Here is a 234,656-nt window from a genome sequence, read left to right on the forward strand (position 1 = left end):
AACACAGTTTTACATTCTGCTTCCTTTTGCTGTTTCCATAACAACCATGAAGGGATGGAAGAATGTGCTCTATAACCTTCAGGACTCAATACCGACAAGAAACCACACACAGCAGCTGCATACGTACACATACACATATGCATCTGTCAGCCGCCAGGAAACACACACACGCACACACACAAAAGGCTGCTGGCTTACTCTGCTAAAGTCTGTAAAAGAACACACACACACAGAATTATGCTCAAACCAGTGTATGTCATATTTGTAAAAATGCTGTAGCATAGTGGAGTGGGCAGGAAAATAAAACCAAGACTCTGTGAGGCGGCACGCTGCTTTAAACCTCCAGATTATTCACTTTATTCTCATTGGTACTGGTAATCAATCATCTGGATAATTTCAGACAGGATATCCCATTAGACACCTACGCACCATCTCATTACCCCCAACCCACAAAGTCTGCTTATAGCACCCTAGTGAAACTCACAAGCTCTCACTCAACGTCTGTCTCCCTCTCGCTCATAAACACACATCTCTCATACAAACACAAGATGAAGAAATTCCCACCGCTGAGTCTATTACGCTTGACACAGCGGTGGGAACTGATTGAGGGTTTATTATCAAAACAGATTCTCTTCAGGATGTTACACTCAGCGATAAAGAGAGGCCGAGCAGTCCAATTAGTAACAGATAGGACAACAGAGGTAACAGAGGATGACAGAGGTAACAGAGGATGTCAAGAGAGGGCAGCGGATACTGAGAAAAAAGCTTTCACACGTTTTCTGTGTGGACATTAATTAGCTCTAAGATGGGGGTTTTTTTCCAGAGAGAATGAGAGGATATTAACCTCCAACTCCGATCAGAGACCTGACTTAATAACAGAGACACACACACATGCAAATACATGTACAATTCTGTGTTGCTTTACTTATGTAGACCTTCACTGACTGAAGTGGACTCATTCTCTAACTTGACACTACTACCCTGACCTAAAGCTGACACTAATTGCTCCCCAATTCAAACTCTTACTTCTAAACAAGCATTAACTATAACCCAAACCTAAGGCTTTTTATTTGTTTGTTTCGTGCTAATTTTGCCCAAAGAATATCCAGATTTTCCACAGCTCTCTGCTCTCAACAAAGCAAATGAGTTTAAACTGATTTTCACTCAGATTTTATACAGAGCCCTTTCTTTCATGTCACATTCATATTATAATCTTATTTTTAATCATAAATCCAATTAATTTGACAAATTGAACTCAAACACAGCACTTAACTGTTATGTGCCAACTGACATGTTTTTTGATAAGTTTTTTATTTTGGTTTAGTTTAAATCTTTCGGTTTCAGTTTATGGCATGACAAAATATATGATCTGTACTACAATTAATAACTCAGTTTTATGATCTCTTCTTTACTTCTCAACCCTCATCTAATCAACACAACCCGTCATTCTAATAACACTAAACCAAACACTAAAGCAGACCCTTACGTACGTGACCAGCCAAAATCACCTCATTACACTAATATGAAGTTTCTCTCAAGGATATAAGTAAGAACGCACACACACAGACACACTGACACACAGACACATACACTCCTGGTGTGCTGACAAGTCTCTGGCTCCTACTGGGTTAATACATAAGAACATGCTTAAACCCACAAAAAAGACAATTACACACATCTGCAAGCCATTAAGTCTAATCACATAGTGCAGCAGAGGCAGAATCACAGAGACCATAAATTGGCCTGTGTTCCACACTAATATGTAGTCAGGACTGGAAACTACATGCAAAACTTACTGCTACTCTCATCATAATGAGAATAATCATCAGTGGGGGAAAAAAAGATCTTCTCCAACAAAGCCTTATTGTCTGAGGGTTCCTACGATACAGAGAGCCGTATCGTACCGAACCATGACAGAACAATAGAGCCAGCCTTGTCAAACAACTCTGGTTCATCTTTTTTCCCCCTCACACACCTCCTCCGGTGTGGTGAGGAACACAATGGGATTAGAAGGGATTAGTTTTGAGTGTCAGTCCTAGAAATAAACTCCACCATGTAACAGATGATGAAGGTGAATGAGATGTTTTGGGGGAAGTTTTGTCCTCAGGTTGTCTCCACAGCAGATTCACCAGTGTCCTTATTTTTAATTGCACTAATAAGAAAGAATCTGCAGGGGTGAAAGTGAGTTGTGCTCCGTCAGTGTTGTCATGGTCACTGTCCTCGTCTTCCCGTTGACGGAGACGAAGCTAGAAAAAGTCACTCTTCTTGATATCACTTCTTGAGTGTGTTTGTGTGTCTGTTCATCAATATTGTTGTGTCACTTACATAATGGACTAGGTATATATACGCATAGTGTTTGTATGCATGCATTAATGTAAACTTATGAACCTGTTTTTAAGTGTGAATGAGTCATTCTTTGTGGAAGTCTCATCTTTAAAATGCTTGGCGGGAAAACATCTACATGTTTCAACAATCACCAAGAAACATAACAAGCGAGCTGCGTTCATGTTCGTGTGCAGCTGCATCAAACTGCTTGATGAAACCAATTCACAAGCTAGAGGATTTATAGTAAAGTGTCAGTTCATCCAGATTACAAAGAGAACACATTTTCTCAGTTGCAGCTTTCAACTGCTTTCATTTAGAGTAATTCTTCAAATGAAAACTGTTGACTGTGTGTTTTGTGGATTATCCAGCGTAAACCTTCTTAGACAGAGATTTTGCTGTAGAATTTTTTTAAATGTCAGTTTTTCATGCAAAGAAGAATTAAAATAACTGCAGCAGAAGAAAACCGATCGGAAATGTTTTCCCCCCACATTATCTTTATTGAAAGTATCATACAAAATTGTGATAGTGTCAGGAAGTTTGAAAACTAATTTATAACCCATCAAAGCCCTCCCATGTTCATTAATTTATGTGATTTAGGTTTTGCAGGTTGTGTCTTCGGCTTTCTTGCATATCCAACGAATCGTTTATCAATGATGCAACATTAGTAGGTAATCAGTAATGTTGCAACATTAAATCAAACCACTTAAAAACAAAACAGATTAGTCTCAGTGTGCTTTGTAACAGAAGGCACAGATACAATTAAAAACAGAAGACAATAAACACAACAGAGATGTTCATATCAATATTGGTGGTTGGTGAAGTACAGTACATATTACCAAGCCACTTCTCAAGAGAAAAAGGCGCCTGCACACAGAATAGACACTCCCAAAGAGACAATTTATTAACTACAATTACGACATTTCAACATTTCGTCTACCTCAGGTGATGTTGAACACGTGACCAAAAAGGTCCAAATACAGACTTCACCTGATTCAACCCATGCGTGAATCCCAGTTTGAGCCCATCAATTACGTCAATATGTACACATCAAATTATTTACAATATTTACAACACAAAACTCAGAGAAATCAATTCCATATCAATCATCATCCTTTTTTGGGAGAATCTATTCAGTGTGCAGGCGCCTTTTTCTCTTGAGATTGTTTCTGCTTTTTTACCAACACACTTGATATCATGTTTGGGATCTGCACACACTACCTTCATGTCACTTCTCAAAACATGAAAATATGATGACCATATGTTATCATCAAATGCAGTCTGTTATTATTTCTAACAGTCTAGGGTTTTAAAGGTGGGGTATGCGATTCTAATCCAATACACTTTTTGTTAAATTCAGCAAATATCTCCTCGTGGTCCGCAAGCTGTCCGTCCAGTGTGTGCGCTGAAAAAAAATCTGGTGTTTGTACACAGCCCTGGCTCTGTAAATGGGAAATAAAGTGGCTCGGATCGAGCCACACAACACTATTCCAGCCATTCCAGCCATGATGTGTGTGCCAGGTAACATTAAATGACTTAATATATGCCCATGGAAATTCAGCTTACTTTCTAGTCTGCCAAGATATGCTGTTGCTGTGATGTTAGCTATAGTAGCAGGAGAGTTGGGAGTATCGCTGTCTGGAGCTGGTTTGCTGGCTCTGGGAAACCGTCTTGTCCTCTCTGGCTGTTAGCTTCGCAGCAGCAACTGTAGCGACAGTTTGCTAACCCACAACCTAGCTAACGTTAGTTATATTACTTGCTGCGTCATTGTTCACTCTATATCATGGTATTTGTCAAGGTATTGGATTCCTCCAGAATCGCATACCCCACCTTTGAACTGGGTTTAATCAGAGCTGTCAAACATAAGGATTGAACAGGTAGATTTCAATGTGCTTGTCTTCATACCTGGTGTAAATGCCGTCCAGCATGCCCAGACGGGCCTCAGAGGCCGGGACGTAGGAGCCCATCTGAGCCATAACACAAATCAGGGCAACTTGGCGGATGTAGGAGCTCTTACCCCCCATATTAGGACCAGTAATTATCATAGTTCTCCTGCCATCATTCTGTAGTAGGGGAGGGGAAAGGGAGAGGAGAGGAGAATAACAGTGACATTGACAGAAGGCGAACGAGGAGAGAGACAGAATAAGATATTTTCATGCTGTCCTGCACAGCTGAGGAGGTGGGTGGATTGAGAGCTTGGCTTCTCTTCCTATTGGCTTGTGCTTCTGTTGAAAGATTAACCTACACCCACTCCAACACTGAGCGAGGAAGTGTGTGTGGTGTCATGCAAGTCTGTTTGTGTGTGCATCACGTGTGTATTTATGTGTGTGAGCTGTTGCAATTTTGTTTCAGAACTGTCTCAATGAGTTAGTGAGCAAGCAAACGTCTGTGTGTTTTGGCTCGACTTTGTTCGAAGCACTCTGAATGAGCCTCTGTGTGTGTGTGTGTGTGTGTGTGTGTGTGTGTGTGTGTGTGTATGTGTGTGTATTTGTACTTGCTACATAGTGAGGACTGAAACATGTTTTTTACCTACATAGTGAGGACATTTTTGGAAAGTGAGGACATTTTGACCGATCCTCACAACTTCAAAGGGCTGTTTGAAGGTTAATACTTGGTTTTAGAATTAAGTTGTGTTTAAGGGGTAGGATGCGCATGTGTGTGTGTGTGTGTGTGTGTGTGTGTGTGTGTACCTGTAGTGCGGTGAGGTTGGGCACATACTGGTTGTGCTCTCCCATTAGTAAGTCGATGGCAGGATGTCTGCCGTCCCTGATCATTATCTGACGCTGACTGTCACACATCTCTGGCCTGAACACAGAGAACACACTCAGTAAGTTAGGCACACACACACCCATTTAAACACAAACACACATGTACATGTCTAGAGTATATACTTTTTCATTTTCTCTTTACAGTTTATTTACAGGTTAATATTGCATTTTTGAGTCCAATACCAATAAAATCAAAATCGCCTGATATTCTTTTTTATATAAATACAAAAAAATAAGTAAAGATATTTACTTCAGTTGAACAATACACCTTATTATCAAACATGACTGTAAATATAACACTTAATTTTGGACATTTAACATAACTGAAATTAAAATAAATATCTATAAAACACATATTAAAAATAAACTTGTCTCTGCTGATTGCCTGGCTATTACGGTTACGACAAGACTCCAGGAAGTTTCTGCCAGGCTACCCGTTTCCCCCTGTTTCCACTCTTTATGCTAAGCTAACCGGCTGCTGGCTATAGCTTCATATTTATCATGTGTATTTCCCAAAATGTCAAACTATTCCTTTTAAAAAACACACATTCACATGCACCAAAAGTGGAAAAGTGAGTGAATTAAAGGGAGCAATGGTAAAACAGAAGACTATCGGGGTAGGAAGAATTAAATGTCCAAATACAGCAAAAAAGAAGGACTGCAACACGAAGTCGTGGATGGATGTAAAGCTAAAACACAAAAAATGGTAGAAATATACAATATAAAAGGTGTGTGTGACTTTGTATGTGTGTGTGTGTGTGTGTGTGTGCATGTGAGTGGGAGAGATGTTGGTGTTCTGGCAGAGCACGCTGCTGAGCCTGGTGCATACTCCCACACACAGCCTGTCTGAGACTATAGGACACGACACAGGACACCCACACACACACACACACACACACACACACACACACACACACAAGCACGTGCACACACACACATACATACACACCAATATTTACGGTCATCATGAGAGGACATCACCTGCAATAGTCCCCTTGTTTGGCCACCTCAGCCAATGAAAAGAGACAGTCCATGGTTGCTAGGTGACTAATAGCCCTTTTCATGGTGTGATAGTGCTCCCCAAACTGACTAGAGAGAGAGAGCGAGAGAGAGTTTTCAAGTGTAAATTAAGGTAAATGCATACTGTGGTCTGAGCAGAAGGCACTGACAGTGTACGAAAACAGACTAATTCTGGCAGGCTGAGAGCTGTGCAGGCATCTCTCTGAGCCAGAGACCGACATGTTTTTAGCAGTTTTTCATTTGAGCTTATGATCAGCTGTGTGTGTGTGTGTATGTGTCTGTCATACTCTAGAAAATTGGTCCACTCCCTCTGGCAGTCCAGCAGCAGCTGCTCCCGGAGCTGCAGCAGCTTCTTGTAGTGCTCCACCAGGAAAGGAGAGTGAAACCTGCTGACTGCCTTGGTACTGCAGAGGAGGGGACAAGGAGGTGAGGTGGAGCAGGCAAACAAAAATGGATTGAAGCAAGGAATGAAACTACTGTGTATTTAGTATATACTTATAGGGTGGAACAGCAATCACTGTTAAAATAACGGATACCACATACATAGCATCAACAAGTGCTGGGACTGCCAGGCACCAACCTTTTTAGGTTATAGCCCCTTAAACAAAGCAATGTCTACTCGTCACCAATCATCACCAGTTGCATATATCTATGGGTTATGGCCAGGTCAAACAAAGAGTGTTTTAATTATTTGATCATTTTTAGAGACCTGAAGAAGTAAAATTATCCAGTTATTCACAAGAAAAAAAGCAAAGATTCAAGGAATGTCTGAAAATTAAGCATAATTTGGTGTAGCATAGTTTTCTTTCTCTTTCTTATCCTGTTACTTAGTTAACTTACAACCCCTCCGATCCTCTGATTTATATTGCAACCCCTTGGGGGATCAAAACCCTTGGGATGGCAACCACTGCCCTAGAATACAGTGAGGGTGTATAATATGAAAACATAACCCATGATGTGTCCTGATAATAATAAAATATAGACACGATGGGGTCGGAAAACATCAGAGTAGTTGTGGAGAAGCGTTTAGTCCATTATTTTCAACACCTCAAAGTGCATTAATACAGTTAGGGTAGAAACACACAGAAAGAGGCGAGGCTGTCAGGAAATGTCGACACCTCCCGCCATCGTTGGACAGATCCACCAAGCTGTCAGTCCAAATGAAATTTACTGCTGTGGCGACTGTTGTTGCTGTTTCGGCGCATAATGATACAGATCGGTGCAGGAGCTGCATCTGATTGGACTGCATCATTTATTTACAATAAACATCTGACACATGTCGAATTGGTTACTGCACTACCTACCCACCTCTCGCCGCCGGTTCAGTCCAATCATCATTTTAGCTCACCAGCAACTCCTGAGGGAAATATCTGGCTCTTTAGCTGCTAAATGCTCTAATGAGTTCATCAGCTAGTCACTGCCTCTATCTAACTCCCATTTGGTACTGGACAAGTAGTGTACAGTGGGTTTATCAGTTTTTTGGCTGAAAACAACTGCCTGCGTCTGGAAACGAGGTTAAGAAGAACAGTGAGGGTGAACCAAAGAGGCTAAATGCTCAATAGAGCTGAGGGGAACTTAAGAGTCAGGTGATATTTCTCTGTGGGTTTGTCACTATGAGTGACCCCTTTAACTTTAAACGTAGTCCTTTGATGTATTGTTAATATAAAAATATTGATTAGTGCAGCTTTAAACCATTATATTAGTTCTATCACCAAATTACCTGGTAGTACTGTTTAAAAGCAAATATTGTTGCTATGGTTACCTACAGTTAAACACACTTTTGCTGTTGCATTTTGGTTGTTTATGTAGTAGTATAGTTAGATTGTTTTGCTCTCTTGCTCCAACTGTCTGTGTTTTTGGCTTTGCTGTTGCCATAGAAATATACTGCATGTATATCAATAAAAGTGTGATCACAAAAGGCGGCGTTCTAAATCGATATACAACCAGTCAGAAATATGTATTTTCCATTGCCATGATATAACTGATTTATTGTTACAATTACCAACCTTTTTTCATCACTAATTTGCTATATTCAGTCTTTTAGATTCAAAGCGAAACATATTACACTCCCCATTACACCGTTCAGTGAAAAAATCAATTTCCTCAGAATTATGCAGTTAAATCTCAGATGACACTAAAATAAAATAATTCAAACTCAATCCAGATAACATGTTAGTCAGTTCAGAGGTGATATCTAACACCACAGAGCAAATTTTAAAAAGACTGTCAAAGCCACTAACATATCATCGTATTTCATGTGTGTTTCATGTTCTCCCAGTGAGGACTTTAACCTGAATGCACGCTAACCCATGGGGACTTGTGTCACCGTGGGGACAAAAACATTGGGAGAGTCTGCTTTATGAAGGTTAAGACTTGGTTTTAGGGTGTGTGTGTGTGTGTGTGTGTGTGTGTGTGTGTGTGTGTGTGCGTGTGTGTGAATGTGTGCTGCAACTGTGAGCTCACCTGCTGATTTTGACCCATCCAGGTGGAACAGTGGACGACAGTGAGTTCTTCACCTCAATCAGAAACTGAAGGCAGTGGAGGAAGAGGAGGAGGAAGACTTTGATAAATAAGACGGGGGCAGACGGACAAAAGAATGTGTCACTCCTGATTAAAACTGACACACACACTGATACAAAAACACACACTCAGACATCAGATCATCACCGTGACTCAGTCTTCCACCCAAATCAGGCCATCAATCTCCTCCCGCCTGTCTTTCACTCTCAGCCTCAAACACACACAGACGGTACCTCCTGTCCAGAGACAGTTATGTAGTCGAGTGCTGGGGCCTTCAGCATCAGTCGGATTTCTTTACGGTGGTCTTGAATCTCATTGAGGACAGTCTGGATCTGCTCCCTCCTTTCCTGCAGCACCGGGAAGCCGGACAGATCTGAGAACAGCTCTGTCTTATTTCCCGACCTCCACAAACACACAAACACATAGTCCAAATGTTACAGCCACTAGCAACATATCACAATACATCCAAGGAGCCTGTTCAAGGGGGACAGACACACAATAGAGGACAGTTTCTGAGACATAAACCTATTGATCCGCCTCCCTGACAAAACAATTGTCCCTGTGTCACTAGAAGGTGACATGCCAACTGTTGATAGTACATTAAGTGGAGTGACAGCACGCATGTACTCACTACACTACATTGTATCTTACATTTTTAGGCCTAATTTCGTGGTACTGTGGTGTGTGTGTGTGTGTGTGTGTGTGTGTGTGTGTGTGTGTGTGTGTTGTGTGTGTGTAAACATCACATAAACATAGACACGAACATTGGCAACTAATGTCAACTTGTTAGACTTATTTCTAGATTTACCGTTTTGTACCAGTCTTCAGCAATGAAACTGAATGAAATTAGCAACTGACTTCGAATGAAATCCAGTTGTAGAAGAATCAAAGAGACACCAATTTCTCCCTCAACAGAGATTTCTAACTTTTAAATATGAAATATCTTTAAATTGTATTCACTTTGACATTAAAGAGTGTTTTTTTACTGATCAGTGTCAAAAAAAGATCAATTAATTCACTGTGATTCAATGTTATAAAAAACAAGAAGTTAGTGCGGGGGGGTACTTTTGATTATTATGCAATGTGCAACATGTACATTGTGGTATATGGAATACTTTTTGAAAAGACTGCTGAGGAGGAACACATCTTTAATGAAGTAAAACATTTTACTACAAATGAATACCTTGCAAGCCACACACAAATGTATACAAATATAAGAAAAAGCTAATAAAAGTAGACACATCCCGACCTGCACAGTAGGCACTCACTATAGTTTAGGTATTCAAATGCGTATATTCAAATATGGTCTCTGGTGGCTCTTTGATCTATGTCCATTTAAAAATATGCAAAATAAAATGACATGCAAATCTTGACAAATGCTGCTGCTTACTCTCCTTTTCTTAAGTTTGAGATAAGGATAATACAATACTATCACACAACAATGTGTACCAGGAAAGTGAATTAGCAAGACAGTCTTCCCAAAAACTAACTGTACTATTCAAAGCCCTCCACTAGTGCTGAAAAAAAAAACACAACACAATTTTGATAATTGAGTAATCATTTTAAGTCACTTATCAAGCAAAAATGCCAAACATTGGCTGGTGTCAGCTGCTTTTCTCTGTTTTATATCATTGCAAATAGAAAATATTTGGCTTTTGGACTGCTAGTGGTCTTGGGCTCTAAGAAATCATGGTGGCCATTTTTCAGAATTTTCTGACATTTTTAAGACTAAACAATTGATCGGTTAATTAAAAAATAGATTAGAATCTATAATGAAAATAATCTTTAGTTGCAAGACTATAGTGAGTGCATACAACAAAGCAATCTACATGATAAAGTGCTGACTTGATTGACCATATTCTTTTGTAATGAATAATGACCACTAGCACATCAGTCACTCAGTCATAAAGCTTTCCATAGCAGTAAGATATCTACTTCAACAGTAACAGTACTGACTATTTTGTGTAAGAAAACATTCTTTGCTGACTTTTGGCCCTTGTTTTGTTTTAACTGAAGATATATCTGTGCTACCACGACAGTCTTGTGGTGTTTTTTTATTGCACTGCAAAGCAGAGATATTTAGGTACTTTTTTGTATCGCTATCTCATTCAAAATACTCAGTTTTTCCTCTTTCACCCCAAGACACCTCCTTTTCGTGCTGCTGGATACTCACTTGGCGGCCTTTTCATTGAGCACTTTGAGGAAGCTGTGGGCTGGAGCCAGCAGGTCCGGAGTGTCCAACAAGAGGCCTCGGAGCAGCGCCGAGCTGATCTGTGACTGAATAGCTGGGAGCAAGGCCTGTAGTTCCAGCCCCAGGCGAGAAAGACTGCTACTAATCAGGTAAAACTCCTGCGTGGAAGACTGGAACACACACACACACACACAAATACAAACAAAGATATGCATAAGATGATGGTTGAGCAATCAATGGTTCTGACATAATGTATCTCAATTGTAAGGGAAGCTGCAATTGATCAGAACGTAATGATCATTTATACACCAGAAATAAGAAATACCTTCTTAATTCTCCAACAAAATGCAAATCACTTTCTCTGTATTCCTTTGTGTATGTGTGTTTGCATGTGTTGTGTTACTGGGGGATTCTTTAAGCCAGCGAGATTAAATCACTAAATCTCATATGCACTGGTTACTACAGCCAAGCTTAAAGAGCAACCATGTATTACAGCCAACGCTCTGAGAGACGCCACTCATTAGCAGCAGCACAGACTGCAAGTCTTCACAACATGGCAGAAAGAAAATAAAACATATCCCCCAAAAGGGCAGCTGCGGCTTGGTGGTAGAGCGGGTCGTCCACCAACTGGAAGGTCGGCGATACGATCCCGGCTTCCACCAGCCCACATGTCGAAGTGTCCTTGGGCAAGACGCTGAACCTCAAATTGCTCCCGAGGGCTGTGTCTTTGGTGTGTGAGTGTGTGTGACTGATTAGTTAGTTTCTTTGTACTGATGATGGCACCTGCCATCAGTGTGTGAATGGGGCGAATGTGATATGTAGTGTGAAGCTCTTTGAGTAGTCAGAAAGACTAGAAAGGAGCTATACAAGTACAGTCATTTACCATTACCCAAAAAAATTTACATCACAGCTTTACTGCTTACTTCAGAATTTCAGTCATTGAAATCTTTCTTCACTGACAGAATTATTTACATTTATCATCACTTTTAAATAAGGCTACCATTAATCTATTTCAATTTGTGTAAATGTCAGCATTTTTGGTAACTGCTGATAATCCACATTATAAGAAACATAGCTGTCTACTTTATAGCAATCCTTTTGGTCAATGCTGCGGCTGTAAAAATAGCACTGGTGATCATTTAAGATGAAATCCAGTTAATGATTAATCAATGCTCTGCATAAGAGGTGATATTTTAGATTATATTGACTTCATATTGCCATTAGTGATGTCACAGTATAGTACCAAGTCATGAAAGGTTAATGAGTGTCACACTGACAATGGTTTATAGTATCAATCACATGCTGCAGTTTTAATGGCCCCCATGTCAGCAGCCCCTGTGAAGCTCTTTCATGAACCCAAACAGACAGTGACTGGAGACGGTGAGCATGCCCTCCCTCCCATTATGTCAATGGAGCCATAGAGACACAGGCCATTACACACAGGCCTATTTATCTACAGATGGGTACAATGACAATTAAGGCCCCTGTGTGTGTGTGTGTGTGTGTGTGTTTGGTGACATTTGATCATTTTCTTTTAACAATATATGAAGGAGTCAGGAAGTTGAACATGAAACAAGACATCAAGATCAGACCAGAGTGCCTCTCTCATCTCTGTACAATGCGCGTGCACACACACACACACACACACACACACACACACACACACACACACACACACACACAAAGAGACACACACACGTGGGATGAAGCCTTCTGACATTTCAAAAATGGGTCCGAAAGGAAATGAGATCGTGTCAGACAATCAGGTGCTCCCTTTTGTTAATCAAGAAGCACGTCATAAAAAAGTGGATGAGAGAAACAGAGAGAGAGAAAATTGTCTTGGTTTTCATTTTTATACAAAACAGCAAGATAAAGGAGGTCTGCTTTTTTATCGCCTGCATCAGATTTTTGTAGTTTTGACCATTTTTATTAGCCGTCTTGAACTGTGTCACTACACCCACCGATCTCAGTTTAAGATGGTAAGTAAAATGTTATCATAACTGACAGGAATGATTACCAATCCTACAAAAATAAGACCAAGGTTGTCAAAAAAGATATTATCATATTTGCAAGAGGTGCATGTGTGTGTCCCTTTTTATTACTTTTTACCTTTTTGTGGTATATGCTGCAGATGCCTCTCTCCAGGTCGGGCAAATGCATAAGCAGTGATCTGATGGAATTTAAAGTGAGAGAGTGCGACTCCAGGATCTCCTGCACAGCATCCTGCCTCCCTGAGATAGACCTGTGGGTTCATGGAAGAAAAGGAAGGGAGAAAGGAAGGATAGGAATTCAGAAAGTAGATAGGAACGAAGGAAGGCAAAGAGTCAAAGAAATTCACATGTTCAATCCCAGTCATCAGCAAAAGAAATTTGTCACTTGCAAAGCTGAATTGCCCTTGATTGAAAGGTACTGTTTTTCAAAAAGATGCTTTGAACTTAAAACAAATTGCCTGTGATGTACTGAGGCTTGCCAGTAGCCAGAACAACTTAAAATCAACCATCTCTGAAGGAAGTGATTATAGTGTTATCTATATTAAGGTGAATTTCTGCAGTTTGTGATTTTTTCCCATTAGTTCACAGTATGTGTGTCGGCATGTGTGTGTGTGTATCTTGGAATTAATGTGCCTGGGTGTAATCTGGGTTTTACTGAAATTCTGTGGAGGAGCTATCTGTATAATCTGAGAGCAGTGCCCAATCTACAGCTATAATCCCTGCACTGTGGGAGGGAGAAGGACACACACACACACACACACACACACACACACACACACACACACACACACACACACACACACACAGAAAATACTCACACAATCAATACATGGATAATAAAATTACACTGCAGAGAAGAGAACTGGAATAGTACTGCAATATTATAGCTGAGAGGTTGTTTGTAGCAGAAGTGCTGTGAGTCAGTTTCAGCGTTTTTATTTAAAGAGGTCGCCTCCAGAACACCCTACGGTGTTTCTGAAAAGAGGAACAACTTCTCCACTGGGTGAAAAATAGGTAAGTGTTGACATTATGGGCACAATATTACATTCTCTCTAACAACACTGACTTCTTTATGTGTGACATTGGAGAATTTCATTCAAACTATTAATTCAAACATTGGAAAAAGAAAATGGGAAGTACAGATAATTTAATAATAACAACAGTCATGTCACCTCTGAAGCTCATTTATGCAAGTCACAAAGCAGACACTAATCCACTACTTTATTCTTCAAAACTGCAGTGATTTAAGTCTTTAAATGATGCTGAAAAACTAGTCTGCATTTGTTACTTCTGGGCTAGATTATTGCATTATTCCTTCTTATCAGGCTGCCAGAATAAGTCCCTTAAGACTCTTCAGTTGATCCAGAATTCTGCGGCACGTGTACCGACAAGAACCAGGAAAAAAGGATCATATTTCTCCAATAATAGCTTCTCTGCACTGGCTCCCTGTAAAATCCAGAATAGAATTTAAAATCCTTCTCCTCACCTACAAAGCTCTTAATGATCAAGCACCATCGTATCTTAAAGAGCTCATGATACCTTATTACCCCACTAGAACACTGCACTCCCAGGATGCAGGGTTACTTGTGGTTCATAGAGTCTCCAAAAGTAGAATGGGAGCCAGAGCCTTCAGTTGTCAAGCTCCTCTCCTGTGGAATCAGGTCCCAGTTTGGGTTCGGGAGGCAGACACCATCTCCACATTAAAGAGAAGGCTTAAGGCTTTCCTCTTTGATAAAGCTTTTAGTTAGGGCTGGCTTAGGTGAGTCCTGAACATCCCTTAGTTATGCTGCTATAGGCTTAGACTGCCAGGAGACTTCCCATGATGCATTGAGCTCCTCTCTCCTCCTCTCTCTCTCCGTCTGTATGCATTTTTATCCCATTAATGCATGTTACTAACTCAACATCTTCTCTCTCCCGTAGTTCTGTGCGTTCTCGTTTCTCTCCTCTCTCCTTCTGTGGCTTTCAGCAGGTATTTCTGCCTCCAGAGCTGCAGAGACTGGATCTGTGGTTGTGGGCCTCCTGCTGCCCCTGTGTTCATGATCGACAACTGCTACTACAATTGTTATTATTAGTCTTATTACTATTATTATCGTTATTATTCCTATCACTATCATTCCTATTATTAATACTTTATTAATATTACATTATTATTATTATTTTAAAATTCTTGGTGGAACTCTCAACTGTCTGATGCCCCCATCTGCGTCTGGACCCCTACCATCATATAGCCAGTCTCGTCCCCCCCCAATGAAGTGAATGCAAAGCTGCATGGTCCTGTAACTGTGGCCTAATTTGCCCAAAATTAGGCTTCTGAGGCTGTGCTTTCTCTCAAGCTGTGTCTAAATCCTGCAGCCTGTGCTAGGATTGACAGTCCAGAGCCCGTCTAGTCAGTTCGATTCAGATCTTTACTGTCCCACAAGAGGGAATTCTTTTTGCAATAAGGCAGCTTGAAAAACAATAAAAACACATGGCCCTAACTAACATCTCTAATCTAAATCTTGACAAAATTGTGTGAGCTTTTACACAGCCTTGGAGTAATGCCGCATTCGTGTTGTATGCTGAATTGGTGCAGTTCAGCACTGACAGTCGTGCTTCATTAGAGGTTAGAGGGTATCCTGTACTCACTGTGGGTCTGTGAGGGGCTGGCTCACCCACTTCCTCATCAGTCTCTTCCCAAACGGAGTGCGAGTGTGGTCCAACACCCACAACAGACTGCCCTTCACACCACCATCTGTCTATCATCGAAAGAACACACACAAAAACAAAATGCAGCTTACACATACATCACTTGAATGAGCCAAATTTAGGAGGAAAAAAACATTATGATGTAATAAATATAAGCAGCAAGCAGGTGATGGAAGCCACAAGCAGCCAGGTGAGGAGGCTAGAACTAAGCTTGAACTCCATGTGTGACACACATGCCACAGCAGCGGAGTCGTGTTGAACTTTTGAGCCGTCACCCACGCAAGCCTGACTAGTCACTGAACATTTTCTTGTGATCAGAGAAATGACAATTTTACTCACCCATTAAATGTTTACAGTCCACTGTGCACCCATGACTGTAAAATTATTTCTTGACATATATACAAGAGTATTTGCACTGGAAGGTATCTATCTACCTGGTAAGCTGCATGACATTTCTATCTGGCCAGCTGTCGACACTGTTATGTGCTGAAAGCTTGCCAAAATTGTTAACTCAAGTAAAGAAGATCAGTCTGTCTACTCCCCAGGCTTTTTTTTTTTTTAAGTGAATGTAACAAACATCACGTTCAAGCTTCTTAACCATCACTGCACTTCTGTTCAGCAGTCTCCCTCGACATTTCCTCTAGCCAGAGTAGTAGACTTAAGACTTGGACTTGAGTCAGACTTAAGTCACAAAAATTAGGACTTGAGACTTAACTTAAAGAGACTATAATGGATATTTTTAAATAATGTATCAAATCACAGTGTGACAATGTGCGCAGTGATGAACCTACAGAGAATTATCGCCCTAAGCCACAGCAGGCAGATGTTTTCAGGGAAAAAGCTCTAAAAACTGTACACTACCTTCTCAGCACCAAACAGCAGACAGATAAAGTTAGCGACTAGCTGGAGAACATAGTGAAGCATTTAGCAGCTAAAGAGCCAGATATTTCCCTCAGGACTTAGTAGAGACCAAAAACAGAGCTTAACTTAACTCCCTAAAGACTTCACTTGACTTGATACTTGAAAGCAAAAGACATTCGAGCTTCAAATTTTGACCCCGAACAACAAACAAACCTACGAGTCTACAGCCATGCAAGCGGTTCTGTGAGGCTAAACACTGACATAAGCATTCTAACATGCTCACAATGTCAATGATAAACATGCTGATGTTTAGCAGTTAATGTTTATCATGTTCATCATCTTAGTTTAGGGTATTAGCATGCTAACATTTGCTCATTAGCACTAAACACAAAGTACACAGTGGTGGACCGACTGACCGATCGACTGAATGACTGACACTGCCATCCCTAGAACTATGAGGCGAGCACTGCTAAAAATAAATGAGACAGCAGCGTGCAGGCCCCATGCATAGCCACACACAACGCATATGCAATGATTAAGCCTATTTATTAAAAAGACTTGGCCTCAGCTAGGTAAAATACAATATTAACACAGGTTTAAAAGAAAAATGTTCAAATACTGTGTCACTTAAATGGTCAGCATTGTGAGACCTGTAACATGACTTCCCTTCACCCACTTGAGACTTGACTTGAAAAGACCTGAGACTTGCCTCAAAAGACTTAAAAATAGTTCTGGCTCTAGCAAACAGCAGAACTGTCTTCACTAGGTCAAAGACAAGGTGCAGATGTTTCTGTTTAGCAATTTGTATACACCAGAGAATTATTACAGTATGGTGCAGTGTAAACCATTTATCATCCAGACACACCTCTCCTCTTCATTATGCTTGATCAGTGGCCATGGCTGCCTACTGAGATGAGCTTTTACCTGATTGTTAAGGATTTCCAGGTTCCTGAGAGTGGCAGCACCGAGGATCATACCCTTCGTCTCACAGGACAGACGCCGGAATGAGCTGCATGGAGCACAAAATCGTATTAAAATACAGCTGCATGATCAAATGATCAATGTATCTATTGTGGAGAGGTTTAAAAATGTGATAACTGGAATGATGAAAGTTTCTTTCTACAACTCAAATCAAAGTCTGACAGAAAACTGTTGTAAATGTTGGAGTTCACTTCAAAATGTTGTACATGGGGAAAAAAGGGCTAAAAGCTGCATTTTAAAGCAACACCAGTGTGAAATAAGTTGTATGATACATTGTGGTATGTTCCTGTAAAGCCTAAAATCCCATGTTATCCCAGGGTTAGGGCTGCAACTAACAATTATTTTAACTATTGATTTATCTACCGATTATCTTTTAGATTAATCGTTTAGTCTATGAAATGTTAAAAAATGACCCATCACAACTTCCCAGAGTCCAAGGTGTCGTCTTCAAATGTCTTGTTTTGTTCAACCAATAGTCCAAAACCCAAAGAGATTCAGTTTACAATGTCAAGCAAAAAAAGGCAGCAAAGTCTCACGTTTGACAAGTTTGTTTTTTTTGCTTGAAAAATGACTGAAATGGGTAATCGATTATCAAAATATCTGATGATCATTTTTCTGTCCATCAACTAATCGATTAATTAGTTCATCGTTTCATCTCTACCCAGTATTGCAAAGACCAGTGGGAACACTGGAGAATCATGCTTGCAGCCTGTGTTGCTAAGTCTGTGTGTACATGTGTTTGCATGTACCTTTCACTCCTAAGAACTCTTTCTAAGTTGAATTCTTGGAGGTACTGAATGAGCGGCCCCAGACAGCAGATCACTGGGCTCTCCAAGGATGCTACACTCGACAGAGAGCGAGAGCCTGGAGGACACAGATGCACAAACATGCCACATTTTCACAGATAAAACACAGCCATGAGTCACAGGGCCCACTCCTAAGACACAGCCAGTGTTTTACAGATGAATGGATGTCTTGGTCTGAATGAGAGTATATGAGTAACTGAAGGGAATATAGAGTAAAAGATTGAAAAGAAAAGGAGGCATACAGTGGCAAAAACAAACACACCTTTCTCCTGGGAGTGGCAGTAGAACTCGGTGACTGTGTTCATTGCAGAGGCGAACTCAAACTGAGCGCTGTCCCTCTTCTCAACTCTCACTCGGTCATCAGCCTGAGTACTGAAGGGTAACAACATGACAGCATTATTCGCGAGGTCAGTGATGCTTGTGACTGTACAGACGGAAGGAAACGCAACATCCGATATCTGATCATCTTCCCATCTGTGAGAAAAATGAGACACAGCAGCACTGCGTGTTCCAGCCGTCCTTTTGTTCAACTAGACTCTATGGATACACACACAAACACACATGTGTAAACCTCAGTCACACACACACACACACAAACATACAGTTTCCTTGCATCTCCCTGTTGCGCCATCGCATCTCCTTATTGCTCTATTCACTCTCTCGACATTGCTGCTTTCAAGGACTCGGCTGCTTTGTCCGCTCTGTTGTTGCCAGGGCTACCAAGGTAAACACGTGGCTCTAGATGCAGTGCTGGAGAATTTTCTTTCTTCCTAATGCTTATACACACACACACACACAGAAGAATCATCATCTTCCACTTCAGCCACTGGTCGAACTGGGAGCAAAGATTGTATAAAAGTGATTAATAGACCACATATTGTGCCCGCACTCAATCGATGATCATTAATCATTTAATCTGTCAATTCAACCGTATTATGAGGTTTACAAGAACAGCAATAATTGCTGGTATTGATCCGGGGACAGAGCGGTGCAGTGTAGCATTTCTGCAAAACCCTGACAGGACACAGCATTGTGAACCTGGGTAAACAATGACAATGCTAACATGCTGATGTTTAGCAGGTGTAATGTTTACAACGTTAATCATCTTAGTTTAGCATGTTAGCATGCTAGTATTTGCCAATTAGAAAATTAGTGTACTAATAAACACAAAGTACAGCTGAAGCTGATGGGAATGTCATTAGTCTTGCAGGTATTTCGTCATAAACCAAAGTATTGGACAAATTAAAATTTTGACCTGAAGATGGTGCTAGAGGAAAAGTTAGTGGATCACCAAAATGATTAAAATTCATCCTCGAATGTCAACGTACAAAACCAATAGCTGTTGAAATATTTAACTCAAAATTATGAATATCAACCTTATGGTGGCACTGGATCAAAAGTGAAGGGATCACCAAAATCTTTAGGAATCATCCTCTGGGGGACATGAATGTCAGCACAAAATTTCACAACAATCTAATAGTTGTTGAGATATTTTAGTGTGGACCAAAGTGGTGGACCGGCCGACATTGGCATCCATAGAGCCACTAGCATGTCCAAAAATTCAATAGCAGTGTATCTTTTCAAAAACAGGATCCTCATCACTCTGGACAAACCAGAATATGCTGTCAGTGTCAACTGTTTCAAAGTACTTCCAATAAACATTGGTCATGCTGTTGCACAAATTGTGTCTTTTAGTGTATATGTTCATGTGTGTCTGTGTGTGCGTGTGTGTCTGTGTGTGTGTGTGTGTGCGTATCTGTGTGCGTGCTTGTGTGGATCTATCCTGATTCATGACTGCTGTCTTACCATGTACCCAGGATGTAATATTAACTTTCAAGAGTGCCAGAGTAAAAGCGAGAACATTTGTTGACAGCATTCGCCAATGAGCTTTTCAGTTGCTCTAAACCCCTTCACTGCACTGATCTTGACTCATGACTCCAGGCTGTGGATGAGTAAAGCGACTAATACTGCACCTAGCTACTACCAACCTCCCAGGGACTCATTACCTGCCGCTCCATGGACACACATAAATCCTGTTGCCAGGGGGGCCGTCTCGTCAGCCTACCCCAGAGACACGGAGGCTGTTGAGCTAACGTCAGCGGCCACAAAAATCCCCTGCTTTAAATGTTCACCTGGGTAGGTCTTGCTTTAGTATTTTTTAATGGGTGGGAGTGACATTACTGTAATGTTAACAAGTGACAATGCTGATATCCATCAAAACATCTATTTCAGACTAATTTATGCATTTTAAGTGTCTTCTCAGTCTGATGAATCATGACTGAGAAAAAAACAAATCACTTAGAAAAACATCTTGAGAGGTCGCCAATAGTAGTGATCTATAATGGGCCTGGGCTGAGAAGCGTGTGTGAATATAAATGTGATACATTTTCTGTCTGAGCTGAACAGACAAAGCTGCCCTGTATTTGTATGATACAGGCTGCAAAGTGAGAAGAGTCTTGTGTCTGATGAGCACAACGCTAGAGAGCAGTGCTGTTCAAACACAATAATTGGACTGGCCTTTACAGGCCCATCTTCGCTATAATCACTCAACACGGACGGCTGAAAAAAGGAGGAGGGGGGGGAGAAAGACGGAGAGAAATGAATACAAATGAACCAAATTTTCCAGAATGAAATTCAAACTGAGAGGGAAATGACAAAGGAAATACAATAGCCATTGAAAAGAGAAATGTGCGCCATGAAGGAGTGAAACACAAAAGAAGCAGAAAGCAGGAGACATCCCTCCCATTTATCCAACCATCGCCTTCTAATCAAATCCACTCCACTCCCTCGTTTCATTTTCACAGCATAATGCAATCACAGGCAGCCACCAGAGGAACCCGTCCCCACTGGTGTGAACATGCTGGGTACAGACTGTCGGCAAAGATGAGCCTAATGACGGCACGATGGGAGGCAACAGGTTTCTGCAATACGTCAGTTCAGCGCCACGGTCACTGGCCGCGCTGTTAGTCAGCAGACGAACAGCGGACAAACTGTTTAACTCTTTTTGATCTTGTGGTTCATACAGCAGCCTGTATACTAAATGCTAAATGGAAGTCTGCTTTTGCATGAGAGACTTGGTTGAAGCTTGTTAGTCGAACATAAAAGTTGACGACTTCCTGTTGTACCTTGTGTGCTTATTCTGAGCTAATCACGATTTGACTGCTGCCAGATTTCTATTATCATTTGTACTGATGGTGTTACCTTGACTGTGAATACTCAGCTATGTGCTCAAATGATAGACTTGAAAAATTGTGAACCTGTCTTAAAACAACAGTCAGGTACCCATTTGAACATTAAGAGGTTTTGCTTGCTGTAATAATTCCTCCTGATCATACTGGCCATTAAAAGATCCTTTTGTAATGCGCTTTCAATGCACTTTCAAAGTGATGGAAGACAAAATCCACAGTCTTCCTGTGTAAAAATGTATTCCAAAGATAATATGATGCTTCAGCATTCTGAGTTGGACAAACCAAGTCTGAATCAAGTTACAGTCTTTTTAGTATAAAATTACCTCTCTGTTATCCTGGACAGTGTTTCCCTATAGAGTTGCAGTGGAAGAATAGTAACAAAAAGAGGACATTTTGTATTAAAAAGGGTGTAAGTTGGGAGGATATCCACTTGATTTGACTAATTATGACTGCTGAAACCTCATTTTAGCTTTAGATAATTTTTTGAAAACATCTGTACACAGAACAATAACTGTGGACTTACACTGAAAGCACATTACAAAAGGATCTTTTAAAGGCCGGTAAGAACAGGAGAAATAATTACAGCAATCAGAAACTGTTCAAATTGTTCATAGGGAACCCTGACTATTGTTTTAAGACAGGCTTGAAAAATTGTGAACCTGTCCTTTAATTTCTTGCATTTTAACACCTAAAATGTTTAGTTTACAATAAATACACAATAATACATGATTATACCCATATATAGCTGTAGTTTGCTGCATCTGACTTTCCAGCAGCTGCAGTTTGGAAAAATAGCGATGGATTTGATTTCTTAGTAGTAGTAAAAAGTTCTAAAGGCTCACAAACACATTTATCAACACTGGAGCCTGCTGGAGCCTCCAGCCAACTTTTATTAACTTTAAAGTTTATTACTTTTATAACTTTTTTCCAACATTTTTTAACTAATTAACACATTTGACCAATGAAATAAACTCGATACATCATCTCACAATATTATATTTTGTGAAAGAAGTTTTGTCTTGTAAAAAAATCAGTTTGGGTGAAAAGTCAGTCTATGAATCTTTAAAATAAATAAGCCCTGGTTGGACCCTGTTTAGCCCTGAGGCGGAGCCCAGGGTGCTGAGGTTCCATTACCACATAACCTCTCAATAAGCCCGCATTCATTTCCTCATCTAGACTGAGCCCAGAGAGCGCCAGACAAAACAAAGGTCTACCTGCCGGAGGAAATCTAAACACCTCAGAATGAAATAGACTAAACTCAAACACACCCTTTTGTAAAACACACAGATAAGCAACACAGTTCAACACTTCAGTAAGAATATACTGTAGCAAATGGGCACAGACTGCCCCCTAGTGTCCTGATAGCATATTACCTGGCATTGGTGATGCTCTGTAGGAGTCTCAGGGTTTGTTCTGAGAGGTCAGAGGGCACCAGGATCTCCACAGGGTTGATCTTTAGGACACGAGCCTCCAGCTCAGAACGAGACTGACCATCAGGAAAACAGTCCAGTAACACATCTCCTGTGCTGGGCTGAACCGCCTATATAAACAAACACATGCATAAAATGAATGCACACATAGAAGAAATAACCGAAAACATGCATATACTGTGGTAACAAATGTACTTTTTTTTTCTTGTGGTGTCTGACCCTTTGGTCTGAATTTCAGGAGTGCTTTGATTGTTTTTTCAGCGGCAATGTTATGTTGCTCATATAATAAAGACTCAAAGTGATTTTTTTTATAAAAGTTGGTCATTCCTTTTCATGTGGAGATGCTTCTGTTCTAAATCAGATTATTGCAAAGAAGTAACGCTTGTTCAAAGTTTACCTTGTTGTAGCTGCACCATTTAAGATAAAGTAGGTCAGTACAGTAGGAGGGAAATAAGATTTCATAGTTTAGGCTACTTTAGGCTACTTTAGGCTTTTTAGGCTGAAAAATAGTGAAAAGGTGAGAATGAATGTTTAGATGCAATACAATAATTTTGTTGCATAAAATTAAGACAAATAAGAAAGGTTTTCATTTTTTCCTTACTTCTTACTTGTATTTAGTTACTCTGGCATCACTTTATTCTCCATATCAGGGCTGGGTGTAATCTTGTGATATTGTTATACATTTCCTGGAAATTACATTGAGAAACTCTTAATGGATAAAATAACCAGACAGGAATATCTGTTTTTGGCTAATCCAGAGGATTAAATACCTGACAAATTAAGGGAGAGGATAGAACTTCATCATATTAATGTTAAAGGCAAGTTAATTTGGCATGAACGAGTCAAAAAATCTCTAACCGCTAACATTTTATTTTTTTTTATTGTCTCACAGTTATAATCACCCAATCCTTCTCCACAGATGACATTATGGCATCTCATCAACTACAGAGTTAGAGAACTGAGATAACATTCAAATAAACTTGTAATTAATTACATCAAAATATGCAAAAGTAGATATAAAAAAACAACACTGACCCTCGGTGTGTATTGACAAACAAGATGAGATGTAATCTTGCTTTTATTATCAAATACACTATAAATATGAACCTGCTTAAAACCGAACAACCTGATCAGACTCACCACCAGCCCTACAGTGAGCAGCTTCTTCAGTTTGTCCCAGTTCTCACTGATACACAGCAAGAAGCTGTCAGGAGGGTCCAACACCACGTCACCAGAGCCCCCTTCATCCACATCCCCGAGTCTGCAGACCGGGTTTACATCTCAAAAAAGTGTCAAGGACATCACTTTAGACATACAGAGATAGAAAAAGCTGGTTTAAGGACACACACACACACACACACACACACACAGATATTCACGGTCTATGAGGATACCCTCTCCCACCAGAGTGGACTTGGTGTACAGAGCACTGAGCTGACGAGTGAACAGAGCGTTCCTATTGGCCCCTGAGGCCTTGATCGCAGACGTCTCTGTCTGCTTAACCACACCAATCTAAAAATTAAAGACAATAATGTAGAAATAAGAAACAACTCTAAACTCTTGGATTTCTAAATACGAACAATATCCAATATATGTTTCATACCTTGTGTCCATGGGACACCAACCGTCTGACATGAACAAACAAACGGTGCGTGGGGATGCTGCACGTCATGAAGTTATGATCCAGATGACAGACGATATTCAGCTCCTTTGCAGCAATCTGTTCACACACACAAAGATGATGTCAGTGCTGCCTTAAAGGATAACTGAGGCCACGTTGAGTGTTCAGGCAATTTCTTAACATGAAATCTTTCCCTCCTCAAAATTCCAGTGAATTTCTAACATGCTCTCTAAAATGTGTTTTTGGTCTGAAAGTAGTGCATATAAAATTTACATTCAGAATAAAGTGATGGCACACAAGCTTAATTATCTGAGCATTCGCAAATCAGTAATAATCAGATTAAAACAAATCGTTTCCTATCCACTATGACATCAATTTATAAATGTAGAGGAAAAAAATGCAGGACATAAATGAAAACATCTAGCAACAAGTTACAAGTTATAATTTCATAAGATCTCCATCCTCCATTGATCATCATCATTTAAAATGCTAACAAGTATTTTAGTAACATGTTTTGGATTGATACTGTTGATTCCCTTCCTGCATCATAAACACAGATGCTTTTCAGTTCTCACCTCTGCATCCTCTCCAAAGAACCTGTATTTGTAACCACACTCCACAGCCAACAACGCATCCTTATACTGCTGTTTCAGCTGGATGACCTGCTTTTCCAGGGGAGTGTACATGCTCTTTGAGCGCCTGGAGGGGACGCTAGAGTCTGACGGAGGACTCAGCTCTGCACCCCTTCCTCCTCGTCCTCCTCCTCCTCCTGACTTGGCAAACTGAGACAAGCAGAACGCCTACAAAATAAAAATACACATAGAAAATCACTGTATTCAAAACTACCTACTACACTAGCAGTACATACTGATTTGGCCAAAATGTAGCATGCAATATGCAGTTTGCAAACAAAAGCAAAATCTGCAGTATGCCAAAAATACTTTCAGTTCTCTATTACCCAATCATATGTGAGAAAAAACACACTGGATGCTAACTTTATTTCCCCATAAAAGATCAATCACTATTTGTTGTTGTCTATAGCCCAACAAATACTGTATTTTATGGCCAGTAGCCATAGTGATATTTGAGAGAGAGTTTAAAAATCCAATAATGATATATTCTTCGATTCTCCATATTCACCAATATGTATATATCACTAAGCTAAGTTAATCAGCCGATATACTGGCTCGGCTTATTTATCAGTCTAGTTCTACTGTTGTCTTTATTGTAATACTCGGTGCTTAAATATGCAGTGAATGCTACTTGACGTACAAGTGCAAATGCTTGTCATGATTGTTTTTAAAGAAATCTGAGCAAGCTCAGCACTTCACTCCACACAACTCAAACTCGTGTGTGTAACACATCATTGATCCTATGTGAGGAATTTGAGTTTTTGCTTGCCCTCTAAAAAATGTGAGAGATCAGAGATGGTGCTGCCTTGCTCATGGACACTTTAGCAGGGCAGATTCTTGCCATCATGAGGGCTTGAACCTTCATCTTTGGGCCAACCTGCGGCCCAAAACCAGTGATGTGATGGAGTCAACATTTATATTGTGTACCTGTTTTGTAGCAGCCAGCCCTGAACTCTCCTTTTCTTTGACCTCCTCCTCATCCTCATGCTCCTCCTCTGTCTGTTGAAGTCTGTTTTTAATGATGTGTTGATCTGTAACATCCCAAGGAGGCCAAACGCTGCTTCCTTGGTCACAGATTTTACTGCGAGCACCACCTGTCTTCTTGTCTTCCCTCTGAGTGTCACTGCGCCCGACAGTGGGCTCAGCCAAGCAGGTGAAGCCTTTCAGCTTCTCCAAGGTAGAGGGACAGAGGCCGCCTGATGTCGATGTTAGCGTCTTTTCTGAAGAGAAAAGAAATACAGTTAAAGTATGATTATTAAGCAGAAAGTAAATACATTCACTCAAATACTGCAGTGAATGGACCAGTGTGTAAGATTTAGGGGGCTCTATTTGCAGAATATGGCGATATTATTCATAAGTATGTTTTCATTAGTGTATAATCACCTGTAAATACGAATCGTTGTGTTTTCCACACCGCACCGCCATGTTTCTACAGTAAGGCAGAACGGACAAACCAAACACTTGCTCTAGATAGGGCCGTTCATATTTTTTGCAAGTTTCGCGACCACCGTAGTTTCTCCCACACGCTTGGAAGGGGAGGGTGAGGCGAGCAGTATTCAATAGTTGCAAACTGCAATTTCACCGCTAGATGCCACTAAATCCTACACTCTGGACCTTTAAGTAGAATTTTGAGCTACTTGTACTTTACTTGAGTATTTCCAATTCATGCTACTTTTTTCTTCTACTCCACTACAATTCAGAGGGAAATACTTTACTTTTTACACCACTACATTTATTTGACAGCTATAGTTACTAGTTACTTTTCATATTAAGATTTTACATGAAAAATATCATATTTTGAAAGAAAAATATGATACGCTTATAAAATACAACACACTGTTAGATATTAAACCTGTTGTTTCCAACCTTTTTGGCTTGTAACCTCTCTAACAAAAAAGCAGTATCTAGTTGTGTCTCCTTGTCACGTTTCAGATGTCCACAAGTTGTTAGCAGTTCCACCAAAGAGACATTTACTTAAGTAAATGGTTTCATTTAAATACCTGTTTGAGGCCCAAAGTGGTACAAGTATCTGATACGTCACAAAACAATGCAAAGATTTTGTTCAAAGTCCAAAAACCCTCTGGAGGGGCCCTGTGTATGTAAAGAAGTTCAAACTAGCTTCACCTTGAGCAGCTACAACAGTAAAATGCTGCTTACACATTGATGCATCAGTATTAACAATCTAATAATGTCAGATAGAATCATATATCAGTCACAGATGACATTTTAATGCAGAACGAGTACTTTTACTTTTGTTACCATAAGTACATTTTACTGATAACTGATCATTTGCTTGCTCATGGTGGGAATTGTCTCTGTAAATAATATTATAAAGAGTACAGTCTAGACCTGCTTTATAGGAAAAGCGCAATGAGATAACTTCTGTTATGAATTGGCGCTATATAAATAAAACTGAATTGAAAAAAATGAATTGAATAATACTTCTGTACTTTTACTTGAGTACGATTTTGAATACAGGACTTTTCTTTGTTATGGAGCATTTTGACATTGTTGTATTGGTACTTTTACTTAAGTAAATGATCTGAATACTGTTATTTGGTTTTTCTTTTTCATACATAATCTTCACCTGGATGCACTTGTACCTGCCCTTAATCTTCAGTTTGTCAGACTAATATCAGTGAAAACTCCACTTTTTTAAGTTTTAAGCAAACAAAAAGCATCCAGAGCAGCTCCATCTCATATCTCTTCCAAAACATTCAAATTAACAGGAGGATTTAATATCATTGCACAAGCTGTTTGGAGACATTTGATGCTTTTGGAAGCTGGAAATGGATGAGGCGTGGGTGACGAGACTCACCTTTAGTGCTCTGACAGGAAGCAGACTCACAGTCCAAATCCTCCACCTGCTGATCTCGTAGAGAAAGCTTGGCTCGTTTTGTTGGCAGTCCAAAATCATCATCCGAGGAAAGTTTCTGCTGCAGGACAAAAGCAGTTGAGGTTTAGTAATTAGCATTCACATTAAGTGAAGCATATCTGATCTGAGCTTGTGTGTAATGTATTCAACGAGGCACACCTCACCTTGCCTCTTGAAAGCTGGTGCTCAGCAGGATTTTGGTTAATCCCACACTGAGTGTTGGAGGCACTGCTGCCACTCAGTCCTCCGAAGTACCTGCTAATGGAGGTCTTAGTGGTGCAGGACTTTTTCAGAGACTTTGGCATGTTTTAATTTGCCCTCATATCAGATGCATCATGAAAAAAAATTAAAAATCTGTGCACATGCGAAGCTAAACGGTGTATTGACAGGCTTTAGCTGCCCGGCTTTTCAAAACATAGCGGCGCATGTGCTGAGATCACACAGGCGCGTAAATGACGCAGTTAGCGTCAAGCCAATCAGAACATTAGGTTATCCTCCTTCTTCTTCGATTTTACTGGCGGACTACAAACCAACGTTAAAGGTGCATGCAGCCACCTACTGTATCGGAGTGTGCAACATCATGACTTTAACCAAAAATAACAAACTGGGGGGGGACAAAAAAACCTTTATAGAGATTTTATATTCTAGATATTATACCTGTTTCTTTTAAATATTTGAATAAATCTCTTTGAACCTGTAACTGTTTCTCCCCTGTCTCTAACAGACCGTTGATGCTCACTGGATTCAACGAGCAATGCATTAATGGGTGTTGTTTTGTCTGCTCCTAAACTAAGTCTCAGTGCTCTGTGTTGTATCCTCTGTCAGGTTTTTCCTAGGTGCGTTTTTGCTGCTGCTTCATACACCATGCAGCCATAATCCAAAGTAGCTCTCATCAAAGCCCTGTATATATGTAATTATGCTTCTTTATCAGCTCCTTATTCAATTCCGACCACACACCTCATTAAATTTAACACCTTTTTACATATGGTCTCAATATTTTCAATATTATTCTTCCATGTGTATTTTTCATCAATCCATAGACCAAGATATTTAAACACTGACTCTTTCCATGGGCTTGCTATATAGAGTTAACCCCTGCTCGTTACCAGCATATAGCATGATTTTGCTACTGAAATTTTAAATCCCTAATCATAAGACCATCTCTCTACACTGATTATTGCTTTCTGTATACTTTTCAACACATGTGAGTAATTTATCCCCCTTTTCCAGATTGCTCCATCGTCTGCATACAATGCTGACTGTATACCTGTCCCTGTATTTTCAAAGATATAATTAATCATGATATTAAATAGAATTGGACTGATGACGCTACCTTGTGGTATCCCGTTTTTAATGACAAAACTATCTGAGATTTCTGATCCTACTTTAACTTGAAATGTTCTGTTTGATAGAAAATCCATGATCCAGTTATATAACCTTCCACCTATGCTTAGCTTGTTCATATGGAATCATATGCTTTTTCAATGTCAAAAAAAACTATAGCCATCATCTTCCTTCATATTAAGGGTCTTTTCAATTTCATTACTTACTTTAATTAGAGCGTCTGCTGTGGATCTTCCTTTCCTAAATCTGCTCTGATACTCGTTTAACAGTCTTCCTTTTTCCAAAAAGTATGATAGCCTGTAGACTATCGTTTTTTCCATACATTTACATAAGTGTGAGGTTTGTGCTAGTTGCTGTAGTTTTCAGCATTTGATGTTTCTTTTCCTGGTTTAGCAAATGGTAAAATGAATGCCATCTTCCACTTCACAGGTAGTTTTCCCTCTGTCCATATCTCATTGAAAAATTTCAACACTATTTCTAACGCTCCCTCTGGTAACTGACTGAGCATAGCATAACTCAGCTGATCTTGTCCTGGAGCAGAATATCTGCTAGCCTTTAATGCCCTTCTCATTTCCCTCAAGGTGAAGTCCATAGCCAGAACGGAGCTGGTTTCTACCTTTTTACCAAGCACCTTTTCATTATCTTTTAGGACTTCTTTATGTCTCTCAGTAAGATGATTTCCACTGTGAACACTGGCAAAGACTCTTCCTAGGAGGTTGGCTTTTTCCATATCTGTTATTGCTGATTGCTCTCTATCTGCAAGTACTGATATTTTATTGCTTATCCTTCTCCCACTCATCTTTTTAACCATATTCCATTCATGACCCACATCTCTCTCTCTTCCAACAAAAGAACTAAACTGTCTCCAGGTATTCCTTTTAGCTGTTTTAATTATTTTTGCATGCTATGGTGCTTTTCCTTTTATATTCCATCAAATTGTAAACATTCATGTTGTTTCTGAAGTTTCTGAAAGCACTATTTATTTCTTTAATAGTCAAGCTACACTCCTCATTCCACCATGGCACAATTCTCTTATTCCCTGTTATCACTGTTTCAGGCATACTTTTTGAGGCAGCTTCAATTATCATACATGTCATTTCACTAGCACATTCATCTACGTTTCCATTTGACATGGACTGTAATAAATAATTTTTTTGATTGACCCTTGTGTTATGTACACTTCAATAACTGTCCATTCATGTCCACCTGAAGGATGTATTCTTCTGTATGCTAAATTATCTTTGATGAATGTGAGACAGCCACCCCCTTGTCCTGCCAATACAAAATCTAGATGTGGTCTCAACCATGTTTCTTGAATACATATTATATCTGGTTTGTCCTTTAAATCCTTTATGACCTTCTTAAATTCCTGTCCTGCTATTAAGCTTCTGCTTTTCCACTGAAAGATGGTAAGCACCATTACTAGTTTAATCACTAGACACATCATATATGAACGGTTCATCAATTCTTGCATCGTTTTACATTCTGTACTTGACACCCCGAGGTACTCTTTTGCTGCTTCCACAATTGTTTCAATTCTCTCATTACTGTCATTTTGTTCTAATCCGATGTACGCCACTTTGCAGAAGGTCTCATGTAGTCCTCTCTGATGTGTTTGTCTGTTTTCTGAACTTGGAGGATTATTACTGTTTCCTGGGTTATAACTTTCAGTGCTGTTTTCAATTGCTACATGTTCATTGTTGACCCTCTTAACAGCCTCTGCATATGACACTTTGTTTATTGTTTTACATTTTTGGACTTCTCTTGCATGCTTTTGAACTGCTACTTTTGATCCCCCATAAGCTGCACTGTGGTCTCCTCCACAATTGCAACATTTAACTGGCACATCTTTCCCACACTTTCCAAATGCATGATTACCGCCACATCATGCACATCTTTCTTTTTCTTTGTACTGGCTGGCAGTATGACCCTTTGTTTGACATTTAAAGCATCTTAATGTTTACTGCATAGCTGAAGAAGGCTAGCATAACTTTTCTTGGGAGGTTGTTTTCAAAGTTGATGATTACTGACAGCGTTTCTGCTCTTTCTTCATTTCTTTTAGTATTAATATGTTTAGCATCAAGCACTTTCCCTCCTTTCAGTTCTGTTTTGATATCCTCCATTGATACAGATGGTGGTATTCCCAATATAACTCCCCCATATCTAGCAGCTGAGCCAGGTTCATGGGTTTTTACTTTTTTACCATACAGTGTAGTCATTTTCAGCAGAGCGTTTTGTTGTTCTTGACTCACTGCATGTACTAGTATACGCTTATTATTCAAGTACTTTGCAAACTTCACTTTACCTACATCCTTTTCCAGAGCTTTAGCCACCAATATAAGATGGTCAAATGCTCAACTTCAGATGCTCAACAAACTCAATTATGACTTTCCAGTCCTTGTTTTGGTTTTCAGGCCTCAGGGCATGAGCAAGTCCAGAGGGAAAGACCTGAGAAATTTATTGTCATAATAAGGTTTAATGAAAAAGCTCAAGAAAACATGAAGAAAGTCAACCCATTTACGCTAACAACAACTCTGGCCATTAAGAACAACTTTAAAGAGCACTCAAACTAAAAGAGATAGGAAAACATAAGATGACAAGCACAGGGAGGGTGGGAGCACGAAATGTTGGCCGGTGTAAAGGAGTGATCACAGGGGTGACAGTGAGTGTAGGTATGGAGGAACTAAAGAGGAATCTCAAAGGGGGGAAAGTAGTGAATGCACAAAGACTGAAAACAACAAAAGAAGGAGTGAAAAAGGAAAGTGAAACAGTACTGCTTGAATTTGAAAAAGAGTGTGTGCCAAAGAAGGTATTCCTGGGTTTTATGAGTTACCTAGTGAGAGTGTGTGTGCCAAAGCCACTGAGGTGCTTTAATTGTCAAATGTTTGGACACACATCCAAAAACTGTAAAGAGAAGAGGAGATGTGCTAGATGTGGGGGCGAACACGAGTATGGGAAGTGTGGAACAGGGGTGCAACCAAAATGCTGTAACTGTGGAGGAGCGCATAATGTGGCATATGGTGGGTGTGAGATTATGAGACGAGAGAATAAACTCCAAAAAGTAAGAGTGGAAAGACGGATCACTTATTCAGAAGCTATGAGAGTGTCAAGAGAACAGAACAGTGCTAATAATGAACAAGGAGCAATGGGGGTTCAAGAGCTACAACGATGATCAAGTGACAGGATTTATGTGGACAAAGGGGCTTTAGTAACATTCATTGAGGGAGTGATAAACAGTACAGCTGAAGTAAAGTCAAAAAATGATAAAAATCCAGCTGGTTGTCAAAGCAGCAGTTAATCATTTAAGATTAGTGGGACTGACATGGGAAAAAATGAGGGAGAACCTCACAAATCAGTCAAGCCAGGAAGCACCATGGGTTGGTTAATACTAATTATGGTAATGCTATTACAGCTTACTGGCCAATGGCCAGGAATTTCATTTCATTAAAGAAATGACTGTAAAACCAGATGTAGTATGTGTTCAGGAAACCTGGTTAAAATCAGCTTTACATTTTATGGCACATGGATATACAGTGATAAGGAAAGATAGAAATCATGGGGGAGGAGGAGGTTGTGCTACTTTCATCAAACAAGATATTCCATATAGGGTACTGGAAAAGGGAGATGATCAGGGATACATAGTGTGGGAAAGAGGGGAGGAGGTGGTTATAATACACTACTACAATCCATGCAAAAGGTTGGACTTGGATAGCCTATGAAGGATACAAGGGCAAACCAGACATAAAGTAATATGGTGTGCAGATTTTAATGCTCACAATACAATATGGACGGGTTCGCATACAGACTCAAATGGAAAGGTAATTGAGGATTTGATGGATGACAGGGATTTGGTCTGTGTGAATGATGGTAGAGGAACAAGGGTAAACATAACAACAGGTACTGAATCAGTTAGATCTAACATTAGTGTCTAATCCCTTGGCTGGAGTCAGTAACTGGGAGGTTTGGACAGCTACAACAGTAGGCAGCGATCAATGCCCAGTCTCACGCTCGGTGGGAGAAGTGCTTGTGTTTTGCACACCTGGTCCGATTTCAGGTAAGAAAACGTTTGGGAGGGGGGGGGGTTAACAGGAGGTACTTTTTTTCATTTTCTGAGACTATTTATCTATCTGATCTACAACAGATGAAAACACCAAAACATACATACATAATTCACTTACAGTGCTGAGTGACCGATCCTCTTACTGTTGTGAAAACCTGTTAGACATTGTGGGAGCATCTTTGGTAAAGCCTTAACGCTGTCTGAAACCCACTTTTATATTTGTGATTTGTGAAACCTTTATTCTATTTGTGAAAATGCAAAAGAGGGCGATTTCACTGCATTTTTCACATCTAGACCACATTGGACCAGGTTCAGATCAAAAACCACTATACCTAGACTTGTCAAATCTGGACTAGATTATCCCAGAGAAACCGGAGACTCTTTGAGACACAGTTTAAGATTTATGAAACCTTTATTCTAATTGTGAAAATGCAAAAAAGGAGCGATTTCACTCAATAGTATGTCCACAACATGGCCTTTATTGTTTATGATTCACTACTTTAGTCCACTTCTCTCCATTTCAGTCGTAATTGCCATGAGTTCTTCTCTCTCACTTGAAAACAAAAGCAGAAAAGTTATTTTTACCTTTTGAAAAACAATCAAAACATCTTCATCGAGTTTCACTTTCACTCTCCATTATTCGTTGTTATTTTACCACCATTGCACAGTCTAAAGAGACGCAATGCAGTTTGGGGTGGTTGAGTACGTCCAGTAAACTCCCGTCACATATTCTTGCTAATCTAGTAAACATCCAGGTATTTCTTGCGTAAACAAAATCCACATACATGCAGTTGGAACACACTACATACTCAATTTTACATCATACTACAAGAAGGAAGTGAAAGTGATTTCTCTATATTTGTTGTTCATTTGACCAAACCAAGTGAGTGAAATTAATATTACAGGTCGGATCTTTCAGATAGCAAATATTTCCAACCTTTATCCTTTGACAGAAATTTCCTTGACAGAAATTTACATAAACATCACATTTTATACAATAAACATTATGCACCACCAAAAATAGCTACCTGATTGTGTGTGGGTAATGAAGTGGGTAATGATTCAAGTTAATGACAAGAAATTTAATACCGGGCTGCATGTAGCCATCAAGCTCTTAAAAGAACTCCAGCACAGAAAAGGGAAGGAACAGAAGTCTGTGTCTGGAGACACAACGAGGCAGCACACATCAGAGGGTGAGGCATTTCCTGACGCCCAGTGTGGAGATCGCTGTTTGCTGTGCGCCCAGATTAACTTGATACAACATTTTACCATCATGCTTTCTGTTCCGCACACTATGTAAACTTTCATACAGCCTGTAAGTGAAACATACAGTCTGGAGTGTATGTTTTGTCGAGGTCAGAAAAACCTCTCTCCGAGTTGGTTGATGAGAAGGGATCCACACGAGACCTACAATTGTCTTTTAACTAGTATTTATAATCCTCACAATTATTACAAACATTACAAACAATCTAACAATACAGACAAATACAGATATATCTGGAGACACAGCACAGAGACCTCTCCAGGCGATCTCCCTGCTATGTCTGAAGCAGCAATACAAAAGTGGTTGGTTATATGTCCTGAGCTCCTCTTGGTACACAATGCTATGTAAATGCCTAAGTTCACACTTCCCATTCCTCTTGATCTTCACCGGCCGCTGCATTCCATTCTCAGGTGTGATCAGAGCGGCTGGTCAGTAAGGAAATGCGAGTCACCCCCATGCATTGATCAAGCAACCCATCTCAACAGGGTGCCGGCTCTGGACTGCCAACACATGTGCATACATTTCTTCCCACTCTTTGTCAACCCAAATCACCTCTGTATGTCACCATGGGATTATCATATCCACTGTACCTTCCCCCACTTTCTTGTATCTAACTGTTAATTAGATTGCAGTCTATGGTGCAGAACAGCTGCTGACCTGAGATGTTACATTAGTTAGACTTGTACAGAGGCAAACATCTTACATACAGGATGTACGTAGCACAAGCTATCAATCCTAATAACACAGCCCAAGTTTTCATATTTGACAGTTTACACCCAGCTCGACCGCAACGTGGAGTGAGCTGTGGCAATGCGTGATGCTGTACGGCCAGATACGCAGATTCATTTAGGGATAATGAGGTCACTTTAGGGCCGACATTATTCCAGTCACGTCGGAGAAGGCTTTGTGAGGAAATGCAAATGTACTGAAAAAAATAGTTAAGAGAAGTTGGAGTGAAAGAGGAAGCCTTCTCTCCAGTACTCCTTTCACCGGACTGATTAACTCCATTTTTTCTTTCCGTTCACGATGCAGCTTTACGGAGCTCTGGTCCTGTTAATGACTCTGTCAATAGGTAAGAACAGTGCTCTGCCTATGTGCACTGGCTGAACCTTGTAACTTAAAGAAAAGAAATGCGTTGATGTTTAAACGTTATTATAAAAGCTGAAAAGGAAGTGGTGTCAGAAAGTTAAAGAACCGGTTTGACATTTTGGGAAATAAGCTTATTAAGTATGAAGCTACAGCCAGCAGCTGGTTAGGTCAGCTTACCATAAAGGTTGGAAACAGCAATTAACGCATTATATCTGGTTTGTTTAGTCCTTGTTAAAAAAAAAACACAATGTAAAAGTGACAGTTTGTGTTTTTGAGAGGGTTATGTATCAGACTATTTCTTGCTCTGAAGCAGTGATTTCCTGTGATCACTGGTTAAAGTCATGGTGGCAAAAATATGCCAAGAAAAGGAATAAGCATGTCCCATAAAGAGCACTCTTTAGTTCTTTATTTGTGCATAGAGATTTTTCTTACATTTTCTCAGAACTTGTCTGTACATGCTCTCTTACTGGAAATGTTTATGTGGGTGTGAATTTCTGCAAATTTCTGCATATGTGGCATGTTTTGAACTGATGTGTTCTGTGTTTCTCTATAGCATCTGGATTAAGATGCTACACATGCACAGCCGCCGACCCTAAATCCTGCACAGACACCACATCTTGTCTTGTCATCTTCAACCGTTGTTTCTCTCTCAGAGTAAACGGTAAGTTTTTCTTTCACATTAGATGTTTCTAAAGCAAATATTGAGAATTTCCAAGCCAAAATAAATCATCAACTAGCTGATACAATATGTTGCTGTGCTGAATGCCTGGTGGCTATTGTACACATCATAATATGTTTCTGAGAGTTTTCTCATTGTGTTTTACAGGTTATGACGTGATTACCAAAGGCTGCCAATCCAGCATCGCATGTGTAAGCCCCATGCAATGCTGCGAAGGGGACTTGTGTAACAGTGCCATACCCACTGGTCCCAGTGTCCTCCTCCTGCTGGTATCCTCAGCCATCATCACACTCTTTCTCTGAGGCTCTGGAATTTTGTTATTTCTATGCTGTACGTTTTTCTGACCAAATTTGTACAACTGAAGAAGAATAAACAACATAAAAATATTAAACTGCACTGCAAAAACTATATTCCCATGTTAGTGTGATAATCTTACATTTAGATTTCTAATCTAGTCTGACTTGTTTTGAGTATGGATTGGATTGTAGTGCTGACTATGCAAGGCGGTTTGACGTAATTCAAGTAAACGTTACTTAATTAGCAATTCTGTTTTATTTTGGATAATGTTGAGCTAGATACAAGGGACATATCAGTTAGAGGACCTCCAGTGTGCTTTGACACTTATTTTAAGGTCTGAAATTTCAGTGTTTTGGCTTGCATGACAGCATATTCTCAACTTTATCTTGGCACAAAATATGTAGTTTCAAATTTCACTTTTGTTCGCATTAGTTCATCTTTTTCAACCTGTCACATTCCATTGATAACAATAGTGCTTCAGAAAGGGTCAGGGTACTAAAGCATAATCCGTTTTTTTGTTTTAAACCAAAATTTTGGCTTGTTTTTTGGTTTTCCATTTTTCAATTTTCCCTTGCAAGTTGAAGACTACAGGAGACTGAAATGACCGGAAAGGGTGAACTGAAAGTAAAATTAAACCGTCAAAATGAAAGTGAAATGTGTGAGAATTTTACCTGTAGCTGCCTGTAGCTTCAGATTAAGCTAAAGTTAGCTAGTTAGTGTGATATATAGTGATATTATTTTAGTTGAGTGGCATTAATTAATATTGTGGAAACTGATAGTATTCCATAATTCCCTACCTAAATAAAGAGCATCTATAAGGACACCAGCAGAGGTCTTCATCACCCACCGTGAAGGTTATAACATTGACATTGTTTTAAATACATAAATTTTACATTTACATTTTACATTTTACATTCCTCTATCGACCAAATTTAGGTCACTAAAACAAACAAAGAAAATAACGAAAAAGCCGCAATCTTGCCCCATCTACTTCCATTTTAAACTCTGTCCACTTGACTAGTTGATTGAAATCTTACTCAACATAACTTACAAATAAACACTTCTTTTTCAACCAAACTAAAGGATTGTGGTGTTTAACACCTTAGATTTACCATCTAAAAGTGTCAGGGCTCGACATGAACTTTTTGAGGCACTTGTCCTTCAGACAAGAAAATGTACCTTTCCCTTGTCCAGCCACCGAAGTCACTTGTCCGGTTAAAAATGACATTTACTTTTTTCATTTTGTTTGCGAACGCAGAATTCAGATATGTATGTATGTAACGTTTTCATCTCAACAAATAATTTTCATATTCATTTAGATTGTATAACAATAGGCAATGCAGAGTGATACCAATAAACGTTCAGATGAGCCCCTAGGTGATCTGCTTTGGCTATTTTATTTGGATGGACCGGTATTCGAAATGCTGTATGGCTATTGTAGTATTGTATTATTTGAGCTATTTTGTAGTTCTTAAGAGCTGCCTTATCTTTAGAGCTAACTTATACAGTGTATATAGATAATTAAAGTGTTACAACAAACTCCGTAATGACAACTAAACACATCAGATGAGTTGAGGCAGGGAAAGACAGTGAGGTCTGTCACCAAAGAATAACGTTACTCTATCCGCCATGTGACATTGAGATATATATATATATATATACTGTATATTGTTAATAAAATCATTTGTACACAAGTCCTGACTTTTTCGTGTATGAGCTTTCTGATTAAGATTGCTTCTAAACACTGACATTCCCTGACTGCACTAGTTGATGTGTATGAATGCATGAATCACTTTTGTAAAAGTGCATTTTACCCTTCTGAACATTTTCACACTTTAGATGTTCTTTCTGTCTTCCTGGTGCAACATGCAAGCATTCACACATTGTGAATAGCAAACGTGGAGGTTTACCACAGAGAAAATGGTGTCTCTAGATAGGCTTTGGTTACAGTATCTAAACTTACATACTGTAAGTCTGGTGCATGTTTATATTGTATTTTCAGATGCTCTGGCAAATCTGAATCGGCAAAAGTTGCCTACTATTATATTCTAAGTAAACCACCAACTGTTTGAGGCATGTAAGGGTGACAATACTGTCAGAATCATCCTATAACCCCTAGTTAAACAAATACAACAAAGACATTTATACAGTCCCTTTGTTCTACAGGGGATACTTCAAACATTGATCATTTTTAGACTCAGATGATATTCTCTCAAGTGTCAGCTGGTAATTGATAATATGTTATATTCTAATCATGTGCCTGTGAGACTTGAATATGGTATTTACTCTACATTAAACATGCTGCCCTGAAGATGATATAGCATCTTACTACTCATTTCTTTAGTGGAATAACTTACAGAACCCCCCTCCATAACTCAGGATTGCAAAGGCTGACATGAAATACAAGTATGACAAATTGGGTTAATTTCAGACTTTGCTGAGTTGGATATCAATATCATACTAAAAAGAGCAATCAGAATGACAGGCAAATAGTAGTAAATAACTAACAATAAAGATTAGTAAAAGTGATTTGATGTGATTTATTGAAATAACAGTGATATTACAGTAATTATAAAACCAAACATTTAACAAAACAATCATATCTGATTGCAATTGTTATCCATTGGTTTTACACATTACACTGTAAACACAGCACCATTTTGGGGGGCCAACTGTCACCACTGTTCATTGCAACGATAAAATTAAATACATTTAGTTGGGCTAAAAGACACCATTTCATTTTAAAAGCAATACAAATCTTGTGTACAAGTGTACATATCATGACAGTTCACATAGGGTTTCTCCATTGCGGAGGGTGGGGTAGTCGAACAGAGTCGTGCTGTGAACAACAACAAGCCACAGCTTTTTTTTCTTCCTTTTGTTTTCATATGCCACACAGAAACGTGTTTGTTTTCATCATCTTTCCACTGCAGCGCATGTGAGTGTTTGAGGTGTGGTTGTCATGCAGCCCTTTCCACTCACTGTGGTTGTTACTTTGTACACATTTATTTATTTAGAATGCAGAATATGTCCATATCTGGTTGATGACACCTTGAAGAATAGCTATATTTGTATAGCTACGTTCGTCACAATAAAAGCTTTCCACCGGTTCACCAGTGGAATCACAATCTTCGTTCAGCGAATGTATATATGATCTTTAGTTTGTTCTACGAAGATCTCCACCTGACCACCGTGACTGATAGAAAACTAAAGTAAACACTGACAATGTACAGACTGAGTGGACACAGCCTGACCACAGAAACAGGCAGAACAGGCTACTCAGGGAGAGGCCTGGCTGTGTTCACTTTGTTATAACAGAGAGGTTGAGACAGAATCTCACTTCTTACTGTACTGTGAGAAATATAAGGATTTGAGAGAGGTTTTCTTTGAAAAAAATAAATGATATGTATCCTGAGTTTATCCATCTCCCCGATCCTCAGAAACTATCTATGTGGGGAGAAAAGTCAGTGTGCAGTATTGCAAAATATGTTGACTGTTGTCAAACACTAAGAGAAACAAGCTCTGTTGTAAATGTTTCTGAGTGATTACATCTGTAAAAGTATTATAGCTGCCCATGTTATTCTCTCTACTGGACTCATTCCTCTCATACATTATGGACAACTTTTCTGTCCTGTTGAATTGAATGTAATTGTTATTTAATGCCTTTATTATATTGTATTTGATCTGATTGTTGATATTTGCATATCATTGTATATTTATTGCTAATCATCTGTCAATGTTAATAATTCTTTATACTGCTTTGACGATATAGGTTTCTGATCTGTCATGCCAATAAAGCTTATTTGAATTTTTTTTAAAAATCCTCAGTCACATATTCCTGGAAATATACAATTAAATGATCACCTTCCCATTTGACAACCACAGGCTATAAAACTGATTTTGTTAACAGAGATAGTGGCATCTGGATTCGGGTTACAACCAACCGGCAGATATTTGAAATGGAATGAAGCCCACTCACAGCAGACAGCCAGAAACAGGAGTCCATCAACAAAACAATGCGCTTCCTTAACCATAACCTGCCTTTGCAAATTAGCAAATTTGCATCAAATCTTGTACCATGGCTATGGAGCCAGGATTGAGCTATGGTGATGGTATCTGTCCATCAGGAAACTCCGTACATCACAGAGAATTAAGGCAGAGCAGTGAAAGTTGTTGTGTTTTTGTACAGTAACGTTAATCAGTGAGGCCTGTCCCCACGAAACACTCCGCTCCGGCGTCTGTTGTCTCATTTGTGGTCTGATAAACAGTGAATCATCATCATCATCAATTTAAGTGCCCCATATCGCTACTTTAAAGTCTAATAAACTAATAAAGTCATAAAGTTGTGTTTTACAGTAAGGCCTGTCATGCAAAAACGACACGAACACCAACTTATGCAGCTGAGGTCACGTGATTTCCTGTCAACTGCGGAGATCCGCCATTTTGTGTCTGCAGCTAGGTACTTTCTAAAGGTTTTTCAAAAATGAACCTTCTCAGAACCTTCAGGGAACGTTCTCCAGAGGTTCTGCAAAGCGTAACCTTTTAGGCCCTGAGCACCAGAGCAATAGAGGCCCAGATCTACCACACCAGACAAGACCCAAGGTGTAGGCTGTGCAAAGAGGCCCCTGAGACAATCCAGCACATGACTGCAGGGTGTAAGATGCTGGCAGGGAAAGCATACATGGAGCGCCATAACCAAGTGGCTGGCATAGTGTACAGGAACATCTGCACCGAGTATGGACTGGAAACCCGAGGTCAAAGTGGGAAACACCTCCAAAGGTGGTAGAGAATGACCGAGCCAAGTTCCTGTGGGACTTCCAGATTCAGACTGACAGAATGGTAATGGCGAACCAACCAGACATCGTGGTAGTGGACAAACACCAGAGGAAAGCCGTTGTGGTTGACGTGGTAATACTAAGTGATGGCAACATCAGGAAAAAGGAACATGAGAAATACTAAGGACTCAGAGAAGTGCTGGAGAAGGTTTGGAAGGTGAAGGCGACAGTGGTGCCCGTGGTCATCGGAGCACTCGGGGCAGTGACCCCCAAACTGGAGGAGTGGCTACAGCAGATCCCTGGAAGAACACCAGACATCTCGATCCAGAAGAGTGCAGTACTGGGAACAGCAAAGATACTGCGCAGAACCCTCAAGCTCCCAGGCCTCTGGTAGAGGACCCGAGCTCGAAGGACGAGACCACCCGCGGAGGGTGAAGGACAAAGTTGTTGTTTTTTTTGTTTTTTTTTCAAGTGACAAAACCTCAAACTAAAACAGGAAATGCAAGTGTCAAGTTTTGAACTGAGAAGAAGAAGAAGAAGAAGACTGAGAGGTTGGACTATAAAAGGCAAACTTTGGAAGAGTTCACATACTCTCTCTAATTCTCCTCTCACAGGGTTGAATAAAGGTTTTCTCTCTTTCGCTCTGGTACTGTTGGTGACTCTGTCTGCAGGTAAGAACAGCTTATGATTCATGTGCTTTGGCGTGACATTGTAACACAAAGGAATTAAAATTATAAATGTGTAAAAGTTATTGTTGAACTTGAAAAAGGTAAAGTTAGAGTGTGATCATTATTTTCTTTTTTATCAAATGAATGAATGAATTTAAAGATATCTATTTTGAATAATAATAAAAGGATGGAAATATATTTTAACACTGGTCACATTTTAAAAAATACCACTTGCAAATTATTCAACCTGTAGGCTAATAATTTCTTTTTTGGCCACTCGTTTGCTTTTTCCCTCAAGTTTTTCTCCTGTTCTCTTGCTGTGGATAAAAAAATGTTTAAACTGATGGTTTTTGTGAAAACAATGAAATTTAGATTTAGAGTATCTTAAACCATGTGTAACAATATTCTGTATTTTTGTATAGCATGTGGATTGAAATGCTACACATGTCACAATAAATCCTGCACCAACATCTCAACTTGTCCTGCCAATACAGACCGTTGTTTTTCCAGCAATGTGAAAGGTATGTTGTTTTTCCACACCAGAAGTATTTATAGCAAATATTGAGCATTTCAAATAGAATATCTATTAAACAAGGTCTGAGCTGATACATTGCTGCACTGAATGCCTGGTGTTTGTTGAAACTGAGGTTTTTCCATCATGTCTTTTAGGTGTCATCACCAAGGGCTGCCAAAGCAGTTTTGCATGTGTGAGCCCCATAAAATGCTGTGAAGGGGACTCGTGTAACAGTGCCATATCCACTGGTTCCAGTGTCCTCCTCCTGCTGGTATCCTCAGCCGTCATCACAGTCTTTCTCTGTGGCTCTGGAACAGCTACAGCTTAAGAATATTTTACTTTTTTCTTACCCAATTTGTACAACGAAGGAAGAATAAACACATTTTTAATATGTAAAAGCTGTGAGTGACTACAGATCGATATCTGTTCAATAAAACCACAACATGATCGACCATTGAATTGTTTAATTCTTTAGGTTCTGCATTTCACATCACTTTTTTACAGGGAAACAATGGCTTTGTTATGAAGCTTAATTAGAAAGATGAGTGACAAAAAAATGACACAAAATATGAACACTCATGAGCAAATCAATAAATTATACTGTTACTTGTTGATCCTGAGGATTAATGAAGCAGACCTTAAGTGCTGAAGTGCGAAGCATTGAAAGTTCAACAAACTTTCTCACCACTTCAGACACAAATAAAATGCAAAATAAAAAATAAAATGCAACAACCATATTTTTTGTTTTCTTTGGCAGTCTACCTTCATAATGCAGGAAGTATTCATTTACAGCATTAACAAAGACTGTTAACATTACCAATCATTCACTTGAGAAACATTTTCCTTTAGCATCTCAATCTCTGTTGTGTCATAGTGGAAATTCCCAGACGGACTTCACCAAATACCTCCAATGGTAAAATGTTGGCCAATTCATTTATTTAGTGATTTGACGAAATTCCTTTGAATGATGCACTGTGCATATCCGACACATCACAGTTTACATGTTGAGATCTATGTACAAATTATAAAACTTAACTTATTGTGAAAATACAGTTGTATTTTCTCACAGTAGTTAATCTAGTTTCTCTACATATGAGTAATATTATTCCAAATTATACTTTTTTTTTCCTTTTTCTTTTTTTTTTAAATGTTGTCTAATTTACCAGTCAAAGCCACTGTGTGTAAGATTTGAACATTTCTGACTTTGGCACTATCTGGTGGTCTTATCAAGAATTCAAGAAAGCAACACAAAGACTATCGATTTACAACAAGATTGTTTCATTTTTCAACAAAAAACCATCAGAATAATTTGAAATATGATCTAATCCCAAAATAATTCTTTTTGTAGTAACATTAAACATTTCAAAAACAGTGCTGACTATTTTATATAGTATAATTATTTTAAAGCAAGGCATTTAGATGACTTAATCAGTAGTGTGCTTTACCCTCGTGCCAAAACACTGAGAGCAGAAAGACATATTCAGAAGGCAGATGTCTCATTTTAATAAAACTCCTCCTGTACTTTGCAATGTCAGTGATTAAAAACTTAAAAGGTGCAAAGCATCAAGCATATCGAGGTGAGTGTTTTATCACTGTACTGGTTCCCTGTGCTAAGGTTGGCATAGTTTAGTTCAGCTGATAAGGCAAATAAAGTCGCAAGGCAGACATGGGCGGCACGTTAAAATATAGCATTGTTCAGAACAATACCTGTTCTACCAGGCATACCAGTAGCATTAGTATCATAAATCAATTTCTTGCTGTGGATCAACAAAATGAATTCTGACATTACAAATGTTTTCTTTTAAAATCAACCCTGAGCTGTGATTTTAGTGAGTACAGATGAAAAATGAGCACAAAGCAGCAGATAGATTTTGGCACTGAATTGCCTGAATGGCACTATCATGACAAATACCCCAAATTTAAACCCAGGATCACATGAATTCACTGTATATACAGTCAAACACTAATCACATGTTGCTGTCAGTGCGATGCAAATTAATGCATGTTAGCTTAAACATAGGTAGCTGGAAATGTAAAGATTTTCCACAATACAGCAGTTGCCATGGTGACATGGGCATGCCCTGCTGAGCAGGGGTGCATCTGTCCAACTCAGGAGTACATATTTATTGCCGGTTCAGTGCCCAACCCTGTCAAGCCACAATAAAGACACATTATTTCATCTACCCTGAAATCAAATTCACACAGAAGGAAATAAAGCTAACTATTCTAAGCTGTGGGACTCTTTGTAATCTAGATGTCAATTAGGTGGATGTCTGCAGTGATGATACAATCTGAGATCGGCTGTGGAAGGCACATGAGGATGAGGTTCAGCTTAAGGATGAACAAGAGAATCAGAAGTGAATACAAGTTTCATTCTAATTCTTTGGATGGACAGTTATAATCTGCAGACGTCCAGATAAAGAGCAGGTCAGAGGAGACATGAAGTTAAATCATTACCAAAAATCACACTGCAGACCCCTAGTGGTCATTTCCCTTTGAAAAACAAACATTTCTTGGTGTGCTCACAAGAATGTACATGTGCATACAGAATGTGTGTGTGTGTGAGTTTATGTCTTTAATGTCTTCAGTGAACCCACGTAAAGAAAGCTATCTCGTCCAAGTCCACAGGGTAGTCCGTAAGGTACATGGGGCCTTTATCAAAATGTTCCCCCTTGTAGCTTTTCCATCGTCCTGCAGGCAGGTAGATGTCCCTCTCCTGCTTTCCTGGCTCTAACACTGGAGCCACCATCAGGTCGTCCCCGATCAGGAACTGGGAGTCAATCTTATAGGCCGCCTCGTCATCATTGGCGATCCACCAGAGGGGCCTTATGATTGGGTCTCCTGTATCAAGAACCTCGCCTGCCAGTTCAAGAACCCTGGGGGCCACCAGAGTCTTATGGAGCTCTGTGAACTTCTGCGCTATATGTATCACCTGCAGACGAATGCAAGTACGGTGTTAGCATCACCTAACAGAACTACTACAACCTGGTATTATACCAAAAGTAGTACTAAGTATACCAAAAACAGCCACATAAATTGCTGCATTATAATGCACTAGTCCAATAATCACCTCTATAATTTCCAATGTCAACTTTTAAAAACCTCAATAAATGGTTTTATTTCTATCTTTACTACAAACAGCATTGTCTTTTTTGCATGATCTTTGATGATCAGTTCAAGTGTCTTTTCAACAGTTACATTTTATTTTTTTTACCCAAAAGTGTTGGGGAACTTTTTTCTGCCCTGAGCAGTGAATTAGAATGATTAGAATCCCCTTTTCCCAGTTGACTGTCTTTTGTTGCTATTATATATTTGTATATGACTTAATTCCTTTGATTGATTACAGACACACACACACCCCCCCGGTAAAATAAGTATTGAACACATCACCATTTTTCTCAGTAAATATATTTCTAAAAAGGTGCTATTGAACGGAAACTTTCACCAGATGTTGGTAACAACCCATGCAATCCACACAAAAGCCTTTGTTGGCCTCTTGTATGGAGAAACGAGTTGCATGCATTGCTGAAGTGTGATTTTGGCCCAGTCGTCCACACATTCTTGAAGTCTGGTCACAATCTTGAAGGTTGTGGGGGCCTCTTCTATGAACTCTGATCTTTAGTTCTTTCCATAGATTTTCAATTGGAGTCAAGTCAGGTGATTGGCTGGGCCATTCTAGCAGCTTTATTTTATTTCTCTGAAACCAACTGAGAGTTTCCTTGGCTGTGTGTTTGGGATCATTGTCTTGATGAAATGTCCACCCTCAATTCATCTTCATCATCCTGGTAGAGGGCAGCAGAATTTTATCAACAATATCTCTGTACATTTTGCCATTCATCCTTCCTTCAATTATATGAAGTTTGCCAGTACCGTATGCTGAAAAACAGCCCCACACCATGATGTTTCCACCTCCAAACTTCACTGTTGGTATGGTGTTTTGGGGGTGATGTGCAGTGCCATTTCTCCTCAAACATGGTGTGTATTATGGCATTCAAAGAGTTCAATTTTGGTCTCATCTGACCAGACTATATTCTCCCAGTATGTCACAGGCTTGTCCAAATGTTGTGCAGCAAACTTTAAACGAGCTTCGACACGCTTTTTCTTCAGTAATGGAGTCTTGCGTAGTGAGCGTGCATACAGGCCATGGCGGTTGAGTGCATTACTTATCGTTTTCTTTGAAACAATTGTACCTGCTAATTCCAGGTCCTCCTGAAGCAGTCCACAAGTGGTCCTTGGCTCTTAAACAACTCTTCTGATAATTCTTTTCACTCCTCTGTCAGAAAACTTGCGAGGAGCACCTGGTCGCGGCAGGTTTATGGTGAAATGATGTTCTTTCCACTTCCTGATAATGGCCCCAACAGTGCTCACTGGAACATTCAGAAGTTTTGAAATCTATCTGTAACCAATGGCATCAGTATGTTTCGCAACAATAAGGTTGCAAAGGTCTTGAGAGCGCTCTTTGCTTTTATCCATCATGAGATGTTTCTTCTGTGACACCTTGGTAATGAGACACCTTTTTATAGGCCATCAGCTGGGACTGAACCAGCTGATGTTCATTTGCACTGACAAGGGGCAGGATTGCTTTCTAATTACTGATTGTCTTGGCATTCCTTTTATCACCTCCCTTTCTTCATGTGTTCAATGCTTTTTCCCTGTGTCATTTAACATTATAACACATAACTTAATTTATGGACATCTACGGTTTGATTTCTTTGCATGTGTGGATTTCATGAGTTGTTACCCACATCTGGTGAAAATTTAATTTCAATAGCACCCATATATTTACTGAGAAAAATGGTGACATGTTCAAAACTTATTTTACCTACTATATTACATACATACATACATACATACATACATACATACATACTCACACACACATATTTTTATTTTTTTTGCACTTTGGGGGGAGGCTTCTGTACATTTCTCATGCTTCCGCATTGGAAAGCCGCCACGGCAACCCATGCAGATAAGTTGGTGATGTCTGGACACACAAATCCGATCTGATCACTTGCAAATAAGTGCGGACAGTCTGTCTTAAAAATCTGATTTGAGAAACAAATCTGAATTGCCTGAAGGCTCGTGTTGCAAACCTTTGGGTAGCAGAAATACTCAAAGCAGCTTTAATTTGACAGAAAAAAAATAAATAAAACATTTGCTCACCTCATTGTCATAGGCCCACGGTGGTATAGAGAACTGCATGGCAGGCATGAAAGCAGACAGCTCCAACCATCGGATGTACAGCTCTCTGTCTGGCAGACCATCTAAACCACCTAAAATACAACACCAATGTCAGACTGTAGACTACAACCAAATCAAAGATCAATGTGTGTCTTTAAAAGAACTAACTTCAGGCTCTAAAACGCTCTGTAGCCATATGTTATGGAGTACCATACCTGTGGTGCGGTTGGGGTATGCATTGCCTCCTATCATATCAGGTAAGACAAACTGGTATCCCAGAATGCTAATGGTCAGAACAGTTGGGATAATGGACTTGAGGCCGAGCTCATAACCCCACACAGAGTCTCTGTCGATGATCCTGAAGAAGCAGGAGATGTTCTGACTCTGGTAACCCACCCTCAGCTCTGCACGCTCACTGAACGGTATGGCCATTTCTGTGTAGCGGCGGGTGAAGGTGGAGGGGTCAGACAGTGGGACCAGGGTGCTAAACTGGCGTGGGAGGTAGCTCGTCTCTCCTGCATCGAACTTGAAGGACGTCACGTTATAGCGGAGTTTGAGCATAAGCAGTTGTGAGGAATACCACTCACGGGCTTCAGGGTTCGTAAAGTCCAAGATTCCTCCGATGCCGTTCCACCAACGAACCAGAGCAGGCAGCTCACCGCTCGGCTCCCTAACAAACAGTCCTTTCTCCACAGCAACACCAAAATTAATGGAGTCATAGTTGATAAAAGGATGTGTCCAGAGCGACACTTGAAACCCGTCCTCTCTGAGTTTGTCAAACATACCGCTAGCATTGGGGAACTTCTGCGGGTCAAAGTCAAACTCTCCATAGTCGGCAGCGTAGCGGTCGTCCAGCTCCAGATGGGAACATGTGAAGCCATGTTTGGTGATGTCAGAGGCGTAGGACAGCAGCTTCTCCTGAGTTACAGCCGTCTTGTGGATAGCCCATGTGGACCACAATGGTTGTTTGAATACTTCCGGAGACGGGACCTTGATAGGCTTTGGGAAATACCGACGCACCTGAGCAAAACACATGCATACAGAGCAGAGACTTACTACAGGGGTATTCACATCAACAGTTTTTGTTTTTTTCATCCAAGAATGCACAGTGAAAAAGTTTGTTCCACTCTATTTTGTTAATTTAGTTTAAAGGAAAAGGTTAACATTTTGGAAAAATACACTTATTCGCTTTCTAGCCAAGAGTTGGATGAGAACATTGAAACCACTCTCATTTGTGTCTGTTAAATATGAAGCTACAGCCAGCAGCAAGTTAGCTTAGCTTAGCATAATGACTGGAAACAGGGGGAAACAGCTACCTGGCTCTGCAGGAAATCACTGCTCCCAGCCAAGAAATAGACCTATCCCACCCTGCCGTAAAATCACAACTTGTCATTTTTACACTTCGGTTCTTGTACAGATTAAACCAATGAGATATAACGTGTTAATTAGCTTTGAGCTTTAGAAATGCTGGTAGGTGGATTTTGTTACCTTTTGACAGAGCCAGGCTAGATGTTTCCCCTTGCTTCCAGTCTTCATGCTAAGCTAAGCTAACCGGTCATCTAATGCACAGACGTGAGAGTGGTATTGATCTTCTTGTCAAGAAAAAAAATTAAGCATATTTCCCAAAATGTCCAACTTTTCCTTCAAATACTACTTTACAGAGACTTCTGGGATGGTGTGGAATAAAAAAAACAATCTGATTCAAGTCCTTGTTACTTAAGAAACTAACCATTCTTGTCTTTATTAAATTCATCTATTGTTTAATTTTTTGATTAAGAAGTAATCATTTAGTCTATAAAATGTAAGAAAATGTAAATCACAGTTTCCCATAGTCTAAGGTTACATCTTCAAATGTCTTGTTTTCGTCCGATCAACAGTCCAAAACCCAAAGATATTCAAATTATAATAATATAAAACCTGCAATGGAGAAGCTAGAACCAGATACTGATTTGATGGTTGATGGTTTTGATAGATAAATTGCTTAAACAATTCATTAAGTCAGAATTGTTAGATTACATTATGAATCAGATGAACATCCAGCCAAGACTGCAACTTGGCTTTGGTATTTCCTGCCATCTTCACTCCAATTTTGCTCTTGGTTAATTTTGTTATGCTATATTACACTTTCCAAGCAGGGAAGCTGGTTCAGAATCTGGCTTCACTCCGAAGGGCACCAATCAATACATGCATTTTCAAGCCCTAAAAAATCTTAATTAGCAAATGCTCCAGACTTTCAATTACTTTTAACATACTTAGTTTAAACTCATACTAAGTTATAACTTAACAACACTGCATTTATATGAATAATAAAAGTTAAATAGGAAATAAGATGGGTGATTTTGCTCTTACCATCAAAACAAAATGCACAGTATTACACAGTCTACACTCACCATGTATTTGTGAATAGAGGTAACATCCGACCCAACACACACTCTATAGCTGAGCTCAGGTAAGGCCTGCAGACCCTCTGGTGGTCTGAAGGGAGAGTCCTGGTATCGGGCCTGGAACAGGAGTGTCCTCTCTTTCTCTGACCAGCCCAAATGAAACGGTACTGAATCATTAATCTTGATGGCAGTCGCGTTTGAAGACAGCCAATAGCGTTCTAAGATTCCCCCAAAAGCGTTTCGATTTGAGTAGACATCACTGGTGATGAAGGGCTGTGGTTCCTCCTCGCCCTGGATCCTGAGAGGCCAGTACTGTATTGCTGTCTCCGCCCCTCCATACCAATGAGAGTCATTATAGGCCATGGCGTGCTCCACTGAGCGCTTATTTTTCAGCTCCTCCCAGCGAACACGGTAACACATCACCGTGTCCTTTGGTCGAACCGTCTGGATAAAGAAGTTGAGTTTGCCAGAATCTGACTGAGTGCAGCTCAGAATATTTCCCTCCTTTGAGCAGGAGTCCAGATCCAGAGTGCCAGACCTGGGACGGAGCATTGACAGAGGGGAAGAAAATGTAAATGAACTTGTTAAGCACAGCACTAACTGAGCAAGTATTATTAGCAGGAAGTAATTTTTCTGTATTGCTGAAAAGCTCACCAAAATGATTGATACTATAAGAATACAACAGAGAAGAAATGCAATCAGCACAGTACAGATGATATTGTACGCTCCATCCTACAGTATTACTCCTATTTCTCTGCAAGTGCAGGGATTGTGCTATGGTTAATTCTGTCAATGTGAGTTCTGTTGATAAAGGGCATGACTAAATCATTCTTCCCTAAGGGTGTAATCGTGTGTCTGTCTCGTCTGGCTTTCCATTATCCATCCACACATTGCATAAAGGCGGCTTTTTAGTACGGCTCAGCACATGAAGAGGAACAACTGTGCTGTGGTAATATATGTTACAAGGGTTATTGTTAGCCAAGATTTACTGGCTGGCAACGTATTTATTACAGGAGTGCAGTGGATCCCATTACAATGCACAAATGTTACCGTTTTTCTGGTCACTCTGTATTTTGATTGCTCTGAAAGGGCATCAGCAGGATAATCCTTGTAACGTACATATTACATCTCCCTTACTTATTAGTAAAGTTTAAATCATTATGACAGAAAATTAATCTGCAACTATTTTGATAATCGATTAATTATTTGAGTCACTTTCAAAGCAGAAAATGCCAAAGATTTTAATAGACAAAAAGATTAATCAAGACAATAATAAGGAGATTAATCAATGATGAAATTAATCCCTGCAGTGAAACCACCTGAAGGTCATACTGAAGATGACGGCCCCCGCTTGGTTACGAATGATAAAACCATCCTTGTTGAGGTCCAACAGCTCAGCTTTCAGCAGCTGGGCTTTACGGAGGGACGCTGAGTAGTAGCACCAGGCAATCACAGCAGCCAGCACCAACACACAGCCAAACATGCCTGCCATCACCAGAGGCCGGCCTTCATGAGCCAGTTTCTTCTTCAGTGGAGAACCACTAGCTGCCCCAGCCGTTTGCTGCTCCCCAGGAGCCACCGGGACAATCTGATACATACTGAAGACTTTAGGCAGTGAGGTGTGTAAGGAAGCAGGTTTGGAGAAGGATTGGACAGCTGTAGTTAACTTGCTGTCAGTGTTGGTGAAAAAGTCTGGAATAGATCCTCTTCACACTGGCAGTAGTGGAGGTGACAGAAAGCCTGATGTCTACCTGCCGATCTTCAGCAATGTCTCCATTTCTGAATGAGGGCTGATTTGTCCAAACCTGTGAGATAGACAAGAGATCAACATTCAGTTGAAGTTCGGCACAACGTGTAAAACCAAAAAGTCGAAAAGTGTCAAAAAAAAAAAGAAATAAGGCACCGCAGACATCATCATGTCATACACTGATTAACCTAAATGTCCAGTAAGGATGGGGGAATACATAAATAAACTGCGTATATATGTAAAGCAACAAAATAATATATTGTCAATACTAGTTAAATTCCAAATGATCAGTATGGGACATACAAATCCAGTGTTGGTCGTATGCCCCATCACACAGGGCATTTGCTTGACAATCCAGTTCTAATTATCACCACTGTCAGTCTCAAGGAACTACAGTTATAAATAGCTTTAGAGCTCTCCACACTGCATGCCATCATGATTAAAAGACATTTATCACTTGCTCCCTCTTTCTTTCTGTAAGTGTGTTAATTTTGTAAAACCTACATATACAGATGTACTTGCAAAATGTCTGTAATCACATTTGCTTATAGTGCTGCTATATGTACACCACACTAGTGTATTCTATGTCTTAGTCTATAATAAAGCTACATGTTTCTGTTCTGTGTGCACTTGCTGTTAAGTGTGTCCAGAAGAATAGTTCAGCAGCAGCATCCAGCAAAGAGAGAAAACACAGATGGTTTAATCTGGTAAATATCAGGAAGCCAGCTCTGTAGCCACATTGGCACTGACGGTAACAGAACCAATGACACCATAAAAACAGGCTATGATCAGAGAAATTACAGACACCATGTCAGCATGGCTCAGTTACATTTATCTCTCAGGTAAGAGCACCGTGGATATGAGTAAATTATATTTAAGAGTAGCAGCCCTCAAATAACTGCACTGCAGCAAACCTACAGTTTTCAGACAGAGCACAGGCCAATCATCCACAACAGAACCCTATTTAACCTCCCAACAGGTATCATTATGTTTCAGCTTAACATTATTTTTTTCATCTGATTAAGGTTAGTGGCTATGCAGCAGGGAGGGAAGGAAACCTTGCAAATGCATACCCTGCAAAAATTGGGTTCCTGTACATAAACCAGCACTTCACAGACAGACTTCTGCTTGACAGTCTTCCTCTTTATGCCAGATTACACAAGCTCTGTTAAAATAAGATTCTTTACCTCCTCTGAATGTACAATTACAAACAAAACTGCACCATCTTGTTAATATGGTAAATTTTAATTTAATTATTCATGTATTTCGTACCAAATACTATAATTTAACTCCCACACTTGTTGGTCCAGACCTCCCCCCTTTCAGTCCCCGTTTATTGGATCAATTCCAACTTGGTTTATTGTGTTAAAAAAAACAATTGCCTTAATTGTACAAGCAATTCCATGACACATTGTGTTGTGGGTGTCTTTGATTTATATTAGCAAACACTGCTTATTAAGGAAAATGTCATCAATTTTTTTTTTTATCAATACTGCACACACAATGTTTTATCACGCATAAACTATACTATTTACAGGAACCTGACTTGTACATAGACATTGTATGTTGTTGGTCATTGTTGCTTTTTATATATGCCTATTTTTTTCCACCTACTTGTATGTACATAATAGTTCAATGTTTGTTTACCTATCTTTGTTCAGCTTTGTTGCCCTTGTTTTCAGCTGTATGTCTATTTCTATCTTCCTGTAAATTGTTCTTTTATATTATGGAGATCCTAGGGGTAGTTTAGGACATATTACTGAATTCATGGTTCAAAATGAGAGCTAATGTTGTACTCTTCAGATAAGTTTAAGTCCATGTAAATTAGCCTCCACACTGTGACCAGAAATCATTAACATTTTGCTGGTTTGGGGGACCAAATGTATGCAATGCAAAGTGCTTACTGTTATGATATAGCCTACAGCAGCAAATAACCATTCTGCTCAGTACAGTACAGTAGGCTGTACTCTGTAGGTTATGCATGTTTTCTTACCAGCAGCGAACTCACAGATAACGTTTTCTCCATATAGTGACTGCTAATTGTTTTGTGTTCACATTAGTTGTAGCTAAATACCAAAAACAATACACTGAAAACACTGGCATCTGCCTGAAAGGATCACAGTGGACACGAACAGCGCCCCCAGGTGCACATTTTTATGTCATTTTACACAAGCGTGTCAAGGTGACATAACTAACTAACATATCCAATGTGCCAGTGCCTGATCGATAACCCACAAGCACTCGTCCACACGGCTGTTATCGGGACATTACAGTGAGAGTGTAACCGGCTATACCAGTTGTCACGAACTAGGTTTCAAAACGGTCATGCTGACAGTTAAAAGCTATGTTGGCTGTGTCAATAACACCCGTTAGAGTTATGTTAAGTTAGAAAATACACTCAAACTGTTATTTATAGCGTCGGGATCATAAAAATAGAGTTATCTTACCTCCGCAGTTGACTCTCTGGGGGTCAATGTGTACATAGGATAGAGTATGTGAGCGCATTAGCCCATTGCGCAGCTGCAGCGCGGTTTAAAGTTCCATGGTCCCGCCCAACAACCAACGAGCTAGAAGCGGATTCGTCCATGTAATCTGTCACTCATAGTACGTCATCCGGTGGGCTTCTGGGAAATATAGTGTGAGAATAAGGTAGTCTACAGAATTCGTTTCAAAAAGAGACTACCAAATTTACAAGAGTTTTTAAATGTGTTTTTAAATGTGTTTACTGTCAGCAACTGAAATTGTCAAACCCACAGGAGATAAAATGGATAAACTAATGTTAACTATTATTTTAAAATTATCGTCTGTGTTTTTTATCTTATATGCGACCGTTGCCCATGGAAACAGTTCAAATATCAAATGCAATTCGTGGTATTTTATCTTTTTTCGGTTTTTATTAACAAACAAAATACTGTGAATATATGTGATTTAGCTTTTTTTTATTATTAACTTTTTGTCTTTGAAGACAATTGTGTTGCTTTTTTTGCTATTTGTTGTTGTATGTAATAATAGCAGAATCTGACTGGCCTGGACTGCGAGCCAAATCAGCTGGCACAGGAGCAAGACTGCACAACTGTCCTGAAGAAACAGGGGTGAGATCATCCAGAGCAAATAATAATGTTGTGACTGGGACATGCTATTCTACCACTGGGTGACAGCAACAAGCTATAAACAGAGGAGCTGAACGACACACATGACAGAGCATGGTAAAGCCAGTAGGCCCCTACTATGCTCTTTTTTCTCCTTGTTTATCTTCTTTTGCCATGCTGATATTCTTGTTATTGTTGTCCCATTTAATATCATTTGGCTAGTAGTGCCAACAGTACTAGCAACAGTAGAAAAAGGTCAAGCAATGTAGCTAGTAGTTAGCTTTATTACAGTTTTTTATTAGCAACATTAGTGGTGATGGCACCAATGGCTGAATTAACCTATCTAACTAGCTTATAGCATAAGTTGCAGTAGCAATAGCAAGTACTAGTGACAGCTAGTAGCACTTGTGGTAGCATTAGCAGAAGCAGCAACAGCATTTAAAGCAGTTAAGTGCTGTAAACTAAAGTATTTATATCAGTAGCAGAGGCAGCCAAAGCTGGATTTCCAACTGGGCAAAGTGGGGAACATGTACAGAGCCAAAACAATTAGTCGATTAATCGATTAGTTGATTGATAGAATTATAATCAACTATTTTGATTATCAATTAATTGTTTAATTCATTTTTTTTGTTGCGAAACTGCCAAACATTCACCATTTTCAGTTTCTCAGTTGTCTTATGTGATAGTAAACTGAATATCTTTGCGTTTTTTGACTGTTAATCAGATACAACAAGTAATCTGAAGACGTCACCTAGGGCTTTGTGATTTTGATGGCCATTTGTTACTATTTTCTTTAGTGAATAATTTATAATCAAAAGAAACGTCAGATTGATCAATAATGAATGTAATTGTTAGTTTCTGCACTAAACATGCATATTCCTTAATACATTTGTGTTAAATGAAATAACCACAACCAAATTGACAGAAAACACTACACTGACCACTGCACCTAATAATTAGAATGGGTTAAATGCAGAGAACTAATTTCACTAGACATTGTGCTGTGTAGGATTGTGTATGTGACAATAAACTTGATTTGATTTGATATACTGTATACTATACTGTAACCATGCCCCAGCAAACATGAGGCCAACATGGACCCAACAGCATTTTTCTTACACTAACAGGTTATACGGCAATGGAAATGATGGCCTGATGGTAAAAGTAGAAACAGAAGTGCACTAGTACTCACGGTAGCAGTAGTAACAGTAAAAGTACCAGTTGCTGTAAGGTAATGGTTGCAACAGTGATAGTGGTGTTTGTAGCAGCAGTAATATTTGGCAACTCTGTTTCAGAACCTGCACTTACTGAAAAATCACAGGACCCAAAGTGACTCATCCTGATGTGCAGGAGGTTGAGGGTGCAGAGGGGAGATGCTGCTGATGTTGGTGTCCCTGCTTTGCTGTGTCCCTGCTGCCAAGGCCTGTCTGCAGTGTGACCGCAGTGTCAGGCTCCTACATGAGGACTTTATCCTCTCTGCTCCCACTGTGCAAGACCAGATTGACATGAAAAAGATTTGTGACCATGCCTATGTGACCTACAGACAGACCAGCCGGGAACGAAAGGGAGTCATTGGTGAGATCAAGACCTGGTTTAGCACAATATGACATGGCACGAGTGTGGAGTATACCGATAATTCACGTAAAGCCACTTATGTCTCATATGCTGTCTCTTATTTTCATTACATTTTCTTAAATATTGTCAGGCCATTAAGGGTTTTTTATGATCTGGCAGTTGAAGCTTTTACTGCTATGGCCCTCATTTTGTTCTGGATAGAAGTATGAGTGAGATGTCTAAACTGTAAAATATTAAAATCAATTAAAAAATGTCTGTTTCCCATTGCTCAGATCCCACCACTCTGTACAGAGCCAGAACTGAGTACCAGAGTGAATTTGACCGCTTCTTGAAAACCAAGCACACTGGTGAGAAACAAAGAAAAAGATACACAGTAGTTGGAAACTTGGGGGAAAAAATTAGCACTAAGGTCATTGTAATTGTTCCCTTGTATCATCACTGAATGTATTCACATATGATACTGTAATCGTAACAAACTCAGTGTTCACCAGATTTTAAGATAAAGCCTGCTCTTTTTTTAAAGGCTCTGTAACATTTGAAGCCATTCAGATCATGGAGAAGGGCAGGAAGATCTTAGAGAAACACTTGGACACATTCATCCGTGATGGTAATTGGAATGAATAACAGTGCGTGTTCTGCACAGTATGAGGCAGGGCACTTTTTGTAAGTCATTGCTGTGTACGAGATGCATTACTTTCAGATCATTTGTTTGTCTCTCCTTCAGGATTGTGCCCTAACAAGTGTGGTAAGTTTGTTCTGTCTGATCCTTCCCTTTGTATCTGTGTAAATCCTTGTGGAAGCACAGTGTGTACACATACTATATATATTCAGTGCATGTTTACAGGACACGTGTGTGTGTGGTATGATTTTCAGGGCTTTTGAAACAAAGAGTAATGGATTGCTTCTCTTGCCGCTACAAGATACACATCTGCCCCTCTCCCTCTGGCCAGCAGGATTGCGGTGGTATATTTTTATTTGCTTGTTTGTGTATGCATGTTGTTGGTGAGTGAGTGGATGAGGGCTAGTCGTACCTATGTACTGGGAGTGCACCATTCTTCAGAGTACATGGACGCATGCTGTCACGAGTTTGTAAATGTGTTCCTAAGCTAGGCGCTGCTGTTGCTGCCTGTCCATGTGCAGGGCTAATGAAAAAGATTATTCAAATAATCCTGATGCATAAGAATGACGCGTCTCTACTCTTTCTCCAGAGTATCCAGTGCAGGCTGAGGAGGGAGGCCAGGCAGTGTTGAACTGTTTCCTTCCATGGCATCGTCTTCTGTTGGGAAGACCAGAGTACCACTACTCCTGGGCCCCTGGTGTGCCAGGAACTAAGAAGGTCTCTCTGCCATCACTGGCTATTTCTCAAGCAACAACACAAACAGAAGCATAAGTAGTCGCTTAGCACTTTCAAACCACTTGAGTGGAAACAGCCCACTTTTTAACCACTTTGCATACTTCCTGATACCTGATGTATTACATTTTGTCCCTTATTTGGATGTATAGTATCATCATGAATATGTATGTTTACTGTCTTTTACACCCACTTACTTACAACTATCACTTCCTAATTTGTGTGTGCAGCTGACTGAGAGTGACTTCAAAGCCTTAGTAGTGACAGATGACTCATCTGTGGTCTTAAATCAGCTACATGTGGATGAACAAGGAACATATCGCTGCTCTCTGCAGGAGGGAAATAGAACCGTCTTCTACCGAGTCACTTTCCTACTCGCTGGTAGAGTACACCTCTTAGACACGTCATCGCAAAAAATTGACAGATAATTCAACTCTGAGTTAATTTAGCACTTTTGAACAGTTGCCACATAAGAGAACAAACACTCCAATAAACATTTGTCAACTCTGAATAATTGGCACTAAACAAAACACTTAAAAATCTGTAAGATGAGACAAATGTCCCAGTCTTATTAGTATTCTAGTACAAGTGCTCCTAAATTTTAGTTTTTAGGCCCGTGGGGATATTAAGGATGTCCAGGAGGCCCCAAGCAAAATTAAAAACACAGCAGTTCATTTTCAAAGAAACTAATTCACTACATGTTCAAAAGTAAACTGAAAACATTTCAGGTTTGTAAGGCGTATAATTTGTGGGGTGGATGCAGGGTCAAATATCTCTAAAAGGGTGGGTGTTTTTCTCTCTTCCCTTGTTGCTGTGTGGGCTTTCATGTAATGTATGTAGTGTATTCTTCCATACATGTTCCTTATTGCTGTATGGATTTTAATTTAAAAAAGCGCATGTACAGGTTTACCTGTATTGAAATGTGCAATATACTGTAAATATAATTGCCTTACAAAATAATCCCAGCCAGAGGATGCATAAAAACTACTTCTAAAAAGTGGTTTCATTCTCCCTACCACCTAATGCCTACAGTTCCAACAACAGCCTGCTAAATTAACACAATAAATCTCTAATATAAGGAGATCCTTATAAGAGGTTTGGAGGTTTGTGTCAGGCAAAATCATGTGAAAACCCCTGTTCAGGACAAGCTGAAAGGTGTAAAGTCCTGCCTCTACACAAATATTACTCTACAACTCTATTAATGCATCTCTCAGTTATTTTCATCCTCCTTCTTCACAGTTGCCCCTTTGCCTGACCAAACTCACCGACCCGTCATCACTCTGCCCCCCCTGCCTCATGGAGACAACTACTCACCTTTTCTACCTACTGAGGGCCTGCTGGTGCCAGTCATCGCCATGGTTACTGCTCTGAGTCTGGCAGCGAGCGTAGGCCTCACAGTTGTCCTGGGGTGAGAGACAAAAAAGTGGGTGGGAAGGGTGGAGGTGAAAAAGAAAATGATGCAAGATGAAGGAAGTGGCTGTGTAGTCATATAGTTTGAGGATTTAATCATGATTTATAAGGCTTAAGTATATGTCATATGAAGCTACAATAGATTTATAAATAAGTTGTTTACTATTGAACCCATTATGTCATTAAACTTTTAACTCTGACAATATCGTCACTTCTTCCAGGAAGTGATGTCAACTACTTCAAAAAAATCAACAGGTTTTAACTTAAGATTTAACACACATAAAGGGCACACAATAGTCAGGTTATTTTGTCATTTGTTTGTGTTTAGTTGTGACTTAAATTTAGGATTACTGTGTTTGTGATCTTTGTAGACTGATGATAAATCAAAAGAGAGCCGCAGAGGAGCCGAGAAGAAAGAGGAAGGAGGGAAAACACACACAAAACACGGTGTGATGAAGATACTGTGTACAGTAAATACACACTTTAATGACAGGGAGGGTTTACTCACTTCAGGTTGGACATTTCCCTCAGTGGCTAAATAAATTTCCCAAGTGCTAAATCATGTATAGAAATGACATGGAAGTGAGAAAACATGTTAGCTACATGCATATGTGGCTACGTGAAGCATATAGGGTGTCTAGATGTTTTTGATAAATATATTGTTTATCTTAAACTTTTTTTTTTTTTTTTAAACTCAAGGATTGCCAATGTGAATCATGGTGAAACAAACACCGAGATCTCACTCATAAAACAGAAAGTTTGTGGTGTAATAAAACCGGAGAGTACCACACACACACCCACTTAAACACAGTCACGCAAAATCCTCCAGAAACCACTCAACTTTCCGTAACATTAAGCACCAGCTCGCCTGAACACATCAGTGATCTGACCCCGGCAGGGACACGTTCCCCCAGAATGGAGTGATGGTGTTGTCACATGGGCGTTTATGAGAGGAATCAGGGATGAGGTAAATCTCCTGGATTACAGTGTTTTTCAGAGAGTAATAGCCCCAGCCATCCAATTAATCTTGAATAATCCCCTGTGAGAGGAGGGGGGAGACGTGGAGGGGTAAAAGCTAGCGGCAGATGTTCTCATCAGGGTTTCTTTTAATGTTTATTTACCCACATATTCATTCAGAAAGACTGAGTAAGGGCAAACTTTTAGCATTACTAGTAATGTTATTATCAGTCTGAAGTCACCGTTTTCTTGCCACACCATCACCAGACTTTAATTATTTGTTTCTGCCTGCCTACAGTATGCTCTCTGTACATTTTGATGACATAAGCTGCTTCTGATTCAAAAAATAGTCACCTCTATGCTCACAAGTTCTGTCATGATCTCCACCACTTCTTAGTCATCAACTCTACAAGTCTGTCACGTGTCATATTTCTGCTCACTGTCACCTTTTTTCATCTTTCACACCTTGTGCTATCGTCAGCACCTAGCTCACTGTCGATGTCAAATTTTCTGTGAAAGGACAATATACAGTGGTGTGAAAAAGTGTTTGCCCCCTTTCCTGATTTCTTTTTTTTTCCGCATGTTTGTCACACTTAAATGTTTCAGATCATCAAACAAATTTAAATATTAGGCAAAGATAACACAAGTAAACACAAAATGCAGTTTTTAAATGAAGGTTGTTATTATTAAGGGAAAACAAAATCCAAACCTACATGGCCCTGTGTGAAATAGTGATTGTCCCACACATTTACTTGTGTTATCTTTGACTAATATTTAAATTTGTTTGATGATCTGAAACATTTAAGTGTGACAAACATGTACATGTACATGAAATCAGGAAGGGGGCAAACACTTTTTCACACCACTGTCAAGTCATCAGCAACAACAAATTCACACGCATCTCTCAGCATTGTGTCAGGCCAGATGTATTCTCGGGTTGATTCTTTGCCAACCATAACGCTCTGATTTGTTAACATAGGAAAGATAATGAAACATTTGAACCAAATGAAAATGAAAGCGAGTGATTGATTATGTATGAGTCACCTCTGAAATCATCCATCTCATTGCTGGTTTTTTAGGGTAATTTCTGACAAACTTTTTCAATCAGGCATAGTCAGTTTGGGTTATGAGCTATGACAAATCTAACAAAGGTTGTAATGATACAGTGAGGGTGTGCGTGTGTGTGTGTGGATGCTGAGGAACGCATGGATGGTGACAGGATATATGTGCGGTGTTGTTTCCTGTCGGGCTGAAGAGATGGGGGCGAGTGTTGAAAAAGAAAACATTCTTTTAAAGACACCCACCATACAGACACTCACGTCACAATCTTCCAACTCAACAGACCTCATCACTTCACTGTGGGTTTAAATATGTGTGTTTAAGCCTAAAGTGCACATTGGGGCTACAGTAAATGCATGCTCAGCGGCTCTACTGACAGCCATGATGAACTGTGTACCAATATATATGTGTGTGTGTGTGTGTGTGTGTGTGTGTGTGTGTGTGTGTGTACTGCTGTGGATTGAAATTGCAGCCTCAGCAGGGAGAGAGCATGACAAAATGGGAGTGCTGCTGAGGGACCAGGAGTCAGCGGTGAGGGAGGGGGAGAAGGGATGTGGGAACAAGAAAGAAAGTGGAGTCAGAGGTTTGAGTGGGAGACGTTTGTGGGAAGGCAGAGTGATTTGAATGTGGGTGATGAGGAAATGAAGACATAGACGTCAGATTACACCTTGTGATATAAACTATCCCACACTGCACATAAAGTATATTTTCCTGTGTGTTACAGGGCAATGAGTATCCTGTATCCAGGGGTGGAAAGACGTCTACAATATCCTACTCAATTAGAACTACTGGTGTTTGACTTAAATATTACTCATGTGGAATTGAGACAACTTGTATTGAAAACTACTTACGTAAAAACGCATAAAAAAAACTCTTGAGATGTACTTAAAGCCCCTAAAACTTGGTTTAAAGTCCAAGGTGTTTCACAGCTAAATAATCAACAATCAAATTTCATTAAAAAACATTCTTAGTTATTGTTTATTACGAGTTTACCACTCAAAAACTAACCTTTTCATCAGGAATTTGTGGGTATGGTTTGATCACATTTTCTTGATGGTGGACGACCCTGTCACCCACAGCTGTCATCACCGTTTCCCAACTAGGACCCTGACGCTCACAGAAAGAAACTGAGAAAATTGGTTTTCAGGGCCTTAAAGGTCACCAAGCCAACATGAAACCACCTCAACATGAATACAACCTACAAACTGTTTCCGATTCATTATTGCCTTACAAGTACTTTCTAATGTGTAATCTTTAATAGTTAACATTATTAATGGGAAAAAATGAATGGTCTTTTAGTTTATTAGTGAGCGGTGACCATCTTTTTCTTATTAGAAGCTTTCTACCAGATTGCCTTAAGGGAAAAGGGGATCACCCATTTCTGGCTTTTCTTGTTGAGCACAAAACTTTATCAGTAATCTGCTTAAATGACACTGTAAATCTGGTAATAATCTATATTTTTCCTATCATCAACAATCCCACAGAAAAGACCAAAACTAACAATAAATTGATCCCACTAACAAGTATTTCCTTTGTAGCCAAAGTATAAGTTATTCCTCTGTGCATATCATGATGAACAAGGACAGTTTAGTTCATTTTGAGTCCATCCCACAAAAACCCGCTGCTGAAAAGAGTCCCCAAAAATGTACTATTTACTCTAGAGTAATGTTTATTTTAAAAATGTAAGTATGTATTTGCGACTTGTTTTTAAAGATTGATGTCTTTAGTGGACTAAAATAAGGCATTGTTGGTTTTGGGCTTTTCATGGGATTTGTTGATGATAACAAAAATATAGACTACCACCAGCCTTATCCTTTGAAATCCTTTTTCAAAATATAAAAGGTTTATGAAAAAGTTATTCACTTACAATTATGGGACTATTTTTAAGAAGTTACTTTCCACCATGTGCTAAATGAAATGTGTGTCTGTGTGTGTGTGTGTGTGTGTGTATGTGTGATAAAACTGTGTAATCCATACCTGACACTTCATAAAATGAGCAGAAACCATAGCTTTATCTGTGCATTTGATGTAACCAGCGCACTGTGCAACTGTTTAATAGGCGGAGATTGTTTTTGCAGTGTAATAGGCTATAATGTCATAGAGAAGAAACATACAGATGCTCCAGATTTCCAAGCAGAGCAGAAACAAAGCTATTCAAGTCTGTTCTGGCATTTTATCAGTGCAAAATGTTACTTTTCCCCAAGGTAAAAAGTAACATGCAGAAAACAAAGGGAAAGCATTATAAAGTGTTTCTTTGATCTGAGATCTGCATGGGGCAAGAAAACGGGCAGTTCTGCAGTGGCCTGGAGAAGCTCAGGTTTAATCTAACCCCAATGACAAAAGCTCAGATTTCAGCCTTTCCTCTGAAGGCTGCCGTTTCAAGCCAGAGTAGGGAGGGTTGGGTTTTAACTCTAAACATAACGTCATTCAACACAGAAACACGGAATAACCCCAAACGACTACGTGCGCTGTTGGAAAGTCAGGTTTGACGTCAGTGTCCATATGAGGAGTGTCGGGCAGGCCATATATGGCCGTTCCGCCTCTGACGCTGTTCCTTCTGTGGAAAACGAGGAGGGGTCACGGTGACCCCGCCCCTCTCACAGCTGTTATCAATGAACAAGTGAAACTTTCAATCTAAAGCAGATTTTAACCGCCCTGACGAGAAGCACTCGCTAGAGACATTTACAGTAGATTTTAAAATTATTTTCAAAAGTACATTATCAACTATTGCGCTTAAAATTCTCACAGAAAAACACTACAACCGGATTTCTTTTTTGATTTTTTTGATATTTTTAGTTGTGAGGAACAAATAGTTATTTTAAATACACCTTTTCAGCCATGACTTCAAGCAGTGAGACTCTGGAAATAACAGGCCATGAGCTGGTTCACATACTCAGGACCCCCCGGGACCAGTACACTACAGCTGGGTGTGTGGTGCTGGACTGCAGACCTTTCCTAGATTTTTCATTGACGCACATTTGCGAGTCCCGAAACGTCAACTGGAACTCAATGCTGCGTCGTAGATCCAAGAGCTCGGTTGTGGCTCTGGAGTGGCTCATCCCGGACAAGGCGCTCCTGGGCCGGCTGCGGCGCGGGGAGTTCTCTCCGTTGGTGGTGGTGGATGAGAGCAGCCGCTCCGTGGCCGAACTGAAGGCAGAGAGCGTGGCCCAGATGCTGCTCACCGCTCTGCAAAACGAAGTTCAGACGCAGATCTGCTTTCTACAAGGTAAGAAGACTTAAATACATGTATTTCTACCCACCAAAATGTATTATTTTAGGCTAAATGAAGTTGCAAGAAAAAAATGAGCTACTAATGTATTTACTAATAAATGCACTGGGCATACTAATTTATTATAATAATAATTATTATTATTATTATTAAGTATAAGAGAGTAACTTGTTTGTAAGTGTAAAAATCTCCATAATCGCACTTTTAAGGATAAACAAACTGTTAAACAAACTTTTAAAAATGTATACACAGGCTTCCTTTTAATGTTTACCACATCATCATTATTGTTTCACACATAAGACTTTTCTTTTTTTTTAAGGAGGACTTTGGTGAAAGCTTGGGGCTTAGCTAATACTGTGTGATCTCCATTTTAGGTGGATTTGAGGGATTTTCAGAGGCATATCCAGAACTCTGTTACACCTCTGCCAGCAATCACCTCTCTACAGTGGAACCAGAGCCAACAGTGACAGGTCGGAGGACACCAGCATATGATCGGGTAAGATAAAATTCACCTTTTTTATAAGCGATAATAGACAATACATAATGTAATACAAGAGTTTACATCAAAAAGCTCTTTAAGTAATGGAAAAATATGCAGCATAAAAAAGACCAAACCGTATACTGATTATTCTTGGTTTTTAAACATGGACTCTGCCTTGATTTTGTAAATTGTAGGATGGTCCAGTGGAGCTGCTGCCCTTCCTGTTTTTGGGCAGTGCCATCCACTCCTCCCGCAGAGAGACCCTCGCAGCAGCGGGCATCACAGCTGTGCTCAACGTTTCCTCCTCATGTCCCAACTTCTACGAGGGGGAGTTTCAGTACCTGCGGCTCAATGTGGAGGACAACCTAGCTGCTGACATCAGAGCCTGCTTCTCCACAGCCATCGCCTTCATCGGTGAGTTTCTCCTCTAAACATCCGTAGCTCCCAACCTGTGTACAGTGTAACCTTTAGATCATTATTTGCTCACTGTAATGTCAGTCCAAACTCCAATGAAGTAAGTAAACACACAGTGAATTAGTCTCGTCTTAGTTAAGCAAGCCCTCTTTTTACACTCTTGATGAAATATAAAATATCCAAAGAATTTCTCTTTAACAGCTTCTACACCATAATCCATTTGTAGCCTAGATTTATGGACCAACAGTGTAATCATCTGATTACAAAACAACTGGATTATGCTGCACAAGCCGCAGAAGAGAAATTTATAAACGTTTAAAAAATGTCTTTTGCTTGTTTTGAGCCCTTTACCTTGTACTTTTTAAGTTGAGGAGAAGACAGAGTTGGATTCATAAGAACAAAATTTCTCCATTTAGTCAAACAGTTTAAAGCTTACCATGTATTTTTGCCTGTAAAACATTCTCACTGATGTCAAAGAAACTGATGCAAAATGGAGCGCAATATGCTGATCTCTCTTCCTCTTTCCGTCTTCTCTTTTCCGCTCCGCCTACAGACTCAGTGAAACAGAGTGGTGGTCGGGTGTTGGTGCATTGCCAGGCAGGTATCTCCCGCTCTGCCACAATCTGTCTGGCCTACCTCATGCACACGCAGCGCGTCAGGCTGGATGAGGCCTTTGACTTTGTGAAGCAGCGGCGTCAGGTCATCTCCCCCAACCTGGCCTTCATGGGACAGCTGCTGCAGTTTGAGACTGACGTTCTCTGTCAGGGATGAAGACCCAGACGTATGAAGAGGTTGCAAACTTCACATGACTGTACTTTTTTATTCATTCTCCTGCCTCTTGTAGGCAATGTGCTGGACTCAGAATATTATCAGGACTCAAATCATGCACAAATGTGCTGTTTGTACTGTTGAAACTAGTACATTTCAGAAGTGTATACTTTGTACATTCAGAGAAAATCTACTTGTGCTGCTGGCATCACATGGCTGGTGGAGCTGGACTCTGTTTTCAGGAGAGAATGATAAATGTGACTGACACAACAAACAGCAGTTGGCAATATAAACTCAACTGTTTATAATTGTTATTGTGAACACCTTTGATTCTGAGCCAGCAAGTTGGAGCAGCTATGAGGTAATTTCCCTGACATTTTATACTGGAGGGGAATCGTGCCTGCTCGTCTGGTTTTGTGTGTGTCATTTTGTTTGACTTATGTGCCTGATCTTTGGCAAGGGCTGTCTTATTTTCATACTGAAAGCCATTCCTTCACAGTTACAACCACTGTGACATGACTTCTTTTTATGAGACAACACTGTGTTATACTACTTAAGGCAATACTGGATGAATCTCAAGTTTTATTGTCTAATTTCTAAAAATACACTAACTACAGTTGGTGTCTAATCGTAAATCTAATCTTTCTGTATACTGAGACAGATTATACAAACTGGAAGAAGTTGTTTTTATTATGTAAATAGAGTTTTTATTTTTATTTATTATTTCAACATTTCTTACGACAGTGTTACTGTCTGTTACTGCACTTTATACCTACAAGGTCTGACTGATTCCTGCAGTTTTTTCCCACTAAAATAAAAACATGCTGGAGAACATAGTCTGCTTACTCTGTGTATTTGTCCTTTTTGTCATACATACTGTGACACACATTTCACTTCTTATATCCTAAAAGATATAGTCAATATACAGTCCAACACTGGCTCTCCAGACAGACACAGTAATCTCAGACCAGTTAGCCATTCATGTGTTGCAGTCTTTTTGCAGAACACATTACAAATGCATAATTGCAACACTGACCTTGCTGCACTACAATCGCTCTGGCTAAATCAGAAGGTATTAAAACCGTGCATTGAGTATTTTGGGGGATTATCCACAGAGAATGGGTTTTACAGTATGAAGTCCTTTTGACCTCAACAACCACTGACATAAATTTTCCATCCACTCAAGTTGTGAGAACAACTTTGTACATTTGTCACAAGGATTTTTTTTTTAACAATCAGAGTACATTTGCAAGAGAGCAGTAAGTCATAAAGGTTATAAAAAATTTGATCTGATGGTAACTAAAGAACTATTCACATAGACTTACCAAGCATACCAATAAAACATTTTTGTTACATACTGCATGTTGCTTCAGTCATGTCTTGTTTGACCAAACGCTGGTTCCTCATTTTGCAAGATTCCACCTAAACTATTATTACATCCACACAGATCTACGTTCAAACATGTGAACAACTGTTTGTCAGATGAACCGTAGGTCACACTGGTATCAGACAGTTCATGTGTCGTATTTTATCAAGGGTAAAGGTATCCTTGCCATGAACTTTCACTCAATCCGCATTGTCACTCTATTTTGAACAATGAATTGTTACAAAAAAATAACATCTATGGTATTTGTAAGCAAAATGCAGTAAACTCTAAACTTGACCAACTACATAGAAATGACAAAGCTCTACCACTAATAGTGCATTAAAGACCAGCTGCCACCTGATGCTAATTATGCTACCCACACACTTGTGTCGACCATAGCTAAAATAATCCACTTCTCATTTGCAAGTATCCATAGTGCAAAATGTACTCAAGCATAACTGTTGTGCTTGACTTCTTCCTTCCATTAGCCACAGTTTTCCAGACAGACGGCAGAAAAACCAAACTGAAACCCAGAAAAATAACATTTGTTCTGGTTTGTGTTCATTTTGACTTTCACAGTCACATTCACTTTACATGATTTGAAGTATATGCATAAAATCTAACAAATTGTAAAGGATATTTTTATCAAGCTTAAACTTCCATTTGCAAGTTGTAGCCCTTTATCTGTTAAGGTCAAAATTTGCTATCTATATATATATATATATATATATATATATATATATATATATATATATATATAGATAGATAGATAGCAAAATATATATATATATATATATATATATAAAGATCCCTGCTCAGTTAAATAAAGGCTTGCTGGAGGAGCTAGAGATTCAGTGTATATGATAGAAAATAATCCACACTTTCAAATGTATGCAATAGGGTTCTGTACAGAAGCTAACTACATAAATTTAAGTACAATTTTGAAGAATTTGTACTTGATGTACCTGATTATATATATTTTATGCTGCTTTACACTATTGTTTAAATATTGTACTTTTACTTCACTAAATTAATGTGACAGCTATAGTTACCAGTTACTTTTCAGATGAAGATTTTACATTAAAACACATGATAAGCCTATAAAATACAAAAGCATTGTTAATGATTAAGCCAGTGGTTTCCAACCTTTTTGGCATGTGATCCTTTTATAAAAAAACAGTGTCTATTTGTTGCCCCATGTCAGATTTCAGATGCCTTTGAGTTGTTAGCAGTTCCACCAAAGAGAGATTTCTCCTCTAAATTTCTCAAATGGTTTCATTGAAATACATAATTATCTTGTGACCCTTTTGAGGGGGCCAAGGGATGGGAACCACTGGACTTAACTAATTGTAAATAAATAAGTAAAATGCTGCTTACGCATTCAAGCATCAGAGTTAACAATCTAATAATGTGATATAAAACCATATATCAGCCACATGCCATTTTTCTGCAGTACGAGTACTTTTACTTTTAATACTTTAAGTACATTTTGCTGATAATACTTACATATACGTTAAGTACGATTTTGAATACAGGACTTTTACTTATAGTGGTGTATTTTTACATTGTAACATTGTTTTGCAGGTATATTTACTTAAGTAAAGGACCTGAGTACCTTTTCCTTCACTGCAGGTAGTTTAAAAGAGAGATACACTGCCTGTGTTGTCAACCAAGCACTGCTACAACAAGCATTGGATATTAGTTTGTAGTGAGACAGTGCTCTCTAGTGACAATTTTTGGAAGTTACCAGAAATTCAAGATGATTCAAAAGTATCCAGCAGATGACGCCAGCAGACTGTTTATTAACTGTGGCGGCCTTTTTGTTGGCCTTTATGTACACCTCTCACACATACTCACATGTACTGATGTTTGTCCATTAACGCATTTAAATGACTTTTGGTGTCATTTCACTTGGTCATTCATTTATCTCTGGGAGCAGACTGTTCCACTTCCCGATAATTTGAATCTCTCTCTCGTCTTGTTTGTTGTATTCAGTTCCTTCTCAGTCAGTCAGGCTCCTTAATGACAACAGACTCAAGCTGTTACTCACACTCTGTGTCCAGATTAAACTAGTGTCAGGATTAATTATATTACATTAGGCTGTGGCAATATGTGTATGTGTGTTCATGTTTGTGTGTACTATATGTGCAAAAAGAAGAGTGTGTGAGATCAAGGATTTGTACAGGGATCACACTAGTGTTAGATGTGATGATTTAAAGTATTTGCTATTCACTGAATACTGTGTCACTCAAACCAGAAATCCCAGTTGGAGAAAACTGCTAATAGATAATATGAGAAATATGTGTGATTTTGTTAGCTGGAGAATTGCGGTGATATAACACACACACATGCACCGGCCTGCATGCACACACACACAAGCAGCAGTTGTCATCATTACAAATGCAGTCAGGAAAATCACTGTATGACCATCTGGGAGACCTCCCTGTAATTGTTTGCAGGTTACACACACACACACACAGAGACACATACACTTGTAGTGCTATACTTCTGAGGACCCTCATTGATACAATGCATTCCTGAGTCCAGCAAGAATATGAACAGATGGGAAATAAGATAAAAACATATTCTGCTACATATGTTTTTTCTGACTTTTTTTTCCAATCTTTGTTTTTTTATTGTGAAATACTGAGCACTTTTACCTCTTTAGGCCTCTAAATACTATTCAAACAATCAACCAGAGAAGAAAAAATCACTATTTGATTGACCTGCTTGCAACTCATAGTCAAATGCAACCTGTGACAAGGGGCTGCAAATAGATATTACTTCTTTTTAAAGGGGCACAAGCCAAAAGAGTTGGGAACCACTGCCTTTGTCAACAACCCTAACCTTAAACATCACAACAACATTCCTAACCTCAACCAGTACCTTAACTTAATCTAAATTTAATTCCAAATTGTACCCTAAAATCACATCTTACCCCTTTGCTGGCCAAACTTCTCCATTTTCCAAATTTGCCCTCACTCTCAATCTCTAAAAAACTCACAAAGGTAGAGCTACATGAGCACACACACACACAGAAAACAGGAGGCAAAATCAAGCCAATAACTCAAAAAAGGTCTGAATTGAAAGAATCCAAAGGGCTGGTACTGTGCTGTAATTGATTTGGATCTGAACCATAATGTGCACAGACTCCCACCACAGCACTGCAGTGCACTACATTATGCTGACCTGCAGTTATCTGGCACTCATTTGGGAAACAATTTCTCTTCACTTCTTCTTAGTTTTGTTAAATCTGCACCGAGAGACTCCAGGAATTGTTTTGAACAAAACAAGACTTTTCTAAAGCACATAATGTCTTTCTCAAAGAGTGGGTGCCCTTTCCAAGACCAGGTGCAAACATTTCCAGTCTGGATGTCAGGCTATAATTACCGATCCACTGTGTATGATCCGTGACAACAGAAATTCCTCCAGGCTTGTGTATTGTATTGTATTGTGTGTGTGTGTGTGTGTGTTCACGTTTGTATACCACATGCTCTTATACAACAATCACTTGAGAAGTGATGTACTGTGCACTGAACACTGTGTGCTGCTCAATCTCTGTAACCTTGGCATCAGTGACACACCCCTCTCCCCCCAGAATGCATTTTCAACATGTTACTAAGCACAGTTCCCCCACGGAAACAGGGACACTTGATTGGAGTGCTCTCTCCCGCTAAAAGCTTTATTCTCTTTCCCTTTATATTTATAATGTGTAGCGTGGAGTGAAAAATGTACAACCATTACTGGCTGCTGCTGCAGGTCACACAGTCAGAGAACAGGGCTCCCAATTGTAATTCCATGGGTGGCTAGCTGGGCTTCTCTCTCATTAAAGCAGCAATGTGTGGGGGACGCACTACAAAAACAACAAAACAGGACCTCCTATCCACACACCATTCATAAGATTGTGTGTGTGCATGTGTAGGCTGGTGAACGTGTGTGTGTGTTGTTTGTTTGAGTGAATTTATATCACAGAGGCCACCTACACCAAAACTCTGCTGCTGTTTAATTCATGGCTCAGTAAAATAGCCAGCATGACATAGGTTTCACTCTATAAATGAACAATCGGGGCACTTGATTTCAACAAATCATGAGGGCTGCTGTGGATGTGTGTGTCTTTCTTGGGGGAGGAAGTGTTGCAGGGTGAATAATGCAGAGGGATTTAAATGAAAGTCAAGTGATGATGTAAATGCATGAGCACAGAAGGCAAGTGCCTTATACCCCTGCCCTGCACCTTGCACAATGAGCAGAGGTGGAAGGCAACCCAGTGCATTTACCCAGTCAGTTTTGCGGGAGAGGTAGCTGTGCTTGAAGAGACTTTATAATTTTACTGGACTTATATATTTATATAAATATATCCATATTTCATAAGGAAACAATTCGCTTCTACTGCCACATTTATGTGATGGTTGTAATATCCAGTTTCTTCGCATGCAGAATATGGTTTTATGTGCAAAATCTGACTACCTACAATTTAATGCATCAAAAATTTAGGCCTCTGAATGGAATCATTTCTCAAAATGAGGGCTTTCACTTTTTTAGAATATCCTAAATTTCTTGTTTTCATAACTGAGAATGAGCCCTTCTTTAACATTAACATTAGATGACCATGATAAAACACTCACAACATGATAAAAGACTCGATACACAGAATCTTACCCCATGCCTCAAAAATGTGTATTTTGGTTTTTACAACCTCAAACATTGGTCTTTCCTAACCTCACCAAAAAAAAAAAAAAAAAAAAAAAAAAAAAAACAGAGAACAGGATTGTGACCAGGCAGCTGAAACGTGAGTGTCAGTGATCTTGAATAACTTACTAGACCTCCAGCTGCTACAATGAAAACGTTTATTGGCCCTAAATGACTGGAGTCCTTGGAGGCTACATGGAAACTGGTGTAAAGAACAAAGTCTGAAGATACAGAGACCACACAGGCTTTTTAATTGAAAAGCACTGATCAGCCATATGTGCCATGCCATATATTGCAGGGAATGATGATGATGATGACGACTGAGTAGCTTTAAAAAGTACACGAGTCCCTGGAATGAAACTATTGTTTTCTGTAAAGCAGATGGCATCAGCTCTGCTCTCAGCTGGACACCTCAGCGTCAATTGACCGAAGCAGTGCCACCCAACAAGCCATTTCTAATATAACTGCGTTGGTTGAGCCGCTTGGGTATAGATTTAATGTGATTCAGTGGGAAAGAGGGATTGAGGGAGGGCTACAGGGATAAAGAAAGTAAAGATCCCTTTACGCCCACAGCTCCACAATGACATCACCGAGTCTAAAAAGAAGCGCAAGAGGGAGATGGGAGGCACCCCACTTATTAGATTTCGTCGTACGGTCCTGTTCACAAGTGAAGATGCAGCTGCGCCTCTGTGAGGCAGCCTGTGATCTGATCCAGCGCAGCGGCTGAATCATGGCATCCCGGTGAAGTTTGAGGAGACAGAAGCGCCAAGGACCGAGAAACAACTCCTGAAACGCACAGACTGAAGCTGCTCTGCAGGGATCATTTGACTACTGAAGAAGCACGTTTTGACCACATATCTGGCTTCACGCGCAGAGCTGGAGAGCTTGAGGTTCACTTTGAGTTTTCTCTTGTTCGATTGACTGGAAACACTGTCATCAGTCAGGTTATTCTTCGCAGGGAAACACCAGTATCTTTTCATTAGTAAATCACTGCAAATATTAACTTTATTTCACTTTATCTAAACCATTCTGTGTTGGCTATGAGACTCAGTTATACGCGCGTCTCCAAACGAGGACGCACGGAGATCTCACAAGTGTCGAGATTATTTACTCTAATCCGATCTCTTATATTCAATGTCGCCTTGCTGTAGACGACCCCAAATTAGATAATTATAAATTAAATATTCCCATCTTCAAGACACTAATTAATCCGCTGAGGAAAAAAAGGATCAAACTTGCGTGCGTTAAAGAAGTTTTATTTCTTCGGGCTGCATTGTAACTCTGCAGAGGTTAATGCGCAGCAGTCAGCGTCACAAAAAATTACTTTTGTTTTTGGAAAATAATCTGTTCTACAACGTGGCAAGTCTTTTTAATTGAAAAGCACTGATCCGTGTCTTGACGCATTGCCCAGGACTGTTTTGTGTGCTTAAAATGGACTTGGAAGACCTGCCGTGGAGGATGCAAGGGAGCTAACATTTGGACAACACAGAGACAAAACGAGAACAATTGAGGTAAATATTATACAAATTAGAATTTATTATCATCACATATATTATGTGTAACTGTAAACACAGTATTTTATTGTGCACATTACATGATAATCTTATGACACGATTATTAAAACTCTTCACAGTGAAACACATTCTATTAGCAAATTTTATTCAGTGTCAAACATATTTTTAATCTATAAAGATTCCTGGAAAGCTAATCCCAGCATGGCCTCGGTTCTGGACAGCGGCTGCTCCATGGAGCTGAGCGGCTGGAACAGCAGTGTGAGCAGCGCCGGAGCCTCCGTCCCCTGCAACCAGAGCATCCTGCAGCTCGCCCCTTACTCCCCTGAAGCCACGGCGGCCTTCGCCACAGCCATAACCTTGATGGTCGTCTTCACCATCGTGGGTAACATCATGGTCATCATCGCTGTCCTGACCAGCCGGTCCCTCAGAGGTCCGCAGAATCTGTTCTTAGTGTCACTGGCTGCTGCAGACATTTTAGTGGCCACACTCATCATCCCTTTCTCTCTGGCCAATGAACTGCTTGGTTACTGGTACTTCAAGTCTCTGTGGTGTGAGATCTACCTGGCGCTGGATGTGCTGTTCTGCACCTCCTCCATTGTGCACCTGTGCGCCATCTCACTGGACCGCTACCTGTCAATTTCCAGGGTTACTTATGGGCGTCAGCGGACTCCCAAACGAATCAAAGCCGCCATTGTTGTGGTGTGGCTCATCTCTGCCATCATCTCCTTCCCTCCCCTGCTCTCACTGAACAAAAGCGAAGCAGGGGACCTGGGGACTGAGAGAGGACCTCAGTGCCAGCTGAATGATGAGCGCTGGTACATCCTTTACTCCACCATCGGCTCCTTCTTCGCTCCATGCCTCATCATGATCTTGGTCTACATAAGAATATACCAAATTGCCAAGCAGAGAACACGTTGCCCACCAGGAGAGCCCAGGAAGGATGGGGTCGGCTGTGCTACACCAAGTCAGCCTCCTAGACATGTACAAGCCAACGGGAAGGATGATGAAGAAAGCACACCGCCTTCATCGAACAAAACCTCCAATGCCAGACCCCCCACCCTTGCCATCACCCCATCTCCTTCCCTGGGAGAGTCTCCGACCTCCCAGAATCCCATCTCCAATAATCTCCTGCAACCTCCATCCCCTTCTCTAGCCATGACCCCTGTCACAACCTCCCCTGATACCTTTCCCCATGGCCCCTCAACCCCCTCCTCTGTGCCTCAGTCTTCCCCTGCCAAGACTAAAGAGAAGGGGAAGAAGGGCAAACGGCAGGGAGGGAAAAAATCTGACAATAACAATGGTGACAGCTCAAGCACAGAGAGCGATATGGAGCACAGCCATGGAGGAGGCCGAGGCAGCACCAGCATGCCAGGGTCACCGACAGGAGGAGGTATCCACTCCCCGGCCTCAGTCAAGCGCTACCGGGACATGATCGCCACTTCAAAGGGGGCTCGGCTGGTGCCAGGGAGCAAGTCAAAAACAGAGAACAACCCTGGAGCGGCGAGGCGTAAAGCGATGGTCAACAGAGAGAAACGTTTCACTTTTGTTCTGGCAGTGGTCATCGGCGTCTTTGTGGTGTGCTGGTTCCCGTTCTTCTTCTCCTACTCTCTACAGGCAGTGTGCCCAGACACGTGTACCATCCCTGATCCACTCTTTAAGTTTTTCTTCTGGATCGGTTACTGCAACTCCTCTCTGAACCCAGTCATATACACCATCTTCAACAAAGACTTCAGAAAGGCCTTCAAAAAGATTCTTTGCAGAAGCACCAAGGGTACTTTCTTTTAGCATATACATCTGCTGTATAGGACATGGACACAAAAAAATCAATATTTCTGAGGCACAGAGGAAAAAAAATCATTTCCATTCTTTAGAACACTCAAAGGGCTGTTTTAAAAATATGTTGAACTGTGGAAATTCCAGCATAAAATTCAGAACTGAGAGCCACTGTCTTACAGCCATGGTGTGCGCAAACAGGCAACTTGAAATCCCAGCTTGCAGCTGACACATACAAACATTTTTAGAGGGTGTGGGGTGCAAACAGGACATGGAATAGAGGCAGTGCAAGACACTAAACGGCTTATTGCTGATAAGATTTTGAATGCAGAGTTTATCTCCGGATCACATTGAATAATGGATAATGCTAGGACACAGGGTGGTGCAGAATCATAGACGAAATGTAGACACACTCTATAAAACTTTCTTGAAGAAAGCAGGAGAAGATAATTGACTTCTGAATAAGAATACTGAATGTTTAATTTATAATATAAAATGTTTTGTTGTTATTAAGGACTCCAGGACTAATGGGGAAAGAAAACAGGTAAGAAGAAGGAAAAGTGACCTTAGATTCCTGTGAGCCTAGGGCCCTTTATTTATCAATACAGAGCATATGGAGCACACAAGGTTAATGGTGATTTCTTACGTCTGCAGTCTTAATTTACCCAGATGCAGGGCAAACATGGGTCCCTCGATTTTTATCTAAACGCGCAACAACAACAGAAGATTTCTGACAATCTTAAATGTTATAGCACAGACAAGGGCGCCCTGTTCAACTGAACTTGTGGACTTGGAAAACCTTTGTGGAAAGCCTTCCTGTCAGACACCATGCTCTTGGCTTGGTATGGGTCATAATGGACACTCAGGTTGTTTGTAATGACACTCTTGGCTTTCACCTTTCATGAAATACACAATAAGCTGAAGTGTGTTGGATTTGGGACTTAAAAGAAAACCACGTGTATGTTATTGAGATGTAAAAGTAAGACAGTGTGACCCCCTCATCCTCTTAGCTTGCTGTTTCCTGCTTTTTAACTTAACTGGGACTATCACGTCAATGGACTGGACTGTGTAACTGTTCTAATGAACTGCCTCAGTATTTGGACATTTAAGTAACAATCAAAACTATTTTTAGCCTCTGGAAAGTGCTTCAGAGGTTATTCACAGTATCTAATGGGAGGTGCATCTGCTGAAGACTAAAAAAACTAGATTCTTACTATTATACATGTGAACATTTTTTTTCCAGAAACCCTGCTTCACCATAAGCAGCAGTATTTAGCAGGTAGACATTTACATTAACTGTAAAGGACATATGGACAATGTAATTATGGATGTGTAATGTTACCCCCAATTACGCCTACATGGGCTATTCTGAGAACTATTTGGCTGAGTCACTCCTTACCAACGCCTCTGGCACATCATCGCCTGCAGTAGACCTCTACATGGCACATTGGTTTGTTGCTGAAAGGCGAGAGGATGAATGGTACATTTATTTTTCTCACCAAGAGACTGGGGCTCCTCCACATGAAAAAAAAGAAAAAATGTGTTTGTAATTGTGAACAGCACACAGGCTTATTGACTCAATGGGACAAGGGCTGTCATCAGCAACACTTCAATTTACTAATTGTCTAATTCTGCTGACCTGTGTGTGTGTGTGTGTGTGTGTGTGTGTGTGTGTGTGTGTGTGTGTGTGTGTGTGTGTGTGTGTATATGTGTGTGCGTGCCGACTTACGTATGTTTTTCTGTAGAAAGTGTCAGTGCCTCCTCTGGCTGCTATGTACCACAGATCTACTGCAATATTGATAAGAGACCGGCTTTCCTGGTGCAGGCATCACTTTGCTGTCTGTCATGTGTATGTTTCTACTTGATGGAAAGTAGTATATCGCTATGTTGAGAAAGTCTTAGTGAACTGAAAGTCAGTGTTTATCAGTGATATTGAGTACATGGCTTTTTAGTGATCACCCTCAAGGGACCAAAGAGCCTTATAGGACACCAGCCTGACTCAGTGATATCTGGCTCTGTGTTGCTTTAATGAAATATTACTTTACCTTTGGTGTATGTAACGGGAGGCAAAGATTGACTGTATTATTTATTTCAAACTATTTTGTGTTTTCTGTCTGTTACCTATTTATTGTTCAGTCACTGTGCTTTTATTCTGAAAGTCAAGCAAAGTGGAGCTGATCAAAGAGCGAGAACACTGTACAGATTTTTAATATCTTCAATAAGAGCAAAATTGATTTTTGCCATCAAGCTCTTGCTTTGTGAGACTGAGCTACATTTGAGCTTGAGGGATGTATTTGTGTTGAATTGAAGGAACATGAACTTTGAGTTATGTGCAGAACCTAACAATGCAACATTTGTCAACATTGTTTCATCTAGTTGTAGTACAGTAAAATGTTCAATCAGAGATACAAGCACATTCATGGATGTACAATTTATCAAACATACTGCAGCAGGAAAACCTCTCTTCACCGGTGCCACTTTTTTTCAAACGTTTCCTGAAAAAGTAATCGAACATGAAAATGTCAATAGCACCAGAAGCCAGTTTCAGTTGGATGATTTGCAGGCTTTGTGCAGGACATTAAGGCTACAATCCATACCACACAGAGCTGCTTGGAGATTCAAATAACTGATAGAACAAATGGTTGAGAGTAAGAGCTCCTGTTCCCTGTCCTCTCTGTCCATCTGAAATAATTTCTCTCCAGAAATACAAACAGCTATAACAACGCAATTATAACAAAAATAGCCACAGAGGTCATGGATTCATAGCTGTTTCCAATAAATATGATTTGCAATGCCCCTCAAACCCTCCAACTATGGCTTTATGTGGTGAGATTGCTGCTTTGTTTATTGTAAAAAAGTCTGAATTATGGCTTAAAGGCGACAGATGCAGTAATCTGCCTCTTGATCACCATCTTTTCCCCCGAAACAGCCTGTACGGTCTCTTCTCCTACTGTGTTTGGACCATACTGCATGGTCTGAGCTTTACAATCTTCTATCCCCCATCTCTCATCATCCCTCTCCAGTTTGGAAATAAAGCTACTTGAAAAAGCACGAGTCATTCCCCGGTTCGTTTATTTCATATATTTCCACATGATACAACATCAGGGATGAGGGAAAAGAGAAAAAGATAATTTCCAAGCAGAGAATTACCAATAACTTGTTTCACAAATATGAGAGTTTTAACGGAATGATGTTTTTCTAGCATACATGTTGAACCAAAGGGCAATCTAAAGCAATTTCCAGCCATTATGAAATAGCCCTGCATGGCAACACAATGTCAGGAAATAGTCCATAACATTGTGGGGCTGATGGTAGTTCAAGATGTTGTTGGAAAATCTCCCATCGCAGTGGGACATGAGAAGTAGGCCACAGCAGAAGCAGTATAATGTTGCCAACTGCCAACAAACACACAAGTCTATAAGGAATTAGCGCATGTTGCCAGATATCACATATGCACACACACACATACTGAATGTGTCATTTTGCACCAAGGGTCACATAATGTATTCAAGTCATGAAACATGCTCAGTCCACACACAGATGCAGTCACACACACACACATACACACTTGTTGTGACAGCTTGTTATATTTGAGGTCAGCAGGCCTACAGTGAATTGTAATTGATTTATGCTGATGAGAAGTTTGGGGATATCTCAGCGCTGAATCAAGCCTCTCTGTCCTGCTTTTCCCTCACACACACATTCCCACTCGGAGAAGATACACCACTGAAGTGATGCCTCACCTTTACGTCCTCACAGTTTAATTTCCATATTCATGGCTAAGCTGTGGTTTGAGGTACACGAGGAGGTGAACAGATAACTTATCATATCCAAGTGTAGGGAGCCGTGAGGTGTATATTTACAGTGTTGTATATCCATACAGACACAGTGTCCCTAAGTTCCTTATTTCCCATCCTCAGCTGCAATCTAAAGTAGGCCTTATCAGTTGCAGTGGACCCTCCGGACAGAGGATGGAGAGAGTCCAACTAACATGAAACACAACACACTCATTAGCTTCTTATTCACACACGATAGTAGCCTCGAAGTAAAAAGATGCACACACAAGCTCCTACACAAGGAGATGTGTACACAGAAGCATGCAAACACATTCACACAAATATATAAACACAGGCAGGCACACATTAACTTTCATTTACAAAATGTATGATGGATGTAGCATTCCACAGTATGAATATGTATGTGTTTGGAGGGCGTTCCAGCACTGAGCATTTTCCATTTCCAATCTCCTCCACGTTATAACCCCAGATAGATTTCTTCACTCTGTAATTTGGCTGTTGAAAACACCCAAGAGGCAGGATGAAAAATGAGAGACAGAAGACACGCAGGCTTTCTCCCTATTGAAGGTGGAGGAATTAAAATGCACTTTCGCTTTGTGAAATCTGTGCTATAAATGTCATTTTTAGGGGGCACAGGCAATTATGATTAGAATCACTTTAGGAGTTTGTGGCTGTTGAACAGAGTGGTACTCGATACTCAATATGCATGTGTGTGTGTGTGTGTGTGTTTGTGCTCTTGCACTTCTATCTCTGGGAGGACCAAACAGAGCTTTAGACCTTGACAATGAGAATCTTTTTGGAAAATGAGGATATTTTCTTCAAAGACTTGGTTAAAGAGTTAGTTTCTGGGTTAGATATGTATTTGTTTACTGTTTATTTGGCTCTCTATTAGCTGTTACCTTGACAACAACTGCTCTTACTGGGGTCAAAAATACAGTTAACACATGTTTACACATACACTACATACAGAAAATAATACATATTGAACCTTCCTGACCACATCAAGTGAATTCTCATTCAAGATGCCACTATGCTCTATCTGTGTAGATATTTTTAGATATTTATATTATTTTTGAGTGTATTTATTTCCAATCCCCATATAGTTTTTAAGCTTATAGCCTTTGATTGTTTTAGCTTTGTGATTAACAGTGGGGGTTTTGTCTTTTCTCCTATTTATTGTGTGTGTATTTGTTGATGTGGGCTGATAACGTATGTCTTTAACTGATCATGTTTGCCAATGACATTGGCTAGCATAGTGTGTCATGTAGAAGCCCAGCATAATCAGAGGGAAATTCTCTTGAGTTTTACATGGAGATAAAATCATTTCCATGTCAAAGTAAGTTTTTAGTACAATCACTGCTTACAATTGCCCTTGCAGAGATAGAAAAAGTTGTATGGAATTTAACTGAACTGAGTTACAATTGAGTGACATGCAAAATAGAACAACTGACCAGTGAAGCACAAATAACCCCATCTAAATGAATCTGAACACCCATACAGCTAAGCTATATTGCTTAAAAAGATGGGGTTTTTTTACTAGATTTTATATATCATTATTCCAGTGAGGTATGGCTCTATACATTACTGTTTTTATTGCATGGGGGTTTGGTTGAGCTGATTTGATGTATTTAGGGGTTTAGAGAAAGCACCATGTCGATGAGAGTCCTCACAAGTATAGAAGTCCTGACATGTGTGGTTGTGTGATTGTGTGAGTTTGAATAAACCAGATTCAACAATACAATAAAAGTTCACTAATTGACGCACAAAAGATGTGTCAACATAAAAGCCATGAAGTTTTCCAGCTGGAAGTGTGATGATTTTTAGAAAAATGTTCTTGCATGGCCTCATCATTGAATTAGGAATGAGCGTCATTTCTGCTTTCCCTGTGGACACAATTACTTTCATGTTTTTCGGATATAAACCCTGACGCATTATTGTGCCTCCTGGTGTTGGTAAAGAAAAGCATTAAGAGGCAAAATTGTCACATTATTATCATGGGCAGCATCAGGCTCTGCTGTAATAACTCTATTAGGGCTACATTTCTTAGAAAAATCGATGCCTAGCCAGAACGCTGATGAGAATCCAAATCAGAACTGAATCACCTGATTGAAAAGTACACACGCAGGCTATGAAACAGCCATAAAATCTGCAGCTGATGTGTTGGCAGATCAACACACAATAAAGGAGATGACTTGCGCAGTTGTGTGCAACTTCCAAGCAAGGTTGCCAAATATGAAGAGGGGAGAAAGATGGCTGTGTCTTTATTTAGCCGGGCCATCATGGAAAGGTCACAAGGTTCATTTTGACACACATACATGCACGTACATACCCTCACACATGCACACACACGTTAAGGCAAACACAAACACACACAAGTCAGAGTACAAACACATACACACACACACACACCAAGCACACGCAAAGAGAAACAAACTCAAGCCTAAAATAGAGAAACAGATGACTAACACTCAACTGCACAAACAGATACGCACTTATGAATGTCAGCTCACACACACATACTGTACATGGCTACACACACACACAAACACTCCATGACAGACAGCGACAAAACAAAAAGAATAGACTAAAGATGATTTTCCTGATCCTCATCAGTTTTCTGACACAGCCTGTCATTTTTTTAGCTCAAGCATTAGTAGTGCTCTACTATATAATTCATTTATTGATCCACAGTAATCAGTGCAACATCAATCTTGTTTTGAACTTTTTACTAAAGTCTTTTTGGAGGACTGCGTGTGTGTGTGTGTGTGTGTGTGTGTGTGTGTGTGTGTGTGTGTGTGTGTGTGTGTGTGTGTGTGTGTGTATGTGTGTGTGTGTTTGTGAGTGTGTGGCTGATTAAAAGAGCAAGAGAAGAGAAAGGATTATGAGAATGCAATAGGAAGGATGTTTGTTAACATACAGCATGAGTTTCCGTGTGTGTGTGTGTGTGTCACTTTTGGCACAGGAAGAAGAACAGGATGCACTGTTTTGATGTCCTTTCTGAGCTATACAGTAGTACATTAGGCTAAGTAATGGACACAACACTTTGTGGACAGTTTCCATTATAAATGTTTCTTCTGTAAATAATCACAAGACAAATTTTAGTCAATATAGTGGGCTGTTTAGGGCTCCCACATCTTTGACACCACGTTGGGTGCATGATGTACCATTTTGGTTCTATGAAATGCTGAAAGTGTTGTTCAGTTTACACTCAGAGGTAGTTTTAAAATCACTTTCCATGGATGCCTACGATTTATTCATAAAAAAGCACTTGGAAGAAGAAATGCTGCATAAGCATCTTTTATGAAGCACACGATAAAAACCCTCAATATATAAACTTCAAGTGAACTTTATCCAGCGAAGTTTGTGTACATGTACAGAATGGAGATTACTTTGATGGATATAGTTTAGACATGGTTCCTCTGTTCGATTAAATGAAATGATATTTGGAAGACCATTTATTATAATAAAAAATATCAAAAGGTTTCATAATTTATGTTCTTTTTTTAAAGGAATACTTCAACATTTTGGGAAATGCGCTTATTCACTTTCTTGTCGAGAGTTAGATGAGAAGATTGATACTACTCTCATATCTGTCTGATGCATATGAAGCTACAACTAGCAACCGGTTAGCCTAGCTTAGCATGAAAATTGGAAATGGGGGAAACAGCTAGCCTGGCTCTGTCCAATGGTAACAAAATATGCCTACCAGCACCTCTAAAGCTCACTAATTAACATTTTATATCTTGTTAGTTTAAGCTGTAGTTTTACGGGGTGTTATGTGCTCTTGGCCGGGAACATTGACTTCCTGGAGTTTTGTTGTTACCCCCTAAAACCAAAAATTGTTGTTTCTATTCTTCGATTTTTGCATGGAATTAAACAAACGAAATATAATGTGTTAATTAGTGAGCTTCAGAAGTGCTGGTAGGCAGATTCTTTTACCTATGGACTGAGCCATGCTAGCTCTTTCCCCCTGTTGTCAGTCTTTATGCTAAGCAAAGCTAACTGTCTCCTGTCTCCAGCTTCATATTTAGCGTGCAGAAATGAGAGTGGTATCGATCTTCTCATCTAACTCTGGGCAAGAAAGCAAATAAGCATCTTTCCCAAAATGTTGTACAATACCTAAACAAAAACTAATGAGATTTTATTATTAATTCCTCCTAGCTTTAACAGATAATGTATGCCAATAACAATGGCATGAATTATTTGCCCTTTTGCCGAAACCCAACATCACCACAAGAAACTTCACTCAAGGCTTGTCTGAATATTTTCTTATAAATACAGTGTAGCTGCAGCAAGTTTTTATACTGTAAATACAGTAACTGCCTTATTGTGGGTTTCTGCTCAGAGAAAATTAAATAAATTTAACCATAACACCATTTTATAAATGAGGCTGCTGACCTTAGTTTTCTGGCATCATCATCCCCTCTGCTTTGAAGCCCTAACAGTGACTGATTTCAGTGGTTGGCCTCTCATCATTAGTGTGGATCAGGACTCCATGTGACTAACAGGAGGAGAGCATCCAGCATAGCAAAGAGAAAGAGGCATTTATTTCTTATCACAGTCTCAACACTCAATCCTTGTTTAGGTTTTTGTATCAAGAATCTCTCTTAGGGTTTCAAAGCTATTCACAGTGTTTTTTTTATATCAATATGTTTTTTAGCCCACTTTGAAGAATTAGACAAAGAAGCAGACAAAGATAGTACAGACTCTGGACTCTGTTAACACAACATAGGTTCTCTTTTCCTACCTTTTCAATGATATTTAAAGGTCACAGATGTCATCTTCTGTACTCATAAAGCACTCAACCAACACATACATTCATCATTATTCCACATTGCCTGAAAAAGGTTATGACATGAAGGAAAGATGAAGAAGTTCCATTCTGCATTCTGTGTTGATGCTTAGATATTTCTGATATGTATCACTGCAACATTTAGTTAGAAATGTGTGAGTCTAACTACAAAGAGAGAAAACCACTGTCATATGCTGGCAGACTTCTGAGACAAGTCATCTGAGATGTTTAAGATAAATATTTCCTGTAAGCCTCCCTGTGCCAAGTAGATAACACTCTGTAAACCATATTCCAGAAATGGGTAACACTTATTCCTGGATGTTGAAGTGCACATACAATGTTCTCATGCCAGTCATTTGGTAATGTTGAATGCCAAATGTCAAAGCCATTTCATGAGATTTCCTGAAACACACAGAGTAGAGACATACAACCCCCACAAGCTATCAGTTTAAAGACAAGACTTGAGTAGTTTAGAGTGGATTTTGCTGCCAGAAATACATATTTTTAAGCAATGTAAAAGCATGAAACTGGTACCCCTCAGTATGATGTCACACAAGGGATAATTAATGATATTCAGTATCTAATTCCTCCCCCTCAGGGTTAAAATTATATTTGTAAACTACTGGACACAGTCTTGCTTCTGAATCTAGTAGTTAATGATTCTTTTATTAAAACACCACCAGCCATTTGTAGTTGATTAATTATGCTATTATTAGATGAATGAATCCCAAACAGCCTGTTAATTAATGGTTGTTACCTTGATAGAAATAACTTTTGGGTAATTTGAAGACTTTCACACTACAAACCTGCAAAAGAAAACGTAAAATATACTCACTTAGACACTCACACATACTCAGGCATAAAATGGCATAACTTGTCATTATTTTCTGCTCATGCATTTACATATACATTTTAAGAGTCACTTAAATACATGCAACTATGTGCCTGAGTGAAATGAAACAATTTACTTAAGAGACAAACTTTTTCTAGTTACACTTCCCTGCCACCTGAGGACAGTTACGCCAGACGACATAACAGAAGAACAGCCAAATGCACAGTTTGGCAATTATATCTCCTGTCTCAGACAGACAAAAGTGTTTGAGTGTGTGTGTGTGAGCTTGTTTTACTATATTCGTGGGGTCCAAAAGCCAGGAGCCCACTATACTGGTGGGGTCCCGACAGCTTTGTGGGGCTAAAATGCTGGACCACACAAGTTTAAAGGGTTGTTTGAGGTTTAAGACTGTTATGTTTAGTAATGCTCAGGACCCAAAAACAGGACTCAGACAAAGGCTCTAAGTTTAAATGGTTTATTTCACAACGCTGGGAGCGGAGGGGTTTGAGAGGCTGACTTGAAGTCTCACGGTGACATAGGCAGGAAGACAAGCAGGCAGACTACACAGGAGAGCTTGATCCTGAGACACAGAGAAAAAACACAGGTTGATTTCAAAAGACACACGCTAACAAGCTGCTGACTTAGTCATGCATCTGTACCACATAGATAAACTGACAATCTGGCAAAGACAAGAGAGAAGAGCCGGGGTTTTATACTGCTGGAGTTGGATGATTGAATGAACCGCAGGTGTGAAGGGGAATTGGCGGCAAGGGCTTGATGAGTGGTTGGTTGCAGGTGTGTAGGAGAGCGATGGACTGCCATGCCTAAACCAGGACACACGCCCACACGCACACACACACACACACACACACACACACACACAGAATAAACATGGGACAAACACAAGGGAAGGGAGAAAACAACTGAAAACACTAGGGATGGGGGAGAGGAAGAGCCTGACCACGATAGAGACTTGGTTTTAGGGTTAGGGTTAGAATTAGGTTAAGGTTAGGGTAAGGGTAAGGGTTGGGGTCAAGCATTTAATTGTTACGGTTTAGCTTAGGGAGAGGGGCTAGGGAATGCATTATGTCAATGACGGGTACCCACGAAGATAGTGCCACAAGGTTGTGTGTGTGCATGCATGGACACACACAGAACACAGTCGTATTAAGAATGGTACTTTTCTTCAGCTGCAAAAGTAACTGTGCAAGCTCTCATCCAGCAGCAACAGACCATTGAACCTACTGATGCATACTGAGTCTGAAATCAGCTGAGTCTTGATGAATACAAAGCATACAATTGGAGAGTCATCCTCTAATGCCTGATGTGGCATCACCAGATATAATCACACTGGTGCATTGCGGGAATAAACCCCTGAGTCCCGTAATTAACTATAAAGGTAATTTTGTGCACACATGTGACTCTTGTAATGACGACGGTGGCATGTTTGTGCCTAAGTATATTGTGTCTGAGGCAATTATGTTAGTGATATATCCTGGTACGTCTTGGAAAGGCTCATCATGTACCAGTCTGGCTTTAGTGTGTGTATATGTGTGTCTGGTGCCCTCTGTACAATTGATGTGGGTGGATGCCTAATTATCTCAATATTCTGCCTGACTGAAAGTACACTAAATACTGTATTGACATTATGTATAAGGTGCAGATGAACATCCACATGCAATATATACCAATTAAAGATATTCAAAGCATATATGGTGAGTCAGAGTCGGTCGGTGATGTGTCTGCAATATGGAGATAGGAGAGACACAACACTTGGCTTAAAAAACGTGTGAAATTTCCACATGGCCACAATAAATATGTTATTAGGAAATACATCATCACCCATAAGCATATGGGTCTTGCTATATTTCTGTGGAAAGATGTTATTGTAAATCATCAATTCCAATAGAATTGGGCAGTCATGTGCGATGGAGGGCTCAGAGTATGCTATGGCTTTTCATCACTCCTCATCGCCATCAGTGCCACTCCTCTCTTCCCACAAAGTAAAGACAAGAAAAGGAAAAAAGTGGAAAAGAGGAATTCTGCTGTTGATGGAGTGGCCCTTTCATAAGTGACATAGTCCAAGCTTACACTACGCCTTTTAGCCAATCAAAGCTGCAGGCGTGCACACCCAGGGCTAATAAATGAATGTCATGTTCATATTTCATCCAAAATGCCAGCCTTGCTATATTTAATTGATGATTAACATGGTATATTCAGTAGGGTCTATGTACTGAACACCTTTTCATGCACAAACCTTGTCCTTGGCCTTCATAGCTGCAAGAATTAATAGTTTTATATTAACAACAGATCAGTGTGTGTGAAAGGGGTCCCCCGTATCAATGAACCCACAGAGAATTATCACCCAACTCACCCAGCTCTATGGACCTTTTTGCCTCTTTCAGCTCATTGTTTCGGTTTTCTGGTCCATAGACTGTTCTCATCAACCTTTATTTCAGCAGCAGCAAGCAGCTGTTTTCAGCAACAAAGCTCTGAACCCATTGTATCCTACTTGCCCAATACCAATTAGCAGGTAGACAAAGTCAGCAACTAGCTAGTGAACATAGTTTAGCAGCTGAGGGGCCAGATGTTCAAAACAGAGATAAAGGAGAGTGAATATTGGACTTAGATTTGTCAAGTGCCCAGAGACATGACTCCAAATCAATGCAAATGCTGGTCCGCATCTGTTGGATCTGTAAATAGGCAAATGGTTGCTAACACATTCCACATAACTACTTTATAAGGTGATAATATGTCAGTGTTGTGTTTTCAGCTTGTTCCACTGCCCCCAAAGGGCCATAACATTAATCAAATGCAGCTTTAATACAGGAACCAACTAACTTAAAACAGGAAAAAAGGAGACCCATCAAACATATTGTGATATATCATGCTCTAATACTTACATTTTGTCAGTGTTTTATTAATTATTTTTTGTCAGTGACATCGTATAGTGTGTGTAGTCCCAGTGAGGCTCCCTGCTTTGAAACTGAAAAAGCTCCCTGAGGAGGAAACCTGTGCCCTATCCAAAGGACACTTCAGGAGCAGCATCGGTTTCATCATTTGCATCAGAGAGGAAAATAGGAATGATTTTTGGGCCTTTTGGGCTCACCCCAGGTGATTTCACTGATTAACATACCTTCACCCAGGGAGGGGGAACTAATCAGTAAAATCACCTTGGATGAATATCAATGCCTGGTCAATACTTGGATGCACCAACAATGGAGAAAATCCTTCCCCAGGTGTCTTGGAAACAAGTATCTTCTCATTAAATGGGGCAAAGAGAGATTTGAGATGCAATGAATGCTCGATGTTGTGTGCACAATCGAGTGTGTGCAGCTCTTCATTTCCCTTCATTTCATCTGTTTAAACTGGCTCAGTAATACATTACAGCACTACAGACAGGATGCATCCCTACAGAGAATCTTGAGGCTTACCATTCATTCAAGTTACACTCCATTGCATTCTATCTTTTTATGATTTGACACACATGACAAAAGCTAATCCCTTAGCAAATTGTCCATGAATAATAAATGCACAAATATATAGTTGTTTTTTTTTTACAATGAATAAAGTTCTATTCAAAATAAAAGAAACCTTGTAACCCAAGGCTGTGTCCCAGTAAAAGTATTTGAACTGACAAGAAATGATAAAGGACACATGCTGAAAGATGTTAGTCACTCTGTGACTGTTGAAGGCTGGCAAAGAATAAATACAATATTTGTAGGATCTATGTTTTGCAGGATTTTTAATGTATTTTTCCGTGACCAACTTTTATCACAAATAATAGGCTATCTAAATCTTCTTTGTCTGTGAAGTTTATTTTGGATATGCTAATTAATTTGAAAACCGAAAAGGTTGAAAGTAAGTGGACCTTGAATTGGAAGTGTTTAGTCAAACTACTATTTTAAAAGTCAAGAATGAACTTCAAAGCTTCAGTGCTAATTATTGTATTTGGATCAGTGATACCTCTGGAACACTTATAAATGGTATATGCACTCCATTTGGCCTTGCCCCCTTGCCCGTGCTAAGTAGAGTCAAGGAGGCCAATGTTGAATTTCTGTAAGGTGATAACACATGAATAAATATAAAAATAGAAATATATAACAATAGTAAACTATTATTATTATTAATCATATGTTAAAAAGTAAGTTAAAATAACATCAATATATATCAAAATGTTTCTGATAATATAATGTTTAAATTTAGGTTCATGTATACAAATAAGCAAGATGACATGTCACTTCTGGCAACTATCTTTGTTTGGATTAGGAGACGACCTTCTTTGTTTTTGAAAGTGTGCCAGGGATTCACAAAACCCGATGGCTGATTACAGTTAGTAGGAGGGGCTCAAAGGCTGCTAGATAATACAGCTAACAGGTTACAGCTGCCATGGGAGCAGCCGGGAGCGCACTATGAGACAGGTGAACATATGTTGACTCACATGACATTTGATATTTGCCCCACAGCTGATTTATTTGGTAAGTAAACCTATTTTTGTTATGTAACTGTATGGGTAAAATGCTCTATGGGCTGTTGCGTTTGTGTTGCTAAAACGTTAGCTTACCTGGCTAACAGTTGGCTACAAAACCATAACAACTTCAGTATTAGCTGTCTGCTTTTGGCTAATACACATGCTGTCACCACAGTCTCTAAAGTTATTTGACTTTGTTTTTTTTTTTAGTCAGGTTTATTGATTACACCACATGGCTTTTGTGTCTTGGAAAATTATGCCTCTGCTAAATTACTAAGGGTAATGGCGCGTTGTACGGTTAGCTAACAGCTAGCACAAACCTCTCCAGGTCAACTTGTTAGCACTGTCTGTTCACCTAGACTATATCACTCTTTGATTAATGTTTATTATATTTTGTGAATGGCTGCTATGTGCCAGCGTTGTGGCCCTGCAAATGCAGGTCAGGCTCTTGGTGGCCATAAAATACAACCTTGGCGCTTTTTAGAAGATGTATTCACTACAAGAGTTGTCTGCTTTGCAGTATTTAACGTTACACTTGTTGGGTATGCAGGGGAAAACTGATCATGCACATATCTATGCTTGTTGCTGACAATGCTGGTTAAGGTTTGAACTATAATTATTTTTTTCTCATCCTCCAGTGAGAACTGAAGTCCATTTCTGCGTAGGCAGCACTCTGTTAAGTTGAAATGCTGTGAAAGACTGCAGCAGGACATAGATCCATTTTTTTTTTAAACAAGGCTAATAAATAATAATAAATAGCAAAAGGCAATAAAAAGCAAAATAGAATACCTGGAGGAGTGTTTGCTTTCCTTTGTGTTGACATATTATCAACAATAATGAAAGCAAATAGCCAACTAGGATTATTTTCTCAACTCTATCAATTTAGTGTTTTAGAGTGCAGATTTTTAATCCAAATGTTTTTTCTGTGATATTGAATGCCAATATTTTTTGTAGCCAGCTAAACTGCTGATATAAGCACATGCATTGCAGTGTGGCATTCCAAAGGTGTGAATTATGTCAAATAAGTGATGATATTCAAATAAATGCACTAGTCTACATAATAATAATAATTATAATTATAATAATGGCATTTATAAAGACATTTTCACCACTCAGAAATATTGGTTAGTGAATATAGCTTAATTTTCAAATAGAGTGAGTATAGTAACTGTCCTTTTTTAATAAGAGTTTTCTCTTTTAATAGTTCTGTTGAACAGACAGGGTGCCACACCTGCTACGTTTAAATGTTTGTTTCCCACGGTGGAGATTGAAAGTCTCCTGTGAACAGACCAGCATCAACATATCTGTTGGTCCAATCAGTCTGTGGCCTACGTCTTCACCTTCACTTCAGACTCACTATCGTCTTTACTCCAGACTCACAGAAATGTGACAGATCAGTTGTAAAGCAATGACTGATTATCTTTTTCGTTATATGCTTGCTTTTTGATATAATACGTTTGACTAAAAAATAGTATTCCCGCTGTTCTGCTTTGTACAGCAGTCAAGACAGAATGTTAGTAGTCTGCCACCAAGTATTTGGTGTTTTGTGTGCACATTCTGTTTAAAAAATATATTATATTTATTTGGAGATGCACCATAGACAACAAAACCACCGTAGCTTTCAGCCTATCAAGTTAGAGATTACACTTGTTTATTTCCTTCTTGAATCAGATAACTTCTTCAGAGAATTTCCTCTCTTGCATTTACTGTCCTTTTACCCATCTGTGGGGCTTTACCACATTATACTTGTTTCCTAGTGGCAAAGGTCAGACCATACAATATAACCTTGGTGCTTTTTTTGCAGATGTACAAGATACATTTACTTCAAGTGTTATTGGCTTTGTAATGTTTGAATCAGATAACTCATTTCCCAACTTCACTGGTTCAGATGTTTGCTCTCATGTGTCTGACTTTGTCCAGTAATTGGTTCAGGTTGGCGGTTTAATGCCCTGTCCACATGTCAGACAGTCCTTGATCAAGACATTGAACCTTAATTGCTCCCAATTGTTAGCGTGGTGCATGGTAGCTTGCCGCAATTGTTGGATTGGTGAATTGATCATTGGTGAATGGGTGGATGAGAGGCAAATTGTAAAGCGCTTTGGATAAAAGTGCGATATAAATGCAGTCCATCTACTATTTACTTTGGGAAGACATTGTTGAGGTTCACAAACATGTCATTGTGATGTGCTTCTCTGATAAATAGCAGCAAAGTGAACATATAGTGTGATCAATCTATCAATCATTGTCACCTGGAATCAGACATGAGATTGATCATTTTAGTTACTAGATGACGATCAGCAAATTTCTCACTCTGTTTGATATAGCACCTCAGCTCTTCTTCCTCGAAGCTTAAAGTGGTCATATTATGCTCACTTTCAGGTTCATAATTTTATTTTCGGGTTGTACCAGAATAGGTTCACATGGTCAGAATGCTTGAGCTCTGCTACACTCTGCCTTCACTTGTGCATTTTAATCAGTCCATTGTGCCTGCCCTGTATAAACGAGAACAAGCTGCAGTTCAGAAATTATTAACAGGTCAGAGTCTTACGATGGAGCATGACTTATTTATTATTCATTTGTGTTATTTGTCTTATTAACACTATGCCAGTATTTGAGTGCCTTATCTGTTACAGTAAGAATCTTGGCCAATGAGCCAATGCTGAATGGTTACATTTTTTTCAAAATAAATGACGCAAAGTTTATTTAAAACTCTAAAACCAAGGTACATACCGAGCTGACAATTTGAAACACATTTTATTGCGGTCCCACTCAATTTTCCCTGCGACCCATTCAAATGAACACCTGTGGGTCATAGGGACTCACTACATTGAAAACCTATCAACATCACTGGATGTAGATATGTTATGGAAGTAAAGTCTGGACTACAATCAAGCTGTTTTCAGGCCGTTCAGGAGCAGTGTTTTGTGTGTGTGGGAACCTATTACATGCACAAAAAAGATATATAACACAATAAAGGAAAGGGAAAAAGCATAATATGGCCACTTTAACATTATATTTCATGTAAGTGTAATAATTTCATCTGATGTTAACTGAGGTGCTTTACTACAGGTGAGGCAGTGTGCCTCTGCTATAATACTCTGCGGGAAACCCTGGTGGCAATACAAATAAATTGTTTCATAGGAAAAAAGAAATGCAACGCATGTCATGTACATACAGTATATAGGGTGTCTAGCTATAGCTAGATTTGTAGCCCGTGTTCCTGGTTTGTCTTTTAAAGTGGCTTAGGCATTTAAATCTTCAAGTTTAGTTTTCACATCCATATTGAGTGAACAGTGTAGGACTGTTGGAACATTGTGATCTTAGCGATCTTAACATGTCTTAATCACCTCAAACTAAGCCAGAAAAATTCACATTATTCCCAAGGAGCTGCTATCATGGGACCATACTTTGATAACAACAACATGTGAGAAGAAAAACACATTTTTAATGAATTATTAAACAAGGTTTTAATTATTAATATAAAATGACTGGGAGTGAAAGATCTTAATGTGGATTAATCATCTTAAAAAAAGAGTCTTGGCTAGTGAACACTGTAGTCTGATTTAATCGTGTACTGGTGGAGGAGGAAACAGTGTAGGGGACTGAGGCCTGGCCTCACAGAGCTCATCTGAGAGATCTTACAGTCCAATGCCTTCAAAGTTGTCTGTGTGCCTTGCTGTCACACCACCAACATTTTGTCTCAACTCCTTGACCAGTGTGTTTTTGCCTTTTTCCTGTAGATCTGTCGTCTTGGAGCTCCCCCCTCCCTCATCTTCTAATACAGTGTACTTCAACCAAATGCAGGCATGATTTAAAATGGTATGTTATTGGAATTTTTTTTGTCATGTAAAACTGCATTCGGCTGAGAGGAATGGAGGAAAGAAACACTGATACTGTGTCAGAATTATGTGACAGTATCAGACTATTGTGTATAGACTGAACAACTTTCTCATATCACCAGATGTCTGAACTCAATCTCTTTTTGTAGCAGTTTCAGCTTGACTGACAGAAATTGTAAGAAAAAATTACAAAAGTTTTGAGTCTTGAACCCAACTTTTCTGAGCTGAGGGGGGCTATGACAAGTTCACTTTCAAATAGAGTATTATATGAAGTAAAACTACAAACACCAAGGAGGTGTCTCAAACCAGTCCTCACTTCCTAAATGTACAAGGAAGCGTTTTCCAATGTGTAGTAATGCAGGGCTTGATGGTAACGGTTGCCATGTTGCCATTGGCAACCATTTTGAGAAACTGGTAACAAATTCTTGGCCTTTTTTGATTTCGAACATCGAAATCAAAAGCAGGATCGACAATTCTCTCGGTATGCATCTGCACTTTTTGAGACACCCAGTGACTCACACAAGGAAGTCAGACTATCCGAGAGTATCCGTCGCTAGCCTGCCAACACCTGGCAGTGTGTCAAAAGTCTGCCGTTTTTTAGGCGAGAGAGTGACGGTGACTGCACTCAGAGCAGACAGGTGTGTTGGTGATCTGAGCAGAGGGAAGGGTTAGCAGTGAAGTTGTCTAGTGGCAGTAAATGTACAGTGTTAAATGTTACAGTTTGCCCTTGAATAAACGCTGCAGCTCCTCAATACCCAAGGCATTCTTGTGTCTTGCTTCCCAGCTGCTGGGTAAAAGTGAAGGTGGTTAGTCCCGAGGTTAGCATCAGCTTCAGCCCTGGAGGTAAACAAAGTTTTCCCTGTGCTTCCCGACCTCGGTCTGAAAGCTGCAGCAGGAATGGTTAACACTATGCTTAAGTTACCTCATTAAGTAGCTCATATGAAATACTACTCATAGTGATAAACTACTCTTACTGCACTTTCAGTAATGAGATTTTACTCACCAAAGGGGGGGCTATTAAATCACAATGTTGTGATGGTAGAGGGCTCAGTGGTCGATGGATGTCAGCCATTGGCGATGGATGACGTTCATCTGCCCAACCCTAGTTCAACAGTATCAAAATCAATTTGTATAGAAAATAGTTTGAGACGGGTGATCTGTTATGGTGACTATAGTGTTATTTTCACGCTGGATGGAAAAAAACATGGCATTCATAAGTTGAACGTTATTTATTTCCATAGTGATAGAAATACAAAGCATTTATGGAAATGAAGGAAAGAGGTGATGTCTGGCATGCTGATGTGTTGACTAACATAGTTTTAATGTTTAAAATGAACATGCAACCCAAATGTGGTTGATGTGATTTAATGATTCAGTAATGTGGTAGGACTGATGTGGATATTAAAACCTTAAATGTCACATTTGGTAAAAGTGACTTAAGTGATTCAAGAATCGACATTGACATCAGGGTTTCCCCTACATAGGGCTATCTGTGTCAGTTTTATCACGGCTGTCACAGAATCATAAATAATTTTATTCAAAATCATAAAGTTGCAGCAAATGGCACATGATTGGAGAAAAAACACTGCTGTCAGGGATCTTGTGAAGATGAGTTTGACAAGGCAGAAAAGTAGATATTCAAACATGTTTTTAATGGTCATCCCTGTTTAAATTATTTAATAACCAACATTAGGACAAATTTAGTTAAGTAGAGTCATATTCCTAGTACACTATACAGTATTTTACCCAGTGCCAAATCATAGCAGGTGGCTTGTAATAGACGACACATTCCTCAGCCTACAACACATAAAATCAAAATACATGAAGACATGAAGCCTACAGCTTGGATAGAAAACTTACTGGGAGCTGAAATTGTAACTTCTGCTATTAGACCCCACAGAAGTAAAATTTCACGAAGAGCTGATGAAGGTAAATAACAGGAATGCACAAATACTCAGAGGTCTATCCTGTCTCTTTGGACAGGACATTAATTATCAGTGCACCAACAAGCTGAAAAAGAGAAAACATTTGGGGCTGTAATTAATTTTGGGTAGGGGAAAATAAATCACAAGTGTGCTCCGAATGGCATTAAATTTTAATTCATGCAATACTTAGATCATCCTAATAACTATAAAGAAATAGTTTTATATTTGGGCCAGTTACTTAAATGCCCTATTCCTCACTGCATTGAGTTCAACTACACTAATTAGGAGGGACTTCTGCTGTCTACAGTCAAACAATTGATCTTTTCTAGGAAGCGTTCTAGTCAGGTATCAGGGAAGATGGTACATTATTTGAATTTTGGGACCCAACTGAGGTTTATCAGCCAAAATAACTGAGCACACCTACAGATATGTAGGTGTACAGAGCTTTGAGAAGGCTCTAAACTGACCACTGCAGACACACAGTTTAACTGGGGTTATTACCATAGACTGTATAAAATGTGGACGTAGTGTCTGTGACATCACCCATAGGTTTCTGAAGAGCCTTTGTGAAGCTTAAAGTGGGCGGCTCCCGGCAGCTCCAGCCGTCGCCATCTTGGTAGTGCTTGACTCCGGCTAATCCAAAAATGGGCAAAGAGGTGGAGCTGAGGTGGGCCGAATGAAGCCTGGTTGCTCACCACCTAGCGGCTAGCCACCTGAGAGGGCACCCACCCATCACTCAAAGTGACCACGTCCTAAATTATATATAACTTTAAGCCTTAATATAAATTGGTGAGTTATTAAAAAAATTCACCCCCCATACAGTTGTCATGAAGGGGAAAATTAGCTATAGAGACCAAAACCGTTTTTTGTACCAGGCTGTAAACGTGTATTTCTGCTGTTGGGCTTTTTAACATGGGGCTCTATGGGGATTGACTCGCTTTTGGAGCCAGCCTCAAGTGGCCATTTGAGGAACTGCAGTTTTTGGCACTTCTGCATCTGCTTCATTTTTTCGCCCCGGAGGTTGCTGCTTGGTTATTACAGAGCAACGTGATGTGTTAGTGTCCTGTAGGGCTTTCTTGCCACCATGTGTATGGGGCTGTAATGCAACGATACTATAATTTTACTTCCTCTGTGCAGAATTACTGGGAGCATAAATCCTTGAGATAAGCTTCCTCTCTGATGGGTTGTGCTGCTGCTTTAACAAGATTGTTTTTCGAAAACAGTAACATATGACAGCGTCCATGTAAACATACTGTACTTTACAAATATTTTGAATATGATCAGACCTGACAGATTATTAGCATCACAGAAAGAAAATAATTACAGGAAGGGTTTCTTAACCATACATCTCCTACTTCTGTATACATAGTTTTAAAGAGGCTTGTGTGGTATGAACACAAACAATAATATGGACAATAAAGCTGGAGTCTATAGTATTCAAGAACATTTAATTAGCTTGTCAGTACTGACTGATCTGAAGTCCCATCTGACTTTAGTTGGTGGTAGTTAATGTGACATCAACTGCTCAAAGTGTGAGAACATGTAGCTTGCTTACATGGCGGCTCTGGATAAGATTAGTTCAAAGATGAAGTCCACAACAAGCTTAATTTAGTTTATCTACAGTAAATATTATTTATTTTAAAAATTTGAGCATTTTCATAACGTTAACTTACCTCACAACAAAGCACAAACCTTTTTGTCAAGAGACAAAAATGGTGTCTGCTTATATTGGATCGCATATAGCGCATTTTTCTTGATTGATTTAAACAAAACGAAGTCAAGAAGGAGCATGGCTCACGCTGATTAACATTATGTTCAGTATTTTTTTTTCCAAAACGTGACATTACAGCAGTTTGTAATAGTAAAAAGTAGACAGAGCTGAGGTATAACTGATGCTGTGACAGAGGAGCACTGCATACTGCAGTATTCACTATATTTAGCATGCTTAGCTGTTTTAAATGAGCATCTTTGTGTTATGTTAACGCTGCAGCTACTTAAGTAACCAAATGTCACAAGGCTGCATTAGTTAGTTTTTAAGAAATTAAAATGAAACCGTATTTTTTGACAAAAACATTATTATTATTATTATTATTATTATTTTATTTTTATTTTTTTAAACCCACCTGATGTGTGGGTTGATGTTAGGCAAAAAGGATGAAACAGTGAAAGTGAGAGAAATTGAAAGCACAGCTGAGACCTAATGTAATGTTTTTAAACTCTGACAGGATCAGATATATCATTTCATTTCACCCTCTGATGGAGAGGAGGGAAGTTTGTGTGTCATGTTTGTACATGAGCTAATCCACATTTCAAGTGCCTGCATGTGTGGGGGAGTGTGTAGCAACAGTTTGCAATAAAATGGACTGACTCAATTAAAGTAAAAGGTAATGTCCATCTACAAGAGTGTCATGTAGTGTATCAATGAGTATGTATGTGTACATCATAGTAGATGGAAAAGAGTTTGTTCACTGCACTCAAATGAGCTCTGAGTCAGAGGTTTTCTCCCCTTCCCCCCACATCTCATCCCTCTCCTCTCTCATTTGTCTTTGCTCGCTGCATTGATGGCTTCCCTATTACCTCTGATTTGGCTTGTCTGGTTGTGAATACCTAATCATGCTGAAGATGCCACACTTTCCTTCCTTGAAGGCTTTATTCTTATCCCTCTCATCTCATCATTGGGGTGACTATTATTCCTTGCTGGGAAGAGGGAGATGTGCTACATACAGTTCATACAGAGATAAAAAAAAAAAAGCATGTGTGTGTTATGACCATCTTTGCTTACCCAGCCACACACACACACACACATCTGCGTGCATGCTTTGTTGAAAATGAAATATGAAGGGATTTCTTTATGCCCATAAGAGCAGACATATAAGTATCTAAACACCTCAGACTGGCTTGTGTGGCTTCATTCAGAGATTTTAAAATGGACTTATTGCTTCGATATTGTTCACTAAGATGATCCTCAACTTCAGGCACCTAACATGCCTTTTTGTTTCTTTTAAGACAGCGCTGAATATCTAGACACCAGTCGTCCTCATCAGACAAACCCTGCTGCTGCTTCAAAATAAGGTATGGCAAACATCCCTCTTCCTGTTGCCGACAGTGTACGGTTGTGTGTCTTTACCCGCATACTTGTGTGTAGCATTTTTGGTGTGTGTGAGCCCATTCTTTTCAATCCGCACCAGTGGATGTACTGGGGGCTCCGCTGCCCTTGAGGTTGTTGTCAAGGACTTGGTCGGGGGTCCACAGCTGTTCTATGGAAAATGTACTGAATAAGTCGCTTAGTTGCTATGTTACAAGGGACCACGGCAACAGTACAGCGTCATCACTATCACAGGGAGTGTTTTTCAGAGGAAAAAACATCCTTCGAATTTTGAGTATGGCCTGCTGTGAGTTACTGTATGTGAAAATCAAAAGGACTGATAGTTGATATATTTGATTATGGATTAGTTATTAGCAGACCTAAATGATATGTCTTTGTAAGAAGGAAGTTTACTTCTTACTACTTTATGACGCTGATCATACTTGTTACGCTGAAAAGAATATTGGCCATCTAAACTCTGGGGAACTGTTGTAGTACATTGCCTCTTTCTCACTGTTAATCTCTATGTGGCCACTACTATTCTAAATACAACTGCACTACAAACCTTGTACAGAGAATATGAATATAGCCCTAGTTTTCAGATTTTTTTTTTTAACCAATTGGGATATAGCCTATTTGTTTTGCATTTGGTACTTTGAAGTGCTGTGCCTTGTGAGTGTGATTCATGGAATCGAGTGGGCAATGATTGCATCTTTTTACTTCTACATGAGTGCTCTTATGGGAATTGTGTAGTTAGTTCATGCATGTGGATGTGTGTTTGTTTGTTTGTGAATGCTATAGCTGTTGACGTGTTTGTAGTATTAATCTTGTCAGTACCAAAGTCTACTGTCTTACTTATTTCATTTCTAAATTTCTTAAATTTTTGCCAAATAAATTCACTGCTGTAGACATTTTGTTTTTGGTTTGGGAGTTTGTTCTGTAATTCAGGTACTTAAACAGCTTGTTTACAGTTGAAGAAAAAACTAAGTCAATCAGCACCTTTTGGGGTGGGACTAAAGTTAGAGATTTTGTCATGCAGTGTCAGATTGCGCAAGTTACAAAATGTTTGTTAAGTCTCTGTCTTAACTAATCTTATTTTAGTTGCTGGGTGAGTGCTAACTCAAAGAGCTGATTGTACCTCTGTCTGTGTTTGTGCACCAAAGTCAACTGATGCACTACCCCCACCCCTCCTCTTCCTGAGGTGTCACTGACTGCAGAACCACAGGAACAGGCTTCAGGGAGGTTGTCTGAATTATATTCCTCTCTTTTCACTGTTGCCCTCTTTTTAATCTCCTCAAGCATATCCTCTCACACAAAGCTGGTATTCTCTCTCTTAACTCCTCATCGTGTCACACTTTTGCTCGCAAGGAGACAGTGGGTGGGCATCTACGGTCTTGTGGGCGCAAATGTATCTATAAGTATCTCTTTATCTTAACGCCCCAAACCGCCGCTTCCACCATGTGCCAGGATCCACCCCTCTCTCTGGCAAAACTTGTAAACATCTATTCATCTAAAATTATGCTAGTGGTAGAAAGCCCCCCCCAACTGTTTCTTATTTCATTGGGTCATGTGTAAGGATTAGTATGAAGAAAAACATAAAATCGCCAAAACTTTTACCAGTGGTAATATGCATTAGTAGAGTGAGCAGCCATGACCTTCTTTAAACACTGTTCTAAATGTATTTGTGTAGATTTAAGGATATTTAAAGCTAATCTTGTAAATATATTTTGTAATGTATCTGCTGATATGAGCTTATCGCAGATACATCAGTATTGGTGTAAATGGCGGCCAATAAGTAAGGTGGAATTGTAAAACAGAAATACCAAAGAAATGTCTGTGGTAGTTTAGAAACAGTGATGCAGCGCTGCCACACCAGCAGGCTTAGATGGACAAAACACAGTAGAGTACAGTAAAGGATCGGATTTTGATCTGCTGTATTTTAGCCGATACAGATTCATCAAAAAATGCCTTGATCGGCCCTGATACCAATCCTTAGGACTGGCTCGGGCCATCGCTATTTGTTTTTGTTTTCATCATTTAATTTAAGCAGTTGGATTTATGCTCTATGTAGAGTGCATTTTAGAGTAGCAAAAGCAGTAGTGTGTCAAGGACTCGCTGACATAAATTCACTTCCACAGTGGTGGTCTCTGTGTACCTAAGTCCTTTGTGATGCATTGTTTCTGCCACTTCTCATTGTAGTGCCTGCAGTACGATCACATCTGTGTGATGTGGAGAGGCTTGTGGAGTGTTTATTTCTTTCAATATCCCTGCAGGAGTCTGCTTTTTAATAGTGCATGAGCGGCTTCATAACTCTACCAAATTAACACTCTAGTGGTGTTTTTGAAATGTCTTTCATTCTACCTCGCTGTTTGCATTTTCAATTTCGCCGTCCTCTTCTAACACCACTGTTTTCTGTTTATCAATTTGTCGCCTTTTCTTCTTTCTCTCACTCCCTGTTTCTGTTTCTGTGGAAGTCATCTCAACCTCTCCCCTTCTATCACTATGCTGCCCACTTGGGAGCTGGAGTGCATTTGCTAGGATGTTTATGCATATCGCTGATAAATTGTTTGGCTTGATCTCGGAGAGCAGGCCTGCTATTAGAATGGTTTATCTGATTTGGTGTTGGGAAGCAAATTTGTCATTATTTTTATGTAATTAAAAAGGATTCCCATAGGTTGGCTTTTCATTTATACAGTGTTCCCAAAAGTCTAGGGCTGTTGAGTTGTAATTTGCTATCTTCTTTTACTTGTTTGGATTAAACATGCACCCATGCATTTTCACAGTAAATAAACTTTTATGATTTCGTCCTTTTTTCTTTTTTGTAACATTTAAGTGTCTTAATTGGGCTTCATTGTACATGTATACATGTTGGGTTTTCCTCACCAATTCAGCTAATTCTATTAGGCTTCATTTTAGTGTAGAGGTGCACTGATGTCATTTTTTTCAGAAGTGGTCCGAGTACCAAAGATCGGCTGATGCTAATCACCAAAAATTATATATTGGCACTTATACTGCTGACAATGACATGAATGTCAAAATAAAAAAAGTATTCTTATACTCATATGTCACACGTCTCATTACAATTTTAACCTTAGTTGTAGCTAAGATAGATAAGAGTAAAATAATTTAGATTTCTTTGCCCTCATTTATTGCTGGATAATAGAGCGGAACTCCACTAGTCTTACACCATAGCTATTGTATCTAATTAATCAAAAACATTGTTAAACAGTTTTGCTTTTAGAATATAAGCACATGATCCAGTTGTTCTTTTGTTTACATTCTTTCACAGACAATAATCCACCAAGGCATTATTTGCTGCTCTGACATGTTATCCTTTTGGGGACATTTTTGCTGTATTCCCATGACAGTCAGCTGCTCCACAGGGCTCTCAACTTTTTGTTTGTGTGTGTGCATGCTTCAGCGGATACTTGTGTGAGTGCACTAATGGGATTGCGCTAAGTGTCATGTCCAACCCCAAAGACTGTTTTTCGTCTCTGTTAGGTCGACGGTGGCTTTTTTCAGCCTAGTGTCTGCTTTTCTCTAATCTGTAGGGTGAAAGGTTAGTTTCCCAGCATTACAGAAACAGACCTAAAAAAATGTAGTAACTTAGCAAAAGTTGTTCCCTTCGAAGTTACAGAAATTCTTCCAGCATGGGGGTATAGTGCAGAAAAGACAATAATAATAATAATAATAATAATAATAATAATAATGTCTATATAAAACGGTATGTACTTCAAATCAACGTCAGTAGTTATAGAACTGAACATTATTTGAAATTGAGTCTGTCCATGCGGAAAAGGTCTCTCTGCGCCCAAGTGGGTGTGATATTATGCCATTTCATTTGGAAACCAGGCGTTTGTGTATTGGTATTAATGAACTGAATAGGCTTTGTCATGGGAGTTTAACCAAACAGAACTTTTCTATTTTTATTTAACCTTTATTTAGACAGGTAATCTCATTAAGACACGGGGTCACATTCTCAGGAGAGACCTGGTCAAGACAACAGCAGCAGTACTACACAAAGTTACAAACAGACAGTACATTCAATACAGAGACAAAATAGAGCACAAATCATAAGTGCAAAAGTACCAAAGTGGTAGTCAGATTTTAAAAACTTTATAGTAACTGTAGAGTAAACCCCCACAGATGCGCTCTCCAGATTTCTTGAAAGTAGTTTAAAATCCCCTAGGGGAATCATGCTGGACAGCTTCAGTTCCTGCTGTAGCATATTCCACTTTGAGGGGGCAGAGTAGGAGAAGGCCTTTTTTATCAAATTCTGAACGGACTGAGGGGATTGAGAGAGTGATGAAGCCCTGGAAGCGTAGGCTATGGCAGCACTATTTACGTAACATGTAAGTGCATAAATAAGTGGGCAGCAGTCCAAGGATGGATTTATAAATTAAGTTATACCAGTACAAAATTCTGTGCATGGATAATGATGTCCAGTTGACTAAAAAATGCAGAGTACAATGGTGTGTGAGGGGTTTACAACTGGTTATGAATCTCAGAGCTCCATGCTAGACAGCGTCCAACAGATGAAGAGAGTGAGCTGAGGCGTTCATTTACAAAACATCCCCATAGTCCAGGAGAGTCAATAAAGTGGCAGCAACAAGCCGTTTCCTGGTATTAAAGGAAAAACAGGATTTGTTCCCCCCCCCAAAAAAATAAAATAAATAAATAAATAAATAAAAATTCAATTTCCTTAAAAGATGATCAATATGATATTTAAAAGAGAGGCTTCCATCAATTGTGATGCCTATGTATTTGTAGGTGGTCACAATCTCAATAGGGATACCTTGTGCGGACATGATGCAGGGAAGAACAGCTGGCACCTTCTTTCTTTTTGTTAGAAAAGAACATGGCCTTGGTTTTGTCTACATTTAACACTAGTCTGAGGTCGAACAGGTGCGACTGAATAGTGTCAAATGCAGACTGCAGATGTTCAAAAGCGAGGGCAACAGTGCTTACAAAATGAAATGCACTTCATCCTATATTGTCCTTAATTTCATGACTGCAGGATTATTTCATAGAATTTAAAAAAAGATTGGGATCACTTTTTAATAAAAAGACTGTCTGATGAACATTTTTGCATAGTTATTTGGACAAAAGACACTAAGAAAAATGTGTTATATAAGTAGTTTAGAATGATCTAAATAAGTCTATTCTGTTTACAGTAGTTGTAAAACATGTTGTACTTTATTTGTTATTTATTTTTAGCAGAATGCATGTGTTATGCATATGAGACTAGTATAGCTAAACATAATATACACAGTCCATATGTCCAAATATCAAACCATTTATCTGGACTGTGGACAGTGTCAGTCTGACTCTTGACTGCTCAAAGTTTTCATTTTAGAGTCTACCGTTGTTTGTGCATTAAAAAAAAACCATTGATAATTCAGGCAAGTAAATATTGAAGTAGAGTAGTAGTTACTTGCAGAGCTAGAAGGCTTTTATTGTCAAGAAACTGCAGGCAAGTGATGTACACAGAAATGTTGTGTAAGTTATCAAGCTACCAGTGGCTAACAGCTTCATTTAAAAACTGTCTAAATCTAGATTTGGACATTTGTCTTTGGATCAGTTTAAAACATTGCTTCATTACACCCTTGACAAAACATTACAAAGAAAGGAGGGTCCAAACACAGTGAAGCTCAAACCGTATCTGTTGATAATGAACAGTAAAAGCCAAGCTAGATTGTATCTACCTCCAGGTCAACAGAATTATAGGGAGTCAGTCTAATACTAATATTCATTAGTGAGCAGAGCCTCCCAGAGGATCACAAGTGTAAATGATAATCAATTTTTGAATGAAATTAATGTATGTTGCCAAATGCCAAAATGAAATTAGTCTGTTCACTGGTCTGTTGTAGGTTGAAGGCATTTAGCCATCAAAAAGGCTTCATTAGTTCCATGGATTGGTGCAGAGTCTCAAGCTTTTATACCTATGTAGGTTGTTCACAGTCCCTAAAGTCTGTTGCCTGTTTTGACAAACACAGTAATGTTGTTTTTTGTACACATTTAGAGAAACTGGCCACATACGGGAATGGCAGTGTGATTCAATTTAGTGCTTTGTTTTGGTCAGTGTTTTGCTCTGGCATTTTCTTTTGTCTTAGTTTGGGTTTTAACAAAGGCTCTGTCAGGGTAAAAACAAATTTTAAATTTTTTAGGCTGCAGTATGAGTGAATAAATGAATTAGTTTGGAGAAGATTTTGAATCATTATGAGTTCTGGTTAGTGACCGAAAGAATGAGATTGTGGATACAAGCAGCCGGATTGCGCATATTTTGCAGGATGTCTCTGCTCACCTTTTATGGGCATGTTAAAGAGCTCAGATATCCAGTAGGATCTTGGAGTAGAACCACTTCCGCTTCTTTGCATTGAAAGCAGCCAGTAAAGGCAGTTTGGGCATTGGCTCAGGATGCTTCCTGGACAGGTCCTTGTGGAGTTATTGTGGGCAGGACCAACTGGAACCAAACCGAGAACATGCTGGAGTGATTACATATCATTTCTGGCCTGTGAACACCTCAGGATCTCTAAGGAATAGCTGGAGGAAGAGGCTCCATGACCAGGACCTGGATAAGCACGGAAAATGAATGGGTAGATGGAGAGAGAGATAGATGGATGGAGGAGTCCATTTGTACCAAAGCCAGTGCTGGCAGGTTCAGGATTCTTATCGTTGTCTTCTTTAGATGAGGAAGCACAGCAGAAACAAACAAAAAAGAACAAACAAGGCCATTAAATGTTTGTTTTTTTCTGTGTGCTTTTGTTTACCATAATTATGCTTTTTAGCAATTATTTGTAGTAGCTTTACTTACTGTTTACATCAACATAGAAGGACAGTCTTGTTGGAGCGAAGTCAAAATCAGACAGGTGACAAATTAAAGGAAAAACCTGCTAAATGAGTGGACAAACATAACAAATGCAGATGCTTAAATGCAGGGCACAAGGGCACTAAATAGTTTAATAATTGAGAACATGACGTGAATCGTGTGCTATGGCCTTCACAGTCAAAGTGTTGCACAGTCAAGTAATTTGAATCAAAATAGGTCACAAAACCCAGGAAAGCATGAGGAAAGCCATGGGGCTCCTCCAGGGGATAACGGATATTAAAACTATAGGACCATGGTAATATTTACTGCAGGGCTACTGAATTGGATTGCATTATACTGTAAGATGTTCCTTATAGTATAGTCCACCCCCATGTATATCTGTCATCAAGAATTATTCCTTACAGTCTAATTCTGCTGTCTAAGGAGCACTGGAATACTGTCACAAAATGACTCTCCTGTCACACGTTTATTGCCGGTACAATATTCCTTTACAGCTGATATGGGCTTGTGCTGATTCATGGGGTACTAAAACGTCTGAATCAAATAAAGTCAGTGACGTAGTTCTGAATCATACAGCATATCCGAATCAAATTAAGCCACTGAAATAGTTTACATCATATTAACACCAATGTTTGTAACATTTAATCATCAGCTATGTCTCAATTTATGAATCATTACCTGCCTAGTAGCTCACACGTTGCAGGCATCTAACCATTAAGCTTGTTGTCACTTGATTTGACACAAACTAATTTTAAATGGGCCTTTTTCAGCCACTCAGTTTCTAAAAAATGATTACCATTCCAAATATAATATAAATATAATAGTCAAGTAATAACAGGAAAAAAGGAAATAAGATTGCTGTAATGTCATTAATGCAACAGGGGGTCCTGCACAAGCATTGCTTTGCTAATGGGCATTGCAAGCGAAAAAGTTAAAAAGCAGTGGAGACAAGTTTTTTCCCCCCATTGAACATACATACTAATTCGTCTGTAGCTTTGCCTTCATACTGTGTATGTCACATTAAACACTGATACATGTAATTTAATGGAAACTGGGCTTTTGTTAAAATTAGACTTCATTAGTGCTCTGGCAACAGTCCAGGTATCAAACTGCCAGAAAGAAAGTCTCTCTCTCTCTCTCTCTCTCTCTCTCTCTCTCTCTCTCTCTCTCTCTCTCTCTCTCTCTGTGTCACTCACACACATGTTTGTCTTTCTATACTTGTGAAGACCCTCATTGACATAATGCATTCCCTAGCCTCTAACCCTAACCTTAAAGAGTCTGCGCTGTACACTTAATCACATAGATTCTTGTTGGTATACGATGTTAATAAAGGTTTTTTTTTTGTGTAAAATGGCTTTTCTGCTCAAAATTTGCTTGTATGTGTCTGCTCGGTTTCGAAAGTTTGGTTCAGCTGAATTGTCCAGCCCCTCTCTAACTGTGACAAAATAGGCAAGACTCTGAGGTCTATTACGTGTGCAGACCCTTCTGACTGTGGTAACAGCTGCGCGCCAAATATAAAAAGCGGAACACTGACTCACCGTAGCCTGGTGGCTGGCTGCAGTATATGTCATAAACCTCACCCCCTCCACGTAAATTTTTTTTTTTTCGAAAGATGGTTTCTGTCATTTTAGGTAGTTCTTGTCACGCTGATGTATGTTCAAGTGTTAATTTTTCTGATAAGTTTGGTACTAATTAGTTATTTGATGCTATAAAAAGGGGGTCTCACGTCATGATTGACAGCTGAGGCTGGCTCGCGATTGAGTCGGCCGGGTGTATGGGCGGGACCTCGATACCGTGGCTCCAACCCGATCACTACTGCGCGACTCTAGCGCCAAGTGACGTCACCAGTGCAAGATGGCAGCTGCTGTATCCGAGTAATTTTGGCTTCATTTTTGTACAGTGGGAGGAAGTGGGGACGTGTCGTCCATCTTTATATACAGTCTATGGTACTAACACTCCCCCACAGACACACACAGAGGGGAGCCTCTTGTAGTAGAGCTGCTAGTCGAGCTACAACTCAGGTACCCACACAATAAACATACTTCTAGTGACTGTTAAAGCTGTCTGGCAGTAGCTTCTCATGGCTGTTGTAATGTAGCTGTCCCCTGTGTCCCCCGACCCTATAGTTGTTGCTCTCTCACTCTGTTGCATTTTTTTAATATGCTGGGAGGGACGGTTCTAGCAGAATTTGAGTGTGTAGTTACCCTTTAACCATCACAATAAAATGCCTAACCCCAACCTAAACCTTATTTTAACCATAACCTTAAAACCAAGTCTTAACCTTCAAACAGTCCTTTGAAGTAGTGAAGACCAGCCAAAATGGCCCTTACAATGCAGAAATGTCCTCACCGATTTAAAACTGAAAATGGTTCTCACAAAGATAGCAATGCGAGCTCAAACACACAACACTTAACTTACACCCCTCAAGAACTAACTTGAACAGTAGCATTAGTGAGAGTGATGAACACATTGAGGTTTTAAACAGGGTTCTGATGTTGTCCCTCATACACTGAGTGTGCTGAAGAGGCAGAAAAGCAGTGTGCTCGCTGTAGAAAATCCTCCAGTAAGATATAGTTTTTCCAATTACTTGCTGTTGTCTTTTCTTTCTCACTCTCTTTTCCCCTTGTACTGCGGTGATTAAATTGGTTGAGAAATGTAATATCAGAAGTTTTAGTTAATTTGATTCTTTTGAGACAGAGGCTGCAGGCTAAAACTACTTTCTTTCAAATAGTAAATTGATGATTGTTTTTGTCGTTTTTCATCCCAATCATTTATTTTTTTTTTTTTTTTTTTTTTTTTTACATCTAATGGATGAGGCATGGTGCAGTATGAGCAGCCCAAGGTAGCAGTTTGTGCTGCATCTAACAGTGTTGTTTCTGTTGCATCCTTTTGCAAGTGTTTATTTGCATTTAGCAGCTATTATGAAGTCTATTGTGGGCAACTTATTATTCATAATATGCACAGGATATCCTCTCTGTTGCTTAATTTTATTTTCTTTATTAGATTTTTGTCAGATTGATATTTAAGGTGCTATTAAATATGCATGAGCAATTCAGTTGCAGGAGTAGTTTAATTTAACTATAATTTCAAGAGAATTCCTACTTATTCTGTAGAGAAACAAATGTGAAAGAGGGGTGTTTGTGTGGTATGTGGGCTTTGGAGAAGTAAAATGGAAGTGTTTCTCAGATTAACGTGCAGACAGAGTAGAGGAGGAGAGAAGCTGACACAGCACAGATTTAGTGAAGAGAGAAAGCAGTGAGGAGAGAATAAGCCAGGACAGACAGTGAGGAAGGGAGTAAATCAGACCTCGAGGGTACTGAGAAATTGCAAGGCCTCAGAGACTCAGAGCAGGGATGTTGATTGATAGGGGAATGACTAGTCTGTTGTTTATCACTGGAGTTAAGATAGTGTTAAGTAGCCTTATGCTGTGGTGAGGGAGAAGTATAAGACAGGCAGAGGAGGGTGGGGAGGGTGGATGAGAGGAAAAATAATTATGGTGAGGTGGAGGTTGGCAGCTTAGGGGTTTAAAGTGAGAGGCACATACTTTAGAGAATATTGACAATATGAAGTCATAAGGCAGAGATACAGTTAGAGGGAGATCACTAGGTATAAAGAAATAAATCTGGTCTGAGTTATTTTTAAAATATATCTTTGTTTGTCTTGTAGAAATGTTTTAAGCCACTGATTCTTGAATCTCACAATAATCCTGACTTTCGCCCATTGTTTCTGCTGTATTCATTCAGGTATAGCAGCCATGCATCGGTTTTCACTGCCAACACCAATCCCTGCCCACAATATATTCTTATTTGTCATATTGCCAACACTCATTTTGTCTCTACTTTGTTGTAACCAGGAGCAATATTTTTTTCCCTTGGTGGACAGCGGAAGAGGGGTGTTTTACTTTGCTTGTGTGGGACTCCTCTGGAGATTTATTATATAATGTATCCCACTTCCTTTTGTGATTTTAGAATTAAGACAATATGAGAAACGGGCCTATATTTTTGAAATATTGCTTCTAGCAGGCATGTTTGTCTAGCTCTGCAGCCACTGATAAAAGACATACTGTGGTAGATAACAAGTTCATCTTTTTCTGGGAAATCTCTAGTATGTATTGCTTCCATCTTATGGAAAACTGCCAACCGGGAGCCTGATCGCATTGTAAATATGTTGTACGCAATTTCTCAGAATGAATTTTTCAGAATGGGCTTCCCTTCAAAATTGACGATATTCCTTATGTTCAGTTATGAATGCATTATAGAGAGAAAACACCTACACACAACATCCTGGTAAGTCATAGTAACTGTTTAAGCAGACATTATCGCCAGATGACCTATGCACAAGATTGAGCTTCAGTAAAAACTAAGAGCATTCCCTGGGTCAGATAGGCTATTTGGCTAATATTTACATTGTCAGCAGCACTCTAGAAAGTCTTATAGACAGGTGCGTTGGATCATAAAGCTGCTGGTGGTCTGACTGGTAGTTTTTTCCCGTGCTGTGTTTACAGTGTTTCCCACAGAATGACAGTGTAACTGTGGACAGGGGATGGGGGTATATTTGTCTATCTGCTGACCTTGCTTTTCCCTTCAGTTCTTTTTTCCCCTGCACACAAACACACACCTACACATGTCTGCACACACACTGACTGCCTCTTTCTGTTTCTCTCTCCCTGTATGTGTCTGCTGACTTTCTTCGTCAGCAGTATGTTTTATAAAGTTGCCCAAAAAACACAATTGGATTTTTTTTCACCCGCAATTCCGTTTCACAACAGCAGGTGGGCTGTGTGTGGAGGAGGGGTTGTTGTTAATGATGTAGCCTATTGAAACTATCAAAACCAACGTGGTATCGAATGACATCGGCACCAACAGGTGCACTTACCAGCTTTTACAAAACAACAGCATAAGTAGGTCTACATTAAACAGGAGACTGTCTGTGTGTTTCTCTGCAGAACATGTGCGATTGTCAGTAGACTGGAGGGGAGGTAGAGCGAAGGGAGATTGTCTACTAGTTAACTGATAGCAGATGGCTTTGTTCTCTCGGACTGAAAAAAAAAAAAGCTAAAATGTGATGCCAAATATACTTTGGCAGCCGTTAAAATACCTGGGCGTCCTGCCCAAGTAAAGTATGTGTGGGAAACACTGGTTTAAATATATATGGTACCAGAGCTGTTTGTCTGTATGAATTTTACCTGATGATCGTCTAAGAATCGTTAATAAAGTGAGTATTCTGTATTCTCTGACGATTCGACAAGCGTATCCACTTCACACAGTGAGGCCAGGCGTGTGGAGATGAAAAAATATGTAGAATTTGAACTTCTCTCTCAAGCTCTTTTTTTTTTTTTTTCACTCTTCACACAACTATTTCCATCACTTTTCATGTGTAACACAGTGAATGCCTTTGAGGAGAGACTGTAAGCGTGTGCACCATTATCTCTATTCACACTTTAATAATTATCATGGCTCGCCCCGCCTTCAAGTGTGGTTGTTCAAAACAGCTGTAAATTCTTTTGCCTTTAGACATTGTTGGACGATACGTTTTACGAACTATTTGTTTCAAGCTTTACTCAGGCTTTAATTAACACTTTTGTTTCGCCCAAGTCCTGTTAGTTTTGCTTACAGGGCCATTATCTGTCTACTGTTCCCCTTTTTCTCTCATTCTGTTGAGTCTATTATATTTCTTGAGACTTTTCCTTTCTAAGTCTAAATCCATCTTTCCTTATCTGTTGTTTCTATCACCTACATCTTTTTCAGGGAATGAGTGTACAGAGTGTTAAAAAAAATAGACATGCAGTTTTAGGGTGTCAGCCAGTAACTGCAGATAAATCTTGTCTCCACAAATTACATGTCAGAAATGTAATGGAATTGGTCCTGTGATCCATTTCAAACCCTCTGAGAGGCTTTAGCTTTGTGATTGTAGAGATAACATTTCACTCTGTCTCCACAGAATACCAATGTCATACTTACCCTCGTCTCTGACTGCAGTACTTCTACACGGATTCATTCGAGCCACAAAACTTTTTCTGCTGCTGCTTAAGAGAAAGTTGTGAGTTAGGCAAGCAAGATGGTGCAGTGTGAGAGAGAAGTCCTGAAATGTATCTGAAAATCCCAAAGGTTTTCCTCTTTGTAAGTTTTCTAATGAAACAGGTGTTCCCCTTATCCTGCTGATATGAGAGCTGGGAAATGAGTTCACTCCTACCTCATTTACATTCAAATGGAACAAAGGATTGGAAAAGTAACAAGCCTTTTCATCACATTTCTCGTAATTTGACTTGGAACAATGTGGTTTCCTTATCTACTGCAGTACAAATTTAATTTAAAAAATGTAATCTTCTTTGACCTGCTGACAGCGATAATTTAACAACTGACTGATCATGATTAAGGGTCACATTTAAACAAGTTATGTCATTTCAACATATAGGGATAACCGGCATGAAAGGGTCAGTCAAAAATCCTGTGAAATTTGGTGTGTTTGTGTTCATATAAATGCTCACAAGTGTAGGTGTTTTTGTGTGTATGAGCTAAAAGCACTAAAAAAAAAAAAAAAAAAAAAAAAAAAAAAAAGAGAGAATTACAAAATAACATTGATTAAACAAGGCTTATAGTGAAGGGATCTGAACTGTGATTTGCTCATCCTCCCAAAGTCAGGGTGACGCAACAAACACGCTGTAGGGGTGGGTATCGTTAGGATTGTATCTTTATCTTGTCCTTACTCTTATCAGCCTGGTTCTTTATCAATAACAGTTATTTTTCATTACTAAAGAATTGGGTTTTAAATAAAAAAAGATTAAAAGAATAAATTCATGTCCTCCTCCTCCCTCTGCTGCTGCTGTGATCACGCTTGTAGTTGTAAATTTTAAAATTAGTGGCAAACTAAGAAACAGTTAAGCTACTTACAGACAGCTTTCGTTTTAGCTTGTTCGTAATCATTCGCTATTAGCTTAACAAGCGCGCTGTGGTTGTAACAACAACTGCGGACAAAGCAGGTGGGAATATCGCTTTTCTACTTTTTCCTCGAGTTGTTGCCAACCTTCACTTCACCTGGTGTCTCCATCGTGGCCTTATAGTGATGATCCTACAGATAATTATTACCTGAATTTGCAGCTCCCTCAGCTCTACGGAGCTTTATAGTGAGTTTCAGCTCATTGTTTAGCTGTCCCGCCTGCAACCTACCGTTTCACTTTCACTGCTCTCAAAGCTTCGTTTTCGACCGTAGCACGCAGCTGTTTTCAGCAAAAACCAGGGCTGTCCCCTAATAGTCAACTAAACCATTGATGAGAACAGTCTTGTTCGACCAAGTTTTCATTAGTCGGGTAGTCGCTGAAACTCCCCCACCAAAACTGCATTCGGTAGCTGTGCCTTTTTACCGAGACAAACATATCAGGGGATTGTTGCAACACAGACATTTTCTCTTATAACAAAGGAGAAGTCACTTACCGGTGCACTGCTGCTAACTGTACTAGCTGCCATTAGCTAGTTAGCTAACTTAGCAGTCCTATTAACTGACTCTGCCTGGACTGGGGGCTTGGCGCACAGAGGGAGTCCTAATGTTTGTTTACAGTGCTAGCACAGGAGTTTGGACCACTGGGAGGAGGAAGTTTTCAGGAGTGGGGCCGGAATGAGCACCAGCCCTGGACCGAATGCTTCCCAGTGAACACGGGACCGGGACAGAACACAGCCTCTGAGACTGATGGAGGTCGTTTGATGACAAGGAATATGTACAGAGGTGATTTATAGCAGCTACGACCAGGACTCTGACTCCGGGGATGACAAAGACACAGCATGTTCAGGCGTGAAGCAGGAGAGGAGCAAATTTGTAGCGTGTTAATTTGTAAGTAGCGTTATACATCATCCATCGTATTGATAAGTCCGCGAGTATTTGTTTTTTCGTTACCGCTTTTGCCGTTAGCAACAGGCGGCTCGCTTTGTGCCCCTTGTAAAATATATATTTTAAAAGCTCACAACTACGGTTTTGTATTTCTCTAATGTAGCACAGTGTTAACAATGTTGTAACATTCTTTCTCAGCCTTGGAACTCAAACCATTTTCTGATGGCCCAAAAATATACATTTAAATAATTTATTAAATGTTGGACGACTAGTCGACTAATGGCTTGAACTACTGACTACTAGGATAATCTTTAGATGGGGGCCCTAGTGAAAACCCACTGTACACTACCTGCTCATCCCCAAACGGCAGACAGACACAGTTAGCGACTAGCTGGAGAACATAGTAGAGCATTTAGCCTCTGAAGAGCCAGATATTTCCCTCTGGAGTTGGTAGAGACCAAAACGGAGCTAAAAGAGAGTAAAGTAAATATTGGACTTACATTCGCCAGGTGGACGGAAACACGACTCCAAATAATGTTGCTCCATAACTCCTGGATGTGTAAATAAGCAACAGTTTGCTAACAAGTTCTCCATATCAACTTCAGTTATAGCAGGTTTATAGATATACAATTAGTATACTTAAATATGAATCTGCAAATCTGCCACAGCAACATAGCCAAGTGATTGACTGTAGGCTATTTATCACTTACAGTATTAATGATGTTAGTCCGTATTCTGTATGTCACATACTGTATATTATATAAATGTTATTTGTTTTGTTAGTTAAATTAATTAAAATAAATTCTCGTAACAGATTAACAGCAGTCTATATTTTTAGCTGAAAATGGTGCAAAACACCTGTTGTGTGGTTGCAGCATGAATGTATAAATAAAGGATACTGCGTTCCAAGATGGCGCCCCATTCAATCCCATGTAAGTTGCTCACTGGATGCATATGCCGAAAGAGTTTTTCAGGCCTCACTGGCTCCCATATTTTTGGGCCCAAATGAGTTGAAGAAACAAACCTCTGAGGGGTTCCATGGTTGAAAACAGTTTTGGACGGAGACCATTGCTATCGAGACATGCACTTCTGCACTATAGCATTTAACAACAAACATTTGAGAATTCTGTCAAATGTTTGTCCTTATGTGTATTAAAGTTTTACATTTTGAAATCACCTGATGTTGCCTTTTATTTAGGTGTCAGCAGCGTTTCTCTGGCACATACAGTAGGGCTGTCGTGCTACAGTTAGTGTGTGTATTTATGTGTGAGTTTGCAGCATAGCAATCAGGTGACATACTCTAACTTTGCCAGCCAGTCATGCCTGTGTGTTGTCTGCAACACCTGCTGTGTACTCCCATTCCCGAGGCTGTGCACGGCTCTGCATATCTGCAAACCCTGTGACAGTGCCAGTCTCTGTGTGGCTCTGTGCTAATGGTCTCCTTTGAATCATAAATTAGACTTGAAAGGAGGAAGAGAATGAGCACATGATTGAGGACTGAGAGGTACAGAGAGAGCTTGATAGATTTTTCTATCATTAATACAGATTGTCTTGCCACAGAACCTTCATCATGTAGGCTAATTATATTGATTTCGTCTGTCAGTCAAGTATTTTACCAGAGTGTGGCCTTCGTTGAGTGTGCATATGTGTGCCTGCTGTAGAGAATTAGCCTGGTCACACAAGGGCCTGTCAGAGGACTTTGCCGGTAATTAAAGACTGTGTGGCAGCAGCATGTTTCCCATTAGGCCACCAGTATCACATCCCAGCCATGTGACTCAGCTTTGGCAGTCTGGCACTGTTTCACTGTTTAATAAAGTTTAACAGAAACACTTAGGCTAATTGTCCACGTCACTTGTAGCAATCACTCTCTAAAACAGCAGCAATGATCAGCTAAATAGAATAGGTTAGAGTTAAATTTGCATTAATCTTTAAATTAATGTGTACATTACATTAAGATAAACTTGTATGTGTTCTAAGTTTTAAATAATTACATTTCTGGGGAAAGACTTGCTGCACAGATACAGGATGCAGCTGTGTTATTGATTGTCTTCAGGGAAATTCTGAGGAGCTGCACCCAAGTCTGTGTAACATTACCACCCATGTTCCATGAATGCTTTTCAGAAAGTGCAATTTCTTCTCTGATAATACTTTTTCTTATGCTCAACCCTCATCATGTCTATCTCACATGCTCCTTTACTCTTCCTATCTGTCTTTGCCATTCAGCTTTCTGTTAACTAGTCCATGCATTTGTTACTTCTAGGCTAGATTATTACATTATTCCTTCTTATCAGGCTGCCAGAATAAGTCCCTTAAGACTCTTCAGTTGATCCAGAATTCTGCGGCACGTGTACTGACAAGAACCAGGAAAAAAGGATCATATTTATCCAATAATAGCTTCTCTGCACTGGCTCCCTGTAAAATCCAGAATAGAATTTTAAAATCCTTCTCCTCACCTACAAAGCTCTTAATGATCAGGCACCATCATATCTTAAAGAGCTCATGATACCTTATTACCCCACTAGAACACTGCACTCCCAGGATGCAGGGTTACTTGTGGTTCCTAGAGTCTCCAAAAGTAGAATGGGAGCCAGAGCCTTCAGTTGTCAAGCTCCTCTCCTGTGGAATCAGGTCCCAGTTTGGGTTCGGGAGGCAGACACCATCTCCACATTAAAGAGAAGGCTTAAGGCTTTCCTCTTTGATAAAGCTTTTAGTTAGGGCTGGCTTAGGTGAGTCCTGAACCATCCCTTAGTTATGCTGCTATAGGCTTAGACTGCCGGGAGACTTCCCATGATGCACTGAGCTCTTCTCTCCTCCTCTCTCTCTCCATCTGTATGCATTTTTATCCCTTTAATGCATGTTACTAACTCAACATCTTCTCTCTCCCGTAGTTCTGTGCCTTCTCGTTTCTCTCCTCTCTCCTTCTGTCACTTTCAACAGGTATTTCTGCTTCCAGAGCTGCAGAGACTGGATCTGTGGTTGTGGGCCTCCTGCTGCCCCTGTGTTCATGCTCGACAACTGCTACTACAATTGTTATTATTAGTCTTATTACTATTATTATCGTTATTATTCCTATCACTATCATTCCTATTATTATTATAATTATTATTATTATTATTATTATTATTATTACTTTATTAATATTACCATTACATTATAATTTTAAAAGTCGGTGTGTTTTGAGAACTGGTTGGAGACAGAAAGGGGATGTGGTTTCCAACTGCAGCACTGGCTTGCCTACCTGGATTGAGGAAGGTTAATTGGATCAGGACATTACCACTCACTGACACTTGCATGGCATGGGTGGGCAAAGTTGATGTGTGACAAGAGGAGGAGAGGGATTTTGTTCCTTTCTGCCATGCCAGCTGGCGCATGTGACCCAAGTCAGGTTAATTGGCTCTGGAGAGAGATGTGTTGGAGATATACACTGCCACTCTCTCAAGACATCCTGGCCATTTGTTTTCTGTTTTGTGTGTTAATAAATGAACAGGCTGTGGATAAAACAGTTTTTGTTTCTGTGCCAGAAAGCCCTGTTAAAAGACACTTTTGTGGCTCTGTGGTCATTTACTACAGATACTTTTGGCCTCTTGCCACACAGTTTACGACATTTCAGTGGGGCTGCATGGTTAATTGTGTGCATGTATCCTCTGTTGCATTTGAAGTACATTTCTATTTAAAGGCCAACAGTTTATTTAGTACGATTCCCTGGAGTAATGATAGACAATTCACAACAATGTGAACCTAAAACCAAATATCAGGGCTCCAGACTGCGACCATTTATTCACATTTTGCAACCATTTCTGGTTACACTGCTACTAAATTTTCTAACTAGGAGCATCAATACTACTTGCAAATATAACCCCCGTTTTTGTTTTGTTTTTTAAAATCATCATTGTATATTATGTGAGACACCAGGAGGGAGCTAGAATTGATGTGTGTTTGTGTGAACGTGTATTCACATTGTGGGGACTCACCTTCCTTGTGTATTTGTGTGTGTACCTGTGTCTGGTCCCTAAGTGCTCTCGCCCTTTGGTGACAATGAAACAAACTATTGATTCATTTTTCAAAAGAAAGATCATTCAGACCCTCCCATAGTCGGACTGGCCATTGGGAGCACTGGGAGAAATCCGGGTGGGCCGGTTGCTCTGTATTATAGAAAGACAAGAGTGAGAGAGATGCGTCATCGACCACTTTGATTATGCACCAGCCCACATCCTCCTCCAATACCAGTTTAAACTGTTTTGCAGTTGAAGCTGTAAGACAGACGCCAATAGGGATAAGATAAGCCATGTCTGGGTTTGGCTTGCTGGCTTTTTCGCTATATCAGGTCACTTTTCGTGAACCGACCAATGGTAAATGGACTGTACTTATATATTGCCTTTCTAGTCTTTTTCTGACTACTCAAAGCACTTCAACTACATATCATATTCACCCCATTTACACACACACACATTCATTCAAAGAAAGTAAATCATTCACACACACCGAAGGCACAGCCCTCAGGAGCAATTTGGGGTTCAGTGTCTTGCCCAAGGACAAGTGGGGGACGAGTGGGGGAAGCTGGGATCGAACCTCCGACCTTCCACTAAGCCACAGTTGCCCAATCACACCTTGGTTGGGGCTGTGATTGTGCGACATTAAAAAAAAGGTTGACGTGCTACACTAAACTTTTGAAATGTTGAAGTCCTTGTCATGCATCAATCTCATTGGCAATATTTGTACTTAGCATTAACAAATAGAAACTAACCACCAATGTAGGCTGTTTGTCTTGCACAAGGATTTAAGGAAATTTAAAATTATAAATGTTGTTTGTGTATTTCTTTAATGGCTGTATTGTCCAACTGGAATTAATATTCTACTAGTGGTAGGCTATAAGCCCATAGTATACTACTAAATTATATAATTAATATATTATTATACTAACATTATACTGTTTATTTAATGTTATAATATTATACTAATTTATACTAGCTACTCATCCAGGTTGTGAATAGTGCATCTACAGTGGACAGTAGATTTATGCCATTGTGCCAATATGTACTCCTTCTAGCCAGCCACCTTCCCCTTGTTATATTTTACATTTATTTGACTAAATTTATTATTATAAATATTGTTCATTAAACTTGTTTAGGCTACATAAAGTGTGGTGTGGGTGGGGGTGTATCGCCAAGTTCTACTTATTACTAAAGCATTTATTAGTAATACAGTTAAGATAGAAAAAATATGAATGTGTTGAGTTGCATGTCGATTTAAGTGATGCTCCTAAATTTTATGCTTTTTGTTTTGTTATAGCAGCTGGTATAGCAGTATTAAAAAATCAAGTACTGGAATGCCTTGAAAATAGCCCCTTGTGTTTTAAAAAGTCCTTGAAATTCAAATGAACTAGAAAAGACTGTCTTATATTTTGACCAAAGTTTTTATAAGTAAATTGCTCAGAATCTGAAGTCGCTCATCTTTTTCTTTTTAAAATTCTGACGTGTGACTGATTGACTGAGAAACCTGACTCCAAATGAATGATAATGTTCCTCCTTAACTGCTGGATGTGTAAATAAGCAACTTCACCATATCAACTTTAAAAGGTGATGATATGTCATTGTTGTGTTCACTACTTGTTTCCGCTGCCCCAAGTGACCAAAAAAAACAAACAAACAAAAAAAACAGTTAATTACACGTTTGAGGTTTGACAACGCTAATGTCTTTACAGGATCCCTTGATGTTTCCAGTACCCCTTTTTGTTTTGTTTTTTACCAGATTATTTGAATAAAAGTTGTTTTCCCCTCAACATCAAAATTGTCAAATGTAGTCATCAATGTCTGAATCAGTTGTGAGGAAGTAGAACTGTTATGACTGCAGCGTTTGAGTTTTCTCATGCTTACAGTACTGTATGTTTACAGTTCCTTCTGTCACTCCCAAGTGACACAGTTAAAGCTTGGTGTCATCTTAGCGTCAGCCTTTTTAAAAGACTAGTCATGTAGTCGGTTCTGTTACTGCAGTTTAATATTTACTTTAAATGAAATTCCCACCCTGAATGTTTGAGGTGGAGAAATAATAATAATAATCTCGTTTTGTTCTGTTAACCTTCCCTGCCCCTGGAATAACTGCTGGAAAAACAGTTTGCACTGTTCAATTAAATTATTCTTCCAGCTTCCAGTTTATTTTGTGTGTGTAATCTGTTGGGCTGGCTGCTAGTTAGCACATGAAACTTGAACCAGAAACGCTAAATGCCAGTAAAGACACATCCTGTTTGTCCTGTTTAATGTGGTTATATCATTTGACTGACCAGCACATCCTTTAAGACAGATGCTGGAGCCACACCACTGACATCCTTCGATCTCTTTTTAAACACACTCTCACAGGCACACACACACACACACACACACACACACACACACACACACACACACACACACACTCACTCACTCACTCACTCACTCACTCACTCACTCACTCACTCACTCACTCACTCACTCACTCACTCTCACACACACAGATCCACATACACACATACAGATCCACATAAACATACATGGTACATAGTATTATATAAAGCACAGGGCCTGTGCTCAGATGTTATTGATATGTGTAATCATGGAGTGCCCTACTCTAATGGAGGAAGAGTCAGTGCCTCTCAGGAAGTCTGGCCTTTTGAAATGTCACAGTCATTTCAGAGGACTATCCTTTAAAAGAGAAGATTTCAGTCCTTCGTCTTCCTCTTGTCTTTTAGCTCCTTTTTCAGTCTATGTTCTCCCTTTTTGCACTCCAGTTTTCATTGTTCATCCTCTCTTTTTGAGTCCATCTTGAAGCTTTGAAGAATGTCACAATGTGCTTTTTGATTCTAGCACAGGTAATAGGGAACAGAACCGCACTGTGACAGTTAAAGGTGCAGTGTCACACCTTAATAGGTTATTCAGCTTTTTTTAATGCATGTACACAGACTGTACAATTTAAATACTCTGTATTCCTCACTGGAGGATTTCACTTTTATATTTTTGAGTCCTCCCTTGAACTCCTTTTTATATTTGAAACATTTTCCTTACAGAGTGTGGGGACCATTGTTGGTGTTTGAACATGACAATACATGTAGTTCACCACCTACAGTATTAGAATTACAGTGAAATTATACATTTTTGTATTTCGCAACAAAAATAGCAAAATCAGCAAATTAGGGCTTAACTAATGATTATTTTCATCATCGATTATTCTGCCAATTATTTTCTCCATTAATTGATTAATCGTTTTGTCTACAAAATGTCAGCAAAAAGTGAAAAATGCCCGTTATAATTTCCCACAGCCCAAGGTGATGTGTTAAAATGTTTTGTTTTGTCTGACCAATTGACCAAAACCTGAAAATACTCAGTTAACTATCATATGACTAAGAAAGTCATCAAATTCTTACATTTGAGAAGCTGGATATTATGCAAATATTATGTGTTTTTACTTAAAAAATGACTAGTATGATTTTTTTGACTATTAAAATTGTTGCCAGTTCATTTTCTGTCAATAGACTAATCCATTAATCAACTAGCCTAATCGTTGCAACTCTACAGCAAACATGGTCTGTTATGTACTATAACCCCATAGCATCCCAGAGAGCCCGTTCTATATTTCACTATATCATTTCAAAATCATTCCCAATGTATCAAAACACGGAATATAAAGTCCTGAGCTTTGTATTGTAGATACTTTAAGTTGTTATCTATTAGCAGAACCGGAAATATACATTGTAACGTTGAGATCCATGTTGTTGAATTTTTAAAAAAAATAAAAAAAAATTTGGACTTTTCCACATACAAATTCGGCAATTTGTTCTTATATAAGTTGCCAAAGACACTACCTACTACCACATTTCTGTTTGTTCTTAACATTGCTGTGTGGGTTGAAGTGTGGGACGTTTCTCTTTTATTTTGAAAGCCTAGCGTTATCCAGGGAAGCATCTGTTTTGTTGTCAGACTCTGAATATTGACTCACAAAGCAAACAGAGAGAAATGTTCCGGATCTCACATTTATTATAAAACTGAGCTGAAGTTACTTTCTCTTCTTTTAGGTAAACTGAGATGCATTTCTCATTGAATGTTTTGATTGTTTGGCATAGTATTAATTTCATGTTGGCCAACACAAGTAAAAATAAGGTGTGATTTTACGCTATGATTTGTTGACAAAGCAGAGGGGGGGAAATTTTGTGGATCACATTCTTGTTGTAGAATTGATTTGGCGTTACTTTATCTTCGTTTAGAATGCAGCTCTCATTGAATATTTTGATTGTTTGGCATCATTAGTTATTCATTTTATATTATGTAGGCTACACCTAAGTAAAAATAGCCTAAATAGGATTTTATTATAGGCAATTATTGGCTCATTTTGAGTACAGTTTGTAGTGACTTGCAGTTTTGATAATAAAGTTTCTTACAAAGAAAAAAAGTGTGTGTGAGGAAGATAAGATAAATTGTGAAGTTAAAGGAAATAGCTATTTACAATTTTTAGTGCTATTTGTTGTTTTTGTCTGGTGTGTTGTTTTTTTATGTGTTGAATCAAACTTGATCTAAACAGCTACACATGCCACATATTTGGTATCAAATTAAAGAGGAAGTTTTGTTTTTTAAAATGAACACAACTTGTGATTGTCAGTTTTTTGTTTGTTTTTGAGATAGAGCTGTTTGTTTGGATTGAGTAGGAAAATGCTCATTTAAGTGAGTGTTCTCAGTGATAAACATCACATTTGGAAAACTATAGTTTTTGGTAGAGCCATACCTCTTTCTTGTGGGACCCTTTTTTCTAAGAGTGTGCAGCACATAGTTCTTCCATCCTGTGCCAGTGGGACCCAGCTGATATGAGTCTCATTCACTTGACCTTAACATAAAACCTTTAAACACTCAGACAGGGAGTGAAGTGCTTTGCTCCGCCAAAGGTCACTCCCACAGATTTCTCCCACTCTGGTGCAGTGCTTGGCAGCAAGAAGGAAAAGGGTGAACCCAGCAGGCTGCCGCATTATGACCTCGGGCCAAATACATTCCTGGACAAATATAGCCTTGATCTGTCCTTACACTGCAGTTTTTAGCTTGTGAAAGCGCCTTTACAGAAATTAGATCGATGGCAAATGTTTATAGACATGGGTGTTCATTTGTAGTTCATCAACTTTGACCTGAGTGATCTCTGTAACTGGTGTAGATATAGATAGGCCTCCTAGATGAATTCACAGTAAATGGGCCAGTTTCCTGGTGTGTGTGTGTGTGTGTGTGTGTGTGTGTGTAGGCCTGAATGGTTAACAGCAATTAAATCATTATTTAAAAATGACACTGAGCAACGGGGATATTAACTAACTTAAATTTCCCATTTTTTGGGTCACATTTTGAAGGAAATATTCAGTAGTTGCTGCCTAGATTATGTTGATAAAGTTTTTACCATAGGAAGTACTACATTATTGTGTTGCATGGAAGTCATAAGGAGGTGGTCTAGTGGACGGTGACTGTACAAAGTGCAGGACTTACGACCCTGAAGACCGGCGTTTTATTCTAATTATAATATGCCCTTACGGTCCAGTAGCTGTCTGTTCTGTGTGTTTGCTGAAAAAAACTCTGTTTTACGTTTACAGAGCCAGGGCTGTGTACAAGCAGCAAAGTGGCTCGGATCGAACCACACATAACACTACACGTTAAATGACTTGCCCACAGACATTCAGCTTATTTTCTAGTTTGCCAAGATATGCTGCTGTTGTGATGTTAGCAAGAGAATTGTGAGTATCGCTGTCTAACTTTAGTTATATTACTTGCTGCGTCATTGGATTTCTTCAGAATTGCATACCCCACCTTTAAGGTTAGAGAAAAATCTTGGCTTGGTTAAATGTTAATAAAGTATATATGTCCTGTTTTGTGCTTCAAGTCACTTTTCATTTTTTCACTATTTACCAAAGACCACAGTCTTTCCATAACCTTAACCACATGCTAAGAGTGCCTAAACATACCCATAACATAACCATTCATCAGGCTTTAGATTCTATGAGCGGATATTGCAAGAGTGGACATTGTTTTGCATTAGTATTTTGCGACTTGTTCATTAAATGTGTCTTGTGTTGATGATAAAAAATGTAATTCAGCAAATTATAATGTAATTATTTGGACACAAGGTTGTCTGAATATGTTCAAAACCAGTTAAAAAACAGGCTAATACCATGATATTAGTCTGCATGTAAATGGGCTCTTGTTTCTGCAAGTGAGCCTCATGGGTTTAGGTGTTAACAACATTAAGAGAATTGGATATTGACACAGTGCCTCTTCTTGTGTCACTAATTAATTTATACTCTGGTCTGTTGGCCTTTGAGATGCTGTTTCTGATCTGTAACATTTATAATCTCTATGACCTCAAATGTGACTTGCTCAGTCAGCGAGTCTTTGATTCAGTCAGGCACACACTACACTCCTCTTTCATCTCCCTCCCCATCGCTTGCTTGTTTTGTCTCCCAGCTGTAGAAGTATGATGAGATGAGAACATGCAGAGTTGCTGTTTACAAAAATGACTGCCAACCTGACATTCAACTGTCCATCAGCTGCCTACATGAATTCTTATTCCCCACCGTTCTGTCTTCCTGCCTGTCATTTTTCTCTCTCCATCTCCAACAAAACATGCCTTTCTTCCCCTGGTGCCTCACTCCTCCTTGTCCTCTCCTCTTCTTTCATCCTTCTTTCATCCCAAATTACCATGCTTCCTCTTCTGGCTATTTCTTTCCCCGTTACCTCCTTTTGCTCCTACCTTCCCTCTCACGTCTTCATCCCTGTTTCCTGTTTCAAGTAAATGCAGCGGTCGCCTCAGATCTTGTAATGTATCGGTTTGTTTGAACTGGAAACAGCTCTTTCTCCCTCGCTTGTGTTTCCTCCCACCACACTAATCACATTTATCTTCATCCCCCATTTGTCCCATCCTTCCTGTGTGCTTTTCTGTCTCTTCTTCTGCCTGTTTAATGTTGTTCCATTCTCTGTGTCCATGTTGTTTATCTTCTCCTTTTTTCACTTTGGTCTTACTTGAGATTAATGTATCTGTCCATCTGTCAGGATTTGTCAATAAGGTTTGTGGAAGTGTATATACCAAGAACTTCTGAAAACCTGTCCTACCTAAGCGATAGCAGTTATCTGGATCTGCTTTTGGTCCGCTCTCATTTTACTACAGTGTCAGTTTAAAGCAAAGTATCTTTCACTAGATATTTGATGCTCTCAGTGTACCAAAAGATGTGATGCTGTCTTTTGTGACAATTGTGTTTTTAGATTTTTTTGTGTGTAAAGCTTCATGGCCCGTCTCACTGTGCGTTGCTCTACAGAGTTGAAAGGCCTTGCTTGTGTGGGCCAAAGATCTAATGTGGTGGAAAGGACCCCTTCTATTTTTTTTAATCGACAGGAAACCTTGCTGGTCTCACTAGCTCTCCTCTCTTCCCCTACTGGGTAGATAAAGACCTTCATCCCTCTATTCATGTCTCTGTGACGCAGCAGGAGTCAGTATTTTCCTGTTTTGCTCTTCATCTCCCTCTCCCTTATTTTCCTCATCTTCTATCGCCTTTATCCTGTCATAGTCATTTATCCTGTACTCATTTTTTCCCCTGTGGCGTAAGAAATCAAAATGTCACTACATTGACACATCCTGAGCTTGCCCACCCACACAATCCTTACACTAGAATGCCCCACTTTAAAAACATGGAGGCCTGGATCATACAAAATGGTAAATGTTTTGATCTATACAAAATGCCCACTGCGGAAAGAGAAGCCAAGAATAAGACCCAGGTTTAAAAATATCGGCATTTCCCTTTTAACCAGGGCAGTGAACAACTGGAGAGGAGGAATATATAAGTGTAGCAAGAGAGATTTTAGAGGGAGAAGCTACAGAGGTCACACATTCACTCATCTGGCTATTCTGATAGAAAAGGGATCATGGTGTTGTGATCTGCACATCTTTTCTCATTATCACAATGCTTAACCGTAAACTATTTGCCCTGACTCACCAATTGCCTTTTTCTTCCTCTGTCTGTTCTTTTTCTTCCCTTCCTGTCCCTCTCCAGTTTTTAAAACGCTGCTTTGTCACACATCAACTGAAATCCCTGTTTATTTTTTTAGCACTTTGTAGTGGCAAAGTAAGCATCATCATCATCACTAAGATGAGCAGAGGCAGGGGCGTCAGCAGATTTACCATAGTTTCTCCAGATACATTTGTGCGTTAATGGAAGAGAAAAGTCAGAAGCATGAGAGGTGGGCTGTAATATAGTTTGGAAGAGGTGAGGTCCTTAAGATACTTTGTGTTCAGATTATTGAAAAATCTGTCTTTATTTTTCCACCATATGCAGCTTTTTGTTGTGATCACCCAGTATCCTCCCTCCTCTCATCTAAAAGCTGAAAGGCAATGCTGTTAACCTCTGCTCTCATAACAATTAAACTCCCCAAACTCAGAATTCATAATTAAGCAAATCACATGTCTGATTGAGTAATTAAATGGGCTGTGTTGTTCCTATCCCCCAAAGAGTCCAAAAAGCTGTTTGAATTAACTAGCGTGGGTCTCTGTAATAAACACATTCACTGCCTCAGACTGTATAATGCAGAGTGAATTTCTATATCATGCAGTACAATTGCAATATGCAAATATCACCTTTGTTAAGCTTTTAATGGTCAGTTTGTGTTGAGAACTGTTGAATCAACTCTGATGTTTGAGGCTGAAGTGTGAAGTGAGTACTAGATTGCATTACATTCTGTGGTGCTCCTAATATGTTAGACACAAACACGTCACAAATATAATGAAATACAATTTATACATACAATTTATTAAATACAAAATAACTAAAGCACCTTACTGTCCCATTGTGTTTATGTTGTAAGGTAATAATACAATCTAATATAAACTGGCCTCAAAAAGGGTCATATACAACATATTAAAAACACAAATAACGAAGTGTAAAATAACCCAAAGTAAACACCTTACCATTATATTGTAATATGCAGCCTTATTTTGTGTAAGATGTTGCAATATAATGCAATCTCGTGCAACATACCATGAACTGTGAATTAGAGCTGAATCAACTTCTTTCTGACAATGTTTGTAAAATGTAAACATTAAGCTTCACAAAGGTAGTGTTTAGTGCAGGGCTGTTGTATTGGATTGCATTATAATTTACAGCTGTTCATGTTATTGTGTCCATTCCCTAAATGTACAAATATAACAAATTTGTTTAGATATCAGATTAGTTATTATTATGTACTGTGTAGCAAGTGCTGTAAAGACCATCCCACTCCCAACACTTAAGTGCAAAGATACATAAAAGCACATTTATTACAAGCAGACATAAATTAACTCAACCATTCAGCTTGAAACAATAGAACCTGATGGGTTTAAATGGATTCCTTGACACCAAGCTATTACCATTTCCCTCATGTCCTAATTAATCGAATGGTGAAATGCGCCCCTCCGACTCTTGTCTAAAGCTTGACAGTTTGTTTGATGTGTGTGACTTTCCCTTGTTCTCTGTTGGATCCCGTCCGTTGATGTGCTGTGTGACTCCTGGGCAGGGTGGGAGTGCCGCACACACGCACTCGCACACACACACACACACACACGCACACGCACACACAGACACACCCTCACCCTCAAAAAAGAAAGAGCTTCTGTGTAAGCTGGAAACTCGTGCCTGGCCTCCCCTCTGCTCCTAATTGCCTTGTTCCCCATCTGGACTATCTGGCACTAGTAGCGCTCTTTCTCTTCTTTACCCTTTTCCCGAAATTTGTCCTCTCTACTGTTAGCCGCGTGCCTGTTCACTCTATAAAGTAAACTGCCATTAGAATATCAGCAATGTCACTTGAAAGGACAAACTCTTCATAACGCGTCACTTGCCTGTTCCAGAAGAAAGATATTTGACATTGAGACATTGACATTTGTAATATTGTAAATAAACTCCAGCCCTACAGCATAACTCTGCTTAATAGTATGTTATGTGAGTCACGTCCCGAGTCGATCTTGAAGATCTGTATCAGGACCGATCCGGCCACGTTTTAATGGTTTGGTATCGGCAAAAATAAATTAGATCAAATTCTGAATCTTTTTATTTAATTTTTATTTTTTAATTTTTTTACTGTACTGTTCTGTCCGCCTCAGGCTGCCAGTGTTGCATCGCTGCTCTCCTTTACAACAGCTGGGCTCTACAGTGCAGTATTTCACTGCATATGCGAGTGAAAATTGGAGTGAGATAATGTGAAAAAATATTTGGGTGCAGTGGTGCGACTCTGAGTTCAGACACGGATTCACTAAGTTTCGACGCTAACAAATCTGTTATTTCTCCTCTCACTTTCTTATTAGCAAAGAGCAGTGTCCAAAACCTTCCGGTAGCAGCTTCTCGTTTTTAGCCATCGCTGACCGTCGCTTTCACCGTTTCACAAACGCCGCCGCCGGCAGGTCTTATCAGCTGTCGCTAATTAAAGATAATTCTGTGAGTAATTTGGTGACAGGCCAAAAATCAAACTTGGCTTGGTTTAACATGGTTAAAGAGTTTCCCCTCGGGCATCAATAAAGTATTTCTGATTCTCTCTGCAGCTGTTGTCTGTACTCTGCCAAAGACTGAGTTTTTGACAACAGAAACAAAGTGATACATCTGTAGCTGATCACGTCACATCAATTTCACAAGTCACATTCTCCAGATAAACTTTCATTCATGTCAAAACAATAATTTAAGCTTACAAATGTAATAGTTTTGAACAAGGACCTCCAGTTTTTGGATCAAGTAGCTTGTGAAAAATTTGTGTGAGTTTTAGTAGGCTACAGCTGTTATTTCAGTGTGTCAGATACATATTTAATCAACATTTAGATGAATAAAAGCTAAAATCAACATTCAAGGACTCTGAAGGGGATCAGGGACAAAAAAAACTTGATTGATACATCCTTATTTCACTCCAGTTATTACAAATGAGGTTAATCTTAAATGGTTTGAGGCATGATTCATGAAGGTAAGCATGCATGGTCTCTAACCAGTGACGAGTATGTTTCCCCCACACAACACATTGTTTTATTCTAGTGTAGAGTGACATTGTCATGTGGTACAGTGGTCCAGGATTCTGTGTGGGTCCTCATGTTTGACTTGTCCAATGAAGGAAATTAACTTGTAATTTTGAAATTGAAAACTGAGGCTTGCAGGTTTTTTTATTAATCTTTATAGAACTCACTAAAAATGTGTTTAAACATTTTTAATGGAACTGACATATATGACATATATATATATATATATATATATATATATATATATATATATATATATATATATATATATATATATATATATATATATATATATATATATATAATGCTTACTTGCTTTTTTCTAACGTTTCATTCTAAGAGCATTTGTACTTATAATAATATGACAGGGATTTAATTGACACTAAACATTTTGGAACCCTGTTCATTTTCTTTAATTGGTTTTGAAATCTGAGTTATACAACTGGGTATTGAAATGGTCAAGTGGTGTGTGATTGCACTTAAAAACTAATTAGACATTGCTCATTGTTTTGAAATGAAATTGCATGTTGTTAAACATCAACAACTTTCACTTTATATTGTTGTATTATACAAAAGGGTATATTGCAACCCCTTGAAACTAAAATGTGGAAGTGTGCAAACAAAGGTGAATTTGATTCATTCAATTATGGTACTCTGGAGCCCCATATTAGCTGACTATACGAGTGATGTACACTGGCGTGACTCTCTGGCACAATGAAATGAAACAGTCATAATTGATTATTTTTAACCTATGACTTTCCTGCTATGATGAATCTAAATGTCTTCTGTTAGAAAGCTCTCTTAAAATGGCCAGTTTATCTTTGAATTTTCTGTTGGAGTTTTTTTTTATAGCGTCTTCAGAAATCAGCCCTTTTCTAGTGTATTAGTAACTGTTGCTGATCATATTTACTAGCCAGCTTTTGCAGCTTTTTCTCACATAAGACCAACTTATCTCTGGCTGTTTATGACAGTGTTTCAAATCAACCTGGTTTACGAAACCTTTTACATTTCCTGTCATGCAGCACAACTGGCATTTGTCAAGAAGCCCCCAAATGGCCTTGAGGTTAAGGAGCAGACAATGAATGGCAACGTCCCTGGGTTAAGTTTGGCTTGACACATTTGCTGTATATCATCCCCATCTATCGATCCCCTCATTTCCTGTCATCGCTCTGCTGTTACTGTCCAATAAAGGTATAAGATACCTTAAAAAAATAATTATTAATTAAACATTTAAAAAAATTAGCTCCAAATACAGTATCTTATGCCAGCAATAACTTCATATCACAGGTTTTTGTCCATATACTCTGGTATACCATTACCTTATCTTATCATTAAGCTCATTTTCCATCACTATTGAGGTTACAAGGTGGCAGAACAGTTTCTCAGTTGTCTGCTTTTGGAAACGCCTCAGTCATCACTTGGAGGCAGGCATAGTAAAAATGAGAAATTTCAGGCTGTAGTCCAGATGAAACATTTTGTGTCAACGTCGGGCTGTTTTTTATGTTCACTTGCCCTTCGCAGATGTGCCAAGAAGTTAATATTGTAGTCCACTCCAATATCGGTATCTGGATTTTGACAGATTTGTCCCCCCATTAGGTGTTGATTGTAGTGAAGAACTCGCTGTAGGTGCCCCTCCACATTTTGGCAGTTGATACAGGTCACTGAGAGTTCAGTAGATGTTATTACACAGTAGTCATCATAATCTTAGCTTTCATTACTCAGCAGATGACTTTTTTCTGCTGGCCAAATCCTCCTGGATGTTACAGTTCCTGGACACTCTTGTCCACAGAATAAGCCTTTCATTTAGTGGCTCTGACGATGTGTGACAGGCAGAAAATTTGACTATATTAAAACTAATGAGGAAAATAATCCTCACAACACTGAACTATATTATGTGTTATTAACAACATACTTGTCTCCGGATTTTATGGATGCTCATTAGGATGCTCATTTGGTCCCACACATTTGGTTGTTTTTCATGGTTGCAACGCTCAAATGAAACATTGCATCGGAGTCTAATTAAAGTCAGAAAGTTTTCGTTCTTTTCATCAGGACACAGAAAAGATCAGGTTGAATGTGATGGAATAATAAGAGTCTTCATCTATGCTGAGCTTTTGATATGCCTGTCTGAATTCAGGGACCGACATCAATTGTGAGCAACCACTCAGTGAGACAAGTTAATGTTTGGTTTCTTTTCTTGTTTAATGACGTGTTTGATAGAAACAAGGTGTTTTTGACTAGGGTTGTGAACATTTTATGATTTTCTGTAAGCATGTACTTGTTGATGTTTGTAACACTTTGTTTCTATTTCTAGTATTTTTCTGTATAGTTAAGCTTACCAGGATGTCTTACCACAAACATACTGTTAAAAGAAAACCCATTTTAAGAATGAGTAATTATATATATATATATATAAAAAAATGAATGCTGTACTTAGTAATGCTAGTATTAGTCTGATAGAGAACAAACATGACAATGTTGACTCAAGGTCATTTATTTTTGTTTAATATTTTGTCCAAACTATGTTGGCAGTCTCAGTAAAATAAGGTTAGTAAGAAAGTAAATAAATAAATTATAACAAACAACAAAAGCAATAAAAGGTCCTAACGGACGTAATTATTATATTATGTAAGGTTTATTATGGGGATTATTTGGATGCAGATCTCAGTGGAGTGGCGCCTTGCATCCAAATACATAATCACATTATCTGCTGTTGTAAACATTAGTCAGATGAAGACCCAAGTACAGATAAAGGCAGGAGACAGTATATGCACTCAAGGCAAAACAAACTCTACAGCCAAAAAATCTTGCTGAACTACATTTGGAAACCATCAGTCTACACTGCAGAAAACAATTAACAGAAGTAGACTAAAATATTGGTTTTACAAATTTGTTTCACTAACACCTCGGTTACAGGATCATGTAGTTAAGTCACATGAGGGAGATGTACTCAAGCCTCAACAATCAAGAGAAAGTAGAACACTGTAAATATAACCTCACAACACACAGGTGAAATTCATGATTAGACATGGTTGTCACTTTCACTTTAATTACTGTACCGTTACAGCCAATGTTGACAGGAGCTTGTGTCTCAGACAGCTCCCTTGCCACTGATTGGCCACAGGATCAGAGACAAAACACCTCATCCTAGGTAGGGCGAATGTTGTGAGCCTCCCACGCATCCCATTCTCCTGGCGAATCTCATCACTGCCATGTGTCACGGAGGTAAAACATTTCAGCATGCAGCCAGACCAACAGGAGGGATTAGCCGTGACAAGGACTTTGTTTAGATTAAAATTTAAAGATGTAAAAGTAAGATAAAAAGGAAACAAACTTATCTTGTGCTTGAAATAACATTTTTGTGATCACAACTAAACTAAAGTAAAAACTCATCTTTACCTATGTCCTTTTAGTCCTGTCTACTTGGAATCAGGAAAAAATACATGGACAGGGAAAAATATTAAGAAAAATTATTGTTTAGGTTTTCTGTAATACAGTGCAACACCTGCCTCTAGCCTTGATGGGTGTCTCTAAAATGGGCTGTGAAAGTGAATGACATATTGATTTTGTTGCGTGTTAAAATTTCAGAGTACACCAATGTTGACAACTGTCAAAAGGCTTTAGGCTATGGAGACACCCAGTCAATAAGATGCCAGGCTTACAACAGGAGGTCTTAAAATAGTGTATGCTTGGTAGAATTTACTCAGATGTTGCAACCAAACAACAAAATGACAGCTTAATGAAAGCCATAAGCTGACACGCCTAAAACAGTTTCTGGCAGCTTCCACTTAATAGACTGAATTATATGGTGAGTTTCCCTTAGTAAACAACCCAAAGCATTCCACACCTTTTGACTTATTTATCGTGTGTTTTCAGCTGTTGAGGTAAAATGGGTATGCTGTACATATATCACAGTTGCAGTTGTAAAAAAGCAAGTTCACGCAGAATTTGAACAATACATTTTTGATTGAAATACGCAACAACTTTGAATTAGCCAGTGTGTTGCTGTATTAGTGCAGACTAGTGATGGTAGTGATTTAACTGGGTTCTTTGTCACACCTATTTGGAAGATGAATAAAAGATCAAAATTAGAAATTCTACAAGACACACAGATATACCACACATTAGTGCTCTTAAGTCTGGAAGTGGAAAAAATACAGTTTGACATTATTTTCCATTCACTCATTTATTATCCTTCACCAGAGTAAAAGTTTGAAGTGGATGACATAAAACAACGTGAAGATATTAACCTCTCATCCTAAGAGTCTGGGTGCCTTTGGAGCAAGATTATTAGAGACCTCCATTTTTCCAGTCCCACCACTCACAAGAACATGATGTTCAGAGTTGAAGATGGCTCTTAATATAGTCAATCAAAGCAAAATTCGTTCTCAACCTACAGGATACATTTTGCAGTGCAGAGCACTTCATGATGCATTATTGTGTAACAAATGCTTTTGTGTATAGAAAAGGTAAACAAGTTTATTCATTTGCTTTTTTCTTTTACAGAGTAGGGAGGGTCAGAGGAGGTCTCTGAACAAATGGGATGGAAGTTCAGAGAAACAGATGCTTGTTCAGAGTTAAATGGGGTTGTATGTAAAATCCACTCTAACCCTACAGTTATATTGGCTTCCACTGCCCTGACAGCTCATGTTTTCCATCAAGAGTAAATTGTATGTATTTGCCCCTTAATGCTTTAAATGGACTAAGATAAATCAGTGAACGGGGGTCAAGCTTTTAGGGGCACAAATGCATGGGAAATTCCATTTAGCAAAGAAAAAGTGCAGGGAGAGGTTTAACAGGAGAGAAGGGTGCAAGGATGCCCACCCTTTTGGTTAAGTGACCACCCACTGTTTTAGTTCTGTGACTAATAACATTTTGTGATTCGTGACTATTTGATAGAATGTATTTTGAAACTCTGAATTGCCGTCTATAAAATAAGAGTTCTTTAATGACTGTTGCTGTAAATAATCAGATACTGTCAAAACATGTTTGTCTGCATGCTGTCTTAGTGCATCAGTGAGATCTACAGTGTTTCTTGTCAGGGCTGATTCTTAGCAGGGCTGCACAATTAATTAAAATCGGGATTTTGATTCATTGAAATTAAATTTTTACCATCACAATGAATCTGTAGTATTTCCATTAGCAGGGAGATCCTGACTTTCCCCAACAAATAACAAGATTACTGTATATGACAAACTGTGTACAGGCAAAGAGGGCAGAAATAAAAATCTAACATCTAAAGAGAAGTATGGCCGTGGCCCTCATTTATTTGAATGGGTCCACTCTGTCGACGCAGTAGGCAGCCATGTTTGCTGTTAGTGTCGACTCGAAAAATTGAACGTGGTTCAACTTTAGCTGGAATGCGAAGTCAGTAGAGGTGCAGACTGAAAATAGCCCTGCGTTAAAACATTGCAAGGTGCTGTTGGTGGGTGCGTGTTGCTTCAGGATCCATGAATTTGTAGGCTTATCAGACACCAACATACTGCACAGAGGTTTATAATACTATGAGACAGAGGCTTTTACAACTCTGGAAAGTTATCACAACGGAAAATATTATATCTGTCGTTGTGATGGCTGCGAGGTAAATAGTTGAAATATGGCGTTTACATTACAAAGTAACCTACTAGGAATGTGCGCTTACACTTAATTGATTAGCCATCACTGCGCCTTGCTGGATAATATTAAACACCCACTAACGTGAAAAAAGAAAAAGCTTCAGAAGAACTGAACTGAACTAACCAATAAACCATCCATACAAACCACACAAACATCCATAAGGAGAGCCTCATACAGTGCACCATATCCGATAAGGCAGGAGATTACAGAGACAATATTTTATTATTAAAAAACTTTGTAGAGAGAGAGAACTTTGTAATATCACTTTTGAAAGTCATGATTCTCTATTTATCCAGAATTGAGTGATTTGTGTGTACAGTATGTGGTGCGTGTGTATTCTTGCTTGCTTTATGTGCTTGAAAAGCTGGTATCTGTAATGTTTTTTCTTTTAAGATTTATTTATTTATGTCAATTTGTGTGGTTGTGAACTGTATAAAAAAAAAAAAAATACAAACCAGCATATTTAATGTGATCGCAGATGCTCTCCAGAAGTGTTTAAAAGCTTATCTGGCTTGTCAGGTCACGCCTTATGTGATAGACAGTGAGAGAGGCTGCTAAACACAGTTTTACACATAAAAATACAGCATAAGCACTGTACTGTTACTCTGCTAGCTGTTGCATTTTCCAAATTTGAAATAGCTCAATAAACGACAGACTTCACCACAACTTTTCGCAACAACTCTTGTCACGGCAACATGTGGAAAGTTGGAGATTTCTACTTTCACATTGGTGTCTAGATCGATTTGCATGTCATTTGTGTTAATGGTTTCAATAGATCGGTTATTGGGACCGATTCCCTGCGACTGTCCCTGGCAGATAAAGCCCTCAGGGCTGCTTGTTGCCAGCAGCCAGCAAATAGTCCACGCATGCTAGAACCCTGTCAGAGCCAAGTCTCCAAGCACTGCCAGCTCTGCTCAACGCTGCCTGCTGTCAGACAGTGCAGAATGATAACTACCAGAATGAGCATTAATATGCAGGATCCACCAATCAGGATGGTGCAGCTGGTATACAAATCAGCATCCCTGAGTGGGTGACTGCACCACCGGCTATATTTGATAGTATTGGATTCTGTGATGCTTGTAAGGTCACTTTTTTTTTTTTTCTTTTTCATGTTTTCCTGTAGTAAAAGCTTATTAGTGCTTTGCATGTAACAGCATGTAAACCAGCTGAATTTATTTAGGTATTTTTAATGTGACAATAGATGAAATTTTATGGTTGCACCATAATTACACCATTCTCCTACATGTGGTGTTAAGGGCCTCAGTGTGTGCATGTATGTCTCAGAGAGGGTGGATGTTTGTGCTATCTCAGAGGGAATATTCCAGCTCCACAACTCCTGGGTTAATTGCTTTAGGACACACATGATGTTATGTTGTTTTTATGCCTCCGAGGCGGCGATAGCTGTGGCTGAAGGCATTATGTTTTTGAGTTGTCCGTCCCATTCTAGGGAATGCGACATCTCATGGAATGCCTTGAGGGAATTTCTTCAAATTTTGGACACAATCGTCCACTTGAACTCAAGGAAGAACTGATTTAGAATTTGGTGGTCAAAGGTCAACTTGACTGTGACATCATAATGTCCTGGCCTTTTTTGGCCATTATTCAACACCATAACTCAGGAACAGAAGGGGAGATTGTGACCAGATTTCACAGTTGGTCGGACACTAAATAGGTGACACTTTTGAGGTCAAAGGTCATTTTGACCTCAAAATGGGTTTTAAGCCATAATTTAAGAATGAATTGGGCGATTCCAGATTTCACACACATGTTGACTGGGACGACACAATGAGAAACCAATAACTAGCGCAGTACAGGCTTTCCTCCATCTCGTCCTTTCTGCCTTTCACTTCCTGCCTCATTCTGAATTTTGAGCGTCATAGGAATCTCGTGACTACAAACAACATATTGGGCACGCCTAGCTACTCGTGATCCTGTGAGTGAGTTTCACCTACAGCTCAGAGAGAGGCTTTACGTCTAATGCCAGGAGAAAACAAAAGCACCGCATTTTGTGTAGCTGTACTCTAAGAATCCACCTTTACATAGTAATCAAGTACACGTGTACCTGTTTAGCCAATATCTATGATAATCCTTCATTAATCTGTTCAACAATGTATATTCATTGGACTCATACATATGTATCAACAATATAGCAATAACTTCCATTTAGCCAAAAAATACACTTGATACCAGAGTCTGTGTTGGCTTCTCACAACCTTTTATAAGATGTCAGCATAAAAAAAACACTTCCCAAACTAGGCCTGGTGTCAGGCCTTTGTCAAAAGTGTCAGGTACGAGAGGCTATGGATTCATGCAGAATTTATGGCGCTTACTCTTTCACTTCCTATTCTCTTTGGCACGGTAGAACAAGATGCAGGGATATGGAGCATCTCTGTCATGGAGCCTCTGTCCAGGATAGGGCCAGGCTCAGTGTCTATTAATATAAATATTAATGATGATGATGACATGAAATATTGACAGTCACTATAGATTTGAGGAGGAGTGCAGGTTAAAGACCAGATATAAGGCCCTTTGTTGTTAAAATGATGGGAAACAGAAGTGTGAATGCATTTAGAGACATAGGTTAAAATTGTACAAATCAAACAGGGTAGCCCAAAAATGCAAGTTGAGAGAATAAAATCTAGGTATTATGAGATCCAGTTTAAATGTGTGAGGATTTAAAAGTTTTGTTATCTAAGCCCAGCCGAAGATAACCTTCCCTAAAGTTGTTGATGAATAAGAGTAAAAAATCAACGAGGAAAGATTATAATACAGTATTTAAAATAGTGTGAAGCTGATCATTTATTTATATAACCTGTGCTATTGCTGTTCCCAACCAGGTTTCCTGATGACTAGTCATGTAAATGTGTTATCCTCCCCTATACCGTTTGTACTTTGAACCTACAAAGCCATTCTTTCTCTTTCTCTCTTTCTCATCATATTTATTTCACTAGAATGAGTTTGAAATCCCGTTTGGCACATTAGACGAATCTGGGTTTTTGGCAGAAGTAAACACTCTGCAGTGTCACTTGTAAACCTGCGTATACTGCATTGTATGTTAAGGGTTTCATTTTTGAAGGGCTTTTGCCAATAAATCTTATAATGAATCTTTTACATCTTGAAAATGTAGCCATCAGATAATATTAAAATAAAGGTTATAATCTAAAAAACTTTGGTCCAATTTTAACAGACAGCTAGACATCTTTCCAGGGCTTTGCTCAGCAATAAACTTCTACTTTAGGAGAACATTTTAAAACAAGCCTCTATGCCACAAAATCACTTTTATTAATCTCCATTAATGTTAAATCCTCATGTTCTGCTTGCATTCTGAGTGGCATGCTGTTCGGTTCAACCGTGCCATCGCAATAATGCTGGCTCTCTCTTAAGAGTGCAGCACATAAATCAACTGCTGGATTCACCTATAGACAAGTACACTGTATAATCTATTGTGCTGAACTTTTGGGTTGCCAAACTTTATGCCCATGTCCATGCATCCAGTCTCATTGTTGCCAAACAAGAAGCAACAAAATTTAAATGTTGTGCTGTAAACAATCACTCCTCATAAAATAAAACACACTTCTGTCTCCAGCCACTGGATTGATTATGCTAAATAAACAACCAGCAGTTATTAATTCTGAAATATGTCGCCGCCCTGCAATTAAAACAACTTCCATGGTCTATCAAAGATAGCACAGAGCACGGCTGGAACCCTGCCAGTACCAGTCAGCAGATGTCAAGAGAGTGAAACACTGGTATTATCAAAGTAAACACTCTTTGCCAGAGACAGAGAGCGCGCGAGAGACCTTAAGGCCTTGTGCATGATCTATAAAAAGGGAGTCAATATTGCCTGGGGGGGCCATAGTAACTTGTTTCCCCATGGTATCTGTGTATATCATCATTTTATATAAACTGTGCACTCTCTCAATCTCTACCAGAGCATAGAAAGAATTGAATAAATATGAGTTTACCTCTAGCATCTACGCCACTAGGCATTGAATCTATAGGGGCATTAGCAGACAGAGATGCGTTAAAGCTGTTGAACTGTATTGTGTTTGTGTTTGCCAGTGTGACTGAGAATTGAACAGTGGGTGAGGGCAAATGCTGTAAGATTATCAGCATTAAAGTCAATAAATAAATATTACATAATTATTAAGTAAATATTACACTAATGAGTTGGAATTGCATCTTTACTGTAGAGGAAATGGTCCAGGTAATAAGCTGGAGCTGAAGAACATTTTCAGTGTTGTGTCTATACCATAGTTCAGTCTCTTTAACTGCCTGATAGAATAATGTTGCTGTAACTATTTTAGCTTTTATATAAAATGCACCAAAATGAGGTTTAAAGTTGATTAGTTTTTTTTATGTTAATAATGCAGAGGCAGCCCACCATCTCATACTCTAATCTAGTACTCCTCACCTCTCAGTGCAGAGGAAAAGTCTTTTGTTATGAAAAACCCAAATAAATCAATTATCTGTGAAGGCAAGCAGTTACTGTAATTGTGAAAGAGATTTCACCGACTGATGGTTGTGTATTGTAACTGCAGTTATCTGATCTGACAGGCAAAACCCGCTAACAGCACTCTGGAGTCTTGTGGTTGCAGCAGGCTAATAAGCAAGGCAGCCCAGATCTCCTTGTCCCCAACCATCTCTTCAAGCTCTTCCTGGTAAATCCTGAGGCATTTCCAGATTTTGTGGAAAGTATAATCCCTCTTGCATATTCTGGGTCTGCCCCAGGGTCTCCTCCAATTTTGAAGTGCCTGTATGAAATATCTTCAAAGAAAAGCGTTCAGGATGTATTGATATGATCAACGTTATAAATGCACAGGATTTTTGGAAAACATCTTAAGACTAAGAGTAACTCCTAAATGGTCATTTAGAAGTGTGTCCTGCAAATAATGGCTGTGTTGGACCTAACTTTAGAAATAATTAGCTTTTAGTCATTTACACATCACTAAACCAGCTCCCTAAGCCACAAAAGTTAAGTTAAACAAAAATGCTTGGTCGATATAAACCCATACATAGTTAGATGTGAAAGTATTCTGGCTATACACACTGTTTCTCACCGCTGCCTCTCATACCCGACCTCCCTCTCGCTCCTCTCCCGATGTTTTCACATCTAACTTGGTGAATTAAGTTTTATTTATTTTGAACAAACCAGAGTTGGTGATTATTTTGTTGGTTTTATTTTGTTTCTGTTTTATGGTTTATTTTGAAGTGTCTCCTCTCCTCGTGTGTCTTGTTGTTTTACTTCCTGTCTTTCTTTGCTTTCCCCTCCAGTTTTGAGTGTTTCCCCGCCCTAATTAGTTACACCTGTGTCTTGTTGTCTCCCCAACCTAGTGTATTTAGTCTGAATTTTTCCTTTGTTCTGTGTCAGTTCGTCATTTGTACATTACACGTGGTTTCCCATATGTTCAGCTTGGATGTTTCTGCTATTCCTTTTTTGACTTTGCCTGCTCCTTGTCTGATTTGTTTGCCTGTCTTAGACTGCCTTCTCGATTTGGACCTCTGTCTGCCTGACTATCCGTGTAAGCTTTTCCTTTATAAGAAATTATTGAACTGCATCTGCTCTGCCTCTAAGTGTGCGTTTGGGTCCTATTCCTTTGTGTTCCCTGTTTCCCTGCGTGACACCCATACAACAAAAACATGGGGAAAATAGGGTCCAGGTTGAAAAATACCCAAGTTTCCCTTTAAGTGTCCAGGCTAAACCCATGAATCCTGTAGCCTGCAGTGTCTTAGGCTGCTGTTTGAAAGGCATCATGTCCCAGCTGGATGTCACTTGGTGGGGGACAGTGTTTGTCTCTGTAGGCCGTTTGCTCCTCATGTACACATCACTCCTCACATCTCACACATCCACTCAGTTCATTCATGTGTTAGCAGACAAAATTTTAGTATGTTGTTTAAATTAGGCTCATTCTATTACTCAAATAAATTGTCTCAAGTAATTGTGAATGTGTCATCTGTATTTTTATCTCCAGGTCTCCTATGCAGACTGGTCCTGTTAAGAAATCCGCAATTGTATAGCAAGTTAGCTCATTCATGCAGCAGGATGTTGTCTGTATAGCAACAGGATCAATCTTGCCCTTTCATTCTTACTTATTAAGTATACACTTGAGTATGAAGTATACAGCGCTGGTGCACCAAAAGGACACACAAAATATTAGCCTATTTGAAGGCAAGGTGAAGATGTTGTTTAATTACACTGACTTTTCAGAGAGATGTAGCTGATGGTCAGACTGGGAATCTCAAGGTATACCATGATTTTATTTTGATTCATCCTTTTAAAAATGGAGAATAAAGACATGTGTTTTTGGCAGTGGGCATATCACACTGGTCAGGATTGGTTAATTAAACTGGGTTAAATAAATAAAATCAAGGAGCACTAATAGACCTTCTGCAAAATATGACTTTAACACAATGTACAAAAGTAGCTACCTGACAGAGGGGAGTACTATTTAACTGGCAGTGAGTGCTTGGTCTGCTTAGGGGTGGGAATAACTAGGCACCTCACAATTCGATTCGATTCCTATTCAGAGGGCTACGATGCTATGATAAAACGATTATCGATGCATCTTGATGCATCAAAATTTTTGCTTTCTGTACATGATTTATATTTTCTCACTGTGACTACTTGCTACTTTTAAAACATAGTATTTGTAATGATCCATAATTAATCCATTATCCATTATGTTTTAGTTAGACAACTTGCATTAGGTGTGTAAATGCAGAAAAAAAAAAAAAAATTTATGTTGTCATTTATACAGGGAAGGCACAATGGATTGACTAAAATGCACATGTGAAGGCACATTGTAGCAGGGCTTAAGCACTTTGGGATTAGTGTTAGTTAGTTAGGTGGTTAAATTTCCAATTATTGACTTTTCTGCATCGAGACTTGCGATGCATCTAAAAATTGATTTTAAAAAATCTCTTTTTTTTTACCCTCCATCCCTATGTCTACTCAGTCCTCTGAATTCCAATTAAGACATTTGTACTTCAATGTTGAATTGTTTAGGAGAGAATTGTGATGCATCCAAGAATCAATAGTTTTTTCTCCCCTACATGATGGGAGGGACAGTGGAATGCATGACTGGACATCTACATCTCAATGCTTTTAGTTGAGTCTCAGAAAGTTTGGCCTATGTGGAAAAAGAACTTGCAAAGATTAAGTTGGTGGATTTAAGGTTGTCAAAAGTTCTCAAAAACCATTTTAAACTGTCTCAGAACATGCCTTCGATGTCATGTCTATCAGACCCAAGGTGAATCTGTCAAAGGACTTCTCTACTTATCTTTTATCCCTTTCTTTTGTCAGCAGTTGTTTCCTGCCTCTGTATCCCCTAATTGTCTTTGACTTTAAAGCCCAGTTGCTCCATGATCCCTGGAGGCTGCTTATAGATGAGTAGTGTGTGCAGTACAAAGGCCATTTTAGTATTTTTAAGAGAAACCAGACGCAGGGATCAAGAAATAGGGAAGTATCAGTGTCAACCAAATGACATGATTAGTCATCCATCCCAAACAATAGTTTCACTCCACAAACCATAACTTAGTGATTTGTATTATAGAATATAATCCTATGCATTATATCATAGGATTAGATCACATAAAGTTCAGTTGTCCTGCTTGGTAGATAAACTCTGGGCATTGAAAAGTTAAATTGTCAGGTACCAAAATTACCTCCTTACATCTACCAAAAAATCGTTATGGGAAGCATTAGAGTCCATTATTATTATTATTCAGCTGCTGTGTAATAAAGTAAGTTTACCTGCCCGAATCATTCTCCCCGTGCTTCTGTCACCAATTTTCCCTCTTTTTGAAGGGTGAGTTAAATTCAAGGCCTTGATAATTAAATAAATAAAAAAATATTCACCTTATTTTCAACGGAAATACGGACACAGCCAGTTGACTTTTTTTGTGCACGCGAGACTTCTGGTCAGGCACTTCTGGTCATTGGCTAGCTAACACAACAACTCTCACTATGGCTTTGAGGAAAACTGGAATTGTTTGTGTAGTTAAGGGTTGCCATAATAACCGGTCCAAACAAAAAGGTTTACTTGGAGCAGGAGTGTTTTTCAACCACCTGATACTGGAGAAGTGGCTAGGCTAACTTACTGAAGCCCCAATGAAAACTCAATGGCGACATCTTGTCATGAGATTGGCGGCAGCAGTTTGAATGGCTAATGCTAACTCTTGTTATACCGTAAAACTTTAATTAAAAGCTGAGCCGCAATTAAACACAGTCCTTTTACTGGTCGTGTGTGGCTACTGTTGGGATTTACAATGGTTAAGGGGGTACCAAACTGAATAGGTGCAATCAATTAAATTTGGCTATCGAAGTTATCAAAGATAATCATAGATAATAACTTTAATTAATAAAGTCCTTGGGGACACCACTCTTCTTAAAAAAGAGAAATGATAGCTAATCAATTGATTGAGTCTCATAAAATACACTAATCTATCAATTGGGAACTCAGATTAATGATTAAATTAATAACTAACCAGAATTATCATCGATAGCTAGTAGATTGAAGGAGTTGGGTTGGCAAATAATGGCACGACATAATATGACATTAAATAAGCTAGTTAAGCCAACTTTAGTTAGCTCAGGGAAACTATAAAACGGAAGTGCGGCACAAAAACCGGAAGTCTGACCAACTGTTTACTTCTGCATTCGAAAATAATGTGGTACACAGGTGGTTTTGTGGGAAAGATATTGGGTCCTGCCAAAGAGCAGGTGATTCAGGACTTTATTTTTAAACCTGGAGTACATATCACAGCTCAGAGAGGCAATCCATTTAAGATGCTGTCAGATCCATATAGCACCTAGTGGAGTTAATTTACTTAACCAGCTCAGCAGAAAAACATCCAATTATTGGTCTGGGTGAAAGCTATAGACTGCACAATTACAAAGCCCAAAAGTCAATTTTTCAGATTTATTTTCAAAGGAACATGCTTTCCATTAGACTCGGTCAGTACATTTAACCTTTGCTTCACTTGCTAAAACAGTCACAACAAAACACAGACTTTTCCAGCTTGATCACCAGTTTCCAAGCCATGTATCGATATTTTTATACCAAGCCAATTCTAGGCAAAGCAGTCAAACAATGCAGTCTGGTTTTATACTCATTGGTTATTGCTTGCATATTGCTTTGCAAATGCTTTAGGAAGTGAAAAAGCAGTATTTACCCTAAAACTCTTGATGATAGTCTATGTGACATAAGGTATTTTTTCCTGTGTGTATTTATAAGTGAGCTAGCGAAGATGTGGACATTGGACATCTATCGACAGCTAACATTTTGACAAAGGACTGATATGATACTGAAAGACAACTACCCTACCAGTGTGTGATTCTGATTGATAATGCATTGGGTAAATGATGTGTGTATCCTGATTAATTGCAAGCAGGGTCCAGAATTAACAAAAGCCAAATGCGGGTAGATTTTCTGTTTGGCAAGTAAATCTCTGAAGACTATCTTGCGGGTAAATTCTTGTACCAAAACTGATTAACTGTTGATCAATATATTAAAATAAATTTTCTTCAGATTTGGCCTCTTTAAGTTCATATTCAACATAATACCTTATCTCAATGAAATGTACTGAAATGAATGTATGTGTAACACAAAAAGGCAGTTTATTATTTTGGCCAGTGAAAAAAATGTTTGGCTGGTGGATTTTTTTTTTCATCTACCAGTCCCATTGGCCGGTGAGTCAAAGTTAATTTTGACACTGATTGCAAGACTTAAGTATCTTCAGCTAGAGCAACAGATGATGCTGCACACCTAACTACAGTAGGTGCTGTGGGACTAAGAAACAGATGTTTGTTTGGGTATTTGTATGACTAATACTAATACGTGCTTCAAACTAAGTGTCAGTCAGTGCCTTTTGATTTGTTTAAGACACTTGAATTGGCTATAAGTACTGCATATTATTTCAGTTTTTCTTCCTAGGAATTTCCCCATGCATTATGGTCCTTACAGGAGTTGCTACCGCAATGACAATAACTGTGTGCCTAAATGTGCCTGTCAACTGCTGGAGACTGAATCTGAGTTTCTGCAGTGGTGGATGTGTGCAATTTCCTCTGTCCCACCCAGGGACTCGCATGTCTCGCTTATCTTGTGCAAAATTAAACTCCTGGGGCTCCTGTTTGTGTTGAGTCCAACATGGTAAACTCTGTCCCAATAGCAAACCCATCTAGACGAATCAGCAACCTCCGGGTCTGAAAAGTGAAACCAATCCAGAAGTGCCTTAAACCTGCATTCTTTCTAATGACCCACAGGCGGCGATTCCGCTGGTTGCAAAAAGAAGTCCGATTGTATAGAAGTCTGTGAGAAAATGACCACAGTGACAATGTCAATCGGGATAGAGACGGTGCGTATCCACTGCACATTTGAGTAGACTTGAACTTGTTTTGGTTTTGGGTTTTCGTTTTAGAACTTTGACCCTGTGTGTTTTCAGTTCATGAAAACAAAGCTAGCTAGTTAGCGCTAGTGTTAGCTGATAACTTAGCGCCACCCTCTTGTCCAAATAATGGTCACTTCTTGTTCCAAAAAACCAAGATGGCGACAGCCAAAATGCCAAACTCAAGGCTTCAAAATGGTAGTCCACAAACCAATGGGTGACGTCATGGTGGCTGCGTCCACTTCTTTTATACAGTCTATGATCTAGACTGTGCTGAACTTTGAGGGAACGGAGAGCTGGAGAGTCTAAAATGGAGGAAGCTATTGTAGCTCATAAGCTGTGTTGTACCATCCACTTTTATATGACACTGCTCTGCTGCTGTATAAACAGCTCCATTTAAAAAAAAAAAAAAAAAAAAAAACAAAAAAAACAAAAGGCATGGTTTGCAAGCAGTTATGAGTTGATGGTACAAATACATACCTTATCAAGGCAAGGACCCTTTCTAACCTGACGGTCAGGACATGTGGTGCCGTGACGAGAATGTGAGATAAACATCCTCCACACAGGTGATTTAAAGCAAAAAAAACAAACAAAACCTGTTCTATTGCAACTTTAAAATCTCCTCAGTTTTACACATCACACACACAGAAACATGAACTAGATGAACTTGTTAACTCAAATTCTTTATTTTACCACTTTGACCTCTTAAGGTCAAAGAGTATATGGGTTACACAGATAGTGTGAATTTATTATTACTTGCAGTATGTGGACATGTTCTTTAATGTATATGTGTTCATATCAAGGTCACTGGTCTGTGGCCTTTTGGGGAAACTCGAGCTCTGATGCTGAAAGTAACATTCATAATTTATAAATCTTAGGCAGACAGCAGTACAGACCTTCTCAATGGACTGCAAGCTGCTGTTTGATGTTATATCCCCTGCCTGTCACTATTTTCACTCTGAGGAGAAGACCATCTCCTGGCTCTTGTGGCCTAGAATCAGAAGTGCCCAAATTAGGAGCACTTTATCAAAAGCTGTGGTTTGTGATATTCTACAGTTTGTTGCAATCACCAGAGTAATCATTATCACTGCTGTCGTTTTCCCCCCAGTTTGTTCTCACTATAGTTTGGTGGGTGACAGCCTTCACAAAGCAAGTTTTTGCCTGGTCAGAAAGCACAACAGACCTTCTCAAAACCTGAGAACCTTTTAACGACTATTAAAAGTAAGCATCGTAGATATAAAATGAAGCATGTTTCTGCTACCTTTGTTTAGTATCAAGCTTTGTCAAGTATCTATAGTTTAGGCTTTTTAAGATTACATTTGTGTCCAAATGTATCCAAGGCTTTGCTATACCACAGTGAAAGAAGACAAATTGTGAGCTGTCTTTTCCTAATTGGTCTTTGCCTCATGTTTCTACCTCAAGCCTCATGGTTTGAAAATCGCTCGTCTGAACTAACTGGTGATGCCACAGTTCCACTGCTTAAACCTATTTTTTCTTGAAATATTAGATGACAGTGGGTGTTAAATGGCATAATCTCAATAATTCTGAGCTGGTGAAATGGCAGATTGAATGCTGATACTTGAATTATTCCCATTCAATTAAAACCACATCTGGCCTTCTGATGACATTCATTAAAAATGCAGTAACCTATGCATTCATATTGCATGCGTTTGCATAGGTGTGGCTATGACAACAAGTCCCAAGTTCTCCAACAGAGAGATGTGTGGACATTAACAGTACACCCACGTCTCATCAAAGCCATCAACATCAGATCACCATGATTCATTCTAGCTTTAAAAAAAAAAGTTATGAGTGATTAATACTGTGTTTTAATTTTGACTGCTTTTCAGAGTTGCAATCAAATAAGGGTGGGGGGAATCGGAGGCAGAAAGACTGAAGGTGAGGGAGTGAGCGACAGATGGGAAGCATAGACTCTGGTCTCAGCTAAATTAACTGTTGCTAGAATTATTGATCAAATCAATCCAGCGATGCTAGGGCTATCTACCTGCAGGGCAGGAGTAGGAGTTTTATGATATTGTTCTCCTAGAATGGGGCACACACACACACACACTCTGAAACTGCATAGGCTTTTACCTTGTAAGGCCTCTGGTTATTTTCAGGAGCGTATGATTATACGTCTTCAAACCTTGAACTACAGTGTACATTCTCCTTTAATTTTCCTAATTTTTTTGGCTAAAAAGTACAATATATTGAGATTGTACAGTGAATTTAGTGACCATAAACACAGAACCTATGAGCATTGTAATTCAACCCAACAGTTCTGTAATGAATTCAACCTTTTGTGAAAATTGACACCGTGTAAAAGAGGTGTTTATTCAGCTTTATGGTAATTTTTGAAGTTGTAATTTGCAGTTGTAGTGTTGCATTTGATTATACTACATTGTCAGGGCAGGGTTAGTAAATGATATATACATGAATCCTGTAAATGAAATAGTAGAAAGCCTTCAGTATAATGCAGTCTTATACAACACTACTATAAAGCCACAGTCTCAAAAATTACCATAGAACTGATTCAGCACACAAACAAGTAGTAGTCTCAATAAAAACTGAAAATTTTAAGGTGGAATGAAGTCCAGGGCTACTGTGTTGCATTGTGTTTCTGTTTGTCTGGTTACTCAGTATAAATGAATGTTTTTCTTTTGATTCCAGTCTTGTTTGTTGTGCCCCATTGAACTCACTGGAACTGGAAAACATTTGTTGTTGTTGACAAAAGGTGATTTTATAATAGTTTATAGATAGATAGTTAATAGATAAAGCACATGAACATAATGCATTGTACATTTTTAGTCAAAAATAATGCATTTGCCAGGGTAAATTACAGCAGGTAGAAAAATTTGTTCTTTATAAGTAGTAACCAGTAATTTATCAGCAGTAGTATCAGTTATTTGCAGTAGAGAGCAGGGAACAGTAGACAGGATATTTATTTTCAAAACTTTTGTAAAGTTTGTAAACAATTAAATTTTTATTTTATGTTACATTATAACTTTATTAGGGCTGAAACTTATGTTTTTCATTATCGGTTAATCTGCTGATTTATTTTCCCGATTAATGGATCAATCATTTAGTTTATAAAGACAGTGGTGAAAAATGTCCACCAAGGTGATGTCTTCAGGTGATGTCTTGTTTTGTCTGACCAACAGTCCAAAACCCAAAGATGTTCAATGTACAATACAGTACAATAATATAAAACAAACGTAGCAAATATTTACATTTGTGAAGGGAATTTTTGGTATTTTTGCTTTAAAAATGATTAACTGATTATCAAAATCTTTGCAGGTTTAATTGATTAAACTCTTATTATAATAATGTTTTCTATCTTACTATAATATGTGTACATTTTTTTTTCATTGTACAACACAAAGTAGACATTTTATACTTTAAGGTGAGACAGAATGTGCATTAATGGATTGTGAATGACAATACAATTGCAAACTGGCTGTCTCTCTGCTGACATAAGGTGTTCCTTGGCTCTTCCATTGAAACATTCTCACAGACTTACAGTATACAGTTATTTGTCTTAAGGCCTTATTTGTTACTGCCAATAGTTACAGGATTAATTTGTCAGTCAAACAAATTGATGATGGGGCTAACCCTGACCGGGACTCTATTGATTATGAGTAAAATGTGCTGAGACAAGAGGATTGGACCACATTTCAATAACATGTTTTCTGTCCAACTGTTTTACTGCCTGTCAGCTGTTTGTAGGCAGCAGGGGGATCCTGGGAATCTTGCTGATGCTGGAGAGCCACAAAGATTCAGGCTAATTTGATTGGTAGTCTCCAGAAAGAAACTTCATGAATTAGTTATGACCTGATGATCACACAAATGGCCTTGTTATATTGATTTTACTTATTTGTGTGTGTGAGAGAGAGCGAGGGAGAGAGTCATAAGGCGAGATCCATCCAAGATAACTTGCTCACCATTACTTATATCAACAGTGCAGATAATGCTAGTGTGGTTCTTTTATTACCGTCATTAGTTTTATTGGTGTTGTTAATACTATGGTTTGTTCCTCTGGCACTCTAATGCAGAAGAGATGAGTTGATCAATCACAGCTAGATTGGCTCCTGGAGGAGAAATAACCTGCGTGAGGCAGGGCAAGAGATGGGCAGAGTGAGCGGCAGAAAGACATAAAAAGCAAAGAAGAAAAAGAAGATGATATGAAAGAATGAACAAAATAATTGTAAATAAACGAGAAGAGATGAGTTATTAGTCAAGAAAGAGGAACCAAGTAGGAAGGAAGAAAGAAAATGGGTTGCCCTGGATTGTGTGTCCTCTGTGGGCATAAAAAGTTATTTTAAATTTAGGAAAAAACAACAAATGTGCACAGGAGGAGGAAAGAAGTCTCTTTTTTTCTTGAAAGTGAAAGGGTGAGCTTTTGCTAGGAGTGAGAGGTACCAAGATGAAAATAGCATATCTGTGACAGCAAATTGAGTGCTTTACTTTTCATTGTGCTGCAGACCAAACACCACCAGCACTACCAGGAGCGTAGATTCTCTAATACTAATACAAACTACTGTATGTTTCCTGCTGTACCTTATTTGTTCCACTGATAGAAACCTGGGCAGAGGACAAGATGAGTTGGATTCTGTTCTGTTTGATGATTTTGACTGCAGCCCTTCATCACTGTACTTATAGTTGTGCACTGCGCTAACCAGCCTAAGCAAACATGGTCAACTCTTGTCTTTGGATTGGATCCCGTGGCCATCTATGGTACATAGGATGAACCATAGGGAATAGGAGAACAAGACAAGACACCTTATTGGTTCAGCAAAACTTTTGTGTTCAAAAGAATAAGACAGATTGTAATGTCTGGTGAAGCACTGGCAAAGGACTCAGAAGCACAACTCAGAAACAAGGAGGAATAAAGTTCAGTTCTTATACTTGCCAAAAAAACAGGTTCGGTACACAGGCGATCAATCAGCACAAGCAAAGAAATCCAGGGGGTAGGTGAGAGGCATAGTCAGGTACACAGGCAGTAATCCAAACACAAAAGACTAGGTGAAATAGCTGGAACGTGAGACTGAAAGTACTACAACGAACTGGCAACGAATAAAGAGAAGCAGCAGACTATATACTCAGGTGGGTGAAGACAATAGGACACAGGTGCAGCTGTTTAAGGCGGAGCATGCAATCTGGACAGGCAGGAAACTCACGAGGGGCAGGAAGTGAAGTGATCTGAAACGAGAGGAGAGGTGAGAAACAATAAAACAGGAAATATATGATGCTGTCCGGATGCTCTTTAGATGCATACAGAATCACACAAATACATACGTCATCAGTCCCAATTCACTGAATATACATGACTAGACAGAGACAATATTTGTTTGCATTTTGTGTGTGTGAAAATTACCAAAAGATATGACATGTGCGATGTTAGTATGTGTGAATGGGTCAAAGTTTAGTAGTAGGGGGCATGGTTTTGGGGTGGCAATATGTAGTTATTATTGCATTATAATTGCATTATTTCAGAGGAACTGCCCTCAGTACTTTACATAATATTTCTCAAAGCTTCCTCATATGAATTGGTAAAGCACCATTTTTCTCCTCGAATGTCTGATTTGGAAGTGTAGATCTAAATAGTCTTTGCATTTCAGGTGAACAGTGTAGGTGGTTTCAAAGTTTCATACTTAGAAGGGCATTTATAAGGTAGACAGTAGAGATGCTCCAATAGACAGCAGTCTGTACCAGCTGATATTCATTATAAATGACAAACAAATACAATCACAAAACAATGGCTGCCTAGTCTCCACCGCTCAGTTTTCTGAAGCATTTTGTGTTCCTGTCTAGCGCTTCACAAACTGGAGATGTTGATGCGGTAAGGGAGGCAGTATGTTCAGGCTGTAAGCCTGTGTTAACAAGCTACAAGCTACTGGAGCTAACAGTGAATTTGAGTTATTTTTAAAATAAGCTTTGGGGAGTTTGTTTTTGCATGTATCAGTGTTTTGTATGTCCCCCAGTGTAAGCTAGCTTGTCAGAATCAATCGCTTTTTGTCATGTTTCTGATCCTGTTTAGTGACTGAAAACAACAGACCACAGTGGAACTTAAGATGCAAGAGTGAGGCTGGAAGGGAAAGGGACTGTGGAATAATGGCAATGGACAACGTGGTGTCAGCTTCTGTTTTATGGGATTATTTTCCTATCTTTATTCCAGAGTGTTTTCTTTTAATTTGAGAGCACAACCTATAGATTTTAGTTCAGATTTTGTAATGCTTTCCCTCAAAACGCCTCACTCACACTCAAATAGCCCCTGCTTGCACTTAGACTGCTCAAACTGTGTGCTTGCACTCAGCCATATTGTTGCTTGCACAGATTTCCTGCGCTCCAGCTTCAGCCCTTCTCCTTGCGCTCAGGCGGCTTCTATGCGCTCGCGAAACGTCTGCTCTCAGATTTCTTCTCTGCTCTCGGATTTTTTTGTGCCGTAACCCTGTCAAAATCCCTCAACCTATAGAATGCCAGGTGTGGTGTTGACCAATGAAATGATCCCTGCCTCGTTGCGGGTGTGTTCGCTGTACTACTTAGAGCGTCCCATACAGGCGCTTACTCTGTAACTGGGTTCATCCACTCCCACATCTTTTTTTTAAATATATACTTCCCTTGCTTTCTTTACAACTTTTGGAATAAAAGTACAGTTATTACATATACCAGTGGCCATACCTTTTACTATAATAGCTAAATACTGGGAATATAGGAATGTTAAGTTGATGTCATGCCGAGTTGAATTTTGGGTGACATCTACGCCGCCATGTTGTGAGGATCCCACTGCCGTTTCCCTCGCTGCTAACTGCTAACATTATTTACTGTATATCTCTTTGTCACAAAATGTTAGTTAGTATTTATGCCTAAACTCTCTAAACATACACTCTGTTTTACATTTGTCTTTATAGGTACATTTGTGAAAAGTGACGTACAGAGCCCAGTGAAGTAGAAAGTATTTGTTGAAAGGAGATACAGAGATAAAGTGTTAGCATGTGCATGTAGCATAGTATGTAGCTAATGTAAACAGTTACAGTAATTACTGGGATGTGGGGGTGGAAGATGCAATTATTTCTGGTTAAAAGACAATAATCCTACTAAAGTAATCAATAGTAAGTACTGTCCCTGTGTGTTATCCTGACTACACATAAGTTTAATCACACCAGTGACAGAATAATGAGGCAGCACCCCGGAGTGTACTTTATCATGTACGTTACCGTCAACACTGCTGAAATAATTACTTCTAGTGGCTTACGTTAGAGCTATATGAGATGACACCCTCAATAACATTTTGTCTACACAGTATAATGAGCAGATTTACAGTAGTTCTGAACTTTAATTTACCTTTGACATGCCACATTGGTACTATATTAGGATCCCATATCCACTCATTCTTAAAGAAGAGCGACCGTCTTTTCATAACGATTTACATTAAAACACTGTTTTTCATGCCGTTTTCGGCGCTCTAGTAAGATACCGTAAAAAGCCGCTTTTCAGTCTAAAAAACGCTTTTCCTTATGGTAATGAGCCCTTCCTTCTGTTTTGCTTAGCCAGTATGTTTAAAGTTTCTTTAATCAATCAGTGAAGAGTAAAGCCAGACCAAAGCAATGCATTGATGAAAAGTGCCTGCCATAGTTATGCTGTAGATCGGTGTTGTCTTCGTGAATTGTACAGTATTCCGGATACAGAGGATTAAATATTGATTTGCCTGAGAATATGATCAAATAAATTCATGCTCGGTAACAGCTGTGTGTTTTCTAGCTGTGGGACGCTATTAAGGCAACCCGGCACACCTGCACCCACTTACTACCTGCAGCAGAAGACCTATACAACAGGAGAGGACACAAGGCGGGAGCCATGGGGAAGGCCAGGCCGGGCCGTAACAAGCAAATTATGTATTCCAAAAAGCAAGGTGTAATTGTGTAACTACAAATAAACTGTAATACATCTCAATACTTTTGCAATACGAAAGTCATTGTAAGGCAGGGCGTGATCAGAAGGCAGCTGCAGATGGGGTTTAGTTTAAGAATTAGGAGAATTTTCTCAACCCAGAAAGGAACACTTAATCCTTCAGTTTATCAGAAAAATTCAAAATCACCAAATTTAGAGATACATGATTTTCACTGGACAGGAAGGGTATGAAAATTGCAATCTGTAAAGTAACTAGTAACTAAAGCTGTCAGACAAATGTAGTGGAGTGAGAAGTACAATATTTGCCTCAGTGATGTAGTGGAGTAGAAGTATAAAGTTGAATAAAATGGAAATACTCAAGTAAAGTACAAATTACTCAAATTTGTACTTACGCACAGTACTTGAGTAAATGTACTTAGTTACATTCCACCACTGGATCAGAGTGATGTCGAACGTCAGCAAGAGATGGAGCAATGGGAGCTTGGTTTAACTTGTGCAATTTCTCTGCAAAGCCACTTTTACCGCTGGCGGTGCTGCCACGAACAACGGAGGTTTCCACTTATTATTACTAGTACAACGGACACAGTCATTGTTCATTGGCAACGTCATCTGCAGGTGCCGTGGTAGTGCAGAGGAATTTCACATGTCACAAAAAAAATCAAAGAGCAGAGGAGAAATCTGAGAGCAGATGTTTCGCGAGCGCAGAGAAACAGCTTGAGCCCAAGGATGAGGGCTGGAGCTGGAGCGCAGGAAATCCGTGTAAGCAACAATATATCTGAGTGTAAGCACACAGTTTGAGCAGAAGCAGAGCAAATCTAAGTGCAAGCAGGGGCTATTTGAGTGCGAGGGCAGGGTAACGAGGGAAAACATTACAAAATCCAAACTGAATTCAATGTCATGCTCTCAAATTAAAAGAACACGCTTTTGAATAAAGACGGGAAAATAATCCCATACTGTTTGACAGTTTTCACCAGGTGTGTGAAAGCGTGATTTATAAAGCTGATCTGTGATTACTCGGAGAGGCTGGGGCGGGAGACCTGTCCAGCATTTTTAAGGTAAGGAGGCAGTTGTTGAGTGTAACAGAAAATAACATGATGTAATTAATCACTTTTAAAATGAGTGACAGTGTTGAGAACATATTTTGGAGTACTTAACTTCAAAAATACCTCAGGATGCACTTACATTAGGCAAAGTGGTGGCTTTTGCAGGATATTTTGCACATTATCTTTCTGAAAAATGTTTCGAAACAGTAATCAGCCAATCAGATATTGCATCGGCCAAGCCTAATGGTATGAAAATGGTGATTGGTATCGGTACTAAAACTGTAACAACCGCCTCACCTTACAGCTATATGAAGAACAAACTCGAGGTGATGGAAAAGAGGAGAGGAGACAGTTGTTATTAACAGACAGTAGATGATGGGGCAGATCAGGGACAGAAGGATGGCAAAGAGGAAAAAACTGTTGAATGAAAGGGAAGACCGCTGATGATGGGAAAGGCAAAGGCAGAAGATTATAGAAAAAGAGAAGGCAGGTGATGGGGAAAGGAGAGTCAATGTGGACAGGTGTGAGTGTTTGTTTTCCATCACAAAAGTAGATGAGAAATGATTCTCTAGCTGTTTGTCATGGTGGTTAACAATTCAAGAGAGAGGCAAGGAGTGGTGTAGAGACTGGGGAGCCAAAGAGGCAGGGTTTAGGAGGAGCAGGAGAGAGAGAGGGATGGTGGTAAGACAGAAGAAGCCAAGGCAGTATTTTGTAGTGTAATTAGAAGAGCTACTATCCCAGGCCGCCACTGGGGATGTTACTGTTCTCCACTTGAGCGCCTTGTTTATCTGCACAGCTGGTTGAGAGACGAAAGGGAGCAGGGGGGGAACAAGACTAGTGTGCAGGTTGGAGACAGAGGAGTGAAGGCTTCTGGGTGTCTGTTTTTGAAGAAAATATGCACACACATGTGGAGCTTCCTCGCTGCTGTGTTCTGCTATTACTTGCTGTCAGTTGTGCATTCTCAAATCTACTGCATGCACTCCAGTTTAGCTACATTATGTGTCTAGGAGGTTTCCTGTGTGCTTGCCCATGCATGGAATTGCTGCCCAAGCCATTTAAGTGCACCTTCTGCAATAGAGTAATCTGTTGACTTCAGAATCTGTATTGCACATGTGTGATTTTACTGTGTATACAGTCTGTTTTAACTCTTTCCTCTAGGTGTGGAAATTCAAATGTGTATAACAAAAATTGTGGCTAGTTGATTAGAACACTGGCTGATGTCATTACAAGTGACCTAACTTTGAATTTGCCGACCATAGACAAAAAAATCAGCGTTTTCAAAGCCCAGTCCATCATGGCTGCCAGATCTGCACCACACATTTTCAGTGAGAATGAACAAGGAAATGATCTTTATCTGTCGTGAGCTAGAAAAACCAGCAGAAGGGTGTGATAAAATAAGTGTCAGGTTGTTCACATGAGGAGTATACTGCACAGGGAAACTGAAGCCACAGAATCCTATCTTTCTAACTCTTCTTTTTTTCTTTTCTTCTAATCATCCCTTTCCTCATTTCTTTTTGTTGCAACTTGAAATAAAAGAAACAGAAACTCAACAGCATTTACTACAGGGTTACTTCTATAAAGACGTAAAGGTAGTGAATGTAGGTCACAGTGCCATTAGGCTGTTTATTCAAAATACCACTTTTCTTAATAAATCTAGTTAAAACATACAAAAGGAAAAAATCAAGAATTTTAAATCCAATATAGCCCATCAAAAACTACAAATAACTACAGAACAAACCAAAACCATAAAACCATCACCAGAAGCCACAAAAGCAGAAATGGCGTAAAATAAATCACTGCTGTTAATCTATTAGAGTAAATTGTAGCCAGTCCAGTTCCATACCTGTACACAGTATTATTTTAGGCCTGGATACAGACTGTACAGTCTCTCCTGCCCTTCACAGTAGGTGTATGATAAAAACTGTGCCCTTACTGAAAAGGAATCTTGTGAGTTTTTTTTCTTGGCCACATGATTCTACATCAGTACCTAACGGGGGCACACAGCAAGAAAAGATGCAATAAAGGTCGATGGAAAAAGATCTCTCAAGTAAACTGTGATGTTGCTTCTGCTTTTCCTACTGTAGACAGAATGTTGGTGTACTGCTTACACCCACCATTACACGCCTCCACTGCACCAAACAAACAAAACGGACAGCTGAAAAAAACAAAAACACGCAGTAGATATGGACAGAAGAGACAATTCATTCATTAAAAAGCACGCTCTTTAAGTTTGATAAATAATTATAACCCTGTTGTGTATCCCCAATCCACCTTGTACTCTGATGCAATCCTTAATTATGCAGCATATTATAAATACTATAAATCCTTTGAATTATCTAATCTCCAGACTGACTTCTAAGCTTCCTAGTCAGTGTTTAGAATGATCCCCAAATCGCTCTTAATTATGAAAAACACAATTTATTTTCCAGGAAGCAAAACCCCACAACCTATTATCGTATTTCAAACACTGCAAGATAGAAGAGTATCATCTTGCACAAAACTTTGCATTTGACCTGAGGAACGATAATTAAACTCTGCTACAGGTAAGGTTAAAACATGCTGAAATTCCACACAAACCTTCAGAAGTACTGAGACGCCTTGAACTCCCTCTTGCTCTAATTTCCTTGAAACTAGCAAGGACTAATTTTAAGTAGTATCCTCTGCTGGAAACTTTTCATTGGTCAGATGGATTTCCAAATGAAAACGAACTCTCATCGATAAGACCTCAAATCAACTAAAGACTAGGTTTTGTTCATAAAAATTAAGCAATTTGTTCAGTCTACTGCAAAGTCTTTTTTAAAATATGAAGAGACATTTGTATGCGAGGACACTGCCTTCACCAAAGAGTGCCATAATGCACAATAATACAGTTCTCTGCAGTTTATTACTGGAGGCTGTTCCCACATCCAGCATTATGACCTCCACAAAAAATCCACAGTAAGAAGGATATTGATTGCCTGTGTTTTTACAAAGCCCTCCTGAACAGGTTTCTTTTACCTTACATCAGCTGTGTATCTACCTGACGTGATCACAAATACAGTATGGCTACTGCCAGAGGCCCGCAAGGTTAGACTGGAGTAAGAAAAACCAGCTTTTAGGTAGTCTCCTGAGAAACAATGAGCTGTGCTGAAACTGAGCATCCAAAGCCTCTGATGAATTTAAGAGTTTAAACACCACTTCTGCACACAGGCGGTAGACAAAATTATGTTAACACCACATAGAAAATGTTGAGGTCGTCACAATACCAAGCACTGATCCAAAGGTGGGTGATATTAGGTCGACTGCCAAACAGCAGCTTTTGTCAAAGATTAAAGAAGTCATGCAATAAGCACTTTGATTTGTGTTTTCCAAGCAACATGAGACTGCTAAATTCTTTAATATGTCGAGTAACATGTAGTATATTGTATATGGGGTTGACAAGTTCTGATGATAGATTTTCAACCGAATATGACACATGACACTTTGCATCAGTGTTTTCAGTGGTGAGTAATTTACTCTCTAAGCCTCTTTTCATTCAGTCTTAACATTATTTTTCTCCCTCCTGTGGTTGTGGCTGTTAATATTAAACTTTCATCTCGATGGTGTGTCTCAGCTCTCTACGTTGAATTAGTTTAACTTGTCTGTTTTGTTATTGATTATGCACAGCAGAGATTTCAAATTTGCTTTCCAATTGGATTTCCATGCATAAAGGTTAACACAACACATAGGATGGAGTGTAGTGCTGAGGTCCATCATTCCTTTAGTTACACATTGATCAGTGAATTCTGTTATGTTGTATGTTGAATAAATTCATACCAGTTAATAGTTTTCATCATTGGAGACAATAGTGTGTCCTATGACAGAAGACATTCACATGAGGCCACTTGTTTGTTCTTTTTTTTTTTTTCTTATTAAAAACCCCCCCACCTGTTCATCATTGAAACTGAGATGGGTGTCCTCGAAATGCAAGCACTCATAGTATTGTAGAGCACTTCGAATAGAAGTGCTCTCTTCATGTTTTCGCATAAAATCACATGAATGAGTAAGTGTATATTGGTCACTCGTTACCCCTGTGCTTCCCCCCCCCAACATAGCCATGTGCCGCTTTGATTATATTCGAATTAAGTGCCTACTGAGCTGAATCTCACTGATCCGGGCACATCTCATCTCGTATCAATGTAGTTACTAGATGATGGTTTAAACAATCACCTCGCTCATTAAAGAGTAACTAAACCTCAAATCTGAAAGCCAAGGTATTTGGTAGTGTTGCTGATGGATTCAGATCTTGACCTTTTTGTGCAAAGTATTTGAATTCTACATATTGTGTTATAAATATGCATAGCAACTGCCTTCTACTGGTTGAAACCCAGCTATTGCAATTGAATTTTGCTATAGCAAATAGCAAAATTCGCCACTCTATAAAACCAACATCTCCCGACTCTGCAGACTAGTAGGAATATTTGTGAAGAGTGGATTGAGTGAATTGTGTGGATTGAGTATAGTGATTGAGTAACGTTAGATTGTACTGTTAGTATAGATTATTTACTGACAAACAGTAACGTTAACTGCGATAAACAACATGGCTACAGCTATGTACTGCCTCTCCCCCACAGAAACACACACCAGAGAGCCTCTCGTAGTAGAGCCGCTAGCTCAGCAACAACACAGGTACCCACACAGTAACTCTCTAAGGGCCATGAATGTGCTTCTCGTGATTGTCAAAGCTCCAGCAGACAAAAGGAGAGTCTTGACAGTAGCTTCTCATTACTACCACCTCTATGTTACTGTGCATGCTACACTGAGCTCTCCCCCATGCCCCCTGATCCTCTGCATCATGATTTCTTAAGACTTCAGTTGAGGCACTCTTTTTTTTTTTTTTTTTTTTTTTCCAGGCTAGGTGGGGCACCTCCACTATAAAAAGCTACAGTGGCCATATTGACCTATTCGTGGCAACAGCAAATACAGGTTGCTCCTATATCCCTTCTTCAGGCTAGTCAATTAACTTTTTTAACTTAACTTTTATGTTTGTATAATAATATGTAAAACTAATTTATGGTCTCACAAAGAAAACAATTTTTTCCTTATTTATCAAATGTTTGGCAGGGACCCAGTTCTTCTTTAAAACTCCCAGGACTATTTCCAACCAACTTCATCAAGCTTCCTTAAAGGCTGTTTGTAATTAATTTTTAATTTGTGTTAACAAAAAACATTCTTTTCCTTCCATCTCACGTCTTCTCACTTGGTCTATCCGTCCCTTGCTTCTGGGGTTGAAAATATTTTTGTTGGGTGTGTGCTGTCTTGTTTTCATAAGTCAAATAAATTGTACATTGTTTTGAAAATTAGCCTTAGAGGAAGTTTTGGTATTTTTCACTTTGCAGAGAAGTGATAGAGCTTGGCAAAAACAAACAGTGACACCACTGTATTCCTTTAACCATACATAGCTAGAGAGAGAAAGAGAGGGAGCGAGAGATTCACATAGAATATTTACCCTTGTCAGCCCACATGGGCTCCTCATTGAGTCCACCAAATGACCCTCACATGTCTCCCTCTCTCACTCTGACATATAACCACAGAGCCCTCAGCCTTGAATATATTAGATTTCTCTGCTATTAAAGTTGTGATCATGAGACCTTAATAAATTCCCTTCTTTCTCTTTTTTTCAGAAGACTTGTAAACCATGTGGCAGAATTGTATACACATTCACATTACCCTTTTAGTGGCTGTACACAAACAGATATGATAGGTACAGCAGGTAAAATAAGTATTGAACACGTCACCACTTTTCTCAGTAAATATATTTCTAAAGGTGCTATTGAAATTAAATTTTCACCAGATGTTGGTAACAACTCATGAAATCCACACATGCAAAGAAATCAAACCATATATGTCCATAAGCTAAGTTATGTGTTATAATGTTAAATGACACAGGGAAAAAGCATTGAAGACATGAAGAAAGGGAGGTGATAAAAGGAATGCCAAGACAATCAGTAATTAGAAAGCAATCCTGCCCCTTGTCAGTGCAAATGAACATCAGCTGGTTCAGTCCCAGCTGATGGCCTATAAAAAGGTGTCTCATTACCAAGGTGTCACAGAAGAAACATCTCATGATGGATAAAAGCAAAGAGCGCTCTCAAGACCTTTGCAACCTTATTGTTGCAAAACATACTGCTGGATTTCAAAACTTCTGAATGTTCCAGTGAGCACTGTTGGGGCCATTATCAGGAAGTGGAAAGAACATCATTTCACCATAAACCTGCCGCGACCAGGTGCTCCTCGCAAGTTTTCTGACAGAGGAGTGAAAAGAATTATCAGAAGAGTTGTTCAAGAGCCAAGGACCACTTGTAGACCGCTTCAGGAGGACCTGGAATTAGCAGGTACAATTGTTTCAAAGAAAACGATAAGTAATGCACTCAACCGCCATGGCCTGTATGCACGCTCACTACGCAAGACTCCATTACTGAAGAAAAAGCGTGTCGAAGCTCGTTTAAAGTTTGCTGCACAACATTTGGACAAGCCTGTGACATACTGGGAGAATATAGTCTGGTCAGATGAGACCAAAATTGAACTCTTTGAATGCCATAATACACACCATGTTTGAGGAGAAATGGCACTGCACATCACCCCCAAAACACCATACCAACAGTGAAGTTTGGAGGTGGAAACATCATGGTGTGGGGCTGTTTTTCAGCATACGGTACTGGCAAACTTCATATAATTGAAGGAAGGATGAATGGCAAAATGTACAGAGATATTGTTGATAAAATTCTGCTGCCCTCTACCAGGATGATGAAGATGAATTGAGGGTGGACATTTCATCAAGACAATGATCCCAAACACACAGCCAAGGAAACTCTCAGTTGGTTTCAGAGAAATAAAATAAAGCTGCTAGAATGGCCCAGCCAATCACCTGACTTGACTCCAATTGAAAATCTATGGAAAGAACTAAAGATCAGAGTTCATAGAAGAGGCCCCCAGAACCTTCAAGATTGTGACCAGACTTCAAGAATGTGTGGACGACTGGGCCAAAATCACACTTCAGCAATGCATGCAACTCGTTTCTCCATACAAGAGGCGTCTTGAAGCAGTCATTACCAACAAAGGCTTTTGTACGAAGTATTAAATGAATTTCAGTAAGCATGTTCAATACTTTTTTCCCTGTGTCATTTAACGTTATTATACATAACTTAATTTATGGACATCTATGGTTTGATTTCTTTGCATGTGTGGATTGCATGGGTTGTTACCAACATCTGGTGAAAATTTAATTTCAATAGCACCTTTTTAGAAATATATTTAATGAGAAAAATAGTGACGTGTTCAATACTTATTGTACCTGCTGTAGCATTACGTATTACCAGTACACTGTATATGAAAAGACTTGCCTGCTTAACTGTTAGAATAAGGAACACCAAAATTAGTGACCACAAAGACATCAAAAACAATTAAGACATAATATTACAAACAAAGACATATCCAACATATTGAGCTTGAGACATGGGGCAGGTGGTAGAGCAACTATACTAACAAAGCAATATAATTAAACAACAAAGCAGTGTAACTGAACAGTATTAGTTTTTGACAAAAACAAGGTCCACCCAGTAGCTGTTCTGTAGCTTTCAATCGAATCACAGGAACTTCTTCAGCAGATAAAGTTGCCCAGTTGTCATGAAAATGTAGTAGGTAGTTTTATTTATGGAATTCCCAGTGAAGTTTCCCTTAGTCCGATTCACTTAATGCTGAATATTGATTCAATCGTACTATTACAACTTGAGAAAATAGTTGAATAAAGTCTTCTGTGTTTTTCAAGTCTTTGACAATTACCTTGTTGAAGTCATTGACTTTGTATTATGGGAAGTGTAAGGTCCAGGGTTTTTGACGCCTCACCATAGATGTATGATAAGTAGTGTATACCAGACTCAACGATGGCACCCACTTACTTTAATGAAAATTGGTCTCCGCATAAGCCAAAAACGTTTTCTAGCTTCTGGGTTTTCTTCCACGCTGACCCACTGCACATGCACAGTAGTGCTCTTCCCATAGACTTTACATTGGCATGACATCATGCAAATAAAAATAGCTTTTCTAGGCTCTGAGAAACATTAAAAAACTATGAACTTTATGTACTAATATATTAATTAAATGATTTGTGTTTGTGTGTGCATACGCTCTTAATATAACATGATGCTTTAGGGATGTTTTGAGTCTAAGCTGCTCAAGGACACTAAAGCAGCCAGATGCCTCCCAATGATTTGAACTGACTTTATCAAGGTAGTCTCCTTACTACACCACCCTTCAGCTCATATATCTTTTTACTGTACTTACTGTGATCTCATGGCCTTCAACACCTCATTACATTCACAACTTTAACCACTTTACCTCAATCTTTTAAAAGTAGTTTCTATTTCGCAAAGATAGATCCACCTTGGATAAGATGTGTCTAAGCCTTGTGCAAGACTGTTTTTTTTCTGTATGAAGAGACTGTCTGTTTGTGGCCTGATTTAAAGTTGCTGTCAACTTTTTTTGTTGTACACCATCACCATAACTCCTATGACCATGAATACAGATAATTATACACCACTCTGTCTCCCATTATTCATCTGTAGGTCAGACATAATACACTCACACACACTCACTCACACACACACACACACACACACACACACACACACACCCACACACACACAAAAACCTGGCCCTGCTCCTCAGTTGAACTCAGATTCTTATAGCGTCCATTCATTCACTTGTTCATCATAGTGTAATCATTCTGACACATCGATCACACCTTGCTTGAACCCTAGTATCTGCGTATCTGTGTGTGTGTGTGTGTGTGGGTGTGTGATCTATGCCTTTATGCATGCAGAGATTATGGGAGCAGTAGTAATGTGCTGACAAATGAACATTTTACTGTCCGTATGCTATTGAATTACAGACATAATCAATAGACTAATTGGTACCGGACAATAAGAGCATCACAGATTCCCCTGTTTACCTTTCTAGACCTGAAATAATTATTAATTAATGAATTAATTAAAAAATGGCAGAAATTCACTGGTTCTAGCTTTTGAAATGAAGCTAGAACCAATAAATTAATTTTAAAAAGACATTTTAAGACGTTACGATGGGCTCTACAAACTTGTGATGGGCATTTTTTGCTATTTGATTAACAATTAATCGATCAATCAAGTAAATTATCAGATTAATTAATAATGACAATAAATGTTATTTGCAGACCTGTAATTTTCATTAGCTGTCTAAACTGAGTAATACTTACAAGAATAGGCAATTTTACTTTATGCTAGAACTGAATAATTGATCGACAGAAAATGTATCTGCAAAAATGTTGACAATCAATTCATCGTTTAAGTAATTTTTTAAGTAAAAATTCCCAAAAATTCACTGGATCCAGCTTTGTCAAAGTTTATGAATTGACTCTTTATTTCTTATTTCTACAGGGTAAGTTGGCAGGATATGTAACCTGCTTTTTTACAGGAATGCCTCATTAACAGTTTAGTAGAAAATTAGAAACACAGTAGCAGGAACAAAGACCAGGCTGGTTTCTCAGTCTTCTATGATAGAAAACTTAATATCTTTGGGTTTTGTGCTGTGGGTCATACAAAATAAGCAATTTAAAGATGTCACCTTGGGTTTTGGAAATGATGGGCATTTTTCACAATTTTAGGGCATTTTATTGACCAAATGATTAATCGAGAAGATAATCGCCAAAATGAAATAATGGTTAGTTGTAGCCCTTTATTCTGCCCTCCTTTAATTGTACTGCTCAATGCTTTCTTAGCCGTCCTTAAACTCAACACAACAAATTATTCACAACTGTGATAAGTTTCGAAAGAGCTCAAAGGAGTGAGCTGCTTGTCACTATTTTAATCCCATCATGCTGCTCATACATCTGTAATGCAAGCCACCAGTCTTCCAGGAAATTTCTGCAAGAAAATTGCTCCATTCTGTGAGAGACGTTAAAGATGTTATTGTAGTGCATCCACTCATGATGAATCTATCCCCCAAACCTCTTCAGTGCCGTTCTTTCTGTCTGTGACTTCAAGAAGAGACTGTCATTCAATGTGCCTGCCCTGATATAGTTCAGTGAATTCTTTTTGTGAGTTATTTTCAGCTGCTGAGGAATTTTACCTACTGTAGGGCAGGGCCATTCAATTAGGCCAGATTTTAAAACCAGGAAATGTAGATGGGCCAGACATTTTCAGCAGCCTGTTTAAAACCTTTTTTAGTTTTTGGTAATAACAACTTTTAAACAAATGCAAATGAATGTAATGAAAAATAGCAGGCGTTTGGAGCGGTAAAATAAACAAATACTTGCTAGTCCAGGCAGGGTTAAACTGACAGTTTTCATTGTCAAATTTACTTTTCACGGTTGACAGTCAGTAGAGCACTTCCCTACTTGTGCCTGTCAATAGCCAGACATTTTGAAAAGCTACTAAGCGTGGTTGGAACTCACATGAGAAAACATTGATTTGTGAAAGATATGATTGGCGGTGTTGCTACATCCGTAAACATCCTGCCCGATCAGTACTTCGCATGTGGAACTCTCAACAGAGATGAGAAGGAAGCGAGATGACTCACTTGTTAGCTACTTCCATACGCTATATATGTAGTTATTTTGTCATACATCAAATTTATGTATGCTGAGCCAGTCTGAGGTTGCTTCTGGGCCGGTTTCTGGGCCACCAATTGAATAGGCCTGCTTTAGGGTATAAAGGCATACACATAAATGTCAGGCTTACCACTGAGTCATGCTTTCAATTGAATCAGTGTATTCTTGGCCTGCTTTGCAGCACAGGTGGTGTACAGCTTGTCTTTGCTGCCACAGGAGGAAGATAGCTCTAGGTCAAATAAGAAATAAATGTTTGTTTAAAGTCGTTGTAAATTTAATATGACTATATGAAGATGTTATGGGGCAGCTGGTGTTGATCAAACAAGATTACATTGTTTATCAATGCAACCTTTGGAGAAGTCTGATGTTTGATTTTGCACCAACACGCGCCTAGACACATTAACATATGTTTACACAATTTATTCTCAAGTATTACATAAAAGCTGCCAACCCTTCCTGAATATTTTTGGTTCATGAATCAATTACAAAATAGGCCAGTTGCATAAGACGGGTTGCATCATGGTTTGTAGATTACATTTTGAGGGGTCTCTTAATATAGCTTCTTAGGTTTGTGTTCACATATTTGCACATATTTCAATGCATCTGGGTTTCATGTGTGAGGATGTTTATGTGGCTCACAGCTTCCATATTTGTATGTGTTTTGAGTAGTGCTGACCAATAAATTGTATTTTCATCGTCATTGCAATAACATGCGCGATACACACATTGCAAAAGACTGCCTAAAACCCGATGAATAAGAAAAATCATTTAATTTAGAGATGGGTACCCAAACCCGGTATTAAATGGGCCCCGGGGCTAAAGAACGTAGTATTTATTAAAACGCTGCAGCCTCTTCCCTCCTGTCTGTGTCGGAGCCGAGCTCCTCCACATACACACTCAGAGCCCGGTGGAGACATTGAAGTGAAGATAACTCGAAGATTACTCGAGTTGAGGACAACTACGCTCGTTGCTGTTGTGACATTTCGTTTTTGGCGGACCCAGAAGCAGACACCGAGACAGAGGGTGCAGTAAGTAAAAAGTTTTAATGAATCAAGGATGGTTGCTGCAGGGTTATCGCTGAGCTGAGGTATGCAGGAGGCAGGCAGGTTGGTGTAATGGAGAGTGGCAGGAGTTGAGCTGAGGTGGCGTGTTGGAGATGTCGGGGCAGAGACGCTGGCACCGGAGTCCTGAGGTACAAAAGAGAAGATCCAGTTAATCAGAGGCACAAGGAGAAAAAACACAAAAGGGCACACTAGAAAATTTCCAAGACATTCGGCATAGGACACTACCACTGAGTAGGATGGAACAATCTGGCGACGAGTGGTTGCAGGGCTGGGGTATTTAAGCTGAGAGTTGATGTGATGATTGGAGTCAGGTGTGGAGCCAAACCAGGTGCTAGGAGAGAGAGAACACATACAAACAAGGGAGGAGGAGACAAGGAAGAGACACAGGAGAACACCAAGAAAACCCGGAGCCATGACAACTGTAAGTGCAATAAAACCTTAGCGAGTAAAAAGCCAATACCCCTGTTCAACAAGCATAAACACGTAGAAAGCGATATTTTAATCTTCTCTGTCCGCAGTCTCTCATATGTTTTACACAAGCACAAAGCGCTAGCTCGCCTAATAGTGGATTGTTACAAACAAGCTAAAACTAAGTATGTATGTAGTCTAACGGTTTATCTTAGTTTGCCATGTATCTTTTAAAAAATGGCATATTCATGTAAACTGACTGCTGGCTGAGACAAACCAACCCCCTCCTCCCTTTGCCAGTGGTAACTTACCTGCAGTGAATCGCAGCAGAGGGAGGAGGACAGGAGGAAGGACTGATGCTGACTGATGTCTTAGTTACTAAACTTAATTCAGTATTTTGATGTGTGTGTGTTTTGGTGTATATGATTTATTTCATTAAAATTTTAGATTTGTTTCCTGAGATGATATTGAGATATTTTGTTATTTATTTATTATTCATTTTATTTATTGCAAATTATAGCGTCATCGTGATATTGAACACAGTTATCGCACATCGCAGATTTTCCTCATATCGTGCAGGCCTAGTTTGGAGTTTAGGAGAAGCATAGCTGCAGGTATTTCACTCCTCGCTCTTACCTCAATCTGTTCCAGGTCTGCTCAGGTGTCTTGTATCCCACAGTAGTTAATAAAACATCATGGCTGTCAGGGAGAGATGAAAACTTGTTTAAAGGTAGGAGAGAGAGAGAAATATGGAGGTGTGAAGGGGGAGAGATGATGGGTATCTGACGTGTAATTAGCACTCCTTTTTTTGTGCATCCAATGGGAGGTAGAAACCTTTTTATCTCACGGTATCAGATAGAAACGGCTCAGCGATCAGTGTAATTATCATCAGATCCTGTGAGTCAAAAACACGATGATCAGTGTAATTATCATCAGATCCTGTTAGTCGAAAACAATCTGATCACTATTTCTTTTCCAAGCCTTTCTCCCTCTTCCCCCTCCTGTTTCCCCTCAATCATATCTTATACAGTTTTGTGCAGGCTTTAATGTTGTTTTTATAAACATCAAAAGTCACAGCATTTCACTCTTTTTTTTACCCTCTGATTCTCTTTATCTCTCTTAAAACAGTTTTTAACTCATTGTTCTGTCTGGGCCTTGTCTTTTGTGACTAGATGAGTGGGGTCACCCAAAGGGCAGAAAAAGATCATCTATCCACATCTGAGCGATTTCAACAATAAACCATGTCTGAAAACAAACGGTAATCATTAATAAATGTGAAAATGATCAACTTCAGCCCTTCACAGCAGACATTTTGACTTCTCATAGTAAGAAAATCACCCAGGATACTAATATTAAAGGTGGCTTTGTTCCATTCAAGAGTCCCAGTAAACTATGACAGTGTGACAGTGAGCCAGCATGCACAATACAGAACCCTGAAACTGAAGCAGCTAAATGGAATTCAGCCATCATTAATCTTATCATTTATACATCAAAATGTCGTCTATAAAAAAAGGCCTATTCTGATATTGTGATTCTGGTTTTTGCTCAGCTATATTCAGATGAACTTGGATCAGTCAGGGCTCAACATTAAGCTTTACTTGCCTGGGGCTACGCTTGTTGCTGTAAGTAAGTGCAATAAAACCTCTGCAAGTAAAAAGCAATGTTTACAAATTCTTGAAAACCTCCCTCCTCCCTCTACCAGCGGTAACTTACCTGCAGTGAATGGCAGCAGAGGGAGGAGGACAGGAGGAGAGACTGATAACTGACTGATGTTTAGAAAGAATGAAGAAAACAGATATCACTCAGTATGTTGTCAGGAATATGATTTATTTTACATTTTAGATTTGTTTCCAGTGAGATATTGAGTTTATATAGTGACTTTGCTGTTGTAAACATTGTTGCTGCTCTAGAAACATTTAGTTATATTTTATATTAAATTCTAATCCTTTTCAGAATTTATTCTTTTTTTAAATATATTAAATATATTAATATAATATATATAAATAAATATATTTTTAAAGCAACTATTTAGTAATAAAAAGAACCAATAAGAGCATCGATAAGAATAGTAGTATTAATAAAATCCTAATGATTCCCATCCCGAGAAAATGGCGGTGGGTAAAGACAAAGTTTATTTAGATAATTTATCACTCACAGTTAAGGAGTCCATCTCTAGGGAGAAGGAGGGAGGATTGTCACACCTTTTTCGATATGCAAGAATGTTTGTTGCTTTGCATCTACGACACACTGTGTCCGTGTTCTGATTCATTTGCTTAATTTATAGCACTTCGAGTTTAACGTCTTTCTCTCTTACTATGTTATGTGCAGATTCCCAAATGACGTTACAGCTTTTCCCAAAGCTGGTTTGAGTGTTTACATTAAATGTGAAACTATCGAGGGCTCTGCACACACCCACACAGGTGTTTTCAGTTATTCTGGCTAATTAGACCGCAGGTTGATGTTGGGCGGAGCTATGCTTACATAAGATGATGTCACCAAACTTGATATACTAATAAGAATGGGTGTGCTGACAGGTTAAGTGCCGGTTTAAGCTGGGCGTGGTTTCCACTATATTTCTATTCGGCACACAAGTCGCCACATGCTGCTTACGCCAACTTGAATCAACAGCTACATGCAGCAAGTACATAATCAAAATACTACGCAGCATTGTACTCAACAGTCTAATAAACACATGTTTCACATGATTTGTAGTGACTGAATCCAAATGAAAGTGACTGTACTGTCACTGTCAAAACTTATTAGCTGTAAAAATTAGGGATGTCCTGAGTCGATCCGGGCATATTTTAATGGATTACATCGGCTAAAATAAAGCAGATCAAAATCCGATCCTTTCTTTGTGGTATGCTGTGTTTTATCCAGCTGGGCTCTGTGGACATTTTGCTCCTTTTTATTTTAGTGAAAATTTGTGTGTGTGTGAAAGTGAAAAATGATTTGGTCACACAGGCAAGGCAGGTTTATTTGTATAGCACATTTCAACAAGGCAATTCAAAGTGCTTTACATAAAACATAAAAGGCATCAAGACAAAATGTAAAAGCAACATAAGGCAATATAGGTGATTGACTCCCAGGTTGGCAAAATACACAGATTCGCTCTGTATTTTGAAGAGAATTGACCCAGACGGTAATAAATCTGTTATCTCTCCTCTCTTATTAGCAAAGAGCAGTGTACAAAACATTTTTAACTAACATTAATTCCATGAGTAACTTGATGGCAGGCCAACATCAAACTTGTCTTTTGTTGGGTTTGTGTGCTCCCTACAGGCCTGTGTTTATATTTATTCAATTTCAGGAGTCACATTCTCTTTTATTTATCTTTAATCTTTCATATCAACTTTATAGTTTTGAATCAGGACCTTCAGTATTAAGATCAAGAAGCTCAAGAAAAATAAGATCTTGTTTCAATCTGTTATTTCAGTGTGTCTGATATATATTTAATCAACATTAGGTAAATATAAGTATTGGATCACATACCCAAGATTAAAGGAATCAGATCGGGATCAAGGCAAAAAAAAAAAAAAAAAAAAAAAAAAAAAAACTTGAGCAGGACATTCCTGGTAAAAATATAAAACAAAAATTTACCACAGTGTCTCTACTACCTGTTTGATTATCAGTTGCTAGAGATTTGTTCTCATTTGCTGCCTGCAGCATTTAAATGGGTCTTCCTGCCCTTGCCACTTTGTAACAAGCGGTACGCCAGCACAATCGTGACTGCCGCAGCCAGTGATAAAGGTAAAAATGTTCCTGACAGGTGACAACAAAACTAACAAGAGAGTTGGGGAGATGTCAATCAAGCACAGTCTGTACACTGCCACACCGTCCTGAGAAGAGGACTAATCAGGAATATTGCGTGAAAACACCTGTGGGGGCGAGCCAGTCTTGTATAAATAGTATTATGTCAGACTGCCAGAAATTCTAAATGAGAATAAATAACATTGAGTAGCTTACCTATAAATATGGAAAGGTGAGATGAGATAGTCATACAATTAGTCATAGTTTGGTAACAGTCTGAAATCCTTTTAATCATTTATCCCACCCTTGCTGAAGCAATGCTCAGATTATTTTTTAATTTTTTTTCAGTGGGAGGAGACATTCTCCTCCACATTTATTGTTTGTTACAGATTGGCTAGAGATGTTTACACCACATAATGTACTGCTCATAGAGTTGACCTGTGGCGATATACAGCACTTATGATTAAGGCAGTCCCTGTTTTATTGCTGTCTATGGCAGCCCAATATTGAAGTTTTTACCCATTATCTGATAAGTGGTCATTTCTGCAATCATTTGGCTCATATTGATGATATTCATTTTATTGCAACACACTCCATTCCACCAGTTAGGCTGTACTGTAATAGTGATTTTTGCTGCAGATGCAGACATCTTAACAACACTGCTTTGTTAGTCCCCGTCCTGATTTATACTTCACTGTTTCTAAGTGTTTGCAAACACTCGAGATGGAATCTAATTTATATCATGTAGCCCCATTCCTGTCAGATAATGTTTAAAGATACAGAAACTCAATTGTCAATTTGTTATTTAATGGCTGTAAATTGGGTTGTGGTCTTGCTAACAGTTTATAGAGAAGTCATGAATTACTGTTAATTGTTCCCATATGGTGTTTAAAAAAAAAAAAAAGTGTCGTCTTCACCTCTGGATGAAGATGCTGGGTTGTCCGAAATGTCTAAATATGGATTACTGCTCTTTTCCGGACGTTGCTTTTGATGTTTGCAATGTTGAACAAAAGTTTACAAAAGTCAGCAAGTCGCCCTTTCTCTGCTGCAACTACCTATTTAGCTTAATGAACTGTTAATCAAAGACTAATACGAGAGAGAGAGAGAGAGAGAGAGAGAGAGAGACTTCTAAATTTGGCTGATCCTTGACTGGAAAAATTCCGTGAATCTTATTCCAAGTAAGGAGAAAAAAGCTGAGTTGAATGCAGCATGAATTTCAGCCAGGACAGCATACAAAACAAACTGGATTGGCAAACAAGTTATTAGTGCAGGAGGTGTTGCAGCGGCTCCATTGTGGGAATTTGGTGGAGCTCAGCAGCAGGTGGGTTTTTCCATATAAATTGTGAATTGGCAGTGATGCTATATTTTTTATTTGAACGTATTTTACTCTAAAGCTGTAACGTGGTAACATGTAGCTGACATGTTTTGTTGTCTCTTAATCAGATACATACACAAAGTGAAATACAGAACTTGGTTTGCCATTTATGTGGCTGTTTAATTGAATTCAGTGTATACTGTATACTGTCAGCATTCAGCACAAAGAAACTTTGCATTTGGTCTCTTCTCATCTGGCACAAACATCCACTATATGGCTGTGGGATTCCTCTGTCTTTTTGGAGCAGTGCATCACATCTATACCTACATACAGATTAAGGCAAGTGTATTTAAAGCCCCCACTAATAACGGAGTGGTTTTGGGAATAGACTTGAATGCACCAACCAACATCACTTCAACTGCTGCTCTAAAATGATCTTCATTCTAATCTGACTTGGCAGCTTGTAATAGCTTCTGATTTTTAATCCTTTCTCATCATGGACCCACTTAGGTCTGGGCTATCACATTAGCAAACTACAGCATATAAATTAAAGACTGTAATTGATCAATTAACTTCTGAGAGGAGAAGATGAACTAAGCAAGCGCTGTGTTAAACTCGTGTTTCGGGATGGGTATCATTAGGATTTTATCGATACTACTACTCTTATCTATACTCGGTTCTTTTTCATTACTAATAAAATAATACATTCAGAAAAGGATTAGAATTTAATATTTTAAATATAACTAAATGTTGTTTCTAGAGGAGCAACAGCAAAGTCACTATATAAACTCAATAATATTTCACTGAAAACTAAAATGTCAATAAAATAAATCATATTCCTGACATCAAAATACTGAGTGAAGTTTAGAAAGAATTAAGAACTCAGACCTCAGTGAGTATCAGTCCCTCCTCCTGTCCTCTGACAAGGAGGGGCTGGTTTGTCTCAGCCAGCAGTAAGTTAACAAAAATGTGCCAAATTATAAGATACGTGACAAACTAAGAAACGGTTTCGTTTTAGCTTTTGTTCTAGCTTTTTTGTAACCATTAGCTATTATAGCTGAACTGACGCACTGTGCTTGTGTAAACACAGCCCCAGTGGATCAGACTGCGGATAGAGCAGATTAAATTAAAATATTGCTTTCTACATGTTCACGTTTATGCTTGTTGAACATGTGTATTGATAAAGAATTGGCTTTTTACTCGCAAAGCTTTTATTGCACTTAGTTACAGTAGTGAGAGACTACAGCCTGATAATAAATTACACGCAAGTTTTTAGACAGCAAGGTTTCTTTAGTTTATTTCTGTGATTTCAACACGTATTTGTTCTTCACACTGTAGCATTGTCAGAGAAAAAATAGGATGCGTCCCCTGGGTGCGTCAATAGTGAGTTTACGGCATCTTTTCAGATTTTCAAATGGGTCGAAGTGTGTGTGGGGGACGCAGGACGTGTACTTAGCAACATCACTATATGTATCAATGTGTGAATTCATATGTATGTTTCGTATATTGACAAGTAAGTGAAACTCTTTGTTTGTAGTGTTACAGAGGTCTGGCCTTGGCACACTGCTGTCTCTAGCTGTTTCCATGGGGTCTTGTATTCCCTCTGGAGAGGCTTATATAACCCCATTAGAGCCTTTGCTGACTCTCTGGCTGTGTAAATTACACCCTTTACTCCCCATTTTTGCTGCCTCTCTGTACCTGTGAAGCATCCTGGGAACCTTTTGTCAATGCCTTTGTTCCCACCGGAGTTGGTAATGAATGTGGGAACTTGAACCAGTTGAAATGGAGCATCTCCCCATAGGAAAGGCTTAAGTTTTAATTAGCAAAGTTAATGGGGCAGAATAGGAGACATGCAAAGGACAAGTCTCCTATTGAACCTAATGAGACTCCTGAATCTGATGGGTGTAACTACAGAAAGATTAATTAGAAAAGAGTTTGTGTGGCAGGATGACAGCAGGCCTTGTCTTCATCCTTTTTGTAGTAGAAACAAAGCCTTACGTAAAACTAAAGGGAGGCTCTCTCAGGATGGTGTCTTTTATACTGATGTAGCTCTCTCTTTGGAGAGTGCGCACTGGCTCTTGATCTGTATAAAATCTACCTTAATTTCAGATGATTACTCATTTGAGCTCAGACACAGCCAACATTATCAATTAGGTAACCTATTTAAGATAGATCGTATTACATTGTGACCTATGTTGCCAACTCTCATTACTCGGCGAAGGACCAGCATCAGTTACATAAAAGCTGTTTTTCAGCTGATGGCTATGTAGCCTGCTTTTAATGATTTATAACCCTCTAGTGAGTGTCTGCTCTGCTCCACCTGTATGATGCTTAGCAAAGGCAGCCTGGAGTTCCTCTGTCTCTAACCTCTTAATGGCAGTTCGGTCCTTGTTTTATTACTACCTGCATACAGAAGTGAGCACAAAACTTTTAAGCTAAAGTTTGCCACAAGTCCAATAAGAGGAAACAATGGGAAACCAACACAAGGAAACCAGCATCAAGAAGCTACTTTTCCTTAACTGAAAAGAATGAAGGGAAAGTAAAGAGTTTGTGATGGTGGAAGGAAAGAAGTGCTGGTTAAATGGGTGAAATTGTAGCTATGGGCACAGAGTGATAGATTGGTGAGTGCTGCCAATACTCCCATGCCAAGGACCAGAGGACAAAATGAATTTTGTGTCACACTGAGATTGTGTGTGTATGTGTGTGTGAGAGTGGATGTGTGTATAATTTGTTAAATTGGAACAATATGAAGCCTTTTTCTCAAAGCAAGAAAATTTTCTCTGAAAAGTCCCAAAATTGGTCTTGTATTGTAAAGCTCCTAAAAATGACTGCCCACTCACATTCACATGTGCTCACAAACAACCCTTATTACCCAACACAATGTGAGAATGCACTGTTTTAACATGACGGCGTATAATATACTCTTTTCCCCCAATCCTTTCTTTGGTAGGTCTCTGGGTAAAGGTCTGCAGGGTGCTCACCATGGTGCAGGAAAAGAATGATGGGATAAACAAAAACATGGTTCTTCCACCAATTCAACAGAATAGACCTGCGGTAAGAACACCGCCTGCATGACTCTCTCCCACTGTCATCTCCCACTTACTCCATGTGCACTAATCTCAAACTCTTTGTTCTTCACAATCACGAGAGAACATGCACGGCCCCATGTGCTTAACTCTGTTTGATGTTACCAAATCACAGGATCTGATGTAGCAGTGAGTCATACTGATCCATCAGAAAATGAAGAGAGTTTTTAAAGGAATACTTTTTGGGACATTTTGGGAAATATGCTTATTTGTAGTTAAATGAGAAGATCGATACCAGTCGTGTGTTAAGTATGGCGCTGGAGCCTTGAGGCGAATAGCTTAGCTTGGCAAAAAGACTGAAAGCAGGGGGAAACAGCTAACCTGTCTCTCTCCAGAGTTCAAAAGGCTACCAGCACCTCTAAACCTCACAAATTAAAATGTTATATCTTGTTTGTTTAATCCGTACACAAACAGAAATGTAAAAACAACATTTTGTGGTTTTACAGGGAGTTGAGTGCTTTAACTATTCCTTGACAAACAACAGTTTGGCATGATGACTTCCCAGAGTCTTGTCACCGTGAATGCCCCGCACATGGATAAACTGTTGTTTGTCTAGAAGTATTAACAGTACATTTCTCCTCCTACAACAAAAAATTGCCGTTTTTTCTTTTTGTGTGCGCATGAGACAAGTTATTCATGTCTGATAATTGTTTGTATTCCCTGTTGAGTTTCCAAATACCATAGCTTATGAATACAGTGCTTTGTGGTAACTGAATGGCTCTGTCGCAAGATCTTCACTTTTTTTGCTATTCTTTATTTAGAAGATAGTTGAGAAGAACTACAAAGAAATAGCCTTGCAGTACCAGAAAGCAGTAGAAGTCTGCAACAAATGAACAGCATGACTAGAAACGCTTCCCTTCTCATTATCTTTTTCTTTTTTTTTAACAATATGCAACCAAAACATTTCCAATAACTATTTTACATTCTGAAAAGTGGGATGTATAGTAACAAAGATGTACATTAACATGTTCGGAGAAACTTCAGTAAGTTATCTTAGTTTTAAAAAAATTGGTTAGGAGACCAACCAACCTTTACCTTAGACAGTAGAACTGTGTCAGATCACAGCAACAAAGGATTTATTAATTTGCTAACGCCATGAAGTGTAAAAATATGCTTTCCACTGTTTTGTGCATCTCTGACCAGAAATGTCTCATTCCAGGAAATTCCCAAAATATATGATTGGCAACCTGACTCCCACACAGTCTCCGGCACTTTGAATCCTCTCCTGTAAAGTGTATTTTCTGCTTTGGGGTAATAAAAAAATCTAATTAGACACTTCCATCCAAATTTTCTCCAATTATGAGAGTTGGTGCACTTCCATTAAGATGGCACACAGCTTTTTTGGCGCTTTGAACACCACAAGCAGAGTTCAATTTAGTTCCATTATATTCAAAAAAGGCAGACATCTCTACCGCCGATATCTCCAAAACTCGGCAACTCACACAAAAACAATCTAGATGGATAAATACCACTACAGATAAGAGGAAAAATATTTTTTGGTGATTTTGTGGTGAACTGTCCCTTTAAGACAGACTTGAAAAATTGTGAACCTATCCTTCAAAGCACGGACTTGAGAGTGGTATCAATCTCCTCATCTAACTCTGGTCAAGAAAGTGAATAAGCTCATTTCCCAAAATGTCGAACTACTCCTTGAACACATAAGCTGCTATGTTGTTTTAGCCTGATAATACTAAAACTTTGCCTTCATACTTGTATAATTCAGTGTTTTTATTTTTCCTTTCTTTGTTCAAACCTTTCATCAGAACTAGTATGGTCATTTGAATTATTGCTAGTTTGATCCGAGTTTTGTCATTACAGTAATCTTTTGCCTTTTAAATTGACCTTTTCTTGGCAAGGCACTGATTCTGTCAGCTGCTCTGTTTTCTGGGATCCATCATCATCATTCAACCAGAAGAAAGTGTCATTGATTTTAGGAGATTCATTAGCTTATCTCGTCTAAGCGGGGTAATCAGTCTGAATCCTAACTAACACTTAATTTCAGGCACAGTAACAGCCCACACACACATACTGCATGATAATTAATGGGTATCGTTCATGTTTGTTATCATAACACAAATATTTGTACAACTGACCAGCAGTCAACTTGCTGCAGGAGACCTTAAGTCTGGCCTGTGCTTCAGTGCATGAGCTGTTTATGCCTGATGTGCACTGATTGCCTGATACTGGGTCTCATATGGGCCCTGTATTAATATTTACTGCATTGCAAGTTATTGCATGCTCCCATGGATTCAAAGATAACCCAATCACAGCAACACAGAAATCATAACAAACCCAAAATTAAATCAATAGCAAAGAATCAAAGGATTTAAACTGGCTTTTTTTTCTCTTTTAATTTACCAGTGCTGTTTATATTTCTTCAGAGCTCGTGAAATCAAATGTACCTCACCGACAGTGATATGACATTTTATCGATACTGCTATTTTTTGTCAACTTGTGAGACAGTAGGTTTATTCAAAATATACAATTCAACATACAATGGAATATAATGCAGTAAGGCTCTCAGGCATCCTGTATTAGTTTGCAAACTAGCAAAAGTAAACTAAAGTTTAAAAAAAAAAAATGACCTAGTGCCATCTAGCTGCCATCACAACTCACAACTTGGTTTTGAGACTTAAAAAATAAAATTAAAAAATCCTAATATCGGACATCCTCCTCATTTTCCCTTCTGACTCCTCCATGGTTATACTGCGCTCAAGTCAGCCGTCGCATGCATCTTGTGTTGAAACGTCCGTCACTAGCCCTCCCTGTCAGGTCGCTCTGCGCTGTTTCAATGCATTTACCATAAGGTCAGAATACGGGTGCACTTAAACTTTAGGGGCAGCTGGTTTGACCACGGAGATGCGAGTGATGGCTGGCTTGACTGCAGTATGGTTATCAACCGTGCATAGTTGATTCTTCTTCTTTCCATTTTCTGTCGGATTTTTACCATTGCTTTTGATGTTGACCAGTTTATTAGGTACACCCTATCTACAGCAGTCCTGCAATAAATCCTACCTTCATGAAAGGTATAATGTTCAGTTTTAGTTGAAACTGTTCTAGAGAGGTGTTGATTTGACTGTTTAATCATTTTGGAGGCTGTAGTTTGTGGTGCTGTTTAACTGCATTGCATTTAGCCTACACTTGTTGATATAATTAGGGTGGACAAAGTTCCAATAAAAACATTATAACCTTCATGAAGGTAGGATTTATTGCAGGACTGTTGTATCAGACTGCATTAGTTTTAGTGCACCCAATAAACTGGCAGTGTAATTTCAATAAGTGTTTGTGTATTGTAATTGTGTTTCCTTCCCTCTCAGTTGTCATGGGAATTGAAGATCAAGAAAAAGCTGAAGACAGTGCCTCCCTGTCTGGGCAAGTTCAGACCAATTGTTGGCCAGTGCTGCCACCAGTGCACCCCAGACAGTCTGGTGAGTGTGCAGCGTAGCGGCCGGAGAAGGTTAGAAAGAGAAAGGAAATATTGAAAATTAGACTAGTCAAATGAGAGTTATGCTGTATGTTGATACCATCCAACAAATTTAATTTCTATAATCTAGTGCTGAGATTTGCTTCCAAATCCAAATGACAATGAAACAAACAATTTCACTGACTGAAAAGGTGCTTACATGACATACTAGGCTTGTTTAGTGAATTTAAAGATGCTTTCATAGATGCCCCCACTCAGATGGCCTTCAGCTGCATGTGTCTTTATACGATGAATTGAATTGTATCCAACAGAGATCATTCGGTGTTGATGTTGACACCCAGGTCATCTGTCTGTGTGTGTGTTTTTCTGTCATGGCTTAGCGCAAGAAGCTTGGACAAAACTCTTCCCTTGGCTTCCACAACCTGCTGAGTGTCAACGAGACACACACCAGGTATTGATAATCTAATCTACAGTATTCAGGAAAACAGTTTTTTCAGTCCCAACACACTCACCCATGCACATTTTCTGCCTCTGCATTATGTGTTTTCTATCATAGGTATCGAGGCTGGCTGGTGCGTAGGGTGTGCTGCGCGCTGTTTGTGAGTGGGTGCAAGGTTTACGTGAGTCCTGTTAGGAACAGACTGGAGAGAGTCTGTCAGAGCAACAGGTACCTGAGGGGAAAGAGGAGGAGGAGTAGAGATGCCAGAGGAGAGTAAATAAATGATAGGCAGAGTTACAGAAAATGAAACGGGTCTTGCAGTTCTGAAGAGACAGAAAGAGAAAGGAGGAGAGGAGAGGAGATAAGACACACAAATAAAGATACAGAAAATATAGTCGATCATGGGGTCTGTGCAGAGTGAATGAAGAGAAATGGGATAACTTGGGATTGTCGTCACACTTTTCCCTATCTCTCTCACAGAGTCTTCAGTTTGTATTTGTTGTTTCTTTCCTTCGGTTTAATTGCGTTTAACCTTTATGTAACCTCTTTACTCAGGGATGTTGTTGTTGTTGTCTTACTGGAAGGCGGGTGTTTGACTGTGTAGCACAAAAGAGGCTTTGTGCTGTGTTAACCCCGCTGTCCTGTGACCATGTGTTTCAGGGTGAAGGAGGCGTTCACAGCAGAGCATAAAGCATCTGAGGGGGGAGACAGCCGAGGGCAGATCAACCGCCTCTCACCATTCCTCCCCCTCATTAACACCTGCATCGCCCCTGGCCTCTTACGGTGAGTGTGTATGTGTGGGCCAATGGGCAAAGGGCGAGGTTCAGAGATTGTTGTTTATTGTTTATTTATTTATAAAATACTTTTGTGTATTGATTTTAATGCTGCACTATGTGACCCATTCCCTCAGAAGTAACAAGAAATAAAGATGTGTTCTACATTATCAGTCTGATTGAAGCGAAAGTTGCGATGTGTGATGAACCACTAGTAAAAGCTTTCTTTTAATATTCCTCAAAATATAAACACTAGTCTTTTGGATAATATGATACTAAAGGTTTTTGTTGTAGCCAGCAGTTTAAATTATTGCATGTTCATTTATAAGAAATTGTGTTTTTTTCCCCTAAATTTGGACCTTAATGGATAAAGCTGGTGATATTCTATAGTTTTTGCTCATTGTCAACAAATCCTGTGAAAAACAGACCAAAACCAGCAATTAGTTGAATCTACTAACTAGGGCTGCCATTTAATCGCAATATTATCAAAATTGCAATATGGCCAAGAGCAATATCCAAATCGCAGAAGCTAAAAAAATTTGATAAAGGTAAAATGTGTGACAAAACAGCATTATAATGAGGTACTGTAGTGCTGCAGAGATGCCCTGGCCTTCAAATCTTGTTCTCCAGATGTAAGAAAGCATGTTTGTTTGGTAGAGACCCCAACAAATGTCACATCATCATGATTTTAATAGTTTTTCAGTGAAAATGAAAATTGTTATGCAAAAATGATCATTCCCACTAATCGTGAATCATATCGAAATTATAATATCTGTCAAAATAATCACAATATGATTTTTTTACCATATCAAGCAGCCTTACTACTAACAAGTGTTGTCTCTGTATCTAAAGCCAGATATGGCTTGTTTTTCTGTGCCATAGACCTCCATGGTTGTCCATAAACTATTAATACACATCAGTGAGCCACATTGTTGGAATGGGTGCGTTTTTACGTTACGATGAACATGGGCAGTGTAGTTTAGTATGAGTCAATCGCACATACACTGTCCTACTGCCATAAATACTCATGAGAGCACCAAATCCATGGCTGAAAATTGCACCCAACAAATGCACTGTGAGTCATGTGTGTTAAAAGCTACCGTGCTCAGCTGTTTGAGAAAAATGAATTAACCCTTTTTTTAAATGAAGTTTATATTCTTGAAGAAAGAAATGGGCTTGGGTCTGAGAGCAACAGACTTACTGGAGAAGTTGGAAAGTTTTGAGAGACAGACATTTGGCCTTGGTCTTTTCATAGGATTTGTTGACAATTACAAAAGTATAGAATACTGTCAGCCTTATCCTGTTTTTATGTACACAGGCTTGTATCTTTGACTTTTTTATCAAAGAACAATATATTTTCCAACACGATTGTTTTTTTTTACCGATGATTAAACTGATGAAAGTTTCATGCCTACTCAAGCCTTCGAACTGTCAGTCACCTAACATTGTCTGGGCAGAAAAGGAACAGGACATTTAGATCTGGGACTCTGGATACACAAAATATGTCCTTCCTTTTGGCTACTCTAGAACTGCTCTACTAGAACAGTAAGAAAAAAACACAACAATAAAAAATAAAAAAAAATGAAGAGCAACACTAGGCACCGCTTTCTAAACCTGGTGCCAATGTTGACTGAATGTTGATGATGACTGACAGTTGTTAAAACTTATTCATGGGCAGTGGAGCTCATGCAACACTCTTCGATCGCTCCAGGCAAAAAGATGTGTGCTGTATTTTAAATTGAAATTGGGTGTTATGACTCTGTCAGGTCTTAAGAGCCTGTTCCTGTAGCCACAGACAGGATTAGAGCTCTTCAAATGTCTAGTGAAATGGAGTGGAAACTAATTCTTTTTTGTTTTTTAAAGAAACTTTTTTGACTTTCTTTTAGTCTAAGGAATCTCTTCAAAATCTGCACCGTACTGTCTTTCTTCTTTCTTCTCCTCTCTTTCTCTCTCTCTCTCTCTCCCTCATTTACAGCCTCGGCCTTCGTCTCTATCTACAGATGTCACCCCCACACACACCCATCTTTATCGCTTCCTGATTTGCTTTTTCCCCATGTCATCAGTTTCTTTCTTATCCTTATCCCTCTTCTCTCCACTTTCTTACACCCATCTATCTCATTTACATGTTGTCACACTTAACTCCATCCTCACTTTCTTTGCTGAAGCTCCCTTTTGCTCGATATGACATCATGTTATTGATGGCTATTTCCTCTTTGCTTCACCACTATCTGTCCATTATTCCCTTGTGTACATTGTCCCCCTCTCCTCCCTATCACCAGTCATTAATTTCTTTCTTTCTTTCTTCCTTCCTTCCTTCCTTCTATACATCTCCCTTCTTTCTATACATCTCTCCACCCACTATCCTCTCCTGACTAGATTCGTGGGCTGGGTGATGCTGAAGATGTTGGCTTCCGTATTTGGCAGTATTGAAGTTAACCTCAACCATCTGTCTGCTTTGCACAGGGCCACCCAAGAGGTGCAAGTATCTATAAGTGCACACATACATATGCAGACGAAATGTCCTAACTTTTTTATTCACACATGATTAAATGTGCCCATAACTGCTACCCCAAAGGGTGTCGACTCTTTCTGCAAAAAATGGAAAGCACATGTATTTGAACACAGATTCTATGATGTTTTCGCTCCACACACATCCACACTCAGGATATGAAACTAGGCTGTGCTCAGCCATCTAATGAGATGGTAAACAGCTACAGCCCTGTTACCCTGCAGGTAAACAAAAACTTAAGAATATTCAGTAGAGTAAAAACATCAAAATGTATGATTACTTTTGAAAGTTTGTAAAGAAATATCTAAAACTTTCAAGTTTCTCTTACTTGCCTTGTTATACTTAATTATTTTTAGGGTTTTTTTTTTACTACGCAGCAATGGTTGACTAAATAAATTCAAGTAAATAAGTCTGAGAATAAGTCAGGCTGCTGTTGCTGTTGTCTTTAGCGTAGCTCTCACTGAAAATCAGTCAATTACATAAATCAAGGCAAAACCACCAGGAAATATTTCTAGTGATGCTTATGGTTTTCAGTGGTTGTCAGCTGGTTGTCAGTGCATATTCAGGGTTTCTTACACCATGTGAATAGTGTCCTCTCTTCTGAATTATTTTCAATTTGTCCAGATGCATTTTTCAAACCTGGAAATAGGCGGACTGTGTACAAAGTGGGTTTAGTTCTTGATTTATCCGGTGTGTCTCAATTTACCCTCAAATGTATAATTCACACATAAATTAGTATAACAAGCGACTTAAAAATGTTTTGTTGTACAAATGCTTGTGGCACTCTCACCATGACTTACATGTCTTCATTTAACAGTTTTAGTTACTGTGTACTAATGACAGATAAAATATTAGATAAAAACTAATTCATATGATGTCATTGTAACTGATAAGCCAGTAATTGTCTTTTAGGTCTTTGGATTTAGAATTTTTGGTCCAGATAGATAAAATGATACAAATTTAACAAAAAAAGAAATAAATAAAAACACAAAAATAAAAAAAGTAATAAACATGTTTTCATCCTAGCAATACTCTGACTACTTACATGTTTTAATATTGCAGCACTTTTTTTGCAAACTTTATTACCTTTTTTACTGTAGCAACACTGTCATATCCATACTGCAATCATGTTTTATCTCTCTGCTTTGACTTCACTTGATATATAATTGAGTTTGCGATAGTAACTCTTCATTTCTATGTCTGTAATGGGGGGAAAAAACCCAAATGCTGCTCAAAAGATAAAGAGCCACATACAGAATAATAGAGTTGTTAGTACATACAGTCACTTAAACTTACTCCCCACATATATGTTTAATCTCTGCCTGCATCTTAACTATTTGAGTGTAAAAATGAGAAGATTGTCCAATTTTGTATCCCTGCAGGTTTTAAATTATAAACATATTTTCTCGACATTCCATTCTGCTGATACTATGTGAAACTTGTGGGGCTTGATTATAATATTGATTGAATATAAGGCCACAGAAACATTCTCCTAGTCCGTGCACCACCTCTGCACAGTCCACTATTGTTTGCCATAATGAAGGACAATGTGAAGACTCTTATTTATTTAAAGCTGCTTCTGTTCTGTAATTCAGGGATCTCTGCTGGTTTATGTGCATGTGCGTCAGAGCATTATGGACTGTGCTCTCATCTCTCTGGTGCTCTTCTGTTGCAACCTGAGAGTCCCATACACTGTTTGTCCCCTCCAGATTAACAGCTCCTTCCTAAGGTATAGTCATGCACACACAAACCCACATAGAAGCTGCCAGGCACACTGCACTGAGATAAAAAGTATGCAGTATATATTCTTTTATACAGAACATACAGTATCTTCGCTCACAAATAATGCAGACACCCTTTTTTGCCAGAAATGAGATGCTGAATTCATCACTTTTATTCACAGCATCTTATTTAGGCCAGTCAATTTAATTTTAAACACAGTGCGAAGATGCATCATCACTCCAAGCTTCTTAAATTAATCTAGTTATGTCTGAGATACAGTATCCTCTATTTTTCCTATAGATCAATCCTGCAGAAAGTAGGTGTGGTCCTCCTGCCACCTTCTGCACTGACTGAGCAGGATGCTGAGATGGACAGTCTGTACGCACCTGTCGTGACCTCTGTAAGTCTGACGTGTTTTGATGGTTTGGGTTTAAGATGAGGTAGGCTTTGGCAATATCTGTGGTGATTGCAGTTATATGAGGTTTGAAGTAAGAATTAACTTCTGAAGCAGCAATCAACACCCAAAAACAAAATTTCTCTTCACTGGGATCTGGACAATTAGTCATTATTGTTTTAACAAGACTAAGAGACCACAGCCATGCCATGTAGTTAGGCACAGCGGTGCTATGAGCTAAATGCTAACCTCAAAATGCTAACATGCTCACAATGACAATGCTAAAATGCTGATGTTTAGCAAGTAATGTGTACCATGTTCACCTTGTTAGTTTATCATGCTAGCATGCTAACATGTTCTAACTAGCACAAAGTACAACTGAGGATGATGGAAATGTCTTAAGTTTGGCTGGTATTCGGTCATCAACTAAAGTTTTGGACAAATTAAAATTTTCACATTATGGTGGCACTAAATAAAAAGTCATGGGGTTTGCAAAGCTTCTTTTTGAGCCACGGAAGGCTCTCAACAACTGTTTTCACATATGCAAATGTCCCCTTCAACAGTCAAAAGAGAATTCAAGTTTCATGTACCATTTTCTCAGAGTCACCAACCATAGAAACACTCTCTTGGTACAAACCATTCCAGCCTGACAATTGGAGCAGTTCCTCATTACCTGTGTAGGAGAACCCAAAAACAGTCTGTTTGTTTACTAGTAGATGGGAACGAAGCACTGGGCCACAAATCAGAAAACATGTTGCTAATGCATTTTTGCAGAAAAACCTTCATAGACAGCAGGTAATTATATAAAATTGCAGGGTAAGCAAAAGATACCTGTCCTTGTGATTTGACTGTTTAGTGTATGTGCATTCGGTTCAATTCATACTCACTCACATACACACACTTTTCATTGCACTCCCTAGTGGAGCCCCTCAATCAGAATACAACCTGTCTTTTCCCCCTCTCCCTCAGTCCCCAGCCTCATCCCACTCTCTATTCATTCTCAAAATTACCAAGGGGCTTGAGTTTTCCTACAGACATTGCAGCTTTGGAGTTGGCTGGAGTGACAAAGCAATGAGGAGAGGGCGGAGAAACGAGAAGAATAATGGTTAGTTTGACTGTGTGAGCTTGGCAGGTCTGAGCAGGTTGTTTGTATTTTTATGGGAAGGTCATTTGTGTTTTTTTCCCCTTATTTTGGAGATGTATGTGGTCTATATTAATGGCTCCCTCCTCTCTCTCCTCTCTTGCATCCATCACACTTTCCTCTAATACTTGTACTCTTCGTCTAACCCTGTGTCCCGATTTACTTGATTTTTATCAGTGATCAGCACCTGTTCATCATTAATATCTTCCTGTCATTGTATCTAGCAAGGAAGCTCTTTTGTGCTTTGTATCGGTTTGCTTGAAGACATAATTCATTTGGAGGAGTTACTGGCTTTATTAAGATCAATATTGTACATACAGCTCAATAAAATCGCTCAGTCTGACATTAATCTACAAGACTACAGTCACAGTGGACCATAAACTGGTTGTTTATGAGTGACGCAGTGAGTAATTTTTTTTTTTTTTTCATTGGCTATTTATGTGAGTAAGCATATTGGCTGTACGTGAGAAAGCAGGCTTGTTTATTGGTTGTATTTCAATGTTAATAGAACTTTATTGTTTATTGAGTGTAGGCCTGCTTAGCTGCTGTTCAATGGTAATTGAATTTTCCTTGTCTGTAAGGGGAAAACAGTACTTGGGGCAAGGGAAGTGTCCCCCACAGTCCCTTTTTATTTCTGCTCTTTATTCCGCCTGCTTCCTGCATTTTGACTTCTCCTCTCAGCTGCCCTCCACACTCTGTTTTCCTCTTTGTATTCCCTCCAAGGCCTGGTTTGCTATATTGCTTATGTGTATTTTAAAAATGCATGGCAGGCATTTTATGTTAATTGCTCCCCTACTGCAAGGACTTTTCAGACCTATGTCTCTGTCATCTTTCTCTCTCACCCTTTCTCTTTCCTCCCTCCTCAGCTGGTACGTGAGCTGCTACATGAGGGCCAGGCGATAAGTGTTGGTGTGTCAGCGGAGTCTGGCCAAGGTGGCCAGTGGCTGGCTCGCGTCAGACAGCTCATCAAAGAGGGATCTGTCCCCGATGTCAGTCTGGTCCCTGTGGGCATCTCCTACGACTGTGTGCCCAAGACCAACATACAGGTGGATGCGTGTAAACACACACATGGAAGCACACACAAAAACCACTTAATAAGAGCCATCTGTAATGTCCTCAGGAGCAAGTGAACAGGTTTGGCTTAGAGCACAGGTTTTCAAACTGTGAGGTGCGCCTCCCCAGGGGGGCTCGGAGGAAGAGACTTGAGGTAAAGATACTGCGTGAGGTGAAAGGGACAGGTGCATGCCGGTTTTCTAAAAACAACAGGAAGTTAGTTAGTGTAGTTTTGCCCGCTGATTTAGCCCGCTTTCCAACATAACTAAGGCTCAGAATATCGTGGTGGGGGGGTGCAGTAGTTTCAATTTTTTCTCGGGAGGTGCTCTCAAACTTCTGGTTTGAAGGGAAAACAAAATTGCCAGTAATGATCCAGAGTTCAGCTATGAGAGTCTTATTTCACAACTGTGCTCTCAAAGTTCTCACTGGCCAGCATTGCTTGATTAGTTTGATTTAGTTTGCATTTCATTTTTTTCAAAGCAACGGTGATTGCTATTAGTCTCCATTAGTCTTACCCTCTGTTATCTGCACTTTGAGACGATACTGGAGAGTGGGTGTTGCTTTCGGTAGATTGCCATAATAAGGTCATTGCCTCATCATTTAGTTTTGTCATTCACACACAGTACACATACAGTACTGAACACACAGTTCTACTACTCATACATGCACTCTCAGACTGGCTATTTATCTTAGTGCTCATCATAGATCCTGCTCATTAGTGGTAATGCTGCTGTAATGTCCCTCCTACAGGCAAGGCCTCATTATGATATAATCACTAACTCACTGTATGTAGCACTCCTATGAATGTGTGTGTGTGTGTGTGTGTGTTTTACATATCCTCATAGGTTGGCTTAAGCTCTGTGATGCAGTGGCTGTGGTCTCTTCTCTGGAGGAGACCAGGGGGAAGTGTGAGGATCCACCTCGCTCAGCCCTTTTCTCTCAAGGTGCATAGCAGAATGAGCATGTCATCATAGACCTGGTTATCATTTACAGAAGTGGTTCCCAACATTTTTGGCTTGTAACCCTTTAAAATGAAGCAATGTCTATATGTGACACCTCATCACAGGTTATAGACTTAGTATGAACATGAGTTGTGAGCAGTGCAACCAGAAAGTAGAGTTTCAAACCCTGGTTGTTTAATTTCAATGATTTTTAGAGATCTTAGGAAGTAAAAGTATCCAGTATTTCAGAAGAAAAAGTAAAAATGAGAGATGAGTTTTGTTGTTTTTTTTAAACCCAAAAACATATTTTTGTGTAACAAATTTTTCTGGTCCCTTTTTAATTCATCATTTTATGACCCCTCATATTTATCTAGGGACCCTTTGTGGGGTCACAGCCCCCAAATCAGAAACCACTGATTTACAGGTGAAGTTAGACAGGCAAAGAATAAGCCTTGAATTTAAAATACACCTCAATACTGACTGGGAACAACAGATGGTACAGGGTCAATGTTTGTCATTTGCATTTTGACTGTAATGATTAAGGCTATATGTATTTGAGTGATTTATGCTATTGACAGAGGCAGGATAGTTTGCATTTGGGCTCTGGTCACTCGTGGGCTGCTGTAGCTGCATTTGACCAAAAGGATATTGTTCATAAATATGACTTAAGAGTTTCAGGCATGGTTTGGAAGCTTGGTTTTGACATCATTTGTTGTTGGCCAAAGTTTGTTTGAACAGAGCCAGCATTTGCTCCCAGTTGTGGAGCATAGTTAGTCTGTCCAGGAACAGGATCAGAAATACCTCTCAATATAATGCAATATATAGTTCATGAGAACCATAAACTGAAAGCTCCAAAATGATCATAAAGTTGAATCAACACCTCTCTAAAACAGTTTCAGTAAAAACTGAATGTTATAACCTTCATGAAGGTAGGAGTTATTGCAGGACTGTTGTATCAGACTACATTAGTTTTACCTAGGTGTACCTAATAAACTGGCAACTGAGTGGAGCTGAAGGTTATCATATGGCGATAATAATAGAGGAATGGGCAGCGGCAATAATATTTGGATTCAAATGTTTTAATGCAAACTTTGTATAATTTTCTTCACTTGGTTTATGGTGAATTATGAATGATTTAGAGATACTACTTTGTAGGTCTTTGAGAGTGCATGTGTGCATCCATATTTGTGTGTGTTTGTGTGTGTAGGAGATGTGCGAGTCAGGGAGGTGCAGAGTAGATGAATGGCTCCCTCTACAGGACCTGTTGCTGCCTGTTATCCTCAACAGGTAATCAAACCACCTGTGTGCATACCTGTATGCACGAGTTAGTGTTTATACTGTATGTGAACAAACCACAATGGGATTTGGATTGTGTTTTATCTAACATCTGTGAAATTGAAAAGTTACTTTCTTCTAAACTTTGAAGATAAACTTTCCTCTAAACCTTGAATCTGGCAAAGATACGATGCAAGCTCTGAGGAGAGTTTTCATCCTCTTAGGCTCGGTCCAATTACCATCAACATTACACAGTCTGCCAGTGAAAAAGATAACAGAAAGAAAATAACATCGTCACTCAATCTCTGCTTGGCTTCTCTGACGAGCAAAATGGCTTCTCCCTTCATATGTTTAATTCTTCTGAGAGAGCGGGATGCAGAAAAAAAAACCCAGGATGAGTGAAAGAGATGGCAAGTGATAGATGAAAAGAGGTAGAGAGGGATAGTTTGATTGGATTGTTTTCAGGATGTGAGCAGTTTTAGTTCTTTCCACATGTCTACATCATTAACATACTCTGGTACTTAACACTGTGTCTCTGCCATGCTTCCTCATTCTGAAAATTGAAAGTTCTCATATACAAACACTTATTTTACAGAGGTGCACACACTCAGTTTATTTATTCTTGTTTGAGATGAACAATGTCACTGTTTGTAGGACTTGTGTATTAACGGAGCCAGATATGACGTGCACTCTCTGATACGCTACTGTATATCTCTCTGACTCATGCACAGCTAAGATGCATAAATAACACACTCATATCACTCCAGCATAGCCTCAGATAAGCAGCTCATGAAATGTATCACACACACCTCCAATTTTCAGTGATATAGCTGCTATTTTATACGCTTGTATGCACCTAAAGTGTCCAAGTTATTTACTACAGTTATTTTTCCCACACACATGTTCCTTTTATTCTCAGAAAATGGTGTCACAGTAAGTCATCCACTGAATTCTCATAATGGCCATTAAGAGTTTATTGGAAATACTGCAAATTTTTCTTGTCCTTAGCCACAAATGTTGTAATAAGAGTGAATTGATCATTACTGAAACATTCCACGTAATATAATGAAATGAATGAATGATTTTTTTAAGCTCGAGCAAATAATACTTATACTGGGATTCATTTGATTTTTTTATACAACTCTCTTAACAATTAATGCAATTTACTGCAACACATTCTAATGATATAAGGCCAACAGTGGATCTTTTCTTTAAGTTCACCGACTGTGTTATCCCCCTTTAAAGTTGTAATCCTTAAGATTTCAGTCCTGGTTGATTTTTCGACAGCTGTGATTACTATGGTATCAGCAAGTGTGGTTTAATTCAGCAAACACTTGATGAGGAACTACTTTGTCAAAAATACAGCAGAAGAGCAACTAGTTTATCTGTTTACAGTGCAGCCAAACAAACTCAAGTTTTAATAAAAAAAGTTAGTCAATAACTGGCCTTTTCCATCATGCCGTGAGTAACTGCAATCAGATTTCATGCTGAGCACGGCATGAGTAGTGGGGGGGGGGCTGAAGCCAATAGAGAGTTAATCACAGAATGTAAATTAATATTAGTATATTAAATGGTTATTGCGGAAAGAATGCTGACCATGAATAGTATCAAAAATGGGATTTGATTTCATGAAAATCTTAAGGATTACAAGGATAACAAGTATAAGTCAGTTGAGATTGCCTAAAATAACATAAATGTACATTCATCCTGACATCCTCCTTTCCTCATCTCACTTTTTCTCTCAAGAACTGACAGTTTGTTTGGGCGGAGGAGGATGTCGTGGCTCTTGCTTTCTTCTCATTATGCATCTGAACTCATAGAGCCAACTCATCCAGAGAGAGACCTCAGCATTGCCATCATCCTCCACCTCATCTTCTGTAGGTCCAGGATTATGTACCCCTGCTGAATCATAAATAAATCTTTATAAGCTGTTTTAATGGTATGGAAATTGTTCCGCATTATCTCTGTACTGTGTGTGTGTGTGTGTGTGTGTGTGTGTGTTCTCTGTTTCTAGCTGCAACCTCCTGCATGGCTGTGATGTCCACGAGTCTGGTGTCCAGTCTTTTGCTGTACAGACACCGCAAGGTATGTGCATCGTCCCTGTGTTTGTGTGTTTGCTGAGCAATTTCCTCCTTTGGTGCTGTCAGTGTTAAAATCCGCCCCTGCCCCTCTACGGATCCATCGATACTCCAAGACGCTCATAAACAGAATTGGTTTTCGTGCTAGTTTATTAGAGTGTGGCAGTGATTTTCTGAGTCATACCCACCAGTCTCTAACTAATGTCACCAGAGCGGTTAATGCTCACGTCTGATTTTGGAACAAAACTCCATCCTTCTCCTCCGCAGGGTGTGAGTGCATCTCTCCTGTGTCGGGATGTGGCCTGGCTCACGGAGGAACTGTTGTTCAGGAACAAAGATGTCGGTTTTGGGGGAAGTTTAGTGGAGGTTGTCCACTATTCCCTCTGTCTGCTCGCCCCTCACCTCATCATAGCTGCAGCGCCGTCTAAGTTGGTTTTCTGTCTGTCAAAGGAAAAACAAAGAACATTGATAAGCTCTATACAGCGAAACTGTGTTGCTTATCAAAAATCCAATTTCCCTTTCAGTGAAACCTCTGTCTCCATTTCTGCCCTTTCCTCCTTTTGGTCCATGTCTCTCTCTTCCTAGGAAAGATCCTTTTATTGTGCCGCGTCCTTCTCTTGTTGCCACACTTCACCTCACCCTCCAGGCCCAGATTGTCACACACACCTTTATTTTGGAAGTTGTCGGAGGTGAGTGACTTTGCATGCATGTATTTTGTGTAGCTGACAAAAATGTTCCTATAACATTCAAGCCTAAATATCATCTCGAGACCCTGTCTTTTACAGGCACCTTATTTTTCGTGGGAGGCCTTGGCTATGGCTCCGACTGTTGGCATGTCAGTATGGAAATTTTTGGACATTTTTTGAGTGCTTTAATATTCTGAGTGTTTAAGGCATACCAAGCATTGAGCAGTGTCAGGGTACTGTATGTGTAGCAGCAGATTTTTTCCCACTAAACAGAAAAAACCAAACAAGTGATGTGAGGACAGGTCATCAGTGGCAGTGCAGTTCTTCAGCTGGCAACTGTTTGTTCTGTCAGGTCTTGTATGATATTTTCGTCTGATTTACAATTGTCAAGATGTATAGAGATGATAAATCAAGTGCTGCCCCTGTAAAAAGTGTGTCATCCATGGAAATCCGGCAGCAGAATGATGAGACCATACTCCAACTGGAAGACTTAGATTTACCCCAAACCAGGCCTAGACCCAGGTTACAGTCTGCTTTTGACGACCTCTTTTATAAATTTAAATCTTCTTCTAAACTGCAAAAAGACAAAATGCATGCATTTCACAGGAGCACAAACCTTTGATGTTTCTAGTATAATCCATGCTGTCAATTGAAAACTAATCGATACAGTACTGCAGTATAAATATTTAGGAATTTGTTTAAATAGCAGATTGAACATTATAACCTTCACAAAAGCAGGATTTATTGTAGGACTGTTGTATTTGACTGCATTTGTTTAAGCTAGGTGTACCTACTGAAGTGGCAACTGTTTTAGCTAGTTGTACCAAATGAACTGGCAACAATTAGGGAAAAAAAAGGCTTAACTAACTAAAATCAAGCCTCCTACTGGACAGTTAATATTTACCCTGCTGAAGTGTCCCTGAGCAAGACACAGCCACAGACAGATTCACTTCCCTGCACTTTCATTGTTATTAAGAGAATTCATGGAAGGAAGACATCAAAATCACCCATGTACCTATGGTACCACATGTGGTCCAGAGCTCCATGCTAACTTTAGCTTACATTATGTTGAGTTGTCACTGCAATAATTATATGCAATCAAATTCAGCAACTCTAGCATGTAGCATCCTAATAGCTACATACTGTTAATGTTAATTAATTGTAAGATGTGCCGCAGTGTCAGATTTTTGTGGAATCTGGTATAATTTAATCCAACATGAAGGCACATGGTAGCATAAAAACCCTACATGCAAATACAGTCCTGCAAACTATGGTTTAAATTTTGTTATTGTTTATATTTTGTTTGATTTTACAATAATAGGAGCACATTAATGCAGTTCTTCTCAGTAGCCACTTTGAAAGTCCTGGATACTGGTTCATTCTACCAGCATATGGAATAACAGTCCAGTATCCCTGGGTATTTCTGCACCTCACAATTTACGTCCAATGCCAATGTTCAATGCCAATGCAGGAAGGAGGTGCCCTAGGCAGAAAGTTGGGATGTGGAGGTCGGGGTGGTTGATGGACATGTAACGAGTCAGACTTTCATGCAAAAGACCAGAGTTAGCCTTCCATCACAGACCTGCAATTAACGGTTGCGTTTTTATTAACCCTAACCATGACCTTAAGTGTTTTTGTTGCTCAAATTTAACTATACCCTAACCATAGTTTATTATATTTAATATTTCCCAGACCTTAACCACACTGTAGCTGTCAAGCACAGATATTGCAGAAAGTGAGAATTTTAAAAACATTGAACAGAATTTTTTGCAGAATCGCCCAATATTATTATATTATATTGTTATATTGGAAGTACAGGAAGCTACTTTGCCTGCATGATTCATTATTCCTGCATGACTTGTTTTGGTTGTATAGGAAGTGAAGCTGGTGGGCAGTGGGCTGTGTACTGCTGAAAGCCTCTATGTAGTAGATTAATACAAGGCTGCTAACCGTAAGTGGTAAAAATAGATTTAAAGCAGCTATATTTTGTTGTGTAATATTGTAGCAAATCTGTGGACCATATGAAAAACTTCCAGGTTTGATTTTGTGACAAAATGGGACAAAGGGACATGAACTATCTGGATGTCAAGACTTTCCCACCAGCACATGAAAGCAGGATAATAGGGATAAAAAGTATAAATAAAGAGATAACACTTGTGTAAATTGCGGAAATCCTAGATCCTACTTATCAGCAAAATCTCATCAACTGATCCATTAGCCAAAGACTGTGTCCTATGTCCAACATGATACAGGCCAAAACCTGCTTACTTTGGATGATGCCAAACAACAGATTTCTCACCCGTGTGTATGTGCATGAAGAACTAGAGCAAATGATCAAATGTTTATCAGAATCAGAATCTGTAATATAATATAAAATGTGTGTGTTTTTGTTCTTAGCATGTGCGGTGTCAGCCATGCTGTGCGAGGTGGCCAGCAGTGGCGTGAGCAGCAGGGTGAGGAGTGACGGCGTGGACGGAGACGAGGTCAAAGGCGACATGGAGTTTGATGTGGTGCTCTGCCAGTCCGAGCTGACCGAGAGAGCCTTGCAGCTCTGCCATCTCCTGCCTCCGGGCTTCATGCCAGTGAGTTTGAATTCATATCACACACACACACACACCCAGTGTGTCTCATTCAATGGATGTTTAATGGAGCTGAACAGCCATTCATCCTGCTCTGCTGCCTCTATCTCTGACAGAGAGGCTTCAAATTGTGTGTGCGTGTGTGCTGTGTATCTGTGTGTGTTTGTGTGTGGCTGTTTATGTACGTGCTCCATCAGACTGACTTTAAGGTCTCCAAATGTGAGCCAGAAATACTGTTCCTTTCTCTGTTTGCCCACCTTTCATTTCGGCAGCTGCTCTTTCTTGTCTCTTCTGCTTGCAGCTATGTTTCTCACCCCATTCCTCACAGAAAAATGGCTCCTGCTCTCATCCTCCTGCCGAGCATTTTTCATTCTTGTCCTCTGATCTCTGCTACATCTCTACTACACACCTTATACTCTCTGTCAGCTGTCCTCTTTGAAATGTGATGGGCTGAAGCTGCCTCTAACCTTGCTTCACCGTTGAGCTTATCCTTCTTCTCTGTCTTTCTTGCTCTCTCTCTATCAATTCAGTTCAGTATGCTTTATTGGCATGAATGTCAGGTGAACAACATTGCCAAAGCGTCAAGGATAATACATAAGTAAAAAAAAAATAAATAAAAAGAACAAGAAAATGGCAGAAAACAGTAAACGCATGTTTTCCGTGTATATGTGTGTGTGTTCCTTGTTCTTATATCCCAGTGGGGACTTTAACCTGAATGCACACTAACCCTTGGGGATTCGTGTCACTGTGGGGACAAAGCTTGAGTTCCCCACAGGTGGAGACTGCTTTTTGAGGATTAAGACTTGGGGTCATGTTCAGGTTACAATTAGGTGAATAGGACAGTTCACCCCAAAAATCAAAAATCCATATTTTTCCTCTTACCTGTAGTGCTATTTATCCATGTAGATTGTTTTGGTGTGAGTTGCCGAGTTTTGGAGATATCAGCCATAGAGATGTCTGCATTTTTTGAATATAATTGGACTCTATGGCACTCGGCTTGTGGTGCTCAAAGCGCCCAAAAAATACATTTGAAAACTCAACAGCAATGTCTCTTTCCAGAAATCCGGTTACTCCACAGATCTTTTTGTGAGCAGTTTCATGTTGGAACTATTGGTAGAAAGAAAATAGTCCCTACATGCAACTGCTCACAACAAATCTGTTTTTATTAATGGTTTAGAGACAGATTGCAATTAAGTTTGTTTTGAGTTTTGGTTTGATTTGTACAATGTTCCAGATAGGCATCGTTTGTTAATTTAATAATTTGGTTTACTCTGATTAGTGTTGGTCTGAGGTTGAACAGTATTGGGTGTTATTTGGTCAGTAAGTCTCAGGACCAGCTGATAGAAGGGACTCTTTTGGGGGTTTAGTTCTTGGGTTTGTAGTTCCTGAAATCAGTGTGTGATGGGGCTCAATGTGAGATGTAACCAAAATTTAAGTGTTCTTTTTTTAATGTTAATGATGGTAATGGCCTCATTCTGCCCTGCATGCATTGGTTGTTTTTCAATAATGTTGGATGTTTAATATGGACCTACAGAATTCTGCATGCAGGGCCTCTATGGGATGCTTGTCCCATCTAGTGAAGTCCTGATGACTGAGTGGACCCCAAACTTCACTACCATAAAGGACGATTGGTTCAATTACACTGTCAGATATTTAGTATAATTTCTAACTGCTATGTCTATTTTGTAAAATTTTCTTATAATTGCATACAATGCTCTGCATGCTACCTGAGGCACTGATTTTGAGCCCCAGGTAATCATAATATAGGGTGTGATCTAGATGGGTGTTTCCTAATTTGAATTGATATTTGCTTTCCTGAGATCTGGGCTTCTTTTGGAGGATCATTATTTTGGATTTGTTTAGTTAGTTTACAGTTCTGACAGTACTGCTCCAGGAGGTCCAGGTGCTGCTGTAGTCCTTGTTTTTTCAGGTGACCGCATCACCAGGTCATTAGCATAGAGCAGGTATTTAACTTTCTTATTGTTAAGGGTTAGGCCAGGGGTTCCAGATTGCTCCAACAGTACTACTAGGTGATTAATGTAGATGTTAAATAGAGTTGGAGACGAGCTGATGCCCTGAAAGACGCCTCTCTTGAGTGAAGAGATCTGTTGTTTTGTTGCCAATTTTTACTCCACTTTTATTACTGACATACATTGACTTAATTATGTCATAAAGTTTACCCCATACATCGATTTTGGAGAATTTTAAAAAATAATTGCCAAATATAATTAAAAGCCTAAAATCAACTAAACATGCCAAAAAATTTACCCTTGTTTTTTTTTGGTCTACATGATGATTGAGTGTGTAGAGTGTAAACGTAGTCAGTAGTGCGGTGATTTGGTAAAAAGCCAAATTGCCCTTTACTCAGGACATTGTGTCCGAAAGGAAGCAGTAAACTCACTTGATGTGTCCAAGGCATGCACACACTATTTTTTCCCCTGATAATGCTACATTGTGAATAAAAAATCTGTGTTGAAATCATAGCAATAAACAAATGAAACCTCACTTTTAGAAGTTTTACCCGGAACGTTTTGGCAGTGCACCAGTTGTTGTGTATCAGCTGTAGCATGCTAGTCAACTTAGCCCAGTTAGTGAAGCTGATGCAGTATTGCTGCTCAACTGTATGGGAGCATTACGGTTTCCCGGCTAGGTACAGTGAACACGGACACAGATTAGTGTCAAACTGTATGCCGACATTGTTCAACTGAAGTCTGCCACACTTCAAACATGTCATTTACGATGGCATCACCCAAATAGCGTAACGAGAGAAAAACAGACTAGAAGGCGAGTCCTTCTCCCCACAGCGTTCAGGCAGCCTCTCACTTCAGATTCGGGCCGTGCCAAAGTAATAAATAATGCTATAGGAGTGATCTCTGCAGATATGAGACCACACTCTGTCTACGAGAATACAGGATTTAAGCATATGGTCAAAATGCTTGAGCTCTGCTACAATGTGCCTTCACGTGTGCATGTTAATCAGTTCATTGTGCAGCTCTTTATAAACGAGCACAAGTTCAGGAATTATCACCGTATCACCGTTACACACCTAACATGAATATAACCATATAATATCAAACATGAGTTTAACACTACAATTTGTCAAAAAACACAAATTGCTGCCTGGTGACCTGCTTTACTGGCTGATTTATGATAAATATAGTTTATTTTTGTAACAGCCATGTTTAGTTGGTTTGGTTAAAACTGTACAGAGAAGGGAATTTGATAATTAGATCAGTGATTTCAGGCGATTACATTATTAAATCTAACTTAACCATCAGGAGTCCATTTATATTGATTATTTATTTTATGTAATTTATAGGGCTCAGGTTCTGATGTTAGCCTGTGCTGGGTTGGTTTTATATATACAATTATCTGGCAGTGATCTGATAGTGAATGCAGTGATGAGGGAGGGGTCCATGTCAGAGATGGCTTAGTTGACTACACTAGTCCCAAGAACTGAAGTATATGTGAACCTCTGTAAAGAGTCTCCTTTCATCCTGCCATTAAGCATATACAGACCTAAGGAGCGACAGAGATGCACTAGCTCTTTCCCCATTTTGTTCACAACGTGGTTTTGATTGTGTCTGTGGCTAGTGGTGGGGGTGGGGTGTAGAGAGGACTGTCCAAAGATGTGGCTGTTGCCAGCAGGATCCACTATGTCAGGCTGACATCCTGTTCTGGCATTTCAATCTCCCACCAACAGGACCATTACCCTGGGCCTGGTAATGTCGGATTTCTCTATGGAGATTTTCAAAAAAAGTTTTCATCGTAATAGGACTTCTCTCTTACTGTCTCTTTCTCTCTATCTCTCACTTCACTTCCAAGGGCTTTATTGGCATGAAAGTTCCATGTTTTCATGTTTCATGTTGACAAAGCAATCATAATATAAGTTGTCCAAATATTTGGACAGCACACGGTAATATGAATATGAACACAACATTAAGATTGATATATTAATTATATATATATACAGTATATCCAATGTATGTATTTGTGTGTGTGTGTGTATCTCTAGGTCACTCATTGTCCCTCAGGTTGTGGCATGTTGATACATTTTGGACACCCTGTCACCCTGTCTCCTTCTCCTTTAATTTTCTGAGATTACAGAGTTGAACTAGTTAATGTAAATGTTCCTTATTTTATTGAATGTTGTACATTGTAGGAGGACGTGCACCTCTGTCTCAACCTCACCTGTCGAACAGTGATCACATATTCTATTTTCTTTTGGGGGGTTTTGTGTCGTCCTTTTTCGATTGCCAGTTTGTGGTCGCTGAGCCTGTACTTGATCAGGATCTGTCTCTGCTTTCTGTCTCTGACAGTAGACAGATATTCTGCCAATTCATAATCTCTTTTTCGGGCCAGATAAGATTCTGATCTACTTTGGCTTTTAGTTTCTTTGCTCCAATGATCCAAACAGGTTTGTTTATATTGTGTTATAATTTGATTTACTCTGATTGGTGTTTGGAAAGCAGTGTTGTTGTGAAACTGGTCAGTGTGTGTCTGGGGAGGCAGTTAATCACCAGCTGACCTAGGGGACTCTATTCTGGGCTCAGCCTTTGGGTTTGGAGGGCTTTGGAATGGAGGGGTGTCTAGGGGACTGAATTTAAGGTGATTACAAAATTTGAGCGCTCTCTTTTAAATGTTAATTGTCAGTGGGTATCTTCCTAATTCTGCTCTACATGCATCTTTTGGTGTTTTTCTGTGAACGTGTAAAAACCCCTCTCTGTCTCTCTCTTTCTTTCCAGCCCTGTCAGTCATCCCAGAGTTTTGCTCTGGATGCAATTGACAGTCTGGTACGCTGTGGCATCCTGATCATGGAAGAAGTAAGATGAATTTACAAATTTCTCTAAGTTTTTTCTCTAAAACGCTACATAATTTAATGCCGCACTGTTTTGAAAAACATATTGCCTCAAGTTCATTTCATTATTCAAAAATCTAAAGGATTTGGTCGGCGTTTTATCTCCAGATACCTTAATAACTCTTCATACAGTACCTTTTTATTTGTACTTCTCATATGTATTTCCATTATTTATTTACTGTAGATTATTTTTAAAATGAATAGATTAATCATTTAGTTTAAAAAGATTCCCAGAACCCAGGATGATAGACAGACTGACGGACAGATGGATGGATACTTCATTCATCTCCCTTTAGGAAATTCAGGTTGAGGACTTCAAATAGTTTGTTTGACCAACTGTCTAAAACCCAGATATTCAATTTATTATTGTATAAAACAGGTAAAATACTCTCACATTTTGTGAGAGTATGCCTATTTAATTCTATATAACTCTGGGATTCCCTTTTGTCAAACATTTTCCCTGATAAAGTTCAGTGACCAAAAGCTTGGCTTTACCATTAAATACTTGGATTAGAATATTTTACTTATTTATTTAAAGAGGCTGTACTTGATATTTTTTACAATAACAATGTATCAAATGACAATGTGAAAAGGCTCTAAAAACCCACTGTACACTACTACTATACCTACTCAGCACCAAACAGCAAACAGACACAGTTAGTGACTACCTGGTGAACATAGTGGAGCATTTAGCAGCTAAAGAGCCACATATTTCCTTCAGGCGTTGGTAGAGACCAAAAACAGAGCTAAAAGAGAGTGAATATTGGACTAACTTTCATCAGGTGGACAGAATCACTACACCAAACGAATGATAATGTTGCTCCGTAACTGCTGGGTGTAAATAAGCAACTGTTTGCAAACGTTCACCATACCAACTTAAAATGTGTTGATATGTCAATGTTGCGTTCACAACTTGTTTCCACCCTGTTAAATATTTAGTAGAATAACAGAAACAAAATAACGAGAACAGAGTCAATTAATAAAACAGAAAACTGACCATAAACTGACAATAATTCAAGCTCAGTGAAAGCAATCACAGGCAGGCAAATAATGATTATTAAGAATGATCTTGAAGGTACAGAGAGATAATAATTGTGCAGAAGCTTATTGTCTCCATATTGAATTTGGTATTTACAGTCTGTTGTGTAAAATTAGATGTCAGTCTTATTTTGTAATGAAACTCATTATACAGTACCTTAAACACAAAATGTGCACATATGATTCAGACACTCAGTTTAAGACTAAAGAGTTCAAGTATGTGTCGTTGTTCGCTCTATATCATGGTATTTGTCGGTATTGGATTGTATGGTTTGTTGGTATTGGATTTCTCCAGAATCGCATACCCCACCTTTTAAGTCAGTCACACATGGCCCCACATGACAAAGAGTTATAGTCCGACATGCTGCTGTCTGTTCTACCCTCCATCCTATGTAGAGTCCCAGGGACGTTCCCATCTGTGATTTCTGGAAGAAGGAGGGCGCTCTGACCTGGACCACCACTGACGACCCTTATCACAGCGACTCTGACTGTGAGGAGCAGGACCTGCGTTCCTATAAGGTACAGACGAGCACCGCTGGGCCCCTCTGGCTCCTTCACATGCTTTAGAGAAGCACTAGAGGTTATATGACAGGGAAAATGTTCCATGCTGGTCCGACCTACAAAAGATGGCACCCAAGGTGACTGCCTACATGGCATATACAAAGATACCAGAAACACCACATGAAAAAGAACTTTGAAGTAACTAAATCTCCATTACAAATGCACCTATGCAGTTGAGACACGTAACTTGAATGCCAATTAGCAGTATGTGTCAGCTTGAAAAGAAGCCCAACTGTCAAGACTGTTATATGTAAACAGCCAGTGCTAAAAGTGCATTGGTCACAAACACAACAAGTGACTTTGAGGCCTCAAGAGTCATGAGAGTACATAGTAAAACTTAAACTGCATCAAGAAAGAGAAACAATCAAAGAACACTGACATGGACAGACATCAACCAATGAAGCACTTTTTCTCATTTTCAGCATGTCAAAATGCAATAAAAAGAATATCATGTTCAGGTACACTGAGGAGTTTTAAACAAACAGTAATGTTGACACTCAGTGTTTCTTACCAAAACATTGTGTGTCCATTGAGTGCAGTTCTTGCATCAAACATTTTCAAAGCCCTGAATGTATTGAAACCTCAGCTGTTTACAGTCTGTGTTAATATTGGTTTGAGATCTTAATGGAGCCTGCAATAGATCAGACAACCACAGAAGTCATTTTATAGTCACGTGTTCCATAACCTTGACGTGAGTGTCCTGAGCTTTACTTACAAATACAAGGAGCAGTAGTCCATACACTAAATATTGCAAGCTCTCAAAAAATCATTAATGGAATGTTTCGGCCTTCATATTTGTCCTCAGGCAAACATCCATATGAACAGAAGACAGGCTATATATACACAGACGAAACTGACAGCTTCACCTAGAGTTAGAAGATCACATGACATGGACAAACACCCATCATCCCAAAACTATATCCCATGTACATAAAAACATGCAATTGTCCTACAGTAGGCTGTAGGCCTGTAGGCACATGATCACATTCCACCATTTGAATCAAACCAATTGGAGATGTGAAAGGTAATTCAGAGATCTGCACACAAGCTAGCTTATTGTATTGACAATTTTGTGTTTTTATGTACACAGTAGTTTCAGTTTGGGATGATGGGTGTTTTTTTGTATCATGTGATCTCCTAATTGTAGGAGGAGCTGTCATTTTTGTCTGTATATATAGCCTGCTGATGAAGACCATGAAGGTTGAAACGCTGCATCACTAAAAATGTTTTGGGAGCTTTGAATATTCAGTGTGTGGACTACCTCTCTTTTTGTTTTGTGTGCTGCTTTTGTACTTCACCCTTACTCAACTGGGTTGGATGCACACACTTCTTCTTCCTTGCTTACTTGGGATACTAAGGAACACTGTAACTAGCTACAGTAAACTATACAGAATACATCCAAATAAGTTCTGCCTACCTGTGCCGCAAGCAAGTTCACTTACTAGTCCAGTAAAACCACTGCAACCTCCACACTGGTATAAAATCCTCTCTCTGACTTTTCCACTGAGGAAGAGCCTCACCATGTTTATACAACTTTACTCTTTTCAACTCTAATCTGTTAACTTTCTCCATCCACTGCACTCACTCTTCTTCTCCTGACGCCTCTGCTCTGCTGCCCTCAGCTCAGGTGCTGAACGGGGACAGCAAACACCTCCATACCAAACAATGAAAAATATTCCCTTACCGCCTCCTCTACTACATGTTTTTCCAAAGGCAGTTACATGTTTTATTTGTTTTTGTGTACATTAAGTTATTTAATGATCTTGCTCCTCAGCAATGCAAGCTCGGGAACAATATATTCCCTCACGTAGCAAGGATGTATATGGTTGTATACATACACTCAAATTTGAATTTATGACCTGCAGCTTAAAAATAGACATAACTGTTTTTGAACAGTAAGTGCTCTCTATTGGACAAATTATGTAATGGTGTTTCTTTACTACATCAAACATTTCTTTGACATTTCTGTACGTTCATTTCTTGTTACTTATCCTCCAACATACACACTGATACACATCCATCTGATGAGCTGATATCGGTTGATATATAAGTGTTTATATCTTCACTTGCTACCATATTCGTTCGGAGCCACTTTGTGTGATATATTATTTTTTTTATCTGCATATTTGGCTTGCCTAAATATTATGCAGCGAGTGCATTTCATCCACTTGCTCATTCAGTCTATTAGTATTTTTTTGCTAAGCAGCCTCTCTGGCCTTATTCATAGCTGCTGATTTGCCCTTTCGTGTTTATAATGTGTTCTGACTGCTATCTCTTTTCTATCCGCCATGTTGACTTTAAAGTTCTACTGTGTATTGAAGCTTCTAAGTGCTGCACAGTCACATAATGATTGTTTAAACACAGACTGAAATAGCCGCGTTGACTAAATGGCGACTGCTCATTGAAAAATTGGATGAGCTCCATTCAAAATGTCACGCTGAATGAAACATCACTTTATGAAATCTTCATTTGTGTTTTTAAGCACATTTTGTGAAATAGTTTGCAAGGAGCACAAAACGGGGGCCGCTGAGCAATGACAAAATGATCTGACAAGTTTGCTACACTAGGGTGAGTTCATATGTGTAGATAGCAGAAAAAAGCCATAATACTGTATCTGCTGCCACCTGTTCAGTATGCTGCACTGGTATGAGCATCCATCCCTTGAGAGACTTAACATTTCATAATGGTTTTTTATATCTCTGTAACAATCAACAAATACAAGGAAATTTTACAAGACCAGCTGCACTCTACAATCCAAACTCTGCTCCCATATATTTCCATATTACATGATTATAATGGCCTCATACACACTATTAAACCATTTATAAAGTGCTTTAATGAAACCCCAGTTTTATGGCTTCCCTCATTTACCAGATGTAACCATTAACTCTCTTTATGTTAAATATTACATGAATGCAGAGCAGAAGTAGATTTCCAGCTTCTGAATCCCTCAAACAGAGGAAGGGTTTCTTTATGAAGGTGTTAGGTATACACTATATGTGTACTTCCAGTAAGGGAAGTCTTTATTTTACAGCATATAATGATATTTAGACAATAGTGTGCTTTCAGCTTTTGTCAGCAGTTTGGGAAAGGCCCTTTCCTGTTTCAACATGACAGTGACAATTATTTTCTGAGTTTGGTTTGGAAGAACTTGACTGGCGGGCCCAGAGCCTTGACATCAACCCCATCCATCACCTTTGGGATAAGTTCAAACCCCGAATCTGAGCCAGCCTTATTACCCAACATCAGTGCCCAACCTCGCAATGCTCTTGTGGCTGAATTGGGGAAAATCCCTGCAGCCAGGTTCCAAAATCTTGTGGAAACGCTTCCTAGAGGAGTGGAGCCTGTTAAAGCAGCAGATTAATGCCCCGGGTTTGAAATGAGATGTTCAACATTCACATATGGGTGTAATGTCCACATACTTTTGGCAATAATGTTCACACATTTCAGGACTGGTTCAAGGTGCAAGGTTCAATTTATTCATCCATAAAATTCCATCTTTATCAACCAACACTGATTACAAGACGTCGGAAATAAATACCCATGAAATAAATCCATCCATAAAAACAACATAAAACTATATTCTACAAGAAAAACTGTTAGAGAGAGAGAGAGAACCATTCAAACACCAGCATAAAAAACGAGGATTAAAATTAGAGTTTATGTCCTCCTTACACATTTCTGGTTGTACTGCTGTATCCCCTGTGGGATAAAAGAGGACATTGAAGGAAATAAAAAAAGAAAATTCTCTGAAGGTCTTCTGAAGACACAAGGTGAATCTAGTCCTTATTGGGACTTGCTAGGTGTTTCAGTTATTTTGTCCATCCCTTCTACCTACAATATATCACCAGTGTCTTCACATGCCACTCGAGAAGACAAACCCCCTCGCCAATACTGTACATGGTGGATGTACATTATTAGTATATTCGTAGTAGTATATATTAGTTGATTTGAACCTGGGACACCCACATGAAAGTATGCAACCTTTCATCCTGCAGATGTATTACTTTCTGGGGCCGACAGACCAACTGACAGTTACTTCTCTCTCACTATGTACTCATTGTAGCGGAAAATGCTCTTTCATTCCTGCTCCCCACATTTTGCCATTTCTGACCACTCCTCTTTCGGCCTCTGTCTACTTTTCTAGATAAGCCAGCCAAGTCAGTGTCCCGAGATGCTCTTCTTCCTCTGCAGTATGCTAGCTGGTCATCTGAGGGCGCTGTGCTGGACGACCACCGGACTGGACCATCTACACACACCTCTGCCAGGTATGTGTACCGTATGTTTAAGGGACAGTGTTCAGGTGTTGGGAGTCACACATATAATTGATTAATATTTGTTTTTGTGGTAACTTGGTGAGGCTTTATTTCTTTTACTTAAAGCTTGCTTTGAAACAATTAACATTTTTATTTGATACAGATAAAAAAAAAAAAGTATTGCACCACATTGCTCTTCTTCAAAGCAAAGAATCAGAATAGTTTATACATTCATGCCACATTAAGTCAAAATGAATGCTGATGGTGTTCTTCATGTCTCTGATATTTGTTTAACCCTAAGCCATTTGCAGTGGCCACCAGTCATAAATATACAGTATGATAGCATGTCACTGAACCATGAAAACGCCATATAGTATCTTAGCATACTGTCCTCACTTTGCTTTGAGTGGAATAATTGGCTCAATTTTCATGTCTTTCCTGCTGCAGAAGCAGAGTTTGCGGCTCAGATACACTCCCATCTGTGTGACACAGCAAATAAAAAGAAACAGCACTACGGTAAGCTCAACCTGACATCCCCCTCCCAAAAACACACACACACTTGCACACAAAGATCTTCCATTTCTTTGTGTCGTAACTTCAAAAGCTTGTCACCTCTCCTTTTCCCACTGATTCAGCTTGTGTTATAAGAAGCCAGCAGAGACCATAGAAGAAACACAGAGCAGCTTCCCCACTCACATCATCTTCTTCTTAAAAAAACATATAAGACAATCAGAAACTACCCAAATGCCACCCTTCAATAATACACAGTATAAAATTTCCATCAATCCCACTTGTAATGGCTTTGTTCTGTTATACCGACCTGGTTTTTCTATATTGGATATCTGTCTGTTCTTTTGATTCAAGTGTGCCTTTGTGCTGTATCTCACAGAGAGCTGCTCAGAGGAGGCTGCACACACTACAGTTAGAACACTAATAGACCTGGGGGTGAGTGACAGCCTGTGTGTGTGTGTGTGTGTGTTTCTAAATCTGTCTGTCTGCGGAGAATTAGAGCTCGACTCAGGACTGAAAGTTTAGGTGCAGTCCAACTCCCAAAAAGTTTAGTTTTAACATTAATCCGCTCCCAGGTGAGCCTCAAACCCAAATCCCCAAATCACAAATAATCAGTCAATTGCTGGCAGTACTTTTCAACAATATTCTTGAGCCTCGCGCTTAGCGTGAGCAGGAATCCAGCCTGATTTTGATGCAACGAGAGAAACTGAGCCTGACTCGAGCCAGCCATATGCAATCATGTTCGAGGCAGAAATGTCAGTCTTTAAAGAGAATTCACTGGGCCAAGGACACAATTAACTTTAAAATTAGAAACTGAAAAAGTGTAGTACAGGCAACACTTTGTCTTAGTCTCTTAAACATGCTGATTTACATTTCACATTTTGGTCTTTAAAAAGAAAATTACTGGTGTCCTATGGACCTATAATCTTATCATTGTTGTCTATATCCACTTTACATTTACCACCATTATTTTAGCACACATTTAATGGCTGTACAGGATCACAGAGACACCTCTAAATGAAACATAGCTGGGTTCAGTGGTGTACTTAAGTACAATGTTGACATACATGTACTTTACTCTAATACTTCAATTTTCTGCTAGTTTATACTGAAAGTCTACACAGCCCGCATAGCGAGAGCAGCAGCAGCAGCTTCAGTGCTCCGTCACTGAACAGGATGCGTTCAGGCACATTATTAAGTGTAGGTCACCCATGTCTTGGCAGCGCTTCAGAGCCCAACACACAATCACTGTAGTTATGAGCATAAAACAGAAGAAAATAGACTTGAACCGTAAAAATACGCTTTGTGTCACGTTAACACGCGTATGCCGCAATTGAAATGCGAGCCACTGAGTGGCCTGTGGAGACAGCTGTATTGATTTAAATAGAAGCTTATCTGTCCAATGTGATGCGCATAAGACAGACAACTGAAAAATATACTTCAACTAAACTACATAAGAGGCAAATATTGGACTTTTTACTTTTCTACATTTATGTGATAGTACAAGTTACATTTACACACCAAATATATGATCAGCTTGTAAAATATGATTTGTTGCTATATTTTAAACCATCCAGCAGATATGAGAGATATAACACGCTAAGTTAGCTTTTACAGTGTAGGTGCATTTTTTACCTTTTCGTCAGAGCCAGGCTAGCTGTTTCCCCCAGTTTCCAGTCTTTATGCTAAGCTAAGCTAATGGCCTATTCGCTGTAGCTTTATATTTACCGCACAGACATGGTGGCATAGATCTTCTCATTTCACACTCGGCAAGTGTATAAGTGACCTGACATGAAAACACTCCACTCAGGCACAATGAACTGAGGATTAAACAGAAACTTTGATGGGACCAGATAAAGGCTTCATGTTTATTGTGATGGATCATCAATCTGCAGCAATTTTCCAGTCTGTGGAAGTTGTTTTTCATAGTGCAAGAAGGAAGGCAGCAAATGGTTCATCTTGCAGATAGGAATATGAGCATCCATTATCTCCATCTGCACTGACTCTGCAAACAACAGCAAGGACTAATAAAAAGGAGAAGGGCAACCTTGCCGATTAGCACCAACTTAAAATCTAAGAACTGAAGAGAAACTCTGAAAAATTGAGAAAACAGCAGCTCACTCATAACTTGGATGCAGTCTTTTTATCCATAACTTTATAAATGTTATGTTTTGGCACAAATTTCATGCTCTCACAATTTACCACTCAGCCTTTCAACTCAATAAAGTAGACAGTGTCTTCGCCTATCAGTCTCCTCTATCAGTCTGTGGGTTGGGAATCACTGCCTTTTTAAAAATAGAGCATTGTTGACCTATATATCTGCAAAGATCTCATGAGGCAATTATTCACTTTCTTATCAAGGTTATCAGTCAGAAATGGTCTTTATCAAACTTGTCTTTAGGATTTGACATCAAATTCCACTTCCTAATGTCAAGACGCCTTGACTTTTAAGATCTACAGGTCAAATCAAATGGGAAATGTGCTTCTAGTGTTTATGCAACTTTAGAACAAAAGCAGGACAGTTTTAAGTTCAGCTCAGCTCGCCTCATTATTAAAGACCTTGCTGAGTGAAAAAGATGGTTCAGTTATTTATGTAACATCAGCTTTGTTCTTCTTTTTCATTTTTGAAGTGTTTTTGTTTTGAAAGGTTTTGTTTTTATCTCTGTTATTACTTCAGTGTTTTGTTTTTGTTTTTTGGGCCTTGCACACAAAATCAAACCACTAAAGATAAGAAAAGCTCCGTACTCACAATGTTCAAATGAAGGTTACTGAATAAAAAGCATTGTGTTCGCAGTGTCCTGACAGTGCTGTGTTTATGTTCACTTCAGGTCCTTTCAGAGGAGCGTCAGAAAGGAGGCGTCTTCCTGGGCATCAGTCCTTTGTTCCAGTTGTCAGAAAACAGGCAGAAACTGCACCGCTTCATCTCACAGTACCTCTACAATTAATGTGTTTAACTGAGCAGTCGGACTCAAGGCCTTGATACGGATTTATTTTGTTGAGTCTGACCTCATCCTCTGTTAGTGTCAGAGAAGCTCGTGTTCAAGATGCATGCTGAGCCGGGACGCTCGTGCCTTTAGGTTAATTGTATTTTGATTTTTTCAGTGATGAGACATTGATTTTAAGTTTATCTTTAGTAATAGCATTAGCATAAAGCCACAGGAGACGAGGGTTATGAAGTCCCTGTAATCAGTTGTGAGGACTCGGTGCAGCTTGTGTTTCGACCATGTTTATGTTGTAATGTAGGCCGTAGATGTTTTTGTTTGTAACGTGAACATTAAGCTTAGTTCTGCTTTTTTTTTTTCTCTAGTTTTTCACAAGTTGATCTGTTAAAGTTCATCAGTGTTCATACTGACAATAAACACATTTGCTTATTTCATCATTAATTTGAGGCATATCAGTTGAATAGGTTCCTTGTACACAGAGAAAAATGGTTTACAAAAACATACTGTGCTCATTCTTATAGATATAATTTCTTCCAAACAACTCATCACTAACTTGCTCTCCGCCTGAATGTAGATTTTTCTGTGCTGACTCAGCCCTCAGGACAGATAGACCTGTCTGCTCGACGTCTTGACGCCAAGATGCAGAGATAAATCGATGCCTCGCTGTGAACGGGACGTAGAGCTTTTTCTGGCAGGCATTAATATTTTGGAGTTTACAACCGTCTGTTTGAACAGTCAAGAGTCAGCGTGTCAGTTTTTTCCCAGTTTAACTCGACCACAAATCAAAGCTGCATTTGATCATCACTGTGAAACTCTACTGCCACCCAGTGTTGAACCAAGCGTACTGTTAATGCCTCAGTACTTTTCACACATGCCCTATTGTAGCTGGGTCTTAAATCCACACTACACACTAATTCTGAGCAGGTTTGAGTATGTTAACACCTCAAAAACATAAAAATAATAGTTTTGGTAAACATTTTTCTGGCTCTTTAAGATTAATTGGCATTTTAAAGTTGCAGTTTGATCAACATCTGCACAAGCAATTTGCAATTTCCTGTCAGTATAAAACAGTTAAGTATATTGATTTCTTATATACTAAATGCAAAAACAGTATACTATAAATATATGTCTATACTACACACTGTATACAAGCTTAAGATCTCACCTAGCTAAAACTAATGCAGTCCTGCAATAAATCCTCCATGAAGCTTATAACGTTCATTTTGTTTGAACAGTTTGAGGACAAATGTTGAAGACAGCATATTTTTTAATTTAATTCTTTCTATTACTGGAAATAAATCTTTTATGAGAAAGTGGCTGTTTGAATCCTCTTAGTAGAAAAAGTTTATGTACAGTTGATCATCCTGAATGTTAAACATAATTAGAAATACTTTTTATTGTTCTACATATTAAAGTCAGCAGGTTCACAGTTTCTGCTCTATAACATGAGTGGGTGGCTGCTGAGAGAGGGTATTTTTACAGCTACTGGTGACAATGACTCAATAACTGAGGTCGAGCTGTAAAAACACCATGTTGAGTCACGTAATTATACCGTTTCATGTAGTAAAAATACCATGTTTTCCTTCCTCTCAATTACTGTAGTATCATGAATAAAACATCCATCATGAATCATACATTTCCAGCTGATTTTCACACTAAGAAAAAAAAAATCTGTGACACTTCATTGTGTGAAGCAGTCGATCAGATGTGCCGTTTATTTAACAGCTGACATTCCTTCATGGACTGTTGGTGTTTTCAGTTTCGTCGCAGGGTTTAGACCACTTTGTTGATTATAGAGCCTAATTGGTCTATCTGGCACTCCACCATGTCACCTTTCTGGAAAAAGAAAAACAGTTAAACCCTTTGTTAAAATACACCTTTACTCCTTTTAAATTGAACCACTCCCTCGCTATCTGTTAAAATACTGTGTTACGGATTATACAGAGTCCCTTTAACTCTGCACCGTAGAATACATACATTATATGTAGCCTGCAATGGTCTTTTGGATAAAGTGAAAGTAAAGCTGCAGTTGATGTGCAGCTACAGACACAAGAACTTGTGCGGACTAGCTCAACATTTTTACATTTTTGTCAGTACACAAATCACCTTGAGAAAGACGGGTGGCTTTCTGAACACACCCACACCTGGAGGAGTGCCTGTCAGGAACACATCTCCTGGAGTCAGTGTCACAAACCTGACAGGAGAAAAGAAACACACAGTGGAGGCCCAGTTTCAGGAGCAGGAAAGAGCATGTGCTGTACAGTAACATCAAAAGTACCATGACTATTGACTGTGGAGAATGAGGATTTTATTTTTTATTTTTTTTTGTCATGGTCATTTTTATACTCATTTCGATTACGCAATGGTATGCAAAACATTAACTTCCCCAAATTATCCCAGTGTATTTACAGATCCTGTGAAAGGGCACAGGCATTGTCAGCAGTAAGTTAGGCGGGGGAGGGAGCGGAAGGCTTTTCCGTCCAAGAATTTCAAATCAGATCAGAGAATGCTCCAGTTGTTCAGGGTACTTCAGGGCAAAAGGGTTTCAGCCGTGGTGGATAAGTCTTAGTTGAAGCATGTAATTTCAGCTTCGCACAGTGCTCCTTTGGTGGATTCATTTCTGACACGAGTTGATTTGCATAATTTCTTAAATGGAAGCTCTGCACTCTCAGCTCGAGTTACTAAAGCAGAAAAATGTAAAAGTTCTGTAAATATTGTAAAAAAAATCTTTGTGAGGTTAAAACAAAGCAACGTTGCTACAAAGACACCATCATCATGAGCAGAAATAGTGGCCTTACTTTGAGACCCAGGCGACCAGCGCTTCTGTCTTGAAGATCATCTGATCAGTGTTGCTGCTCTGGACTGTGTCTCCATTAACCAGGCAGCGGACACCCAGGTTGTGAGGATCTGGAAGAGGGAATGATACAAAAAATCAGCACTGTTGATATTCCTGTTAGAAGGTATTAAAAAGAATTCAGTTTCATTTACAAAGGTCTTAAATATTTTGTCTTGCCTGCTGTAAGCAATAACATGAGTTATAATCTTTTTAGTATGTGGTTGCGGGCTGTCGAGAGACGTTACACATCCATAAACTACAAGTGAGGCTGATGCAAGAGTGGATTGTTTTGTTGAGTTTCAGTCAGCACCATCTGACCTGTAGCAAACACAACTGCTAGCTACAGAAGCTAGGAATCTTATTGTCTCATAATGGACAAGTGTCACTTCTAGCAAAAACTTAAAATGAACTTAAATTGATTAAAAAAAATTCATTGGTTAATCCATCCATCAGTCAATTTTCTGTCGCTTATCTGGGTCCAGGTCACGTTAATTGATTAATTATATTACTTGGAATTATTGTTATGTACAAGTGGGAAGTACTGACAAAAATGTGATATAAATGACAATAAATTCATATAATTATACTTATATTCTGTATTGGTTTTCCATCATTCTTTGACCGGAATTAAATTGCATTATTTGTGGTATTAAAAAGGTCTTAAAATAAATTTGGTAAACACTGCAGAAACACTGTAAATATTCAATAGTAACATAAAAGTAGCCATAATTATTTTAAAAACTTAGCTAGATTGATTTAATTCCTTGATATTAATACTTTTAATAAATGTAATGTCTAGTGCTAGAATTAATCCTATAGTATCGATTAACTAATTTGTCTTATCATCAAGCTACGTACTGTAGGACAAATATGATAGTTGTTACCTTGATTTCCTGTCAAACATGAAGTCACTGAAATCTCCTCTTAGAAATTCTCAGATTATGACTACCGCACCTAAATTTAGACAGTTCTGTACACAGGGCTAAGCAAAAAAGGTTGTTTATTATTATTGTTATTTTGTAGCTATTACAGAGTTATCGTAAACCTCATATTATTGACTCTAAGGATAACCTGAAATCTACTGTGTTCTGGAGATCGTGCCATAAACATGATAACCTACATTCATCAGGAATGTTTTCAACCATAGAAATCCATTTCGACTGGAGCTTTATGATGGTAAATATCAGTCAGCTTAAGAAACCACACCTTTAACAGAATTATAGCTTGTTCCTGAAGTACAAAATCACATATAATTCACAAGATTGTCTTCAATTCCCCCTTTCTGTCTCGCTCTCCCTGCTCTGGTTTCTTGTTCCCTCTCACCTTTCACAGCGTCGGTGGTTACTAACGCAGGACCGAGAGGACAGAAGCTGTCAAACGTTTTTCCCAGGAGCCACTGCTTCCCGTTGCGCTTCATCTGCCAGTCACGTGCACTGACGTCATTGGCCACCGTGAATCCGGCCACATAGGCGAGCGCGTCTTCCTCCTGAACAACAAGAGGAGTGGAAATGTCAGAGTCAGAATAGATGCTTTCACCAGAGCATCAAAGCGTCATGGCCATCTGAGGGGATGTTGTGATGCTTACCTTGATGTGTTTTCCTCTTCGTCCGATCACAAAGGCCAGCTCCACCTCCCAGTCCACCTCCTTCAGTCAGACAAAATACCAAGATGACGCAAATACAGCATCAAGAAGCACCGCAACAAACTACACACTAATTCTAAGCAGGCTTATAGTATGTAGTGAAGTCAAGTATACTCAAAATAGTCAGTATGCATTTTTAAAAATGCTTGCTTTTTGAGTGTGCTGTTGATTCACACTATTGTCCCACAATGTAATGCCCAAACGAAATGGAGGCACTACTCACACCTGCAAAAAATGTAAATATATTCCAAATGTTGGTGAGACAGTTCCACAAAGTTCTTGGAAAACAACTAAAAAGTATTGAATTTGTTGAGTTTGACATTCAGCACCACACATATAATTTCCTCTTGGTATTAACAGTAAAGTTTATTGATTTTGTGTCCATAAAAACATGTGCATACTGTATACAATCAGTATGTATGGACTTGGGACACAGGGCAGGATTTGGTCTCATTTTACACAAAAAAGTGGAAGTGAAGCGGTTGGATTTCATTATGGTGCAAATGAACTTATTTCTGCAGTTTTCTTGAATAAATTAGTCTGGACTCTTTCAAGACAAAAAATAAGATCAAGTGCTCAAGAGACGGGCAAAATGACACTCAGCTCCTCCTAGGGAGAAAGTCTTCGCTTGTACAGACGAGGGACAAAATAAAGGAAAAACCTGAATAAAAGAGTGGAGAAACATATCAAATGCAGATGCTTCCGTGCACCAGGGCTCATTGAATGGTTTGGTGAGGATGAAAGTGACGTAAATAAAATGCTACGGCCTTTACAGTCACCAGATCTCAACCCAGTTTCACACCTATGGAAGATTTTAGACCAATGTCTAAGACAATGCTCTCCACCACCATAACACCAAATGATATAAACTTTCATCTTTAAATCTATTTAGTGATGTCTGTGACCGTCTGTGATGCTATATGTCCTTTAGTTATGTCTGGCTATGCTTGTTTTTCTTCACCATTCTATGGAAGCAAATTAGGGTCATTAATATTTTGAGCTTGTGAAATGATGTTCACAAATAATTTCACAGCCTGCAGTTGTATATCACCTTTTGTGTGTGTGTGTTTAAAAAAAAAAGTACATACACGTACCTGAATGTGTGACTTTGTAAAAAAAAAAAGGTTTTGCAGCTGTAGAATTATTTTGTGCATGTGTAATTAAAATATGTGCAAGAATAGTTTCAACAGTGAGGTTTCACATAGTCTGAGAGACGGACACACAAATGTCCTATCTTTGGATGAGACACTGAAGTTACAAGCTACAAACTATGAGTTACAAGCACGAATTTTGGCCCTGTTTTAATGCCTGGCCTGCCAGTCAGCACGTTGCCCACTGACCATCCAATCAGAGGAAGTCAAACTTGTTGTGTTGGTTTTTCCTTTAATAGACTTCTAGCTGCTCCGAGTTCAAGGCTGAAAGCTAAAGCTGATTGTGCTTTTGCTGTTGTTTCTCCTTGACCCTGGAGCAACCTCCATCAATGTCTCAAAGAAACCAAATCAGTGCACATCTTTAAAAAGCATCTTAAAACCCTTTTGCTTTCTTTGGCTTTTTCTTGATTTTATAACTTCTCTTTTATCTCCCTTTTTCCCTCTTTTTCTTCTCCCTGTAAAGCACTTTGTCCCCTCTTTTTTTTTTGAAAAGTGACATATAAATAAAGATGGCGTGCTCACTCTCACCTGGCTCTCTGAGGGCAGAAGGATGTCATCATACGGCCCGGTGATGGCGCTGGGGAATTTGCTGAAGATGATCGGTTCTTTGGGGATCGGGGCGTTCTGCTCCAGGCAGTGGTCCCGGTAGTTCATACCCACACACACCACCTTCTCCGGGGCCAACACAGGAGACAGCAGCTGGATGTCCGATCGCTCCAGCACACACTGACCGGACGACAAGGCTCTGAGGAAGAGGAGGAGGAGGAGGACGAGTCACATGATGATTTGGCATGATGTTGCGGAAGATAAAAACAAAGAGAAGATGAAGGGAGAAGATGCTAACTTAAACAAGTCCATTCAGGAAGATGAGGAGGATGAAGTTGTTAATTAACGTGGGAACAAGATTAAAGAAGTGACAATTTAGTTGATTTGAGGAAGGTGGTGGGTGATGTTTTACGATGAGCGTGATTTATGAAGACGACTTAACAAGCATAGGTTGCTGATTTATTAAGGTGGTGATGATCCAAGACGATCAAGAATATGATAATTAAGAAAGATGATGATGAAAATGATTATGCAAAAAGGTTGTTGATTTTATTACATGACATTTATTCAGGAAAAACGAAGATTATGGTAACCCTGAAGATGATTTATTCAGGAGATGGTGAGGAGGAGGAAGACAAGGATTTGGGAGGAAGAAAAGCTTAATTAAAGAAGATGATGAAGATGAAGAAGACGGCGATTTAGGAACTAATGTAGAGACGGTGTAGTCCCTCATTATGGACAAACTAATGTAGAGTCAAAACAGAGTAGACAAAGATATTTAATAATAATATGACTGAATGTAAGCATACCTCTGTGCACACTCTAGACCCCTGTCTCCCAGCTCCAGCAGCTCTCTCATGGTCGAGGGCATGGAGGGGTCAAACGCCTTCAGATCCACCACGCCGAGCCCCTCCTCTTGCTCCACTCCCACTCTGATGCCTCCTCCGTCGCCATGGCGATGAAACTGCACCAGACGCATCGCTGCACCGCTCAAGCCTCGCCGTCTCTGGGGGTTTGTTGTTTGCCTTTGAGAGAACAAACTCCTGAGGAGGCAAAAGGAGCGAAGAGCAAGTCTCATCTATCGAGGAGAAGAGGAAGGAAAACAGATGACACGTGACAGACAAGCAGAGAGGAACTAGAAATCAACCAGAAAATTAGATTTCTTTCTCTGAGGGTGTCTTGAAGGCATAAAGTCAAAGTAGATCCTATCCAAAACCTCCATTTATTTCATTTACTTTTTCAGTTAATCACTTGTTTGTCCAACCAAGATATGAAATTTAAAATAGTATAAAAGAGAACAAATCAGTGAATCCTCACATTTAAGAGGCATTTTTCCTTGGTAAAATCGATTAGCAAAAAATGTCAGCGATTTCAGTTCTGTCGACTAATCGATGTATCGACTTATCATTTCAGCACTGGTCCTTTTGCTACATGACCTTTCCGTATCTTTATATCACCACACTGGGCTTTCTTTAGAGAGAGAGGCAGCTGAAAACTTGCTTATAATGCAAAGAAAATTGCAATTCTTGTATGTTCTTACCAAAACTCGCTTGTTTGTTAAAATGTATGAAATTTCCCAGGCTTACCTAGGAAATCTATTAACTTATCTGACTTCTACTGTCCAAAGGAAAAGTCTTAAAACTCTCAATACTCACAAAATCACAAAAACTTTGAGAACAAATTGTCGAGAGGAGGCTGCCAAAATGGGGTACAAATGTAGAAATGATGTCAGCATGTCTGCCGCAACGTCCAATTATCATGAACCTGCTATCACTTGATAATAGAGCTGTAAATCATAACCAGGATAAGAAAACCATGAAGGCAGCTGCAGCAGCGGGTAACTTCTGCCTACCTGCAGCTCGATCTGTAGCTTTGCAGTTTGGCTTTTATCTTAGATAAAATGCCATTTTAAAGAGGAATGTGACACTTTAACCTGCTACTGAATAACCAGGACAGCTACTACTTCTTTCTTGCCCTTTGTACTGTCTCTAGTTAATACTCACCTCTACTGTTCTGCACAGAAAACACTACGTTTGTCTACTTCCGGTTAGTGTTTGTAGTCCATGAGGGTAGTCCTGTCAAAAGCGAGATAAATTGCTCAACCGAAGCTAACGACAGAGTGTAGCCATGATTGTTATATCATGTAAAGCAATAATTGCTATAGTGATCATATAATCATCTGCATGCTGCTTTGCATTCGCGTTTGTTGAATGAGTTCTGGAAACTACAATTCCCTACCGTATCCTTAAATGTGCCTCTTCAAGTGCAGTGGGAATTTAACAACTTTTGCGTACTTGACACAGCTATACTAGCTACCGTAAATAGGATTAAACGTTTTAACAGTTTTACTTTTTTGGATAACCAGATTCCTACACTTTTACTACTTCAACTGGAACCAAAAGTAACTACTTCATATTTCAATAGACATTATTGTAAGCTCTTAAATCAGAGAGAAGTTGCATTTTACGACTGGGATGGTCGTAATTACGAGCTAAAAGAAGTCCGCGAAGGCAGCATGAGTGCAAGTTAAGGGATCATGTGATCAACCAGGGAGGAGTGAAGGGAAGTATCCGTTGTCACCGGCAATCAGCTGTCTATTTCATTCTGAAGACACCGGAGGAAGAGGACTAAAATGTGCACCAGGTAAGATTAACGGGTGTTACCCGCCTAATTTGCGTTTGTTTAATAGGATACTTTCCCCCGCAGCTATATAACACCATGCTTTCCTCACATGGTTTAATTTAACTGTCATTTAACTGGTCTGTGATAGTTCGCCCAAATACTAGATTTATTTTTCATTCGCAACTCAAAGTGGATACATCTGATCCTCTTATGTTGCAATAGAGATTTGCTCTTCTCTGGATTTAGTTTCCACTAAAAGGAACCTCAGTCGTTTTTTCTTACCTTTCACTTTCAGTCTGACTACACAATAATGTGGAAAACATCAGGTCCCTTACAACCTATTACAATTTCAGTGTTAGAGAGTACAGTCTCCCATGTGAACTTTGTATCTAGGATGTCTTGCATCCTAGATACCATCCCCACTAAACTGCTCAAGGAGGTATTTCCCACTGTTAGACCTGTTATTTTGCAAAAACAGTTTTCTTTTCCAGTTCGCTTTCCTCACATGGTTTATGGTCATTTAACTGATCTGTGATAGTTCGCCCAAATGCTATATTTATTTTTCATTCGCAACTCAAAGTGGATACATCTGATCCTCTTATGTTGCAATAGAGGTTTGCTCTTCTCTGGATTTAGTTTCCACTAAATAGAACCTCAGTCGTTTTTTCTTACCTTTTACTTTCAGTCTGACTACACTGTAAGTGCTGCCTTTGATACTGTCGATCATGGTATCCTCTTGCATCACTTAGAGACTTGGGTAGGAATCAAGGGCTCAGCTCTTGGCTTCTCTTACCTCTCCAACAGAACTTTTTATGTCGCTCTGGGTAACTTCCTCGACGGCTCGTTTGAGCTGTGGTGTCCCTCAAGGCTCCGTTCTTGGCCCCCTTCTGTTCTCTCTATATATGCTGCCACTTGGCCTGGTTATTCAAAATCATGATGTACATTACTATTTCTATGCCGATGACACTCAGCCATATTTGCTGTTAAAACCCGCAGATCCTATCAGTCTAGCTAATCTGACAACCTGCCTCTCTGATATTAAATTCTGGATGTCCCAAAACTTCCTTAAATTTAACAACAATTTAAGTCTGAGGTCATTCTGTTCAGTCCCCTAAATTCCATCAGCTCTTTTGCTGCTAATCTTGGTGGTCTGTCAAACAATACTGAGCAGGCTGCAAGAAATCTTGGGGTAATATGTCCCCTACACTGATTCCCTGTTAGATTTATAAGATTTTTAAGGCCTTAAATTGTTTTGCTCCTAATTACATCTCTGACTTATTGACTTGGTATGTGCCCTCTCGACCATTGAGATCCACGGATGGAGCCCTGCTGGTTACTTCCAGGTCACAATTTGTGACAACGGGTGATCTGACTTTTGCTATTAGATTGTTATTATACACTTTTTCTTGGAAAGTGTCATTATGATGCCAGAAATGCGTGAGAGTGTAAAAAGACAACTGATAAAACTAGTTATACATAACATTATCATCCACTGCAAACTGTGGTGACTGCGCCCTATAAAGTGCACACTAGGTACAAAGTTTTAATTTCACTGCAGTGAGACAAGAAATGAACCTGTCACACTCTTTTTAACAGCTGAAATTAAAGCAGATCTCAAAGGTCTTGCAGGTTTCTGCACTTTCAGTTACTCTGTTATCATTAACCTGCATTATAAAAACTGACGCAAGAGTCTAATTGCATCACTCTGTTGGATATATCTTAGCTTATCTGTGTCAGGCAATGCTGACATTGCTTATACAAGAGTTGTTTTTTTTTGTGTGTTTCTCTGTCCAGCGTCCAGCCTCTTGAATGGACCACCGACCTCAAGAACCAGAAGTGAGTATTAAGAAAAATGCTGCGCTTCCTCATTTATAAGCTGCCGGCGTGTTGGTGAGTTATTTTGTGCATTTGAACAGATGGTTGTGTTAGATGATGGTATTGTCTTTTTTTCTTAGTTTTGACGGCATCGTGTTGGTGACCCAGAGCCATGACACGCTGCCCTCCGAGCTCGAGTGTCTGAAAGCTCCACTGCTGGACTACAGCTCTGTAAGTCTCTGTTCTTCCACCACCTGCAGCCAGTAAACCTCACAAACCATAAAAAGATTTAGTTTTCTCACCTGATCTTTCTTGTCTCTTTCACACCCACTGAATTGACACACACTAAACACAGATTACTGCTAGTAATGGGGTTATCAAGAATAAGACAATATGTTCTCATGTAGTACTGGAAAAAAATACATTTTAGGATTAATTCAGATTTTTAAGTTCAGTTGTCCAGTATTGATTCTTAAAATCCCCAAAGCGACCTTTGCATTTGTGCCTTTTCTTAGTGAAAATGTGTACATTTGCAGTAAATGTTATGTGTAGACTGTTGTCACTCGTTATAAATGGGTCAGTTAGGGATACATGATGTGTTGTAAAACATCTACATTGTGGAAAAGAAGTTATTACAACTCTGTTTTCAGTCAAAAAGTATTGTGTAGGATAGCTGCTGTTTTGTGGGATAAAAATAAATTTAAGTTGGCAAAGTATATTCTGAGAATAGTTATGCAATATGGGGATTAATCAGATGTGACTCAGTCTTCAAAAATCATACTGAACTGAATCAAATAAGGACTTATTGAATCCAAAAGGTCTCAGAATAAGTTGGAGGGGTCATGAGACAGTTAACAGGAATGGAAAGAAAAACATTTATGCTGCACAAAATTATATGTATTTTTTCAGACATTCCTCTAATCTGTGCGTTTTTCGGATGAATTACTGAATAATTTCACCTCTTCAGGCCTGGGTTGGCTGTATAATGTACAACCAATGACAATAGGTCACAAGTAGACACTGCTTCATTTAAAGGGATCATAAGCCAAAGAGGTTGGGGACCACTGCACTACAGGATCTGACAGCATCAGTCTTCTACTACTAATGTAAACAAAGACAGACTGTAAAGTTTTCAATCTCATTCTGGTTTAACGCGTTCTCTCCTGATGCTGTTTCCTGGTGTTACCTTCCTTATCTACTCTCCCACTAGGTGGACAGTGGTCTGGGGGAGGAGGTGGTGGTCATGAAGGTCCCTGGTCTCCCTGGTAACCGGCTGGTGTTTGCCTCCACTGGCCCAGTAAACCGCGACTACGATGACATCAGGCGCTTCAGCGATGCAGCAATCAACGGCACCAAACGGTCAGTTGATGGTGGCTGATTTTGTTTGTCATGTTGCTGGTTTACCTCCAGGTTTCTTTGCTGTCTTGCTCATCTGTATGTCCTTTCAGGGCCTTGAAAGCAGGCATGCGGAGCCCCCTGCTGGTCTGCCCTCCACACAAGGACTATAAGAACAGCACTGTGGTCGCTGCACTCGGGGCCCTTCATGCTCTCTACATGGTGAGAAGACACTTTTGTGAGGAAGAGCTAAATAACTCTACGTAAAGGCACCGTTCACACTTGGTCCTGGATGATCCGACTACAAGTGGACAGTTTTAAAGGGGAACCCCACTAACTAAAGTTTAGTTTACTAGTCATGTGAAGTACTACTTGGCTAATAGACTGCAAAAACAGTTATATAATGTGTTCTGTGGTTTGGAGTGTTAAACATGTGGGCATTGACCAGTCTAAATAAAATGGTGGTCAGAGATGCATTTGGCAACATTTGTAGAATAATGCAGTTCATTCTTGACCACAGTGAAGTCAGTCTTTACCGGTTTAGTAGTATGCATAGAAAATGACAACCCTCCAAAACTACAAAGGATTTTCAAGTCCAGTTAAGTCTATACATTGTACCAAATATCCACCACTGTCCATGTAGGTGTCTAGTAAATGTTTAGCTGTATTGTTGAACACAAATAGGCATTGTTTACAGCAAATCTTAAGGAAGTGAGTCTGAGAATTATAAGTGGTCACTCCAGAAGGTATGTAATGTCTTGTGTGAACTGTAGTCTATCTCAGCTGTATGTGCATGTATCTAGATATAAGATACTAGCTCTGAACATCCAAACATATATAAAGAAAAAAAAATGTATACGCCTGGCAAAAATACACTCCCTTGTTACAATCTTTCTCCCCCCAAAAGCCCCTGGAAGTGAGGGAGGGGAACATAAAACCCACCGACTACAAGGTGTGTCTTCTGGGGCTGTGGGCAGCACAGGAGGCAGAGGGAAAGAGACTGGTGGAGCTAACTGATGCTCTGGAGAGTGGGAGGTTGGTCAAATTCTTCACCCTGATCCCTGCTAAGTTTTTCTGACATTGTGTTGTTCACTCATTCACCATCACTCTTCCTGTTTCCCCTCCTCAGACTGGCATGTCGTGACATTGGTGGCTCAGACCCTGAACGTATGGCTGCTCCTCGTGTGGCTGATTACATCCAGGAACTCTTCAAGGACAGCCCCGTGCAGGTAGAAAGAAATATTATCATGTGTGCAAACAGAATCACATGATGCTCTGTTTTGTTTTGTTTTTATTGTCAGGAGATGGTCAACAGTCATCAACTAAGAAATGGGAAAATGTGTAGAAATAATTTTAGTCACAGTCCAAGACAATTGTGTGTGGTTCTTCAATGGGCCTCAAACATAAGAACATGTGTTTATTAACCTCTAGGTCGAAGTGATAAGCGAGCTGAAGGTTCTGGAGAAAGAGTATCCCTGTCTGGCTGCAGTCAACCGCTGTGCCAACAGTAGGAGAACATGTTTTTATCACTTACTAAAACGGCCACATTTTCAAGACTGTTAAACGTTGATTTTTAAAATAAGTTTGCATACTAATCATTTCCTTATCATACAGCGGTACCTCGTCACCAGGCCAGAGTTATCAAGCTGCAGTACTGTGGAGAGGGACCGGTCCAAAAGACGCTCATGTTGGTGGGAAAGGTGAGAGGAGACTGTCAGACTTATGTCCACTAAAACAATAATAGAAAACTCCAAAAACCCCAATACAAATATTAAAGTCATATGGTCACCAAAGTGTCCCTTTAAAACATGATCTAACGCAATCTAACAGCTCCAAAAGATTCATTAAATGTTCACCAAACATTACCAGACATTCGACCACGGCATTATAGAAGAGAAATACATACCATACAACAATTAAACATTGAGGTAAATATTTGACTTTTGGACCTACAGTGCATCTGTTAGATTGAAAACACCTCAGCCTGAATTACAGGGAACTAGTGTTAAAATAATGCACATCATATCTAGATTGCTGTAGTTGATATGAAATGTGAAACAAACAAACAAACAGGTGCACATACATAACTTTTAAGTAAAGCTGCAATTATTAGTTAATCAACAGATAATTAATCTTCAACTATTTTGGTAATCGAATAATTGTTTTAGTAATTTCTTAAGCAAAAATGCCAAACATTTACTGGTTCCAGCTTCTTAAATGTGAAGATTCTTTCACATGATAGTGAATTTAATATCTTTGGGTTTTTGACTGTAGGACAAACAAGACATTTGAAGAAGTCTCCTTGGGCTGTGGGAAATTATAATATAATGATATAGCAGAGAATTCGATAATGAAAATAATTGTTAGTTGTGGCCCTTCTGTTAAGCTAATCAGGGAGAAATTAAAGGAAGGAACGTTCGGTTAATTGGTTTGGTATTGGCAAAAAATTGTGCTTGTATTGTATCTGTATGTCACTGACTACTTATTAAATAGAGGTTGGTTCTTATGTGATGTTTCCAGGGCATCACCTACGACACTGGCGGAGCAGACATCAAGGCTGGTGGTGTCATGGCTGGGATGCACAGGGACAAGTGTGGAGCTGCTGCCGTGGCTGGCTTCTTCCAGGTGAATGACCCCTCTTCGCATGAATAATAAACCCTCAGGGAGCTTGTGCTGCAAGTCCACACCTCAGGATTTGGACTAAATATTCAGCACTTGTGACATGGATGCTTCTGAGTCATTATTACCAAAAAGCGCATTGGATGCAAAGAGATGAATATTTTCCTCCATACAAGCCCTTATTTAGCCTTCAGAGGAAAACAAAGGGCCCTCCGTAAAACCTGACAAATACTCAGATTTATGTTCTTGGAACTTCCTAAGAGTTAGAAATTTTAACAAGGAATTTTAACCTAATCGGTCTCTTGCTCTGTAGATTTTAGCCAAGCTGAAGCCAAAACATCTGAAGGTCGTCGGCTCCATGGCCATGGTGAGGAACAGTGTTGGTGCAGGTCAGTGTAATCCACTTTTCTTTCCCCCCATCATACATGTTCCTGTTTACATTTCTCTCAGTGGGATCTGTGTTGCAGCACTTCATCTCAAGCGACTGTGTGTGTGCGTGTGTGTGTGTGTGGGTGTGTTTTCTCAGACTGCTATGTGGCCGATGAACTGCTGGTTTCCCGTGCGGGTCGCAGAGTGAGAGTGGGAAACACAGATGCTGAGGGACGTATGGTGATGGTCGACCTGCTCTGTGAGATGAAGGAGAAGGTCACAACATCCCGTTATTAATACTTAATTAATTTGTACATCCTAACATCTTTTCTGCACTTCTGTCCCTTCTCCTTCTCATGATCATGTCATCTGTGTCTGCAGGCGGTAAATGAGACTTCTCCTCAGCTGTTTACTATTGCTACTCTGACTGGTCACGCCATCAGAGCCATGGGACCCAACTACTCAGTGAGTGCTGCTGAAACAGACAATACTGCCACTTACTGAGAGATGTTGCAACTTAAACATTAAAAATTCAAATAATACACTGCTATAAAAATCACGATTTGTTCTGAGTTCAGTTTTGAATTTGTCTTTGTAGATCATCATGGATAACGGACCGGCCCATCGCAACAAAAATGCTGCTCAGTGGCAGAAAGGTGAGAAAACTATACGGATAAATTTGACCATGAAAGTTCATTTTTGATCTTGGGAACAGACGTTTGACAAAATATTCTTAATTCAAGCTCCACTTACTAGGTTTTTTTCAGAGCCTTCAACTGCATCTCACAGCCTTCATCAGCAAATGGAGTTGTAATCATGTGACCGCAGACAACTGAGCAAACTCCATCTGCTGATGGTCATGAGATGCAGTTTTTTTTTTGTTTTTTTTTTGTCAAACTATATGGATAAAGTTACAAAGCTCTACGTTAAGAGTTCAGCATTAATTTGAACTAAAGCTGAATAATAATTTTTATCTATTAATTAATTTGTTGAGATTAGTATTTATATTATTGACAAAATGATTGATTGATTATCAAACATTTGTTACTTCTTCCCCAGTGCAGAGTGGCATGTTCTCCTCTGTTTAATATTGTTATAAACTGAATGTGTTTTGGGTTTTGTTGGTCAAACCGAACCATTTTAAGACATAAATTTGGTAATTTAATATCTATTTGTCATGATTTTTGACTTTTTAGAGAGTTTAAGAGAATTAATTAGAAATTATTAGCTAATAATGAAGGAGTACCTGTTGGCTTCCCTAATCTCTACATGCAAGTTTTTAGAATATAACCATCATATAACTAAATATAGTATTATTATTTATCACTGCGTCATCATGCGCTTGGATTTAATCCTTACAAATGCAATACCATGGGTTGCCCAGAAGATGTTGCCATTTTGACTCAATACTTCGAAACCATGCACCATCTCCAGCACAATTACTTCTTTATTTTCCCCATCACTAACTAACACATGGTCTTCGTCCTCTCTCATGCAGCTGGAGAGGTGTTGGGCGATGTGTTTGAGGTGTCCAATATCAGACGAGAGGATTACGAGTTCCACAAGGGAAAGTCTGAGTATGAGGATATTCTGCAGTGCAATGACCTGCCGTCCTCAGCTACACCTCGAGGACATCAAACCCCTGCAGCTTTCCTCATCATGGCCTCTGGGCTCGACAAGGTGCTCACACATTGTCAGAATAACTTATTATTATTTATCTTTAAGTATGAAAAATCTAATATGGAAGAAGTGCAGTGATTAACTTGTGTTATTACTTTCATTTCCAACGCAGCATGGTGTGGATTCTGTCAAGCCTCTGCCGTACTCCCACATTGACATCGCTGGGTCCAGTGGTCCTTTCCCTGGTATCCCAACAGGAGCCCCCATCCTCGCCATGGCAACCAACTACATCCTGTCTGATAGTCTCTAAACAGATACCCCAACACAACTTTGTAACCGTCTACATATAAATGAAATCCCTGCCACTACACATAATTCAAAATATGTAATCTTTCATAGCTGACGTTCCTTAACGCCTCAGATTGCTTTTCTGCAACAATGCTCTCTTTTCTAAGGTCTTCTGACATTCGTGCTGTCTGCACCAAATGTCAAATGACCCAGTTTTAAGTGGTCTGAATCAATATATACTCGGGTTAAAAGGCAGTCTAAAAATACCATCCTTTATATGCGTCTGTATGTGTGCGACAAACTGTGGACATGGTTGTGTGATTAGTGACGCTGTGTGAGTCAACTCCTCGTTGATTAATAAAGCATAATTAAAATTTCAAAAGGTCACTGTGTTCCTTCTGTATAATTATTTTTGCACAGGTTTGCATATTACACATAAGTTATCACAGGGGAAATAATAGGAAGAAGAAGAAATATTGTGCCTTGTGGGGAAAAAAAACTTGACTTCCTGTTCTTGCAGCTTGCACATGTTCTTACAGATAACATGAATCAAATACAGTGGACGTATTGTCTCATACATATGTACGTTCATGCCTCTCATTCACTTTTCCCCAGACATATACAGTGTGCGTGTATATATGTGTGTGTATATACATATGTATATACAGTGTGTGTGTGTGTGTGTATGTATGTACACACATCATAGTATTCAGTAATGGTGTTTTGTTTTGGGGTGCTGTGGCAGAAGGGACAGAACTCCTGAATATTTTTAACTTTATTTGGAGAAAAAAGCCTTTAAACGGTATCTTTTGTTCACTTTAATAAAAATGTTTTATGTTGCAATGCAGCACATTTGTTAAAAAGGGGGATAGGGTAAACAATAACATTAGTTTGTCCAAGTTTGTCAGTTAGTTTGTAACAGTATAATACATTTAATCTAATTTTAGTTGTCAATAAATACCACATTGAATGAAAGAACAGATGTTCCTCAATCAACCTTTTCTTACATGAATTTTAATAACTGTCTCAAATCTGCAAAAAATGTTAGAAAAACAAACATAATATTGATTAATGTCATACTCCAGTATCTGCTTTTTTGAAAGTGTGTACTTTCTATGTACTATAACTACACTTAGCTTAAACATAGAAATCAGGTCATTTTAGTGTTTTACAATTAGATTTATTACAATAATTGTTTTTGATTTATTGTATGTTACGTTTTTTTTAATCTAATGCGTATTACTATGAGTTGTCTTTCTGAGTATATTGTTCGGTTTTCTGTGTTGATTGTCCCCGGTTTGCAGAATTGTCCTCTCCAATATGGCCGAAATCAGTGCCCACTCGTTTTAGCGGGTGGGAGGAACCGATAAGGAGACGGAAATGACGTAAAGACGCCAAGTCATTAAAAGCTGACGTTAGCGCGCGCTTACAGCTCAAACGTTTCTTCTGCTGAGAGAGTGGTGTCTGCGTGTTGTACTTCTGCTAGCTAACAACACACAAAGACTGAACTTTTAAAGAAGCCTCCATAGCTCTCTCTCATACTCGGTGATAACTCAAACTGCAGCCTCCATTTTGACGGAGTAACGCTAAAGGCGACACAAAATAATCTCTTCGTTTGAATCTACAAAGACTTAAAAACTCCACAGCAACCATGTTTGAGGCTCGCCTGGTCCAGGGGTCCATCCTGAAGAAGGTGCTGGAGGCTCTGAAGGACCTGATCACAGAAGCCTGCTGGGACGTCAGCTCGTCCGGCATCTCCCTGCAGAGCATGGACTCCTCTCACGTCTCCCTGGTCCAGCTCACCCTGCGGCATGACGGCTTCGACTCGTACCGCTGCGACAGAAACCTCGCCATGGGAGTCAACCTCAGCAGGTGGAGCAAACATTACACACAGCTCTTTTTAACCAGAAAAAACATTGTTTTCGTATTAAGTCGATCTGTTGCGTTATTAGGTTGTTGGCTCGCAGAGAAGGGAAGAATCTGCTGACTAATGTCACGTTAGCTAACTGTTGTCAAAAGTTTTGCCGCTGCAAAATCGATGTAAAAACACCAGAGGTTTGGTTTACCTGAGCGGTTTTTATGCCCATCGCTAACCGCTAACGTTACACACGGTCAAACGGTCGCTTCAGTATCTTTAGTTAGCACAAGTTAATGGTCTGTCTTTTAATATCTGAAGCTTACAAAGAGGGTGGCCATCTTGGCGGAATTGCCCGGGCATGTCTCTTTCCTGCACTGAGCACTCAGTTTTACTCAGTTTTAAGTCTTTACTGTCAGCGTGCAAATACAGCGGTTTGCATGTGCATTAATTACAAATATGTCGATTGGTTTAACGTACTCTGTGTGTGTGTGTGTGTGTGTGTGTGTGTGTGTTGAAAGTACATCTGGCGCTGTTTGAGACAACAGCTACGTTGAGATTTTAAGTAGCGACGTCATTTGAGCGCCAAATTCGGGTTGGCGGGAATTGTTGTTTGAACCCGGGAACTTCCACTTCCGTTTCACTGCCTCTCTTTGTAACGTGACACCGGTGCGCTGGATGGTTTGTTACTCAGCTATGATGGTGTCCCATAATTTGTTAGTGGTGACATGTACAAACAAATGTGTTATGGCCACATATATTCTGGTTTGGTTAACTTTAATGCACTACATGTATATTGTCAACTTAACGGCATGAGCACAAAACATTTAGCAAATCTAGCATTATAGATATATATACAATTAGGGACTCTCGCTTGGTGTTAAACAATGAGTGAATAATCAATCAGTCCAAATGGCAACTGTTTTAATAAAATATATAAATTGCTTTAAGTCATTTTTCCTTAAGCGAAGATGCCTGCCAAAAGTTCACTGGTTATGACTTACAATTTGGTGCCACAAAATCTGCTGCCAGGACATTTACTCCTTTTTACTCCTGGGTGGTTTGTAACATAGTTTTGACTTGTTTGTTCGCCCTGTCATTCCCTTACAGTATGTCAAAAATCCTGAAGTGTGCAGGAAACGAAGACATCATCACCCTCAGAGCAGAAGATAATGCAGACACACTTGTCCTCGTGTTTGAGACACTCAGTAAGTTTTTGACTTTGAGTTATTGCCATGGTTTCTTATTAAGCATTAATGTCTTATTTACCTTTTCTCTTTTCACTCTTACAGACCAGGAGAAAGTCTCAGATTATGAGATGAAACTGATGGACTTAGATGTGGAGCAGCTTGGTATTCCAGTAAGTAATTTCAGAAATACTTTGTTTATTCCCGAGGGGAAACTCTTTTGTTACAGCTGCTCACTATCACGTCAATGCACACAGGAATAGAAGTACTAAGCAAATCAAAATGTCTTACACTATAATACAGTTAAATTAAGTACAAAGTGGATATAAGTATAAAAGCTAAAATAAGTGTAAGTACAAAAGTGGATTTTAGAGGTTAAGTATGTGCGGTATAATACAATGTAATAATATAATTAATAGTGTAATAATGAGTACTGTCAAGTTAAGTGTAGCTTATTAAGATGATTATGAGACGGTGGATATTGCACAGCAGTAATAGAAGTATGAATAAATATCAATAAATAGGGGATTTTAAACTGAAAACAGTATATTGCACAGGAGTATTAAACAGAAAATATTGCACAGTTATTTCAAGTTTTGCAGTGATGTTAATGATCCAGTGTCGGGTCATACAGACTGACACTTGGAGGGAGGATTTAAAGAATTTGATGGCCACAGGCAGGAATGACTTCCTGTGGCGCTCTGGGGTGCATTTTGGGGGGGATGAGTCTTTCGCTGATTTGTGGCCTGTCCTTGTCTTTTGGGTCCAGCATACTTTTCGTGCACACTGTTCCTGACCTTTCCCCCTTTTTGTTTCTCTCCCAGGAGCAGGAGTACAGCTGTGTGGTGAAGATGCCCTCCGGGGAGTTTGCCCGTATCTGCCGTGACCTGTCCCAGATCGGTGACGCCGTCATGATCTCCTGCGCCAAGGACGGAGTCAAGTTCTCCGCCACGGGAGAGCTGGGCACAGGCAACGTCAAGCTGTCCCAGACCAGTAACGTAGACAAAGAGGACGAGGCGGTGAGTGTTTCACTTCTAATCAGAATAACAGTGGAGCCAAGTGATAAATGAATCTGTGGCAACATCGGCCGATATTAGCATGTTCACCATATTATGGTATCAGCCTTTATTTCGTCAGATAAAACAAGAAATGACAATACAGAAATGCCAAGGATACACAGTTTGTCCACCAGAGAGTGCTGACCTAGTTATTTTACATGGAGGAAAAGTATTGGCCAATATATTGACAGGTTGTTGGGGTTTTTTTGTTGTTGGGGGTTTTTTTGACTCTCGATTATTGCTTTGTGCTTACCTCAGATATTCAGTATTAGTTTGGATTTTTAGTAACCTAGCAATAACTTTGGCCAGTTCTGCTAATGTCAATTTCTTCTTAAAAATAATTAATTCAAACAAATTATTTATTTACTGATTACTGGTTTAATGTTTTTGTCCCCAGAAGAAAGGATTAAGAGCTTTACTTCAGAGCTGAAACAATTAATCTGTAACTATTTTGATAATCGTTTAAGGCATTTCTTTGAGCTAAATGCTAAACATTCATTAGTTCCAGCTTCTCAGTTGTGAAGATTTTCTGCTTTTCTTTGTCTTATGTGCTAATAATCTGTTTTTATGGTTTCAACGACTGGTAGTTGGACAAAACAAGATATTTAAAGACGTCACCTAAGATTTAGATTTATCGATAATGAAAATAATTTTGTCGCAGCCCTAATTTACTTTTACTGTTGTGATGGTACATGCTTGTGACCGTTCCCCTTCACTTCCTGTTTTTTAGGTCACTATTGAGATGAATGAACCCGTCCAGCTGATCTTTGCCCTCAACTACCTGAACTTCTTCACCAAGGCCACGCCGCTGTCCAAGACCGTCACCCTCAGCATGTCCGCTGATATCCCCCTCGGTAAGTGCATCCGTTCTACTTTTATTTAGAAGTCTTCATTTGGATTCTCAACATGTTCACAGACGTCATTGAGGCCCTAACTTGACTTTTGTCTTTGTACAGTGGTGGAGTACAAGATTGCTGATATGGGACACGTCAAATACTACTTGGCGCCGAAGATCGATGAAGAGGCTTCCTAAGTTGTTTTTTATTATCAGCCCAAAAAGGGAGAATAGAGAAAAACAGGTGACTGGGACTTGTCTTAAGTGATCTCATGGTGGTCGCTGATCACTGTCTGAGGTTTCTGATGTCATCCTGTCTAGTGAGATTCACAGCGGGAGGTGTAGTGTCAACTTTTATTAACGGTCAGCCGTATGAATGATGCCATCTGTGGGATGTGATGAAGCTTCGGCTGGCTGTGGTCCAAACAGCCCCAGTGTAAATGGCAGCACTTGTTCACACCACTTTTGTGTCTCTCTCTCTATTTTTTTGCCCATTTTGGGAAAGCAGATTTCAAGTATCCCATTCCTCCTTGTAGATAACGCATTTGTAAATACTTCCTGTGGTTTCGCACTGTCAGCCAACTCCAAATGTTTTTGTATTCATTGATTCAGCCCAAAATAAATGATTCAAGTTGTTTCCAAAATCCTTTTTTGTGTGTGGACAAAAGCTGCGCATAGTTTTAGACTAAAGACATCTCTCACCAGGCCTTAAAGTCAACTTTTAAAGTTTGAGTCTTGATTTTCAACTATCTTACTGCACTCTTAGACTCCGATTACACGTAAAACCCACTGCCAAGCTAATGATTACCCTTAACACTCAATCTGATATACAGTGGTGTGAAAAATATTGGATAATTTTACCTCTTTGGGCTTCAAACAATTAATTAAATGAACCAATCTGAGAAGTTTAGATGGTAAATGTGTTTTTAATGAAAGTGCTAACAACTCAAACATCTGAAATGTGACAACGGTCCCCAAGTCAAAAAAAAATGTCTTTGTAATTATTTTAATTTATTTTTAATCATTTTGAATTTTGCACTATTGGTCTGACAAAACAAAGCATTGTGAAGGTGTCAATTTGGGCTCTGGGTAATTGTGATGGCATTTCTCACTATTTTCAGAATTTTTATAAACCAACAATCAATCGATTAATCGAGAAAATACAGATTACAGATTAACAGATTAATCCATCATGAAAATAATTTTGCGGCCTTATATGAAATAATTAGCTCCACCTCAACCAACTGCAACAATAAAGTCGTGCTTTTACATTAATGCATGAGTAATAATAATCTAATGATATAATATAGTACGACACTCACAGGGGCCATTGTTCTGCATTGAGTACTTTTACTTGTAAGTACATTTTCCTGATTATATTTACATACTTTTACTCAAGCAGCATACAGGACTTTTACTTGTAACAGTGTTTTTACACCATGGTATTAATACTTTTACTGAAGTAAATAATCTGAATACTTCAGATTACCTCCACCACTGTCACTGTGAGCTTTAGAAGTGCTGGTAGGCGGATTTTGTTGCTAACCAACTGTGGCGGTAACTTCATACTTAATGCTAAAACTAGCATTCAAGTATTACACTGGTATCTCATTTAGTTAACCTAACTCTCAGCAAGAAAGCAAATATGCATAGTTTACAAAATGTCAAACTTTTACCACACTCATCCATCAATTTTGCTATTTTTTTCTCTCCTTTATTCCCATAAAGAGGCATTTTCTAATTCCAGGCCATCACTGTAAAATCGGACTTTGCTCTTAACTGTCGTGGTTGAATAATGAATAAAAGCAGCCCGAGGTAGAGGCAGCAGAGCATAGACAGAGCAGATTATAACCTCACAGTAGATTGCATGCCGGTGTAATCCCAGACTCCTCATTCATCTTCTGAAAGGGCTGGACTACAATGAGCTTGCACCCATGCAGTAGGAAAAGAGGATTGTATTTTTTTGTGGATTTATTTATTCCAAATACATTTGATAAATGTATTTCATAATCGCTAATACCTCTATGTCTGTTGGAGTTGTCTAAATGCATACCAAATATAACCAGCTTTCCGCTCTCTACTGATATGTTCCTGAAAACTTGAGCTGTACTCAGTACTTACATTTCTAAAACACAGTGTACTGCAGCCGTGGGTTAATCTGATAGAGCCACTGTTTCAGATAAGACTAGAAGTGTGTGTCTTCAGATGCAGATCAGATAAGAGAGATGGGACTGTCATCTTAGGAAGTGACCAATACACACAGCCATTTATGCTGCCTCAATATTTAATTAACCACTGCCATGCAGGTTAAAATTAATTACTTCCTGGAACAGAGCAAAGAGGAGCTCAACCTGATTGGGTGTTTCCGCTTCTGAATTGGCCACAGTTTCAGACTGCAGTTCAAGTCATAATGAAGAATAATATCAGAGCTGTAATTATGAGTTATATTAAATAGATTTAGACTAAATCAGGCCAGTCAGACAATATGTCTTTATGTCAGAGCCACATGAGTTTGAAACTTACATCATTCAAGCGCATAACTTTTGTATCAGACTGACTTATTTGTTTTTGTATGTTTTACTTGAATCGGTTTAGAATTACTGAATATATTTCACATTACTATCTAATCCAAAAGGTGGTATTTACAATCCAGTCTTCATTTAACAAGCACAATAAACTGCTTCATTGGTCTGTGGCATCACTTTTATCTGCCTATTCAAGCAGCTGAAGACAATACAACACAGACAGGTATTACATAAACAAAAGGTAAGTTTATTTCTATAGCACCCTTTTCACAACAAGCCAACCTGAAGTGATTTACATAAGAAACACAAGACAATATAAAAAGACACATAAATATGATTTTATGATTTGTAGGGTATATAAAATAATCACCTAATGGCAGTGGTGGAAAGTAACTAAGTACATTTACTCAAGTACTGTACTTAAGTACAAAGTTGACGTACTAGTACTCTAAGTATTTCCATTGCGGGACACTTTATACTAAAGCTACTAAGCCTTTTTTCATGCAAATATGCCAAACATTTTATGGTTTCGTCCTCTCAAATGTGACAATTTGTCTTAAATCACAGGAAGTTGAATCATTTTGAGGTTTGGACCGTTGGTCAGACAAAACAAGACATTTGAAGATGTCACTTTGGGCTCTGGGTAATTGTGACGGGCATTTCTCACTATTTTCTTATTCTTTACTAACCAAACTATGACTATAATGGATCAAGATCAAGAAATCAAATCAAGAAAATAATCCGCAGATTAATCCATAATAAAAATCATTAGTTGCAGCTCTATGTAAAATAATTAAAAACTATCTCCAACTCAACCAAAAACAAGGGTTAAATGCTGCTTAAATAATATTGCATGCGTAATAATAATCAATAATGATGTAACACTCACAGGGGCCATTTCTCGGCATAGAGTAGTTACTTTTACTTACTTTTAGTACTTAAAGTACATTTTCCTGATAAAACTTACATGCTTTAACTTAAGTAAAATTTTGTATGCAGGACTTTTACTTGTTATGGAGTGTTTTTATACTGTGGTATTGGTACTTTTACTTAAGTAAAGGATCTGAATACTTCTTCCACCGCCGCCTAATGGGAAAACAGTTAAAAACACATTAGCTTGAATGCCAACTGGTAGCATTTATCAGACATTACAGAGTTTTTAAAGCAACATAACAGAGCCCCAACATGCCAAATCATCTGTACCTAAACATGTCGAGGGGAAAGGTCACAAATCATAACAAAATATGCCAAACAGAGATGTAAATGTTAAAACTAACCCTTTAAATTTCTTACACATGGCCCTGAAGCACTAAATTTACCTGCTGAGACAGATCATTTTCAGCATTTTGTCATATCAAAAAAGAACAAACACCTCATGGAAAAGGACTTTTAAACTTTAAACACGACTACAAAGCTGAGTCACGTTAAGGGCTCCCCTGACCCTTTGGTTCAGTGCCCAGATAATCTTGATCTTTAGGTTTTGATCTTGACATTGGTCGATGAGTTCAACAAAATAAAAGTATACTAAAAAACAAAAGAGAAGTGTACTTAAGTCCTCACACAATGTCAGTCCCTCCACAAGTTACTTTAAATCATCAGTTTCATCAAACATTCACATCATCTGCATTATCTTATGTTACTGTGGGCTCCTGACATATTAGTTGCGTGAAAATAATTGGCTTTCAGAAGTGTTTCACACTTTCTGTGATAAACTAAGAATGAACAGCATGACAGGTTCAAGATAAAACTGAAGCCCAGCCTTTAATTTGAAATTGTATTTGTATTTCATTCCTTTATATTTAAATGCCTTTTTTAATGTGCTTACATTTGGCTTGTGTGCCGCCTGTTGTACTCAAGTGAACCTGATCTGTACAGTGTTATCATGAGGCTGCATTCCTGCATCTCTCTTCTGTCTCTGTCTGGCCTTTAAATTGCTTTCTGGAGGCAGGGGATTTTGGCCAGGGAGATAAGGGGAATGGGATGAAACACTCTGCGAGGCAGGGGGAGTCTACTGAGCGCAGTACATTTACTGAGACAGAGGAGAGATCAGGTTGTACTCGCTCAATCCCTTGGGTCACTGAAGCTGGATAGACAAAAACATGAAAAATTTTAAAGCAAACAGTAGATTCTCACTAAAAGTATATTTCTGGATATACAGTACAGATGCTACAGAATGAATGAAAGTCTCTTTGTTTCTTCACTGTAAACAGATTTATGTGCACGTTCTTTTGGTTTTTCTCCCCTCTCAGTCAGTCAGTCAGGTCCTGGAGGGTCGATCTCAACCCAACTCTCAGACCTGATACTCTTACATAAGTCCTCACTGCTCTGCTGTCTCCCCACAAGAGCTGGCTGCATGGATTATTGATGCAAGCACAAAGCGAGCAAGGCCACACATGGGAAGGACACACCAGTCACACATGCTGCACGATCCACCTGCGTCAAACCACTCCGTCGAATATTTCTGATATCATTCTTTCTATTGAAAAAATCTGGTGGGGATTCCCTCTTTTTATGCACACAACCACAGCTCTCTCAACCACAATGCATTCAGATCACCCTCCTCATCCTCCTCCTCATCTTCCTCCTCCCCGAGCTTTGATTTCACACAGCGTGCCTCACAGTTGACACGCATGTATTTCTGACTATGCTCTGCTTGTTGAAGTCATCCCGCATGGATTAGCATATTAATGGGATGTCCTCTTTGTCCCTGTTTTCTGTCACTCAGATTTCACGGCAGTGAGGGAGATGACGAGGCGATGCGGATGGGGAGAACCTGGGGATGGGGAACTGGTACAGGTGGGACAAATAATCGATATGGTAGTCGATCTTTATGTTTCCCTGTTTCTGTCCTTTTGAATCTATAAACCATCATTTGGTGAGTGGTGATCCAAATGAAATGATAAAGACAAACATCTTATTTTGGACTGCTCTGGTGAAAAAATCCACAATGTTTTTGATGCTTAAACATACTGTATGACTGATTATTGCACAGATATCACAATGCATTTCACCTGATTATTGTTGTCAATGTTTCACCAGAACCTTTCATGAGCCAAGAAAACCAAACCCAACCAAAAAACTTTGTGACACTGTTCAGATGATCCAGTGGGTTTTTAAATGGTTTATTTGCCATAAGAAGTTATAACATGTTCTCAACCCATAAAGGTGCACTTTAACCATCAGTGAAAAATTAAAAATCACTAAATTCAGAGGTTAGAGCTGAAACGATTAATTGCTTAGTCGATCGGCAGAAAAATAATCAGCAACTATTTCGATAATTGATTCAAGAAAAAAATCTCCAACATTTCCTAATTCCAGTTTCTCAGTTGTGAAGATTTGCTGCTTTTCTTGATCTTATTCAATAGTAAATAAAGTATTTTTAGGTTTGGGCAAAACAAGCAATTTGATGACATCACCTTGGGCTTTAGGACATTGTGATTTTTTGAGAAAATAATCCGTAGATTAATGGACAATGGAAATAATTGTTAGTTGTTGGAGATTCATAGTTTTCGCTGGACAGTGATATTGCAGTGTATTGTTATAATATTACATTGTGAGTCACCTTGTAGGATTTAATAATATAACATAAAAGTGCTTTAGTCCTCTTTATCGAGCAATTATAAAAATAAAAAAACACCAACTCACTCATTCAGAGTTTTGTTCCTAACCAGCATGTGAAATTTTCGACCATCTTTAAAAAAAAAGTGCATATTTTTTACTCTCTCTCTCTTTTCCTGCACTTCGCCTCCCGTCACAATCAGATCTTTGTCCCTCTTCATCCACTGACGCCTTGGTTCGCTACTTAGCAACTGTTTCCACGGCTACAAAGTCTCCCCCCCACCCTGCCTCCACAATAAGTCTCCGGTGTCCCTTTGCCTCTTTGTGTCCACTTCCTAAAGCCTGGTGATGATGAAGCGAGTGCATTAACGGCTGTTAAACTCTGCCTGGTTGTTTATCTTAATTTAAAACATCAGGATACCAAACTGTTTACAACAGCTTCAGTTTCATTGTCTCGTGCTCAGGAGAGGACATT

The 234,656-nt window shown here is 39.2% G+C and overlaps 10 protein-coding genes across 40 annotated transcripts in view; 7 read left to right on the top strand and 3 right to left on the bottom strand.

Annotated features, from left to right (window-relative positions):
- Positions 1-28,340, bottom strand: part of msh3 (mutS homolog 3 (E. coli)) — a 50,649-nt gene extending 22,309 nt beyond the window's left edge. The window contains exons 1-20 of one of the 3 annotated variants that reach the window (XM_044196334.1): positions 28,056-28,340; positions 27,835-27,949; positions 25,944-26,236; positions 24,960-25,184; positions 24,367-24,483; positions 24,158-24,275; positions 23,904-24,043; positions 22,707-22,873; positions 18,408-18,517; positions 18,089-18,203; positions 17,283-17,367; positions 15,438-15,547; positions 12,931-13,063; positions 10,804-10,991; positions 8,864-9,032; positions 8,574-8,638; positions 6,398-6,514; positions 6,072-6,179; positions 5,013-5,127; positions 4,228-4,385 (exon numbers count right to left, since the gene is read on the bottom strand). In XM_044196334.1, the coding sequence (XP_044052269.1) occupies positions 4,228-4,385; positions 5,013-5,127; positions 6,072-6,179; positions 6,398-6,514; positions 8,574-8,638; positions 8,864-9,032; positions 10,804-10,991; positions 12,931-13,063; positions 15,438-15,547; positions 17,283-17,367; positions 18,089-18,203; positions 18,408-18,517; positions 22,707-22,873; positions 23,904-24,043; positions 24,158-24,275; positions 24,367-24,483; positions 24,960-25,184; positions 25,944-26,236; positions 27,835-27,949; positions 28,056-28,196 (2,789 nt within the window). In that variant the 5' untranslated portion in view covers positions 28,197-28,340. Of the gene's footprint in view, positions 1-4,227; positions 4,386-5,012; positions 5,128-6,071; positions 6,180-6,397; positions 6,515-8,573; positions 8,639-8,863; positions 9,033-10,803; positions 10,992-12,930; positions 13,064-15,437; positions 15,548-17,282; positions 17,368-18,088; positions 18,204-18,407; positions 18,518-22,706; positions 22,874-23,903; positions 24,044-24,157; positions 24,276-24,366; positions 24,484-24,959; positions 25,185-25,943; positions 26,237-27,834; positions 27,953-28,055 lie in introns of all 3 variants that reach the window. The other 2 variants (XM_044196335.1, XM_044196333.1) reach the window with 2 other exon arrangements.
- A 6,982-nt stretch (positions 28,341-35,322) lies between these two features.
- LOC122875980 (lymphocyte antigen 6G-like) lies at positions 35,323-36,735 on the top strand. Its single transcript, XM_044195736.1, has 3 exons — positions 35,323-35,631; positions 36,202-36,309; positions 36,475-36,735. Exons 1-3 carry the CDS (start codon positions 35,586-35,588, stop codon positions 36,627-36,629), a joined length of 309 nt encoding a protein of 102 aa, XP_044051671.1. The 5' UTR covers positions 35,323-35,585; the 3' UTR covers positions 36,630-36,735.
- Positions 36,736-43,030: 6,295 nt separating this feature from the next.
- LOC122875976 (myogenesis-regulating glycosidase-like) lies at positions 43,031-54,471 on the bottom strand. The gene is made up of 6 exons (XM_044195724.1): positions 54,341-54,471; positions 51,466-51,951; positions 50,153-50,684; positions 47,978-48,782; positions 47,745-47,854; positions 43,031-45,513 (listed from the first exon to the last, which is right to left on the bottom strand). Exons 2-6 carry the CDS (start codon positions 51,741-51,743, stop codon positions 45,166-45,168), a joined length of 2,073 nt encoding a protein of 690 aa, XP_044051659.1. The 5' UTR covers positions 51,744-51,951; positions 54,341-54,471; the 3' UTR covers positions 43,031-45,165.
- An 18-nt stretch (positions 54,472-54,489) lies between these two features.
- Positions 54,490-63,818, top strand: LOC122875978 (izumo sperm-egg fusion protein 1). 9 transcript variants are annotated; one of them, XM_044195729.1, is made up of 12 exons: positions 54,490-54,542; positions 54,909-54,985; positions 56,278-56,557; positions 56,830-56,904; positions 57,081-57,164; positions 57,282-57,302; positions 57,431-57,520; positions 57,766-57,893; positions 58,139-58,289; positions 59,148-59,316; positions 59,690-59,765; positions 62,059-63,818. In XM_044195729.1, exons 3-12 carry the CDS (start codon positions 56,356-56,358, stop codon positions 62,131-62,133), a joined length of 1,071 nt encoding a protein of 356 aa, XP_044051664.1. In that variant the 5' UTR covers positions 54,490-54,542; positions 54,909-54,985; positions 56,278-56,355; the 3' UTR covers positions 62,134-63,818. The 9 variants fall into 9 exon arrangements, with proteins under 9 accessions (XP_044051664.1, XP_044051661.1, XP_044051666.1 ...); XM_044195726.1 differs by having other exon boundaries at positions 54,500-54,542; positions 54,906-54,985; XM_044195731.1 differs by having other exon boundaries at positions 54,500-54,542; positions 54,906-54,985; positions 57,431-57,517.
- Positions 63,819-63,970: 152 nt separating this feature from the next.
- Positions 63,971-67,063, top strand: dusp2 (dual specificity phosphatase 2). The gene is made up of 4 exons (XM_044195735.1): positions 63,971-64,560; positions 64,938-65,059; positions 65,239-65,458; positions 66,012-67,063. The coding sequence occupies exons 1-4, from the start codon at positions 64,173-64,175 to the stop codon at positions 66,227-66,229; spliced, it is 948 nt and encodes a 315-aa protein (XP_044051670.1). The 5' UTR covers positions 63,971-64,172; the 3' UTR covers positions 66,230-67,063.
- A 5,813-nt stretch (positions 67,064-72,876) lies between these two features.
- adra2b (adrenoceptor alpha 2B) lies at positions 72,877-78,616 on the top strand. The gene is made up of 2 exons (XM_044195725.1): positions 72,877-73,789; positions 73,971-78,616. Exon 2 carries the CDS (start codon positions 73,994-73,996, stop codon positions 75,575-75,577), a length of 1,584 nt encoding a protein of 527 aa, XP_044051660.1. The 5' UTR covers positions 72,877-73,789; positions 73,971-73,993; the 3' UTR covers positions 75,578-78,616.
- A 10,676-nt stretch (positions 78,617-89,292) lies between these two features.
- gpat2 (glycerol-3-phosphate acyltransferase 2, mitochondrial) lies at positions 89,293-206,853 on the top strand. Of its 18 annotated transcripts, none has more exons than XM_044196052.1 (25): positions 89,293-89,464; positions 93,198-93,276; positions 98,228-98,293; positions 173,006-173,109; positions 176,459-176,569; positions 176,946-177,016; positions 177,122-177,232; positions 177,665-177,787; positions 180,154-180,253; positions 181,882-182,015; positions 182,309-182,408; positions 184,410-184,595; positions 185,442-185,540; positions 186,745-186,824; positions 188,559-188,689; positions 188,827-188,897; positions 189,158-189,318; positions 189,476-189,579; positions 191,974-192,158; positions 196,901-196,978; positions 198,448-198,570; positions 202,760-202,880; positions 203,316-203,384; positions 203,758-203,813; positions 206,207-206,853. In XM_044196052.1, exons 4-25 carry the CDS (start codon positions 173,038-173,040, stop codon positions 206,321-206,323), a joined length of 2,403 nt encoding a protein of 800 aa, XP_044051987.1. In that variant the 5' UTR covers positions 89,293-89,464; positions 93,198-93,276; positions 98,228-98,293; positions 173,006-173,037; the 3' UTR covers positions 206,324-206,853. The 18 variants fall into 18 exon arrangements, with proteins under 18 accessions (XP_044051987.1, XP_044051990.1, XP_044051989.1 ...); XM_044196055.1 differs by having other exon boundaries at positions 173,020-173,109; XM_044196054.1 differs by having other exon boundaries at positions 98,232-98,293.
- Positions 206,854-208,004: 1,151 nt separating this feature from the next.
- Positions 208,005-214,716, bottom strand: fahd2a (fumarylacetoacetate hydrolase domain containing 2A). Of its 4 annotated transcripts, none has more exons than XM_044196068.1 (8): positions 214,499-214,716; positions 213,305-213,573; positions 212,478-212,694; positions 210,742-210,801; positions 210,480-210,642; positions 209,119-209,227; positions 208,427-208,514; positions 208,005-208,156 (listed from the first exon to the last, which is right to left on the bottom strand). In XM_044196068.1, exons 2-8 carry the CDS (start codon positions 213,571-213,573, stop codon positions 208,094-208,096), a joined length of 969 nt encoding a protein of 322 aa, XP_044052003.1. In that variant the 5' UTR covers positions 214,499-214,716; the 3' UTR covers positions 208,005-208,093. The 4 variants fall into 4 exon arrangements, with proteins under 4 accessions (XP_044052003.1, XP_044052005.1, XP_044052004.1 ...); XM_044196070.1 differs by having other exon boundaries at positions 213,305-213,538; positions 214,499-214,715; XM_044196069.1 differs by lacking the exon at positions 214,499-214,716 and adding an exon at positions 214,348-214,492 and having other exon boundaries at positions 213,305-213,538.
- Positions 214,717-215,020: 304 nt separating this feature from the next.
- On the top strand, positions 215,021-223,545 carry zgc:152830 (uncharacterized protein LOC767682 homolog). The gene is made up of 16 exons (XM_044196065.1): positions 215,021-215,138; positions 216,912-216,953; positions 217,073-217,163; positions 218,143-218,291; positions 218,381-218,489; positions 219,175-219,302; positions 219,397-219,496; positions 219,699-219,774; positions 219,882-219,967; positions 220,788-220,892; positions 221,200-221,275; positions 221,413-221,531; positions 221,637-221,720; positions 221,854-221,911; positions 222,754-222,935; positions 223,048-223,545. Exons 1-16 carry the CDS (start codon positions 215,128-215,130, stop codon positions 223,183-223,185), a joined length of 1,554 nt encoding a protein of 517 aa, XP_044052000.1. The 5' UTR covers positions 215,021-215,127; the 3' UTR covers positions 223,186-223,545.
- Positions 223,546-224,589: 1,044 nt separating this feature from the next.
- Positions 224,590-228,742, top strand: pcna (proliferating cell nuclear antigen). Its single transcript, XM_044197007.1, has 6 exons — positions 224,590-225,035; positions 226,129-226,226; positions 226,311-226,378; positions 227,030-227,224; positions 227,994-228,117; positions 228,220-228,742. The coding sequence occupies exons 1-6, from the start codon at positions 224,815-224,817 to the stop codon at positions 228,294-228,296; spliced, it is 783 nt and encodes a 260-aa protein (XP_044052942.1). The 5' UTR covers positions 224,590-224,814; the 3' UTR covers positions 228,297-228,742.
- The last annotated feature ends 5,914 nt before the right edge of the window (positions 228,743-234,656 follow it).

Source organism: Siniperca chuatsi, linkage group LG5 (genome assembly GCF_020085105.1).
Source record: "Siniperca chuatsi isolate FFG_IHB_CAS linkage group LG5, ASM2008510v1, whole genome shotgun sequence".
NCBI lineage: Eukaryota > Metazoa > Chordata > Actinopteri > Centrarchiformes > Sinipercidae > Siniperca > Siniperca chuatsi.

Excerpts from the sequence above, each read along its gene's own strand:
- dusp2 (XM_044195735.1), top strand. The coding sequence starts at position 64,173 with ATGACTTCAAGCAGTGAGACTCTGGAAATAACAGGCCATGAGCTGGTT. Across the intron at positions 64,561-64,937 it reads GCAGATCTGCTTTCTACAAG|GTGGATTTGAGGGATTTTCA; the intron begins GTAAGAAGACTT and ends TCTCCATTTTAG. Across the intron at positions 65,060-65,238 it reads GGACACCAGCATATGATCGG|GATGGTCCAGTGGAGCTGCT; the intron begins GTAAGATAAAAT and ends TGTAAATTGTAG.
- LOC122875978 (XM_044195729.1), top strand. The coding sequence starts at position 56,356 with ATGCTGCTGATGTTGGTGTCCCTGCTTTGCTGTGTCCCTGCTGCCAAG. Across the intron at positions 57,303-57,430 it reads ATTGTGCCCTAACAAGTGTG|GGCTTTTGAAACAAAGAGTA; the intron begins GTAAGTTTGTTC and ends TATGATTTTCAG. Across the intron at positions 58,290-59,147 it reads AGTCACTTTCCTACTCGCTG|TTGCCCCTTTGCCTGACCAA; the intron begins GTAGAGTACACC and ends CCTTCTTCACAG.
- gpat2 (XM_044196044.1), top strand. The coding sequence starts at position 170,329 with ATGGCTGTGGGATTCCTCTGTCTTTTTGGAGCAGTGCATCACATCTAT. Across the intron at positions 185,541-186,744 it reads CTCAGCCCTTTTCTCTCAAG|GAGATGTGCGAGTCAGGGAG; the intron begins GTGCATAGCAGA and ends TTGTGTGTGTAG. Across the intron at positions 196,979-198,447 it reads GCATCCTGATCATGGAAGAA|AGTCCCAGGGACGTTCCCAT; the intron begins GTAAGATGAATT and ends CATCCTATGTAG.
- zgc:152830 (XM_044196065.1), top strand. Across the intron at positions 219,303-219,396 it reads GATGCTCTGGAGAGTGGGAG|ACTGGCATGTCGTGACATTG; the intron begins GTTGGTCAAATT and ends TCCCCTCCTCAG. Across the intron at positions 220,893-221,199 it reads CCGTGGCTGGCTTCTTCCAG|ATTTTAGCCAAGCTGAAGCC; the intron begins GTGAATGACCCC and ends CTTGCTCTGTAG.
- pcna (XM_044197007.1), top strand. The coding sequence starts at position 224,815 with ATGTTTGAGGCTCGCCTGGTCCAGGGGTCCATCCTGAAGAAGGTGCTG. Across the intron at positions 226,379-227,029 it reads TGGAGCAGCTTGGTATTCCA|GAGCAGGAGTACAGCTGTGT; the intron begins GTAAGTAATTTC and ends TTTCTCTCCCAG. Across the intron at positions 227,225-227,993 it reads TAGACAAAGAGGACGAGGCG|GTCACTATTGAGATGAATGA; the intron begins GTGAGTGTTTCA and ends CCTGTTTTTTAG.
- LOC122875976 (XM_044195724.1), bottom strand. The coding sequence starts at position 51,743 with ATGTATCAGATTGTCCCGGTGGCTCCTGGGGAGCAGCAAACGGCTGGG. Across the intron at positions 47,855-47,977 it reads ATACCCCAACCGCACCACAG|GTGGTTTAGATGGTCTGCCA; the intron begins GTATGGTACTCC and ends GTTGTATTTTAG. Across the intron at positions 45,514-47,744 it reads CGTGGGCCTATGACAATGAG|GTGATACATATAGCGCAGAA; the intron begins GTGAGCAAATGT and ends ATTCGTCTGCAG.
- LOC122875980 (XM_044195736.1), top strand. The coding sequence starts at position 35,586 with ATGCAGCTTTACGGAGCTCTGGTCCTGTTAATGACTCTGTCAATAG. Across the intron at positions 35,632-36,201 it reads GTTAATGACTCTGTCAATAG|CATCTGGATTAAGATGCTAC; the intron begins GTAAGAACAGTG and ends GTTTCTCTATAG. Across the intron at positions 36,310-36,474 it reads TTTCTCTCTCAGAGTAAACG|GTTATGACGTGATTACCAAA; the intron begins GTAAGTTTTTCT and ends TGTGTTTTACAG.
- adra2b (XM_044195725.1), top strand. The coding sequence starts at position 73,994 with ATGGCCTCGGTTCTGGACAGCGGCTGCTCCATGGAGCTGAGCGGCTGG.
- fahd2a (XM_044196068.1), bottom strand. The coding sequence starts at position 213,573 with ATGAGACTTGCTCTTCGCTCCTTTTGCCTCCTCAGGAGTTTGTTCTCT. Across the intron at positions 210,643-210,741 it reads GAAGAGGAAAACACATCAAG|GAGGAAGACGCGCTCGCCTA; the intron begins GTAAGCATCACA and ends CTTGTTGTTCAG. Across the intron at positions 208,515-209,118 it reads CTGGTCGCCTGGGTCTCAAA|GTTTGTGACACTGACTCCAG; the intron begins GTAAGGCCACTA and ends TTCTCCTGTCAG.